This window comes from Chroicocephalus ridibundus, chromosome 9 (assembly GCF_963924245.1).
Source record: "Chroicocephalus ridibundus chromosome 9, bChrRid1.1, whole genome shotgun sequence".
NCBI classification, from domain to species: domain Eukaryota; kingdom Metazoa; phylum Chordata; class Aves; order Charadriiformes; family Laridae; genus Chroicocephalus; species Chroicocephalus ridibundus.
The window spans coordinates 46552892-46836204 of record NC_086292.1 but is presented as its reverse complement, the minus strand read 5'-3'; the positions used below and the strand labels follow the sequence as shown (position 1 = coordinate 46836204).

The following is a 283313-nucleotide window of genomic DNA, read 5'->3' as shown; positions in this document are numbered from 1 at the left end:
TTGCCAGCGCCCGGGTGCTGCTGGGACACATCAGCCGTGGGGATGCTGCTCCACCGAGGCTCAAAATCTTATTTGCCGCTGGCGAGCTTCATGGGCAGCTCGCTTGCGTGAAGGATTTTACCATTTATAGGACCGAAACCAAACCATCTGGTCAGCGGGGATTCTGGGGTTATTTTAACACCCAAAAGGACAAGCAGAGAAAAAAGAGATGGTTTGAAAAGTATGAGTATAAATGCAAAAATACTGATTTCTCCTTCAGATTTACGAGTCCCCGGATGGGAGCGGTGACAGCGGCCGAGAGCCCTGTGCTTTGCCATCGCCGCGTGTGCTGGGAGCGAACTGGGGCAGCTGCGGGAGGATGCCGGAGGCATCGCATCGGGCTGCCGACTGGTTTGAAAGCTGATGTTAATGAACTGGTGTTAATGGGCACCCTGATGGCCAGGGGTCAGGTTAGGTGGCACCAGAGCTGTGCAGGGGCTGGAGCCGGGGCTGGCCGGGATTTTTCCACTTCCACTGGAGAGCGAAGAGCGAAGCTGCAGAATAACTCCCTGGTGCAGACAAGATTGTGAACCGCATCACTTTAATTACGCCAGCGCAAATTTCCCTCATTTGGTTAAGCCTGGGAGCTACAGAAAGAGCTATTTCCAGGTGCGCTGGTTTAATTACCACGTGCCCTTCGTTAAGCATCGCGTGCAGCTGCGTGGCCGGGGCTAGCCGTGCTCCCTGGCCGGGGCAGGTTTGCAGCCACCGGCATCACGACGGCCCCGCTCGCGCCTCTGCACGTCCCCGGGACACGCACGCGGGCTCCGCTCCGCTCGGGCCAGATAAATGGGTTTTAACCTGGTTTTTGCTGTAATCTCTGCATCGACAGGCCCTCATCACGCAAAGGATAAAGCCCCAGCGCCCACGGCCGGGGCCCTGCGGGGTTTGACCAGGCAGCTCCCACCAGCCACGCCGCGGCTCCGGCCAGCCCATGCCCCCACGCAGAGCAGCCACCCCCTCCCGGCACCCCGGGGACACCTCTGGGTTGTCTGTTTTTGCAAAATGGCTTTTATTTGCTCAACTTCTCGCACTGCGGCGCACAGAGACACAGCTGCCGCTGCCCGCCCCGCGGCCGCAGGCAGGGACGGGGTGACAGTCCCACTGCCCGGGGCAGGCAGCCCAGCGCCCGCCCTGCCAGCCCTCCCCTGCAAAAAATAGCAGCTTTCGGGTGCTTTATTTGCACTTTCCTTTTCTGAACTTGCCTTAAAAAGATGCGGAAAGGCTCGGTTTTCAAAGAACTGGCGTTTAAAAGACATTCTCCTCAGCTCGTTCCAGCCCTTCGCTGTAGTCTCACTGCCCTAGGAAGCAAGGAGCGTGCACGGTACGTGGTGGGATTTCAACTGTAATTCATGGACAGCTATAAAAATGCCAGGATTATTACAAATTTTATTCCGCAGGGTTTGAACGTTAGTGGTTGAGCAGCGCCTCTTCCCGTGCTGTCTCTGCGGCAGCTTCTGTTTAACCGCCCGGCTCGCAAAATTTATTGCGTCGCCCGCGTCTCGCAGTAATTCTCCGGGTTTTCAAAGAATCCCAGGAAAAGAGTTAAAACGGAGCCTCTGCCTTAGGCCACATTCATTGCAAAGAGTGTGGGGCCAAAGTCTGGTTTTCCTGACACCCCTGGTAAATCCTGCGGGCTCGGCTGGGAAAATTGCCATCCAGGACATAAGGGGATACGCTTTGAATTTCGAAATTGCGCCAGCGGGAGAGGGGGCAGGAGCGGCACGGGGAGCAGGGGACACTGGGACACGGGTCCCAGCTCCTACCCTCCTCGCCCGCTATTGCAGGCTGAGCCGGGCTCCGCCGGACCCACAACGGGGCACAAGGTTTTACCGGTACCAGGAACTATCCCCTGGGCTGATACATCAGGAGTCGCGGCCCATGGCCTCGGGATGGGAGGTTTGGGATGCAGGATGATGCTGGGTTTTGTTGCCCCCGGGACGCGGAGGGTTCAGCCCGGCCCTCCTGGGATTTGCCCATTTTTCATCACCTCCAGCGGAGGCGATGGGGTTTTGCATCCCCCCGGGCAACCCCTTTCCCATCTCCACTCTCTTTGCTGTCAGAAAGCTCGTCCCGCCGTCAAACCCTAAACCTTCCCTGCTGCTGCCGGAGCCCGTTCCTCCTTCTCTGCTCCCCGTGGTGACATTCCTTCCCTCCTTTGCAGCCCCTGCTGACAGCGGGGAGCCCCCGCAGCCCTTCCCCGGCAGAGCGAGGTGGACGTTGTGAGACCAAAGGGATGGGGTTTGTTTCATCTGTTCTCACCCTTCCTCTGGCTCTGTGTCTCTCTCGATGTGCATCGCACCCGCCAGCCCTGCTCATCCTTCTCACGCACCTCAACCAAGGGGAAACTCGAGGAAAAGCCCATAAACCGGGTGGGAAACGAGCACTGGATTCGCAGGGCACTTGTACTAATGGAAACCGTCCTTTACGGCTTAATCAGAAGAAATGGCCGTGCACAAACCCATCGCTTCTGCCCAGGCAGCACGTGGGGTGGCCTTGCGAGGACGCCTGGGATGACGAGCCCCAACGCGAGCACGTGGCTCCGACATCCCCGCACACCGTGACTGATGCCGGCAGAGATTTCCAGGAGCAGCAGCGTATGGTGGGCGCTGTGAGTCACCGAATTCCCCTTTGCCTGTGGCAGCAAATTGTCCCGTCCCTGGTGCCGGCACAACGGCCTCCCACCTGCGCACACAAGCCTTCAAAATCCCCGTTTCCCTGATATTTCTAATCGCACGGGATGAGCCTGCTGCTGGCGCGGGGGCTCGCCTCCCTCTGCCCCTCTCCCTGTATTTGCTGGCTGCGAATGGGCCAGATCCAGCCCAGCGGGGGAGCGGACGGAGCATTTTGGCCCCGTCTGATGCAGCACAAGCTCCTCATAATTCTCCCTTGGTTTGATCTCGTCACTGAGCTGGGGGGACACTCCTGTTAACCCGGGCTCTCATGAGCTCGCCTGCCCACTGGACAGGCCGGTACCAACCGATAATGATAAGACCATGATTTTTCCCCCTGGGCTCTGGCGATGGGATGTATGATGTGCTCGATGTCCCCCTCTACCCACCCCATGCCCCCTCTTGCTGCTGGCATCGCTTTCTGGATGCCCCCTCGCCTGGGAGCTGCAATTGATGGGTTTTGCAAAGCTTTTTGAGGCTTGGGAAGGTGTTTGCATTCAGATGGATGGGGCTGGGGGCAGCTGCGAGGGCATCTTGTAAGCGCTTTCATTGGCAGCGGGGGCTTGTGCCCCAAATACCTCTCAAATCTGTTCAGGGCCTGGAAAATAGACAACACCCGCCCCAGGAATCACAGCCGCCCCGAGGCCATCCCAGCTGGGGCCTGCGGTTGCAGCCACACCGCCTGGCAGAGCTCCTGGCTGGGGCCCTGCGAGCCCCGAGGGCTGCGCGGGGGCATTTCTGAAGCTCTGATGTGATGCAGGTGAAGCTCCGATGTGATGCAAGTGAAACACCGCTTCGTTTCGGGCAGTTTGTGGCTTTGTGCCGGCCTCTGCCCATGCTGGCAGGGAGGGCTGTGGAACAGAGCATCATTGACCCGCTCCTGAGCCCGTCCTTTGTGTGCGCTGCCTCCTTCTCCCTAACAAAGCCTATTTTCTGATATCCCACGAGCTTTCTGCCGTTCCCCGAATGGCGTCTGTGGGAGGCAAAGGCAGTGCTCCAGCTCCCCGTGGTGCCCCTCGTGCCCACCGTAGCCAGGCTTGCCCGGAGGGTCTTGCCCCCAAATCCTCCTCATCAGCCAGCCCCTCCTGGCTGTCCCCCTCTGAGCCCATGAGGAGCTGGGTGCAGTTTGCCTGGGGGTGCAGGGGGGATGCCGGGGGTATGGGGGAGCAGTGCTGGGGGGGTGGAGCAGGGAAGCTGGGGGGGAAGATGGGGGGCACTGCTATGGGGGTGCAGGAGGAGTGCCCAGGGGTACAGGGGAAGTGCTGGGGGGTGAAGGAGGGAGGGAAGAGGGGGCAGTGCTGGAGGGATGCGGGGGGGGGGGAGGTGCAGTGGGAGATAGCTGTGGGGGTAGTGCAGAGAGATGGGGGTGGGGGGGATGCCTGCGGGGATACAGGGAGGAATATGGGGTGGGGGGGATGCAGGCAGGATGCCCAGGAGTCAGTGCCAGGGGGATGCAGGGGGTCAGTGCTGGGGGGGTTTCAACTTGGCTACCCGTGGGGGTGCAGGGGGCTACTCGGGGAGTGGAGCTGAGGGGATGCATGAGGGGTTGGCTGAGGGCATGCAGGGGGGATGCCCAGGGGGGTGCAGGGGCACAAAGGAGGGTGCAGGGGGGTGCAGGGGGGTGCCCGGAGGGCAGTGGCAGGGAATGCAGAGGGGTACAGGGTGTTGTCTGGGGGGTGCAGGGGGGATGCAGGGGGGTACAGGAGGGTGTCCAGGGGGATGTAGGGGGGTACAGTGGTTTGTCTGAGAACGTGCAGGAGGGATGCAGCAGGACGCAGGGGGTCGTCCGGGGAGCAGCACCGGGGCAGCAGGGGGGATGCAGGGGGTACAGGGGGGGTTCCGGGGAGCAGCACCGGGGCATGCAGGGGGGATGCAGGACGTTGTCCGGTGACATGTGGGGTGGGATGCAGGGAGTCCTCCGGGGAGCTGCACCGAGGCATGGAAGGGGGGATGCAGAGGTGTAAAGAGGGGGTTCCGGGGAGCAGTACCGGGGCACGCAGGGGGGATGCAGAGGGTTGTCCGGGGGGATGCAGGGGGGTGTCCGGGGGGATTCAGGGGGATGTCCGGGAAGCAGTACCGGGTAGGCAGGGGGGGCTGCAGCGGGGGCTGCAGGGGGCTGGAAGGGTCGCAGGGGGGGGTGCCTTGGAGCCGCCCCGTCCGCCCGATTTCCCGGCGCTGCTGCCCGGCCGGGCCCTCCCCGCCGCCTCCGCCTGCCCCCCCCTCACCACCACCGCCCCCCCCCCTCCTCCCGGAGCATCCCCCCGCCCCCGCCGGGCTCCGGGGCCGCTTTAAAAGGCGCAGCTCCCCGCTCCGCCCAGCTCGGCACCGCGGAGCGCACCATGCCCGCCGCAGCCGGCGCCGGCCCGGGGAGCGCGGCCGCCCCGCCGCCCGCCCGCCTCTGCCTGCTGGCCCTGGCGCTGCCGCTGGCGCTGAGCGGCCGCGGGGCCGCGGCCGAGCCCTCCCGCACCGTCTACACCAACCACTGGGCCGTGCGGGTCCGGGGGGGGCCCGCCGAGGCCGCCCGCCTGGCCGCCGCCTACGGGTACATCAGCCTGGGGCAGGTAAGGGGCAGCGGGCAGGTGCCGGGGTACCGGGAGCGGGGGCTGCGGGGGCGGGCGGAGAGGGGGGTCGCACCGGGAGCCTGGTGGGGGGTCGCGGAGCTGTCGGGTGTTCCGGGAGCGGAGAGACGCGGGGGGTCCCGGGGAACTGTCGGGGCTCGCGGGAGCTGCGGGGGGGGGGGGGGGGGGCTTGTACCGGGAGGCTGCGGGGCGGTCTCGGGAGCTGCAGGGGGGATCCCGGGACCGGAGAGGCGCCGGGGGCTCCAGCGCCGGGAGCCTGCGGGGATTCCCGGGAGCTGCCGGGGGCTCGCACCGTGAGTCCCGGCGGCGGGAGGCTGCGGGGTGTCCCGGAGCCGGGGAGCTGCCGGGGGTCTGACGCTGTGGCTCCCGGCTTCGGGGAGCTGCCGGGGGTCTCGGGATCGGATAGGCGCCGGGAGTCCCGGGGAGCTGCCGGGTCTCCCGGGACCGAGGTGGTGCCGGGGGTCCCCGGGCGATGGGCCCCTCCAGCCCCCGGGAGCCGTCGGGATGGGGACGATGCAGCGATGCTGGCTGAGCGCTTTGGCGCCGGGGGGCGACCCCGGCCCCGCCACCCCTCACGCCCCCCGGCGCGGTGCCGTGCCCTGGCCCCGCGGCTGCTCCTCGGGGTGCCCTCGCCCCGCTCCCCGCCGGCTGGGGATTGCACAAGTTCCTCCCATCCCGCCTTTGTGGATTTAACAAACTTTGGGCTCTCTGGCCCGCGTTTATCAGAGATTTTTGGGAACACGAAGAACTTTTGCTTTCAATCCCGCGCAGCACATGGCTGGCTTAAAGGTGACTTTCAGCACGGCAGCTCTTTTCCCTCTCAATTTCTTCATCCTCTCTATAAACCCAGATGTGGTCTGGTGTCCTTGGAGTTTCCTCCGGAGTTTGTTGCTCCCGCGCTGCCTGGCTGCTCAGTGCTTTTCTGGCTGGGTGGCACTTCAGGTTGTCTTCCTGCCCAAGGTGTCTCCTGGATTATAAATTATAACCTTGCTTTATATCGCAACCCTGCTTTTAAGTATAATTAAAGTCACAGGGTGCTGTGTAAACATATTTTCTTCGGGGGAGGGGGGGGGGCTGAATCAGGGACACTGTCTCCTGCACTGGTGTCTGTGACCTCCCGTGGGTCACATCCCACCCTCCATCCTCTACCTGCTGTGCTCCACTCCGGCCCCACCAGGGAGAAAATCCCTTCTTCAACTGCCTCCATCTCAGGGCTGGGTGAATGTGATTGTGCAACCCAAAGGGCTTTTCGGTGTTTATCCCTGTTCAGGGAATATCTTGATTGAGCTTCCCACTCTCCCAGTTTGCATCAGCCTAACGTCAGCTCATGGTTCGGGGTTTTGCTGCGTCCCTGCCTGCTGGAGCATCTTCTCCCCCCTTCTGGCATCGCGGTTTTCCCAAGCTCATCCCCGCAATGCCAGTGGCGTTTGGCCCATGGGCGCGACGTGGCCCCGACGGAGCATCCATCCCTCCCTTCCCCCTGAGCCCTTCCCCAGGGCAGCCCGGCGCAGGCTGGAGAGCAAGGGAAATATTTCTGTGGTTGCATCAGGGTGTTCCTGGCTCCCGCCTTTCCCGCAGATACTAGGAGCTCGTGCACCGCTGGGGCTTCCCCAGCTGCTCGCAACGCCCTGCCTTCAACTCTCCAGCCCGCCCGAGCTCCCCGGGCTTTTCCCACGGGAGCTTATCCAGGGACAAACCCTGAGGAACCTCTTTTCCTGCTTGTGTGCGCTCGTGGGTGACATCTGCTGTGTTGTGCTTGGGGTTCATGGTGTCCCAAGCCCTGTGGGGTCCTGGGTGTCCCCATCTTCCCCTGCTGCATCCTCTGCTCATGGAGCTGCTGGGGACAATGCTGTCCGCGGTGAGATGTGCCCTCCCAGGGGGGCTTATCCTGTGCAAAACCTGCTGGAAAACCCCGCCAAGGGGGTATTGCCCTGCTCTGAGGCTGTCACCCTGCCCTGGGGAGGTGTTTGGGTGGAGGCAAGTGTTGAGTCCAACATGGCAAGGGAGGAGGGGTGATGGTCACGGAGTGACCCATCCGGATGCAAGGGAGGCTCAGCCCTGCGTTGGTGGCTGGCGACCTCTTTTCCTCCGAGATGCAATCCCAGAGTCTCCTGACACCTTCCTGGCGGTGAAGGGCATTGCTGGGGTTTGTACACACAGGTGTCTGCCCCATGTCCAAGCTGTCCCCGCGCGTTCCTGTGCCCAACCCGTGCACCAAGACACCCTTAAACCCTTCTGGGTCACAGCAGAGTGACATTTCCCTTGAGAAATCATTTGCGTCAACTTCTGTTTAAGTGAAGCAAACAATTAAGCAAATGGAAAAGCTTTTACACCCCCAAACGCCTGCTCATTCCTCCCCGCCGGTCTTTGTTGCCGCGCTGTGCCGGGGCGAGCCGGGACAGGCCCCGGCCAAGGGTGCTGCGAGGGCTGTGCGGTGCTGGTGCCCTGGCAGTGCCTCCACTGCCGTCCCAGGGTGGCGACAAGCCGGTTCCTATCCCGGTAACAGGATTTATATGAGTTTTTCCTTGTGCGGTGCCCAATGCTGTAAGTTTTAGGAGGGCTTGAACGACCCCAGGGGTCTCAGCTGCAGTGCGGGAGGCAGACAGGATTCATTCTGGGCTGGAATTGGAGCTTTCCTGGATTCCTGTCATCTGGCGCATGGTGGAGTGACGGTATCCTCGCAGACCTGGGCTCAGTCCTTACAGAGCTGAATCCAGCCACGACCATCTCAGAACGATGTTCCTGAAGGCAGGAGCTCAGCGGCTGGAGCCCTTGTCCCCAGTGGGGATGGGTGGTGTCCCCAGGAGGGGTGCAGGCACGGCCTCCCCACCTGGATCTGCCCTCCTGGAGGACACCAGTGCTGATTCAGCTGCATTTTGCAGAAATGGGATGGTTTGGGTGAGATGGTGGAAGACTTCGCTGTGATGGGGAGGGAAGGAATGGGCTTGGAAATGCTCTGACAGGCTTTAGTGCTGCCCTCAGTGGTGTCCGGCTCCCAAAAAGCTCTCCTTTGCCATGTCTCATTAGCTACAAGTGATCTTAAACCTGCTTGAAATACTCATGGCTGTTAATGAGGCAGGGCAGGCACTGGGCTCGTCCCCACCTGGCAATGATGCATTGGGAGAGGCAGGTGCTGCTGCAGGAGCATCTGGGTGCCTCTCCCTGCCTGGGTGGCACTGGGATTTGGGGGAGAAGGGGAATGGAAACAGAGACATGGAGGTAGCCAAACCCCTTGCAGTCATACCTCTTTTTAACTGTTAAGGGCCATATTTGTAGAGTAATTCCTGTTGGCAAGAACCTCTGGAGGTCTCTGGTCCAACCCGCTCAAGTAACTTTGAGGATAAATCAAGCTGTGCAAAGCCTCAGCCAGGTGAGGTTCAAAGCTTTCCAAGGATGGAGATCCCACCATTTCCCCAGGCTCGTGTGTCACCACCCTACACAAAGAATTACCCTCTTTGTACCCAATTAGGGTTCCTCCCCTTCCAACTTGTTGCTTCTCATCCTTTTGCCGTGCATCTTCACATGTCTCTAACTGCCTGGGTCCCTTCGAGGCCATGAGTAGCTCCTTCAGCTTCAAAATCTTCCCCATTTGGCTGGTTGACATTGGCAGGTGTGTGGTTTTTTGAAAGCGGAGCCATTGACACCTGCAGCGCAATGACGATGGCACTGCAGGATGCAAAACATGTTCGCGTTGCTTCTGGCTTGCTCCACCAGCCAGGGCTTCCTCTGCCTCAATTAATGGGGGGGAAGAAAACCACCTCATTTTTGTTGAGGTACAAATTCAAGTTGCCTCAAAAAAAAAAAAATAATCTCAAGTTTCCTCTGAAACTTTGGCACAAAACTGCAAATCAATTGGGAAAATGAAAATCGATCCTTGTGGAAATAAGAACCTCCCATGCACGTTCTCGGCAGAAGTTAGATGTCAAAAAAAAAAAAAAATAAAAATCAAGGCCGACAGCTGTAAACTTGCATGGAGAGGGACTGAGCGTGTCTGGAGCTACTTGGCGTGGTCTCCTGGGCTTCAGGTGGGTGGGCTTTGTAGCCACAGTTGGTGGCAACCTGGACTATGTCCTCTGTGGTGGAACTGGCACCTTTCAGTGTGGGCAGATGTCTTCTGGCTGGTCAGGAGCTGATGGGCACGCTTGCTCACTAGGTACCCGGGAGGGATCAGCCCTTGGTAAAGTCCTGCTACGTGCTGCTTGGGTGTCTGCTGGGTTTTCCAGCGTCCCCACCGCTGTGGCCATGGGGCTGTGGCCTCCCCGGTGCTGTGTGCAGGAGAAAACCCAACTCTCCCGGGCCTCTCCCATCCCCAGGGATTGCGTTGCGGAGCCCTCGCTGAGCTGACTGACTTGGAGAAGGAGAACAAATACTCCTCCACTTTAAATAAATAAATAAAAATGGCATTTTTAAATTTTTCTCCTTAGAATACCTTAGGTGGAAGGTGGCCTCTGGAGGTCACCGGGTCCAACCTCTGCTCAGAGCAGGGCCGGCTTTCAAGTTGGCCCCAACATGAGAAGGTTTTCCTTATTTTTTCCTTCTGTAAATCCCAGGATGATAAAGAACCTGGGGCACAGGGTGCTTCTCCTGCTGCTCTGGCCGTGTATCCCCAGAGCCTGGGATGGGGTCGTCTCCCTCCCCGTCCTCTTGATGATTTGCATGGATTTATTTCCAAAAAACCCCACGTCTGCTCTGGTGGGGAACAGAAGCGCTTCTTCAGCTGATGCTTGTTTATAGAGCGTGATCCTGTTATGGCGAGTGCCAGAGGGACCGGAGATGAGAATAAACTGAATATTATTACCCTACAAACTGCAGGCTGAGCTGGTGGACGCGGAGCTGAACCACCCGGGCTGCGGCATCGGGGCTTCCAGGCAGGGTGATCTTGCCCGAGGTTTTCCTAAAATATGGGGGAATTTAAGCATCCTCCTTCCTTCTCTGAAGTTCCAGTGGATTCGAGGAGTGGGTTTTAAAAGCCAAATGCAGATCGCAGCGAGCAACCGCTTTGCACGGAGACGTTAAAGGAAACGCACAACGATGCTGTAATGCGAAGGAAAAGGCTGGGAGGGGGGGAGGGAGGGTTTCAACGAACTTGAGTGGAAACAAATTACAAAAATCACGCTAACGGCAGTAAAGTTGTTGAAATGACATTCTGGCATAAAAAGCAGAGCAAAACTAATTAAATATTTAATGCTCGTGAGAGGCGCTGGCACATCTCAAGGTACAAAGTGTGATAAAGACGTGAGTAGTTGCCATCATCTGCTGCGGCATCTGGTCCGGACAAACCTGTTTGCTCCCCCCTGCCCCATTGTAGCCAGCCCTGGTCTGGCCTCGGGAGTGGTGGGGGTGTCACCCTGGCCCCCGGGTCACACGTGGCCTCAGGGTTGTCACCCCGGCTCCTGGGTCACAGATGTGGGCTCGTAGGGTGGCTCGCCCCGCTCCCGTGAGCCAGCCACAGGGGCTGCCGCTGGCTCCCTGCACCATCCGCCTCCTGGCCGTGGGACAGGTTTTCGGGGGAAAGAAAACCAACCTCAGGGAAAAGGGAATTTATGGCAGAGACCCAATTTGTACCAAAACTGCGTGGCCTGGGAGCAGCATGCCAGCGAGCGCAGCTTTTGGGGCATTCCCATCCCTACAGCTGTGAATCCCTGTGGGATGCTCGTCACGCGGCGCCTGGCCGGGATTGCCCGGCTCGTGTAGCCCTGGCACGTTATCCGTGCTTTTAGGATGGAAAAAGAGGAGTTGTGGTGTCTCCAGCTGCCGGGATGAGAGGGCTGGAGGCAGCGCAGCCACCCCGGGGCTGGGCAGGGTGGCGTGGCTGGCACGGCGTTTCCCTGCAAATGCAGGACACTCCAGCTCCGTGCAAGGGGCAAAAAAAAAAAAGGGCAAAAACTTGTAAAAGAGGAATGTGGGGCTTCCATGAGGTGAAGAGAGCCAGTGGGGCTGCCTTTCCCAGCTCGCCTTCGCTCCTGAGCTGCGCTTACTGCTGGGGAGGGACTCCAGGCTGGGGCGTGTGTTATACATCCCTTGGGAGGGATGGTTGGTTTGCTTGGAGGTGGTTTTTAGGGGTTTTTTGATTCTTCCTGCTGCTGTCCCTGACGTCCAGCCTGAGCACGTTTATATCCTGAGCATCCCAGGGCTAGCAGGGATGGCGTTCACCTCTCCGTACGGGGCTGTTCTTGCTGCCGGGGCGAAGCTGGAGCGTCGGGTGGGGAAAGGCAGGGCGATGAGGCACAGCTCCCCCGGCTCCACCGCAGCTGCTGAGCTCATTTTTAGCTCATTATTTCAGCTTGGGAGCTGGTGGAAGGCAGTTTGCGAAGATGCATTTAATGGGTGAAAATTCATTAAAATGTTTTCTGGGCTCTGTTGCACCAGTTAGTGCCAGCATCCTGCATCCCTTCCCTGAACTCCGGCTTTGCCAGGGAGCTTTGGATGAGCAAAGGATTTGTGGTACAGGGCACGGCTGCACCAAGGCACAAAGGGATGCTGCCAGCACCAAAGCGGGGGGCAACCGCGGGAAAACCTCATTTTTCTTTTAAAAAAAAAAAAAAAACCAACAACCAAACCACCAAAAAAACCCACAACCAAAAATAAAAGCACCAAAACCCTCTCTTTTTGCAGATCGGGAGCTTGGAAAACTACTACCACTTTCACCACAGCAAGACATTTAAGCGCTCGACGCTGAGCAGCCGGGGACCGCACAACTTCCTCCGCATGGACCCCAAGGTATGGGGCTGGGCAGCCCGGGGTCCCCCAGCCTCTGTGGGGCCGGTGGGATGGGGGTCCCCACTTTCTCCCCCGCGCCTCCAGAGGAGCCTGTTGGCTTGGCCTGGGTCAAGCGTGAGCCCGAGCATCTTGCGTTATCCCTGAAGCGCAGCCCTGTGCACGCACGGGGTGACTCACTGGACACGGGTACGGCGATCGGTGATGAAAAATACTTAGAAGTGACTAAATGTTAACATCTGCCTGAAAGCCAGGAGGAAGAAAAAGGGTGAAAAAAGCCTTCCAGGGTAGAAAGGCTTGTTGCATGCTTGGGGTGTTGATCCAGTTGCCACAACACTTGCTGCCTCAATGGTTGCTATGTGTGAAATCCTTGGCAATAGCTCCGCATTGCTTTTTCCTAGAGCAAGCATCCGAAGGGATTTTCGGTGCAGCTGAATTGACAAGAGTAACGGGGTGGGGAGGGGGAGAAGGCGAGGAGGGACAGGCTGGGCTCGGGGTGGCGGGGAAGGGCTGCGGCTCTGCCTCGACTTTCCTCCTCCCTCGGCCCCAGCCTGTGCCCGAGCCCTGCGCGATGCTGCATCTGCAGAGCAAGGGAAGGGTTAAAGTGCGGGGAGGGTCTGTTTTTGTCGAGAAAGGGGGAAATAAAGGCAGAAAAAGCCATTGCAGTGAAGGTACCTGTGCTGCAGAGAGCTGCTGGTGCTTGCACCCATTCCCAGCCGCCCTCGGGATGCTCCCGGCCACCCTTGGGGATGCTCTTTCCCAAGACATTTCCAACCTACTCAGCACAGCACGTCCCATCCGCATCTCTCCAGACCCGCACAGCAGCCCTGCTTTCCCCAGCTGGCCGCTGTTAAATATTTGGACGGGGTCTGTAGCGCGTTTCTGAGGGGGCACGCGTGAGGCTGCGTTGCCCGTGGGGAGAAACCCCAGCCAGAGGAGCTTCGGTGCCGGGGAAGCCGTGCTGGGCTCTAATTAAAGCTGTTCGCCCTCGGGGAGGTGCACAGGCATCCCAGCAAATGATTAATTCAGATCTGCAATTGAAATACCTCCATTTAAATGAGTCTAGTTATAATGCAAACCAAATCAATTGGCTTTTAGTCTTTTAACATTTACCTTACCTTGCTCTATGGACTGCAAGCTAGAGCAATTAGCTCCCATTCTCTTCATCCTTTTGTTATCCCTTGGAGTTCAAGACCTCTTGGCATGTGTTGTCTCTCCCCATCTCCCATGCACATTTGCAAATCTTTTTGGAGATGTCTTGGTATTTGGATGGCACTGGCTTAGCATGAGTGATGCGGGAAAACATCACCGTGAGGCACAAGGGAACGGGAGCTCGAATAGCCGAGATGGAAACCGATCTTGCAGAAATGCCGAAGAACCAGCAAATCCAATCATTTGCAGATGTTGGGTGGTTCGTGCCTTCCAGGGGCTATTGTTCCCAGCACTGTTATGCTGTGGGGGTCGGTGGCACGAGGGCCAGGTCCCAGCAAGAGGACCATGGCCAAGCCCTCCGTCCAGAGGACATGGGCGGTGGGGAGGGGGAGACCCAACGAACATGGGGCAGAACCCAAGGATCCCAGTCCCCATGGGACCACACTGCTGCTGATCTCACCTCTTGCCCCAAGAGACCCCCATGGCCAGCGGCTGCTCCGTTTTTAGGGCTGATATGAGCCAAGTGATGTGGCAGGTGATGGACGGGGAGGCGGGATGCAGAGAGGGGTCACGCCGTGCTGTGCCACCCGTCCTATGGGCTCATCTTGCAACTCTCATCACCATAAGCTTTCCCAGCTCGCTGGGATGTTCCTGGTGATCCTCGCAGTGCTGGAGCCTTCAGCCTCGCTGCTCCAGCCTCTCAGTCCTCATCGGGCGCTGTCACACCTCAGTCCCTGTGCCTCTGGCCACGCGCCGTAGCAAAATCCACCCCACCTAAATTATTTCTGCTGTGCTTTATGGCAAACGTGTGCTGGAGCCGTCTCGTTTGTCCTGGGTCTCCGCTTTTAATTCCTGCACGTCCACTGGACTAAGTCAAGCTATTGTTTTTCTGGAGCTGCAAAGGGAGTGACACCCTCGCCTGCGCTGGCTCTCGTGTTTGGCACTACCACCCTGGGAGGCTGGGTCCGGGCATCACCCGCTGAAAATCTCAAAGTAAGGGGTGGGATGTAAAAAGCTGCCCCTCTGTTCCCAGCAAGGGCGAAGGGTTGGGCTCGGTGCTAACCTGTGCCGCCTGGCGGAGTCCTTCGGTGCCACTCCTGCTTGCCTCGTTATTGCCAATTAGGGTTTGCAGGGCTGGAGCTGGGACCTCCCGGCCTCAGGGCTGTGTTTGTAACAGTTTTGACTATTTCCAGTAGGAAAAAAGAGATTTTTTTTTTTTTCCTTTTAAATTTTATTTTACTTTTTTTTAAATTTCCGAGAAGCTTTTCCCCCTTCCCGGATGGAGCGATGGAAGTCGATCGGAGTTTCACGAGCTGCGGCAGCCGTTGCAGGGATGCCCCGGGCACCTTCCCGCTCGCCCGTTGTTTTCCCGCGCCAGCCGCATCCGTTTAGCGAAACCTCCTTGAAATCGCTGCCACTGAACTGCTGATTTCTCTGTGTCCACGCAAGACTCCTCCGTCAGCTCCCGGCTGGCGGTGCTGGGGTCGCTGAGGAGCGTGTTTAAGATGGAGAGGCGCCTGCGAGGCACCGCAGCTCCTGGCAAATCCCTGCAAAATCCCGCACCTTCCCATGGCTCCTGCATCCGGCAAAGCCGCAGGGAAAGGTCATAGCTATGGCTTGGGTGGTGAGATCCACGGTGACGCCGCCAAGGAGTGCTGCTTTAAGGAGAAAAGCCGGGTAATTGGGCTGTTTCTTCTATTTAATGTATTTTTATTTTTATAACCACACCATGAAGTTTTATTTTTTGCTTCCAATGCTTAAATCCATCGGTGTATAAGCAAAGCAGCCTGCTGTCGTGAGCCAAGGCAGCGTGGAAACTCATTTTTCTATGAAATATATATATATATTTTTCTTCTTTAGAATATAGATGTTTAAAAATGAAGCCCTAGGCTGGGAAGTGACAGGTTTCTGATGTGCGCAGCTCCATACCCACCTCCATGCGAGTCAGAAGGCTATAAACCGTGCAAGAAGAACTCGGTTCAGCCGACGGTTTTCACGTAAATGACCCCAACAAAAATTTGCATTTTGGATTTTTATTCTTTTCGTTACGAAACCGTAATCAACAGAATCGAGACCTCCCCAGGAGCAGCTCTGCCGTTCCCAAAGGGCCCTGAGCCGTCGGGAAGAAGGTGGCTGGGGGGGAAGGATGTGCTGCGGAGCCCTCCCAGCTCTTCGGCTGCTGCCTCCTTTTACCCCCCCCCGCCATGAGCATGCATACAGCTTTGCTCTATAAATTATTTTTACAACCTATTCTTAATAAGCCTGGGTTTCATCTCCCTGCTGGGGGCAGGAGAGCCCTTTTTGTGGGCAATAAAGGGTCTGGGGGGTGGAAAACACTCGCCAGGGTTGGGATGCGGCTGGTCCCAATCCTGCACCGGAGGCAGCTCCCGCCGCAGCAGCACGGGCTAACACCGGCATTTCCCAATCCCGGCCTTTTCCGGCTCATTTCCCGTTTGATCTCTTTACATGTCATGCCCCACTGAAAAGCAAACAAATGTCAGAGCGGTCGGCCCCAAGGCCACCTCGCCCGCAGCCGCTGCCAAAACCGCCTCTCTGGAGCTGGCCATATTCCCTGAGACCTGCCAAGGCCACGTGTGGCCGTCCCATATTTTTGGAAAACACGTGTTGTGCTTCGTAAAGCCGCTCCGTTTAATTATTTTATCAGGAGGAGAGGAGCTCAAAGGATGAGCAGCCCCAGGGTGGGGAAGTCTCGGGGCTGAGCTGTGGCTGCTGCCTCTCAGCCGGGGGGGAAAAAATCAGCCCCCAAATTAAGCCGAGCACCTGAGTCTTCTCCAATACTTTGACTAAACACTTTAATATGTTGTTTGTCTCCAGCAGGACTTCAGTGCATGCTTCAGGGCTTCGTTAAGCCCGGGGGGTTTAGGCACGCGCTTGGAGTGACGTTATTTATGCTCAGGGGGTTTTGCTGCACCAGGAGAGGAATCCGGTCCCTGGCTCAGAGACCATAAAGAACTGAGATTGCCCTATCGTTCCATCCGTTATTTCCCCAAAATGAAGCTGCTATCCCCACAGCAACCCTGCCGAAGGAGCTGGGGGAGTTTGCCGGCGCATGGGGTGATGCTGGGATGGGTCCTTTGCACTGCATCCAGCATCCTACATCCCGCATCCTGCATCCCATTTCAGCGGGTGATGCTGGACTCTGTACCCATGGGCGATGCTGGACTCTGTGCCCACGGGCGATGCTCAGCTCTGTGCCCGTGGGTGCTGCTGGACTCCGTGCCCATGGGCGATGCCCAGCTCTGTTCCCGTGGGCGACGCTGACCCACGGCTCTGCTTGCAGGTGGACTGGCTGCAGCAGCAGGAGGTGAAGCGGCGGGTGAAGAGGCAGGTCCGAGGCGAGCCGCACGCCCTGCCCTTCAACGACCCGGTGTGGCCCAACATGTGGTACCTGGTGGGTATCTCCCCTCCGCCCCCTCCCCGCCCCGCGAGGAACCCGCTGCTTTACAGGGGGGTTAATTTATTTTTAATCAAACGCGTCATCAGTCTTTGCTCAGCCGGGCCAGTAATGAAACACCTTAATATCGGCAAATGTGCTTGGCAGCAGGATTTTAAAATTGCAAATTAATACACGGGAGAGTCTAGTTTGAAGTGTTTCACCATCATTAGCAGCCCCTCATTATGGTCTGCGCAGCGAAGGCTCGGCGGCAGCGCCGCTGCCTTTTACCCATCCAAGAGCTGCAGCCATCTATTTGCAATATCATTTTTCTCCCGCCTGCTTCATCGATCTGTATTTGACAGGGAAATTCATTGAAAATTAAGCACAGAAAGGAAACGAGCACTTCAAAACCAAGGAGCCCGCAATGTTTGAAATGGAAGAGGAAAAGAATAATAGAGAGATAGCATTGCCTGGATTAACTGCTGCCGGATGGCCTTGATCAATGGAGTAAACTTATAACAAATCTACGAGTTATATGGCAGGGGGTGGGATGTAAATATATTTTCTGATTGAATGGGCTCCCAGCCTGGCTGCTGGCTTAGATGGGCTGAAATGGGGTTGCGGCCCTTTTACAGCTGTTTTTTCCCCCCTCCCGCCCCATAGCACTGTGGGGATAAAAGCAGTCGCTGCAGGTCGGAGATGAACATCCTGGCAGCCTGGCAGAGGGGCTACACCGGCAAAAACGTGGTGGTCACCATCCTCGATGACGGCATAGAGAGGAACCACCCCGACCTCCTGCAAAACTATGTGAGCTGGGGGCTGGGTGGGCTGGGGGTGGATGGGCAGGGGCTGGTCCTCCCAGGGAATTGATTTACGGAGAATTTCAGTGTATAAACACAGCTTAAGTCTGCGCGTTGGCAGATTAGAAGAAAATGTTGTGGGGTTTTTTTTGGTTTTTTTTTGTTGTTTTTTTTTTAAAAAAAAAAGCTCAAGATGTTTTCAAGAAGGAAATGAGGTTTTTAGACAAGAGGGTTTGGGGGAAACTCCCTTTGCAGCTGCCCAGGAAGCGGCCGCCTCCCTCCAGCTCATCAGGGCAGAGCCAAAAACCTGCACGGACCCGCTCGGCCCCAGCCCAGACCCCGAACAGCCGCGGCGCTGGGGGGAACATTGCTGGACCGAGCAGGATTTGGGGTCGGAGAACCTGTCTGTGGCAGCAGCAGGATGTCTACCCCGGGAAGTCCTCTCTCAGTGAGAGCTGCAGCCCAAAACTATTTGTCTTGAGGAAACAGTCAGAAACGAAGTGGAAAACAGCATCTCCCGGCTGCGGGTGAAGCAGGACCGTGCTGCTGCCGGGGCCGCTTTGTCCCACGCTGTGCTGGTAAGTTGAATCTAATGGTGGCAACGTGTTTTCAGGACCCTCTTGCAAGCTACGATGTCAACGGGAACGACCACGACCCGACTCCGCGCTACGATGCCAGCAACGAGAACAAGTACGTGATGGGGATTGCCCGGGAGCCGGTGCCCCGGGGGTCCCTGGGGCTGGGCAACCCCCCCGGGGGTCTTCCAGGTCCGGGGCCTTTGCCTGTCCCTGAGGATGCTACCTTCAGGGCTTTGCACAGAGTCATTATGTCTAATGCAAATCCAGCCCGTGGCAACCACGCTAATTGCTAACGAACCTTTAAGCCATCGAATGACGCACCAGGGGGTTCCTTGCCATGGTCGGGGATGAAAGCACGTGAGTCAGGCTGGGTGGCTTGGATATCAAAGCACGGATGCACTTTCTGGGCTTCAATTAAAGCGGGACGGGCACACGGTGGCACATGTGGAAAGGAAACGGGAATGCAAAGAGGAAATGGCGTTTAGGTGCAAAACGCAGAGAGCAAGCTGCATGGAGGTGCCAAAGGCAACGAGCAAATTGCACTTAGGTGCAAGACGCAAAGAGCAAATTGCATTGAGGTGCCAAAAGCAAAGAGCAGATTGCTTTTTGCATTGGTTTCCTCCATCCCCCAGCTCTTGCTGCGGGTTTTGGGTAAGGATAAGTCCTTTGGAGAAGGACTCTCCGGCTCTTGGGGCGCCTTCTTCCACCGCTCGGGCCTCGGGGCAGGTTTCTGGGTGCTGGGTGGCTGGAAGGGATCCTTTGCCACGGACATCGGCTCACGGGGGGTTTCTCCTTGCAGGCACGGCACTCGCTGCGCGGGGGAAGTGGCGGCGGCGGCCAACAACTCGTACTGCATCGTGGGCATCGCCTACAACGCGCGCATCGGAGGTGAGGCTGGCGCCTGCCTGCGCATCCCCAGCCCCTCGCCGCCCCCCCGCGGGACCGTGGCCACCCTGGGCTCCTGGGGCGGGTGGCGGGATGCCGTTCTCCCAGATGTTGCTGGGAGAGAATCTCCTCCTTGGTGCCCTGGCTTGGGGAAGGATGGGTGACAGTGGGTGCAGGGGGCCTTGGCTCCATGTATTTTGGGGTGGAAACCTTCTTGGGATGCATCCTTGCCATGAGGGTACACGTTGATCACAGATGTGGTGGTTTCACCCCAAAAGTCCACAGCTGCTTTCAGGGGGGGCTGGCCTTCTTATCGGGAGTGAGGGGTGGGGGGACTGCGTTTGCTGTGGTTGGTGTTGCTGGTTTGGCTTCAGGGCTGAAATCGCCCGTTGGTGAGGTTAATGTCTGCAGATGAGCCGCTCGGAGCAGGGGGGTTCTGGGAGGACCCCCAAAACACCCCCATGGAGAAAGCGCCAAGGAGGTGGGGGGCCGGGGCTGCGTGGGGTGGGGGGACCTTTGCACGGTCCCTCATATAACAGGATGCGCAGGGAGCAAACGAATCTCTATCACCAACTTGGATCCCGACAGTAATTAGCCTCACAGAGCTCGTTTCCATTAGCTTAGCTGGTTTTGGAGGCTGGTTTGAGCTGGGGCTGCTCTGGCCGGCCCGGGCCGGTACAGTGACCACCGGGGAGATGGGGGTGGGAGCCCGTCACCCCACCCGCGTGGCCAACGGGACCGTGTAGGGGACAAATGCCTGGAGCTGCGTCCTCATGGGGGGTTTTAGCCCCATGGCTGGAATGGGAGAGGGGCTTTTGCTGCGACCCCTGCTACCACCCCAACGCTGGGAGACGTCGCCATTGCGAGCACGGACCCAAGCGCCCATGGCTGGATTCGGGGCTTAATTCCTTCTCTCGACTTGTTCATCCTGACCGTGTTCGTTAGGGTGGTGTCTGCACGGGGGTGCGGAGGAGCGGGGTGTCCCTCTGCCAGGAAAATCTCCCGAGGGAAGAAACAACCCCGGGGAGGGTGACTGGGGGGTGGCAGGGGCTGCAAAAGCTGTGGCACGTCCCCATCCCGTCCCCTGTGCCCTCCACATGGGGGCTTCTTGCCTCTAAAGCCAGCTCCGAGAGCGCACCGGAGCAAGGCAAAGCTCCCGGGGGGGGAGGTTAAGGCAGTTTTGGACCCTGCAGCATCCAGCCGTTGCCTTCATGCTCCTTTTCAAGCCCGTTGCTCCGCAGCAGCCGTGGAGACGAGCGTTACTTGTTGACTTTATAACGACCTACGGGTCTCATTTTAATTTGTTTCCTTTAACGAGTGCCTCGCCTCGGGGGTGCGCTGGGGAGGCGTCGAGCGATGCGAGGCACCTGGCCGAGGGGAGAGGCCCTGGCCTTCCCACACCGTGAGCAGCCCAAGGGGAAAAATAAAGTCTGTAGCCATATCGAGTTTGGGATTGCGGAGGAAAATGTGCTATAGCTGCAGCGAGAGTGATTTTAGATGGATTAGGCAAATAAAGCAGCGATTAATGAGCACAACTTGTTGGGGAAGCCCATTTGTCACACCCGGAGAGCTACCATCTAATTTTACTGGCTGCTCTTCAGCGCTCTTGCGTTGCTTTTCATTTGCTCCGGGCAAAATACATCGCTGCTCAAGAAACCAAATGGGCTCCTGCCATCCCTCCTCCTCCTTTCCCCTCTCCTCCAACGCTCGCTTCTGAGGCCGGCGTTGCTCCCCGCGTGGCAAAGAGCTCTTTTATTTTGCAGCATCTTTCCCCGCTCCCTCCTGCCCCCCCCCCCCTCCATTATTTAATCTAGGGTGGTTGGCTTTGGCTTGGCTTTGGGCTGTTTTGGGTTGACTTTGGGCTCACCGATGAACGTGTCCACATTTTTATTATGTCCACGTTTTTATTATTTATGAAATTCAATAAGGGCAAGTGTAGGGTGCTGCACCTGGGGAAGAATAACCCCCTGCGCCAGGACAGGTTGGGGCTGACCTGCTGGAGAGCAGCGCTGTGGAAAGAGACCTGGGAGTCCTGGGGGACAATGGGATGACCATGAGCCAGCAATGTGGCCTTGTGGCCAAGAAGGCCAATGGCATCCTGGGGTGCACCAAGAAGAGTGTGGCCAGCAGGCCGAGGGAGGTCATCCTCCCCCTCTGCTCTGCCCTGGGGAGGCTGTATCTGGAGTGCTGTGTCCAGTTCTGGGCTCCGCGGGTCAAGAAGGACAGGGAACTGCTGGAGAGGGGACAGCAAAGGGCTACCAAGGTGATGAGGGGACTGGAACATCTCTCTTATGAAGGAAGGCTGAAGGATTCGGCCCTCTTCAGTCTGGAAAAAAGATGACTGAGGGGGGATCTCATCAACGCTTATCAATACTGAAAGGGTGGGTGTCAGGAGGATGGGGCCAGGCTCTTCTCAGTGGTGCCCGGTGACAGGACAAGAAGTAACGGGCACAAACTTGAGCATAGGAAGTTCCACCTAAACACGAGGAGGAACTTCTTTCCTTTGAGGGTGGCAGAGCCCTGGCACAGGCTGCCCAGAGAGGTGGTGGAGTCTCCGTCTCTGGAGACATCCCAAACCCACCTGGACGCGTTCCTGTGCCACCTGCTGTGGGTGACCCTGCTCTGGCAGGGGGTTGGACTGGGTGATCTCCAGAGGTCCCTTCCAACCCTGCCATTCTGTGATTCTGTGATTTAGCCAGCACAAAAACCCCATCCTTTGGCTGGTTTTGCTTGCTGTGCCGCAGCCGAGCACGGCTCAGACACCAGGCTCGGCTTTTCGCCCCTTCTCCTCGTGTTTTCTTGTTGACGTGACAAAGAGAGGATGTTTTTGGGAACTGCTCTGCTCCCTCATTTTATATTTCTAAGCTTGTTTTTGGCTGGTAAGGGACAGCATCGAAAAGAGCTATTTGAGTTGACTGTTGTCCAGAGCGCAGCTGCAGCTGTAATGACATCTGCCTGCGTTTGTTTGCTTTAAGGGAAAATACGTGTGGAAAGGGAAATGCATTTTTATAAACCGGACTCTCCCTGGTTGTCAAAACGCGATGCTGACATTTCCAGCACCTCCTTTCCTCGGAGGGCTGTTTCGCCGTGCGACGGGGGAATTCCAGCAGGGAAAGGGCGATGGGGAGCGGCGGGGGCTGTGACCTTCATATTGCAGCGGTTTGAGGCTGGGGATGCGCGGCTCTCCCGGGGAGAGCCGGTGGGCTCTGCCTGCAAACCGCCAGCATTCCTGGCTGGAAGAGTGAGGTTATATCCCAGGAGGCAACGTCGTCCCGCCATGGGTTGGGGTCTTGGCTCTGATTTTGGCCGTGCAAACCACAGCCTGGGGCTTCTCCTGGGGCTTCTCCCCGTCCCGGGCACTGCTGGCATCACCTGGGCAACGACAGGGTTTGGGGACAGTCACGGTTGTCCCCACTCATGGGGAGATGCTTCATCCCACTGGCGTGCCCGAACGAAATTCGGGAAACACCGATATCTTCCAGGTGGAGAAATGAGCCAGTTAATTTATTAAAAAGCCGGGGGGGGGGAACTTTTTAGCAGGGGGATTTTACCACCTGGGAGTGCAAAACCGCTCCCACCACCCAGTCCCTGCAGATGGAGGGGAAGCAAATTTTAACACACACACACACACACCCCCCCATCACTTGCCATGAAGCCAACAACACAGAAAACTTTTCCAAAATAGCTCCCCGGCTTCCCGCTGCCGGGCTCGTTAGCGCGCGGGGCCGCGGGTTGAAGCTATTCCAGGCTGAGCCGTGCGGTTTCCGCCGCCGTTAACAAAGCCCTTTGATTGCAATCCTCGCACTTTCATCCACGCCGTTAAGCCCTAATGTCTGATGTTTTTGTGCTTTTAGGCATTCGTATGTTAGATGGCGATGTAACAGATGTTGTTGAAGCGAAGTCGCTTGGCATCAGACCCGATTACATTGACATTTACAGCGCGAGCTGGGGGCCAGATGATGATGGGAAGACAGTTGATGGACCTGGTCTATTGGCCAAACAGGCTTTTGAGCATGGCATTAAAAAGGTGTGGATCCCGCAGCGCCCAGACGCGCTCGCCCTCCTCCTCCTGCCCCGTGGGGAAACGCGTGCCGGGGCCACGGCCGGCCGGGGGTCCGGCGCGGGGATGGGCGGCTCGGCCCCCCGAGGCGATGCCAACGCTAGGGCTGGGGCGGGGGGAGGCGAATCATCTCTAATTTTTCCTAGTTTTCCCCGGCGTCCCTAAGAGCTCCTCCGGTGGATTTTGCGGCGGCGGGCGGTGACAGCGGGAGGTGCCCGGCGATGGCGGTGGGACCCCTCGGCATGGCCGGCCCCGGCGGGAGCATGCGGCAGCGCCGGCCCCCGGGCAGAGCCCCGGCAGAGCAGGCAGGCCCCAGGTTGAGTTGCGAAGCTCTGCCCGGATGAGAAACCCAAAGCGGTTCTGGGGGGGGGTGGCTTTGCACCTCAAAATGTCCCCCTCCGGCAGCCGGCGCGGAGGGAAGCGGCCGCCCCCCCAGCATCTCCATCCCCCCTCCCTCACCCTCCCCAGGCCCCCGGTGTCCTCTGCCGGGGGTCTCCATCACATTAAGCATTTCCCTGGTTTTCAACCCAGAATGGGTGGCTGTGTCACGGCTTGGGGGGGGGGGTGGGTGCCACACAGGGTGAGTGGCACAGGAAAAATTGAAATTATTGTCCCTGAAGTCCTCCAGCGAGAGGGGCTGAGCGGGTGTCACGTGTGACTGACAGCTGTCAATCCCCGCTGGGGATGCCCTGACCTTCCCACCCCCCTTCTGTTTTGGGGCGCTTTTAAAAAATACGCTCCATATTGGCTAAAAGCATCGGGAAAAAGACCTTTCCTGGCAGCTCGGCGGGCGCCGTGGGTAAGTGTCACAGCGGCTGGGGTCTCTGCAGCGAGCGTCCCCCGGGCGCTTCGGCCAATTTGGGGATGGGGTTTTGCCGTCAGCAGCCCCAGGCTGGGCTTCGGACCCCCCCTCCCCTTTCACTCCCTGCCTCCACTCCTGCCTCTGCTGCCTCTCCTCGCAGGGCGCCGGGGGCGGCCGCGGGCCGGGGCGTCGCAGCCTGCCGCTTATCTAAAAATAGGGTGGAGTGTTTTTCCCACTATTTACTTGATTTCCTGCCGGGGCAGTGAGCCTGCCGAGGAATCCATTGAAGTGCCGGGGAGTTCAGGCCGTGTAAATACGGGGGAACAAGCTGCTGCTTAAACATTATTTTTCCACACGGGAGCAAACGGGCGGCAGCAGGACACTTGCCCGGCACAGCCCTGCTGTTTCGGGATGCTTGTTCCTGTCTCCCAGGGGACATCAGACCCTGCCACCCCCATCCCTGTCCCCCCCCATCCACTGCCACCCGTGTTTGCGGCACCCACTATCCTGCATGCACAGCTCTTAATTGCTGACGTCTTAAATAATGAGGAAAGCCACAAGCAGATAGTTAGCCGCCACCTTTAGCCCAAGCAAACGGCTGTAACTGAGTTATAAATCCTTAAAATTGAGTTTTTAATGGAAACATTAAAATAACCTTTATCTGTTAGCAATAGGACTGCGCTGGGGTAATTTATCATCTTGTTTCCCGCTCCTCCAGCCACACCTTATTAGTTCCCGAGCTAACGAGGAGATATTTATCCTGGGCTCTCATGGAGTGCCGTTGGGCACGCACCCAGGCGCCGGCAGCGCTGTGGGAGCAGGGAGATGCTGTGCATCCCGCATCCGACCGATGCACTGCTGGCGTGAGCCACGCTGTCCCCAGCCTTGGCCAGGGAGGGATTCCCTGGTTTAAATGATGCCAAACCCGGGGTTTATAGGGGCCAGGAGCCCCTCGCCAGGATGGCGACGGCTGAGGAGGATGGCAAGTAAAGACGTTGGGTGTTTGGGGTCTGCTTGTGGAAATCTTAGTGGTTGCTTGTTTGAGAGCAAAGGGGAAGCGTGGCTTTTTTCCAATCCGAGGGGGCTGCAATACGCGGTGACCTCTCGCTCCGCTGGGAAATGCTGTCAGGTGTTAGATGCGCGTTGCTGTAGTGTCGTGTATGTGCCTGTTCGTGTCCTCGTGCGACCGTGCTGGCTCCGAACCCGCTTTCCTGCAGCGCGGCCCTGCCCAGCATCCCGGGGGTGCGGGTCGGGACCGGGACCGAGCAGCCTTTCTCGGCACCCGCGGCTGCGACACTCGGGGTGCGGGATGCAAGGGAGGTCCGGGCTCCCTGTCTGCTGATCCCAATCGAAATCATTGCTATGTCTCCGCACGCCTTCGGCAATCGGTGCCTGGTTTTATTCCTCCTATTAAGCAATTTTGGAAAGCCTGGGGTGCACGCAGCTGGTCCTTGCAGATGGGGTGGATTTTAGCATCGGGGAGCCGGGCGGTCGCTGCCTGCATCAAGCACGTGGGCTGGGATGCTGCCGCCTCGGAGATCCAGGGGGATCCCTGGGAAGTGGGACTGGAGGTGCCAGCAGCAGACCTGGTGGGCTGGCGAGCTGGGTCGGGCCGTCCGTGCTGCGGGGCAGGGCAATAATTCCCTTTGCAATTGCACTTTCTCTCGCAGAGCTCCAGACAGCTCTATTAAATCTCTGCTAGGGAAATATCCACCCAGTTTGGCTGGGAGGCAGCCTGGATAATGAAAACTTTCATAAAGTAAGGAAAGAGCCTGACTTAGCCTGTGTATCCAGAGGCAGGGTCAGCTCGGAGATCCTCTGCCCCGGGAGGAGGGTGAGACAGGTAATAAACCATCCCTCTCCCCCCAGCGCTTAAAACCCACAATAAATCCCAGTGAATTCCTCCGAAGCAAAGCTGCTTTTTTATTAGTAGGATTTTATTATTATTATTATTATTATTATTATTATTATTATTATTATTATTATTATTATTATTATTATTATTATTATTATTTGCGGAGGAAGCCACCGCAGAGCAGTGGGAGGGAGGTAAACACCAGATCTGCCCGGGCTAGCGCCGAAATCTCTCAGTGGCGGGAGCAACCGCGGGGAGGACGGGGCTGCTCCGCCGCCGTGTGCTTCATTGGCTGCCAAGCCCCGGAGAGCCATGCCTTACGGGGCAGGGAAGAGAACCAGACGCTTCATTTCCTGCCCCAAACCCCCTCGGGTCACCAAAAATCCTCCCTTGGGGACCGTGGCACCCGGTTTGTGAACCCCCGGGGGATGCCCTGGCAGCGGTTGGGATGCAGGATGGAGGATGGAGGCGGTTCGCCCCCGCGCCCTTGGCGTCATTAGGGGCCCCTCGTTGGCAGCGCGGCCGCCGCTGCCGGGCGGGATTTTCCCCTGGCTCTGGGGAGGTCCGGGCGGATGGCGCACCCCTCCCGCCCCCCCGATTCCCGGTGGGCTCCCGCAGCTGTAGCCCCTGGGGACGGCTCCGTCAGATGTTCCTGCCAAGCGATGGGGAGGGGAGAAAAGGCCGGGATTAAAAAATTAAAAACAAACAAAAGGAACCTAAAGGATAGGCCGGGGGAAGGTTTCTGATGGTTTGGATGGGTTCACAAGGGGCTTTGCAGGCTCGGGGTGAGGGAGACGTGGGTTTCGGGGGGTTCTCTGCCAGTTCCTCCCACGGGGCCGTCCCTGCACCCCAGAAAGCGTCGTGCTGGGTGTTACCACCTGCTCCAGGGGCTCCGAGCACCCCAGGTGTTTTCCCCCGTGAGAGCCGGCGGAAGATGCCACAGTCCCCGTTGCCGAAGGCTCTCCCGTCCTCACGGGGAGTCACCGCCTGTAAACGTGGGGCTGGCCGAGCCGAGGGGCACGTTTGCGGGGGCTGATCCAGGGGGCTGAGCCCTGGGCAGGACAGGCGCCGTCCTTCCACCCTAACCAAACCCTACCTCCTGACCCAAAAACCAGGCTTACCGACGGCATCCCAGTGCCAGGGAGGGCTGCCCGTGCCGAGATGGCCGCTCATCCCGGACAAAAACCTCCTCTCACCCCCCCGTCCCCTCTCTGCCCGCAGGGCCGCAGGGGCTTGGGGTCCATTTTCGTCTGGGCATCGGGGAACGGCGGCAGAGAGGGCGATTACTGCTCCTGTGACGGCTACACCAACAGCATCTACACCATCTCCATCAGCAGCACCACCGAGAACGGCTACAAGCCCTGGTACCTGGAGGAATGCGCCTCCACCCTCGCCACCACCTACAGCAGCGGGGCTTTCTACGAGCGGAAAATAGTAAGTTTTACCCCAATGTCGCGTGGGGCAGCATCCCCTGCGCCTTTTCTGCGTGACTGGGCTGGATGATGGCTCTGTTGTAAGAGCCGGGCTTTGCCCTTAGCCCTGCGGTGGATTTCGCTCGCGGTTTTTTTATGGTGGGGCCAAAATTGCTCTGGTCCTTGGGAAGAGCTCGGGCACGCGGCGTTTTCCCTGGTAAATGGGTGAAAGGGCTGGCGGATTGCAAAAATACCCGTGCAAATATTTACCTGTCCCCCAAAGTGCCTGCTCGCTGTCCTGTGCTTATAAAAAGGTAATTTTGAGGATTTTTAGCCTGGGACAGTGAAAAAATGAGGGAGGATGGAGGCGTTTGGCAGGGATGCGGCAAACCTAAGCGGGGAGCAGAGACTTTTTGGAGGCCAGGAATTGCCTGAAGGTGTGTGCACGTTGTGGGTCAGCCTGGATTTCCCTGCCGCACGGGCTGTATTTGCCCTGTCCCAACAGCCGCTGTGGCTGCATCACAGCAAGGCCTTTTGTTACCGACATCCCCATCCATCATCCGAACATCGGGCAGTAAAACATCGCCCACCAGCGCAGCACCTTACCCTGGTGCTGGGGAGGGAGTTTTCCACCCATATTATTTTTGTGACAAAAAAATGTGGGGTTTTTACAAGTCTCTTTTTTTTTTTTTTTTTTTTAAATTTTTTTTTTATTCAGGAATGATTTGTTTGGCCCCTAAAAGATGAATTCCTAGACAGAAAACAGAATCCAAGTGCCATTTTCCTGGCCCTCAGGAGCGTTCGCGTGGCTGAGGCCGGCACCAGCTCAGGGCTACCGCAGCATTGCTGGGCGAAAAAGCGGCTTCCAGGGGCACTGGGTAGCACGTGTGTGTCCTCCCCCCAAACAAAAATCACCATATTAACTCAAAGCCCAGAAGCCTTTTAAAAATGTAACCGACTGAGCATCTCTCTGCTCACCTCCTCTCCCTGAGCTTTTGGTACCCAAGCATCAGTGCTCTGCCTTGAAACGAAAAAGCTGGAAATGTGGGGGTTTTCCTTTTTTTTTTTTTTTGTGTCCCATGCGAGTGGAAATCCTTGCCTGACACCAGGAGCTGGAGCTTTTATGGAAAGCGTTAATATGGCGCAACTCAACACGCACCCACGGGTGCGGACCCCCGCCAGCCCTGCCCTGCTCGCGCCGCTCCATCCGTGGTGCGGCTGGCTTTTCCTCCAGCTGACCCCCGGCGAAATTGACTCTCCCCCCACCTTTCAAATAGTTTTTTGCACCTTTGAGCAAAGGAAAACGTAAGCAGGGATGTTTTCCCACGTGCCAAATGTGTCCGCAGCCCATTTTTTCGGGGGGAGGGGGGAGCTCAGAGCACTCCGCTGGCATGGGAGCCACGGCAGGTTTGGGTACCCGCGGGCTCAGCGCCGAGCTGGCAGCATCCCGAGCGAACCTGGGGTGCTGCATGGGGTAATGCCCCCCCCCGGCAGCGTCTCCCTCGACGCAGGGCTGCAGCTCCTCTCTCCGCAGGTCACCACCGACCTCCGGCACCGCTGTACGGACGGCCACACCGGCACCTCCGTGTCCGCCCCCATGGTCGCCGGCATCATCGCCTTGGCTTTGGAGGCAAAGTAAGTGCAACCTCCCCCCTCCGGCTTGCAGATCTTTCCAAATTTAGTTAGCTGGTAAGCAAAACCAGAAAGAAAAAAGGTGGTTTGGTTTTTTTGTTTTTTTTTTTTTTTTTTTTCCTCTGGAGCAACTCAAAACGGGGCAAAGTTATTCCAAATCGCTCCTTTTTGGCAAGGTTTGATACAGCGTTGTTGTTTTGTATCTAATCTTCCTGCAGGTATTTTATTGAGCTAATTCTTCACTTGTTGCCATCTGTTGAAAAGTTGGGGTTGATGAGATAAGTCAGGCTTTTCATTTGGTGCTTTGAAACCGCTGACAGCCAGCTCCAACAGGAGTTTTATAAATACTTCCTGGAAAAAAGATGGCAGAAAACATCGCGCAAAATGGAAAATGTCTTGTAGAAGTGATGGTTTTCTGCAAGTGTTTCGTTTCTGGGGGGAAAGGACTACTTTTGCATACTGTCAGAAACCCACGTGGCGTGACCAGCAGCGGCACGCTCCCTGCTTCGCACAAACTGCTCTTTGCCTCCTGTCCCCATCCTGGTCCCCCAGCCCAGGAGCAGCCCCCCCGGGGGACCGTGTTGGCCCATGGAGCATCTTCTCATGAACTTCTCACTATTGGTATTATTTTTATGGGGTGGAAAGAAAATTAAGGCTGCGAATAAGCCCGCGGGGCAGCGTTGCGCTTGCGCGCGGGGACGGCGGTCGCAGCGTGGTGGCTCCAGTCCCCCTCCTCCAGTTTGATCCCAGCGCCCAGGTCGGGTGAGCATGTTTCCGGAGATGCCGTTTTCATTACAAATACAGTAAGAGCTTTAGATGTAATTTTTGAATTGTTTAGCTGAGGCATAAAACGCAACATTAAGTACCAGAACTTGGTGCTCAGGCACTCCATTATGACGAGAAGGAATAAATTGAATTTCTTTTCTTAAATGTTGCTCAAGAGCAATATAAATCCCAGCTCGAGATGCTGAAGGAACTGACTGTAGGAAAAGTGTGGAAAATTCTTCGGCAATATCCCTGGGCTGGGGTCTTGGGGTGGGGTGGGGGGCTCAAAAGCCCACAGTGCTCAGTGTCCTGCGTCCTGGACACACAAACCTCACCCAAACCCAGCCTAAGGGGGGGTTTGGAAACATTTTGGGTTTCATTTTTCTCTTAAATGAGCAACTCAGGGTTTTTTTTCCAGCAATTTTTGCGGTTATTCCTATAAAGGAAAGGTTTGCTCAGCAGCGTGTACCAGCGAGCTGCTGAGCCCAGTACCCTGCCTCAGCTCCTGCTTCGTTCCCGATCTCCTACAAGAAAATGGGGAAAATCTTCCTGATTCGCTCCAGTTATATCCCGGAGCAGGAGAGCTGAATGCCCTTGGCCAGGAATAAATCCTGCAACGCCCATGGGCACGTGGCATCCCTCCTGGGGGCAGCCCCTCTGCTGGGGGCTCCCCAAGTGCTGGCCAGCCTCCAGGCAGGGTGTTTTGAGGCAGCAAAGAGGCTTTTTTGGTTTTTTTTAACCCGATGGAGGTCCCTGCTGCTGCTGGAAATCCTGGAGGCAACGGGGCCATCCCATGAGCCGTGTGTCGTTGCAGCCCCCTGCTCACCTGGAGGGACGTCCAGCATCTGCTGGTCAAAACCTCGCGGCCGACGCACCTGCGGGCGGCCGACTGGAAGACCAACGGCGCGGGGCATAAAGGTGAGGGGCCGTGGGGCGGAGGTGGCGTGGTGAAAACAGCCACCCAAGGGAAAATAAAGGTCCCCAGAGCTTCACTGGTGGGAGCGTTCACCCTGGGTGGCCGCTCTCACCTGCCTCGCGGGTTCCTACCGTCAGGCTGTTGAGTGGAGGGAGGAGAGGGGAGTAATTCATGGGGCGGGAGGCTTGGAAGCCTTGGTTGGTGCAGGCTTGTAAGCCTGGCTTGGTGGAGGCTCTCCTGAGCTGCAGCATTGCCCGCTTCTTTCGGCGGGCTGCTCCCAGCAATGGCTTTTCCATGCTGCCAATGTGGATTTGGGGTGTAACTTGGACAGGGTGAGGAGCTCTGCGTGTTGGAGCACCTCATACCCCAACAAGGTCAACTCTGCGCCTTGCCCAATGGTTGGAGGATGCTCCACCAAGCAGCGAGGAGTTGCTCCTGTCACTTGCTGGGAGGGCAGTGGGTTTCTGAGTCTTCTCTCTTTCCAGTTAGCCATCTATATGGCTTCGGCCTGGTGGATGCAGACGCTATTGTGGTGGAAGCCAAGAAGTGGAAGACAGTCCCTCCCCAGCACGTCTGCGTGGGGAGCCTGGACAGGGTGCCCAAGTGAGCGTCGTGGGGTGGGGGGGCTGTTCTGGGGCACGCGGCCACTTGGAAGGAGCTTTGGTGGAGCTGACTCTTGCAATGCAAAGGCTGAGCCGCTGTCCCGGCATTTAGAAAGGGAAATCAGGAGTCGGGGTGGCCGGGACAAGCCCATGTGCAGGTGATGTTCATGGCTTTTATGGTCAGAGAAACCCACACCATCCACCCCAGGGTCTGTTTATTGACCCAGAAGTGCCCACCCGGGGTCTGTGCCTACAGCTCAGTGAGGAGTGGGTCCCGCAGGGGCTCTCCGGGACCAGCTTCGGTGGCAGGTGATTTATTTTTGCCTCTGCCATGCTTTTGCTTCCCAGGTGGGTGACCATCAGGGGTTTTTTGAGGGCTGACAGTGCTGTTTGCCGTTTTGGAAATGGCTTAGGGACCCCTAAACCAACTCGCCCGCTGAGTGGTGATGGGTTGGGCTCCCCTCCCTCTTCCACCAAACAACTCATCTTGATGGAAGACACCAAAAAAAAGGTGTTTTGTTGCAAAGGTTCCCAAATTGCCAATGCCTGGGTCTCTTTGAATTTGGCTTCAGGTTCAAACCAGCTTAAGTTCACATCTCATCCGTGGTGGGTCCGTCTCTACTAGGTTAAAGGGTGGGATCGGGGATCTGACCAAATGGCCCCTCCTGGTTTACCGCTGCCTGACTGTAGAGCGAGAGAGTTGTTCATCAGACAAGGAGTGCCTTTGGAAGACTCGCATACACAGAGCAGGAATGAATCTGGAGCCAAGTGTGTTCATGAAACTATTTATCTGATACAGACACTAATTACAACCCGAAGAGGAACGCTGTACTGATAATTATAATAAAGCAGCGCCCTTGCAGCCCATAAGGCATAGATCTTCGAGGCAGTTCAAACCCATCGCGTTACCATTGAGCAATTCAGCAAATTCCCGTGCTAGGACGCTGGATTGCAATGGAGGATGAGATCATTTTTGCCATGAAGCAGTAGGGACTGGGTTCAAACTGGGCGTCCATGCTGCTGGGAAGCGGAGTGCAGTGCTGTCCCCAGCGTGGCGTGTTCCTGTCCCCGGCAGGTACATCCGAGCCGACCACGTGCTGCGCGCCAGCACCCTCAGCAGCGCCTGCGCCGAGCACCGCGACCAGCACGTGCTCTACCTGGAGCACGTCGTGGTGCGGCTCAGCATCTCGCACCCGCGCCGGGGAGACCTCCAGATCAGCCTCGTCTCTCCGGCAGGGACCAGGTCACAGCTCCTCGGCAGGAGGTAAGAGCGGCCGGAGCCAGTACGTGGCTGGGCTGGGCGGCATCCTCATTTTGGGGGTTGCTCGGGTTTTTTGGGAAGGCGGTGGGCGTGCTCGGGTCTCAGCTGCAGGAGGGCTCCGTGCAAGGGTGGGTGCATGCAAGGATCCCTAAAATCATTACTTACCTATCTTATCTTTTCCGAGTTAATAAGACATTCAAAGTCACGCTTCTTAATGCACGGCATTCCTGTTGCAGGGTGTTCGACCACTCCAACGAGGGGTTCAAGGGCTGGGAGTTCATGACCGTCCACTGCTGGGGGGAGCGGGCGGCAGGGGAGTGGACCCTGGAGATCCACGACACGCCATCCCAAGTGCGCAACCCTGCGGTGCAAGGTGAGATTCCCCAGCACCCACGGCCCCCCAGCGCCCGCCGGTCCCCCTCGCCCCCAGAGCTCTTTGCAGGCTGCTTAGCTTGGCCGTAAATTTTTGCTGCGAGTTTTATTGTCTTCAGCAAAACTGCATTGCCCAAATTTCTCAAAAATGGGAATAAAACTTCCGCGCAAGAGGCTGCCGGTCTGGCTGAGCCGGGAGCGGGTTTTCTCCCAGCAGCAAACTGGCTGCAACCGAGAGCCGGGTTTCCAAAATTAAACCGTAATGAGTCAAAACGAGGAAACCCGAGAGCTGTAATTGTTGTTTGTTTGTTTTGCTTCGCTGCTGGGACATCTGGCGCGTGGGCTGGTTGTGCAACGGGCGCAAGGGGACGATGCCCCTCGGGCTGCAGACGGACGGACATCCTCTCCGGGTTGCCACCGCGCTGGCAGGGGGTGGCCGGGCTCAGCCTTGGCCCCACTGCGTGTCCCCAACCCCGCTGTGTCCCCCCCACCGGCTTGGCCGCCTGCTCCCTGACCCCTTCCCGGCAAAGGAGCCGGGCTGGCGGGATCCGTCCCCGCCGGGAAGGGACAAGCCGCCTCGCCGGCTGGTGGCAGCGGGGCATGAAGCATCCTGCCTGGGGCTGGCGTGCGTCGCGGGGGTGTTAAAATCCACACGCTCGTTGATAAGGAGCCAGGAGTATATTAAAAATCTCTCCCACGCGACTTTCTGGCGGGAGGCGCACGTGGGGGCTCCATTGTGCAGAGAGTGTTTGTGTTTGCTGCCTTCACCCGGAATCGTTTGAACTCGGAGGAGCAGCAGCAAAGCACCCACGGAGCCGCTTTCCTCCCCCCTCCGTATTTACGGTCTGCGGTGGGTGCTTCTGAGCCCCCCACGGGCGTCAGGGCTTGGCTTCACCCGGCTTTGCAAAACGAAACGAAAATGAGTGCGTTAAGTCACCCCCCCCTCAAAGGGTCCGCAGCGGGTTCGAAGCAGAGAGGGCAAAGCGGGAGGAAAAAGAGGGACGATGCTCCCAGCCTGCGGCAGAAGCAGGTATTAAATGTTAATTTAAGACCATTAAATTAAACCAATTAAATCGGTTAATTTAATACCAATTAAGTACTACGGCTGTCGCGTCGCTGGCACTGCTGCGTCCCCAGCATCAGCCCCGTGCAGCCCGGGCTTTCCTCGCACGGGACGCTTTAGATTTAAAGGAAATTTCATTCATTCAGTGGAGGCGCGCGGCTGAGCTCTGCCCCAGCTGGTGCCGCCCGAGCTCCGTCCCGCAGCAGGTGGGTCCTCGCAGCCCTTCGGGAGAGCCAAGGGATTTGGGTGTCGGAAATTTTAAGCCCTTCCTGGAAACGCAGGGATTAGTGGTTAAAGCCGCGCGTGCCGCAGGCGTGAAGTGACTCCTGTTGGTGGGGAACTGAAAGAAAAAAAAGTCTTGGAAAGAAGCGGCAGCATTTTTGGACCCTCTCCCCAAAGCTGCGTGTGTCGCGGAAGACCCCGGTGTGGGTGTAAGGCCGTGGGGAGCCCCCAGGTGCTGCGCAGGCTCCGGTGGCCCCCGGGGTATTTTGGGGGACACCAAGCTCAGACCTGTGACATGTCGGATAGCAGCAAGAAAGAATCTGGTTGGTTCCGGGCAGCTTTTATCAGAGAGAATTAGTCCTCCATTACGGAGCTTTTAGTTACCGGTTCTCTCCGCCCGTTGGGTGGGATGGGTACGGCGATGCAGACGAGTTATAGCATAAAAAATCCCTTGTAGGTGCCTTAAACAGCTGCATTCGTGCAGGCTGGGAGCTCGGGGGGCTGGTGAAGATTTCTGGGTGTTTGTTGTTTGCTTGCGCGTTGCCATGCGAGTGGAGAAGCCCTAATGGTCCGGTCCACCCTCCTCTTGCTTCCCCCAAAGCCGGGGCTGCGCCGCGGGGTCACCAGGGAAGGAGCGGGATGGGCAGCGGGATGGGTGACGTTGTGCCCGCCCCTGCAGGGAAACTGAAGGAGTGGAGCCTCCTCTTCTACGGGACGGCTGAGCACCCCTACACCGCGCTGGGTGGCCCCCAGTCCCGTGGGAGGACGCTGGAGGTGCCAGCATCGGAGATGGAGCCGTCGAGAGCCGCCTTCCTGCAGAGCCAGGTGGAGGTGGCTGAGGAGGAGGAAGAGTACGCGGGTAAGTGCCGGCTGAGCTGACATGTCATCCCCCCCCAAAATACCTGGGAAAATGCCAACCAGGGGAGCCACAAGGCCTGATCCTGCCCGGGGCCAGGGCGGGCTGGGAGGAGCGGTGCCTGCGGCCAGCGCGGGGCAGCAGGACGGTGAAATTAGAAGGTAGCAAAACGCCCCGTCACAGCGTTCCCGCCACAAATTGCTGGTGCGGCCGTCTGAGGAGTAAAAAAAGCTCCTCTGCCCACCTTCCCTCCCCTGCCCGTCCCCAAGGAGCGGGTCTGGCTCCGCTTTCAAAGCTCCTGCACGGGAGTGTTCAGCTGGAGGATGGTCGGGTGCGATTCGTGCTCGGGGGGGATGAGCTGGAGGAGAGGCGAGCACCCGGAGCCACGCAGCTCCATAGGATAAGATATATAAGATTTGTAAGATAATAGACATAGGATAAGATAGGTGGAGGGTCTCCAGCCCCTTCCCCACGTCCGTCTGTCCAGGGAGGGTGTGCTGAGAGCATCCTGGCCATGGCGTCTGGGGATGCTCAGCCTCTCCCCCGGCTGAGCCCGTCTCTCCCTCCCCAGGTCCGTGCCACCCCGAATGCGGTGACCAGGGCTGCGACGGCCCCAACGCCGACCAGTGCTTGAACTGCATCCACTACAGCCTGGGCAGCGTGAAAACCGGCAGGTGAGGGGTGGTGGGGTGTCTCCGCGGGGTCTCCCCGGGCAGTGGCGGTGCCTTTCCCCAGGGCTCGTACCGCAGCGTGGGTGATGTTTGCACAGAGAAAGAAGAGTATGGGCGAGAAAATGGACGGAGGAGGAGGTATGGGGATCCCTGCCCTGGATTAGGGTACGATGGGGTGGGGGACACAGAGCTGGAGAGCCCCGGAGGACCTTGGCCATGTAATCATGCTGGGAAAGAAGCATTGGCTTCACTGGCTGGGGTCACCCGTGCCCAAGTGACAGCTAGCTGAGGTGCCAAATCACTTCTGGAATTGGGGTTTCCACCCCTCAGTCTCCTGGGCTGGCACAGGGAGAGTTTACCCGTAGACGGGGTTGCTGGCCAAGAGATGCCTGGGCTCTTTATTAAAGAGCCATGACGTTCAAGACACCCTAAATCTTAAGAATAAGAAGTAAAGGAGCCCAAATTGCTGCCAAGGCTGGGGGACGCCCTGAATGCTGCGGGTGAGGGGACGGCGGCAGGTGCCAGGCTGCCGGGAGCGTCCGAGTGTCGGCACCAAAGCCTGAGCGCTCGCTTCCTTCCCCAGGATGTGCGTGAGCTCGTGCCCCGCGGGATTTTTTGGTGACAAAGGCGCCCGGAGGTGCCGCCGGTGCTACAAGGGCTGCGAGCGTTGCGTCGGGAGGGGACCGAACCAGTGCACGGCGTGCAAGCGGAGCCTCTACCACCACCAGGAGATGAGCACCTGCGTGGTGCTGTGTCCGCCCGGCTTCTACGCCGAGGAACGTAAGGATGTTTATCACTTGCGAGCTGTAGCATGAGGGTTGCGTCTATTTTAAGTGCTATGGGTGGAGGAAACACCTTGTTTTTTGAGTACTGGCTTTAAATTTCCCCCCTCGACCCACTTTGTGTAGTGAAGGGAGGAGGGAAACCTCTGGGTGTTCAAAGAGGGTGGTGCGAAGCAGAGGCACTCAACTTGGCTCTTAATTAGAAGACTGTAATTAATGGCCCTAGCTGCTTGCAAAGCGTATTTCTTCTTAGCAAGCAGTGACAGATAAGGTCATCTGCGGTAGCAGGGACCCGTCGAGGGGGAGGACATACCTCTCCTCCCCGGGGAGCTGCTGCTGGGGCGCAGTGGGGCTTTGCGGCTCCGGCTGCCGCTTGCAAATCACTGTCCGGATTTTATTCTCCCCTGCCTCGCTTTGTTTTTTAAAAGGTCAGAAACGCTGTCTGAAATGTCATCAAAGCTGTAAAAAATGTGTCGGCGAAGCAGACAAATGTACTGCATGCAGAGAAGGATTCAGGTAAAATACCAGCACGGGAGGAGTTTATACCTGCAGCATTTGTACGCGCGGTTTAAATGTGGGAAAACCAATGGGAAATTAGAGAGTGAATTAGTTAAAGACCTGAGATCCTGCTTCTGTGGTACTACAGCTGTGGCACAGAGCATTGCGAATTTAAAGGTGGTGCTTTGTGTCCCTTTCTTAGCTGAAAAGCATGATTTCAGTTTAATTTCCTTTTCTCCAGCGCTTGCCAGGGTGAGGGTGGTGGGTAAGTGCCAGGCTCAGAAGGGCTTGTCCAAATTCGGTGACCTGCGACCAGAGCAGCTCCCGGCGTCGCAGCATCTAAAATTGGGGGGGGGGGGGGGGGGAAAGCAATGAAAACATTTACACCACACGTTGCCAAACGCACCTTTCCTCCCGAGTGTCGGGCGGCTCCGTGGGAGCCATCACAACCAAACAGGGCGCTCGGTTTTGCTCACGGGGCAGAGCTGGTACCAGGCTGAGCTGTTCAGGCAGGCTGAAAATGCTCCCTGCGAGCGCTCAAACCCTTCCCTCCAGCTTCATCCACGCTGGAAAATTTTATCCGATGTACCTGGTGAGCGGGCCTCGTGTAGGATGGACAAGTGGGTGGAAGTGGGGCAGCCCCGGCCCCGCAAGGATCAGCGGGTGTCCTTGCTGCCAGCCCCGCGGCTCCTGCGGGACGCAGAGCCCAGCCATGCTGGCGAGCGGCGTCGGCACCGGGAAGAAGCTGTTTTCCATCCCCGAGCTCACATGGAAGCAGGATCCCATCGCGCTTTGCTTTGCTCAGGGGCTGTAAGCGAGCCAGGGACAGGGTGTAGCAGCGGGGCGCTCTCAGACGAGGAAATTGCCACTGCCAAAAGATTATCTACTCCCTCGGAAAAGCAAAACTGGAGGCACTTGTCAGACATAATCCGCACGGTGCTTGCTTTTTATTGTCCAATATCCTTTTAAGCCGGGACTCCAAATCATCCCTGCCACGGTGAAGCAGCACCAGCCCAGCCGTGGCACGGAACCAATTCCCTTTTATTCCAGGGAGCCTCACAGTGCAAAAGGTCTTTGGCAGAGCCTGGCTGGCTGCCCATGGGAAAAGAATAATTTTATTTCCTCCCGGATAGTTAATTAAGGAACCTGCAGCCGTCCCTTTGGTCCAGGCAGGACTTTAATTTCTCCTGGAGCGCTGGCTGGCTTTCCGACGCCTCCCGCGCCACGGGCTGAGGCTGCCATAGGGCCCTGGGGGATGCGGAGATGGGGACAGGGGGACAGGCTCTGCCGGGTCCCCAGAGCCTGTAGCTTCAGGTGCCAACGTCCTCTCCGCTTTCCCGGCAGCCTGGCAGGAGAGAGCTGCGTGCCGGAGTGCCAGCCCGCCATGTACCTCAGCCGGGAGCCCCGGCGGTGCGAGACCTGCCCCGTTGGCACAGGTACGTCCTTCGCCCCGCCACATCCCCACGTGAAACATGGCTGGGGGATGAGGTGATAGAGAGCAGCCCTGCGGAAGAGGACTCGGGGGTGCTGGTGGGTGAAGAGCTGGACAGGAGCCAACAATGCGCGCTCGCAGCCCGGAAGACCAGTTGCATCCTGGGCTGCATCAGAAGAAGCGTGGCCAGCAGACCCAGAGAGGTGGTTCTGCCCCTCTGCTCTGCTCTGGTGAGACCCCACCTGGAGTACCGTGTCCAGCTCTGGAGCCGTCAGCACAAGAAGGACATGGACCTGTTGGAGCGGGTCCAAAGGAGGGCCACAAAGATGGTCAGAGGGCTGGAGCACTTCTACTGTGGGACAGGCTGAGAGAGTTGGGGGGGTTCAGCCTGGAGAAGAGAAGGCTCCGGGGAGACCTTAGAGCCCCTTCCAGTCCCTGAAGGGGGCCTACAGGAAAGCTGGGGAGGGGCTGTTGGCAAGGGCATGTAGCGATAGGACGAGAGGCAATGGTTTAAAGTAGAGCAGGGCAGGCTTAGATTAGCCATTAGGATGAAGTTCTTTACACTGAGGGTGGTGAGACACTGGCCCAGGTTGCCCAGAGAGGCGGTGGAGGCCCCATCCCTGGAGACATTCAAGGCCAGGCTGGATGAGGCTCTGAGCAACCTGGTCTAGTTGAAGATGTCCCTGCTCACTGCAGGGGGGTTGGACTAGATGATCTAAAGGTCCCTTCCAACCCAACACGTTCTATGATTCTATGAAACCCCCAGACCCTTGTCCATCAGGAGCCGATCCGATGCCGGCGGTACCCACCCCCAGCCAAGGCAGAGCGTGCCGGCGGGGAAGCAATCCCAGCTCTCCAGCACATCCCGCGAGGTGCTGGGAGTATATTCATATTAGAAAGGTTTTTAGGGAGTTTTTACATTTTTATTAGAGCCATTCTTTATTTCCCGGTTCCTCTTGACGCCAGGTGCTTTAGTTTAATAAGGTTGCGGGGGAGGCCATAAAACCCTCTCGGAGTGATGGAAGATGGCTTTGCAGCGTATAAAAATGTCAGGCAGCCGAGGCGCGTTATCCCGGTCACCCCATGGGGCTGGACTGGCCGCTGCCGGCTTCCTCCCGCCGCCCAAAGCCGCTCGGCGTTCCCTTTAAATCCTGCCTTTTTCGTTGCTTGAAAGTCCCAATTATTTTCTGTTGTTAATGTTTGCGTCTGCCCTCAGAAATCATCATAGATCTGATGATAATATGATCTCCAGACAATTTGTGTTCAGTGGTGTGAATCTCATCTATCATACATGGGCAATTTCCTAAGACTAAATCCAAAATATTTATTGATCTTGTTGGCAAGTGTGGAAGGGAACGGGCTCTTAATCCTTTAAGAAAATTACTTCCCTTCTAATTCTCATTCCAGTCAGTGTAAATGTACTTCACCACAATTATTTTTCAAGCCTTTTTTCGTCTCCTTTTCCTGCATAACCATTTCTCAAGCCTGCTGTGTGGAAGGCCTCTAATAACACCACCTCCATCACCACGGTTTGCCGTCCAGCCACAAGGCTCCGGCGTCAGAGCGGGGCTCTCTGCTTTCCCAGCTCCTCTCCCGAGCCCTTCCCTCCTCCGGCTCCTCCGCAGCCCACTCTAGCATCTCTTTTTCCGCATTTGACACTCCGTAGGGTGGGAAAGCTAAACCGGTGCGTGCTTTGGAGCAGTGCCTGATGCTCCGGAGGGGATTTTGATGTGGTGGTCTGCAGAGGGGCAGGACACCGGGTCCTGGCTGGGTTTTTTGGGATGGGAGCTGAAGTTTTTTGAGATGGAAGCTGGGTTTTTTTGGGGGGTGTGGGAGCCAAGCAGCCGCGCAGGACCCTGGTGGCACAACCAGCAGCTTGTTCAATCCTATCTCGCACGGGGCTGCTGGCGCGACGTGGCTCCTGTCTCCCAAAAATGCCCGCATCATCTCTCCCTGTCCCCCGCAGGGCCGGGCGAGGAGGACTGCGCTCCCTGTGGCCCGGAGGCCCCTGCACCCCACTGGCGCTGCGTTCCCGCTTGCCGCGAGGGCTTCTACCCCGCCGACAGCCACGGGCTGCCCAACAAAGTCTGCAAGAGGTACGTTACCGCCCCGACGGCGGCCGCAGCAAAGCCGGCACCGACGGGGGGGGGAGCGCTGGCAGCGATGATAAAACAAAAAATAATAAAATAATAACGCTGCAAACAGCTCACAGCTGGAACTGTTTACTAGGGAAATTAAAACAGGGATGAGGGAGCCAGGGCAGCCGTGGGGCTGGACCCCCCACGCCCCTGCCCTATAGATTTAAGAGCACGCTCCCCCCGCCGGAGCCGGCCAAGATGTCTTAGGGCTACGGTGGAAAGGGCTCAGCCCCAGCCCCGGGCTCTTTGGAGGAGGTGTGGGAGGAATGAGGAACGGGGATGTTTAGGCAAATATTCCAGCTTTCAATCAAACCTGCTGCGTTCGCCCGGCGGCCGTGTTGGAGGAGCGCTGGCCCGCTCCTTGGCCCAGCGTGGGGGCTGCGCGGGGGGGACCGGGAGATGCCAGGAGGCAGCAATTTGCTCCCACTCTGCGCTTCAAGTGGGAAGTGGGAGTGGATTCAGCCTCCTTAAGGTGAACATGAAAGGCAAGGATTAAAGGTGACTTGGGAACACGCAGCGCAGCGCCTGCCCGCCCGGGGTTTCGCTCGCCCACGCTGGCTATCCGGTGGGGAGGAACGGGGGTCCAGCATCCCTTCCCAGGGATTTCGGGTACGGTCTGTGCGAGCCGCCATCCCCAGGCAGGAGGCTCAGCTGATGGGCTCTCTTGCCTGAGCAAACCGCTGCGAGAAGCGCAGATTCCTCTCGCAGCCCTTTTTCTAGCTGGGATCGCTGGGAAGAGAGGTGCACGCCCCGCTGAGCTTTCCCAACAGGCGACTGCTTTTGGGATGTCACTGGCCGGCACCGAGCAGCGACCTGGCACCGCCGAGCCCATTTTTTCCCAGGGCTTCAGTAACTTTTTAAGCTTTAGATTCGCCGTTTTCCGCATCCTCCGGTTCGGTGTGGATGTCGCAGTGGTGGCAGACATATTTTCTGGCCGATGGCCCATTTTGGGTGGCCGGGGTCGGGGTGTCGGTGCCAGTTCAGGCCACTGCAGGGTGTCTGTCCCCAGGTGCGATGACCACTGCTCAGCCTGCGAGGGCTCCGGTGGAAACTGCCTCAAGTGTAAAGAAGGTTTCAGCCTCCTGGGCGGCTCCTGCGTGACAAATGAAACCTGCACCAACGGTAAGTAGTTGTGGCAGAACCACTGGCACCGTAGTGCTTCGCCGGTAGCAAAAAATGAGGGTTTTGGGGGGGATTCCCTTCAGAGCAGGAAGCCGAAAGCGCTGGAGCTCCTGGGCTTGCTGGGGCACGGCGGCAGCGAGCCAGGCTCCGGCTGCGGTGGGCGGGCGGTTTACCTGGCAGAGCCGCTGGATATCTGCCTGTTGCTCCAACGCATCCAAGCCTTTTTATTTCGTTAGAGTTTAGTCTTGGGGCTAATTCTCCCACTCGCTGCAAAGCCGCTTTATTCCTTCATCAAAACCATGTGAAAGATGCCCTTAAAAAGCGACTCCTTTTCAATCCGCTCTCCTCCAACACTGGAACGAATTGCACCGCCTGTTACGTGCAATGTTTGTTTATTTAAAATGTTAATCTGCTCTCATTTTCTCTTGTTCCTCGCCTCGGCCTCCCAGCTGACAAGACTTTCTGTGAGATGGTGAAATCAAACAAGCTCTGTGAAAAGAAGCTGTTTGTGCAGTTCTGCTGTCAGACGTGTCTTATGGCCGGGTAAAGTTCAGCGGCTGCATCCATCCAGGACTTCCACCAACTGCCAGCCCAGTTTTTGCCAAATGTTTAGGACAAAAGTTTATTTTTTCAGCTTTTGGGAGAGTTTACATGGTGCTGTCAAGCATTCGCTCGTAAGTCTGATAGCTTTAATATCACTGTCAGCGCGTTTCTATAGCAATATGTTAGGCAGAGATCGGATCGTACCCTGAATGATCAAGTCCTGAAAGGCAGCAGACAAGCGGTGATATTAATACTCTCAAACACTCCTCGTGAGCAGGGACCGATGCATGATCCATGTACACACGCTTGGTTCTTCGCAGAAATCCTACTGATCTGCCCGCTCCGAGCGGCTGGCAGGAGCCCTCGCCGTGAAGGACGCAGGACTTCACACTTCTGTGAAGAAAGAGCCGTTTCTGGCCCAGTTTTTGGTACTCTTTTCTGCTAGGTGACAGCTGGTATAAAGCCACATTGCAAACGGCCGGCGCCGTGCTCTGTACATAGGTAAAACGATGAATTAGGTGGTTCCCGGAGCGGTGCCCTCAAGCCCGCTCTGGCACTCCTGTTCGGATTCGGTCAGTAGCTGTTTTTCTCTGGCCGTGGCAATAACTGGAGGTTTGAGGACCAAAGCGAGAGCTGATCCCGGTGGCTCTTCCGGCGTGTCAGCCCGGCGAGTCCGGCAGGGCTTTGCCCCGCAGTGAGTGCAGGCAGGGAAATCCCGTCTGCCCGGGGGGGAGTCTGGCGGACTCGGGGGGGTCGTCTGCACCGACCAGCCCGGGGGGTCACAGCCTTACCGTGAAATGTATTTCCCTCCCGGAACTGCTGGGAAGTCGCTGATTAATTCAGTTCTGGAACGAGCTAGATCCTTCCTCTAAAGGAGATGGTGTCCCAATTAATCTCTTCTGGCATTTTGCGTTACGATCCTCCCCCCGTCTCGCTGGGTATACCCTTCTCTCACAAAATCCTCCGGTTCACGGCAGTGATTTTTCTTGGGCATCTGTTTCCAAAAGAGACATTCCAGGGATCCAGCCAGGAAACTTAATTCTACAAAACCCTTCCCCGAAACAAACCTTTTCATGCTCTCTCTTCATAGTAAGTCATGTGGTGTTTATATAATTGTGTTTAAAATATCCTTGGCTATGTTGTTTTATGGATTTTTTTTTTTTTAAATAACTTATACAATCCTTGTTTTTTCTCTGTGGACTATTTTTTTTATATGGGAGTGGGGAATCTTTTTTTCTCTTACATCCTTCTCCTTGTCTCCTCTCTGACCTTGCAGAGCCGCTCTTTGCACCAGGCGTATGTAAACGCTCTTTCCTACGCTGCATGTTCCAATTTTCATTGTTGATAGTTTTTAACGAGTTAAACCTTTTGCCAACGAAATTCACAGTACGAATTGTCACCGGTTCCTCACGGGGCTGGGATAATCCCGGCTTGGTTTCGGTTGCCACGACACGCGCCCTTGCCTGGGCTTGCCCGCTTAGAGCTCACCTCAGCCGGGTGTCGAGGGGAGAGCCGCAGCGTCACCGGCCCTCACCTGCCTGGACCGAGCCCAAAGAAAGACGGAGCTTTGGCGAACTGACCTTTTAAGTTAATAAACTGTTGATCTCCCCTGAGAAATGAATCTGTGCTTTTTCCAAATTCGTGCAGCCGCCATCCCAGCCAGAGGCAGGGCAAGGTGAGGATGCGCCGCGCGTCTTTATTTTGAAATAAAGCAGCTGTTAGGGCTGGAGCTCCTGATCAGCCCAGAGCCCCTGCGGGAGAAACAGTTCAGGAACAAAACCCTCAGATTTGTTCTCAGAAAGGTCTTTTGCCTTCAGAGGAAACTCGTATCCCAAATACATGCCCTGTGCCTGGCAGCTCTGGCTGGGTTTTGGGGCCGCGCTCGGACACGGCTGGGCGTATTCGGTTGTGGGGAGAGCGCAGCGTGCGGCGATGCGTCTGCAGATGGAGGAGCTGGCGGGGGAGGTTCGTGCCCCTTTCCTGCCCGTACCCGGAGCGTCCTGCAGCCCCCGGTGCCCCACCGCAGCTGGCAGTCGCGGGGATCCACAGGGCCACCTTCCCGTTTGGGCTGGCGGGAAAGGAGAGGAGCCGCTGGCGCGTCGGGGAGCGGAGGGAGCTGTGCAGCCGTTTGTTTGTCGCGGTGGTTTTGCAATGTTTAACCATGGGCCAGGTGCCCAGGGTAGGGCCTGGATAGCTGGAGCTGAGCTTTTTAAGTGTGAAAAAAAGAAAAGAACGGAGTCCTCCCACTGGGGAAGGTCCTTTCTCAGAGCTGCTGTGGGCTCGTGGGTCTTACAGGTCTTCGCTTTCATCAGATGATAAATGTGAATTAATCGGATGATTTATCACAAACCGTGATTCCTTCTGTTGCTCCAGGATTCCCCTTTCGGTCTCGGGCCAAACCAGGGGTCAGAAGAGGGGTGAAATTCTCCCGGCTTCTGCCCCTTTGGTTGTAAAATAACAAACTTTCATTTCTGTTGCTGTGTCAGAGAGTCAGAAGACGGGAGCTGTGAATTGGGTTCTTTCAGTTCTCTGGCTCCCTTTAGAGGCGGCCTGCCTCTAAATACTGCTCACTGGTATATTTAGATGTACTGAAATGCTAGAAAACAAAAAAAGAAAAAAGAAAGATGTTTACCCTTACATCCTCGGCATAATTTAAAATGCACACTGGGTGAAGCAATGCAATTTAAGATGACCCAATCCCCAGCAGTCCCGGTTTTATCCTGCTTTATGCTGCCCTCCAGCCTGCCAGGGAAAGAGAAACAAATTCTACACGTCGAGTTCGTGCAACATCATCAGCTCCCAGCCTTTCCCAGGGCACTAACTCCCTCAGAAATCATTCTTGGAAAGCAATAAAACTCAGATTATTTATCCAAGCTATTGCAATGCTTGCTTGGAGCTATTAAAATCTCCCTGACACTGGTATGCTCAGAGGATCAAAGTGGCTGTATCTTCAAGATAAATGCATATTTAGGCAACTTATTAAAGCCCGGTTCTCTGTTGTCTCTTGGCACCAAAGCCAAATCTAGAATAGCTGTTTTCTGGAAAACCTTAGTGCAGCCCGACTCCCCGTTTGCTGTTTGGCTCTCAGGTTGCATCCTCGGCCATCTGCCATTTCGTAGTTGGCAGGTGGGGAACACACATCTTAAAAATCGTTGCTTTGACTTTCCATTACAAAGAAAGGGCTTTTAAGAGCTCGTGTACAGCATCTGAGACCAAGAATCTGTCTGCTCTCAATTACAATTCTATTACGGCTGTCGAGCTGAGGCGTACAGCTGTATTGTGCTAAAGGAGCAAGGTCTGCGTTTTATTTGGCTTTCTCGGAGGCAGGACCCGCTTTCCAGGAGGCTGAGGAGGGTCTCCTTTTAACAACTGCCTGAAATGACTAAAGACTGTTGTCTTTATCACCGCGTGACTCCTGAGTCACGTACAACAGTGCTAAGTCTTTGTTGCTGCTTGTGACAGCTGTCTCTTTTTCTTGCTCTCTCCTAACTGCTTTTAAACAAGTGCAGATGTTATAAAAACTTGACTACGTGCTTTCCTATCCAGCTTTGGTGAGGGTGTTTTTTCAAGTAGGGAGCACAGGAGCTGCCTGACCCCAGCTGACACCTCTGCAGGGATCTCCAGCCAGACCAGAGCCAGCTCTGACGCTGTAGTCCCGGGGACCGAGCCAGGCGTCGCTCGCAGGGTGATGCTGCGAGATGCTCCCAAAAGAAAAGTATGAGCCATCGCTGTGCAGTGCCAAACGTGGCTGCAGCGTTTAACCTATTATCACATCCTCTGGGTTCATGGAAATGTCACGGCTCACAAAAAAAATCCTTCCCTCGATAGCAGCGGATCCAGAAATCATTCTGCCTCATCTCACTTGGGGCGGGGCGGGGGGGGGGGCCTGGAGAGCTGGGGAATAATTTCTCCAGGGCCAGAGAAGCAGTGGCTTGGTGACAGGATTTGAGACCTGGGGGCGGTGAACTGCTTCCCTTCGCATGCCACCTTCCGTCCACACCACCCGCACTGTGGTTCACCCGCCTGCAAAGCCCTGCTGCTCCCGGCCGAGCCCTGCCAGCGGGGCCAAGAGCCTCGGCCGCAGCAGCCCAGCTCGGACCCGGTGACCTGCTTCACATTGCAGTGGAGTTACCCGGCCAGACACGGCAGGCTGAGCCATCTCAGCTCCCCCAGCTCTTCCTCGCTGTTCCCCTGTTACGGAGAAACCCACAACAATTTATTGTCGTTTAGACAATTATTCTGTCACCCGATGATCCCTCCCCACCCGGGAAGGGGAATCGGGGACAAACATGGAAACACAAGGGTTGAAATATAAATAGATTTAATAGGATAAGACTAAAAAATTAACATCAATAATACTAAAGAACCAGTATTGATCCTGATACCAATACAAAATAGACAAGGATCATACTCAGCCCATTCCGTGTGCAGGAAGCTGTGCGCTCCCAGGAGGGGACAGCAAACGTGGGACACTGCGAGCGCCACAGCTTTGGGAGGAAGGGAAGGACTCGGGGCTCCAGCACTGGGGTGAGAAGTTCTCTGGACCGCCACCATCAAGGGAGAGAGAGCACTACGCAACAAACTTTCTAATTTATATTGAATGGCATGTTCATGGTATGAAATATCCTGTTGGCCAGCCTGGGTCAAGTGCCTGGGTTCTCACTCCTCTTCATCCCTGCACCAGCCAAGGCTTGAAAACACTGAGACCTTGAATGCCACATAGTATAGCTGGCTATAAAGTAAATATTGTCACAAATTCAGTCACTAGAGTATTCCGAAAGTGCAGGTTTCCCAAGCATTAGAAGAGAAATTAGTCCTGTGTCACGCAAACCAGGACATCTCCAAAACCCTGAACTGGGTAAGAGGGGATGTAGTGACACTTGAAGGCGCATTTTGTCTCACAGGTGAAGGGTGAATGTCATGCCACGGCCTGCGGCGCGTTCCCAGCCCAACGCAGCTTCCCCAAGAGCAAGAACACGCGTGGAAGCGCCAGCGCAACTGTCTCAAATGCTGCAGGGGGAAGGTGTTTATGGGCAACCCTATATCCAGGAGCGAAGGCTGAGCTGCTACTTGGGTGGAGGAGAAAACCCACCAAGAGCTGTAATTGCTGCGGGAGGCTGGGAAGCGGGAAGGGAGCGGCACGTGTTCAAACACGCACCATCCCACCGGCTAAGCCAACTCTGCCCAAAGGCCAGCAGCCCGCTGGCTGCCAGTCATCCGTGTGGAGAGGGCTCCCAACCTGCTCTGCCTCCATTTATGCACACTTAGGCTGTGCCTGGATGAGCGGGGAACCTCTGGTGCCATCTTTGTGCTGTGTTAGGATGCTACTGATGGCAAAGCCAAGCCCCTCCTCAGTTTGTTGACCGCTGCTCGGGCGCTGGGCCCTGCCTGCGGCCCTCGCCCGCCTGTGGGGCTGCAGGGCGGCCTGGGGGGGGCCCAGGGCAGCGCGGGGGACCCTCACCTCAGCAAGGAGCGGGTCTGGTGCCAGCGGCCTGCCGGCACCGGGAGTACCGGTGCTGCCGGTCTGAACGGGGGCCGCGTCCGCGGGCCGCCGGGTCCCTCTGCTGCCCGGCGGCCGAAGCGCTGCCGCTGCCATGGCCGGCCGATAGCCGCTGCTCGAGCAGCACGGCCCCGGCCCTCCCTGCAGCCGCGGGGCTTCAACTGTACATGAAATTACCATGAAAACAGCTTTAAGGGGGTGAGGCGGAGGAGGAGACCGAGGAAGGAGGAAAGGGTCTTGGCTGGAGGGGGCCGCAGGGCTCCCCTCTGCTCCCCATCAGAGGGCAGCGGCCTCGGCACCCGAAGGGGCGTGGCCTGGGCCTGCCCGACACCGGGCTGCCGCCGGAGCCCGGGGGAGGTGGGGGAGCAGGGGCTGCCCGGGCTGGGGCGGGGGGAGGCCGCCGCCGCGCTCCTTTCAGCGCCGCCATCTCGGGGAGAGGAGAGGGTGGGCGGTGCGGCGGCGCTTCGGCGCTCGGCTTGTCGGCCTGGCCTGGTCTGGCTGAGCTCGGCGCTCGGCTGGTCGGCCTGGCGCGGCGCGGCGCGGCCTAGCGGCGGTCCGGCGCGGCGGGGAGCGGCGCGGTGTGGAGCTGAGCGGCGGAGCCCGGCGGGATGGTGAAGCTGACGGCGGAGCTGATCGAGCAGGCGGCGCAGTACACCAACGCCGTCCGCGACCGAGAGCTCGACCTGCGCGGTGCGCGGGCTCGGCCGGGCTCGGATGGGGGGCCGGGGGGGGTCGTGGAGGCGATGCGGCCTGTACCGGGAAGGGGCCTGCGGGAGGGGAGAGGGATGAAGCCTGTGGTGGGCCTGCAGCGGGAGGAGGGGCGGCGGCAGGACGGGGGAAGCCGGGGGGGAGGTTGCTGAAGGGGCCTGCAGTGAGTGGGGCGCTTGGGGGGCGGTTAAAGAGGTTCCAGCGGCAGGGGAACCTGGGGTGGTGGTGGAATGGGATGGGATGGAGTGGGGTGGGGTGGGATGGAATGGGAATTTGGGGTGAAATGTCGGAGGAACCTGCGGTGTTGGGGGTGAGGGAAATCCACACAAGGGATGTGGTGGAAAGGTGGGTTTGGGCCGAGGGGATGGGTACAGGGAGGGAGTTGGGGTGTTGGGTGAGGGGGAGGAAGAGGGATGCCTTGAGAAGGCTGTGGGGGCGGTTGGCTTTGAAGGGGAGAGTTTGGTCTATGTGTGGTGGGGAGGACAGTTGCTCCAGAGGTGTTTTGACTGAGATTATCTGCATCCTCAGTCCATCCAGATATGCCCCCTGTGCACTGTCTGTGGCTTGTTCCACCCTCTTGTGGGCACCATCTGATTCCTGTCTTGCACTCTCTCCCCAGGCTATAAAATCCCTGTTATTGAGAACTTGGGTGCTACTCTGGACCAGTTTGATGCAATTGATTTCTCTGACAATGAGATCCGTAAACTGGATGGGTTCCCTCTGTTGAGAAGGCTGAAAACTCTTCTGATGAATAACAATAGGATTTGGTAAGCTGTTGTAGTTTGGCCAGATGGGACCCGGGGGTGGAGGAAAATGCTCTTGGGAGAGATGTGTGTGCGCATCTTTCAGTGCTGGGTAGGTGTAGAAGCATGTTTTATGGGAGAAAAAAAATCAGCATTGACTACTGCTTAGGCCCTCCTGAAGTTGCCTGATTTGTAAAAGTTTGTCCCAGGTCAGTCATCATTTTTCAGAGCGACAATGACAATTGGAATCTGACCAGAACTTTGGATTTCGGTACCATCCCCATAAAGACAAGAAAACGGGGATACCTGCAAGTGAATGAGCATAAATCTCATTTTGTATCCAATACTCTTACATTGACAGCTGGTATTTATTAGAAAAAGTATTGTGGGGGCTGCTAACCCAAACTTCTGCCAGTGTTAGATTGGGTTGTTTTACAAGAAGATCCTCTGTGTTATCATATTTCTGTTGTCTTTTCGCCATTGCTAATTTCTGGACTAAGTTAAACCTTTGGTTTTTGTTCTTTAGTCGGATTGGTGAAAGCCTGGAACAGGCTCTGCCCAGCCTGACGGAGCTCATTCTTACCAACAACAACATTGCTGAATTGGTAAGCTATCGATGCAGCATAAATCTTAACAAGCTTAAATTCGTGTTTGCCATCTTTCTAATTAACCTTTTTCCTGAGAGTGGTGTCATATGCTTTTGGTAATAATTGGTACTATTCATCTTTCTAATTAGCCTTTTTTGTTTCCCTTTAGAGTAATATCATACGGGTTTGCTGGTAGTCAGTGATGTAGATATTTTAATGAACATAATTTGCAGCATGCAATGGAACAGCAGTCACAAAGTCTTAGCGGTTTTCCTGTTAAATTAATGGCAGTAATTCTAATTGGTCTCTAAAATAGATGTGAGTTCAGGAACTTTGTTTTCAAGTCTGTGATTCTCACTAAAATGGACCTAGGAATACTTACTGTGTTCCCATTATGTAGGGTGAACTGGATCCGTTATCAACTATTAAATCGCTGACTTACCTGAGGTACGTAATCTTGAAAAGAAAAGCTACTCCTCCTCTGCTGTTCGAACTCTGCTGCTGGCCTGGCTCTTTGCTTTGATCTGGAATGCTTTCCTTTTTAAGAGCTGTGACAGATTCTTTACGCTTAAAAATTGAATCAATAAACAACGTTTCCACTACTCTTCAGAAATATGTAGTATTTAATGTGTCAGGCTTTTTATTACTGACACTGTTGGACCAATGAGACGTAACATCTCTATAAACCAATATGCAAGCATTGACATAACCTTAACCTTTAAAAACCTGAAAACTAAAGGTTTAAACTGTTGTTACAAAATACTTTAAAGCACATGTAAACAACAGCTTTTCAGTAATGTTACGTTTGATGTGAGGGACAAAAAAAGAAAAGCAATCTGTCCTATGATTTTTTTGGTTGATCAGTGTCCAGGTGGGCAGTGTGACAGTTTAGTTATTTGGGGGTTTTTTAATATTTTGAGGTTGTTCTTTATGTTCTTCCTCATTAAAATCTACCTAATTGATAAAATAAAGTGCAAGTTTTTACTATAGTTTTCATAATATCAGAGTACGCTGTCGCTTGGCTTATTTAATGGTAGTGTTTGTTGTTTATTATAACAGAAGGTACATGAATGCATTTATATTAATATATTTCAGTATATTTTAAAATATTAAGAATCTCTTTATAACCTTAATTTACTTCGTAGCATTTTAAGGAACCCTGTAACAAATAAGAAGCATTACAGATTATATGTGATCCACAAAGTTCCCCAGGTCAGAGTGCTGGATTTTCAAAAAGTGAAACTCAAAGTAAGTATCTTTTCTTCTGATTCAGCACAAGATGAACACCTCTTTTCTTGTTACGTTCTTGAAAATTCAGTGGTAACTGAGTTTTTTGCCATAGCTGTAAATTTTATCAGAACTGTGTATTGTAAGTGGCTCTAAAACATGCTCATTGTTTTCTTTTGTGGTTTTATTTTGTTAAGGAGGTAGTCTGTTTAATTATGTTTAATTGAGTTTTACTACCTTTGGTTTGTTTAGTCTGATTATTTTCTGGTGCTCTGGTGTTGGGAGAAAGACAGACCTCTAGAGAAAGAAATGAGCGATCGGAACAGAGCGCTCTGCTCTCAGTGGAGATGAGTGTGGGAGAGAGTTCTTACTTTTAAGAGCATGAGGTTGATATATCTCGAGTCTGAGCATTTGGGTGATGTTTATGTGCTTGTTCTTACGTCTGGTCTCCACGTACCAATGTTCACTGATGAAGCTGAGCCAAAGCATCTTTTCTTTGCAAGGACAGAAGCTTTGCAAAATGCAATGTTCTAAAATTAACTTTGTGTGTGTGGTATCGCTGTAGGAGCGACAGGAGGCAGAGAAAATGTTCAAGGGCAAACGGGGTGCACAGCTTGCAAAGGATATTGCCAGGAGAACAAAAACGTAAGATAAAAAAACCAAATTTACACTGGCATTCTCCTTCAGAAACACCACTTTCTTCCTGTGCGCTATTAGGCAGTAAACTGAAATATCAGCTACTGGCAGGATGCTTTAAAAGCTTTGGTAGTCAGAAGTGCCTTATCCAAGCATCCCCATTTTTGGATGGTGGTGAATACATCTCAGCAATAGTTTTGAAAGAGAGATTTGGTCAGGGTGGGTTGATTTAAGTCAACAAGCAGGAAATCTTCATTTTATTTTTTCTTTTTGTTATTTAACTGCAGAGAGTTGGCCATTGTTTGTTTTGCTTTGTTTTTTTTCCCTCGATAATTGGTAACTAAAATCTCTCGTTTTCCTAGGGAATACAAACTGTAAAATCTGCTGTAATTAGGAGGATAAATGCAGATGAAAAGCTTTAGTTAAGCTATTACAAATATATGCTTATTTAGCTTAATTCTCAAGTGGTGCGCTGTGTGTTTTGTTTAATCCTTCATCAACCTGTTCGGAAATGAGAATTCGTATCATGTATGGCAACAGCCATTTCCAAAGTCATAGTTAAATAAAAAAATATCTTGAACATATTTAGCATTTAAAACTATAATAGATGGACTCTCGCTCTGGTTTTTGAGTGGAAAGAGGTTCAGGTCTGTGATAGAACAAGTACGTGTATTGTAATATACTTACAAATACTTGTAAGAACAAGTATTGAACTAAATAGTTCAATAAACAGATACGAAGAAGATGTTTCTGTAGCTGCAGAAGAGGTTGCAGCACTGATGCTGGGTCAGCACTTCAGGAAATTCTTTCCAGCTGATTACATCCATTTTCACAGACTACAAATTTTTCCTTTTTTTTTTTTTTTTTAAAGCAGAAGCAGCTAAGCTTTTTCTTGCAAGTGCCAAGATTGCATCCGGTCTAGTGTAGGCTTTAAATATAGGCCGTTGTAATAACATATTAGACATATAAGAACAGGAAACCCCATTTCAGTTACTCTTATTTATCCACCCTGCTTTTCTAATGACAACAAACCACCTGAGTGTTCAACAACATCCAAAACGAATAGCTTTTGTCAACTGCTTAATTTATAAAGTTAAGCTCTGCCTCTCTTTATGAGCAGATGAAAAGGAGGTGGGGGGGGAATGGGAGAGCGAGGACAAGTTGCTGGTGTTTCTGAAGGAGGCAACTCTTCACTGTATCAGTTTGTTAACAAAGATAAGATACTACACTTGATTGAATGAAATGCTTCCAAACCTAGTTTGGGAGCGAGAGAAGCGCATGCCCTTCAAAGGATGTAATGAGTCTCTCTTTTTTTCCTTTGAAGCTTCAATCCAGGTGCTGGTTTGCCAACTGACAAAAAGAAAGCTGGGCCCTCCCCAGGGGACGTTGAGGCAATAAAGGTAAATCTGTCAAGACGGCACACGTGGGCAAAAGTGGAGGAAAAGAAACTGTCGTGGATCTGAACAAATGTTTCCTTCCTCCTGGCAACCCCTGGCTCTATTCAGACGAATAGAACAGCGGGTCCTAACTGTGGGTTAGGTGCTTTTTCTGTCATTTTTCATCTGTTAGGATATATGTGGTTTTTAAGAACTTCAATGAAATTTTGGTCTGAGCTTAGAGCTCTCCCGGGATAGAGCAGCTTGTTTAGTGAGGGGGAAGTAAGATTGTATTTTGTCATTTGTAGAACTTCTATAGAGGCTTAGCTTCACTTAACGGGAAAAAATCTTGGGTTTATGTTTATTCTAAACAGACTGAAATACTGTATGTGAAGATTCATTGTGTTCTTTTGTCTGTTTTTTAGACTGCTATAGCAAATGCCACAACTCTGGCTGAAGTGGAGCGACTGAAAGGCTTACTACAGGCTGGTCAGATCCCCGGCAGAGAACGAAAATCAGGTCACTCTGCGCTTTTATTACTTTAGTTTCCCAAACAAAATCTACCTCTCTTCATTGCTTCCTGATTCTATACGTGATCTCAGTAGGGAGCTACGCTGGAAAGGCCAAACAGTTGGAGAGTTGAAAAAAACCTTTTTAAAATGAGTATAATTTTATAGACTGAACAATTGAGGATGGCATCTGTAAGACTCTTGCCATCAGTATACTGGCCGCCTGGCCACTGGAGTGCAGTTGAGGGCTGTTACACTGGGCTCCCTCGAGAGCAAGGTGCCAAATGTCAGCCCCAGGTGCTTCGCTGTATTGGCCAACTCCAAACAGTTCATCCCAGCTACTTAAAAAAATGAGGTTAATTACAAAGTATATCTGGCCTTGGTTGTTGAGCATTAGTGCCTCGGGTGGGGGTACAGGAGAGTCTCTGTGATCTCTCAGAGGTCGGTGTGGATGAATCTTGACGTCAGACTGGCAATATCCCCTCTTTTCCCTATATTAGTTACGTAGGGGTTTTTTTCCTGCTGTGTTTTAGAGTTCACACTATTACTGCCCCGCTTCAGAGGGGTGGAAATTAACCCCTCGTGAAATTAACCCCCCAGGAAATTAACCCTGCCACGTCGCCCCCGTGGCAGAGCGAGCTGACGTTTGCAGTAACCCCTGGCGTCTCGTGTCCTTCCAGGCCCGTCAGAGGAGGCTGAGGAAGAAATGGAGGAAGACGCGGTTCCCAACGGATCGTAGGCCCGGGCCCGCTGCCTCTCCCTGCAGGGGGGCTCGGGCCGGCGCCGCCGCGGGCAACCCTCCCCCCGCACCCCGTCCTTGCGCATTTCGGCCTTCAATAAACGAACGTTTCTTTTTCTCCCCGTGGTGCGGCCTCCCCAGCGCCGGCCGGGCTGCAGCGGAGCGCGGCAGGGGCGGCCATAGCGGCGAGAAGAGGAGGAGCCCCACCTTCACGCCCTGATTGGTCCCCTTGCGCCCCTCCCTTCCTCCCATTGGCCGGGATAGACATGATGTCACCCTCTTTACTCGCTGCTAATTGGCCCGCGAGGGGAAGCCTGGCGTTCTCATTGGTTCTTGGCTCTCGAGGTGGTGTAGGACGAGGAGGGCGGTGATTGGCGCAGCTGGCGGGGGCGCGGGGCGGCTCCCGGACGTGAGGCGGCGTCGGCGGCGGGCGATGGAGCTGGGGGGCGGCGGGCCCGCGGCCGGCCCAGGGCAGGCGGCGTTGGGCCGGGGCGGTCTCGAGGTCCTGCAGCACACGGGTGAGGGGCCGGGGAACGGCGGGGAGGGCAGGGCAGGGCAGGGCGGGTGCAGGGGTGGCGGGGCGGAGGGGGGTCCGGCGGACTCGGTCTGCCCGCTGAGGAGAGGAGCTGGGGCCCGGCCGGGCGTTCTCGCCTACTAGCTGGGTGGGCTCCCTCCCCTCCAGCCTGCTCTCACCTACGGCTTGTTCCCGTCCCAGTGGGCTCCCTGCTGTCCAGCTATGGCTGGTACATTCTCCTGGCCGCTGTCGCCATCTATTTCCTCATCCAGAAGATATCCCAGGGCCTGGCGGCCCGGCCGAGCGGCCAGTCGGGAGCAGCTGACGCAGCTGTGGGTGAGTAAATGTTTGCTTGCTCTTCAGAGCTGGACGGGGTGGTGCTGGTGTCTCTTCTAGTTCCCTGCAAGCGCTCCGCAGTCGTGATGTCCGACAGCTGCTCAAATCCACACACACGGAGCCGTTGCTTAAAAACGACCAAAGAGAAATCCAGTTCTGAGGTATTTTAACAGTGAGCAACGCTCAGGATAACTGTTCAGGCCCACAAAAGCGTACAGATCATATTACTGAAGAGATCGCTAGGTAAAGGTTGGACCAAGAGAAGTGTTTTTAATACGTTATGTCTAGAAAGGATTGTGTCCCAAAGTAATGTGGTTGGGAGAGAAGGAGTGGTACGTTGCAGAACAAGGGAATAGCTGGTCATCAGTAGTGCAGAAGCTGAGAGAACCACCTGGTTCAAATGGGTTGTGGTCAGTTGTCAAATAACTTCCAGATTTCTCAAAGAAAAACAAAACGTACAAATCTTATTACTGGTGAAAAAACCTTTTTGCTTAATAATATATTTTTTATTAATATTCATAATCTTTCAATTATTCCTTCACGCTTCCTACTCTGGCAGGCTGTGTACATTTGGGGTGTAAGTGCCTCTCGTCTGTGTTATCTTCTGAAGTGTGGCATAGGTTGTAAAATCTTACACAGTCATGATCCTGCCTCGCTTGGAGACTCACTGCCGTAAAGCACAAGCTGTACTTAAATATCTGCCAAAACGATAAGTGCTTGGCGCTGATACCTTTGGCATATTGGCATCACACTACATGGGGTCCCAGAAAATATTACTTACGTGCCCTGATCCTACTGTTGTTCGTTTGTGATGCTAATTAAATCTTGATTTAATGGCCAAAACTGCCTATAAAATTTCTGAAAGTTACTGAAATTTCTTTTATGTATTCATTACTGGATGGTAGCAAACATATAGGGAGATAAACGAGTGTAGAGATACTTCAGCTTCTGCAAAAAAAGAGAGCAATATTTGCCTTTGTTCAGATATAATTTTTCTTTTAACTTCTCTAAAGGCCAATCATGAAGAGAAGTGGTGACTCAATGTAGATTTTCGGAGGCTGACAGTTTTCTCTTGAGATATGTTTGATATTTGTAAGTAATTTCTCTGCTGATGGAGCATGTTAAATCTGCCACTGCTTCACTGCTGTAATGAAACAAGCAGGACCAGTTGCCAAAAGGAGTAGGAGTGAATGTGGGCTGGTTGCCTCATACTTCTGCGTAAAAGAAGTTCTCTGCGTAAAAATGGAATCCCTGCAAAGCATGGGTGATATTTCTAAAATTATTTGTGTCAAACAAATCCTTCAGAAATAGAAGCAAGTATCCTAGAAGTGTGAATTTTAATTTTTTATAGGTTCATTGCATCGGTGTCTTTATTCATTAAAATCCCATTAAAGGTAATTGCTCTGAAAATATTAAAATGTTATGAAATTTAAATCAGCATATAAATTGCTGTAAAAGATTAGGTGGAAACTGATGTTGAGCTGTGATATTCTGCAAAAGAGCTGCAGGGAGAGATGTGAGCCTTTTCCTTATTACAGTTCTTTGAGGAGACCACTTAGAATTTATTTTGAATAGCTTTGCAAACTCTTTCCCAATTTCCTAGAACCTGATGTGGTGGTAAGAAGGCAGGAAGCTTTGGCAGCAGCTCGCCTCAGGATGCAAGAGGAGTTGAACGCACAAGCAGAAAGATACAAAGAAAAACAAAGACAGGTAACCAGAGGGCGTTTCTTTAACTCATAAATTTGTCACCAAGTACTTTGCTGCTGTTTTAGAAAGGTTTATTCCATGCTAGATACCAGAAGGATAGGAGACTTACTCTCTCTGCTGGAATGTGGGTGGTGGGCTTTTCCCCCCTCCTTTACCTGAACCACTTTTGATATCGTTTGATCCATGGAGCAGTAACAAGCTGTAGGTATCATGATGGACCTCCAGTGATGCAAGCACGTACTTATGTTCTGTGCTGACCTGATGTCTTGATGCTCTTCGTTGATTAGAATGATTGATGCATGTAGTATTCTGCTCCTTCCTGAAGTAATTAATCTCTGTGGCACTTGCTGGTCCGCAAGTAATTGTGTGTGGTGGACACTGTGGGCCTGATACTACTTTTTTTTATTTTTAATGGGTAAATCTGTACCTACAGAAACATAGATATATGTACAGTGAATGGCTGGAGGGGATTTCCTGGCATTTAGATTAATTGTACTACTGCATAGATGTATTTTCTGTTCTTAATGGCAAATGGAAGTTCTTAGAAATGTAGCTTAGCACTGCTGTGATTTAATGGTTTGAACTACAGCTTGAGATAATGAGTAGCAGCATATTGCTGTGTGGGGAAGCGTAGAAAGGTGGATGTGATCAGCGTAGCAATAATATTGCTCGTTAATCCCAGCTCTTCTTCTGTTTTTACTTCTGCAGTCAGATACATTCACACCTCAGTTTATAGCTGATGCTTCAAGAAATATTGGCAGTTAAAAAGGAAGAAAAAGTTGCATTGTGGAAGAAAATAGCCACTCTGTAGAAAGTCTAGGTCTAGTGTGGTGGGACTTGCGGGGCTTTGCTTTCTTTTTCTTTGACAGGCTGGAGTAGCTGCCTAATTTCCTTCCTGTCTTTCAAGAAGGCGGCAGTCTGTCTTAACCATTAATTTATTTGATTTTGTGGATAAATTGCTTTAGAAGAGAGCTGGGAGAACTGTTGATAATGTATATTGGGATGTAAATATGTATCTGGCTGTCTTGTTCATTTGAAAAACACATTTTCTTCTGTAGAACCCTACATTGTGCATTAATTTCATATGCAATATTCTTTACCCAGTACTTATAAACTCAGGACTTAAGCTTGTCACTTGGTTCTGTTTTACTTTCAAAATGTTTTTAAGCATGAAGTGGTCAAAGCTGCAGACACAGTCTGCATATGTTGAAGAGGGGTGGTTGTTCTGTTGTTGGGAAGACGTGGGTGCTTAAAAAAGTAAATGCTTCCATCAGCTCGGAGATATTGCATCAGATAAAGATAGATCCTTTGGGTTTTGATGCCTCTGTTGTAGCTGTTTCTGTAGCCCTGGCAGTCCTATTAGTTCTGAAATCTTAGTTTTGCGTATCCTGGATTTGTTCCTTAGCTTGAAGAAGAGAAACGAAGGCAGAAGATAGCAATGTGGGAAAGCATGCAAGAAGGAAAAAGCTATAAAGGAAACCTGAAACTGAATCAGGTAACAACTGTGGTGTTAATCAGGTTACAATTATGTTTATGTGATTAGATTAGCTGAAATTCACGTTGATTAAATTCTGAGTAACTTTTGCTTTTTTGAACAGCAAGAAGTAGAATCTGGTGCTTCCACCTCATCAGCAGTCCCGAAATCTAAACCAAACAAAAAGCCCTTGCGAGGAGGTGGTAAGTTTGAAACCCTTAAGATATTCTGAGCTTGAAACAGAGCATTTATCCAGCTGCATACATAGTCATTGTACGTATTTTTTCTCTTCTTCAAGGAGGAAACAAAATGTGCCTTACAAATGAGCTCTTTGTCTCTAATCAGTGGGGTCTGCTTTGCACTTTGTGCAAAACCTAGCAGGATGTTTTTATGGTGCTTTTCCCTGGGGAAGCAGTGTTTCAGTTTTCTTGTAAATGCTTTTGCCATAATTACTGAGATTTTGTCACTCACAATTACAGAGTCTTAGAATATTTCTGAGATCCCTCCCACATTATTGTAGAAGTCCAATAATTTAATTTCTGGTCTTTCTGTAGTACTGACTAAATGCAGGAAGACGATGTTTCACTTTGTATTATGTAGATTCAGGAAGATGAGCGACTTCAGCAAAATGTGGTCTTTTTCACTAGATACCACAATAACAACCTCTTGAATACCTAAATCCTGCAGATATATAAACTCTTAGCAGTTCTCGGAAATCACCAGAGGGTCTTACCATTAAACTGTCAGCCACTGAAATCATCTTGGTGGATGAACTGCTTTCTGTGGCCTTACAAAGCCCACGTTAGGATCACTGCCGTATATTGGCCATGCAGCTGGTCTGCGTTCTCTCCTGTGCCGTACCTGCAAGTGCTAATTTGGGTGTAATACTTCAATTACAGTTTTCCATGGCAGAGGGGATCACCTAACAGCCTTAATCGTATCAGACTAAAAAGGTTGGGGTGCAGTGCGAAGTCATTTGATTAAGTGTGTGAAACCTGAAGATTTTCGATTAAACATATTAAACCTCAATAATAGTTCAGTGCTGAAAGTTCTGCTTTTGAGTATTTTTACTGACAGCTGTTGACAACGTCTGAAGAAACTGACCGATTGATTCATCTTGTGTTGTTTAATATGAGTGCAGTCTAATGTCTGATACTGACATATACACTTTATAGCTCTTGCATGGGGTATTTACCTCTATGGGGGATGAGAAATAATGGGGAATAGCTGTGCTAGGAACCAGGATCAGGGCAGCTGGGCATAGGCACCCTTTTAGCTGCTGCCTGTCCCAGTTTCATCCTAAGCTGAATCTTTGCTTTAGTAACAGACGATAGAATTAGAGGTCTCTGATCTTCTCATGAGGTAGATCAGCACGAAGTTAAAGAACCATCTGTACTGTTCAGCTGCTGAATTAAGCTAGAAAGCAGAACTTGGCTAGTATGAGAAAAACAAACTTCAAAGATGGAGGTGATGCATGCAGTTTCAGTGGAACAGGTTGCTTTGAAACCTGCTGGGTTAGCAGAGCTGCTAGGTTTTCAGTTTTCTCTTTTTTTTTTTTTTTTTTTTTTTTTTTTGCCTTGTACAGAACAAATTGAGGATGCTTGCCAAGTTGTATCTTTCCAAGTACATATTCATAAAATGAAGTTGCCTATAGTTATAGCATTAGGAGGTTCAACTAAAGTATCTGTTTTCCTTAGTCCATATATACTTGCCTTTTCAAATTATTTTTTAAAAAATCTTACCATAGTAATGAGTGGATCCACCTTTTAACCTTCAGAGTATTCCTTGCAGGACCAGAATAAAAGATTATTTTATGTCCCTAACTATTAGGGCTCTCGGAACACAGATACTCTTACAGAATTTACTGTAAGAGTTTACTGTACAGCACAGCATTAAAGCTTTAATGCAGACTCAGAGAAATTAAGTTATAATTAATTTCAATTTAATTTAATCCTAATTGATCAAGTTAAAACACAAGTGTTTTGCAATGGCTTTTACTGTTAGCACTACAAAAATAAACCATTTCAAGTCTGGTTATTTTCTCTGCTTTCATTTTCCTTAAAATGCTGCCTATGTAGTAAGTATAAACAAGGGGCAAATCATTGCGAAATTTATTTTTGGTGTTTCTTGTGTGTTGGTGAAGGCCTGTTGAGGATGAATATTGATATGGTGGATTTCTTCTCTGTACTCCTAGGCTATAACCCTCTCTCTGGAGAAGGAGGCGGAACTTGTTCCTGGAGACCCGGCCGGAGAGGCCCGTCAGCAGGTGGATGAGGCTAACCCTCCCTAGTGTCTCACGTCACTAGCAGGCTTGATCTTACCCACTGTCTAACTGCCTACAGTTCGCGTGTCACAGTGACTCCTTTGGGATGGGGCTTAGTGCAGGTGTTAACTTGAAAACAGATTTACACCATTTCCAAATAGTGGTGCGGAAGCTGGTACCACCCAAGAAAAATACCTGATCCTCTTAGAGAGGATGAAGAAAGAAACAATTTCAGTGTAATCAGTTCATTTTTACTCTTCTGTAGAGGGGAAGCGTAGTCTCCAGCCAAGGTGAATCACCTGGGATTGTGAGATCGGGGTTCTGTGGATGGCTATTCAAAAGACTGGCCTCAGGCAAATTTAATTATGTACGCTTGGTTTACTTTTGTAAAATGAGGATATTTACCATCCTCAGATGTGTTACCAGATCTACTGTGTTTGGCTGGAAGGTACTTTAGAGGGAAAGAACGTTACCATCAGCAGGTATCTTGAATTTTAGGAGCAGGAACTTTCAGAATTTCAGGAAAAAAAAGATGAACTGATAAATGCCACGGATTTGCACAGCAGGCCAGTTTTGCAGAAGAGTCTCTGTGACAAGCTACCTTGAATGATGTTTTCCTTATAAATGGTAAACAAACCAGTGAGGATTACTGATGCTAGACAGCAGACGGGGGGGTTCTTGCTATTCTTTTTTTTTTTTATTATTTCAACTGCTTTGTAAAAACAAAATACTATTAATATTAAATATAATTGCAAACAAATCATAAATCTAGTATTTACAATCTTGTGGTTTTCTACAGCATCTTTTTATATAGAAGGCGTGTGTTTTAGTGCAATAGATGTGTGTAAAGCAAGACGAGAGATCAAATGAAATGATTTTCATTTGACTACCTCCATAAAAAAAGGGGGTTTTCAGCTGATCTTTTTGGGTTTTAAAAGGTTTGTTTTATTTGGGTGGTCTGTGTTCCAAATCATGATTTTAGAATAATCACCTTCAGGTTAAGACCAAATCAAGTTTTCCCAAGTTTAAAAAGTGAAACACGCCGTCCTCTTCCCCACCCCAGTAACAGTAAGTGGTTCTGAAGTTGGACAGGCTGCGTTACTGGTTGTTAAGCGCATCAGCTGTATTTGAATCTAAATCAAGAAAACGCATAACAAAGGCCTTTGCTCTAATAGAGCAGAGAGGGTTTATTTCCAAATTACTGTTGACAAATATGGCTTGTGGAGGAGGGGATACGTAGGCATGGTCAACTCAGATGTTGCAAGATATTCAAAGGGAAAAGAGAAGCTGCAAACCGTGCTGAGATCGGTGTGTTGTGGGCAGCAGGACTGTCTGTGGCTTACCAGTGCAGTGTCAGGGTTACACCTCGGGGACATTAACAGCTTACTTTGTACCACCCTCTGTTCTGGACGTGTCTGAGGGTGGGCACTGATGGCCTGGCTGCATGGCTATCCCGAATAGCCCAGCTGGATGCCAAGGTGTGCTCTTACCCTGCTGCCAGCTTGCGCAGCACGGAAGCTGAGGGTGGTTTGTGCTGAAAAAGGGCCTCTGGCTGGCAGACGTGTGAAACCTGAGAGTGACGGGCTGTGAAGAGTGGTCTTCATCCTTCTGGTGTATATCCAGCACTGTCAATAGAAAATGAAATTAGAGCCGGTCATCATAATTGAGCTTTCCAAACATCCCATGCCCTTGATACTCGCTCTAGCACAAAATACAAAAGACGAGTGGAATCCAGGCTGTCCTTGATAAAGAGTGAAATAGTTCCTGTCAGCGTACGACAAGGGTCCTCGTCTCCAATTACTGTTACTGAGCTTGTATATAGGCATTAAAGTATATATCGGTGTTTCATTAGCGTAGCTTAGGGCTGCTTGAACACTTCTTTCTAAATTCTTAGGCTTGGAATATTTGTGTTGTCAATAGGTACGAGGGCCAACTTTGAACACACTGTTTGTATGTACACAGGTACTGCTCTATATGTCAGGTGATCCCTGATTTTTCTCTTGACTGTAAATGTAACAGTACCATGTTACCAGTGAGTTTTAAAGTTGCCGGCTAATGAAACGGAAAGGCTAAGAACCTTTTACTTTAGACCCATGAAGTGTGTGTAGAAGATGAAGTGAGAAGGTTATTAATGTTCCTACGGAAACTGGTTTTCATTTCCTGGCTTCTGTGCGTTTTGGTATGTAAACTTCAATTTCCATTGTTGTAACACAGACCGGAGTACGTAACTTCAGGTTTTAATCTTTAACGAGGCAAAAAAAATAGAGGTGGGGAAGGATATTTTCAAGATCTGAAGATTCTTCATCAGTAAAGAGGACTAAGTTGTTATCTTGCTTGTGCCTCTGGGGAACGTTTTCCCCATGTGTTGGGGAAACAGGCAACGGAGGTTTTGTCTTCAGAAAAACAACCAGGGGAGATTGTTGTCTTAAAGAAGCAGAATTCCTTGTGTTGACAAAATGGTAAGGACGGGTTGATTTAATTCAGTAAAAAAATTTTAAGAAATAAATAAGCAGGTCTGAACTGAGCATATGCTAATCTTTCTCTGTGTCTCAAGACTTGCTTCTGGCTAGGACTGGGGAGATGGATTTTTGCCCAATTCTAAGATTTATGGAGACATATCCAGTGAGAATGAAGTGATTTACATATTTCTGGAAACTCCAACCCTCTCTCTCCCTTGATTTTTTTTTTTTTTTTTTTTTTTTAATTTTAATCCTCAAGCCCCTAAGTTTTTCTTGATCAGCCACTTCTAAGCTATTGAACAGGGTGGGAGGAAGAACCTCAGTTTGCAAAACTTCTCTTTTGGCTCGCGACCTACACCAGCAGATGGAAGGGTTTTTCCTCTGACTTCAAATAGAAAGCTCTCCCTTGACCACAAACAAGTATGGGAAGGTTGCTTTATAGCTTAAGAGTGAAGCATGCAGAAAGCATTAGGTGAAAGTGAACTATTTAATGAATGCATTATTCCTATTATGGTATGAATTCCCAAGAACTTGAATGATGAAAGATCATATTAAAAAGCATTCAGAAGATTATTTTTTTTCCCCCCCCCACTTACAGCAGTTATGCAAGAAGCCTTCTACTCCACTGATGCAGATGTTCTGGAAATATCTTTGTCTGGAAGAAGCTAGCTAACAAACTTAGAGTTAATGCAACGCTATTTAACTGCTGTATAACGTTATTTAGCAGCTGAAGAGTAATCTGGTTTGGCTATTGAAAAATCCTAAGTCAAGCAAGTGTTCAGAGGGACAAAAAAATCATGAAAATGTTAATTTAAATTAAACGCAGCTACGTATTGTTCATTGCCTTCCAGATGATTTATATGCTGGAGGAACAAAGTTGTTTTTTTTTTTTTTCTTTAAATTGCAGATGAGGTCTAGTTTATGCATAGTTCTCTTAACTATTCATCAGGAGATATTGAGCACTGGAATTAAAACTGAACAAAAATCCATGCTGTCACACTCATAAAATTTATTTGGCTTTATTTATGCCTTTTAAAAACATTGTGAAATGAGGGAAAGCTTTTGAGAGTGATGTTGCATACTTAGTTGTTTAAAAAAAAATAAGTTTCTTATACTGGAAATTTTTAATAATGAGCAACAGAAGATGGACTTGGGGGAGTGAGGGCAAACTGGGAGTCCGTCAGCAGAGCTATTCCTGGGCTTTCCGAAATTACCTGTGTGTTAATCAAAGATGAGTGTGAATGAAAGTGATAGTTTTAGCCATATCTGCAAGGAACTGCTCTCCTAGCAGAGACTGAAGGCAGGTGTGAAATGTGAGTTCCAACAAACCTAATCTACTGTGTTTTATACAGTTCTGTACTGTTTTGACTCAAAACTCAAGGAATTAGGCTGTTCGGCAGTTGCTCTGTGCCTAGTCTGGATTAGATTGTGCCGGTACTCGGCTCAGGGGGTTGGGTTGGTTTTTCTTGGGTTTTGTGTCTTCCCCCCCTCTCCCCAGGAAGATGACTAAAGGGAGTGCTTGCACGCAGAGAGCTCTCCGAAGGAGGATGGCATCCAGCGTGACAGTCTCCCGTACGTTTTGCCAGTGGTTTTTCAAGCCTGGCTGCACATCAGCACACAGCTCTACATCGGATCAGATCCACCCTTTGGATGGTTTTTGCCCTCGTACAGGCTAAAAAAGTGACACCTCTTCGGGGACCAGGTTAGCCAAGAGCAGGGCACGGTGTGTTTCTGTCCACGCTGTCGCTGAACACTGAAACTATATTATTTCCAACTGTAGAAAAAGCCAGTCTAGACTTGGATGGGCTGAAGCCTTGCGTTGGTTTTTTTTTTTTTTAAATTTTTTTTTTTCTTTCCCCCTTTTGGAATGAAAGCTTAAGCTTTTGGAACAGCTCTGCAACCACAAAGGAAAAGCATACGGCTGCTGGCTGGGTGGTGTCCTGGCCCGCTTGCGCCGTTGTAGCTGACTTTGTGCGAGCATCCAAGCCAGCTGTTCCAAGCCTGACACACACCCTGCCCATATTCCCAGCTCCAGAGCCAGCGACTTCAAAAACTTCCATCAGTTTTCATGAAGCGACCAATGGCTGCAACGGAATAGGTCTCCTCAGCTCAGTTTTGGTGGGGAATACGCACATTTTCACTGCAGATTCCTGTTGCGGTGGGCTGGCAGGTGGGCAGCCGCTGCTCTAATGTCTGTTTTATTTTCTGTGATCCTTTGTGTTTTGACGTGCACACCTGCTAAAAAGCACTTTCAGCACGGAGCAAGATCTCTGCTGATAAATTAATAATTTCATTCTTCTCTCTGTGTCTACCGTCGTTTACAAATCAAGATTCTTTGTGCTGCGCATTGAGCGCAGCTTCAGAGCTGGTACTGAGGGTGATATTAATGCAGGGAGGGCAAGGGAAAGAACTCAGAACATTCTATTTGAAGAGAACGGAAGGAAAACGGATACACTGAAATACCTGGCCTTCCCATCTAGTTCTGCTGCTCTGTTGTGTGCATTAAAAGGGGGAGCTACTGTTAAGTTGGCTTACAAGATGCACTTTCAAATAAAAAAAAACAAACAAAACAACGCAACCAACCCAAAGCTGGGTCCTAAAGCTTTACTTAATCACGTACTGGAAGGCGTAACATTCCCTGTAAACTTGGCTTATTGCTTCTTAGGTGAGGTAGTTGCCACGTTGTTAGCTGTTCTGCTTCTTAGGTATATTGCATCTTGACGCTTGCTTTTTACGTACACGTTCTAGGCTTTTTCACTGGTTTGTTGACTGTGGTCTGGTGGAAGCACATTAAAAATCCATCCCCTTCCCCTCCGCGTTGCAACCCTCAAAGGCTTTGTGGACACCACAGCAGCGCTGCTCCCGCTGCCCAGCCGATGGGAAGGGGAGGCTTGAGCAGGCAGCTGGGGAGCTGCGTGGGGAGCAGGAGGGTTTTCCACCCCCTCCAAAGCCCCAGCTGGGGTTCCAGGCTGGGAAAGGCAGAGGCTGGGAAGGGCAGCGGTCGCTGCACTGCGGGGCCGGGCCGTAGGATGGCAATGTTGGGCTGGCTTTCCAGCAAGGAGCAAGCGGTGACATACTTTTGTCCCTTGAACTGGCATCTTGCGAGTGATTCAGCTGGGAGAAAAGGTTGGGACTGGGCCGTGGTAGGACCAGAAGAGGATGGGGAGGGGAAAAATAAAAGTGGGTGCTGGAGCTGGGGAAGGAGTTTCTGCATCATTTGGGAAAATGCAGCGGTGCTGGAAATACTGTGACAGAGACAAATGCTGCTGGTTGCCCAGCTAGATTTTTTCCACCGTGAGTCTGTTACCTTGAATATATGAAGTATGCTCATTTTCCAGTGCCTGGGTAGTTTTTAAAGTATCAGTTTAAGTACTGGAACATTCATAATTAAAGTCTCTGGAGCACTTGGGAAGTAGTTCACCACTTTAACTAGTATTTTAAAATACGGTAAAGAATATATAACGTAGAAGGTACATCCTGTAAGTATTAGAGCGGGCTCACCACTGTGGAAAAACTGGAGATCAAAACTGTTGGGGAAAAAGAAGTGGTTATAATGCAAGATTGTCCCTCTTTCCTCTATAGGGTAGAGTCCCATATGTGGAAGAAACTTTTCTCTTTGTTTTAAGCTTCTTTATTCTAAAAGGACAATATCTATTCAGTACGCACACAAAACAGTTCGCCACTCCAAGGACTTGGCTTTTTCGTCATTTAAAGATAGGATTACAGTTTTGTTAATCTCGTTAAGAATCTAAACTGTGGGGGCCTGTCGGGTGGGTTCCCGCCGGCTGGTCCGGGTGCTGGTCCCACTGGAGCGAGTGGGACGGGAGCGCAGGGACGGAGCGCACGCGACGTGCACCCTCTTCAGATTTTGGAGAGCCCTCAGAATATTTCCTCAACCAATGCCGTACAGAATAGAAAATGTGCTGCATAAAAATGTGTTTATGCTTGTATACAGTGTTATATGGGAAAAATACCGTGTCTTTTAATATAGTCATAATGTATAGTGTCAGCTATTTATCGAGACTGAGAGCTGTCTTACTAGGGGAAGGCACTTGAATGTGATTAAGCAGTATGACCTTTCTCTGCCAACCGGATTAAAAACATATTCTAGGCAGGTAATGGCAGGGTTATAATTCAGTTGGAAGAACTAAGCTGTGGTCTTTGAGTTTTCCCTTAATTTGCCCTTTTTTTTTTTTTTTTTTTTTCTCTTTTTCTTATAGTGGAAACAGCAGCTGCTCTATGCATGAACAGGGGAGGGGGCAGGAGCAGTAAAAGGGGCACTTGCCCACCTAACACTTTTGAACATGAGTTTGGCGCAATAAATGAAATAAAGGGAGGCACTTGGATGTGCTTGGGGGGGTTGTGTGAGCATCGCAGCATTCCCAGGTGCTACACCCTCTTCACAGCTGGACATCTTGCCCTTATAGCTGGTGGTGTGATCTCGCGTGGCGGCAGTGTGACCTCCGAACGTGCCTCCCCTCCGGCTTAAATCCTGGCACCAGAAAGTGCCCCTTCCTTCTCCTGCCCCTTCCCCCAGCGCTCTCTGCTCACCCCCTGCCCGCAGCGAGGTCCGGGACCGTAATTGCTCTGGAGGTGCCAGGAGGTGGGAATGTGCCAAACGAGAATTCGGAACAGAGGGGATCTAACACAGGAGTGTGCTGCTCCGCTTCATCGTTTCCATGTGTGCTGAAGTCGCATGAAGCTTTCAATTCTGATGACTAACTTCTTTTCTTTATGGGAAGAAGCCAACTGACAGCTCCTCAGCCCCAACTCTTCTCTTTTTTATTGCCTTTTAACCACGCTAGCTCTGCCTTTTCCTGTAATTCATAGGCCACAGTGGCTTTCCCTTGAATCAGGAGATTTTTATTGCTGATTTGGAGCACGCTGAGAGTAATCCCATTCCTGCCTACGGACTTGCCACATCTCCCTCTTTTGGAAAGGAGCGGCCTCATTTTTTATTTTACTTGAATGTCTGTTGGTGTGCCGTATTTCAGGAGCTGAACATCAGGCTTGAGGGGAGAAGCAGATTTTGATGAGGTCCCTTTTGAAGAAGGTTTTGAAAGCGGAGTAAGAGATCCCCGTGTGCAGAGCGGCACAGGCTGAGGATGACCCCAGGCTTCACAGAAGGGGATCAGGGCACCAGTAAAGATAATAGTAAAGCATTGCAACTGCTGGGAAGGAGAAAGGAATTGCAGTAGTGATTGGGGGTGGATTTCCCCATATGGAAGGGATGGAAAGGACAGTATAGCAGAAACGGTTTTCTTGGTATAAATAGCGGTTTGGGATTATTTTAATAGGAGGAACTGAGGTGGATCGTGACTCCTGTTCCCTGGAGCAAGGTCTCAGACAGGCAACTTTATGCTGGTTTTGTCAGAGCGAACATGGGGCTGCCAGCCCTGCACGGCCCCGGGTCTGCGCAGTGCCTGTCTGGGGTGGGAACGCCTCCACGCCTCGGGCATGGACAACCTGGGAGGAGCCCTTTTGGGGATTTTCATCAACCTTTCCTCTGCCTGGTGGCGCACACGAAGCTGTTGGGAAACTGCTGCCCTTCACTGTACCCGAGCTAGCGCTGCATTTGTAACCCTTGCCTGGTGTTTTGCAGCTCAGGAAGGCAACCTCGGCCTCAGCAACTCTTCTCGCCTTCCAGCTGGCTTTTGCCAAGCAATGGTGCTCCCTGGCTTTACCCACCGCCCGTCTGTTCCAGCTTGGACTTTTCTTCCTTTCCCTCTCTTTCACCATTTAGTTCTTCTCTTCCTCTTCACACAAAGACACATCTCGCCCAGTACTCCTGTATTGTGCCCCTGGGCGACCGAAAGGAGACCTCCCCCTCTTCTTTTGCGTTAATTGCTTGTACTTCTTCTCCAGTTTCTATTTATATTTAATTTTATTTTTGTTCCATACCATAAATTGTGATGGTTCTTTCCTTGTGGTATCTGTTGTTCCTGCTGTCACAGGAGTTCGTTGATGGTGACCTCCGTATGAGGATTGCACCACCATGAGAGCAATAAAACCCACACAAAAGCAGGTTATTTTTCAAGACATGTTAGCAAGTTCGTTAGATAAACAGATTGTGGTATTACCTGCCAGTTCCCAGAAACACGAGAGTGAGTTACTGTACAAGGATTGTAAAAATCTGTCATGTATGGCGCTCTGACGTATTAACGTACAGTATTAATTTGATACAGTGTGCTCTTTGGCAACAGTTCTTGCTCAAGAGCAGGCTGCCGTTACGCCGAGACTTCTTCTCAACTTGTGGACAACGCCACAATATAAATAAATTTTAAAATGGGAAACACTGGCACTCAGAGATGCAAAAGTGGGTAGGAAATGGAAGAAAACACAATGATAAGCAGGAGGCCAGTGGGTTGTACTAGATATGTTTCTCCTGTAAAGACTGGAGGGGTTTTTTTCCTGTAAAACTTCAAGGGTTCGGGGCTGCAGCATTTGAAGCTGAAGTACTCTGTAGATGAAATGCACGCGGAGAGTTCGTGCGGACAAAGGAAAAAGAAGTCTTCACCCAGTACAGCCAACGCCTTCGCTCTGTTGAACAGTCATTATAGCCTCCGGGCGGAAATAGACTGACCTATTTCTGGTTGGTTTAATTAGCAAGGTGGGAAAAAATGGAGAACTGCCTATGCTTTCACTCCCCCTGGCACCAGAGCACGTGTGGCATGAATGCATCGGTGCCGGGTGAATCCGGGGCTGGAGGGCTGCTCCTCGCTGCCGTGCCTCCCCTCCGCTCTGTGGGCCAAGGCAGGGCAGGTCTGGGGCTTGGGTAGCAGGGACCCGACCGTGCCGAGATGGGAATGGTGCATATGGAGCCATGCTGGGTCCCTGCTGGGATGGGCGATGGGCCTCTGTCACTGGGCATGGGCACCTGGTGCCCATCCTGGGTCGGCGTACCAGCCTCCCAGTGCCTTCCCATCCTGGTCCGAAGGGCTCGGCTGGAGTCCCAGTCCCGGCTCCTGAACTAGGGTCCTGTCCTGGGGTCTCCGTGCCAGGCTGGGGTCCGTCCGCATCCTGGGGCTGCGTCCGGGGTCTCAGTCCCCATCCCTAGATCCCAGCGCCCACGCTCTCTCGGGCTCCTCTCCCAGCCCCTTGGTCTGGGCAGCTGGGCCGAGGGTCTGGGGTCCCGGGGTGGGATGCCGGCTCGGGGTGGCCCTGTTCTGGGGTGCTCGGTCGAGGCGCCGGTCCCCGTCCCGCGGCCCCGCTCCAGGGAGGTGCCCTGGGAGCCGCTCCCCGTCGCGGGGTCACATCCCGGTCTCGGTGCCCCCGCCCACCCCAGGGTCCAGGCCCGTACCGGGGCCCCTCTCCCGGGCGGGCGCCGCCCCCCGGAGCGCCAGCGGGGCGGGAGGCGAGGGGACCGGGCCGAGCCGCCTCCCTCCCTCCACGGGGGCTGCTCCGCCGCGGCCGGGCGGGGCCATCGGCGGCGGGCAGCGCGTCGCGGGCCGCCCACGGCGCCTGTGCCGAGGGGCAGGGCCGAGGAGAGGCGGGCGCCCCTTCTTCCCTTCCCCTCCGATCCTCTTTCCCTCCCTCCCTCCGCTTCCCGTCCCTGCCCCTTCCCCCATGGCGGCGCTGGGCGACACGGCGCGGCTGGCGGCGGCGGCGCAGCGCGGGGCGGCGGCGGGGCTGTGAGGAGCCGCGCGGGGCCTGCGCGGCGCTGGGCGGGCATGGCGGGCCGCGGCCGCCGCGCCTGGCTCAGCGTCCTGCTGGGGCTGGTGCTGGGCTTCGTGCTCGCATCGCGCCTCGTCCTGCCCCGCGCCTCCGAGCTGGCGGCGGCGGCGCGGCCCCGCCGAGCCCGCCCGCAGGGCTGCCGCCCTCCGCCCGCCGCCGCCGCCCCGCCGCGCCGCCCCGGCCCGCCGGCACAGAGCTTTCTCTTCGTGGGGGTCATGACGGCGCAGAAGTACCTGCGGAGCCGCGCCGTGGCCGCCCACCGGTGAGCGGGAGCGGGGGGGGCGGCTCCGCTCGGCTGCCGGCGGCCGGGCTCGGGTGGGTTCGGTTGGGCTCGGTTCGGCCGGGCTCGGGTACCTTCGGGTAGGTTCGGCTGGGCTCGGGTGGGTTCGACCCTGGGCTGGGTTGGGCTCGGCTCGGTTCGGACGCGTTCGGCTGGGCTCGACTCGGTTCGGGTGGGCTCGGCTCTCGGCACGGCCCTGGCGGAGCGGCTGAAGTAAGAGCCCCCGGGCGGGAGCCCTTGCGACCGGGACCCCCCCGTGGCCCCGGGACCGCTCGCCCTTCCCCGGGGCAGGTGTGAGCGAGCCGAGGGGGCCCCTCAGACCACGCTGAGACCCGGCTTTCTTCGCACTGGCCCGGGTGGGCAGCGCTGGGGCGCTCGCCGTGTGGCCGGGCCGTGAGGTGAGGAGAGAGAGGCGGCCCAAGCTCTGCTCCGTCGCCTGGACAGGTCGGTGGAGACACGAAGGGTCGAGTTGAGGGGGTGGTCTGCTTGACCATGGTACTCAACATGGTCTGGTTGAGCCGCTACCTGGCAGGCAGCCCCAGTAGTCATTTGTGAGGGTCAGGTAGCCCCACCGTAGCCGGGGGGCACGTACCACCGGTCACCGGGGTCCTTGAAGTGCTTCCCTCAATGCTCCTACCTTGGGCATGGCCGCATCACGCTGGTGCAGTCCTTGGCTGCTGCTTCTGAAGAGAGCCGACAGCCTGGTAATAATAAAGTTTGGAGACTGCTGTAATCCCCTAGATAGGAAAAAAAAGACCACTGTGCCAAGCCGGGAACATGTGCTTAGGAATGAGACTCAGAAAATGCATCTGAGAACAAAGAGTAAAATCGGCCTTCGCTCACCACAGCTATGGCAAAGGCTGGACCAGGTAGCGAAACAGCTTGAATGGGGAGAGTCAAAGTGCTCCTAGCTTTGTGCTGATGAAGCTGGCGCAGGAACAGGGGTCTCTGAGCCATGTGTTTATTACCTGAGTACACCCGTTTTTGCAGCAGAGATGATCTTTGTGCTTTGCACCGCATGCTGCTCGCTGTGGCCCGCGGCGTGGTCTCCAGCCGTAGCTGGGTATCACCGCCAGCGCTGCGTGCTAACGGGACTTCTGTCCAAAGCCTCGGCAGCATCAGAATAATCATCTCTTCTGTGAGAGACGTGTCTGTGGCTTTGGCGAAACTCTTCGCTCTGCTGAAATATGCTTATTGCTCCGGCGTCCGCGCCAGCAGGCAGTGCTGAGAGGCTGCGCGGGAAGCCTGCTCGGGAAATCTGAAAGAGTTAAGAGCTAAAATGTCAGCTCGGGTATACCCCGGCTCCGACTGAGCGCTGCACAGGCAGTGCCGTCAGAGGAGCAGCCAGGAGCTCTGGGGCGGATCTTTCTGTAATAAAACGTCCGCTTTAGTCTTGTACTAGAACAAACCCTTCTCCATCTCCTGCCTGCCCAGGTTGAAAAGTACTTGGCCCTATTGGCCAGTAAGAACAGGATGGCAAAACCATGTATGATGGACCATCTCCTCCTCCCCCTGCCCAGCCCATTTTGGGAAACGGTAGCTCTTTTTATATCAGCATCAAATGCAGTAAAATTAATTTGGGCAATCTGAAACATGTTGTCCACCAAAGACGGTTTTAATGGAAACTTAATTTCTTCTTTCAGCAGTAGACCTGTAATTAAGTTACAGAGAGTGCGTGATTGATGCTTTGAAATGGGTGAAAGAATCTGTTTCTTCAGGGTTATGTATTCTTCACCGTGTGGGATGGAGCGTTTTGGATTGCAAATCTCATGAGCCGTGTAATTCACATTTACATACGGAAAGGCTGGAGTCTTGTTGGGACATCACATAACAGGTTTTATGGCAGAATAGTTTGTCTAGCATCCATCAGATTTTGTGTCAAGAATTCAAGAAAGGGAAATTTATCACAACATTGTCCAGAGATGAGTGTTAATTGTGGAGCTTTTCACTTTGCTGGTGTGGGAAGGATTCTCGTCCCTGGCTTTGCCCGTGCTTGCTGAGCAGTCCCGTGCTGTGGGAGAGCTGGGTTTACAGAACCAGATCTGCAACATCTGCTCACACAAAAAAAATGGCTAAAGATACAAGTTAACAAATTCAGCTAATGGCATTAGGCTCCTTCAGCCCTCGGAAGCAGATCTGAGTATTGCTTTTTACTGCACTGCTATTTTGGTTTAACCTCTAGAGATGATGTCCGCTTTGGGAAGGGCTGAATGAAGAGACCTCTTAACATTGCGGTAGGGCTGAAAGCATTTTTTTCCCCTCTGTTGGTAAAAGAAACAAGCTAATGTCCTGGTGACAGGAAGACATCTTTGGGGAGAAGTGGGGAGAGGGGGAGAGGAAGACAAACCTGAAATCTTAAATGGCTTTTGATTGCCATGAAGTACTCAAGCAGACAATTGCTGGGATTACTACATTGACAAAGCATCCTGGTGAGCTGAATCGCTGGCACAGCGAGTGAAATGGGAAGCTGCTAGCAAGGCATTCCCGGGGTGGCAGCGTGTGCAGAGCCTTGATACCACGCTAGCCAGAGCGCTGAAAGGAATTAGGGATTCATAGGCTGAATACCTCCAAATTGCTGTGGCTCAAAGGCCATTTACAGACACAGCTAAAAGGGACCCGAGCATTTGCTGATCCTTGCTGCTGTGAATCCAGATAGGGCCTAACAAGAGGGGAAGCAATCCACTTCCTGAACATCAATCACGAGCAAAATGACCACTGCAAGGCAAAACGGGCCTGCTGGATTTTCAGGAGACGCCAGCTTTTTGAAACAGTCGTGCTTTTGTAATCTGCGAGGCAGAGAATAAGCTTTAGATCTATGGGGTTTTTGGAGGGGAGATTTGTAGCTTCAGCAGTTATTGCATCTGACAGCCAGGTTAGCAGAGCTTCCCTTCCAGGAGGCCGGTGAAGTGCAGCAGCAGAAACCGCAGTGTCACATCAAAGGACAAGAAATAGTCAGGAAAAAAGCTGTGCAGGAAGGAGTTAAGGTATGGCTGGAGTTCAGGGAAAGTGCAACAATATGTGCTAATGGTTTTGCAGTTGGGGGGAGTTGTCCTAAAAGAGCTGCGGGAAGGAGAGGATGGCAGTAAGCAGTCTCCGAGAAGATTTAAGTCTGCTGTCTTAGGAACAGAAATATCAGGCAGTTAACCCTTTTTCTTTTTTTTTTTTTTTTTTTTTTTTTTGCGTAGCAACTAGATTTCCTGGGAAACGTGGCAGGAGCCTAGTGTGAATGCAGTTAATGGCGAGATGTTGGCCTTTGGCAGGATCTCTGCAGGAACAGCTGCAGTACTTCTCAGTTTGGGACAGTCCCCACGGCACCTTGAAGTGCCACGAGGCCACACGCATGAGGCCAGGGCTCGTGCTAAGCCGTCCCGCTCCTGCAGCAGAGGGATGCCCTTCGGGAGGCTCCATTTCGAACGTGCTGCCACACTGTTCGTGGTGGCTTATAGGAAACAGACTGCACTGGAATCTAAATACCTGAGTGCTTGGAAAAGCTTAAGTGAAAGGCAGCCAGAAGGATTTGGGGTCTAAAGGAGTTTGTATTATCTGTCTAAGCCTGCAGTAGCTGCTGCAGAAGTGTAATACAAAACACATTTTTGTGCTGCTTTTAAATTCAGAGCCTAGGTCGAGGCTGTTGGGTGGTATTTGGTTTTGGTCGTTTCTGGTTGCTAGTGAGGTAATAAGATGGATTGTGGAGCATGCAGTCTTGCCTCTCAGGAGGAAGTCACATGAAGTGACTTTGAACATCATGACAACGCGATACATGTTTTGCTTAACGTATCAATCGTTCAATCGTACTGGAGCGTTGCAATAGTGAGAACTCAGTGTGTCCTGCTCTTGTGCCCTCTAGCAGAAGTATGACATACTTGGGCTTTCCGAGCAGTAAGCACTTAGCTAAAATTTGCAAGAATGTTTAAGTAACAGTATGAAACAAATACAGTGAGAGCAACTGGTATGGATGCCTGGGGGATATGGAGAAACAAAGTCACCTATGTACCCCGAAGGAACCATATGGCCCAAACCTCTGGGACACTTGGTCTTTGATCTTAGTCCGACCCACTGAGTATTGGTGTGTCTACAGATGATGGATCCGTTTCTGTCCCTCTTTCCACAAGGAAGGTGGGTGGATATCCACAGACAGAAAACTGGCATCACTTTAAATTGGAGGAGTTTAATTCAAAGGACTCCAAGGAGCTGTAGAAGCTGTTCGGGTTCTCTGTTAAAGCTAGATACCAAGCTGTCCTGCAAAAAATTGGAAGGAATGCTTCCTCAAAATCTGAATTCTGTAGTGCAGATCTTCACTGTCAAGCTCTTTTAAACCTATCTGGAAACTTAAAAAAAGAGCTTGTTTTTCTGACCTCACATGATGATCATCTGCAGTACCACATGCAGAAACAGTGTGCTGGTTTTCTTGCTCAGTTCTTGTGGCTAAACTGTAGTTCATTCCTTCCCCTGTAGGAAGCGTTGCTGGAAAGAAGGGACCTTGAAGAGCAGTTACGCAAAACTGTCCCTGATTCAACATGAAATTTAGCTGAACTGTGTATTCAAGAAATCAGTCCTTTAGGTCTGTTTATCTTGCTGAGTTCTTCACAAATTATGATTTTCTTCAGCATATTTATACAAGATGGCTCTTTCTCAAAACTTTAAATGTTTTCTCTGATCTCCTCTGAGGGAGGTTCCCAAGCTGCAGACAAAAACCAAATACATGTTTTGTCATCGTCTTCAGTTTGGGTCTCTACAAAGGGAGCACTGTCTGAGTAACATTGCTGACTGTGCTTCTGCTGAGTGTGCAGAGCTGATAATAAAGCAAGGTAATACAAATAAATAATAAACACTGGAAACTGAATATAAAACCTTCCAGATCTGTGCTCCTCCTGCTCCAAGCTATGATTTTTAAATGTCTTCTTAAATTAAGAAATGACTTATGACAACATTTGGTGACTAGAGTAGTGGTCAATTTTTAAAAAATACTGGGGGTTTTTTAGCACTCTCTTTGTGCACACAGTTTTCTGTATTGCATGAATATCTGTACCAGCTGTGACAAAGTCTTTGCACCCAGTTTGCTTGTGACTTGCTCAAATTAGGATACACAGAGCTGATATCCAGTGCACAAAACCAATTAAGCAGTGGTAAAATTGACTTGCTAGCCACCAACACTGCAGCAGTCCTAATGTCCTCTGCTAAGAGGTTTCTTACAAGGAAGTGTTATCTAATTTATCTATGTTTGTGTTTATTTAAATTGCACTTTGATTCTGTTGTTAACGCTAGCTTCTAGTTTGCTGGAGTTATGTGCCCCGTGCACTGAGAGAAACCAGGTCGCTGTACCAGGGGAAGGTAATAGGGAGCCTTGCCGTCCTGATTCATGCACATCCTCCGGTTTAACCGAGCAGATTCAGATTACACAGAGGAGATAAGGTTGGGATCTGTCAGAGCAGGTCAGTTGCTGAGTTTTTAAATCACCGGTTCAGTATGCATATCGGTTGTATTCAGAACCTGGTATTTCTCTCAGGACAGAGTTGAAATGGCCTTAAGTTGGCTGAGGCCACCAGTGATTGCTGCAGTGGAGGTGGTCTCTGCAGATGTAGATAGAGGAGCCGGGTGCCAGAAATGTGACCGCGTTTCCTTTAAACAGCTGAGGGTAACAGAGGAGCCCTTGTGGGTAGAAGGAGGGTGTCAAGTATTGCTAAAAATGTTTTCCCTTGTTTGTTTGTTTTTTTTAATTATCAAACTTAAAATTGATTTGCAGAATATAAGTCTGCAAATCTTAGAGAAGCCGTGACCAGGAAAGCTGTGTTATGTGTTAGCCGGTGGGAGTGGGTGCTGCTGGGGCCATGGGAGTAGGAAAGTGTTGAGACAGGAGCTCCGTGCCTGAGGAGCTGGAGGCGTCAGGTTGCTGCCCACAACCTGAGAGCAGACATGATAAACTGGACTGGAGATGGTAGGATGGGCAAGAAACGTAGCTGTTGACGTGCTAATCTTCCGAACTGCTTGTGATTGAGCCAGGTCTGATTTTTTGCAACAGCAGATAAAAAAGTTAAAGGTAGCTTTGGTCAGAATTCCCCTGCATTTGCCAGTCCTTTGTTCTGCTGATAGCTAGGGTCAGAAAAATGTACTTACAGTTCATTTTACAATGTGTGGTTTGGCTGCTTTGGCTGGGTGCAACAACATGTTTCCTGAGCAAACTGTTCTGTATTTCTTCCCAAAAAGGGGCCGTGTGGAGCAGCGAGCTGTGGCTTGGACATAAAGAGCAGCACATGGTGACTCCCATTGTTTGAGCCTCCACTGAGCAGCGCTTGCGTTGACACAGACACTCAGGCAATTTTTTGAAGTGGGAGCATATTTCGTCTGTCTCAGTTCGAACAAATGCTCAAAGCCACAGTCACAAATAACACGGCGAGTTGTCTCATCCTTGAAATTGCGTTGTCGCAGGAAATGAACAAATAAGCTGTGCTGGGGCATGGTCAACGTGAGATCCCAAGCCTGAAGTAATGTTGTGGTGCTGACCCAAGTCGCACGTTGATCCTTGGTGTGTGGTTATCGTTAGGGCACGATCTTTCTAGGTATGTTGTGCCCCTCCGGTACGCAGGAATATGTATCTGGTTTAGGGTGGAACTTAAATATGTCCCAGAGCCATGAAAAGATGGGGTCAAACTGGCTTTGAGCTGAGGGGTATAATGCAATATGAGGACTGGGAATCAAACGTGCCAGGGTTTATGGATGTACATGCATTTTGTTCCCGCCCCATTGAATGGGAACTCTTCTCTTGACAATACGTAAAGGGGTCCTGAGGTGAGGGTACCTGGTGGGAGAGCAGGGAGATAGAGCTTGGAGTGATAGAAGACATCCTGCGTTGTCTGTGGTTTGTAATCATTTCAAAGGCAGATCTTTCCGGGTATTGAGAGCAAGTCTGAAAGTTCGTTCTTTGCTCTTGGATAAAAAAAGTCAATAAGCAGAAATTTCCATAAGACTTTAGCTTATAACTTCCCCCAGTGATTGTCTGAAAAGTGTCCACCTGAAGCTGCATTGGGAACTGGTCACAGTGGATGAGACGAGCTGCCTTTTCTTTCTATGAGATTAAAATTTGAACGCTTCAAGTACCTTTAGTGAAGAACTTTTTTTAAACTTAGATTGGGAGTTGATATGGGAAGACTAGATGATTTCTATGTGGGGTGTGGGTGTCAGAAAATAAACAGCGGAACTTCCTTCATAGTTAGTGAAAGTTCAAGATACGAGCATGTCTCATTTTAAAATGGGTAGTTTTCAGTGCTTTAGCAGGATGTGACTTTATAACTGCTAGTACCGGGCATTAATTGCATCACTGATGATTAAAGGCCTCATCACCTCTGTTGGGAAGTCAAGAGGAATGTTTCCATTGACTTTACTCTGTACTCTTCAGGGAAGCTGGGATCTAAACTCTTTCAATGATACACTACCCATGGCAGTAAGAAATCCAGAAGACAAAGCTTTTAAAGTAATTGGGTGATATTCATTACACAAAGCTGAATTAGTGTGTAACTGTTAAGGTGTTGAGGTTGATGTTTAGTTAGTACTGATTAAATACCTTTGCATTTCCTAGTGGAACTTTAGGAATAATTCTTCTGAAATATTTTTACATTTCAGACTTTGTACAGTCGCTAATTCTGGAGATTTCAAATTTCAGATGGTTTGTACTGCCCAAAATCTGTTCTACTTTTGGCAAGAAACCTATGTTGAGAGGCATCTGTTAAAAGTGATAGTGATGCATTGAGGGAATACTGTCCCTCTTACCTTGAGAGTGTTTTCACATTCAGCTTTGAATATAGGTTATATTCTGAGCATAGTCGCTAAACATGATTAGAAAATACTCTCCCCCTATACAAAAAAGGACAAAACCTGTTGGTTTACCAATGAAGATAGTTTTCTGTGAGTTTTTGTGAAGGATACATGAACTCGGCTTTTTCCCAGGTAGGATTTGAGAAAATGGTACCGAAAGCTTAAAATTCATAATTTTTAGGGCAAGGCTGTAACAGTTACATGATTGAAAATCCTCCCTGGAGGAGGTTCAGCGTTCTGCAGTCTGCCTTGAATCATCCTACGTCTCTTCCTGCATTATAAGTGACCCAGTTTGCCCACGCAGATGGGTTGGATTTGGCAAAGAAGAGCATGGAAGGTGTGGAGCAGATGTCACTGTGCTCCTTCGCACAGAAAACGCTCCTCTTTTGTGGTGTTCCTCTCTACTAAAATCTGGTCTGAAGTGTGGGGGAAGCTGCTGGAGGTGCGGGTGTTGGTAGCACCAGGTCATCTGTTGGGATGACATGTTTTGCACGCATCTCTTAGGACTAGTTTTCTGGTAGTTTTTTGCTGGTCTGGGCAGACCCATTTGAGGTTACTAGTGCTACCATGCTCTGTGTTTCTCCAGCTGTCACAAACAGGCAGCAGCATTTTACTTCTGCCAAAGCCCTACATGCTTCTCCACACAGCCTCTGGAGAAGTTGCTGTTTGGTTGGTTTCCCACAGGATACCGATTCCTCTCACAAGTTCATGTGAAATGTGCATCTATTTTCTCTCTGGAAGTCAGTACTTCTGAACACAGGTTTGAGCTTTTGGGGGGCTTAGAGGGAATGGCAGCTGGATATGATGCTGGATAACTTGCGGGGAAGCTTTGGAGGCATTAAATGCAGTTATATGTGAATTGTTTGCCCTTCTTGGCTCCCTTTGTCTTCGCCCTGTATCTTGTGACAAATAGCTGTTAGACCAATACCGAGTGTGCTTAAGAAATCCCGCCTGCCACTAGTGAACTACTCCTGTTGAATTCTTTATCTATCAGATAGACATGCAAAAATGATATTCAGACGCTTATCATATCAGAATTTTTGTGTGTTATACCAATTGCTCTGTGTGCCATGTGAATGTCCTCCTTTGCATGGGAAAAAATAACCCTTCAGGCATTTAAAAAGAAAATTTGTAAAGCAGATGAGGTGTAGCTCCTTTGAGTGGTCTCTGGTAGCACTCTGCCTGCCTGGTTTGCATACTTAATTAGTCCTTATTGTCTTTTTCAATCTAGAACGTGGTCCAAAACCATTCCTGGCAAGGTTGAATTCTTCTCCAGTGAGGGTTCGGACACCTCTATTCCCATCCCCATCGTGCCACTTCCAGGTGTAGATGACTCTTACCCACCCCAGAAGAAATCTTTCATGATGCTCAAATACATGCATGACCACTACTTGGACAAATACGAATGGTTTATGAGAGCCGATGACGATGTTTACATCAAAGGAGACAAACTGGAGAACTTCCTCAGGAGTTTGAACAGCAGCGAGCCCCTCTTTCTTGGTCAGACTGGCCTCGGCACCACGGAGGAGATGGGGAAGTTGGCGCTAGAACCAGGCGAGAACTTCTGCATGGGGGGACCAGGAGTGATCATGAGCCGGGAAGTCCTGCGGAGAATGGTGCCCCACATAGGCGAGTGCCTGCGAGAGATGTACACCACCCACGAGGACGTGGAAGTGGGAAGATGCGTACGGAGATTTGCGGGAGTGCAGTGTGTATGGTCCTACGAGGTAAGGATGAGGGCATGGAGAATGAGGTGTGTGTTTTTGGGGAGGTAGAGGAGAGGGTGGGGGAGGCTGGCAGCAGGGGATTGCTGTTGTACAGCTGTGCAGCAGTTCCTCCAGAGCTCACCTCTCTGTGCAACCTGACCATCCAACTGTACGGTTTCTACGCTTTTTGTTTCTTACGAGTGTCATCCTGGAAGAGATGTGCACAAATATGGAAGTGCAATAGTAAGGAGAGAAATGGAGCCTGACATTAGGCACTTTGGGGTGAGGGGAAGAACATTCATCATTCATAACAGTTATTTTTATTCGGGCAGAAAGAGAATAAGCTTAAATCAAAATGACCACGAGTCCCTGCAGTCTTGACTGTCCAAGTCTCTTTTATCTTCTTTAGCTGAGTATGTCATGGTGTCAGTGTGGAAAATAGATGATACAATTAATGTGTAACTTGCTGCAGTTGAAATGTGCAAGGCTGACAGATGTTTGCCCTGACAGTGACAGTTGTTTTCCCCAAACTACAGCCATGGCAGAGATGTCTCATGGTGGCTGGCACTGTCACCCTGCACACTGAGCTGCCTCGCAGCCTGCCCGCAGCCCAAGTTCGCTGCTGCTCAGGGCACTTGCTAGCAGCCCCATCCTGCAGACGCCTGCGTAGCAGGTCCTTGACGTCAGCACAGACAAGCCACCACTCTTTCACTGAAATTCAGGGTCTGCCCACACTGACGTGGCTGTGAATTTGGCATCTTGGGGGAAAAAACCAAGAGAGTCCCCAGCCTGCTTGTGGCAGAGTTTCCTGCTGCTCTTCCTGCTGGATGCTGGGGGCTGGCGGCTCCTCCCAGGGGCGATGGGGGCTTCTGCCCGGGTACGCTGGGCTCTTTGAAGTGAGGCCTGGGTGTTTACAGACTGTCTGATTGAAAACACCTGCTGGGCTTGAGCTGCAGTTTCTTCTCCAGGACCAGGGAAAACGCTGGTGGGCCTGCCTTAGAAATAAGGGAGAAGTTGAGAACAGAAGAGAGGGTGAACAGTTTATATTTTTACACAAACATTTATGACTTGTACGCAGCTATCACTTTGTCCTTTTATGAGATGTGGTTAAGAGGGGGACTCATCTGCCCATGTGACAAAGGAGCTGTGGTCACAGATGACGACAGATACTGCTGCCGACCTGCTCTTTCACTGGCAAAGACTTGTGTTAAACTTCTGACACTGAATTTCTGTCCCCAGAAGCTGTTGCTTCGTTTCAGTTCACAGTTCAGTGATGGGAAATCCTCTGAGGAAGGGGAAGGAGGTTTCCAGCTGCAGTAATTCATTCATATCTTTTGTGCATGAAGACTTCCTGGGCTAACAGTGGCTCTCCCCGTTCCCCGCTTACAGACCTGGAACTAGTTTATGTGTTGCTGGTGTCGTGGTTTGGGCTGTTCATGAGGAATCGCTACATTTTTCCACAGTTTTTAGCAGCATAAAATTTTTACTCTAGACATTCTGAGTTTAAATAACTTCTGGTGTGAATGCCTGTACCATGTGGCATTTGATAACTTACTGAAGGTCAGCATTTTGGTCCTACTGAAACTGGCAAAGACCTCCTAAATTCAGTATGATCAAATTTTGGCTTGAAATAGCTAACAATAGCACACAACTGCACTAAGAATGCTACCTGACAGAATTAGATCGGTCTTTTCTCAAGATCTATTTCGTTTGGTCAGCTTCTGTTAAATTATCCGTACTGCTGGATTCTCCCAAGTGCCATGAATTACTTAAAATTGGTTTCTGTGAAGTGTATAAACTGTACGATGTTCAGAAGTAACCCATGAGTGTGAGATGTTAAGGCTCAGCTGTTTTGGAGAGAGGGAAGAGTTTCAGTGATGAAAGCATGCTGCTTCTGAGAGGAATAGATCTGCTCTCATTTATTTGAGGCTTTTCAATTTAAAAACCTGTCATCTTTTCCTTTTTTTGATCTGGTCCTCTCATTGCCCAGACAACTAGATTAAATGTGCCTGGTATTTTATTTAAGATAAAGCAATAGCTGTGCGAAATAACACAGCTGTTGTAATGGCTGTGTTAGGAAAGCTTGGTGTAAAAGCGACATTTCCCATGTCTTGTACGTTCATGAACATCAAGTAACAGGCCACTGTATGTGAATTGCGAAGCATTGTATTTCAGTGAGCTTCTGACGGAGCAAAAGGTTTATCTGTGCCTGCTCTGCTGGGGCACAGCCACCACATTCTTCACGGTTCCCATCGAAAGGGAAGCAGTGACAGCACGAGGCTCGTCAAACAAAACGGCATGGCCTCAGAAAACCCAAACCTCAAACTTCTCCTTTGCTTCCTGCACTTCCTATTCTGGAGAGTCACAAGTGGCAGTGCAAATGAGGAGCTCAGGTCTGTGCAGTCACCCCCCAGCTCTTTGGATTTTGTTCTTAGCATCTTGGACATGGAATGCCCTGCCGGACCTCAGAGCGAGTGGTTTTTTTCCCCCTGCAGTGTTCTTGCAGTGGGCTCTATGCCCAGAGTCGTTTTACTCATCTCCATGACTGTCACTGCCCCCTTTCTCTGATTTTTAGGATCCCACAATGTCTTTACTGTGCTGCTCATCTTCCCTGGCTCTGACTCTGGTGGTGTGCCCAAATGCGTCTCCAGGCCTGGCTCTGTGTTTTTTTTCTGCTCGCAGCAGTCTGTCTCAAAACCCTTTTTTCCCCCCTTCCTGTGTTTCTGTCACTTTGCTGCTCTCTGTGGTGCCTCTCAGACCACTTCATTAGTGGCACCGGTTATTGCCCGCTTCGAGACTTGTAAAGATTTGTTCCCGCTCTTCCTGCCGTCAGGAGCTTTTCAGCAAATACAGTAGAGGAATTGACACCACGATTCTTTGGACTTCCTGTTTCATCTCGCCCCAGAAAAGAGGCAGCAACAGTATGTGCAAGCTTGAGGAGAACTGAAGCTCCCTGGGCTCTGGGGAGCTTCATCTGACGCACCCAGGCTGCTGCTTCAGGACCGGTTTGCAGCCCACGATGGATTTTAGGTTCCTGTGACCAGGCTTGTAGCTGTTGCCTTACTTGAGACAGGTCAAGTGAGTCACAAATGAGACATGCCTCTTAAATGAAAGTTCCTTATGGCAAGGATTATCATCATTGTGAAAACAAAGCCGAGAGCGTTACTGCTATTTGACAAATAGCTGTAAAACTCAGCCCTCTATAGGGTGGAGCAGCCAGAGCTGCAGATTTTATGCAGCAAACTGGAAGAAAAAAAAGTCATGAAAAGAATGGAGCTGTGAAATCTTTGAAGCTTACAGATGGGAGCCTGACAGTTTAAAAAGTGATATAGAGCGCAGTCCGTCCTCTTGAAGAGGACAAAAGGCTTGTACTGAACTTCCTAGGAAGCGATTTCTAGTGAATATTGGTATTTTGGACTTCTGGCACACTGCTGGGTGTTTTTCTCAGAAAAAGTTTACATATTTAAGTCTCATTTCCTCCGGCCAGTAGTTCTTCTAGTTTGTCTTGCGTGGATCACAGAGATGTGCTAGTTTTGTTTTCTCGTGCACTGCCTTGTGGTGCCACGTGCAGTCTTGGCTATTCAGCCTGAGAACAGGTTTCGGGTTTGATGACAAGCTATCTGTCTCATTTGTGATTTAAACCATCCCAACGTATTGGTGATCTCGGTTTTCGTTTGGAGTCTAATGTTTCCTTGAAATGTATCTGAATTACAAAGACATCACTCTGTAGCTTAGTGTTGTTTCAGCCTTGTTTCGTAGCTGCTGCTGAGTTTTGAGTTTAATATCCTCATCTTCAGGGTGCTGGTAACTTTAATACGAGCTCTTTGTAGCTTCTAGAAATCAAGGCAGTGCTGGTACATATCCCATTAATTTCTTCAGTAATTAAACTCTTCTGACACACATTGCTTTCAGGTGATGTGAACCGCTTCATGTCCTACAGCGCAATAGAAACAGCTGGATCCAACGGGGGAGCTTATGCTACCTCTAACTGCTGGTGCAAATGCCCACATGTTTCGTCGGTTTTTCCTTCTGTCCTGATTGAGGTGGTGGGAGAAATTAGGTAAGAAGCAGAAAGCGTCTGTGTGGAGACAGACAAAGGGGGCAGTGCTTTCCTCCAGACTAGTAACAAGTACTCTTACGTGTCCTGAAGTGAGACAGGATTTTTTATAATATGCATGGAAAAGAAGCTATGAGGAAGGGAGCGGTCACATCAGGAAACGTGAGCATCAAAGAAGAGTAGGCCCAATCTTTTGGGCTTTGACGAGGGAAAAAGTAGGGCAGTGGTGACTAGGGATAGCGGGGGGCTTACAGGAGAGGGGGGATTTGAATTAACGTTTTGTGTGGTCTTTCATCTGGAGTAATTGAAGATAATTGCTACTCTGAAATTCACTGAAGTTAGGAGAGCCCTTAGAGTTCACATTATGTCTGCCAAGTACATTGGCAGTGCCAGAACATACCGTTTCTGGAATGGACTCTCCTGGGGGCAAAACGGAAGTTTATGGTTTCCTGTAAGATAGCCAGAAGTCAAAAAAAGATAAAAGTCCTGCAGCGATTGATCAGAACTGAAAGACTGGGGATAGATGCAACTGTTAACTGCTAACCTTCAGTTCCCTTGCTTTACCCTCTGAAAAAGAAATCCTTCATTAACGAAAAAGGAGATTCAGTCTTTTTGTAGCTGGCTAACGTATGGCAGCACCTCTTGGAGCAGGGCAGGAGGGGTCTGTGAGGAGGTGCTTTGGGCAGGGAGCTCTGAAGCACCTCGGTTCACCGCCGTCAGTGTGGGGCAGCGGGGTTGGACTGTGATGTTCGGTTGCTCTTGCTCTGTGGACCCTTGCCTTGGACTCCAGGCAGCAAATGTAAGACTGGACTTGTCTGTGTGGTAGGAGCAACCAGCCGTACTTCTGAAATCAGATGCTCTAATATATATATATAGTCCCAGCTTCAAAGCTTGTGCATTTTTTTTTTTTTAAGTCAGAGCATAGGAACTTGGCAAACCCTGACAGCAACAGATACCTTATCTCTCCATGTGCGTGTAGCCTATTGCATCTCTTCATTCAAGAAATGTATGATACAAATCGTGTGTGTGTGAGAGAGAGGGAGGATAACAAGCATGCTCAGTGTTTTAGGTGGATGTTTATAAATCATATTTTCTTAAGCACTAAATAATATCTTTGAAACACTTCAGAGATGTCTTTTTGGCTTCAGAATAAATTGGAAGTGGGTGGCCATCCGTTCTGAGGAGATTGAGCTTCATGAAGGTAATGAGGAATGGCATTTTGTCAGAGGACAGACAGGTAAGACTAGAGAAGAGCTTTATCTGGGCAGGGAAGGTGATGCATGGGGCTCAGTGTGAGACTAAAACACATGACTGATGTGACAGGGAGCCTGTGACAACAGTGGGGGAGGCAGTGCGGTATGACCACCGTGGTCTAATTTTAGTAGCTATGTTTGCTGAGGAGGTCAAGAGAGGTCAAAGGAGAGAGTAAAGACTGCAGTTTAAGTTTGTGAAACCAAGGTGTGGGTTAGGGAGGTTTGGAATAGGAGACAGATCTCAGATCTGCACCCAAGTCCTGGCCTAGCTCTTTCACTTCAGAAAATAATTAAATATTTGAGAACCGAATATTTCAAAGAGGGTTAAAGTTGACATTGCTGAGTCATTCCTTAGTGATTTCTGAACTCAGGTTGGTAAATGTTTCTTGTTTGTTGTAGAAATCAAGAACCACTTTGTATATAGCGCCAAGTGTTGTAGCAAAGTTACTTGAGTCTGGATCTCGCTGACTTTCTGCTGGCCATCCTTTTAAAAGAGGAAGGCTGTGTGATTTCTGCTTACACATACATGCCTTTCCAGGCTATAGAGACTGTTTGAGACTGACCTAGTTTTTGTGAGCACATGGTTAATCTGTCCCTAGTTAGCTGTGTGATTTATCTAATGCCTAAGCTGAGGGGTGCTGAAATGGGGACTTTGGTGTCGTGCAGACTCTAAGGAAGCTTCGGCCATGAATCCAGCAAACAGAAGTATTGCTTTTTTTCCCCATTACTGTCTTCCTGAAGTGGTTTTGTTAGAAATTAGGTGCTGTGCAGCCTGTTGAGTTTAGGGAGAGCCATCAGGATTAGTTGTTATCTTGAGGACAAGTCAGGAAAGGCTAATCCTTCATTGCATGACAGCACAAAGAACTCTAATAAAATAGCACATCATCCCAGTTTCTTAATTAGGCCACTCAGAAGATACTTGAGGATTTGAGTTTGTTCTGTTGAGCAGCAATGAGGATTGGCAGAGGGAGGTAAGTATGAGACCAGAAGCTTTCTGATGTATTTTTCTCTTCTGAACTTGTTGGAAAGCCATCCCTTTTTTTGCAGGGTTGACTCTTACTTTACAGCTTGCCGGAGCTGTGAGGCTCAGTACGTGGAAGAAATGACTGTGATCAGAGCTACTCATTGCGCTGCCTCTCGTAGGTGAATCCCACCTGACTGGAGACCTTGGAAGAATATAGTTAAATTTGAAACGTAATCAATATAAAACCCAGTAATACCTGTATAGTCAGTTGTTTCCCATGGGTCAATTATGTCTGACCAAACTTTGAGTTGGCAAGTTTTCTTTTCCACTGTATTTAGTGCTTATCCCTGTGTATAAAAGATGAGGGTGGGAGAATAAACCATTTCACGGCTACTTGTGTGTAAACAGAATCTCTGTGAAATGTCCCAAGTGACTTGACAGTAAAAAAAAAAATAATAATTAAAAAAAAATACTCTTTCTTAGATGAAGTGGATGTGAAGCGTCTTCAGCTGGGGCTCTCAGTATGGAAGTTTTTAACAGATCTATATGTAAAGGGGGACTGTGACCTGGAAGTTTAGGGGGGAGGATGTTAACTGTGTAAATTTTGAGAGAATATTTGCTTTTGTCCCCTCAATCTATTAGAGCCAACGTTCTGTGCACGGCTTAAAGCGCCAGCAGCATGGAGGTGTCAGAGCCTGTAAGCATGGGAGAGAAAAGCCAGACTTGTTTAGTGATGGGAAATAGAAATGAAGTGCTGATGTGGGGAAGGGGCTTAATATAAACTAGCTGAGGTCACTGAAGGGCTGGTAGAAACACATTCAGCTCAGCTGCCTTCAGTGCTGGCTGTATTATACTTGGAGTATGGTGTTTTGAGAAATAATTGAATTTTTTAAATAAACAATAAACCCAATTGAATTATTACAGAGAAGACACAAAAGGTGGATCTTTTAAATGGACGGATATGATGGGGTTTGATGTAAATTTTTATAATTTTTTTAACAATTTATTACTTTTATAAAAACAATTTAATGTGAAACATCATTTTCTTTTTCTTTTGGAGTGGATGAACCCAGATAATTCTCCAGAGTTGCTTTACATAGTGGTTATAGCCAGCTGTATTGGTTTGTAGCACTAACCTGCTATGAAGGCTTTTCTTAATGCTTTTGGAGAAAATAGTAGATAGCAGGCTGACTCTGCCTTGACACAGCACGGAGCAGCTGCTCTGCAAGCATTTCCATGTGCTCTCTGGGCTGGTGGTGTACTAGGGCAGTCTCTGAGGAGGCATTTGTGATCTGTACAGTTGTGTTTTGCCAGTTCACCATCTTTGCAGTCACTGGTCCGCTGCTGGTGCGGGGAGATATATTGAAAAGACCTGTTAACAACAGCTTACTTCTCACCTCAGCCCAGGAACTGCCAATTGCTCTTTTTCTTCCCAGTTGCCTGCTCCTAAAGTCACTGTCCTTGATGGACTTTGTGCTTACAAGGCAAAAGATGACATTCAATGTGCTGCCGTATTGCTTTTTTAATAGCTTGCAGCTGCAGTTACTAATGAGAAATGAGTATCTTGAGTCTTCCTGTGTGTTGTACCCAAATGCACTTAACATATGTCAGCAAGCAGCTTGGCTTTTTAGGTTGTGGGAGAACCATTGGTTCATGGATGACCAGGGAAAATGCAAGATGACAACCTGCAACGGCCAGTCCTTGCAGCAGGCAGGTAGCAGTTGAACTCGGTGCTCTGTGCTGTTGTCTGATGACTCTCTGGATGGTGTGAGTATGTAATCTGACCACATGGAGGATTAATTGTCTGGGATTTGTCTAACCTTATTTCCTGTAGACATCTCCTGGCTGAAGAGCTGCTGCTGCTGTTTTATGTTCTAAACCCATCTGATTTGGAGTAACAAACCTGGTTCTACTTTGCTGGACTGTTGTACCATTCTTAATTGATCCTTAAAATGCTTAAAACATTTTAGCACTAATTTCCTGTGTTAAAAGCTTATCTGGACTCCTGGCGGTGTGAACTTCCATGGTTATCAGCTGGAGACCTCTTAAAATCTTGCCAGAAATCCTGATTGCCCGAAGGGTGGGGGATTATCTTCCTGCATGCTTAAGACCAAAATGACCTTTATGTGTCACAAAGAAGTTGGGAACATAATTGGAAGGGTTTGGGGAGCTAACTGGTTTTGTTTTCTTAAATCTTGAAGTTTCAGGCTGCAAGTCTATTTGGGCGTCCTTGCAGGAACTGCAAGTTGAGTTCTGGTTATTTCTGGGTAGTTTCTTACATAAAAGTGAATTTCTGCTGATGTCCTTAGTGAAAGCAAGTTAGTTGGCAGTGATTCTTTCAGTTTTCTTGCGCAAGTTTAAAATACTGTTACAGTAATGAAGCAAAAGTAAAAGTTCTGGCTGATTTTTATCAGTGGCATTCTTGAGAACCAGCTGAACTTAATGCCAGTTACTTGCAGCTTGTGTAGTAATGGGGACTTCAGCAAAAAAGTCAAAACCTGCGTGTAATTTAAATTGCTGTTAGGGACCCAAAGTGGTTTTTTAAGACTCTCTGAATTGGAAATCACTGTTTATCCATTTATACTTTGTCCACACTGCAGTGTTGTACTTTGATGTGGAGTATTGCTGATAAGAGGAAAGCCACTACAGTAAGCTCTCCTTTCCAAGTAAGCACCTCAGCAGTTTTTCTGCTCCACGGCAAGCTTTGCAGTCTGCGTAATGCCGTTTTACCTGTGCTGCTGGCAGGGACTTGCTCCCAGGGCTGCAGCATAGATGAAGCTCCAGCCATCAGCTTCTGCGCTTGGTGGTCTGATGCCCTGGGAGTGTTGCTAGGGTAGAGCAAACCGCTTCATTTAGTGTCTGTTCTGGTTTATAGCTAAGAGCACATGTCAGTACAGGATGGGAGCCCTAAATGTTTATGCAGAGCTATGAGATGAGGCTCCTTCAGCCAATGCTTTAGAGTCATTAGCTTAGAAAGAGGTTTAGGAAAAGGCATGACATGCTCTTGTGTAATGAAGAGAGCACAGGTAGGGTCATGCCCACTGGATCTAAGCTCCATCGAAGTCTCTGGGTTTAATCCTTCCTACTGAATGGCTGTAGGGAGCTCCAGCTGAGTGCCGTATTTTTGTTCTTGGAAGCAGTCTTCAGAAGCATCCGTCACTCTTTGAGGTTAAGCACAGGTTCTTAGACAGAGGCTAGGATTAGCAATGAAATAAATGGGAACCCATAGTTTGGACTCAGCCAGCAGTTCATTAGAAAGCAGAAAAATGACAGTAGAAAGCTGCTTGCAATTCCAGAAGTGCTACTGTCACCTTCCTGCTGTAATAAAGAGAGAAGCACCTTATCAGAAAACTCACTTATCTTTGGCTTGTCCCAGTCTCTCTGAGTAGGCAGCCAGCATTTGCATGTGGGTTCCTTGCTCACTGTCCTCTTGCCCGTGCTTAGACCTTGTGTTGCTGTGCTTTCTGAAAGGCAAGCACAAGTTAGTTCATGAAAACTTGTTGCCCGCTCTTGTTCATGGTTGCCACTTCAGATTGGTGCAGCTGGTTGGAAAAGTGCTCTGAGAATAGCAGCAGAGTATTAATGAAGGTTCCTCTGCTCATAGGCCTCCAATGGGTGTAATTACTTGGCAGTAACTTCTTTAAACCTTACTTGAATTAAAGCTACATGTTTTGGCTGGTTATGTCACCACTGTATTAGTGAGGAATGCAGGAGAGAGTGCTAGTTTGCATTAACTGAGCACCCTTAATCCTTTGTAACCATACTTTTTAATTTGTGTTACTGTCTTACAAAGAGAGAGAAAACATTTGCCCAAGGGATAGCAGAGTTCACTCCTCAGTAACTCTGTGTAAGGGCAATGTTCTTTGCCCTTGATAAGGACTAAGGAAGTTCCTAGTAAGTGGGTGTTGATAATTAATATTATGTATAATTCTGCATAAATACTCAAAGGAGAACTGTCTGTATCTTAGCTATGAGGTTTTTATAAATCTTTTTTTCCTGCAGTCCCTCTCAGTGTATGGGTGCAGAGTGGTTTAAATGCCTGACCCAATTTTTTTTAATGGTTCCATACAGCATTCATACCAGATGCTTCACTAAAAACAATCTTGTCCAACCAGAATGACTCCAGGACGTATACCTCTCACGTTCACTGTCCAGGTCAGCCAGAATACTCTTCCCTTTGTATGCGTACCTTTGCTGTCTTGATAAAAGAGAGATTTGCTTAACCTTATCACAGATGATTTGTCAAGAAACCTTCCCCTTACCTTACATTACCTTGTTTGTTTAACCTTATAATGGATTATTTAACTGACATACTTGGTTTTATATCCTTCTCCTATTGAAGACACTTCCTAACATCTTTGGCCAAGGGGAACCTTATAAAAAAAAAAAAAAAAAAAAAAAAACACAAAACCAACAACTGAGAAACAATAGCAGATTTAATCTTCATAAAGCAACAGGGCTTTTGCTTCCCTGGGAATGTTGGTGAGCTGTGGCTTTTCCAGGTTTTGGACACAGCATTTTTTCTTTGACTTTTTCAAATAATATTTTTTCCCCTCTCCGACTCCTTAGAGTTAAAATGTGCGCTGTATTCACTGCGAGAGCCTTTTGCAGTTGCACTTTGTCTTGTTGCTGCATTTTACTGAGCCCAACGGGAGGCCTGCTCTGTTTCTATGCAATAACGTGTTTGGCCAAATCCTGAAGTTTGCCGATGGTAGCATTGCTGCTGCATGTGCTCGTACTGAGGAGAAACTGTCCATGTGGTTTCTTATCTTTTCTAGGCCAAAAATAGCACCATAGCTCCTGCAGCCTTAAAGAGCTTGCCTAATTTCAGAACTGGAAACTAGGATGAAGGTGAAAAGGATATTTCAAAATATATAAAATAGGAGCTGGGTGCCTAAGCATTAGGATGAATAGTGTTTGTCTGGAGCTCTGGATGGTGAATCAGAAGTACTTCTGATGATCTTTTGCATGGACACTACCACAGGGGCAAGTCTCTGCTGAGTTGCAGGTCTGCTCAAATTTATGTCAAGCAGTGCAGTTCTGATACGGAAACTGCAAGCAAGGAAGGTGGAAGGTGAGGCAATGTCACCTTCCTTCTGGTTGTAATGTGGCTCCTCCAGATCGCTGATGTGGTTCCGCAAAAGCGAACAGGTCATTTCTCCAGCCCACGGCGTCTGCGTTGTGCCATCTGCCCTCGCGGTTCCTGGTGCAGAGGAAGTGTGAAATGTGTAACCCCGTTTATTCTGCTAGGTGGTCAAGGCCGTCTCCCTTACAGAAAATGCCTTGTTTCTGTTCAGCTGGCACAAAGGCTCTTTTATAGCAGCTTGGCTATACATCTGCTGAGGTGCCTCAGACTGTTAGCACTGGTTACTGTTTGAGGTATGCAGGCTCTGAGGCTGTGATGTACAGTGATATGTTGTTTATATGTTGCCTCCCTTTCCTTTTGAGGATAGGGAGCTGTGCTGTGTCCTGCCCTGAACAAAGCTGGTGTTAGTTATGTGATGGAGCGGTAGCCTGGAGATTTTCCCTTTAAAAGCAGGACTGGGATCCTTCTGTTTCACACTTTGAATTAAATGTCTGAATTTGGCAATGTGACTGCAGGACAATAGAACTTTCTCTGGGGAAAAGCGTGTTGAATTTCTGCTCCAGACACAGACCTGGCTTGAAAGACAGTGTGTGCATCAGCACAGAGGGACCCTGTTTTTCATAGGGCACTGAACCACTGGAGAAAACCCCAGACTTCAAAAACTTTAGTAGCCTCTGGATTAATTTCCCCATCTTCTCACCCCCACCTCCAATATTTATATTTTTCTCCTGCACGTGTCCTCATGCTCATTTCACAAAGAGACTTTGCTGAAACCAGTCCTGCCCAGAAATGCGCCCTCATCTTTTGAAATGTAGAGGAGGGAGTGAAAGGAGAGAGGAAGCTCTGTAAACTGACAAAGTCCCGGTGAGTTCTGAAGCTGTGATGTTTGTCTCCTTTGGCTTTCAGAAACCTTAAGGTTTTGCCATCTTCTGGTTCCTGTGTTTGGTTTTCTGTGTTGGTTTTCTTTAACCCCACAAAGCTAGCTGACAGCTCTTCAGTTCCATTCCCAAATAGCATTCTGATGCTGTCACTGCTGGCTTCTTGACTCAAAGCTTGGGTGGAAAAACAACTTTTCATCAAATTACCATGATACAGGTCTCATGGGATAAAGGAAGAGCACAAGAGGGATGTGCCCTGTTTCACCTTAAACTCTTTTTCTTTGACGTTGATGTTCTCTTCTGCTCCATTAGCATGGATAAATACTGAAATCTCATAGCTGAGTGTGGCAAAAGGTGTCTTGGGGCAGATCCATGGTGTATTCCACCACTGAGTCCCTGTCCCTCGAGAGCAGCAGCTCTGCCCTGCCCAGGCCCTGGTGTCAGCGCCCGTCTCTGGCTTGTGAACATGTGCCTGTACTTGCTCTTCTCTCTGGGGAGTATTTCTTGTTGGAGATCTATTTAGGCTTTGAAGATTCATTTAGGCTTTTTGTGGCCTCTTTCACAAGAGGGTGAGAAGTTACTCTTCAACTTAATTTTAGACTGGCTGTCATTCTCGAGCAAGCTTGAAGAAGTGTGGTTTTGACCTTGCTTGCAGGGAAACTTGGAGGAACCTGAATTCCCAGTACGTTGAGGGAACTGTTACCTCGGGTCTAGAATTTTGTGCTTCAGCATCAAAGTGCTTTGCAAACCTTTCCCATGCTCCCACCCTGTGGAACGACGGCTCTCCCCACATGGCACGGGGTTATCCCCAGGGCACAGGAGGAGGTACCGTCAGGGCAAGGTGTAGAGTGTAAGAGGTCCTGACTCGGTGTCCTGCAGCCAAACCACACCTTCCCTCCCCTCTTTCAGCAGTCACTTCAATTAAAATTCCACCGTCAGGGCTGAAGTGAGGTGAGGCAGGAGCAGACTTGTTTTCAGGAGGGAGAAGGAGAACCGAATTTCCTGCCGGAATGGGCCTTTTCCCAGAGCGGGCTCAGGAAAAGTCCCCCCCCCATCAGTTAGGTGCAGAAAGTCACAGGTAGAAAGTGCAAAAATAATCAGCATTTTCTGCTTCAGTTCCCAGAGGGCATCAAAGAGTGAATGAATTGAGCTGGAAGTGAAGAGCCCTGCAGAGACAAACCTGCGGTTCTCCATCAGCCTTTCTGAACCACGGCCCAGAGCACTCATGGAAGATGTTTTTTTAATAAAGCTGGGGGGAGCCGAGCTGGCAGGGGTGCAGAGGAGACTCTTTGCTGGCACCGGGCAGCAAAGTGGATGAACGGGGAAGAACCTCCTGAAGGTGAAAGGTGGCCAAAACAAGAGAGCCAGAGCGAAACCCAGGGGGGTCTTATTAGCGTGGTGGAGTCCAAGTAATTTCAAATATTCTAAACAGAGGTCCCGTGAGTAGAGATACGGGGGAACCAAATTCCTTTGGCATTTGCAATATCAGGCTGGCTAAAGTAACTGCTCTTGTGCAACGCTCTGCTGAGCGGTTATGGAGCAGATGTTGCTCCTTTTGTAACTGCTGCTCCAAGTGAACCAGTTTCTTGCCATGAGGAAGAGTCTGGCTGCCTGTGTAAATCAGGGAGCTGTTTTACAGGTGCTCACCTTTGCAGAGGGTCAACACAGTGGTAAAAGTTGAAGTCAGAAGTGCTGAGAGTGGAGGAGAAGCAGTCACTTGCAGTTGCTGAAGAAACTGTCTCCTTAAGGAGCGCGAGGACAATGTGAACCTTAAATGTGCTTAACCTTAGTTGCAGGCAGTTTCTCTAATGAGAGGCTGGATGTGTGGTGGGGGCATGCAGAGAAGGACTGAGATACGCTTTCAGAAAGGAAATCGGTCTAAAATAAGTGCAAGTAAACAGTAAAATGTTACAAGGTGCAAGCTAAGGAACAACCTGCTGTTTTCCCTGGCGCTCTCTGTGACACAGCTCTAATCCTTAAAGCCGGAAATCATATCTGATGGGCTACAATAATCTTATTTTTTCTAGATGCAGAACTCCCCTATGTCTGTCTCCCCTAGGCAAGGAGGAATACCTGCCAAGAAAGCAATGCGCTCTGAGACTCTGCTGCTTTGGCATGCCAGCAAAACCATCCTGCACTAAAGTGACAAGCGTGATGCTGATGGGATGTGTTCTGGCATGGCATCAGCGTTAAATCTAAGTGGGAGCACTCATGCACCTGACTGATGGCCAACATAGAAAAACCACTGAGCAGCCTGCATTGTAGCTGGTATAATTTCATGCCTAGTTACCATGCAAAACAGTCGGCTCTTTATCCAAAAACGAGGTTTGAAAGTGACTTCTTAGAGTATGTTTTCTTCCTGTCCAAGCAGAGAGTGTGCAATGGAGAACAGTGGCTTGGTTTTTGTTTTCTTTGGTAGGCAACATAACGTCAGTGGTTGTCTTTGTGTCTGCCTCTCTTTGTGTGGTGGGACAAAAAAGCCAGTTTGGGTTGGTGCCAGTTTTATCAATATGATGATTACATGCAGAAGAAAGGAGCTGCAGTGGTTCTTGTGGTGCAAGACAAAATACGGCTATCTCTTAATATTCTGGTTAGACTTCCCCGATTGCCACACATTGGAAAGCACCCCTTTTCATGTAACTCTGCGTGCTCCTGCACTCTGTGGTTAGCTAAAGTAAATGTTCACAGCCTTGTGTGTGCTGCAATCTAACAGAATGACTATAAAATATTCCAGGCCCTGTTCCTGAGCGTTGTCACTTGGATGATGCTATTGCAGGTTTGCTTGTGTTTGTTTGTTGTTTGTTTTTTTTAAATCCTCAAGTGTTTTGTAGAGTTGCTGTGGTCCTTTCTACATCAGCCTTTGGGAATAAAACCATGGCTATAACTTTGAAACTTGGAAATATCTGTACAGACTCAGTCCTGCATCTCACACCAGACAATAATGAGCACTGAAAGCTAAACTGAGCCCATTGATATGTTGATGATCAGTACTTTTTTCTTTCTGATTAACATTCAACCTGTGTCTTCTATAACGTTTCAAACAAACCATGGGATTGTCCATTCTTCTTAGATCCAGTTGCCCGGTGGATTTGAGCCCATCCTGCCAGAGAGGCTGCTGGCGCCGTATCCTGTTAGGGCAGTATCCGCATTGGCCCATGGTGCTGTGGTTATATGTATGATCCAATTTGGGTTGTTTTTCATTCCCTGAGAGTGGTCCTGGGCTGAAGGTGACCGAGTGACAACCTGGAGTGAGTTCCTTCTGTGTGTGACCTGCTGCGACGTGCAGTCTGTAATCCTGTAAGGGTTGCTGCATCCCTGCTGGGAGTCTGCGTGTTGTGCAGAAAGCGCAGAGGGCTGCGTGCTGCAGCCTTTGCCTTGGAAAGCTCATGTGCCAAGGGATTTGAGGGAGGCACAGTGGATGGCAGGACACCACACAGTACTGTGGGCTGCAGTAAGTGGGCTAGAATAGATGAAGATATTTTTAATGATGTTTTAAGTTCAACCAAATTCAATTTAGACAAGCGTCTTCGTAAAGAGAGAACTTCTTGTCTCTGCTTCAGGAGAGCTTACTGGCTGCCCTCTTGGTCAAGCTGGCTGCTTTGGATCCCCCTTCGCTGTCATCTGCCCCGTTTGCCTTGTCACCTCCCATGTTTGCTACCATGGAGTGGCCACCTTGGTTCTCCCATGGGATCAAGGGTGGGTTCCCTGTAGCAGCTCCGCTGGAGGTGAGCCTGGGCTCACTGGAAACCCCAGCCACAAAAGGAGGCAGGCCAGAGGGCCAGCAGGCCAGAGGTTGGGGATAAGCTATCCTTTGGCTCTTGGAGATAAGAAGATATCTGAATGAGGCACGTAGCATTGGGAAGGCTGGCACCTTCTGTCCTGTGCCTTTGCTGTAAGTTGCCAGCTTTTGGAAGTTGTCCTTCAGTCTTTGAGAGTGGGGACTCAAATGTACTGGTTAACCAGGCTGGGTTGGCAAACCTCCCAGGTGTAAGGTATGGAAAATGTCACGCTGTCCTCCCAAAAGGGCAAAAGGAAGGATCCGGGTCGGGTGGCCAAACACACCTTCCCTCCTGCCCCCAGGCACTTTGGTTGAAGTTCAAGGCTGAGAGGTCTGCTTTTCATGCCAGGATAGCCTGGGTAACCATTGCCATGTAATGTCAGTGAAAGTAAGAAATTCATAAGATCTGAAGGGGAGTTAAAACATAAGGGTGTCCGGAGAGTGCTGGGGCACGCTCATCGGGGGATTGTACGTTTCAAAACAGAGTTACCACTGCACTGGGCTTCATCTGGTGGGTAGATCCCTGCTTGCTCAAACTACAGCTAATTTAACAGAATAATACTTTGGAGAGATGATAGTTCACTCTGTTTGTGTCTCTGTCTTCTATTTGTGGGGAAATGCTGGAACAATGAGGGATTTAAACGTGTGTGTGTGTGTGATATATCTATCTTATCTAGAGAGAGAGAGATGTACCCCTACTCTCTGAAGGAAGAAAGAGCACTGCAGTTGGTGGTGGGGAGATGCTCTCCTGGCAGTTCTCCTACATCTTCTCCCTGGGAGCTCTTGGGAACTGGAGCCGTTGGGAGGAGCAGGGAAATGAGGAGGACGAGGGGTGAAGTAACGTGTGAGGCTCATCCAGGCTTTATTTCTTGCTCTGCAATAAAGATGACCTTGCTGGCTTGATTGATTTAGGTTTGCTGCAAATCTCATCCGCTCTGCAGGCAGCTGGAGGAAACTACTGGCAATGTCTCCAGGTAACAGTAATAAAAACCCAACTAATTATAATATTATTTCATTTATTTATTTTTTTTTATTTTTTTTTTTTTATTAAAAAGATTTCTAGGAAATGCTAGATGAAGTGGTCTTTGTTTGGACTGGCCGCACAATCCCCTCACGAGCAAATGCTTTATCATGCCAGTTAGGCTGTGATGGGTGATGTATTACAGTAGCAGGCTTGTTACTCCGTGTAACTGCTGCTGCCTTTATAGCCAGAGAAAACCAGGCGGTGAGCTTGCTTGAAGCAGTTTAGTGCTAAATGTGCTGTTAAGGCCCTTTCAGAGGAAGTCCTTACGGCTTTCACGTTTATTAATTGGTCTAATTTCTCTCCCTAGTGAAAGACGTCTTAAATCATTCCAAAAGTAAAGAATCAGGTCCAGGTAAATTTATATTTCATGAGATAACATTATAACGAAAGAGAACATTGTAGCTATACAAAAATGTATACGAAATGCCTTTTGCAGTCGTAAAATGGAGTGGAGATTTTTTTTTTTTCCTTTTGCATTTTCTCCCCCCACCTTCCGCCCCCCAGCAAAACCTTGCTGAACGTGTCTGGACAATGCATGTTCTTTTGTAGGGATGAACACATAATCTCGGAGGTTAAACTTGCTCTGTAAGGTGTTTGCACTCAGATAAAACTCTTCTATACATGACATTTCCTGCATTATAGCAACTAGCTTTAAAAATGTGTTTAAGGAAGACTTAACTTCACATAAGCAAGGCTGTACTTAGCTTGAGCTTCCTTTTTAAAATGTCAGTGTCACTTAACAAAGCCCTTAACACTTTCCTCAGCACTGCTGCCAGTCCCTACCCGGCCCCGGTGCATGGGGTGTCCGTGAGCTCCGTGGGTGCAAGCAGGCAATCCGTGCTGTTGTGCGTTTGGAGACTGCCTGTCATGGCTGTGATAAAGGTGTATCTGTACGTACTCCCCAAGCTGTGCATCGAACCCCTTTGCTACAACAAAGGCCTCCAGACTGTAACTCACAGAAAAAGCCTCTCAGTCAAGGAGAACTTCATCCGAATAGAAACTCAAACACAAGGCCTTTCTCAGCACATCTCCCCCAGGAGGAGCCTATGCGTATTGTATTTTTAAAAAATTTCCTTTTATCCATTCAGGAGTACCAGCCTTAGGACTTTAGCTGCAGTGCATGGAGCAGACGCAGCACAGCAGCACTCCCTTTGCTTAATGTGAGCAGCTGTGTGGCCACTTACTGGCTTGAGACACTCCTACCCTCTGCATTTAGTTGCTTTTCTTCTCTTACAGATAGGTTTTGGCCACTGCTTTTAAAATTGTTCAAATTTCCTTCTTAACTAAATGAGGCTAACCACTGAAGCTGTCTTGCTTTTAATGCTATTCAGGATGTGTCTTTTTTTAAAAAAAATCTTTTTCTTTCCTTCTTCAGTCAAGTCTACAAAGAATACTCTGTTTTATGTGCTTTTTATGTATGATTTCTTCTTGAAGGACGACTCATTTCCTCTACTTTAGAGGTATTTTCTTAAATCTGTCACTTCCTGTCTGTTTCTTGGCTGTCTGATTTGCCAATTTTTACATTTTTTTTGTAACTGTTCCGCTCATTAACTTCTGAAATCCTTTGGGAATTGCATTTTGCCCAGGCGAGGTGAAACTCCTTTTTTATTCTCTGGCAAGAAATATTTGACGATTAATTTAATTGCTAAATTGGCTTCTAAGCAGAAGCAGGCTTGGAAAACTGAAGGGGAATTAATCATGCCCGCTTAACAGAAGGGACTTGAAAACGTGGAGGCTGCACTAAAGACGTCAGTGAAAACCGAGGTGCACAGTCGCTAACAAGCTTTTAGTATTTTATCATACTTCTTTTTGATTTCTTGCTGGCTGTCTCTGCTTTGTGCCTGCTTCAAGAACAGACCATTCCTTCCCAAGAAGAGAGCAAAGTCTTCTCATCTCTGGAGAGTACTAACTGGCTCCAAAAGTAAAGCCTCTGGGCTTTTGAGTGAACACCTGGAAATTCACGTACCAGCACAAAATACACACGTGGGGCCACCCGCAGACGGAGGCGTGTGGGTCCTTGTGCTGCTTTTCAGAAACTAAAAATGTGGTCCACAACCTCTCCGTCGGTTTGGAGAGTTAAGACGTATTCCATGAGCTGGTACGAGAACAAGCAGGAGGAAAAGCTCTGGTCCCCTTCTCGTAGCCTTGGTGCTCACGGACTTGAGCGAGGCCTTTGTCCTTCGCTGGTCCTGCAGCAAAAGGGCTTGTTTTGCACTCTGGTTCCTTGTGCAAAAACAGCAAGCACTTTATCAGATAACATTTAAGGTTATTTTTTTGTTTGTTTGTTTAAATATATTTATACTGAAAGTGAAATGCAGATGAGTTACAAGAGCTACTTCTAACTGAGACCTGGTATAAGGCTGAATTTTCCTCTGATGTAAATGGGTGTAACTTGATCGGGTAGCAAGGTTATGCTGATTTACATCAGCTAACGATTAGGCTTAAAAATCTTGCATGTGACTACATACAAATACTGCAAGAAAATAGTAAGGTCAAAGGGATGTTTTTTGTTCAGTATTTTATTAAAACAAATTGAATCCCTTTCGAAAATGCTCCTGCCTGCAAGACTGCATGTCTTAGTTACAGTAGAGCTCAACTTTGTGGGACTCCAAAGGCATTATTACAACTTCTGTAATTACCCAAAATAGCTGTTCCGTACATAAGATTGGCATGACATTAAAGCTCAGTGTCTTGGGCTTTTGCAGGACTAGGCTCCAGTAATGACTCTTCCATTATCTAGCTGGGAATCTCCCTTTGAAAATACATAAAACCGTTTACAAATAAGGAGATGTGGGGTGTCAAGCTGTAAAATGCCTGATTTTTATTAACCACATAAGGTCTGCTGTTGGTAGGAGACGTCAGTAAGGTCTTGCATATACTGTGACGGGAAGAAATGTGAACTTAGGGAGCAAATTTTGTTTAGAGAGGCAGGAGAAGCAATTTCATTACAGGTTATGTGTTTTGCCTGCTGTCTCCATTGGCAGAAGGAGAGATTAGCACTGTCGTGGCAGTATTAGGATATTAGAGTTGATGTTTGCAGGTTAAACTGAGTAAAGAAATGAGAAATTACAGATGTTAAAACTGTTCTTACATAGGTAAAACCATTGAGGTTATTCCACACATTAATAAATGGCATTTCTTATAAAACGCAGGTGTAACGTTCAAGTCTCCAAGATGCAAGTCCTAGATAAAGCCATTGAGGGTTTCCGCATCGTTTGCCATGCGTTAATTCAGACATGCAAATGATGACTGAGGACCTTATTTCCGTAGTGCAGGAGGTGTTTTCGGAAGAACAAGCAACGCTGATTGGTACCAGCTTTGTGTTGAACGTAGACCTGTCCTTTGAAAATACCTTTTTGCTGGTTAAACTTGGCTGCAACTGCAAATCTTCCAGTTTACTCAATTCTAATTATTTTTGCATTTGTTTTTCAGTAAATGTTAATAATCTGAGAACTGCAGTCTATTGATCATTTTTCCGTTATTTATATAGCATTTCAGCAGAGTCAATATAAATCTAATTGGTTTTGAGCATTGTTGGGTTTTAAGTGTATTTGATGTTATAATGCAGGTGTAAATGAAAACACAGCTGTGGTTCATGCGGTCATTCTGTGCAACTGTCTGGTTTGGTACTTCCACAATTGAAGGAAATTAACAGGTATCTTGTGCACATTGTCACGTAAACTGAAATCTAAAATGCCTAAGTTTTAGGTATGCATTAATTGTATGCACAAATTTCTGAAATACCATTCTGAAAGCCCAGTGGTAGACCATTGGGCATCTGGTCAGGGCTTTGACCTACAGATGGGAAAAGGGACAGGAAAAAATAATTATGCAGTAAAGTTGAAATTTCCTAAATGGAACGGTGCACGGTGTTTTTGTAATAGAAAAGATTAATGGGACTTGAGATGATGTCTGTAAACTCAACTTGACTTTTCCCTCTCCCTTGAAATCTCAAGGGAGGACCCACGACTTCCCCTTGCTAGTCCTGTAAGTGCCGTGTTCTAGATATTTCTGTGCATCTCAACCACTTTTTCAGTGACTTTTTCGTTAATCACTTGGGAGATCTGTTTTTTTCCCTTTAAGTTATAGCCAAATATTGTCTTGTCTTAGGAATGCAGCATACCTTATTTACACTGTTAACTGGTCCCTTCACATTTAGAATATTGCTTTACAAATATTTGTAAATGTTTTAGTAGATCATACCTTGGCTCCTTTCAGACTAATGGCATTATTCTTTCCTTTGTCTATCTGTCCATGGTCAGCCGTATGCGTAGTTTGTTGCTGTGTTGGGTTTTTCCCTAACTCTTCTAGTTTTGCAGCCAACTTTCTGGCAGGAACATTTGCAGAAGGTGCAGTATTGAAATAAACGTATGATTTTAGCTCCCCGGCCCTGAACGTGGGGATACCATTAATATATCCCAAAGCAATAGCCTTTTTGCTGCGCTGGTGATTAAATTGCTTTCTAGCTCACACTGTAAGATGTAAAAACATTACAGCTCTCCTTTTGTGGGAAGGTCTGTCAGGGGCTATTAAACGTAATGGTCCAAATGCAGTCTCCAGCTCAGGAAACTCTTTGACTGCTGTCTGCTGCAAGCTGGAAAGCGGTAGGAGGGCAAGGACCATCCTGTGTCTGTCCTGCTGCTTGGATGCTTCCCAGAGGAATTCACGACTGCCCACTGTCAGACAAGATATTAGCCAGGTGGGCCTTTGAGCCGGCGCAGTGTTTATATTCTGAAGTTCCTTCTGGTGCCGCCTCTGTCTTACTGACTTGTCCAAATTGTTCGCCAGCTGGCTTGTAAACTCTGGATGCGTGTCATCTGGTTTCACTGCGTCAACGGGATGAAACAAGATGAAATATATTAACTGTTCCTCTGACCTTTTTTTTCCAGCACTGTGAGCTTCTCTGCTTCGTGAGAAATGTGATTGAAGGCTTTTACCAGCTCAGTGTAACCTTTTGGTTTCTTCCTCTGTATTTAAGTGATGTGCTTGTCTCCGGAGCTTTTCCTCCCCTAGATGGGTTTGTGTCACTGCTGCCATTTAAACTGTTTGTGATGTTGGTGTCTTAAAGAGCATTGCTCTTTTAAAATTGTATTACTACTCTGCATCCTGGCGTCATCTTCTCCCGTGTATTCATTTCTCCACAGGTTTTAACTTCTGGTGCTTTTCAGTCTTTCCCTGCAACCAAGTGACTCGTGTGCCGTTTTCTTCTTCGTTGTAGTGGATTTGCGCTGCTTCACCTTTGTGCTTTGCACCGAGAAGTGGCATTTTGTTTACTTCAACCCGTTTTCCTCCTCTTATTGCCACCTGGAGGATCTTCTGAGCTCATTTAACAGCCTTCAACCTCTACTCTCTACCTGTTAATATTTTTCTTTGGATTCCTACCATCCTCTGGAGCATTGCCTCTTACTAATTGAGAGCTAATGCTAAGTAGGGCAAACATTGTAAAGGGCAGCTTTTCCATGAAGAGCCCCTTTAATTGCTGGTGGGAGAGTATTATAGCTGTAGTGTTTTCTTTGCCTTTGCTTTAATGCAGGTTCAAGTATTGCCCTTCGTGCTGGTACGTGAAAACACTTTAATAAAGGTTAGTGCTTTGTATTTGAAGGTAGTGATTAATGAAGCTTCATGGTATAGAATTATTTTTGGTATTAGGAAAAGAAATGGGCATGTGTGTATTCCAGTAATATCAATCTTAAGCTTATGCAGGCACTTCTGAGATGTCGGTGATTGTATCTTTCGTTTGCTTTGAGAGAAAAGATTACTTGGAGACAATAGACCAAAGGGACCCTCCTATATTAGGTAATACTAAGAAATGCCGAGTCAGTGGCTTCGTTTCTCACCTCCTCACTGGACTTTGGCAGATTTTACAAGCAGTATTCTGCACGGTTGCCCAAACCCGGTACCAAGTTATTTGAGTGCCTGCTGTCTCCTGGTTTTCACCAAAAGGTCTTGCACTTTCCTTCTTCTCTGTGTCCCGGGAACATGAAACGTTCAGTGGAAAACCTCCTTGATCAGACTACCACACTAAATTTTGTTGTCAGTTGAACTTTGAATTTGTAGATGGGGTTGGGTTGCTTTTAAGTAGACTTGTTTCTCTCTGCTTCATCTCTTTAAATTGGCCCTGTCCTTTACAGCACTCCAAAGGGCACAGCAGCAGAAAGGGAACACCTGAACAATGCAACATGAAGCCAAGCGCTTTTTAAATTTGAGTTAATATCCTTTCTTAAAGAAAATTGGCCTGGGGCTAGATGTGTGCAGGTGGGAAAGACGGAAAGACACATCTGCTTTTACTACTGATGTCTAATGGTTTAGGAATAGTGCCTAGGTTGTTCGTTTTTCTGGTTATCAATAATAGTGATGAATCAGGGTTTCTGGCTCTTAGAGTTTTTGTCAGATTTGTGTTTCTTCTCCTTCCTGTAGGAAACCTTTTGATGTTTTGAATGAAGTCATACGTCTGGTTAAACTGTACCTAACCTACAGTGCTGGTTTTTGACCCTTGCGATTAGTGGAAAAATCCCAGCTGGTGTAAGCACAGGCAAGGTGGGTGTGAGAGGACGACACTCACATGTGCTGGCTTGACCCTGCCAGGGGAAGAGCCACCTTCTTGTTCCCGTCACCCCTTGGAAACCTGCTTGAGTACAAAGTCGCCTCCCTTTTGTATAAGGGTGATATTAGACATCATATTAAGGCACCTCTGAAATAGCAGACACATGTAAGGAGTGCAACAAATATCTAGTATCTCAGAGAAAACACTTGGTAGTTATCACACCAAGTGATTAGTTTTCAGCCAGATCAGCTGTCTGAGCTGGCTGGTCCCTCAGCTTCACGTGCCAGTGCTCGGAGAAGGAAGATGGGCCCCTTCCAGCAGCATCAGCTGCGTCTTAAATAGGCTCAGGCTGCTCCTGAACCCGCCTGAGTGGCCTTTCCCCGCTGCTGCACTTGTCCCAAAGCAATGACAGACCCGACCTGCTGAACCAATCTAACTTGAAATGGTGGCTCATTAGATAGCCTTTGAGTGCTGGCATGGCCAGGAAAGTAGGGCACTTTCACCCTGTTTTCATTGTTCAGAAAGTGATTTCTTTGGTATGAGTCCGTATCAGCATTTAGTTTTAAACCAACGGTTTAAATTTTGACAGAGGCAAAGGCTCTTGTGGTTTGAGCACTCCTGTAGTAGTTAGTTAATTTTCCAAGAATTTTATAGACACTTGGATGTCACTTATGTCAGAAGGTAGGGAGTATGTCTTTGTGAAGCCCTTTCTAGCTCTGATAATCATTTGGATCATCTTGGCTTTAAAGCTGTAGGCATTTCTGAGGAAGTTGGGCTGGTGTTCATTCCAGCTGTGCGCTGCTCGTTCTGTTTGTGTTGTGGTTTTTTTTCTGTTTCTCGTGTGGAATAAGGGGAGGATTTGGTAGTTCATCATATCTGTTAAATTGGTGTCACAGAAGTGAATATTTAAATTGAAGGCCTTCTTCGGTGAAAAACAGTTTTGAAAAGTGAACAGCTTAGGTTGTTTCCTAAAAAAAAAAAAATGTTGCTAACAATGTTTTCTGTAGTTGGAACATAGTATTTTTATAGTATTGATTTGATAATGTTGTCCTTTTTCCTTTGCCTGCAACCCGTAAAATAAATAGTATTACTTTTCCTTATGAAAAAGTAAATAGCAAAATACACCCCACCCCAATTTTACTAATACATGCAATCCCATAGACTTTCAAAATGCTGGAGCATTAAGGACAGAATGAAGTTACTTCTTTTTCTTAATCCTTTTTTCTATTCAGGATTATAGCTCCCACAACAGAATCAGACATGAAAAAGGGATTTTTGCAGCAGTGCTTTGCCTTTTCTGTATCTTAAGCACAAAGATAAGCATGTTTATGCTTGAACATGACGACGTTATGGAAAGTAATTGTTGATCTGATTAGCTCTATTGAGACGGAGCTTGCCTTCCTGTGCTTTATGGGTGTTCATCTGCCCGGGGCAGCGCACTGCTAAAGCTTCTGCTCGTTTCCATTCTGCAGCGACTCAGAGGATCGAACAAGTTTGGACAGCAGACAAAAGGCAGGCCCGCAAGAGTCCCTTCTGCATGTCAGACTTTGACAAGTTTGTGTGTTTGAGGACGCTGGAAGTAATAAAGACTGAGCAGAAGAGACTTCTCTATATCTTTAGGAAGACCCATATGTGGTCTTTTTTAAATGTTGCTTGATTATTTTGTTATTTTTCTTGTTGTTGTTGTCTTGACTGATTTTTTTTAAAATTTTTTCTCATGAAAAAATGGATTTTTATTTTCACCTCTTTTTCTTTTAATCCAGGCATTCAGGAAACCTGAAATTGAAATTGGCTTATATTGATGGCTAGATAGAGCTGAGAAGCAGACAACTGGAATTTCTCTCTCAGAAAGCAAGTATTCAGTTAAATCAGTAAATCCCCCTATGACAGGTTAATCCTAAACTGGAGCACAAGTCTCATGCAATGAAACAAATGTCCACAATGTTAGGGAGGACTCTCAGAAGCCTCATTTAACTGCTGGAAATAAAGACACACTAACACGCTGCTCATTCCATAAATATTTCCGAGTTGTAAGCCCTAATGGGCAAATCCATTACCTTTCACCACAGTCATGATGAAAAACGGTAGGATCGCTAAACTGGTCGTGAACAAAACTCTCTAAGAATGTGTACCCATGTGAGGTGGTGTCTTTCTTCTGTCCTTAATTTTTGCCACAGCTGAAATGCAAAGCTTGGGGCAGTAAAGTGTGACATTCTGTCCCTGCAGGGTCGAGCTTAGGAAACTCACTTGTTCTTTACCTGGACTCCGTATTTGCGAACAGCGGTGTTGTGGGTAGGGTGCGTGCCTAACATACGCAGTCTGCAAGACCACCACATTAAAGTACGATGGAAGGACCTGTGTTTCCTCGATTAGATTTCATCTGTTTGTTATCAGTCTGTAGCCCAGTTTCCTCTGCGTGTCCTTTCCAGATGTACGTGTGTGTTTTACTGACGCCGCTGCCCTGTGATGCTGGGGTATTATCTGCACCGTTTGCCTTGTGCTCTCCGCTCTGCCTGTACTTGCCTGTTATGTGTCACCTCACTTTTGCTTTGTTAAGTTTGGAGGTCAGAGAGAGGTTGGGGATTTTGCTGGGTTTTTTTTAATGTTTGTGTTTTCCTGTTTGGGTTTTTTTTTTGTTTTTGTTTGTGTTTTTTTTTGGTTTTTTTCATATTATGTTGTTACCAAGCCTGATGCGTTCTCATCTGGGGTAAGAGAGGGCCTTTGGCCATCCCAAGACTATAAATTATAAACAGAATTGTGTTTAACTTGCAGATTTTGAGCAAATCTTTCTTGGAGTAGCACTGGAGGTGGCGATTAGAGCTGAGGTTGGTTGTCTGATGAGTGTGAAGTTCTCACAGCTGTCTGGCAGAGCTATCTGCGTCCTGCAAATCCTTGTTGTACAGTTGGCTCATAATCCATGGTAATAAAGTATCTTGTGACAAGTTCTTTTTCTTTCTTTCTTTCCCTTTTATTTCTTTTTTTTTTTTATTTCACCCTTCTCTGACTCCAGCACATGATCTGAGGTTCTGCCTACGTGAAAACAAAATAGGCTTTTTCTTTCTGACAGTGGGCATTTCTGACTGCTCCCCAAATCTCCTGCTCTCCCAGGGGCAGGGAAAGCATGCCTGGTTAGAAACGGCTCTGCCCAATCTGTAATACCGCTTAGACAGTCTTTCATCTGGTTTATTAGATGCACGGGAGAGCAGTTTCTTATACCTGTCCAATTTCCATTCCATGGAATGGACATTTCCCAGAAGTCATGCAGGAATTTTATGGCAAAACCTTGCCTAGAACCTGTTTTGGACAACGGACCAAAACAGGTCTTTTAGTTTTCCTCTTTGTAAGGGATTGTTCATAAAATGCCGGAGCTATTCATTTAAATTCATGTCAGAAGTTTTGCATGCTGCAGAAATTTCAGATTATTCCAGACACTTATCAGGAAAAACTTTGGAAACGGAAATGTACGTAATTGGATATGTGCGCAGAGATCCCTGCAGGGTGTGTGTTTCAAAGACTCTTGTCTCTGTTGTTAATAACAGCCCAAAAGACCTGAGGCATCTATTTAAGGCTTTTTTACTAAGGGGTACAGCAAAAAAAAAAATAAATTTAATACAATATTAAAATACTAAATACAAAATTGACCTCTCTTATTTAAGGTACTAGATTAGCCTATATGTCCTCAAATTTGGTCTTAGTTTTGGTTCGTATTTTTTAAGGGAGGAGTGGGGGAAGTTGGTGTTTAAAATATCTCAGTTTATTTTATTCATGGTTGTCTTCCAAGCATTTAACAGTGGTAAGTCTCACTGCAGGTTGTCTTGACCTGGCACGGATTTCCAGTGTCTCTAGCTCTCACTCTTCAGGCCCTGCTGAAGGGTGTGTGTGAATATACTGGTAAGGACCCTCAGGTGTCTCTTAGAGTTACGTCTGCCGCAGCCTTGCCTTTTTTCAGGGACTGGAGTCCCCCTCGCTGGCGTTGTGTGGCACACAGTCAGGCTGAGTGCCTGACCGCCTGCGTAACGCTGGGCAGCCTCTCTGCGTCCAGGCTTGGAAGCAGAAGTGGCTGCTTGGCAGGGAGATCAAACTCTCTTCTGAGAACTGCATGGGTGTGAGACCAGACACAAGGATGGGCGCAGTTCTGGGTTTCCTTCTCTGTCCCTCAGCCATGGCTTGCTGTGCTCTCTGCTCCTTCATCTGAGACATCACAGAAGCCAGTTATCACAGTGCCGATGTTGTTTTCTCTTCTTGCTGCTTGAGCTATCCAGCCATACCTAATTGTTGGAGAGGATCTCCTGACAGTACCATAACTTGCTTTCCTTGGGTAAGGTGACCAAATTCTAGGAGTAATTGGCTAGGAGGGTGTATGTGTACTCCTGCCAGAATCCTGTATCCTGTATTCCAAAGAGTGTGTCTTTGGTGGTGCTGGCGGCCATAAGGTGAAGCCCTCACAGAACATATCAAACCATTTAGAGTGACCTTTGGTGAGGATCCTTGTGAGCTTCTCATATCTAGCAATATCCTTAGTACAGCTCGTAAAACAGCCACTAGCATTTGCTACGGGAAGGGCACGCAGCTGGCGTCTGCTCCTGCACACTGCAGTCCCCAAGTGCAGCAAGGAAATTCCAGAGGTATGTTACACTGAGCTTGTGTTTCTCCCAGGACAACTCCAAAGTGACATTTTGTGAAAAAGAAACAACCAAAAAAACAAAAGGAGACTTGTTATTTTTGCTGTCACAGCAGTACTCGGGACATCAGGTTTAGGAACGCATGTCCCAGTACATCACGCGTGTGATGACAAGCTGCTTCCCTCCAACCCAACTAGCTACAAGGCAACAAAAAAAGGGGTCTTTCTGTGAAGCTTTCGAAGAGAAAGTCTGGAGGAATATTCATCATCTTGGTGTTCAACAGCTACTTAGCCGAGCAGTGGTTGGCAGTCCAGCACGTTAACAGCTTGAGGCTTGGGACACATCTAGTCTAATATGTGCTGGTGAAGGACATCAGGGCTGACATTATGGTGTGGGACAGGGAAGCAGCGGTTGGTGTGAGATAACATTGTACACTTGCCATACGTGGATTTAAGTTTTCTCATTGTATAAAGAAAGGATTTGCAATATTCAAATACACCGTCCAAAGGTGCATTCATCATTTAACAAAGTAATTTTGAAGCCTTGACAGTTTTAAGGGTAAAAATGAAGTGAAGTTAGAGGAGGAGCCAAGTTTCCTAATTTTTTTATATTATTTAGTCGGAGCAGAAAGGTTTTCAGGCCAACAGCCCTTCTTCAGACTGGAAAAGACGACTTAGATGCCGAGAGATTGTCAGTCTCTTCGCCCTCCCAGCCCCTCAGGCTCCTTGTTTGTATCTGTTGGTCTAATAAAAGGTATTACATCTCCTGAAAAATGTTTCCTCACTAAACACTTAAACACACTGGTTTGGATTTGTCAAAACTGTCTAGGCGAATTAGGCAGGTTTCCATAACACTCCTGAACAGCCTTTAAATCATGAAGATGGATTTGGAAATGCTATCCAGCTTTTTTTAAGTGGGTGGTAAAGTAGTATGGACAATACAGAGGCCTTTAATGTTTCAGTTATTGAAAATTTCTCTCATTTTGAAGTCTAGGTAGTGTCTATTTAAACACTAGTCCTGCAGCAGATGTTTGCTTTGCTTTTCTCCCTTTTAATGCAACTGGGCTTTTCAGTTACTGGAGCCCCTGCTGCACCATCATCTAGTGTACCTGCAGCTCTTGTTACGTGTTTCTGCAGAAATCTTTGCTTTATTTAGTGCTGTTGTGTACTGAACTCACCAAACTCTAATTTTCCACTAGATAGCTGCGCATTCCTGTCTTCTGGAAGCACTGAGACATGGTTTTAGCCAGCAGCTCCTAATGTAACGTAGCACCGGTTCCTCGCCTGCTTTATGAGGTGGTGTGCCCTGATTAGCATTTGCTGCCAGCAGACTTGATAATCCCTCCAGAACAGACACGTCAATAAAATAGCTCCCCAAATACCGTGGACATGTTGCAAGGGATGTGAGTCCAGCCTGCAGCAGACCTGGGGCTGTTCTGGCTTTGTCACTGGTGGGGAGAAGGGCTGTGCCATGGTGTCATGGTGGGAAGGGTGTCTCGTCCTTCTAAATGCATGGATACTGGGAAATATTCAGGTTCTTGGATATTCTTGACAACTGTTTCTCAAATACTTTCTGCAGGTGAGCCTAGAAGTGCTACTTTAAGGATCGTGAAGCCATTAACGTTCTTGTGACAAATTCTGACCTTTAAAACAAAATGCATTTGGTCATATTCACAACGTGCAGGGAAGGAAGAACGTGGAAAGGTTAGTGCAGCTCTGGGTTTGGTCTCTTCCATAAATGCCCTGCAGGAGAATTAAAACACCCTGCAAGGAGCTGGTTCTCGCTCTTGCTGCTCTGCTTTTTTTGTATTAACAAGCAATCTTTGTCAAAGTGACAGTGTACCAGAATCTGTGGTGGATGAGACAGCTCAATTGATCTCTTTTTTCAATTTTTTTTTTTAACCTGCTGAATGAAGGTATGTATAGCTGGATCTGGCTACCTGGCATCTGTAAAGATCTATCTTTCAAGCATGTGGTGGTCTGCTTTTCAGTAGTCTTTGAAAATTATGTTGAATACTTTGGCAGCCCATTGACAGATCTGATTTTTTTTCAAAGCGTGGGTCACAAACAGGCTCACAAATAATGGCTTCTGTGGGTGCATCTGTAGTGCAGGCTGTAGGGTGGTGTAAAAGTAGGGGCCTGAAGGTACAAGAAACAAACGGGCTGTGTTAGTTGCATCCATTTGCAGTAAGCTTTCTTCCCTGAGCTAAGGCATTTCAAGTCAATCTGGGTGTTGCCGTGCTAGGCCGTAAATACCCCTACTTGTTCTGCGTGGCTTAGACTTCTATTCCACCACCAGGGAAAAACACCGCACGACTGCAGCAAGTTGCAATATAAAAGGGTTTGTATTTGAAGAAGCTGGAGGCATCACATTTTTCTTGTGCTGCTCGTACAGGCCTCCTTGGGTGCTGCTGTTTTCCAGCAGTAGGTTTGGCCTCAAAAAGGTGTTTGCTAGAATTGGGTTTAATTGTAATTCTCCTGTACTTAGTTGATTTGTTCAGTCTCCAAACCCTAAAGAAGCACACTGAAAACTATCCCAGGCACTTCTGTTGCTTGGCTTTTGCGTCCCGTTGACTTCCAGTTCCACACAAGCTTGCAAGTTAAATATAAAGGGGTTTGTAAACTTTATCCAGAGATAAAGATCCCAAGAAAAAGAAAGTTAGTGGCCTGAATTCAGTGGTTCTGAGTATCTGTTTGAAGGTAGAAAATAACAGATTTCCATAAAGGTGCTCCTTCCTCTTAGGCATCTAGACAGAGTAGGGAGGTTTTTCATGGGAATTTGAGAGCCGGGTCCTTTAGACTGTGAGGTCTTTCCTGTGAAATCATCTTGTATTTTTTTGGTGAGGACAGAGGGCTTAGGCTTCAGTTTCTGAACTTCTTGACCCAGAGGAATTTGGCCTCTTCCCGCAGTGGCTGGTCGCGATCCCATCCCACTTGGAAGGTCCCACAGGAGATGGGTAAGACCATCACCACTCGCTCCTCTGCTGCAGAGGCAGTTTCTGTTTCTGCTAGGGTAGCTTTTTTTATTTTTTGAGTCCCTGAACTTCTCAGGAAGAAGTGACTGTAGGAGTTCAGTGGAAATGGCAAATTTAATGGTTTCTAAAACAAGCAAGCATCTTACTTCTTCACATCCTACCCTCTGTGGAGGTTTCCTGCTGGTACTGCTGATGACATTTATAGCTGTTGCTAACAGGGAAAGGGCAGAAAAAAAAAAAAAAGAAAGAACTTGTTATTTTTGCTGTCATAGCAGTACTCAGGATATCAGCTTTAGGAAACTGGAACTGGAGAGCTCTTACTAGCTCTTGGTCTTCCTGTCTTTTCTATGCATGCTCTCCCAAACTTCTTTGCAGTGTTCTGTAGCGTGAGGTTTTGAAGCATTTGATTATTCATTTTAACCACAGTAACTGATTTAAATGCACTTACTTCCATAAGAGCTAAAAAATCCTAATGTTTTTTTTCCTTGAACAAGCTGCTTTCACTTCTCAAAGCCACCATACAAGCTCCAGAATTCAGATTGTTTCAAAGATGCTGCGGAAAATTAAACATTCACCTTCTGTTTTGAGTTGAAGGGAATAAGGTGTTCTGCCTCTTCTTTAATATCCAAATGGCTGCTTAAAGGTTTTTTCCAATACTGAGCTGTTTGTGAAGGGACCAGGAGCTCTGTGCTCTTCCCCCACATGGGAGGTATTCCAAATGTTTAAAATGGTTTGAGAACAAATCTAGAAGAGGCCTTATAACAGGCTGGTAGAGCAGGGAATAAATGTGCAATGTTTAGAAACGCAGCATTTGGTGTACAGTTCTCTTTTTTGAAAAAAAAAAAAAAAAAAAAACCAAAAAAAAACAAAAACAACAACACAAGACAAAAAAACAACAGTGAAAACCATAAAAGACTGAGGAAAATTGGCAGGGAAAAGGAGACTAAAGATGACAGTTCCTTCATGGAGTGGTGTTGAAATCTATAAGCTCTCTTGAAATAATGGCTTTTAAAAGGGAGACTTACTCTAGACCCCAACCTTTCTGACAGTTGTACATCTTGCGTGACCTGTATTTTTAGTACGCTTGCCATGGTACAGCACTTATGCAGGATTTTGTTCTACTGAAAACAGTCAGGTTCACATAACGCCGCTACGAGCAAAATCTCATGCTTGCTTTTGCCTGCCTCTTGGTTTAAAAGAGAGCGAAGGGAAATAGCTGAGTAAAACCATGTGCAGGCAGCGCTCTGCAGCAGCGGTACAGCTCTTTCTGCACGCACGCTCGGCTGGGTTTCGTCATCCCTGCTGCAGAGAGAACAGTGTCCCTTTAAGGTCGGGCTTCTGGGCCTGTTTGAGGTTTACCCAACTTCTTTTTAGAAGGTGATGTTCAGACTTGCTATGAAGCAATGTTCCAAAGGAGATGTCTGATATTTCTAATCTTTTTAAGATACAGTTTAAAATTTGGTCCGACACTTTCTTGCATTTTTAGGACTTGGTACGGTGCCAGACTTTGTCTTTACTCAGAACAACCCTGCAGAATTTGGAAAAGAACTTTTTTCTTTGCATCTCATTACCTCGTAATCTGTACGGTTTGCTCAAGAACGCTCTGTGTTGTTGGCATGTATTTCCAAAAAGCTGTATAGAAGGGAATACAGTTCTGGAGACTCATAAAAGTCTAGGTAGGCTTTGCTATTCGCTTGAGATGTCTAGGGGAAGAAAGTGGTTCTGGCTGCACATTCACCCTGTCGTCCAGACAGCAGAATTTCCTTAGGGGTTTCAATCTTTCTGTTTTGTTTTGGTTTTTTTTAAGTTACAATTAGTGCATTGCAGTGGCAAACTGCTAGCACTTTTCCCCCCATCATTTCTTCCAGAGTCCTTGCTTTGTTCATGCTTTAAATATTAATATAAGGATTAATTCCTATGGTAACATCATGAAAGTCTTTCTTGGTAATTATTAAAGGTAAGACTTCTAGTTTTCTCACTATGCTGCTGCTGAACCTCTCCTTAATCTCCTTTGACCGAAACTGAAGGTTGCTACTGAGACCCTACCAGGATGAAAAGGCGGGGAGAAGTAGTGACCCAGCTTTAAAATTTGGTTCTTGCCAGTTTTCAGCCCAAATCCTTCCAGCACGACAAAGGAAGAATGATCTCTTTTGCTGTGCGGGCACAGAAGAACAAAATTCTGTGCTTGAGCTTTAAGTGGATTTGCTGGCATGCACTTACAAGATGTTAAGGCTTTGACAGAGGGAGCTTTTATTGAAGGGAAAAGGAGAGGTGTGGTAGTTTGTTAGGCTTCCCTTCCCAATTAGGTTTTGGTAAAATTAACTTAATTTCCCTCCTCCCCTTTTAATTTTGTTACACATGCAGCTAGAAATCAAATAATGGGCGTGTGCAATTCAGTTTCACCTCTGGGAGAGCTGTTTCTAGATTTCCTATATTGGCCAGCGTGGTGCTCTGCCTCTGGGTGAAGGAGCTCAGTTAAGTCATGGCAGCTTATGGCTTTAACTCTCTTGTGTCCAGAAAGAAGCTGAGATGCCTCAGGGAGGAAATGCCGCTGCGCTGTTCTCTGGCTCTCCGGCACCTTTGTTGCAGGGGCCAGCACAGAGCCATACCATGTGTGTCCTACTTACTGCTGCAACAGAAGGACCTGAATTTTTAATCACAATAATATAATTTGTCTTGCTTGCAGAGATCAAAAGGTTGTAATCATCTTCTCTGAGAGAGAGAATGCAAATTTGAAGTGAGACGATTTTAAGGTTGTTTGAGGGGTTTTTTTTTTTTTTTTAGTCTGCTGTGTCAAGCTTTGATTTGACTGGTCCGCTCTTTGTTACCTTGCTGTTCCCTTTTAAGTCTGAAAACAGTAATTGCTGTGCTAACATTGCCATTATGTGTTGTTTTACAGTGTTATTTCCTCATGTGCTCTTCCTTCAATGGTTCAAAGCTCATTTAATTATGCTGATTACAAAGTTAGACCAATTTTCTGATCCGTATCTGATCTGAGTTTTATGTTTTCCTCACACCAAGAAAAGGACCATTCAGGTGTCTGCTCTGGTGGCCTTTTCTAACAACTCAATGCAACGGGTGAGGCTCTGGGCAGACTTGGGGTTTTGCCACACGCGTTTGGTGAGTCAGCTGTTCACATTTGGATTTTCTGGCTATGAGAATGCAAATAAGGACCGGGGCGGGGTGATGTGAAAGAAATCTAGTTTCTTAGTGAGTTTATACAGGTAATAGCTTGGGGACAAACTGGCTGACGAGCAGCACTGCAGACAGGAGACGCGGGGTCCTGGTGGGCAACAAGTTGTATGTGAGACATCAATATGCCCTTGCAGCAAAGATGGCCAACAGCATCCCGGGGTGCATTGGGCAGAGAGTTGCCAGCAGATCCGAGGGGGTTGGTCCTCCCCGCCTGCTCGGCCCTGGTGAGGCACACCTGGAGTGATGGGTCCAGTGTTGGGCTCCCCAGTACAAGTGAGCCGTAGACATACTGGAGTGAGTCCAGTGATAGGCCTCAGAAAAGATTTGAGGATGGAAGCATCTGGTGTACATGGAGAGGTGGAGACAGCTGGGGCTGTTCAGCCTGGAGAAAGGAGGCTCAGTGGGATCTCATCAACAAATACTTGGTGGGGTGGTAAGAAAGATGGAGCCAGCCTCTTCTCAGTGGTGCTCAATGGCTGGATGAGAGGCAATGGGTCCAAACTGGCATACAGGAAATTACATGTAAATGTAAGATAAAACTTTGTTACTACGAGGGTGGTCAGACATGGGAATCAGGTGCCCAGAGAGGCTGTGGAGTCTCCACCCTTGGAGACCGTCGACACCTGACTGGGCAGGGTGCTGAGCGACCTGCTTTAGTTGCCCTCCTTTGACCAGGATTGTGGGACTAGACAATTTCTAGAGGTCCCTCCCTGCCTCGTTCATTCTGTTACAGTTACTGAAGCTTCTTAAATGGCCTTTGGACTGGAGTTTGCCATTTGTTAAACCACTGGAAAATGCAACCCTTCTGCACTCCTTTTGCAATCAGCTGTAGCCTGTTGGATATGCGAATGCAACTCCAATTGAAATTGCCCACATGTATCTAAGAGAAGGAGTCCAAGTTGCTTGCTCATAAACCGTTAGAGACTTGGGACTGTTTGCTGCAAATTGGGCAATGCATTCAAACTTGGGTTGCGTGTGGTAAACCTCTATCTGTGTAATACAAGGGCAGGGAACCTTTTCATTGCTAATGGCCCAGTAAATGTTTTCAACACATTTGACGGGCCACGTCTTGACACACACTCGTTACTGTGTGTATTGTGCTATGCATAATAAACTAAAACAAATAATATGGCTGCGAGCCATACGTTCCCTGTCATTCGCTTACTACGACAGAGATTTTCCGAAGAGATTGAAACCTTCAGCTTCCTTGTATGTGTCGTCTTGCTCAGTCATCGTTGTTTCGTGCCAAGTAAAATTGCATTTGTTCTTGGGGCTTGTGGGCTTGAGATAGAGGCTGAGGCATTAAAAGTTACAGGTCTGTCTCTCTTTTAGCACCGTTACACACACAATTTTTCCCCGACAGGCTGGGTATTTGCGTGTTCTCCACCGACAAGCATCATGCGAGTCCATTAAAACTGATGTTCAACACATGGGCATCGAACGTTTGCAGGGGGGGGACTCAAAACCTGTCTTCACTGATTTTAAATGTCATCTCAAATGCATTTATACGCGACTGGAGCGGTACTCGAGGAGTTTGTCCTGCAATCCAGGCAGAATTACAGCCTGTGGTAAATAGAACTGATTGTGGGAACTGCCTTTCCTGTAAAGACACATCAGGATAACAAGCAACTTGATGGGTGACTTTCCTTTTTGGCCTCCTGCAGTGCTTTGAAAGCCTGGGTGGTCAATTGCAGTGTCAGCATCTTCCTTTTTTTTTTTTTTTAAAAAAAAAAAAGGTTGGGGGTGTGTGTGTGGAACTTTTAAGCAGCTGTCAGTCCAAGAGTCCATAAATGAGAACAAAGCACTGGCAGTGAGACGTGGCAGTTAGTGCCTGGACCCGGTGCATGGGAGCCCTCAGAGGTGATGTCCTGAGGGCACTGGGGTGAGTTTTGAGTCACAGCACGTCCCTTTGGGGCACTCATCCAGCGCCACGTGTACTGTCCTGCCTGGGGAGGTGTTCCTGTGCTGGGGCCGGCAGTGCAGGACTGACAGGGATTTTGCCTTTGGTGGCTTGAGCCTCCCCAGCGCAGTGTGCCCTCCCTGGAAGGCAGGACACATACTGGGGCCAACAGGGCTATACATCTCAAGGGCCACCAGCTTCCAGCTCCCAGCACAGTCTGTATGACTCAGAAATGAGCTTTGAAGAGTGTAGGAGAAGCTGCAGAAAAAACCATACAGACGTATCTGCACAGTGGAGGAAGGAAAAAGATGTGTCCTCCTACCTCCATCCGTTAATCTTTCCTCCGCAACTGTGGGCTCTCCTGGTTTTAGGGGAGCTGGTCCATGTATACATCTGGGCTCTGTTCCTCGATAGCCCCTTTGTAGGATGTCAAATGAAAGTGTTGAGCCAAAAACACAGGATGTGGCATGTGGTGGCGCACAGAGACAGCTCACAGCCCTCCCTGTTACAGTTTTGGGGGTTTACCGCTCCTTTCTCAGCAGCTGAAGTTGCCTGTGAGAGCAAAGGGGCCGAGGTGTTACCCGGGTCCTGGCTGCGCTGCTGGGTGTGAAGCCCTCCAGCAGCAGAACAAAAGAGGGTGTGATGTGGAACAGTGGCTCTTTGCATCCCCCTTAAGGTGAACAGCTGTTCGCAAAAGAAGTCCAGTGCCTCTTCCTTGCCTTTATTTTCCTAAAGTAATGGAGAATATAAGGAAGACCAGGGCTTTGCTTGCCAAATCTGATAGTTTAAGTGGTTTTCCAGGATGCTGTGTTTTCTGTTCATTAAATGCCTGTTTACAGGGGAGAAAAACATCATGGACTGGACTGCCCTGTTTTTCTCTGATTACATAAAGGATGATTTGTATATAGTCTGAAACTAAAAATGTTCCAAATTGACCTGCTTATAACCCTTACGCTTTAAATATATTTAATACCTTTACAGTTTGTCTTAAGCAGGAAACAACAGAGGTTCAGGGGAAGGCACACATGTTAATATTATCACTTTACTTTTGGCTGCCTACCAATAAACTTAACATTACGTTCAAGGTAGGGAAGTGCTGTGTTACACAATTTTTTATGCGTGTGTTGGGGGGGGTGGGGTGTGTTTCTATCCCTTTTTAAACAGGGAAAGTGAATGACAGAGGAGAAACACTTCAATCTGATGTCCTAGGATATCGCTGGGGGATTTAGTGTGTGTGTGGTCTTTTCAGGCTGAGGAAGGATAGAGGGGTGTCACGGATGGAAGTGATGCACTTCACTCAAAAAGAAAAGTAGCAATACATCTATTGATATAAAACAGGAATTTAACAAAGTTTGGTGATAAATGCGACAGTGTTTTAACAAGATTCACGATGGCGAGGCACACTTGGTTGTTTACTGCACAGAGGACAGGGTCAGACAGAACTGTCAGGGAGACCGTCCTGTTGAGTCATGAGGTTCAGGAAGGACCCCCTGGCTTTCTAAACTCCTTCTCGGACAGGAGTTTAGGGGCGACTGGATCCAATCCTAATCCCGGACTTGGTCAATGGTTTATGCCTAAAGGATTATATGTGCGCAATCAATCACTTAGCTAAGATTTCAAAGTTTAGCATGCTATTAGTCACTTACCGAGGATCTGTTGCGGCAAGGAAGCTCTCAATCTCAAGAAGTAAACGTAACCTTGAGAGATGTCCCTGCTCAAGGAGAGATCCTGGCATGCAGCCCACTGCCGTGCAGGAGAGCTCAAAGAGCTCTTGGGCTGTTCGCTATTTATGGAGGTAAGATGACTGGCCTATAGTCATATTTGCATATTGACCACAGTACCAGTATTGCTCAAGTTTAGCCCTTAGCTATTGCGTTGTTACCTGTCTCACCAAAACCACGTTGAGCCCGGTGCAGCCGTCACGACTACATGTGCCCACTGTGACCACCACGGGTGGTCATTGCTTGGGCAGAGTTACGGGCGATAAAGGTCAGGTTGGCACCTGGAGAGGGGGAGCACACCGCCACAAGGGGGGATCATACAAAGAATATATTTTGAATCAAACTATTCTCATTTTGCCTAGAGGGTGTGTAGGGCCTTCAGTTGGCCCAAGGCTGGACTGACAGAAATGTTGTGGAGTTTATGAGGAAAAAATGTAAAGTTCTGCGCGTGAAGTGGAATGATTCCTATGTCAGTACTGGCTGCAAAGGACTGGGGGTTGTGGTGGGCATTAGGTTGAGCACAAGCCCAGAGTACAATTATCATTCATGAAGCAAAGTGTTTACTACCTACCCCGGGAGCCTGGCCAGCAGGGTGAGGGAAATTCTTATCACCCTCTGCCTGACGCCGGTGAGATGCATCTAAAATATTATTCTCTCTGCTCAAAAGGGTCAATAAGAAACTGAAGAAGGTTTAGCAGAAGGCCTCTAAGATGACCAGAAACCCACGAGTCACAGATGTCCTCCAAAGGGAAGCTGAGGGAGCTGTTTCCTCTGGTGAGGAAGAAGCTAGGGGGTCATCTAACAGCCACCTACAACTACTTGAAAGGGTAGTTGTGAAGATGATGGAACCAAACTCTGTACTCTGATGGTACAAGGAGCAATGGCCATGTAACACAGCTCAGGAGATTCAAAGCCAATAGCCCTGCTTCAAGCAGGAGGTTGGGCTTGAGCCTTTCAGAGGTCCTTCATAATCAAAGCTTCTGTAGTCTTGTGAAGATCTCACTCAAACTTTAGGGTAAAATGTACAACAGCTGTCTACCACTGTGGTCTTGAAGCAAACAAAACTTGGTCTGGCGAGCCTGAATGTGGCTTTGTTCTGATGTCTTCTGAGTGACTAATGCCGTGAGGAGGTGGGAGGCAGGCACGGACAGGGAACATCTGGATTGTCACTGCATGGCCAAATCGCCTACAGCTTTGGTGTTCTGTTTGGCCACTTGCACCTATTTAACGTGACTCTGGTTGTGGTGGGTTTAATGTTGCATTTATTGAAATCTAAATTGTGGTGAGCCTTCTGTAGGTAGGTAGGAGGATGTTTTAGTCCTGATCTGAAAGAATGTCAGGCAGGAACCAGTGTGTGAGGGATTAAAGCGAGACACGTTCTCTGGGCTTGCCTACAATGGAGACAGCTTTAGGATGTTGTTATCTGTGTTGAATCTTTAGGCAGGAGGTGGCGAGGAAATGAAACAGATCTTGTTTTCACATGCGATATACATACTCCATTGCAGTCCTGGCAAAAATTCCTGCCTCGTGAGTGATATTAATTTGACCCTCTATACTACTACTAGGCAGAAACTCCTGTGTGTGTCAGGTTAACACCGAACAAGTTTTTAGGTTAACACCCGTACACATTTTTCAGCACTCCAACAATGCATGTGGTAAAGAAAGTGTCTGCTAAGCTCGCAGTTTTGCCCTGTCAGAATAATGCTTGGGGCAGAATAGCTTAATTTAGGGTTTATCAGCTGATGTCAGGACATATGGGGTCTGGTTTCTTTCCTGGTTCGGCTGCACCTCATCAGGGCAGACAGACAGTTAGTTCTCCCCTCTTGGCTCATGGGGGAGAGAGGATATGACAGGATATGACAAATTTTCGTTGTCTTCAGCATGAGTTTGTCACTCCCTGTGGGAAGAAGTGGGCCTGGAACAGATACTGGTCCTCTTGAGATTCACCAGCAAGGATGCGTACATCTATTTTGTAACATTTCCACTGTTTGCTCTGGCCTTAGCCATGTCATCGCATGGCTGAAAAGCCCCATTCTCTTACGTAGGAAGACTGACCACAGTTGCATCTTGGACTCTTGGCTGTGTCTTGGGTTTTCAATATGAAACCGATAAGCTGACCTTCAGGCTGAATAGTTTTGGGGAGGGAAGAAGATGCAGAATTATTGTGCAGCTGGTACATCTTGCGTTGATTAAAGGTGAAGCTGTGCTTGAAAATACACTATTAAAGGGCACTAAGGAGAAAATGGCTGTAGGAAAGCAAAGCTTGGAGGCTCGCCACGCTGCTTCACCAAGCAGTGTTGGTGAATGTCTACACGCTGTCCCGTTTGGTACTGATGGCTTAATTTAAGGCTCCGCAAATGCTTCTGAGACCTTTCTAAATGTGAAATGACACAGTGGAGCAACGTTGGCAGTGCTGTTCGGCTTTGGCTTTATTTTCGACTGGTTGGCTTAAACTGTTCCATCCACTGTCGTGGCTTTTTGTGATTCATTTTTAGAAAGTGCAAGCATGGCAAGCTGTCTGTCTGGCTTACTTTAGAGATTATGTCCAAGATTTTCAGTAGCTTAGATATGACCACGGTCTTATTCCTTCTGTCTGAAGGATGGCCGCCAGATTGAGAAGTAGCATGCATCATACCAGTGACGCACATCGAGGGAAATCCGGGAGCTGTCTGCTGGAACAGCTGCTTGCCCTTTTTTTTTTTTTTTGAAGGAAACTAGAAAAAAAAAACCAGGACAAAATTGAGCAACAGTATGCAATACTTGAGCCACCAGTGCATAGACCGATTGTCTCAACCGCCTTCTTAATCAGACATTTGATAAGCAAGTTAGAGCAGCACTTGGAAATTTTGAATATGGTTGAGATGTCCTAGTTTGTGAGGAGTTTTGGGGCTACGCCTGTGGGTGAATTATTCAGAATAATGATTATTCAGAATTTGAAACTTACAAATTGGGGAGGAAGGAAAGGAAATGTACCCAGGAGCTGCATTTTTTTGTTATTTGTAGGTGGAAAAATTCTAGTCAACGTGCTTTTAATTGCAAGTGATGCATTTTAGTGTGTTTCCTTCAGCCTGTGTTGCTGAAGAAAATTATGTCCAATACAGAGAATCCTCTTTATCCACTTTGTTCAGAAGAAAGGGTTGAGTAGCTGATCTAGTTGGTGTTAAAATCCCTCTCTTTCCGGGGAGCGGGTGGACCGCAGGAAGCACAGAACGACGGGAGGGCAGCAGCGAGATCCTTTGCAGTGCCGAGGTGAGGGATGCTCCGTGCTGCAGCAAAGTGAGGACATGAAATGAGTAATGAAGCCCAGCTGCTGTCGGCCCCTCTGACAGCCAGGCCAGCGCCGCGTTGTAATAAAGTCATTTATGTTGAGGTGGCAAAGCAGGGTGTCCCTGTGGCGCTGTGAGTCGACGGAAGGAGAGGTGTTGAAGCAGACCCTCTTACGTAGCACAGGCTGAAGCAAGCTAATGAGATGTGCGCTCAGCATCGCTTCTCAGCGTTAAAGCCAAGGGGGCCAACAAAGCCTGATTTCTCCAGGGTTTCTTTTCTTCTTCCACATGTTTTTGCTGGGCAGTTGTGAAAATACAGCTCATGAGTGTGAACGCCGGCACTGGACTTGTTTAAAAGGAAAAAAAAAAAAAAAAAACAAAACCCAAACCACTCCCTTCTGATTAACCTCTTATTTCTGTCTTCTGCATCATCACTGCTTAATTATTGCTGATGATTATCAGGGAAGCTAAAGGAGAGGCATTCACAGATACTGTAATGAAACCTGCAGTTGGACAAGAGAGGAATAAAATCTCTAATTATCCAGGCTGAGAATTTAGCTGTGATAGTGTGGCTATGCATTCAGCAGTGACTGCGTGTAAGATTACGTGTCCTTCTGGACAGATCTTTAGCTTAACTGGCTCTGTGGGAGGCCTCTGGGGTCAAGCTAGAATCCTGTAGTACGAAGAGCAAGTCATGCTGGGAATTGCACATGCAACTTTTCACTGTTTTAAAGGGGCTTTTTCTGAAGCATTTTGTGGATGCGAATGTTTGAGTTGACGGTCAGCAAGGAAATAACATAGTAGGGAATTTCAATAGGGTTGATGGTACAGACAAGTATATAAAGTACTGTAAGTGTATAAAATGTAGCTTGTATGTGTGTTCTAGCATGTCTGCTTTGAAAGGCTTGTGGTCCTGGGGGCTGCATCTGAGCTTCTTGAGAGTATAAATTTTCAGCAGTACTTCCCGTAAGAAATCAGGTGAGTAGTCTAGACAGAGGTGACGGAGGATTTCCCTCTGAGCAGGAACCCAGCAGAAGCTAGAAACTGGAGTAAGTCTAATGGGAGAGGACAGGGATTGGGCCTCTTCATTTCTTATTTCTTTTTTTCTTTTTTTTTATACTGTAGTTAGCTGGCAGCCCATCCAAAAACAGTTGGCTGTATTAATTCTCCCTAAGTGAAAGCTTTACATGGGTGTAACTCTTTCTTTTCTTTGGCAGCCAAAACATTTTTATTTCCAAAGGCAGAAAAGTCTGGAGTTTTTTTTTCTTTTGGTGCCATTTCTAGGTAATGGAGCTTCAGCTAACCCAGGGCTAAGAAATATTTTAAATGAAATAGTAATAAAAAAAAAAAAGAAAAGGGGGGAAAAGGGACACAAATGCACACTGGGAAAGTGGGACAAGGGCAGCGCTGCAGCTGGCTGCTCGGCCGGACGGCACAGAAAAGGCACGGTGGGAGGTGTTGTCCTAACATTTGAGAAGCAGCACGTTTTAAAACTTCCGAGGGCCTGCGTTTTACGTAGCACCCATTAACCCCTAAACCTTGTTGCTGCAACGTGCTGATCTGCCGCAGCCCTCCATGGGGTTAGGAAGGATTATGGCCAGATATCAATATTAGCCTTGGCAGCCATGCTACAACAAAAAAATGCTCATCGGTTGTGAGCTTGCCTGTGCCAGGGAATAAATTCATGAGTAAGTGGGCTTAAGAGTGACTCTCTCAGCATGGGTCGATGCTGAATGGAAGATACCATTCTTGGGAATCCCAGATCCAAGGAGATACGAACCTGGCCACTGCTCGATGCTCCAGGTGGGACTTGAGGAGCCATCAGGGAAGGGAAATGCTGCTGATTCCAGTGTCTGTCAGGAGCTGGAAAACAAGCTTAGTACATGGAGGAGTAAGGGGGATCACGGGAGATGCTGGTTTAGTGCAAGCTCACGATCAACACAGAGACCCTGCAGAAAGCAGCTCCGTTCCTCACGCAGATCAGCCGTGTATGAGCAGGTACACGTGTCCCGTCACTGACTCCACAGCAGCAGCACAGTGGGGAAATCATTCACATGGGCTCCTCCTGTCTCTCTTTCCCCCCCATGATTTCTCTCTGAGAGCTCTCCTGGGGCCAAAGAAGCTTTGATATTAAATCATCTCTTCAGATCGTGTTTTTTTTCTGTACCAGGGTGGCTGGCGAGGGATTTTGTCTCCTTTCGGTCATGCTGCCGAGGCTTCTGCGTTGAAACTTTCCTGGCACCTTCCTCGCAGTGTAGCTGGGGACATTGCTCAGGTTTATGGATCCCTCCCCAGATTTCCAGCAACTGGCAGTCTCCTTCTCGGCTGTGAGACACAAAAGCCTGGAGTGCCAAGGCAGTGCCAAAAGAGCAGCTCTCTTCTGAGCAGTCTTCTGTGTCCCGGGGGGGACAGGTTGGTTTGGTCTGTTGAAAATAAGGTCGTGCCAGCTCTGTGGGGAGTGAAACGTCTGGGTGTGGAAGCTCTCACGTGGAACAGCTCGTATAAAACGTACTTTTTAAGCTGCAATGCCCTGTATTTCTCCTGTCCCTCGATCTAGAAACATCCTATGGGCTCAGCAGGGTGCTTCCTTGTAAAAGAGGACTGAGCGTTTGAATAAGGCTTCACAGCTATAAGGAGGGAGGTGCTGGGCATTTTGTGTGTTCAGCGTGGAAATCCTGTGATTTTTATTTTTTTTAAAAGTACCTAGAAATTTATTTTTTTTATGCAGGGACCATTTCTCCCTCCTTGATATCCCTGGGAGCTGCGGTGGTTTTCTGCAAGGGTTCAGCCTGTCCGCTGGCTCTGCAGGGTTTCGGTGCGCTTTCTGCAGGGGTTATTGTGTGTGGTCGGGGTGTCTGAGATCTGAGAGCTGAAGGAAGTGAAGTCTGTGTTTGCGAGTTGAAATACTTGAGGAGAAATAATTGACCATAATCTGACAGCAGATCTAGCTTTGCAGAGGACAGCTCATCACCATGTTAACAGAAACGGGCTTTCTAACGGAAATGGAGCTGATGGATGTTTTCTAATTATTCCCTTGTGTTGCAAATGTTAGAGAGCCAGCTTGAAATCTCTGCCCAGAATTCAGAGCCTTAATTTGTTTGACCTTTCCACTGCTGCAGACACAAGGCTGTATGAATTGCAGTCATCTCCGTTAATTTCTCTATTGTTCTGGGGATGCAAATGAGCGTGTTCTTCTGCAAATACTGTATGGAAGATGGTGTGATACAGTCCGGAGTTAGGCAATACTTCACAGTGTGTTTGAGGGGGATGCTGAGCCATGCCTTACTGCAGGGTTCATCTTCCAGACAGGTTCCATCCCGGCTGACTGGAGCTGGAGTTTTGTTTCAATACACGGATGCTGGGAGGGGTTTCTCTCCCTTTCCTTGCCTGTCTTAGAAATAACCAGATATTCTGGCAGATGTATTTCTCAAAGAAGTGCCTTGATTTTTGGCCTTTGGACAGATCCATTTTGACAATGAATGGTACGTTTCAGATAACGTATCTCAAGGATGTGTAATGGTCTGGTATCATCCTCTTGCCTTGAAAATACTATTCCAACTAATCAGCCTGAACCCCCTTTGAAAGTGCATGTGTGTTTTCCACTAGTTTATCAGGGAGACTTTTTAGGCTGGCTTGCTTCCATGTTTTAATGAATGAAAGATAAAGCTGCCAGGCATCTGCTAGTTCAGATGGATGTCCCGGTACCAAATGCGTGTGCACGTGTGTCGCGCTCAGTCCGTGAATCACCAGTGGGTACAGCAGTAATTTTTGGTAACTAGGAGGCAGACAAAATTGCTGGTTATGATTTGATGTCTTGCCCACAGCACAGCAAGCAAAAGGGATGAATTAGAGACAGGAATAGTAGCACAGCCTTTTTTTCTTTTTGTGTGCAGGAAACCTCAAAGCATATAATAAACTACTGCCATTTTGATTACCAAAAAAAAAAAAACCCACCCCAAAAAACTGAATGCAAAGATAAAATAAGAAAACCTCAAGCTTAATGGTTTTGCCAGTAATAAAAATACATCACAGAACAAAAGGCTGCAGAGGGGTTTTTTATATCTTGTGTTCAGTACACTGGACTGAAAAGAAATTGGCAAAAGTATATTTTTAAAGTCCCCACCTCACTCGTAGTTTCTTATTTTTGCCTGGGAGGAGTGCCTTCGTGGCTGCACAAGTCGGCAGCCAGCAAGAGCGGTGGTGAGTATGGGAAAAGACATAATTAGGATAGCATTAATTGCTCTTATCGGAGGATTTATTTTACAACAGCCTTTTAATTCAAGCTGTCCCACCATAGTTCAGTGCACTCTCCAGCGATGTCTGGTTTAGTCCTGGAAGCCGTGCAGGGCCTGGCCGGGGACTCACTGAAATCTGCCGCCACTTTTTGACTTCTGTGAACAAAGAGCCGTTAAATTACACAAACACAAAACTCCTTCAGGCACCGGTGGGACTTGTTTGAATCCTTATAAATACATTGAACCGACGTTGGCACTTTAAGTAAAGCTTTTCATCTCCTTTCTATATAATGAGTATATCCTTGGCCACAGCCAGTAATCTGCTTCCTTCTCTCATCCCTTCCCTTCCCCCCTGTTCTGAACCTGCCGCTTCTCGTTTATTGAGGCTCATCCCGCTCTCTGCCGAGCCTCTCCACATCGCGGTGCAGCTGAGGCATCGGGCGCTGCTGGCAGGTCTTGCGAGAGGGGGGAAAAAAAAATTGTAGAGAATGCTGTTTTTCTCTGGACGCAAATCAGGCTGCATTTTAATGACAGTTTGCTGAGTTTTGGTGCATTGCACTGATGCAAATTCTCCCTAAGCGTCTTCCACTGTCTGTTGGAAGAGCCCAAGTAATTATTTTTCCCTTATCCTGTTGCTTTGGGTGTGGGAACACAGCACCTTTCTAGCACTACTGGGGTGTAGGGGGGGGTCAGGGGAAAAAGCTAAAATCCTGAGTCAGCGTTCCCTATCCGCTGCTCATTAAAAATCGAACTAGGATATTTTTTGGACTCCAGCACTGACAAAACCTGGAGGATACAGCTGTACAGCACAGCAGAGTGCCTTTCAGGGATATCTGGACCGGCTGCTGTACTCCACCCAGGGTAATAGTCTCAGCAAAGCAAAATGCTACTTAATCCCAAATCACTTTTTGTGCCCACAGCTTAACTCGGAGTCCCTGCTCTCAAATACTTATCCTTTGGGGCTGAGGCTTGGATCGCTTCAAACTGGTGTCATTACCGAAGCGGCATAAAATGTACAACTGGACTTGCCGGTGTCTGGAGGAATATTGTGTTCTTGCAGGTTCATGGGAGTCGCCCATCCACGTTGATGGGGAGACTGCAACGGCTTTCAGCTGATTCTTGGCAGCGTTTAGCTAACTGGCTTTGCACAGCTTTTGACAATGGTTTTTCCACGAGGTGCAGCATACGGCAGTGCCCAGAGCTGGCTGCTGTCATGCCGTTACTAGTTACGAAATTGGATGCTTGTGGCTGGCACGGCTGCCCCGCGCTCCCCGTGGCGGGGAGGGAGGCAGAGCAACACTGTGGCTGATACAGATCCACCACGCTGCAGACTTGGAGCCACAGCTCTAAATCCGCTTTTTCTGCATGGAACACAAGCAATTGGAAAAGCAGGCGGTGCTTGGACTTAAGAGTCATAGCTTGTAGAGGACTTGGTCATGTCCCCTCCTGAACTTCGCTTATTTGATCTCGCATGCATCATAAGCTTCACCCAGGTGTCTCCGAATTAACTCAAGAATTTCAGCCTAATGCAGTTTTGCTCAGGAGAGACAAGAGAGCGCTTAATTCCTGAGCTTCTCCACAGACAGATGACTGATTAGGTGAGAGGTACTTAAGTGGTCCTAAGAGAGAGGCATATCCCACCTTGGGGGAGGGATTTATTCTCCCATCTGTCCTGGGACAGGAATTATTCCTGACAACCAGCTCTGATGAGCAGCAGTGACCTTCGTCGTGGCTAACTAGCCAGACCTCGTAGGAAAAAGGACTTTATCTTACATCAGATTTGGTCTGGTGTGAGATACTCAGCAACTTTTCAGAACAAAGCACCTGTGGCCCTCTGATATTGTCCACCAATATCTTTTGCTACCACAGATACATTTAACACCACCAAATCTTTCCTGATCCTGGCAGACAACTGCTGAAGGTCTGAAATATCAGGTCTAGTAATAAGGGTTTATTAACACAGGACCGTGAGTGGTGGGAACGTGCTGAGCAAGATAATTGCATAAAGTAATGAGCTAAACGGAGAATTTGCGGGTTCTGGTCCAGGCAAGTTGGTCACATCTAAGCAGCCAGGATGCTCTGTGCACAGAGGCAGTGCAACACCTCCCAGAAACTTTATTTAAAGCATATTTTTTTAAAAAAAAAAAGCTTTTTAATCTTATTTTGAAGTCTGAGTAGTTGGGCAGTAGTGTACTATCTTGCCCACTGTGCCCATTTTCGGTGAAGCTGTTCAGAAGTTTAGCCACTTAGACTGTGAGGTGCCCCTGTTTTCAGCTCTTGTATCTCGTTACACCTTTAAATCAATAATGAAACCCCATCTCCGTATTGTCAGATAGTTACCACCCACACCTAGTGTTCAAATTGTGCTTGGCCTTTCTACATACCTTTTCTTCTTAAGCTAACCATTCCGTTAAAGAAAATGAAGCAAATCCTGGCAGTCTTTGCTCGCAACCCTCTCTTTTGCATTCCTGTGCTTTTTAAGAATATCCCACCCCGTTACTCTTGCCCCATCATCAACCACCCTACGATGGGCAATACCATGTGGTGACAATTCTGTTGCGTGCCAGGCGCTGAAGCAATGTCGGTCTGTCAAAACGCGCCTTTTGAATTTGCTTTGCCCAAGAGAAATAGGTGTCAACAGCTCCTGTTTCAGTTTCTCGAGAGTTTTTGTGTGTATGTATGTGACTAGTTTGTCATCCGCTGTCGCGGTGGAAGCGGAGGCTAATTCTGCCCTCCAGGCCTGTTCTGAGGTAGAAAAAGTGGCATGTTTCTACTGCTGATTCAACAAAACAGTGACATACAGCAGCACTGCTCTGCTTTATGGTCCAAGGAGCATTTGAAATGGAATAAGTCTTGCAATCCTGTTAAAACCATGCCAAAACACTTTTCAGGCTGGGTAAATATTAATAGCAGGCTGACATGAGTTTCTTGCAGGCTGTCAGCTCTAGCTTTAGCCACCTTGGGCAGGATGACCTGCGGGGGGGTATCTGGCCAAAATCTGTGAAGCTCCTTCTCTCCTTAGGGGAAAAGGAACCGATGGTCAGATCTCCAAGCTTATGTTTAATGTGGTCCCTGTTTAAGCCACCGATCCAGGAGCGGAAAGTCTGCGTTCCCAGATCTTTCAGAAGAGTCACTCTTACGGGATAAGGTTGCCAAGTCTTCCAAGACTTTAATTATTACTCTGTAATTCCATCTGCGACCTTAATAAAGATGATGTCTTGAGGGGTGATCTGCTTTCATCCTCCTTCAGCATACTGTGGGCTGATACACGAATGTTTGCATTTTTGGCGTTCTTGATTTTTAGGTTTTTCTCTTAAAACGAGAAGAGACACTGGATGAAAGTCAAAGGAATTACAGTCAGTCGTCAATGCAGTTGGGGTAGAATTTGCACAGCTGCCAAAATGAGGTTCAGATATTTTACTGGGTGATGCAAAATAAATGTTTAATTCATAGTGCATAAAACTTTAAATAAATATCACTTGGCCACCTTCTAATGAGGATATGCTTCACCATTGACACCTCGTATTCTGGATGTCGTTTCTCTGAAACTACGGAGAAGTTTCTCTGAAACTACACCCATTTTTATGGCAGACTGTACATTTTTAGAAAAAATAACATTCAAAATACAATTTGTTCAGTCTTGTCTAAAATGAGTCTTCAGTTTTGTAATACCACATTTGAAACCCCACATTTAAATTGCAGCTTGAAGACTGCCTTCTGGATCAAAACTGGCTTTTATAGAGCAATAAACTACAATGTCATATAGTAGATGGTAGCAACATACAGCTACTGTGTACTTTTAAATACAGATCTTGATGTTTCTCCTCCATTTTCCTTTCTTGAGAGATGTTTGCTTATTCCCTGCATCCCACGCCGTGATGGACCCACCTGCATGCGGGTTCTCTGCAGGTTGATCCTGTGCTTAAAGAGGGGAGCAGTTATTTAATTTTTGAGTCTGGCCGCACAAAGGAAACAGAAGTTTGTTTAGTGATTATTCTTTCCCTCAGCAGAGACTAACACCTATCTCCCTGCTTTTTGTCTAGTAACTAGATCCATTTCTTGGACTAACCAGCCAGAGAGAGAAGAGGAAGGGAAAGTAGCTGGGAATAACGGAGCGGCGGCAGGAGGGCTTCCACTGCTTCTTGTTGTTACAGGTGGGAGGGCAAAGAGAGCAGAAGGAAAACATAACCACAGCCATTGTAAATACAGTTTTCCTAGGTAACCAGGGGTTTGTGTGGTGCAAATCTCATCCACTGAGGTGTGTTATTTGTTGCAGGTATAGGGAGTCCCTTCTGTTGTACCCATAGTTGCTGTTTCTAATTGTGCTTTGTACCTTTTCTTAAGAGTTAAACATCTCTAATTGTGGCCAACCTTAGTACTTAAGACATTATCACGTTAATACTGTGTCCTCTCTGGGAAGATAAGAAGTTAGGATTAAAAGAAGGAAGATAAGGGGGGAAGGCAATTCTCGACCACCGGCAAGTGTGCTCTATGGGGCTGTGGGCTCCTGCGTGTCCTCCGACAGCTTTTCCTGTCGGCTGCCCCCAGTTTTATGTCTGCAGTGGGACCCACATGATGCCGATAACTGTTTGGCTGTTTCAGTCTTGCTAAGGAGAGCTTGGCAAGTGATCACAGACTCCCAGCCATCTTCCCGAGCTGCAGTTACAAAGGGGCTGTAGCTCTTCCACGTGGTTCTTGGATGGAAAGCGTTGCCGGTTCTGCCGAGGAAACTACTTCAGAAGCTCGCTAGCACCACTCCCCCGGCTTTGGGCACAGTTGTTTCTGCTGCTTGTGTCGATGCCAGGACTTAAACATCAGGGAAACCAGAATGTTTGCACTGTGAGCTAATCTACTCTTTAAAGATGTTAGATAATGTAATAAAATAGCTCAGCGGTGCATTGCAATTACCTTTCACATTTCGTCATGCTTCTAAAATTTTTGTCTTCTGAAACTAGGACTATATTTTTAGTACAGTGCAATCAAAAATGTCTGGCCAAGAACCTGATATAGTACCTAAGAAAATGGAAATATTCCTTTAAATGTCTTCCAGAGCTGTGGTTTCCTTCTGAGTATTAAACTCCGTTTGTTATGTCCTGATTACATACTTTGGTCTGGGTTATATACGGCTTGGCTTTATAATTCCATATATATGGACAGTTTGATCTTTTGGTTTTTTAATAGCAGAAAGCACAGCCTGGACTTTTATTTTAGCATGATGTAAGCATAATTATTTAGTAGGCAAGAGAATAAAGATTATATTCTTTTGTTTGCCACTGAGGCTTACAGATTTTTTTTTTTTATTTTTTTTTCCTTCATGGTTATGACCGAAAGATTCATGCTGTTGAAATTCTAACCATTATGTCAGGGCAATGGTTTCTGTAACTTGCAAGTAAGGAAATAAACCTAATATAGAGCCACCTAACTCACCAGTGGAGTGGATTGGACATTTGGATTCGACATCATTCAGCAATGACATGAATTGGTGCATCTCTTAGAAACCTGTATCTTGGTGAGTTCACACAGTTCACTCTTTCTGGCATTTTGCAGCACACAGGGCACAAATTATTAGCAGTAATTCCAACTACTCTCATAAACTATGACCCCTTACTGTCTTCTGCTCTTTTCAAGTCTTCAGCATATCTCTTTTCCTGTAAGGAAACTTCCAAGGCTGGCATTTATCACACAACTTCCTATCTAACGTGGTTCCTGTGCAGAACTGCTGTCTGATCCCTTGCAGCTCATAAAGCTCCAACTGCCGCCTTGAGCAAGTCATCGCTGTTGTTACTGCACGCTTTCTCGTGTCTGTAAACCATCTGATGCCTGTCTAGTTGCCCTTCTATGGAACATAAAGCAAAACCAGAGCAGAGCACGCCAGCTCAGTAAATGTCCTTCCAGGACAGTTTCCAGTCTCAGTTAGTACCGAGTGGGAGTTGTCTGGAGGATGAAGATGAGAAGGGTGTTTTGGATGGGGTTGGTTTTTGATGTGTGCTTTTTGATGTTTTGGGGTTGTTTTACTTTCCCAATGTATTTTAGCCCTTTGACAAAATGGAGAAGCTGACATTTGTTGAGTTGGGTGGTTTCTTTCCCATTCAAAGTGGACAGGAGGGCTGCACCACAGAAAAAAAACAGCCTAGGAGGAGCCCAGGAAGCTGGGCTTTCAGGGCCAGGCAGACTTGCTTTGACCTTATTCTTGACTTGTTGCAAATAACCCGCTACATCTGCTAAGATGGTGCTGTTACTCTGCTAGTGGGTTACAAAACCTGGACACTCATCCTTGCTGCCAGAGAGACCAGTGCTTTGCGTAATGGGAAGGCAGCACCAGGCAGGCACCGAGCGTGCTGGCTCTTCAAGTTCGGGCCATGTCACTTCTGTTCCAGCCGTAAAACCTTTTTCTTAGCAATCTTCCAAGTGTGAAATGCCAGACCTCAAGAACAGGCAGTACTTCTGTTCAAAATCAACATAAAGCAGTGAGCAGTGCAACATGTTGTGTAAATGACGTGTGTCTGTCTCCTCGCCCATCCTAAGTAAGGCAAAGAAGTATCCTTTCTGAGTTGATGGATTTAGTGGCGTTTGTATGTGATTTCTTTTAATGTGCTTCAAATTAGTCATGGTGCTTTATTTCCTAGGCTTCATTAAGCTTGTGGTCTGACTATATTGTGGTAGTCACTCCTACCAGTTTACTGAATACTAGTTTTAATATCTGGATATAGATTTCTTCAATATCCTGCAATGCATTTTTTAGTGCTTTACTGGATAATGCTAATACTAAACAGTCTGTGATGCACTAGGCCCCCGAGCTACGTTTTAAGGTTAGCATAATGCTTTCCATCTTTCATCTTTGCGCAACACAGATTGCTGTTATGTCTTGGGGTTTTTTTAGGACATAAAGTACCCGAAAGGAGCATGTTGCTTAAAAAGTACTATAAGACGACATAGTGGTTCTGCAGGCTTGCCTCTTCTGGTCTGCCGCTGTGCCTTCTCCTTTCCACACTCTCTCTCTCTCTCTGTCTTTGCCCATCCTTTGCTCCTCTCTTTTTATCTGTGGGAAATACTGTAATGGTGCACTGTTTCCATAGAGAGCCAGATTCCCAGGAGATCATCTCTGTAATTCTTCTGGCTTAAAGACTTGTAGAAACAAATGTCATACCAGAGGGGAAAAGAAAAGTTCTCTTTTGACAGTTAGCTGAATAAAAAGATGGCACACTGAATAGATCGGGCTCAATTTGTCACCTGTGTTCCTGTGGCACTACTGAATTAGCTGTTAAAATTTCTGTGAAGGTAGAAAACAAGTATTTTGCGAGTCAAGAGGTCAAACTTCCCTCAGAGCCAGAGGCTGTTATTTGCTGGTGCGTATTGAAGCAGTTCTGGACCAGGTGTAGATCTGCCTTCTCCAAACAGAAAAAAGCCTTTGAACGTATTATCATTGCCTTAAAAATAAAAAAGAAAACTATCCCTTTGGGTGTTTGACAGGAGGCCAGACCTCAGAGGACAGCTGAAGGGAGAGACAGACAGGTTTCTAACATCTGTTTCGGGTGGGTGGGTGGATTGTATTTGACTTTGGCGCTCGCATCAAGGCAAGGCAAGGCAAAGGCAGCAGAGGCACGGCTTGATGAAAAGCATGGTCCAGCACCCTGCACGCTGACCCGCTGGCTCTTTGATTTAAAAAAAAAAAACAAACAAAGCAATGGGCAAAACAGCCATGAGATGAGGGGTGACAATCTTGGGGTACGTGCATGGCTTTTTCTGTAGGCTTTAGAGAAAAATACTAATAATGCCGGATTTGGCATCCCCAATCGGGTTGTTGCTATAGAGGATGTCCTTGACAGATGTCCTTGAGTGGAGTTAGAGCCTTCCTCCCACCCTGAGCTCTCTGGGTGCCTCCAGGCCCTGCCAGATGAGCTGTGTTGAACGGTACTGCTATTTTGAGATGCAAATAATGTGTCAGTGCCTGCTTTGCTTTGTGACACAAGGTGTTACCCTCGGGGCTGAGTCAGCAATAGGGAATATGTCCCTCTGCCGCCAGCTGAGCCTATTTGCAAAAACTTGCTCTCGGTAGCGGTTTTAAAGCCTGCTGTGAGTTGGGAGCGCACCTATTTGCTCATCGGGTTCACGTAAGAGCTCTTATTAGCTCCAGCTCAAAACCGCACTGAACTCGGGAACAACCTGCAGTTCAGATGATACAAGTATATCTCAGAAGAGTACTAAGGAAAATGCAGCAGAAAGTAGTCCTGTGTGTCCCTCTGAAAGCCCCATTGAAGGGCTCTGGCTCCCTCGTGGACGTGCCTTGGTGGGACAGCAGAAGAACACAGTCCCCATCCATGCACCCTGCCCTCCTGGGCCGGTGGCCCGCCTGCGTCTGAACCGCGGCGATTTATAACGCCCCGAGGAAACGAGTACTCGTTTCAATGCAGCTTTAAGCTGTCAGGCTGTAAATTGTCTTGGTTCGGGAGCAACTTCAAAGCAGGCCTGCCTTCCTGCAGCAAGGAGAAGGCTTTTTGGCAAACCGAGCTGAAGTCATTTGCTATTCATGAGTCAAATCCCTGAAATGTCCTCGATCAGCAACTAAAAATGGGTCATAAGAAGACAAGGCATCGCTGTTACGAACAAAAATGTTTATGAACAAAGCTGCTAACTCCACCAGCCTTCTCCATCTGTTGGCTAAAGCTGCTTCTGCTTTCTCAGCAATGGCTTTTCCTCCCTCCCTGCCTTTCTCCGATGTCCTCAGCAGCGTGGAGCACCCACAAGGTTTCCTGGAGCAATGGGACTTTGACGCAGCAGGCAAACTCACCCAGAAGATCTCCACGTTTCCCTGCTCCTCCCATTGCTCTTGTTTCCCGGAGGAGCGAGAAGTGTCAATGGGGTAAGGGAAAGTCCCGAATGAAAATGTTAAAATTCCTCTAAGCTACCTGGTTTCCAAATGGCAGAGGGAGAGAAGACACTAGCTGGGTGCAAGCGGAGACTTGCAGGCTGCAGGCTGGCTGCCGGAGGGATGGAGGGACCAAGCAGCGGTGGCTGCAGGTAACAGGCACAAGTTTTAGAGCCGGGTCCGCTCTCCTGAAACTGTACCTGCAGCAGAGGAACAAACAAAACCCCACAAAGGGACTAAAAACCTCTTCATGTGTGTGTGGCTAATGTTGAAAAGAGAGTTCAGCGTGTTGTGTGAATAGCAAATCCTTCACCAAGCTTGGGAATCTTTGAGACCAGTGTTTAATTTATTTTTTTCCTTCCCATTTCTAACGGTGGCTAGCGCATTTACACTCAGCATAACTGCATTTATCGGTATCCACATCTCCTGCTTTAATTTAGGGCATTACAAAAGCAGCAGTTGAATATTCTTTTTGCCCGGGCTAGATGATGGATGGCGTACATCAGCAAAGCTTAAACACACCCGCTCAGAGGTGAGCCCCTTGGTTTGACAGACCGTGTGTAATGCAAGAGGCACTTGGTTACAGAGCGCTGCAGAGTAACACGGCTTGTTACTTTTCCAAACTGTGCCAGACAGCAAACTTCCAGAAAACCTCAGACCATATACAGTTAGCCAGCAACACTATGTGAAATCTTTAACCATATTTGAACGAACGGGCTAACTTGGACACGGCGAGGAGGGAAATGCCAGTCTGCCTGACAGCTCGTTTTAATAATGAGAAAGTTGTTCCACTGACAGGAGGACAATAAAAGCTGTGGCTGCATAGAAAGATGTTGCCTTTCTTCTAGTTCAGAGCATACATGAAACTGCGGAGGAATGGGCCGGTCCCGAAACTGTGCACGTGCAGCTGTGCTTTTCCCTTCTTTTACTGTTTTTCTCTTCTTTCACTGCTTTTCTTCTCTTTCTGGGGTGTTGAATCTGCACCCAACCTGCAAACCCTGTCAAAATGAGGCTTCAGTTTGCATTAGTAAATCACTACTTTATCCTAAAACGTGCCTTACTGTAAATATATTATCCCTTCTGCTTCAGCAAAGCAAGTAATAAAAATAGGTGGTCTTTTTAGTTAGAGCTATTAATGCACAATTTATTGGGCTTTTGAAGTACAGGGCATGAAAGTCAAATTCTTAAGAGATCATCAGCCCTCTGAATGGGCAAATTTCCTCTGCTGATCCCCGTGTTGATCAAGGAGCTGTATCTTTTATAACCAGGCTACTGTGCATTGCACGTACCTTGTCGTTTTACGGTTTTGGCGGTGCCACGTCTACGCTGGACACAGTATGTATGTTTTCCAGCACTGAGACAAAGGACGGATTTTGCTTTTAAACTCAGCACAGAACAGTGGGCAGGCTTTAAGTCCTGCGTGGTAATGATACAAGCGTTAAGAAAAACACTTTCGCAATCGTGGCATCTCGCTGTGGAAATTCTGTCTGCTGCAGCAGTGTTACCGCAGGATGCTCTTTGCCGTGGCAGCCTCCTAAAGCTGCGTTATCCCAGGGCCAGGGCTCAGCTGCAGGATCCTCATGAGCTGACTGAAACATGTGGCTTCTCCATTTAAAACAAGGGTTTGTGGCTTTATTTCCCTCCCCTCCTCTGAGTAATTATTAAACAATTCTTTTGGCAAAAAAAAAAAAATGTGCACGCGTTTAAAACGCACACTTCGGAACAATGCCGTGCAGCTTTAGTGAACCCTGGAAGCTGTCATCCTGCGCTGCTCCCCGTGTGAAACAAACTGGTGATTGAGTCCAGGCCCTTGCAGACCGTCTTCAAACCAGCTCCAGAAATGGTGGCTCTGGCTGGAAAAACAGATTGAAGATGAAGAACCGATCTGAGCTCGCAGGCTGGTGAAAGAGGAGCAGTGAGACCGTACGCCTGGTGTCACAAAAGTTACGTCTGTACTGGGCACTGGTACTGCAGGAGTTAGTAAGGAGCTGTATAGCTCCTTCTTATTTTCCACCAATGGGAAAAAAAGATGTTCTTTTAAATCCAGCTTAATTCAGGAGAAGTAGCCAGAGGATTGTGGAGTGAGTTCTCGCTCCGTTGCTGGATGCCTTGGAGGGGCGTCCCGCTGTCACCGGCCCCCGACAGGAAACCCGGCACTGCCTCATGCTGCCGGCTCCCCTTCCGGAACGGGCCAGCCCTCAGCGGCAGCCAAGAAAGGCTTTCTGCGGCGAGCAGAGGGAGGTCGTGGTCCTCACTGGGAGGCTTTCTGCTTTTGGGGACCCAGGTGCCTTGTGGTCAGCCAGAGCGGCTCTTCCGAAGCTTTCTGAGCTGGGGGCTAGTGGGGACGCTTGGGATGGCCAGTGGCCTTCAAACTGTGCTGAATTACCAACAGGGCTGGCTGTCAGATAGGGAGAACTTTTCATCTGAAACAAGTCAGCTGAATTCCCCTGGAGCTGCCCATCACCTGCAAGCTCAGAGCTGCTGCATGCCCTTTTTGCTAAAGGGCGGTGGGTATTAAATCACCTGAAATATTGGGTGTCTTCAGCATGACCCTGGAAAAAGCAGTCAGTGAGCACCATGTTGGAGCGCTCAACAAAATCCAAGCCTGGAGGAGAGAGGGCTGTGCCATCCGGTTAACATGACGACTCAACCACCACCTTGTCCTTTGTGCTGTTCCAAACCAGGTGACGCCATTGACATGCGAGCAGAGCTGAGCATTGATCCAGTGCATCCACATGGATCCAGCGAGGCCGAGCGGATGGAATGAGCCCACTCTCAGAGCTTATTTAAATGCTGGCTTGCTCTGTGTTTCAGACATCCCTGCCAGCACAAGGTGGTATGCAGCTGCCACCTCCTAGGGGCAGGTCACCACCAGTTTGGAAGGGGCTAAGGTTTCAAGAGCGTGTCCTGAACAACATCCCTTTTTCCAGCTGTTCGCCTGGCAGAGGTGGAGAGCAGCAGCACCCACGAGAATGGCTGTTGTGGCAGCTGGGAGGAGTGCTCGCTAGCAGAGAAATCAGAAATCTAATATTTTCCCAGTTTTCTGTCAATTTTCATTAGCCGATATTGATGCTGCTAGCAGAGGAGTGGTTTTGCCCTCGGTTGTTAGGAAAGCGTAAAGCAGATGGATTTCTAAATGCAGTTATGAAAGATGCTCTGTCACTTCCAGGCTGTTTCTGGCACTGCGGGTTCAAAGGGCTGCAGCTTTGACACTGGCAGTTCAGCAGTTGGCCTTGTCTTGGGGATTATATTCAGCGTTTCCAGCTCCCCTCTCGCCTCTTTCCAAAAGACGTGTTCCTGCCGCAAGTCTTTGTGAGGGATCAGAAACAGCAAGAGCGGCCTTTTGCCGTAAAAAAGGGAGCCATGTCCCTCCCCATCTAAAACAGCGCTGCTTAAGCTGGAAGTGCCAAAAGTCTTGAAAATGAATCTGTCTTTTAAAATACACCCCCACCTTTTTACACCCAGGGAAGAACTGCAGCAGTAGCTATTATGAGGCACAATCTTTGCCTAATTATATTCACAGTAATCTCCTGTGAAGGCTCAGAGAGCTTTAGAGCTTTGCGCTGATGTGACTGCTCCAGTACTGTCCTTCAGCCCAGACCTGTTACCGTGCCATTGTCTCCATGTAGGGTACGGTGTACCTACTACCTACTCAGGGGTGGGGGTTCCTGAAACATCTTGTATCAAACGAAAACTGTGGTGACCGTGTGGGCAAGGCTGAAAGGGCTGGATCCTGCAACCGGATCCACTGGGGCTGATCCTTCCTCCAGGGTTCTTGTAGAATCTGGTGTTGGCAGACACCTGGAGACCTGGTCTGGCGTGTGCTACAAAATCACTGGCTGAGAGGCTACACTGCTCCGGCTTTATTTCTGATGTTGGGCTGCTGTTGAGATGATGTGTGGATGCCTAGGCTGCAGCTGAAGTTTCTCCAAGCGGAGGGTTTCTTCTCGAGCCTCCTGTAAGCAGCAGCTTGTGGTAGCTTTGCCAAGTGTTTCGGGACCAAAAAGACTCATCATCCATCATGGCTTGCAACTCCTACAAAACCACTGGATGTGGAAAGTAGCTCCCAAATAGGAATCTTTGAATTCCACGGACAAAAGTATTTCTAAATACATTACTGCCTCTTGAAAACACATGGTGGAAAATCACGCAGCGGTCCAGAAGAGGTCTTCTGTAGTCTCTGCTCAGAGGAGACTGCATCCCTCTAACTCTGTTTCCAGCATTCAAACAAATATTTGCCAGGGTGTCAGAAGCTTTCTGCTCCTCATCTCCAAGAAAGTACCCTCCAAGGGTCATGTGCTGCTTCTCTGAAATCTTAACGCTTTGCATGAGAAAGAGCAGATACAGACTTCCAAGGCTGCGGCTCTTTCTTTCATGGGCCTGTTGAAAGTCATAATGAAAACCAAGTTTTTCTTGTACTCTGCCTGGACTGCAGAGTCTAAAAGTGTGGAGTTGACAACAAGGAAAAGAAATCCCGAGGCACAGTATATTTGGTGGAGAAGTAATTTGGCGTCATCCCGGAGTCTGGCCTTTAAATGAACAAATCAGCGGCAAGTCGCTGTATTCCTGGTTTTGTTTGGATGCGGGACAGAGGCAGTCCCTCTCTGCTGGAGAGGGAGAGCTGAATCATTTGCCCCGTGGGTCAAAGCCTTAACTTGAGCGAGGGAGAGCCATGTGGGGAGCAGCGGTTTTGCACCAGGACTCGTAATTTGGAAATTGCGCTAGGAACAAATTTTGAGCACACTTTCTCAAACAATAGCAATGATAATTAGTCATTACCACCTATGATGTTCTGCTTCTTTAATAGCTGTAGGATAGAACATTTGTTAATATTTAGTGGTGTTTTATTTGGGTTCGTTTCTGTTAAATCAGAACCTTTTGGAAGAAAACCCTGCAATTGCATCCAGCTCTCCTAAGGCTTGCACAGTTCAATCTAAATATCCTAAAATGGCACACTCTGTTTTATCTGGTTACTCCTGAGGTATAAAATGCTTTCACGTTATATTCTGGCTTATGCCTTAAAAACATAAATCTGTGTCTGGACAGTAGCAGTTCCAGGCTTTATGGAGTGCACAGTGGCACCTGTGTAGTTTGTGTGTCGGATGCACTCATGGGGAAAGATGTTTCACTGAATGGGTAACTATCTTCTTTTGAAAGCGTGACGCAGTTGCACTAGTCTTTCTTTTTTCTTTACACCCCAGGTGTGATTCAACTTGTCCCCCTTACCCAAAATGGGGGAGGCCTGAGGAAGGAATCCTCGCCTCATGACTAAGAGGAGACCAGGATCCTGTATCCTTGTTTAGACCAGGAGGATGAAGCTCAGTTTAATGCAGGGCCAGGAGCAGGGAAGTTCTCTTCTGCTTCGTAGCTGGAGGATCTCAGTTCCCACGTGGGTTGCTCCAACGTGTAGGTTTTGGGTAAGCTCAAGGACAGAGGTGAAGTATGTGATGCCAGTTTTGAAGACACGTTCATTTTTGCAGGTTTTCTTCTTTCTGTTGCCAAGCTGGGAATACTTTAAAGGCTTCTTAGTTTGAGAAACTGTAAATGAGTGAGTAATTCTTAAGCTCTTCTACTTGCTTAAACAAGAAAGGGTTGGGAAAAGGACAGTTATTTAATTAAACAGCTACTTGGTATTTTTAACAAACGATTGAACTCCATCAGTAACCCTCCTAATCCACAGATTCCTTGGGAATTCAATGACCTTGAGTTTGCTGTGCTTGAAACTTGCCTTAGATACTTGGCTTCCTTTTGCAAATACTTTGGAGAGGAGCGGGGTGCAGAAGGCACTGCGAGGCTCTTGAGTGAGACAGGCCCTGTTTCGCTCAGTGTCACATAAGAAGAGGCAATTGTGTTGTACAAAATAAACGTCTTGCTTCAGAGCATGCCTGGAGTTACTGCACTCAGAGGTCGCAGTATGTCACAGCTGGATCTGCCACTGCTTCTCCAGCAGTCTGCTATGGAAATTTTGAGTACTGGCTGTTCGGGATGTGCAGCTGATTTTCTTGCCCCTCTTTAATTTATGAAACAAAGCAAATGCAAACCAGTGGTACGTGAAGAAATTTGTGTGAGAAGTAACTCGTCTGAGGAATCACATTTAATCATGCTCCAGAGCTCAGGGCTTCACTTGTCAGCTGAGAGGGAAGTCCGATCTCCCAGTGCCGAGTGGTGTTTCCTGCGTCCTTTCCTGTAGTGGCAACTGGGGAGGTTACAGGGATGAAAGAGTGGCCAAGTTCACTGGAAATGAGTGTTTATCCATGACTTCCCCGTGTTTGTCTCCACCATAATAAGTCTGCGCAGGAGTGACTTCAGTCGTGTCAGTGGTTAGCTGTGGGATCGCACATAAAGCACTGGGATTTAAAATGGAAAGCTCATCATTAATCAGAACCTGAATACACAGACTTGTATCCAGGGAGGTCTCTACAGTCTCCTCCTCCACCGTAGGCAAGTCAGCAGTAAATGAAGACCCACTGCTCCTTTCTATTGAGTCTACATGCAAAATGTTTTATCAATTTAGCTACACTGGTGATTTAAAAAACCAGAAAACTGGTGATCTGTTTTGGTCAGTCACTCCAAAGTGGCAAAGCTATTGTTAGTGCAGCTTGGGATGTAGGTGCAAAACATCTTTCATTTCACTTCAACCCGCCAACAGGAGCTGCCCCCTTGCGCCGCTGCGGCTGCATTTCTGGAAGGAGGAGATGGGGGTGAGCATCTTGTGTAATTTTGGCAGCAGAGCTGCAGGGCCAGGGTAAGGGCTGCCCGGGCACCCGCGATACTCAGGTAGAACAGCTCTGCACCAGCTGCAGAGAGGGACCTGCATGCCCATCTCCTCCCAGCTGAGGTGCTCACGGCCTAGGTGACATTAGCCATCTTTCAAGCTATTAATTAGTTTGGCTTTGTATTTAAAGCACATCTTGGGCATTTCGAAACCTGCCATACAACATGTCTTGTCCACGATGGCTTTTCGTGAGACTTGTGGGGCTGCGTTTTCTGGGCTGTGGCAGTACAATCTGGAGCTGTGAGAGAAAGCCCTCGGGGGCTAATCCGTGGCTGCGGGCCAGTTTCTGCATAAACTGGTCTTATTTTTAAAGTCCATTTTCTCCAGTTCACTTTTTTTGGCCTGCAAAAGACTTCTTCATTTAAAACGAAGAACATAACACTCTCTCCTTTCAGTTGGTCTTTTGGACACGAGCCAGTAGTGCCCACAACAGCTGTACCACAGTTTAAACATTCAGTCTCTAATGGTTTGGGGAACATTAGGGTTTTTAAGGCTTCAACAGGTCTAGAGTAAATAGTGGTCAATAAAGAGTAGCTCTTCTTTGTATCCCTACGCTCTCAGTGCTCTGCACTAGAATAAAGCATGCTTAGAATATAATCATTGCAAAATGAATATCCATGAAAGGTTCTTTTTTTGAGAAGAACCATAGAGAAATATGTTTCACTAAAAGACGAGTTTGCGAGAGTTCAACTCGCAGGAGTCTGGTAACAGGCATGGGAAGTTTGCACATTCTGTGACGGGATGTGCACGTTCACAGCTTGTGTCGCTCCCCACGTGTGTGTTTAATGGCTGCTACGTGGGAGGAACAAATAAATTACAGGTATTACTTCCTCCGTTGTCTTCTCTCACCCACCTGTTAACGATTTACACAAGAGGTAATTGTGATGTTTTGTCTTCCTCACGGCTTTCCAGTATTGTGTGCAGTCGAAAGCCCATGTGTGCTAGTAGGTAATATTTAGCAAAGTGTTTTGGACCCAAATGAGATAGAAACTATGTTAGGAGTGATGGGTGATCGTCAGGCATTGCCCTTGTCAGTGATTGAACCCAGTGCCCAGGACTAGCGCTGCCTTAATGTTTTAAGCCAATTAATGTTGGTGGAGCTGTGAAACTGTATGGAGGGAACTGCTCGCTTCTTTCAAGTTTTGTAGGTGTGGGTGAGAGAGCACAATCCATGTGGGGGTCTTTATTGTGAAGGAAAGTCCATGGGCATCGCAGCGCTTCCGCAGCGTTGGGTCAGTGTCCACAGGCGCCGTGGCCCAGGAAGGGTTAAATTGCTCTGTTGGCTGCTGGCCACTTGGCCTTCATTTACAGCACTTCATGCTACTGTGCAAAAGTAGTTTGTAAGTCATTATACTCTCTGTAGGGGATTGATTAACCCCTTCCGATACCCTTCCGTGTGTTTCCTACGAGTGTGGGGGGTGCCGTGGTTCCTAGATGGGGTTCGGGGCTGCAGGATGCTGGCCCGTCCCGTGCCTGTTGCCGCTTGCTGAATAAGGAGACCAAGAGGGACGCTGGAGAAGGAGAGGGGGAGACTTCATAGGAAAAACAATGCAAGCGGCAGCCTTGCAAGGCATTCTTTTGAAAAATAGGATTATATAAAAGCCTGGCTACTGTGGTGCTTCTCATTAGTTGCACTGCAGGGTTGGCCAGGGCACAGGGTTTGTTACAGTTGTCACCTTTTTGGCTGGAGCAAGGTGGCCGTTAATAGATGTTTCAGTTGTAAATTGCTTTGAGTTGAAGCACCGGTAAAGTCTTGCTGAGATACGTTTTATTTTCAGTTTTCAAAGTTGGCTGGTTTTTGGAAGAGGCCAGTGGTATTAAAAGTTCAGCAGTTAAGCAGCCTAGCTAAGAGGTTACTCCTGCATGGCAAGCCAGAGCTTTAAAATACCCTTGTTAGTTTTATTTAAGGCCATTCGCCAGGGGTTCGTATCTTTACTTCCATTGGGAAGTTTCATAACATTTTCCTACCCATCGGTATCCTATTAAAACTTTGTTATGTAATCTGAAAGCCTTTCTGCTTCTCATGGCTTCCTCTCATAGCTAACTCAGAATGCCCTAGATGGCAGTTTTGGAATAAATGCATTCAGGCTGCAGGGTCTTGGTTTTATTTTCTTATAAATTGAAAACAAGATTTGAAATTAAGTCCTATTGTCAATTTTCCTTTAAATAATACTTGCCTAATGACATGATTTAAGAATTTTTATCTAGTGTCACAATACTCTTGGGAAAGCCGGTGCCTATAGTTCGATTGTAGTTAAAATGTCAGTGAAATCTCCAGCCTGTTACCATATACGTTTAATACTTCTAGTTCTCTCTATGTATGTTGTGTTAGAGAGGATAGATCAGAGGAGTCAGTAAAAATATACGTGTGGGTCCTGCAGCGTTGGACTGGTCTTGTTCTGGCTGTGTGAGCTCGCCGTTGTAATAAATCGTGCTTACAGGACTGACCGTAAGTGGGTGTGATTTGAGGCCTCCTGGAGCCCTTAACAGAAGCAGCAAGGTTCGAGGTGGACAAAAACTAAAGTGTTATTAATAGAGGAAACAATATAGGGATACAAATGAAAAACAGTCTTTGGGCGAGGGGAAAAACATACTCTGAGGAAAGCATGAGGTTCATTCAGTTTGGATAACTCTGCTGAATGCAGGTTAGACCAGCTAACCTCTGCCCGTAGCACTCTTTTAAATCATGCATGACCTCTAAAGGCATATACATCTTGACAGGCAGCTCATCTGTGACCTCCCAAGAGGCCGTGGCCAGGATGTCCTCCTTTGGCTGCGTTGCTGTATGGGATCTGTCTCATAAGAGGCAGCCTCTGGCCTGAACGGCTCACAGACAGCTGAGAGCAGCAGGAGTCCCTTGGGGGAGGGTGGGCAAGGAGGTGAACCTGAGCAGGAGTGGGGAAGGGGTGGGGGATTGGTGATGACCCATGAAAAGAATGGCCTTTCTTTTGCAGTCCGTCTGAAATTCCTCCCTCCCTCTTTTAAAATAAATCACATTTCTTCAGATGAAAATCCACGTGAGCTGTCTCAAGTATACGTAGCTTGCTCCTGTGTTGTCCGCAGCGATACGCTGAATTTCGGGTTTCAGTATGCGCACATCTGGTTTGTTAAGATAGTGTTAAGTAGTTAAATCCAGGTGTAAGTTTATCCCTTAGATTGCCTGTCCACAATAATGGGAAAAATGCAACTGAAGGCCTAATAAAACAGGACTTCTGCTGGGGCTGAACGGCTGGTAGAAGCATCACTCGTGCTGTCTGTTCTGTGCCTGTGATTTTCCTTTTTAGTGCTCCCTTTAATTGCCATGATATTTGAGTCATTCTCTCTTCTCTTTGTCTTTTGGATTTTACCTCTTTGCTAACTTTTATAGCCTTTTTACATGTGCTCTATTGACTGTATTACCCATAGCAAATTCTGCTGCCAATAACAGAGGCTGGATCTTACATCGAATGAAGCTCTTGTGTCAGCTCCTCTGGCAGGTTAATGACATTTGTGTTATGACACAGAATCAGCCTGTGATCTTTTTAAATGTCCATCGTCTAGGCTGGTATATAACTTCGGCCTTGAGAGGTTTTTTCCTCTTGGTTGTTTTTTTTTTCAGCTTATTTTCCACATCATCATCCTGGTTTCCACATGCCTTTCATTATATCAGCTACTGCCTGACCTACTGAAAACTCTAAAGCTGGTTTGCCGGCTTTTCTTAAGTTCTGGCTTTCCGTAGGGCTTCGGAATCTAATCTTAGCTCACTGTCTTCTTGTTTTGAAAGAGCAATTTCCACTTTAAGGATGTTTTCGTTCTAGCATACGTGTGCATCCTGTATTACCTGCCTTCGGGAACTGCTGCTAGGAATCTCAGGTGCCTTTTACTTACTGTTGACATTTTAAAGTCACGGGGGAACTGTAGCTTTGCATCACAGCAGTTGAGATAACGTCTGTGGCATCTTGACTAAAACATTCAGCAAGCTGGATTTTTAATGCCTGAACAGCATTTGGGTGTAACGGAAAAGGTGTCGTCATACTTGCTTACTATGTATATGGCATCCTTTTTCATTCTTCTTCATTATTATTAATTCTTAAAGCCCATGGGAGGCAGAAGAATAGGAAGAGTTTTGTAGTGAGTGCTTCATGGTATTTTTTGTCCTGGTGATGCTGTATTGTTGTGAAAAAATGAGTTTACAATCTGCTTACAGCTCAGTTGTTTGGCTGACGGTGGTATCTCTAGAATGGGCTGTAGTAATCCCAAATCCATGGTAGATGTTTCTTTTACCAGTTTACAATGAATAATCCTCTTAATTTCCTTGAATAGCAGCTGGTATTGCTACAACCTGTGCCTAAAACCAAGAACAGCTTATTCAGAAAGCCTTCTGGCCCTGCGAGCAGGGAGGAATTTGCTCCCAGCGGGGGCTGCGGGGGCTAACTTTCACAAGCATGGCACTGCCGAGACGCTAACTTCTCCTTTCTCTCTTCTAGATGCAGCAGCTGTTTTATGAAAATTATGAACAAAACAAAAAAGGCTACATCCGAGACCTGAGGAACAGCAAAATACACAGAGCTATAACGCTGCACCCCAATAAGAACCCCCCCTACCAGTACAGACTTCACAGCTACATGTTGAGCCGCAAGATAGCAGAGCTGCGCCACCGGACTGTACAGCTGCACCGGGAGATTGTCCTGATGAGCAAATACAGCAACACAGAAATCCACAAAGACGACCTGCAGCTGGGGATGCCACCCTCCTTCATGCGATTCCAGCCCCGCCACCGGGAAGAAATCTTGGAGTGGGAGTTTCTTACGGGAAAGTATTTGTATTCGGGTGCCGATGGGCAGCCCCCTCGGAGAGGAATGGACTCGTCTCAGCGTGAAGCGTTGGATGACATTGTTATGCAGGTCATGGAAATGATCAACGCCAACGCTAAGACCCGGGGGAGGATCATAGATTTCAAGGAAATACAGTATGGCTATCGCAGAGTAAACCCGATGTACGGAGCAGAGTACGTTCTTGACTTGTTGCTTCTGTACAAAAAGCATAAGGGGAAGAAGATGACGGTCCCCGTCAGGAGGCACGCGTACTTGCAGCAGACCTTCAGCAAGATCCAGTTTATGGAGCACGAAGAGATGGACTCCAAAGAGCTGGCCAGCAAAATCAACCAGGATTCTGGATCCTTGTCTTTCCTCTCCAACTCGCTGAAGATGTTTGTTCCCTTCCAGCTCAGCCGATCAAAAGTAGAGAGGAAGGAACTCAAGGACAAGAAGATCAACATCCTGATTCCTCTCTCCGGACGTTTTGACATGTTCGCAAGGTTCATGGGGAATTTTGAAAAGACGTGCCTCATTCCAAACCAGAACGTCAAGCTGGTTGTCCTGCTTTTCAATTCCAACTCCAACCCCGACAAAGCGAAGCAGATCGAGCTGATGAGAGATTACCGCTCCAAATACCCCAAGGCTGACATGCAGGTTTTACCGGTGTCGGGGGAGTTCTCGAGGGCGCTGGCTCTGGAAGTCGGATCTTCTCAGTTCCAGAACGAGTCTTTACTTTTCTTCTGTGATGTTGACTTAGTGTTTACCACGGAATTCCTCCAGCGCTGTAGAGCCAATACAGTTTTGGGTCAACAAGTATACTTTCCCATCATTTTTAGCCAGTATGATCCAAAGATTGTTTATAGTGGAAAAGTTCCTAGTGACAATCATTTTGCCTTCACCCAGAAAACAGGTTTCTGGAGGAACTATGGCTTTGGTATTACCTGTATTTACAAAGGTGATCTTCTTCGAGCGGGTGGCTTTGACGTCTCCATCCAAGGTTGGGGCCTTGAAGACGTAGACCTATTTAACAAAGTCATTCAAACTGGCTTAAAAACTTTCCGAAGCCAAGAAATTGGAGTAGTCCATGTGCATCACCCGGTTTTTTGTGACCCTAATCTTGATCCAAAACAGTATAAGATGTGCTTGGGGTCCAAAGCTTCAACTTATGGGTCCACACAACAGCTGGCTGAAATATGGTTTGAAAAAAATGACCCAAATTTTGGGAAAAGCAGCAATACTAATGGCTCAGTGAGGACAGCCTAATGTCCAGCTATGCTGGAAAAGACTTTTTTTTTAATTATCTAATTTATTTTTGGGAAAATGTTTTTTGATAATTCACTTTTAAAAGACCACACAGGATATATTTTAGAAATCATCGTTGTTTTCTTACAAAGCGCTCATTTTGAGAAGAACAAGGCCGTTGGTTTTTTGTTGTTGTTGTGTTTTTGGTTTTGAACAAAACTGTGATCAATATTTGCCTTCAAACAAAAAAAAATTGTTTAAAGAGTTATCTGACCGATCAGCGGAAATCTGACTTGAATTAGAATTTCCTTATGAACAAAAGATTGTTTCCTACCTTTTCCGTTGCTGTCTTCGTTGCTGGGATTGTGTAAATTGGGACCTGATGCAAGCCAAGTGACAAACGCTGTGTCTCACTGTTTTGTTGTGACTGCTACCGTGCAAAGATTCTGCTTCTTTTGTTAAGGGTAGCCATTCTTTTTTTTTCAAATTGTGTTAAAACAAAAGAAATCGAAGCGATGACGATAAGGCTATTAATCGCAGGACGGTGGTGGTTGGTTTTTTTTTTCCAAACGGCTGATTATTTCAGTTTAAAAATACACTTTCACTTATTATGGCCAGGCGACTTCAAGGGAGGGAAGAAAGTAAGCACAACCTGCTGTCCCGTTATCCAATTAGTCCTTGTACAAATTTTTGTCTTTTCTATTTGGTCCGTATATATACATATAGATATATATATATATGGACGTAATGTTTTAAGAATCCGTGGTGGGTTCTGTGTATTATCCTCAGCCGCTGGCCTGTCTAGAGCTGAGACGATGCGATCAAGAAACGCCGAAGCGTAACGAGGGAGGGGAAGAGGATGGGAAACGCGAATCTCTTGCAGCAAAGCGACAGTACGCAACGAACAATTAGACATCCCTAACGAGAGCTTTTGAAAAATCTTCTGTACCGAGTGTCCTGCACCTGATGGCGTTGATTTTGTTCAGTCGGTTACGTGATGTTAACGGGAACAATTATTACATTTGATTACTAGTTTTGTTTTGGGATTATTTTTTTCTGTATCTGATAGACCGTTAATTTATTTAATATCCATTGTTTTAGGTTCTTGACCTTTCCTTGAATATCTGTTAGTCATTTTAATATTTTATATATATATATATGTGTGTGTAAATATATATATATATATTAGGAATGTATTGCATCTTCTCACTGGTAAGGTAGTGTACGTCATACTTGCAGTAAATGAGCTCCAAAGATTACTTTCTAAAATATTTTTCCATGAATCTTTTTTCCCCAAATTTCTTTAACATTTTTGGAAGGACTTCAGCAAGCTTAGGAATTTTTTCGGTATTGTAAGAGGAACTGGGGATGGGGAGGCCGAGTACGAGGAAAGTGTGATCCCTATGAATTGACACCTAGCAAGGTAAGAGAAAAATAATACAAAATAAAAGTGCCTTAAAGCCAGAAAGGGAACCCTTTACCCTGAGACTTAGACAGTGAGTGGACATTGTCGTTGAAGCAGATGATCTGTTGGGACCTACCTACCTGTAAATATCTTGCTCCGCAGAAACAAAAAATAAAAAACCAGCGAACAATATATTTTTCTATCGTATCCTCCAGCACCATTTCGTCTCATTGCGCTCAGCTCCACTTTGCCTGCTCTTTGGGAAGCGGAGACTAGCGAAGGAACGGAGAGAAAACCAATGCGTAGGTCATTGCCGCGCTTGAAGGGATCTTATGGAGTAATTGCTATTCCGGTAGAAAAAAATAACCATTGTTTACACGTGTATGGAATATGAACTGCAACTAGTGTAGAGTTGATGTCTTATAATGTTCATCGTTTTTTGGTGACAGTCCCAAGGATGTAGGTACTTGGATGGATTCAATGCATGGAAAAAAAAAAAATCTTTTTTTTTTTTTTTTTTAAAGACTTGCTTCTAAGATGCAATAAAGTTTTTTTTATTTGCAATCGGAGCTCCTCATGTCGTCTGCCTCAGTCCGTATCTGCTCATACAGCCCCAGCGCAGCCACAAAGCTTTTGACAAGTAAAAAGGTGAAAGAATCTCCCTCTTAAAACGGGTTTTGACCCGGAATAGATGGAATGCCACGTACCTTGGCCCTGGGGAAAGGGAGAACGTCCCTTCGTCAGACTGGCGTGTGCCCCCGTTGCTGCCCGCGCCGATGAGCTGCGCGTTCCCTGGGGCAGTTTTCTAACAGCTTTTTGACTTTTTCCTCATGAAAAGATTAAAAGCGGTTTTGCTGTCTGAAAACGTCCATAACTATACATTTAAAATGCATACGATGACAAGGCTGAGTAATTGAGTAATGTTTTGTGTATTCAAAAGGCAGTAAAAATAATTATTATGTGTGTCGAGCACTTATTTTTAATAGCTCTGCCAGTTTTATCACAGTTATTCAATATTGGCCTTTTAATGTAAGAATTAAGTCCCAGAGCAAGAATCTTTGGGATTACAGAAGTGTTTCTTCACGCTAGGGAAAGAAAAAAAGGCAAATAGTATTTGTGGCTGCAGAAAAGAGCTTGAAGAATATGAACCCTGAAGAACTGTACCAAAAGGAGGGGGGGGGGGAAATCCCTGTACTTATGCTGCGTTTATGAACGTTTATGATTATATAGGACTGTTTTTAGCCCATGACAGCCGGTAAAAGCAGAATGCATGTAAATGGAAAAAGCCGTTTAATGAAAAGCACCCACCTGGTGTTGGGTTGGGTTTTTTCGCTCAGTTGCTGCGGTTCTGATTCGGTACCGAATCTGCCCAAGCTTTGAACGCGCCTTTTACACCGAGCCCGGAGTCAGCTCTCCAGGCCCCACGTCTTAATTGAACACATATTTTATGGCCTTGCAGCTTAAAAGTAATCCATTTTAAAGTTAAATTCTGAATTATAACCGTCTATGATAAAAAGTCTAACCTTATAAACCCCATTTTATACGAAAATAAGCCGTGTTTGCTGCTGCAAGGTGTAAGCTTGACCAGGTGGAAGCCATCGGCCGGCAAGTGCTAGCCCAGCCTGACAGAAACCCCTTCTGGGGCTGGAACGTTCCGTTTGCGGTTTGCTCCGGTGGTTTGGTTCGGAGGGAAGTTCCCTCCGTGCTGAGAAGCCAGTGGAGTGTTGGAAACCCTGGAGTGTTTGCCTCCGGTCCATTAAGAAAAACAAGGGATGAGAAAATGAGATGGCGTCATCCTCAGATTGAAGAACGTGGTGACCAAGAGTCGTTTGCTGCGGTTCGCTATACGTTGAGATGCTGCTCTTCTTCGTTAGAGCAATATCAAGTGCGAGACGCTGCTTTCCCTTGTTCTTCCAGTGTACGTGAGCGGTGGCAGAGGCGGTGCTGGCCGCGGGCACGCTCACTGCAATAAAACTCCCGCCCAAGCAGAGCTTTGCAGCCCTTCAGCACTTGGGTTTCAACCCTGCCACCTCTTCTGGACGCCCATGGGTGCGAGCTCTGGCCCACGCAGAGGGTGAGCTCACGAGTCGAAGCTCAGAAACACTTCGCCATTCCCGTCCTCCTGGGGCTCACGGTGAGAGACGGGGTCACACGGATGTTTCTCACCCACGTTGGCTCTGCTCGCCCCGGCCCGTGGCTCGTGGTTGGCAGGTTGGTGGCTCTGGAGGGCTTGTGGGGCCCGTTGTGTGTGCTGAGCAGACACAGGAGTGGCCGCGTCCCACCAGTGACCGGTGAGGGACTGTGTTTTGAAGCACAGATGGGATGACCCATCACCATTCTCACCCTTCAGGTACCTTTGCTCCCAGCCCCGTGTTGCTTGGGAGGGGCTTGATGTCCCCACCCTGCCGGTCCCCGGGGTCTGATCTCTGGCAGTGACCGTCCCCAGGGGTTGTCCTCTGGCAGCTGCGCAGCTCTGGGGTGGGCTGTCACCTCCAGAAAATGGAGCTGATGGAAGAGGGGGGGCTGAGGTGAAGGTCGGAGGGGGGACCTGCAAAGGAGCCTAAACCCAGCCTTGGTCCTTCTTTCTGGCAGGTGCGTTTGTGGGGTGGAGAGAAGAACCGCGTTGTCCCGTGGGCTGTCAGAGGGACCGGCCAAAATTCACCGTGAGCCTTGAGCTGGGGCGTCTTGAGCTTGCGCTTGGCTCTTTGTTCATGAACGTTCATCAGTCGCCGGAGTTAAATTGCGAGTGAAGCGTCAGGGAGAGGCAACGGGGGGGATGGAGCTCGGGATTTATCACCGCTGGCTTCTAGGAGCACTTCCCTGCCAGCAGCTCCTTTCTTTGCTCAAGGCTCAATGACGGTGAAAAGAGGCGAAGGACACGGGGAAAGCGCGGGTCAGGGACAGGCGGCGCGATGCTTCCGGTGACCGTCGCGCTTGGTGCGACTATTTACGGGTTAAATATTTCTATGGAGCTTTGCGGAGTCACAGGCCGTGGAAGGATTTCAAGCGTTGGCCCTTGGGGCACCGCAGGGATTTATTGCCCTGAAAGAAAGACGAGTGAGCGGCTCCAGGCAGCTCCCCTGGCCCTGGCTCCGCGGCGCCTTTCGGCAAACCCAGCAAGGCCCGCTGACCCCAAAGCTGCTCAGCCGGAGTTTTTGCTGAAGCTCTGCCTTTACATTGCAAATTATTAGCCTGAGCCGTTTCGCATGAATACTTGCTAAAAATACTCCGCTCGCACAGCCAGCCTCGCTCAAGAGATTTTTTTTTTTTTTTTTTTTTTTTTTTCTTTCCAGAAAAATCTTTCATGGGCGTTAAAACCGGAGAGCAGGTTAGCGCCTTGACGGGGGGAGATGCTTCCAGTCCCACCAGGTTCCTCCTGCTCTGCTCTGCTCCGGGACGCGGTGGTTTCTGGGCTGGTGGGACACTGCCCCCGCTGGGACCTGTTTCAATCAAATGTGCTTGTACCCAGGGCTGCAGCCTCTCGACAGGCGTTATTGCGCTGACTGGAGCAAATTCGGGGGGTTTGGTCCAAATCGGAGTTCCGAGGCCGTCTCCTCCGTGGGGCACGGGCAGCCTTGGAGACATCCTGGCCTCCCCCGCCAAGGCACGTTGAGCTGCAGCCACATCCCATGAGGTTTCCTTCCCTGAGCCTTTTACGGGATTTCACCTGGCGGCTGCTGCCAGAAGCGCTTTTATTCCTCACGTCCAAACTGCTGCCGACGCTTTCCCAGGTGCAAGAAACCCGGCCACGTCCTTTCCAAGCTCCAAAACCCATCTCCCGTCTCTCCTCCAGCCCAGGAATCTCTACCACCTTTTAAATCACATTTATGAGTGGGGTGAAAAAAATTGAATTAACATTAAAAAAACCCAAAAAAACCCAAAAACCCACCCTTAAACCGAATACTGGGCTGGCTGTATTTACTTTCACACTTTAATTCAATAAAAACCTCAACTTTAATTGACCTGAATGGGCTCCAGCGTTTCCAGCGCACCGGGCTCCAGCGTCTTGGAAATGAGGGGTCCCGTCCGCGGGGCTGGGGGCGACGGGAGGACTTTGCCCGGGTCCTGCTACGCCTCTCCCCAGCTGCTTCTTTAGAAAAGGAAGAAAAAAAAAAATAAAAATAGCAACACCTGTGCTCTTTATTGACTTTTCGATACGAGGGCTCACACAAAGGGCAGTTTAAAGTAATTCTGCGATAAAACAAACTTCCAAAGCAAACGAGCTGTGAGGGGGCAGATGAAGGCTGTTTGCTCTGCCGGCGTTGGCTCCGCGGGCAGCGGTTTGGACCCGGGGAACCCAAGTTGTCACAGCCGTGCGGGGCAGGCGCGTGCCCTGGCCGGCTCTCCGCTGCCAAAAACACCCTCCTGTGATTCCCCTGCTGCTGAGCACCTGCCTCGGGCATGCTCAGCCCCCAGCACCGTCCCTGAACCCGTCTCCATCCCTGAACCCATCTCCACCCCATCATCACCACCACCACCTCTGCCTCAGCCCTATCACCAGCCCCATCCTTGCCCCACGTCCATCTCCATCCCATCCCCGACCCCCACCTCCATCCCCATCCCCATCCCCATCCCCATCCCCATCCCCATCTCCATCTCCATCCCCAGCCCCATCTCCGTCCCATCCCCATCTCCACCCCATTCCCATCCCTGACCCCGTCGCAGTCTCCAGCCCCAGCCCCATCTCCATCCCCAGCCCCATCCCTGTCCCAGCCCCATCCAGGGCAGCCCCTGCAGCAGTGACAGGAGCAAACCTGGACGTGGGTGACATCTTCAGCCGGTCCCCATCAGACTCATCTCTGCAAACGGCAGGGGGGTTCCTTCTATTCGCCGCGCAGCTCCTCAGAGCCCAAATCTGCAAAAAAAACCCCCCCTCATCTCTCCGAAAACCCACCCGTCCCTCCACCCCTCCCCCCGGCACTGGGGCTTCCCCGAGGGGCAGCCGAGGGGTCACCAAGCGAGATGCCCACCTGCGGCTTGTTTCGGTCCCTGCCGTGGGGACAGCAAAGTCCTGGTAAGGGGACGGCAGTGTCCCGACATACCCCGGCAGAGCAAACGGATTTTGATGTGGCTGCCGGGGCTCCCTCCCTCCCTGCTCCCTCCCGGCCAGCAGCAAGAGGCTGCCAAGCTGGGGGGGGCTGCTGGGCCCCCAGATCACTCCTGCAGCACGGAGGGGTTTTGCCCTAAATTAAATAAATAAATAAATAAAACATTAAAGAAAAGGGGCAAAGCTCCAGGGCACCGCGAGGCTCCTTCCCCCGCTGCCGCCGGCTCTCGTGCCACCTCCCCACGCAGCAACGGTAACGAGTGGCCAAATGCAAACAGGGGGGTGAAGCCTCAGCCTTGGCGGGAAGGACTTTTTTTTGAAATAAAATTGAATATTTTTTTTTTACTTGCTTTTTTGCCAAGCGGCGCTGAACCGAGCCGGGAGCCGCCGCGGGAGCGGCCACAGCCCTTGGTGCCGCGGGACCTTCGGGTTGGGGGTTCCCTTTGGGATCGTTTCGGGGGCAGGGATGGACTCGTGCCACCCCAGACGTGGAGGTGGCAGCGACGCTCGAGCACCTCAGGGCCCGGCCACAGCAATCCCGGGGGGATCCTCTGATCCTGGGTTCAGCCGAAGCTCTCAGGGTGCATTTTGGGCAAAGCTGAGCTGGTTTTTGCACCGTTAATGTTTTCCCCCCAGCCCACGGGCCGCGGCGTTGTGCGGGGCCGGCTGATGGCTGCGGTGTTTGCACAAGGAGACCAGGCAGCCTTATTTTTGTGGGAAAAATCCAGCACAATTTAAAAAGTCCCGGTCTCGCGTGGGGCCCCGCTCGCTGCAGCCACAAGGGTTGGACCGACAGCGGGGTGGAAATCGACGGGAAACCCCCTTTTCCAGAGGTCAGACCAGCACGTCCCCGCAGGAAGGTTTATTAGGGCTGGAAAAATGGTGCTGAAGTGTTTAATAGGATGGAAACTGGCCCAAATCACCGCCAGTGCAATACCCAGACCCGGGGGTGCGGGGACAGGACCCCCGTCCTGCGCGTGGGATGGGGGCTCAGCCCCGGAGCTGCGGCCCCTGAGACGGGACCCCCAGCCAGACCCACAGCACCCGCTGGCGGGGCCTTTCCACCCTGCAAAACGCCTGCCTTTTTGTCAAAAAAAGAGGAAAAACAAAGCAAACCGAGACTAAATTGTATAGCGGAGCCTCCAGCGTCTAGTATTTGTCACGGGGAGCATGGCCCGGTGGCAGGACGTGGCCACCTCGATGCTCCTTTCAGCCAGCGTGTCCCCTAAAGCCCCAGTGTAGGGCCCCGGGAGGGGACTGGGACCCGCGGCCGCGCTGGGAGGGCCGGGGACAGCGGGTTTGGCCGGGAATGGTGACGGTGCCGGGTGTCCCCCACCCGGGTGGGAGCCGTTTGCCCTCTGCCGAGTGCGGCCAGGCCACCGCAGCCAAGGGACGTCGTGCCGGGGGCTGCGTCTTCTCGTCTAATCCCGCAAATAGGACGGCGCTGTGTAATTTTTAAGAAGGAAAACAGAGAAGGAAAGGGAAAAACGCATGGCAGGGGTCAGTCGGCGGCTCCCGCGGGTGCGTGGGGTGCTGAGCTCCTCCTGCTCCCCGCGGAGCAGACGCCGGCCTGGGGCGGCTGCCCCGGGTTTGGTGAAATCAGCGACGACACCACGGGGAGCGCAGGCGCAGGGAGGGAGGCGCTGGTGCGATCCCACAGGGAGGAGATGGTGGATGGGGACGGAGCCCTGGCGGGGTCCAGGCCCTCAGCCCCCCCCACCCCCAGCTCCCTGGGCACACGGCGGCCGCTTCGCTGTGTCTGTGCGTCACCAGCGCCACTTCTGTCCCTCCAAAGCTCTGTGTCTCATAGAATCACAGAACAGCTCGGGTTGGAAGGGACCTTAAAGCCCCCCCAGTGGCACCCACCTCCCACCAGCCCAGGTTGCTCCAAGCCCCGTCCAACCTGGCCTTGAACCCCTCCAGGGATGGGGCAGCCACAGCTTCTCTGGGCAACCTGGGCCAGGGGCTCACCCCCCTCACAGCCAAGAATTTCTTCCCGATATCCCATCTAAATCTCCCCTCCTTCCCTTTGAAGCTGTTACCCCGTGTCCTACCATTACACTCCCTGCTCCAGAGTCCCTCCCCAGCTTTCCTGGAGCCCCTTCAGGGACTGGCAGGGGCTGGAAGGTCTCCCCGGAGCCTTCTCTTCTCCAGACTGAGCCCCCCCAGCTCTCTCAGCCTGTCCTCACAGCAGAGGGGCTCCAGCCCTTGGAGCATCTTCGTGGCCCTCCTTTGGACCTGCTCCAGAGCTGGATGCAGTACCCCAGGTGGGGTCTCCATCCCTCCAGGCTGCCATCCCTCCACCTCTGCATCCCTCAAAACCTCCATCCCCCCCCGAAGCGCTCGCAGGGTGTGGGAGGCCTCCCCCGGTTCACGGCCTCTTGGCCCCGTACGTGACCAACGAAGCGTCAGCCCCGCACAAAAAGGGATGGGGAATAAAAAAATGAGGGACGGGCTCAGCACGGCTGGAAAGATGCACCTTCCAAGGGATTCCGGCACTGGGCCGGGGGGCGGGGAGAGGGACCGGGGTGTGTAAATCCGGCTGAGCTCTTTGGGAACGGGTCTTTCCTGGGGGTTTTCTGGGTTTTTGGTGGGTTGTTTTTTTTTTAATTTTGGTGTGATTTTGTTGGGTGTTGGTGACGCAGAGTAACCACCCGCCCTGGCAGAGCGGGGGCCTCCTCCCGCCTGCGGTAAAACAACAGCCACGGCCCCGGTGCCGGCTCAGCCCCCGAAGCCCCCCGGTGCTCCCCGTCCCACCCCCGGGCCCGGGGTGAGGCGAGGACGGGCCGGCGGCCGAAATAGCCACTGTATTTCCTGCCCTTTAAAGTTCACTTAAAGAAAACTAATTTCCTCTGTCCTTTCGGCAGCAGAATACAAAGCAGCCAGGGATGACCCTTTCCCCACGTCCCTTAAACAAAAAAGAAATCGCATTTTTTTCCTTCCGCTGAAGCCGAGCTGTTGGTGCAGTGCGGGATGGGGGGAGCATCCCTCTGGCGTGTAAATGCCCACCTGCCCCCACGCTCGTCACTGGGTTCGGAGAGCTGGGTTTTGCCCTGATGTATTAAATTATGTTTGGTTTTTTTTTTTCCTGCATGTTGAATGTAACAGAGAAAAAACATCTGAGTCGCCCAGCTCTTGGAAAAATGAAGTAGAAAATGGAGGTTTTGAGGCTGAAAACCTCAGGGTGGGCGCAGGGTGTTTTAGCGCCGGTGCTCGGTGCGGTGTGGGCTCACGGCGCGAGCGAAGGGGAGCAGGAACCGGCCCCAAGGGCCGCTCAAGCCCTGCCCGGGCTGCTGGGCACCGGCCCCGGGACCCGCCGCGGAGGAGCCGCCGAAGAGCCCGGCTGTTCAAGGGATGGGGAAATAAAGTCCTGCTTTTGGCTTCTAATCAGGCGGCACAGTTAGAAAATAAGATTGGATTTGCTGTCCTCCCTCTCCCGCTGCCTGACGCCCAGCCGTCGCTCCCGGTCCCTGGAACATCCCGGCTCCCGCAGAGCTTTTGGGAGCCGCAGACGCAGGGATGCTGCGGGGCTGGGCCCGGGCGGTGTCATTGTGTTGGGTGTTGGGGCAGCACCGGGCACGGCACCTACGTCTGCCAAGGTTATTTTATCCGGCCAGGACTGGTGAAACTTCTAATACCGTTAAATTGCCCTTTCCGTGGCTTTCTTCGCAGGCAATGCCTGGATAAGCCGGAGGGATGTGCCCAGGATGAGACCCGCAGGGCCAGAGCCACAGGGCAAAGAACTGGCCCTTCTTCCCTTTTCTAGCAGAATTAGCTGTAATGTTGCCCCATTTTACCGCCCAGTTGGTTCCGGACAGCCCCAGGCTGGCAGGGTCAGTGGACCGGCGGTGCCTGGGGGGGTTGTGGTGGGTCCCCAAAATGCCCTGAGCGAGCACCAGGACGTGGGGTCTCAGAGACCAGGATATGGGGGCTCAGATTGCCCTGAGCCCCCCGGGGACCCGGGTGCTGGGCACCGCAGGCGTTCTCCATCCCAGGGCCCAACGCTGCATCCCGCTCGCCGACCCTCCCTCCTGCTCACCAACCCTCCATCCCGCTCACTGACCCTCCATCCCGCTCACCAATTCTCCGTCCCGCTCCCCGACCCTGCATCCCGCTCACCGTGCCGATGCCAGCAAAGACACAGCGGAAACCCGGCCTAGGAATCAGTGTCCGGCTGGTTGTTATTTTTATTTCTTTTAAAGCAGGTAAAGGACCCCCGAGCACTTCAGGGCAGACCCCGGGGGCGCAGCGTGCAGCTCCCGGCTCTGGGGGGGGGCAGCCAGAAGAGGGGACGAGGCCCGGGGGGGTTTGGGCAGCCGCCGCGGAGCGGGGGCTCTGGGACTGATGGCTCAATTAATCCCGGTGGTGGCGGGTCCTGTGCGTCTCGGTAATTCCTCAGCGAGTAATTAATGGCCCCCGCACCCGCCTCCCTCCTGCTGCCGGCGCGGGGGGTTAATCTCATCCGAGAGCATCCGTTTCCCTCCCTGCACCGAGCCCTTTCCGTGCGCTCCCGCTGCGCCCAGACGGGCTGAGGGGAACCCGACATTGAGAAAATAAAATTAAGCCGTTTTCTCGTCTCTCCGTGGTCGGCTGAAGGAATAAACCCCCCCCGCAGGCCCCCGCTCCGGCTTATTTTTAGAAGCTGGAAGAAAACAGCGAGGGCTGCGATACACGCAGCAGCCCCGGGCCAAGTGCCGGTAACGGAGATGTCGAGCCCCAGCCTCCCCGGGCTCCGGCAGCCCCTTGCTCCTGGGTTTTGGGTTTTTTTTTCCTGCTTTTGGCCTCATCCCCAACCCCCTCCGCAGGGATGGACGATGGGGAGGGACGAGGCCCCTCGTCCGTACCTGCCGTCAGTCCCGCTCGGAGCAGAACAGGCTCCGCTGGCAGGAGGGCTGGGAATGCACACTGGAATCTCACTTAAACTGTCTGAACCAGTGCCGGTTTTTTAATTTTAATTCTGTTTTTAGTTTCTGTTTATTTTTGCCCCTGGGGATTTATTCCCGCAACACGTGCCTCGCTTACTTAATGGCGCCTTGTGCTAACGAGGTTTCAGGTTTGCTGAAGGGGGGCATTTTGCCCTGACTCCCCGGTAGCAGCGTTCAGGCTCTCAGTCGATTTCGGGAACTGCTCCTGTGTTCCCAGGAGGTTTCGGGGGACACTTGCTCCCATCCCTGCCGCAGCGACCCCTCACGCCAGCCCGCAGCAGCGTTTGCTTCTCTCCCACCCCCCAGCTTCCCCAACTGTCCTGCCCTGGCTGGTGGGGGTGGCAGCAGGGGTTTTGGAGCAGGGACGTCCCGCTGTGTCCGGGGAAGGTGTGCGCGATGGCTGTGGGCAGTAACAGCTCCGGCGTGTGCCGTGGGAGCAGAACAAAGCCCCTTTTGTGGCGAGGCCTCGGCCGATGCCCACCGAAGGTTTGGGAGAGGCTCCGCTGACCCCCCTGGGCAATGGGGAGCCCGTGGAGGGCACGGCCCCTCGCCGGCTTCGGAAGCAGCACGGTGCCCAAGGCCTTTGGCTGGAGAGGGATGATAAGGAACGGCCGTGGCCATTCCAGACAGTGTTTTCTCAAAGAAAACCCTCCAGGCTGAATGGAAGCACAAGCCGGTTTGTAGCCGCTGTCGGGGCTCCAAGGATCGCGTGGAGCACGTGCCTGTAAAAGGGGTCTGGGTGCTGGAGAAGGCGACGGTGAGACGGTTAAAGCCCCGCGCAGGTGAGGGCGTGCGGGGCAGGCAGGTGCAGGCTCCGGGCCGTGGCGCGGGATGGGAGGTAGGTGACACAGTTTCAGGGAAATGCAGTTAATTAGCTGTGACACAGATACAGCTACTTCAGAGCGAAGCCCGAGGCAGGGTAAGCTCTTGGGGCAGCCGTGAAAATGCCTGTCAAACCACAGCGGCGGCGAAGGGCTGAGCCATCTCTTCCCTGTCGCGGAGACGAGAGGCAGGAGAGCTCGTCCTGGCGAGGGAGAGCGGACCAGGGCGCAGGGGTGCTGCCGTGACGCCTCCACGAGCCGCTGGAGGAGCCGAGGCGGACGGAGACAGGTCAGGCCAGGTAAGGAAACAGACTGTCCTTGTAAACCCAATCCCAACCACGCTCGTCAGGAGAACCTGCTTTTTAATCGGCCACGGCAAAGCCCAGACGCCCTGCAGCTGATGCAGGCACGGGCTGCCTATGAAAAGTGCCACCAACGCAGTGTCATTGTAGGGAGAAATCTGTTTATTTTAGGATACACTCTGTTTCTGTAGAAGGATATTTTAGCAGCCTGCAACAGAAATGTGAACCAGAGGGTCAACCTGCCCGTTCGGCCTTGGCCAGCCTTGCCGATGCTCACACAAGTTTCTTGGGATATCAAAAAAAAAAAAAAAACGGGTCCAAAATTCAAACTGTACACCTTTTTACAGGGTGCTTAGCCAGGCTCACTTTTTACACTGCTGTACATGCTTGGGATAACTTAAGTGCAATTGTATTCAGAGCCAATACATCATCCCAGGCCACTAATGAAGATAAAATAAAAGCTGTGGTGAGCGGAAGCTGCACAGATACGCAGGCAAATTAAGCTTATTGTGTTCCCGATACCCCAGAGTGTATTTACCAAGAGAAAGAGGAGAGGAGCAAAGATGGTTCATAAGCCTTCCTGGTCTCGGGGCTCCCTTCTCTTACACTGGGACGTATCTGTCAAACCGAGTGGCGTTGCTTCGCATCAGCTCTATTTACAACTGCCTTTGCAAGAGTGCAATGAAGTGGCTCGCTCACTCACTGAGATCGTGCAGTGTTATTGGCAGATAATTTTAGGCTCTCTCCCAGTAACACTGGGCCACAATAGCTTTTAGGAACCAGAAACGCAGTGGCCAGCCAAAGCTTATTGCTGGTTCTCACACCTGGATGTCTCTACACAGCAGTGGCAACAGGAGCCACACCTGAAGTAGCCTCTGACAGACATGCAGGGATGGCGGTAGCAGCCCCGCGGGGCTTCCAGAAGGTGCATTTCCCTGGGAACAGGGTGAATTATTCCCCGGGAGCAGGGTGAATTAGCCCAGAGACAACCACACCACCAGCCAGCAGGCAGTGGGGACCGTAACGTGCTCAGGCTCCCAGGGAAGAGCCCGCTGAGGTTAACGGAGCGCTCCTGGCTGATGATACACACTACAAAAGCAGCAGCCAGGGCATGCTGAAGGTGAGGAAGGAGTTTAAAATTGGGAAGAAGAAACTGGAAATAGAGGCAGGAGCAGAACCGCAGCCACCGCCACACCTCCTGCTCTCGACCACCGCAGGGGAGTGTGTGACGGAGCAAGAGAGCGGCGAGCTGGCCCAGCTCCCGGCTCGTCCCTGCCCTGCTCACACCGGTTTCTTCAATCCCCGCAAGCCCTGATGGGGCTCCAGCCACAGGAACCCCGCAGAGCTCATTAGCAGCAAACCAGACACACGCTCCCCCCACGCACCCCTCGTCCCCCCCCCCCATCTCCGGGGCTGTGTCTCAGAGTCCAGGCGTGCTCGGAGCAGGACGCTTCCGTTCTTCCCTCGAGCCTCGGCTCCCAGCGCCACAAGCACTACCTTCTTTTTCTCATGCAGGTTTCAAGCCTTCCCAGCTCTTCGTAGGCCTGGTAGAAAACGTCAAAGTCCCTGGCGCTCCAGCCCCTCCAGACAGCCAGGCACCACTCCATGTTTTCGTTCTCAAAGCAGCACACAACTGTGTCCTTTGCTATGAGCGCAGCATCCACCAGCGTCCTGGGAAAGGAAGGACGGAGCAGAGACAGGCATTAGAGCGGAGCGCGGCTCTGCGAACACAGCACACCGCCGCTCACCCGGGAGGCACTGACTCAAAAGCTTTCCTTTCCAGCTACTGAATCTCTTTTTATAAGCTGCAAATCCTTGAGCAAGGAGAACGTAACAAAAAGAGGGATCAGAAACTATGTCGCGGCAAAAGCAAACGGCTCAGTGACACGGGAAAAGATTTTTAAAGGGATTCAGGTGCCTAGACACGCAGGTGGGTGCTTAAGTCTGCCATGACATTTTGAAGTTGCTGTTAATCTCCCGATTTGCTAAATCCACAGGCTCTTTGGCCTGCTGCCAGCTGGGCATTTTCACAACAGCCCGCACCGTGCCACGGCTAGCAGGCTGCCCAGAGCCTCCGCAGCCTGAGATGCAGTCTGGAAGCGGGACGGAGCCCAGCTCTGCCTGCTCAGGGTACAAGCCCCCAGTCTGGACCAGCGGGCACGGCTACAACAGCCCAGGGACCCGCCAGTTCGTGTAGGAGTCCTGCATGACAGCATCATGTTGCAGGTGCTTCCCTTTGTGGTCTCTGGGCATGTTACCTGATCAAGCAACAGCAGCTGAAGCTGGCCCTGACAGCCCAGAGGGAGGTGGCCTGGCAGAAGATGACACTTTTGTCCTTGCAGCGTTCGAGGGACAGGAGTCCAGCCCTTGCCAGGCTCTTTCTACTGGCCCCAAACTGTTTCCCTGGAAAGGCCCCTACATGGGGACCACTAACAACCAAGGGCTGTCCTTGGCAGCTGGTTTTTATCACAAATTGCCCCTAAGAAACCATCTCCCTTCCCTCACCTCCCTCCCCTGCTCTGCATTTGGAGGGGCTTGGAGGGCGCAGGCGCTATCTGCTGGCCCTTATCCTGCTGGGAAAACAGGACGAGGCAACAGCCACCATGCCTGAACCAGCCAGGATAAAAGGCAGCAAAGCAGGACAAGCCTGAGATGGCAGTGTCACTTCGCCTGAACTCCACGCTTAATTCGGGTAAAGCAAAATCACCCTAAAAGTACCTGTGAAGAATAAACAGAATACGCCGCTCCCCACTAACTGATAAAGACACTCAGTTAGCAAGTAGAGGGAATGGCAGGAGCACTTTGATCTCCTGTTGTGTTTGCCTGGTGGTAATAAATGACCATTTATAACCCTTAGCTTAACCTCCATTTGTTTGGACATAAACAGTACAATCCCAGACCGGTATTTAAGTGACCAGCAGGAACACCCCCAACTCTCTAGCAGCTATTTATTTACTTGGACTCTTGTTCACTGTATGAAACATTTTAAATTAATGTATATAACTGCTCTCCCCTGTGCCTTCCCTCGGCACAGGAGCCTTCCCCCGTCCCGTCACTGCCAACAGCACAAAGGTGCTCATTTAGAGCCAGAACGTCAACCTGATCCACGTGAATACAGCCACAGACAAGCGCTGCGCTCTGCATAAATACACCTCTTGTTCTTAACGCAGGGCCTGAGTCCGCCAAGCTCCAGCGATCTTCTGCCAGGTGCCCTCAGAGCACCGGGAGTCAGCACCAGGCAGGATCAGACCAACATTTATCATATTGTGCAAGACTCGTTACAGGGTACTTGGTCTCTGTGGCCTTTGGAGACCAGACTGTGCCTTCACCATCTGCTGTGCCATAAGACCATGCACGTGCCTCAATGTGCAACCAGCAACCTTGTCTCCTTGGGCTGGGAGATGCTACTGGAAAGCCCAGAGGAAGCTCCTGATAGCCCCGAGAGCCTGCAGAGCCACCCTCTGCCACCCAGTCCCCTTGTGCCCCCAGTGGCGTGACACTCGGTGCCCAAGTCAGCCTCACCCGTAGGGAGCCAGTTCCCCAGCCTTCAGCACAGCGATCACTCTGCCCCGCTGGGTGCCGGATTCCTTCTCCAGTCCAATAACGATGATATCCCCTCCTCTCCTAGAAGAGAAACGAGGGAGACATCACATGTGCTCCACTGTGGAGACTGGTGACAGCTGAGGAAGATCCATGCTGGATATCCATCCTTTCTGCTGCAAACCCTCCTGACCTTCTGCAGAGAAGGGGGCACTGCAATGCCACCAAACGGTGTCCTAAATCCACCACAATGAGAGCCCCCGTGACAGGCAAAATCAGATTCCCAGTGGTTTCCATCAGCTCAACAGGAGGCAACAGGACCTCCCAGGGCTGTGCCTGAGCAAGGAAGCTGCCTGCTGTTCTGTGTTTCCTCAGTGGCTGGGGAAACAGGGCTTCGAGTCTCACCACCCACCTTCTCATTCTGCTGCAATCAGTCTGGCAAGACCTTAGATGTGGCCATTCTACCCAACAACAGATATCATTAAAAAGGTGTAGAAAAATCGATGTACCATTGCACTAAGAATAAAATTTCTTAACGGTAACTTGACTTTCTGAGCAAGTGAATCATACTGGGAATGCAAAAGTTCCTGAATTAGCCTGAGCTAACGTCACATTCAGCCCAGGAGGGATTCTGACGAAGTTCCTTTCCTAAGTGACTCACTCACCTGGGGATCCATATGAGGTCTTTCACTGGAAGAATCTTGACGGCTTGGAGTTGCTGCGTGTTGTCACCTGCAGGCATAGCATCGTGATCCAGGGAAGGCTTCAGCTCATGAAATTTGTCAGACTCCTCAAAATCTGTGGAGAGCGGTGCACTAGAAGAGCTCATCGGCGAGCTGGGAAGGCTGGAGGGGCATCGCGTTATCCTGTTAGGAGGCGAGGAGGAGTAGGAAGACACAGAGCAATAATCTGTGAGTGAGTCCTGGTGGTTTAGTATCTGAGTGCCAACCTCTGGGCTGTAGATAATGCTCATGTCCACCAGCGGGTTATTCTCTAACGCTTTGTGGTTTATAGGTGCTGTAGCTGGGATGGCTGCCGACGGCTGCTGGATTGTAAACATGTCTCTGAGAGGGCTGCAGTCTCCGCAGAAGTAGCGTGCACAGAGCTGGTAGGTGGTAACGTGATACATCACCAGGAAGTTGCTTTTATCGTCCAGACACCACACCACCTCCTCCCCGTGACACTCGGAGTTGCAGGCGATGGATGTGATCACTGACGGCGGGCTGAAGGGCTCCAGTCTCTTGCTGATCTCCATCGTGGCGCAGTCTATGATGAGAATGCCAGGGCCGTTGCTGTACCAGACCTCCGCTCCACTGTTGGTGATCTCCATGGCCTTCACGGGGTAGGGGTTCTGCCGGGGGTCGTCATCAGAAATGTTGAATTTGGACCTGTTTGCCGTGTGGGAGCACAGGTAGGAGCAGCTGTCCCCTGGGATGCCTCGGGACACTGAAAACACCGCTACAAGTCCATCCGACAAGCCGGCCAGCACCACGTACGAGTTCTGCAAGGAAGACAGCAGATTCTCCATTCAGATTCTTTCCTTCTCTGCAATACAAGAGCTTTCAATCCCAGAAGCTCTGGCTGCCTCTCACAATCCTGCAAGTACACTAGTAACTTACCCCAAATCACTCAGTGATAACAGCAACATAAAAAGAAGTCATTACATAGAAGCTGCTGCAGAGCCATATTCCTCTCACCCAGTATTACCTTTCTCTTTATTGGCAAGGGAGGACAGACGGACCTGGCAGCCTGCCCCGAAGGTTAACAAATTCAAGCTGGAGTATGTTCACAGACAGCCATCACGATCCTAGGAATCCAGCTGTAGAAACCCGGCTCGCTTCCAAAAAGGAGTAAAGCTATTGCTATCAGTGTAGGTAGGAGAGGAATGGAAGAAACCAGTAAAAATGGAAAGAAAGAGAGACAATCCTCTTGCAAACAAGAGCGTACAGCGATTGCTCCGCATCCAATGTCTGCTGCTTTGACAGCACCGCTCTTCCCAGGGACGTGCTCTCGGTCTGGGATCCACGGCAGCTCAGAGACAGCCCAGCGGAGGGCACAGAAGCAGCAGCAGTTCAGCAAACCGGCTGCTAAGTGCCATGAACGATTCTGCAGGTAGTTACAAACCTGCCCCTAAATGTACAGAAGTGTTGGCTGCAGGAGCCACTGCCAGCATCGAGCTCCGGTGCAGCGCTCTGCGGCACTGCTGCGATGGACACTGTCATGTCCTGTGGACTGGAGCTGGTGAGAAGGCCATGGCTCGCCGGTTCTCTGACCCTCACCACCACAGCGGTGCAAAATGCCATTAGAGAGATCCATGATATGGATCTCTTGAGAACAAAACTCCCCCTGACCTTGGGTCTGTACCAGAAACCCCTCCATCTGTGAAGCGGATAAAACAACACCTACCTCAAAGGCCTTTCTATTTCCTCCCCGTGGAGAAATAAATTCTAAAAAAAGACCCTTTGCCCAGGGCTTTTTTTGCTGCTGTTACAATCTGGCCGGACTAAAGCAAAGCAAAACGCCCAAAACCAGACAGAGCACCGCCAGCTGAACCGACACAACCTCACCCCTCAGCAGCCCCGCCGTGGTGGGAAGCCCGGGACACCAGCGACACTGTGAGATGGGACAGGGACTCGGCGTCACCCCTTGCTGCTCACAAATTAAGGGAAAGCCTGTGCCCTTCCAGGGATCATGGCTGTGCCAGCCCTGGAAGATAGCTCCCAGACTGCTCAAACCTGTAGAGGCCGAAATCAGTATCTTGACTTGCTCTCAGGTATCACAGGGCAGACAGCATAGGGGGAAGTATTAGTTTAACTGATAGCACTGTTTCCAAGGCTTATTAAGAGTCTTGGACAAAAAGACGCTATCTGCACACAAAGTATGAGTAAAACCATGAGTGTGCTGAGCCCGTATGACTAATCCAAATCACAGCAGAATTTTACTGTAATGGGAAAAACCAGGGAAGCAAGTGGAAAGTTGTGAAACGGGACTTGGACTTTAACTCAGTCCAGTCCCAATTCTCTAACCATTAATTAAAAGACACCCAAATGGCCTGCAGCGTTCGGTGCACGTCCCTGCTGCCATGTGGATCTGGTGCAAAGGCTCCTAAACATGGGTTTGCCAGGGAGTTGCATCAGTAGGTTGGAACATGGCGGGATGCTTTGCACAAGCTGGGTTTTGGGTTACTTTTTCTTTGGAAAGGAGTTCAATTATTTACAACAGGACAAAACAAAGCAGAACAGCCCACATTTCTCTGGTGAAAATGGTCCAACTTTTCCAGTCCAAAGAACCCTGCACAATAGGTATTTCTTACTAAAAATGGAAAATTTAAATTGAAATGGGAACATTTGAAATTAACCATAATGTGGGTATGTCAACCTGAACCGCTCCTAGCGTGACACAGGACAATATTGACGTATTCAGAGAGCTCTGTAATTTTGTCTCATTTCATCTGAAAATGCTGAATTACCCAAGCACAGTCTTCACGAACAAATGTTTTCATTTCTTTGATTAGCGTCAGCTACTGCAGGACAGAATCCTGATTCCCTTTTGGATTCCATAGGCCAAAGTTCCCTGGCACTGGGCAATGGACACGGTAATGGGGCAGAGCTGCACCAGCGATCCCCACCCAGCTTTACCGGCCATACCGACTCTGCCAAATTCTAGCCTGTCTGGAATAGCACAATGGTGGAAGCAAATCTGGAAGATATTTTATGCTTTGGGGCACTTATTACTCACTGCCTTGGCTATCGGGACCTGTTTCTATCCAGCCACTCTTGTTATCTCTCTGTTTAAGAAACAAAGAGCAGGAACTCAAATGCTGAGAAATGCCCTCGACTGACCGAGATGAGGGAGTGACCCATTTCGCAGAAGAACACAGCAAAGGCCACCCACCCCCGGGTGCCACCGATTCACCAGACTTTATTAGGTGCTGGTGCAGCTGGGCAGCGAGGCAAAACTCTCCAAATCAGGGTATTACAACAGTGACCAAAGGCAGGCAGGGCAGCAGCCTCCAGAAACCTTAAGTAACTTTCTCAGAATTCATTTTCAACATTTGGGCTCCACAAAGAGCCAACAAAAACACACAGCAACAAAACTGCATTTGAAGTCTCCGTCCTGCCAGAAGTCCCGCTGTGCCAGGGAGGAAGGCCTCCGAGCGGGGCTGTGACGGTATGTGATGTGCAGGAGATGAGCTGGCTCCAGACGTCCTGTCCTCGCAGCTAAGGACGGCACAAGGCTCGGAGCCATCGGGAGTCAGGTTAAAAAAAAATAAAATAAAATACAGCCCCCGACACCACGGCCTCGGTCACCTCCTCCTCTCCTCCCCGCAGGGTCTGGCACTGCTGGCACCGCGCGCCGCAGCAGGCTGCAGCCTTTAAATGCAGCTTTTGTTTTCGTGTGTTTCAGGTTTTTGCAAGAGGCCAGAGGCTCGCACCCATTCAGATCTCTCTCTCCTCAACATCTCTTTGTGAGAATGCTGCAAACCAATTCAGAAAGCATCTTGTTTTGCTCTTTTTAACCTGTTTGCTTGCCTTTTTTTTTTTTTGAAAGGAAATTTAGTGAAAATTTTATTGTTTGCCAAAAACAATGATACTGGTGACAGAAAGCATGCAACAAAAAAGCTTAAATTGTACAAGACTTTTCCTTGGCGGGCGAGTTTTGGATTCTGGGCCCCTCTCTGCTGCTTTTAAATTTCCATGATGCTTCCTTTGGATGAGAAACCAAGTTTTGGAAACTATTTCTTTTGGATCAGTCTTCCCAAGGCAGTCGTAAAGAATTCCCCTTCCCAGCAACATCCCTCGGCAATTCTCTGACTTCTAGTTACCTCACATCTCATCAGTTAAAGGCTTTCTTCCCAGGGAAACGCGAGCAATTCTCTTCTCCACTGGACAATAATGACTATGTGATAACTCTGCTACGGCTCGCTGCGCCGTACAGCGAGTTTGACAAGTGTAAGCTTTCCACTTAGCTTTGTTGGAAGAACTGGCTGTTTCGAAAAAACGGTTTTAGTTTCTTGCCAACCTGGTCTGCACATCCCTATGGCTGCTGCTGTGGCTATTTCACTGCCAAACTCATTCATAGAAAGGAGAGAGGAAAAAGTAAGTCCAATAAACTAAGGAGGAGTGCGCCGAAGGGATGTGGATTTCTGGAAGGTTGGGTAGGGTCGGGGGAGGAAGGGAGGTGTCTAGACTCAATATTACTATTGTAGAGCCTGGCATTATTTATGACATTTTCTAGGCAAGCCACAAACTGAAAATAGAAACCAGGAGACATAAAGCCACTCGTAACCCCTAAGGAATGGCTTTGCAAGCTGTATGACAGTGGAAAAGCTGAAAGTGAAAGAGTCGTTCAACCGTCCTGGACAAAACCTCATGCAGCATGAAAAAGAAATTTGCCCTACACATCAGAAATGAAACTCCGCGGCGGAGAAACGCTGCAGGTCCGGGAGCCAAAGAAAGCCGACAGATGCAGCCTCCCGGCGGGTGAAACGCATCCCCGTGCCAACTTTAGATCTATGCCCTACTTTAGTCCCACTTACACCATGTTTGGAAGCGAAGCAGCACACCTTACACTAAGCATCTGCCTCGGATTCGGTTTGCAGCGATGCAGCAGTCCGAGCAAACGAGCTAGAAATGGATAATAATGCAGAACGGGCATTTGGTATAAAACAGGTCCGCTGTTGCTTCGAGAGCTGCTCCATATTAAGCTTTTAGACACATACCAGTCTGCTGGCATTTGCAAAAACTACACAGCTACCAGTAATGTTGGAACATAATTATATGTTTTTACTTGAGGTGGCTGTAAGCAAACCGGAGGTAATTTAGCCCGAAAACAGTTTTTATACATCTCTCAAGACTTGCCCGCAATAGGCAGTCATGTCAAGATTTCCCTTGCCAGTAACTGGATGTTAGCAATTCCAGAGCCAGACAGATAGGATATAACTTTTGTTATTACCAATAAGAGGCAGTTCTTGGACTGCCTGGATTATCTAAGCGTTCTCTTTCAAAACCCAAAAGAAGTGTGGCTGAGCCTAGATGATATTTAAAGATGACCGTACACACAAACAACAGCGTGCACACACACCAGGAAAAGAATGGGTGCAAGTCCTGCATTAGCAGTTAACAAATCTCTATTCTAATTATTGTTTCGTGTCCCCTCTACTTTGCTTGATCAGTCTAAACCCTGTCTTCCAGTGATGTGGAAACGCAGCTGGAAGACTTCCTTGCAGAGGAATTTGATCTATTTTGACTATTTTCCCAGCGGGCTTGGAACTGCCAACTTTGGTCCCCTGACTCAGGTTCTTGCCCACACCTCTGTCTTCTGGCAGAGGCACAAAGACCTGGAAACCTTCTCCTCGCACTGCCAAAACGTTCCTGGGCACTGCAGAGTCCTTCAACGCTAGCTAGTGACAAGCCACACAGACTCTGGCACTGGCCTGACAAGTGGCACAACCACTTGGCCTGGCAGCAGGCGGCTTAGTCTCGCTAATGCCCCTTTTCCTTTAGGTTCCTCCTTACCTTTTTGACAACAGGCATTACTAGAAAGCAGCTCACAGTAGCAGGAGTGTCTAAACCCTTCTGCGGAGTCTTTAAAGGACACATGCCCTGCAACCCGTACACGGAAATCTTCTGGTCCTGTGAAAGAGCACAAAAAATTCGATAGATTTCAATCATCTTCCCTGCTTTTCATATTTTGACACCTGAACAAGACCAGATTGGTTCCAAAACCAGTTTTTACTTGTGTTTTTCAATATTGAAAGCCTGGATTTCTCTTTGTTTTCCCTGGAGAGCATTTGCTTTGTCTGTGGGTAGAAAGCAGGTACTGCCTTCCCCAGAATGTGCTGTGGGCAACGTACGCACTCTCCAAAAGCCACCAAAATCACCACTGTAGGTGTTTTATCACCACATCTAAAAGTGGCATCCGACAACCCCGACTCTGCACAAATCCCAAACGGGTCAGGACAATTAACATGTTGTACGTTATTTTGCATTTATCTGTCAATTCAAGGAAAGCCAGGATTACGTTGTATCTGGAATTACACCTGCTCTACGCCTCATAAATCTACTATACTGACATAGAGCACCCAGTTCAGGGAATAACAACACGTTTCACGTTGATCAAAAAGGCAGAAATAAAACGCTTTAAGATTTCTGAATTTTGACTTTTCTACGCTTCTTGTTACAAAAAATAGGAATATTTGAAATTTGCCTCTATTTGGGAACAGAAAAAGTAAGAATATCTTATTTTCTTATGGGGGAAAAAGATTCTATATTCTCATTCAGTTACAGCATCCATGCTAGGGCGGAGTGAATGAACCAACACAAATTATTTATTCAGCAAGCGTGGCCTTTTTTCTCCTGTCAGAAACACTGAAATTCAGGAACATTTCCGTTTTTTTCAGCTATTTTTTCTTTGTTTTGTGTCAAACGATTGTGTCACAACTGGCTGACACTTAACACAGCCTTTTTTGATGGGCAGACGGGGGCTCTGAGGGACAAATCAGCCATGCTCTCGCACTCTGATCTTTTCAGCCGCAGTTTTCCACAGCAAACACAAAACTTGGGTACCCATTTCCCACCAACTTTCAAATCCCTCGGGTCTCCTTCAGAACCCCACCCTTAAACGCATGGTTTCTTTCACTGCTTCCCTTTATCGCTTACAGATAAGGACATTTCCCAGACGGAGCCCTGGGTACAGATATGCTACAATCCAGAGAGTTTCACCTCGGAAAGCCGAGGTTCCCACGATCGCTCTGGACACCAGGAGGTATGATTTTGATCTAGGTATCAGCTAAGTAACAGGCAGAAACAATACACCAGGAGACAGCAAAGTCACGCTGCTCATCTGAGATGCCCATTGGCTCAAACGCTCTTAGCTTTACTAATTTAATAGGTTCTTTCTCTTCATTTGAGTCTCTTCTAACGAGGCCCCTCTTGAGCAGGGCACTGAAGCGCAGGCAACGCTCACCTCTGTGGCAGCCCAGAGGGCATTCTGAAATTTTAGTTGGCAGCAGAGCTTCATTCCTGGGCAGCTCATCCTCTCCACTTCTATGACCCCTTTCTCCGGATTCACCACCGTGTAGTTTCTGAAAGGAGCAAATCACAATTTCCGATAGCCAATATTCAGCCTGCAAACTGCTACAGGATGGTACTCGGCACTTCTGGCCAAGCGGTAAGACGACTGTCCAGATGGGGATGATGCTGCAAGGCTCTCCGCCCCTCCAAATGGTCTTTGTAAAGGAAGAGAAATACAGATGTGCCACGTATCTTGCTCAGGGGGCAGATATGCAATTGCCTCTGTGAATATTTAAACTCAGCTATCTGACTTTGCATGGAAATGGATTAGGAGAACTTACGTGGTCTGTTACTATAATTCAGGTGTGAGACAAACGGCTCCAGCTGAATAGCAGTAACTAATAGCTGGGAGGTCTTTGCCCGTCTTGCCCACCAGGTTCTCAGAGAACTTCTCCAAGTTCACTGCCGCAGCATTATCTGGCTTTATTACTTATTCTACTACACAAGGAGAAGAGCATGATTCTTCCAAATAAGAGCAAAGATCTGTAACCTGATAAAATATTTTATAAATATGACTAATTAATATATTTGTAACTAAAAGGATTTTGTTTGTTTGGGGTCTGGGAAAGTTTATTGGGTTTGGGTGTTTGAACAATAACTGGATATTCACAACCACATCTGTGAGCCCCAGATGTTTTACCAACTGTGGCACAAGCAATTACACATCCCGAAATCTGTCACATATAAGTAATTTGTTATTCAGCAGTCTCCAGCAAGTGGATTGTCCAGTCAGGAAGCAGATTCACTGAGATACATTGCTGTGAATATTTGGACAACATCCATGTATTCAAAATACATCTGTGAGTCCCATGTGTTCCACCAGTTTTAGCAGGAATAGTTACACTGTCTGCACTGAACGACTGACCAGGCACCACAGACAGCAAAGCAAATCGTTCATGAACGGATCACGTACCTTTCCCATTACGTTAATGGTTACAAATAATGAACACATTAATATAAATTTCAGATCAGTTTGTGAACGTTTCCAAATAAGATTGCAGCTATAAAAATCAGTAACATCCATAAAAATAAACCTAACTAGCCATGGGTCACATGTGGCTGAGCAAAATACCATCATCTCAGTCACAATTTAATAACATTTAAAGCACATGCCTATCCAGTATAGCACACATTTTACTGGCAGCATACACTTGGATGCACACACAGCTTCAGGCATGTGGTTAACTCCTGATGATTTCAATAGGATTTAAGCATGTGCTTAATTGCTTTGCAGAACAGAGATGGAACTGCAGTCTCAATTAGGAAAGGTTTAGTGTTAAATGGCCTCATTAGGAAAGGCAGAACACGTCTGTTCTCATGTGCAAATGCTTCATCCTGTGTGTGTGAATCATTACACTGCCCTAATCTTCTCCTCATATTAACTGAAGCAGAGTTAAGCTCATTAAATATCCTTTATAAAGCAACCACTGTTCCCAATTAAAAGAGTTTGGGAAAACAGTGTTCGCCGTATCCTTGGCATTCGCCCAAATTCACTTTCACCTTCTTACCTCCCTCCCAGAGGCATAAGTGAAGATGCTGAAGGATTTTTACTTAAAAAGAAAAAAGAACAAGAGACAGACATTACTAAGATGAGCCGTCTCACCTGGTGTCCTCCTTCCCATCCCAGAACACCACAGTGTACTCCTGTCCTTGGGAGCAGAAGAAGGAGGACTGCTTCCCACAGGACAGCAGGTACATAAATGTTGCAAAGGTAGGATCTTTCATCTGTCCTACCACAGAAATGGCCAGTGGACGCTGCGGGGAAAGGAAAAGAGAAAGACATATGTCACACAAGACAGCTGGAGGTCCAGATGAAAGAAAAGAATCGTAATACTCATTATTTATTAAAGCCAGAGCACCAAGAAGTAGGACTTCTTTAATAAACACTTCCACTGCTTTCTCAATTCTACACCAAATTCTCCTTGTAAATCCCACCTGACTGTTTCCGAGCATCCTCCGTACCCCAGACACTGAAGCCAAACCTCTTCTGTACTTCCACGGTTTGGTCGGTGTTTCTCTTACACATTTTATTGATTTATTTCTTCAGGTTTATGAATTTTGGAAGATGACCCACTGTCATGACAGCGTCTAGCTGTTTGTGAGTCAAGCTGACCTCTGTCTGAAAGACAGCAGCTCTAAAATGCCAACTTGTAATTAATGAAAAACTTAATGCAGCATAATCCTTTTCTCATACTTTGAACACTTTTCTTCCTCATACTGCCTTTTATAATCTTGGGATTTTTGAAGTCTTTGTAGTTACACTCACAGCATGATACTGTAGCTGTTTCTAGAAATTACGGGTAATGTCTTGCCCTGGTGAAATCAATAGCTTAACTGCCATTGACATCTAGGGACCTTCATGTCACCACAGATGTCTAAGGCCACCAATCTGCCATAGTTTCATTCATAAAACCATCACTTAAGTCAACAGACGTTCTGGGCCACATCAGCAGGAGGGGTAAACGGGCAAATGAGCTGTTCTGCTGTATCGAGAGCGAGCCTAGCTCTCCTGCGTGAAGAGGGCTGCCAGATCTCTGCAGCTACATGATCAGAAAACACTGGTCACGAGGCTTGTCTTGTACCTTTTCTGGCTTAGTGTCCCAACACTCCATCATGAGTGCCTGCATCCTATATAGCTGCACCTCCTCCGGCTGCCCAAGAACAGGACGGATCCCTTTAGACAGCTTCTTTGCAATCTGGAGCTGGTGTTGTCCTAGCACAGGCCGCTGACCAGACAGCAGCTCATAGAGGACCATCCCATATGAAAACATGTCGACCTAGAGTGAGAAATGAGAGAAAAAAAACAGGGTAAACGTCCCTTGGGTGGAGAGGAGAGCAAGGAAGGCCATGGTGGAAAAGCTAGTGCTGCACCACACCTGTGTAAGGGAATTCAGCCCCACGCATGAAGCCCACCACCCACCGCTGTCACGCAGGGGCTGCGCCCACAGATACACCGCCGTTACCTTCTCATCGTAGACTATGCGAGGCCTGATCTCAGGAGCTTGGTAGCCCGGCGTGCCTTCCACGCCAAGCGCGCCTTCGTGGAACGACTGCCGTGAGATTCCGTAGTCGGAGAGTTTGATATTGATGTGCTCTTTGACATCCAGGGACCACACCAAGATATTGTCTGACTTCAGGTCACAGAAGATGATGTTCTTCTTATGCAGGTAGGCGAGGCCTGTTACAATCTGATACGCTATTTTGTGTGTCAGCATGTGTCCCAGCGGCACAAAGGAAGACCCTGGCACAAAGGAACAGCCTGTCTTCAGTTCTTGTAATTGCAATAACTGCTTCTTTTTTTTTTTTCCTTTTCTCTTTCTTTTTTAAACTCCAGAGCAATAACTAACAACCTTTTAAAACATCACTCAATGCCACGATTTGAAATGACACTGCTCGTGTTACTATACACGTCTGACAGTTCTATTAGATTCTTTTTTTAAACCTTTTCACTTCTAGACCCCTAAATCTTCTGGTGAAAATTAGTGTTTGACTGAAAGTTGACACAAAGCCAAGGCGCCAAGAGGGTCAGATGGCCTCACCCTATCTCGGAATTAATGTCGTTCACTTGACAGTGACAGAAACACAGATAATTATGAGAGAATTTAGAGTGCCAGACACCCATCTGCAGGGGGAAGAACACAGCATTACCCACGCAGCACTGAAGTGAGATGCACTTCTTATTAATTTGTAGAGAAATTGAAAATCCAGGTCTCCAAAGTGGTTTTGAAAATCCTGAGCATCAATTTTTACTAGGTTCCCAAAGGCACAGTTTAAAAGCAATTCCATCCCTCCCACTTCCCCTAGTCTGGAAAAAAAAATCCCTTTCAGTAAATCAAGCAGTAATTTAAATGTTGTTGACCATTTGTCACTACCGTGACTCAGAGAGTGAGCTCTCCCAGGAGGGAGAGCCTGTTTTTACCTTTGGCGTTTTCAGACAATACAGTGGTGAGGCTGCCCAGAGGGGCCAGCTCTAGGGCAAAGCAGAGAGGATGGATGCTGATGCCAATGAGGGAGACGATGCAGGGGTGTTGCAGCGAGTGAAGCATGCTGGCCTCCTGGCGAAACTCGGAGAAGTTCTTCATGGCATCCATGGCTCTTAGGTGTTTCAGCATGGTATCTGGCAAGACACACAAACCCCTTCTCACTCCCCAGCTGAGAAACCAAGTCAGAAACTCTTTGGAAGGTGCTAATCACTGAGCAAATGTTGCAGGAGGAAGGCAGCTTGTGGGGTTATGCCAACAGCAAGACTTTAAGTCACATCCTCCTGTTGATGCGTGAGCCACTAAGAGACATTGGCTATAGGCAGGATATGTATGGCTGCCTCAGGACACAAGTGCTCGCTTGGTCCTCTAACACCAACCTCGAGTGTGTCTGGCACACACTGTTACCATATATCACTGGGATGATTTTGAAAAACACATGCTGTGCTTTTCAAAGGAAGTACTCTCTGGCTGTGGATGTCACATTGCAGACCCTTTGGTGGAAGGAGTCTTCCCCACCCTTTCCCGGCTGTCCTGCTCCTGCCAGAAGAGGGACCCTTCAGAGTAATTGTCCTTCTGCCACGGGACAGCAGAGGCTGCTCAGGCAGGTCTGGTCTTTCCAAAGGTTATTTGTCACTGGGACAGCAGCTGGCCTCCTCCACAGCTCAGAGGTTCATTGCATCCTTTTCTGACAGGAATGAGGAACTTTTCCCCTTTCCTTTGTCTGTGGACTGAGGCTCTGCTGGAAACCTGTGCTCGACAGCCAGCATGTGCTGTACAAGAACCTGTCCCTGCCTGCAGGAGCTGGCAGGCTAAGAAGGATTTCCAATTTGCTTTCTGTAGCTGCTGGCACAGACTTATTCAATGGTGGAGACCCACAAGTCCTTAGTGCAAACCCATGTAAATCCACGCTTCTCATTGCCAAATAGCTTGGGAACAGGAGATGAAATCTTGCTTCCCACCCCAATCAAGAGCTCTGCCTTGGCACCCTATGAGTCCAACCACTGACCTGCAGGACAGACGCTTCCTGCGGTGCCAACGACCTTCATCGCTACAAGAGCTTTTGTGAAGGACTCTTTAAGATGCATCCTCCTCCTCCACAGAAACACATCGATTTTGCTACGTGTTTCAAAGCTGTATTTAAACAGGTGCTGCCAGCGCTTCGGAGAGCGAAGGCTCTTTGCTCTTAGCTCGGGATCACAGGCTGCAAGAGCCGATTCCTGACACTGATTCTGTGTACTGTACCTGCAGCTGAAGTGGGAGAACCCTTGCATTTTTTAATCTGAAATCTCTTCACAGCCACCGGTTTTCCTTGGTATCGTGCCCGATATATAACGGTCCCGCTTCCACCCTGGCCAAGAACGTTGTTTTCATTTTCACTGCATTCCAGTTTGCTATTTTCCAGGAACAGTCTGCCAAAAAGAGATTGGGGCTTTTTAATTAAAGAAAAGTTTCAAAGACACTGTAAATTCATGTTTTTAACGTCATTTCCATTTTCACAAATCCCTAATAGGTTCTTGTCTTATCTACTGAGAGGACTGGATCGCCTAAGCTACCTTGGTCATCTTAACGTACTCTACAGCGGCTCATGTATGGCAGATTCCTCCCAGAAGAAAAGTAACTTGGGCGAATAAACAAAAAAGGCTTTTTACTGTGGCAATTTATCCTGCAAGAATCAAACAGATCTGGAAAGCGCATAAACTCCTTTTCCAAGTGGATGACACAGGTACAGATATTTGTATCATTTATCTGTATTAATGAATTTTCTCCTTCATTTACCTCCTGTTCCTCTTTTCTCCACTGAGGCAGGACAGGATGTTTATGAACAGCCCCACACTCTGAAACCTGATTATTCAAATCAGCTTACTGTTCCCAGGCTGCAATTCATCATTTCCTCACTCTTCCAGAGACTACTTTTACAGCTGTTCACACTTCAAACATCTCCACTCGCCTTGCACCCGTCAAATAAATCTCCAGGAGATAGCACTGCGAGGAGGGCCGTTGTGACGGGCTGAGGGGGCGTTTCCCCAGAATGCCCTCTAAAATGACCCCAAGGAAGGAACAGGGGCCAGTGCGAGTACAGAGAACTCCAACAGTAGCCAACGGGACCCAGTTTGGTCTAGAGGTCTCACAGCTCTGCATCGGGCACGGAAAGGTCTGAGAGAACATGAACCGAAAAAGACATTGGTCTCCTGTCCTGCGAGAGTCAGGAGGTCTCTTGCTCTACACGCTAAGTAATAAGGGGTATAAGATTGAACCCATCTGGGAATGCAGTTAAGCAGCTTAAAGATTTGGCAGTGCTGCTATGGGTAGGGAAGAGCTGTTTCAGCTGTTCAGGACTGCCACGCTACTGCAACACATCTAACAGCCCTCAGCCGTGCAGGAGCCTCACCTCAGTGTGAATTCTCTAGTGGTACCTATATAAATTCACTCACCTACAGGTTCTCCAAAACTAAAGGGGATTTCACTGCCAATCTTGTGATGCAGCAGCACTTCCTTTTGTTTTTGCCAGATTAAAATCTCCTTTCTGGGATTCCAGAAAGACTCCAATTACATAAAGCTCTGGTCAGAGTACTGGGCAATGCAGGACAGCTGGGGCTTTAAAAAGGGACTTTCACATCGCACCACAGTGATCTCAAAGGACCCCCCAAAGTGACGACTCGGGTCAGCACACAGCAATTGTCTAAGCAAGCGTGCTGACCACGAGGAGTGCAGTTTAGGATGAATTGCCAGACCAGGGATTGAGAGCAGATGAATTTGTTTCCTGTGGTCAGTATGTTCCTCTAGCAGAGATGACTTACGAAAAAAATCTGACTGAATTACATAGGTGAAACTTAGCCAAAGGCTATCAAATAACATTACCTGGCAGGAAAATCGGTCATGAAAAGCTCTGGGACCAGCTCTTGGAGAGAAACGGGGATGTCAGGGTGGTTGGGACATGTGATGTAGTCCAGTTCAATGGCAGTCAGGACACAGTCCTCCATGTTAAAGTACTGCGCGTCCTCCACCTTCTCACCACACTCATTCTCCTCCGGCTTGGAAGCTGCACAGATGTGGCAGGGCACATACTGCTCCATCAGCAACGTCCCATCACTCTCGGTGGCTGTGAGTGCTTCAAAGCAAGCAAGCAAACAGAAAACAACATAACCCACACAAACTGAGAAAGAACAACAGCTCCTAGCGCATTCAAACGTCTGCAGTCACTACCTGGATCCACTGGCTGAAAACGATCACACTCATGAAAGCAGCAGTTTTTGTATTGACTAGAATAAGAAAATAGGTTTTTGCAAAGTATACACAGATAGCGGGACAGCACTGAGGAGACAGGACTGTTGACATAACTAACAGCTACTCTGCCTTCGTCACCGGTAACACACAGGCTTGCGAAGAAAATATATTCAGGGCCAGCAGAGATTACAGAAGAAGCACTGGAGAGAACCTCCCGCTTGCTGGGTGTCTCTGTGTGAGCTGCATACAGGGATCGCTGCGTATCCTGAAGGGCATGACCGTACAGTAGAAGGATGGCAGCTGTGAGCCTGCCCAGGAACACCAGCCACGGCTGCTTCACAGACTGCAAGCTGCCAGACGGCTTCAGGCGGAGAGCAGGCATGGGAACAAGAACAGGAGTGGACTGGGAGGCACGGCACGCTGCGCTCAGGCTGAGCGAGTCAGCTGGAGGCCAGGAGTAAGCTCTCACCTGCAGCACCCAAGTTAGGAACACGGTCACTGTGGACTCCCTCACAGGCAAGGTTTCCAGCCCCTCCGGGAGAAATACGGATTCTACCAAGACTAAACCTCTGGGAGGTTCACACCTCTTGCACTAAATGCAGAGGGATTTTGTGGTGACAGGCTCCATTAAATGCCTACAATTAGGCAGGGTGAATACAGGCCGTAGCCTTTGAAGTCATGACTCTTCTTAAGCTTCAGTGGTTAACGTTACCATTATTTTAATCCAAAGGCAAATAAAATCTTCTTTTATCTTCATAACATGCAGAACATGAGTACGTGAGAGTGCACAACTGTTTCCTCCAGAGAGCCTCCAATTAAGAGATTTTGGCACTGCTTTCTAGACCAGTGTGGGACGACAAAGAACACTTCAGATTTTGTTTTGGTTTTAAACAAAGTGTATTGGGGTTGCAAACAGCCCGCTGGGTAACAGCAGGATCTGTGCTGATCAGAGGAAAAACAACTGCTGGAGTCAAGGAAGTTACCTTGGCACAGAGTCCTTGGTATCATATTCGCTCAGGCCCCTCACATCACAATTTCATAAATTATAGGGTGTCAGAAATGGTGGGCAAATACTCTTCCCAGCTGATGCCAAAACGAGTTCTGCCATCAAGGGACAATGCCAAGTAGTTTGGGCCAAATCGTGTCCCTGCTATGAGCACTGGAGGAGTCCCTTGAACTCCTACGGAACCAGGTCCTGGTCGAACTGTAATGTTTTGCCTGTCCTTGCTGTGACTGATGGGCTTAAAGGCAAAACGCCTAGACGAAGGTGCGCTGGCAAAGAATCTTCATCTGTCTGCAGGTTATCAGCTATTCTCAAACTTTATAGGCTGGAGACTGTCAGAGCCTGAGGGGTCTTCAATTAATACACAATACTGTGCACCTGGAGAGCTCTGTCAAAGACTCTTCTGGTAAAAAGACTTAATACCGCACAGAAAATTACAGTAGTTCTCTTACCAGGAAACCACTGGTCTATCAACGAGTTGACATGATCTGTGATGAACGCCATTGCTGAAAAGTCTCTCACTTCTGACTGGCAAATGATTTTAATTCCACCACTTTTTTTCTTTTTCCAGTTCACATCAGAAGACTCGACACTGTATAAGAAAGCCAAAAGACAGCTGTATGAAGCTTTTCTGAAGTACTAGTGTCAACAAACTTTCTCTCTCACAGGAAACCTGAGCTACATAATAACATGTAGTAATCAAAATAAAAAGCCACCTAGCTTTGAGGATGATTTGCAATTCGTTCTATTCTACAAATGACTTTCAGAAGAGAATTCTTGCACAGAGATGCCAGTTGCTCAGAATGGGGAAATGCTACAGAAGGTCAGACCCGGAGAAAACTCTGGCCTAAGTGAACTGAGTATGACAGAGAGTTTTGACAGAAATGCCCCATACAGAATGATGGAGGGTTAGGAGTTTTAACAACTGGTAATAAAATGCCAGTGGCCTAATAATAATAATGATGATAACAGTAATAAGAGTAACAATAATAATAAAACTTCCAAAAACTGTTTGGAAAAGTTTATGGACAGAACAATTCTTGTGCAATTCCCACCCAAAAAAAAAACCCCAACCCAAAGAAAAGCTTTAATACAAAGAGCTGAGTTCTGTAACTCCTTGAAGTACATGCAAAGAGTATGACCACCTGGATGGTCCAAAATTAAGGATTCCAGCTGTGAATTGCAATGTCTGGGTCCATGTCTCTACTGAGTCACAGACTGCCTAAATTAACTCAGGAAAGTCACTGCGCCCTTCTGGTCTCCAACCATGCAACAGCACCAATGGTTCCTCCCTATCTTACCAGGGACTGGAAGAGCAAATGCATCTGCAGATAACTAGAGAGATGACAGTCTTTAAGCGGCCACCTACGCTCTGCATTTGTGAAAGAACATGGGCGGAGGGTTTTCTCCAGGTTCGCAGCCGGCAGGCACTCTGCCTTGGCCAGCTTAAACCAGTTCTCCACAGTCCCTGTTGCACACAGTCTGATAGCGGAGAAGCACCTCCATTGATCTGGACTGCTGCCACACAGTGGCGAAGTTTTAAGACTCAGTGGAAAAACTCATTGAGGTAAGGAAATCTTTGCATGTGAAAACGCGTGATTTCACCCCGGCAAAGAGTTACGCTCTGAATATGGCTTTCTGTTGTCAGGCCTCTTTAAATCTGTGGCTGCAATAACACATAAGGTTGATATATTCAGAACTGCCAAACAATCAGTTATCCATCACTGCTGTCACCAGTTGTTACCAGATGAGTTATGTATATTAGAAGAGCCTCCTCTTCTACCGATGAGTGAGCATATAGCATGAGTCAGGCCCATTCATCTCCATTCAGATGATGTGTTTCATACACTCTATTAGTCCCCTGTCACGCATGCTGCATTACGAACACAAATTACCTAAGATAGCCTCCATCAAAGGTAACGAACAGACCTTCCTGCCAGTAAACAGTGTGAGTCCTTTTGACTCGGAACGTGCTGCAGCGGTTCCTTTGGGTGCCTGTGAAGCTGTAGATGGTCACCTTTTTGTTTCTTGTCTTGGTGTTCTTCTTGTTTTCAAAAAGCTGAAACAAGAAGAAAAGCATGAAAATCATTAAATTGTCGAAATGTCTCTTAAGGATGTTGTTTTAATCGAGCAATAAGGTGACTTCTTTTTTTGGCCTTCACGGGTGCTATAAAACCTTCTCCATTAAAGAGCAACTTGCGCTCATGAAAAAAAATTTGCAATGGAATGAAAATACACGCAGTAAAAGTTGGTTTTGCAGCACTGCAAATAATTTTCATGCCACTCAAAAAGGAACAGTTTCATATCAGCGAACAAAGTTAATTCTGTAACTGTGACATTTGTTATATGAATTCTGCATTTGCAAAAGTCTTCTAAACCTAAAGGAGAGCTAAATGCTCTAGTGAATTATTAAGTCTGCCCTCAATGTAGAGTTAATTTTTCCACCTGTTTCAGTGGGAGGAAGATGGCTTTTCTCCAAGAAGCTTCAAACCAGCACTTAGAGCAAAATGTACGTTTGTTTTAAAACCGAAGACTTAATCTGCAAACCTCCAACTGTACTCATTGCTCTAACGCTTATTTGTCTGCAGACGGGTCTGACGCCTGGGATCCTTTCCATTCCCTTCAGTGAGGACTGGCTGAGGTCGCGAGCAAAGGTGCTCTAGGGTTATGTAGTGCCCATGAGGATGTAAGCAAGGGGTTGCCAAGACAGCCCATTAAAACAGGTGAAGTTATTACACAGTTTGAGATGCCTGGAACACAGAGGACCTTCCAAAAACAGGCATCATGTTTTCCATGTTCTGTACATCAATGCCAGAACACAGTTTAAATGGATAACTGTTAAGAAGATACCACAGTAGGACTAAAAATATTTTGCAGGTATTTATTATGGTTTGCAGGAGGGCTATGTTTTCAGATATAAGGTGCTGCAAAAATATGTCTGTAACAACATCAAAAGTCACTTAGCTTTCAGAACCTTACAGACACTACTCTAATGATATGCATACCACTTGCACTAACAGGGTGCCTGCTTGCACTCATTCTCCCATTAAGGCAACAGTCCTGTAATTTTCTTCTCATTTGAACACATACAGATTCAGATAGCTGACTTTGGTGGAGCTATTCCAGATCTCCACCAGCAAAAGACATGAGCAGAGTCTGGCCCAGTGGAATCGTCATGGACAAGAGCCACGGACACAACTCCAATTACTCGTAACTGGGAGATGCTTGAGGTACTGAGACCTTCCAAGGGATAGTGTTACAGAGAGGCTGTGGAGAACGCAGGCTTTCCTCCCCGGTGCCAATTTGTTGTTCTAGATGACACCTACTGTGAAAGCAGAATCAGATTTCGATTGCAGAGTCCTATCTCCCTATTTACTCTAATAACGTTATTGAAGTCTGTGACTGAAGCAAGCTGGATGTGAAGAGACATCCACTTACACTTACATTGAATGACAACTTCAGCTGTCTTTTGCTTGCGGAGAGATACAGTAACATACCTGGAGGTCCATCTCTGCAAGGCTAATTAACATTCGGGCTATGAATCTTTGCCAAAAGCCAACTGGGACAAAACTCATCTTGAAGACCCTTTGGACCGTGTTTGTGGTCTGGTGGCAGAGCCCGTGGATATCTAATGCTGGCTTGGTAGGAAGCAGATGAGGAAGGAGGTAGCTGAAACACATCAAATTCAACAGCTCAAATTTTAGCTACAGCTTGTAACAGTGAGTACATTGTTACTGGATAATAAGGCGATTCAGTCTCCAAAGAGATTTTTAATGGCACAGTCTACTGCATATAAAAAAGCTTTTAGACGAAAGGCGCTGCAGCAATACATGGAGAAATTCATTTACACTATGGAAGCAAGCAGAAGCAAAACAGACATTACATAATTCAGCCAGGGCTATTGGACAGGGCTAAAACTGATGTAATGTGCCGGACATTTGTGTAATCACAAATTAAATGCATTAAAATCTAAGAGTCATTACAACAGCTGTGATGTTGGGACTCATTTTTTGGTATCTTTCTTACTCTGCCCTGGTAGTAAGTAGAGAATTACAGCCGTGCTCCTATGTGGAACAGAAGATAAATGCAAAACCAACCTACAGTAGCTCAGCTCCAGTAAGCCCAGAAGGTGGGGACAGGAGGTGTCGTGGGAGGTGGCGATGAGGCAGTTACAGGCTGCAGGGACTGGGCTGCTCTGGCTCTCATCCCACTCCCAGAATGAGAGCATCTCACCGGCCAACAAGACAAGGTTTCCTGCTGCACCATACTGCAAGTGGACTCCCTACCGCATCCCTGACAAAACCCTAGGGCAAGGGCTCTGTTTGCCACACTGATGCCAGCAGAGCTATCACTTGTCCTGCTCAGTCTCCTCCTGCAATCGGGTTATTCGGTTATTGGCCCAAGTGCGGAGGAGACTCAGTGCTATCTGAGTCTGAGCTGTCAGAATTAATAGAGCTACACTGGTGTCGAGGACCACAAAGTTTTCAAATTATTTTCAGATCTCTCAGTAAGCACAGAATATTCATTTGTCTTGATCTTCAGTATTTGGGAAGCTAAAACCTTTTGGAAGACTAGAACTGTTTTGAAAACTACGAGCTTACAGCTTTCAATACTGGCCAATAAATCCCTATACAGTGATATCCTCCTGTACCAAATACATTCCAAGATGCCCATATAATCAAAACCCTTATTTGCTTACAAGCAGAAACACTGCTGTTTCATCAGCATTGAGCCTGAGAAAATGCGTCGGCATCTGGGGCTCATCACTGATGGGCATAATGACAGCAACGAGGCAAATGGCCAAGGAACTTGACCAAAATAGCGGTGGCAAGGACTAGACACACCACTAAAACTAATACTGGCTCCAAATCCAATGCTTTAAGCCTACCATGTTTTCTCTGTAGCAGCTGCAATATTCTGTAAAACCTGAAATATCAGCTCAGAAAAACGAGCCCTCACCAGACAACAGCTCTCTCCATATGTCACAGTCCATAACATCCGATGACATTTCACACGATCAAATTATTTGTTCCACGAAACATCTTTGGAATGTAAAACTGATAAAAAATGTCTCTTCACGTACAAATTGCAATAAGAATGGTCATACTTTCAACCCTATTTTAACAGGCAGAACAAAGCTAAATTACGTGCACCTTAGGCAGACAAGTGGAGTGCATCAAACTAAAAGTTCTTGCTCTATAAAGGTAGTGAATGTATCGTGTGACAGCCAATAAATTTTCCTCAGCACATCCAATAAAGGGTCTAGGAGTACAAGAAGGCCAGTGAGGCCCTTCTGGACCACAACTACATAGTGGATTATAATACAGATGGTGATTCGATGCTCTTGAACAACAGCCAATGCAAATTTTGAAAATATGTGAAACATGCCCCCATCCACCCTTTCAGAACAGAAGCTGGCAGCTGCTTTCTCTACTGACTGCAGAGAAACCCTATCTGGCAATCTAGACAATAATTGCAGAAGCACAGTAACAAATAACTGCTCTGTGTCTGGCTAGTACATTAAATTAATCCAACCTGCTATAGCTACAGTCCATCAGTGGGAAGAATATTCTGCTAATGTGGCTTGGATCGCTCTAAAAAAGATTGGGCAGGCCATGAAAAAGCAGTTTCCTTGTTCCTGAGGCACAGACAATGTAATTGCCTTGGAGAAAAATGGCAGATAGCGACAAGGAGTCCAAAAGGCATTTTGGACTAAGCAGAAACATTGCTGCTTTATCTGTGTTAAGCCTGAGAAAATTTGTTGGCATCCGGGACTGGATAAGTGACAGGCATAATGACAGCACAGAGAATGCTGCACTTGTGCTGGCATTCAGAGCTCCCGAGAGGCTCAGGGCGATGCAGCCGTGCTGTCCTGGAAGGCCAAGGAAGTGAAATGCAAATGCCACATCAAAAGTGCAATACAACTATGGTTTCACCCTTAACGCAACAACAGGCTGTCGCCAAGCAGATGGGAGAGAGAAAAATAGCAGGGAACTCTGCCCAGAGGAAAAGAGATCGGGGGGCAGGGGGGAGGAGGACTCATTAACATTTAAAGAGAGTGAGGTTTCCAAGACCATTTTTAGAAAAACTATTGATCAACACCTATTGAGGCTAAAAATTAGGAAAATCACATTGCTACTGAAGCCACACTTCCCGAATTTCACTAGAAATAAAATACTACTACTTTCAGGGCTGACATAACTACTGATTACCCAAAGTTTTTGGCCATACTCTGGAGTGCGGATCTTTCACTGGCAACAGATGACTCCAGCCCATCTATATTTCAGGCCCAGCAGCCACAACCCTCACTCACATCCTCCCCCAGCTGCAGCCGTGCCGGCTAAGCGCTTACAGCTTCCACCTGCTTGTCACCACATCCCTGGCGGTGTCACTGCCCCTCCGTGCTGGTGGCTGAGCCTGTCACCAGTCTCAACGCACCGAGGGGACAAAGACCTGCTTTGGAAAGTTTTCAAACTAGTTTATTTGGACCAAAGGATGCTCACGCCAGGAAACACAGCCCAAATGGATGGGTGCCTTCCATTACACTATTTAATGCGCTCAAATATTTTCTCACAGCAAGATCCCTGTCAAGACAACCGCTTATAGTGACAAAGCCTGTTAATATCTGGTGATTAAATGGCCATTTTTCTCCACCCTGGCTAAGCCTCTCTATTTATCAACATACCTGTTATTGGCCACAGGCAGTGCAATTTCAAACTTGGCCAGGAACTGGAAGTACTGCTCTTCGGTTTGCTCAGTGAAGCCTGTCCCAACCAGCAGCATCCTGAGATCCTCTGCTCTGATAACTCCATTCTTAGCTACAGACTTGGAGCTCTTGATGTTGAAAATCCTCTGTAGACACTCCGAGAGCCAGACAGGGTCAAGAAAGTAGAGGTTTCTCAGGCCATGGCTTGTGTCTGGGAAGTGCAGTAGTGTACCCGTTTCTATGAGAAAATTAATTGCTGCAAAAAATAAAGAACTGTAGATTAGTAATAGACCAGCGTTAGGACACCACAGTGCAGATGAGTAAGATTACAAGGCAGTCTGTGCAGTTTTATGCATACCAGATATAGCCAGCACACAGCCAAGCCAAGAGAATAACCTTTATCTGAGGAGTGCTGCTATCTGGCACTCCGCTTGTAAAACCCACATCTCGCCGCTTTACAGTCAGTATTTATGTTCCCATCACACCTCCCCTTCGCCCTCCTCCTGCCATCCTCACAGGGAAGGGCCCTCCCGGCCTCCCGCAGAGCAAGGCCTCCGTAAAGATCATGGGACTGGGGCCCTATGGAGAAGACAGCCTTGAAACTATGGCAACCCTCATTCTTCACACAGCAGAAATAAAATCAGACAAAGCTTGTTCAAAAAAAAAAATAATAAAAAAAACTTTCAGTATTCTGAGCCCATCGTAGAAACTTCCCAGCCCACTGCACTAAGTCCCATTATTAATTTTATACCTCACCAACTTCCAAAGTGACCTCTACACAGGTGTAGAGCATTCTGCGACTTCTTTTTTTGCACAGCAAGTATGTGGTGGGTTTTTTTTTTTCCCCCATTTTTATTATTTGTGGAACGTTTCAATAGGTAACACACATTGATTTCCAAGAAATTACCGGCCTGCTCTGACTTACCCGTTTGCAAGTCTTCATAGTCTTTGATATCATTTCCAGGGGTTTGCTCAATCATCAGTTCTATTTGCCTGTCTGTTAAATACTGTACATCATCATTCTGACTTCTTCTGTGCTGTTCTGCAAGGACAGCTTCTTGAAGACTGAGGTAACTCCTTGGTATCTGCAATCCACACAAGAACAAAACAGCAGGATCAACAGCAGACAGCAATCACTCTGCTGGAGATGAACTGGCTAAGCCACCTCCTCTTTACAGTGATCTTACAGTGCTGTCTTTTCCCAAAGCCAGAAAGCCACGTTATATACTTCCCATGCCTCCTGCATCAGCAATAACTTCTAAAGTTCATCTCCCAATCCAAAACCAAGCCCCAAAAAAGCCCCCCTTTGCTAAGGATCACCCCTAGAAAGCACAGTTCTCACCAATCTCCCTGCAAGTTTCTGTGAGCAAATTGAGCTGCCGATGTCCTTCATGTTGCAAGTGACATGAAAAATCAGCTGTCGGAGTCCATCAAGGCCTTCCAGAGTCTTACACGAGAGCTCACTGCAAAAGTCATGCAAGGGGGAGGATTATCAAACCTTATCAGCATATCAGCTTCCTTTCCAGGCTCACTTTGTCTTATCAGTGACTTTAAATTTCCTGTGTCAGATGAATGGGAGGAAAGCTGTCAGTGAGCATTTTTAGCTTTGGAAAAAAATACTAAGGAGCCTGGAAAAGATATATTAGCCCAACCTCTGCTCTGCCTGCTTCATTCGCCGTGCATTGCTCTCTGTCCCCTAATGCACTGCACCCTCTGGGGACCTCCCTGGCACACCGACCACAGTCAGCACTTTTCCCCTTCAGTGCTGCACACATCCTGGAGGGGACTGTGGGAAGGAGGAAAACACTGTGCTCTGGCAGCCACTGGAGATGAGTCCAGTTCTCCCCGCTTCAGATCAAAGGCGTGATGATGAATACCAGACACCTTTTTCCACCCTCATTCCAGCCCTTGCTCAGCTGGATCCTGTGATCTGGGAATTGATGCTTAGATCCTAAAAGCCAGCCTTTATCATCTCTTTAATAGCTAAAAACCTGCCCTCTCCAGCTCCTACTATTTTTGGCCTTTTTGTGGGCTGGGTAAGAACGGTTCTCTTTCACTTTCCTTGACAAAGGGTCTTTCTAACTGATCCTACACATGTTCCTGTGGCAGAAAGAAAATCCTGTTCTAAAGCAATATGCTTTATCTTAAACCTCAGCCATCGGTGGCACTGGGAAGCGTGCAGTCACTGGGAAGCGTGCAGTCACTGGGAAGCGTGCAGTCACTGGGAAGCTGGAAGACCAGCTGGGTTCACCCACACAGGGCTTTCACAACTCACCCCCCTCCGGCTGCCCAGAGCACTGCTCGGAGGAGCCCCATCCAGGTGGATGATGGGGTGTGAAGGAGATGCACAGGTGGGAGGAGGGAGGAAATCAGGCACAACTCTGACGGGAAAGAAATGCAGGGGGAAAGGAAGGTGAAGAAGGGGATATGTGGGATGTGTGGCAGGGTGAAAGAAAGTCCCCTTGAGAAAGAACAATTGAGATCACGTTAGGGTGCTCTGTGGTGATGGAAAAAGAGGTTTGAGGAGACTGAACCAAGAAGCTTTCTCTTTCTCACTGCGAGTCTCTGTGCCTCACACTGGGTCCCTGGTACTCCTCCTAACGGGAAAGAGCCAGCTGGGATGCCCAACGCAGCTCTTGCGCCTGCAGAACAGAGCGTGGGAGGTCTCCTGACGACTTTGCCAGGCAGCAGATGCAAAGCGCTGGGGACACTGCAGCGCCCTTCTTTACTTGCCAGCCGCCACCTGCTCTTGCCCCAGGCACTGGCAATTTCACACTGTTTGGTGCCAGCCTGCTGCCTCCACGCTCCCCCCGTGCTGTGCACTCCCTTGGCTGACAGATTCACTTCTTCCCCAGACGAAGCCTCCTCTCCCCAAGGGCATTCTCCATCAGCCAAAGGAAGGGATCAGCATCAGACTCCATGGCCTGGCATCGATCTTCCAGACAGCACCACCCCCCCGTTATCACACTTGGAGAGCTCAAATGGCACAGGTTTGGGCTGCCGGGGGCTCACAGGGCTGACCCACTCCTCACCCTGCCAACACTGCCATGTGAGCTGCGTTCTCATGACAGGTAGCGAGAGGTTCCCATGCAGCCTTCCCCTGACAAACCCCACAGCGCCCACCCTGTAACAGTCATTCTCTCAAGCTTTGGAGCATTAATTACTCAATCTGTACCTTCTTTCCTGGTGACTAATAAACTGCATCACCATTTAATGGTGAGAAACCCGAGTGGAGCACAAGCACTAAAACAGGCTGGCCAAGGTCATGACTTTGGAGCTTCCAGCTCTCAGACCCATGATCAGACCCCTGAGCAACGTTGAACTTCTCTCTGATTATACTACATTATCTCAGTCAAAAATAGACAAAATGCAATGCTGACGAGTCTTTAAATGAGTTCCGTTGCCAGGGAGATCAAGTATTACAGAATTGTTTAAAGTGACATGAAATAAAGTGCCTGAGTTTCATAAAGGCACAAGTACTTACTGTAGGTGCTTGAATGTGATATCTGGGAAGCCGGTTGCTCTGGATCCAGAGGGAGACCGACAGAGAGCCAAGACGTATGCCCTCAGAGTTGCTATCCTCTCAACACGGAATTTAGTTTCTATTAAATCAAGGTGTGTTCCTACCACTAACACCACTGAATTTGGAGCTTTGGCCTGTAAGAGAAAACACTGACAATGATCTCATCCAGATTACGTCGTGATAAATTCAGTGAGGACATGTGGAAAGTACAATGTTTAAGAGGGGACAGTCATGTACATTAATAAAATGGAATATATATGAAATAGAGGCAACCTGTTGTGGCAGCTTGACAACAGCAACAAGTGATCTGGGTATTACAGAAGTTCTCCTGCAGAATATGGCTTAATCATCTGCTGCTACTGCGGAGCAGGAAACTGTCAGTTTGGGTTTATGACACCAGGGTTTAATATAAAGGGACTTGCCATGCAGTATTAAGTTGCTACAAGTCCGCTAAATGATGGGAACCATGTCCACCCAGACAAAGGAAAAGACATTACCTTAACCTCTAGCTATAAGATCTAACTTTGAGATCCTGAAAAAGGCTAGTTACACTCCAGAATGGATACCTGGGGAAGTTACGCAAACCTTTTCACTGGAGGTACATGGAGAGGTGAGATAAACTGCTAGAAATGTCTAAATCTACTTAACTCTGAATCAGTGCAAAGGAATGGATTAGATGATCTCGTGGTTTCTTCCAACCCTTCCATGATTCTATTACAGGACTGGAACGTATCCAGATTTCAGGGAACATGCTGCCAAATACAACGGGATTGCACAGGCTTAAGCAGGGATCAGCCTGCTGATCCAAATGACTTCGACCACAGAAGAAAATTCAGATGCAGAAACATACGCTTATTTGCAGTCAATCCATTTGTCTCTTACGATGCCCACTGAAATCTCCTAACCTGAACGACACCAAAGTCGAACCCTGTGTAGAGATGGGAGTGATGGCTGTACCATGTCAGACCAAAGGGCCCACTTGGCCTAATATTCTGCCTGGAGGCTAATGAAGGGTATAGGCACAGGGTATATCACATGTAGAGATTTTCCCTGATGCGTTCTCCCAGGATCCAGCAGCCTGCAGCTCGCCAACTTCCTGAGCATGAGTCAGTATCTCTGAATTAACAGCACTTGATGGATTTTTCTACCACCAGTCTGTTTTTTTCAACTTCTGACACCCATAGCCCATCGTAGTTCCAATAAATTCCACAGGTTAGCTATCTGTTGCGTTTAGGATACTTCCTATTGTTTTTCTCAAAGCTACCATCTCACTATTTCATTTGATCTCTCCTAATCCTTCTATTGTAAAAGATCATCAACAAAGACTCCCTTGTGGTTTTCTCCTTACCCCGGTAAGTCTACATGTGGCCCTCCTCATTTGCCTCTTTCCCAGGCTGAAGGGGCCTAATCTATTTAATTGCTGTGCACTCAGAAGCTTTTCCTCACTTTTAACCATCATGTTCATCTTCCTCTGTATCTCTTCTGATGCTACTATCTGCTTGCTGGGATGTATTAAGGAAAAAGGCACATCATACATTTTTGAAATGTCATAATTATGCTTTTGGCTTTGTTACCTAGTTTGGGTTTTTGATTGCTGCTAACCATTAAGCTAACACTTTTGTAACGTCAAGATGTTTCTTTTTTGAGAGGCAGTAGCTTTAGGGCCCATTTCTGTGTATGTAATGTTAAGACAGATATAAAATAATAAACATTTACAAAAAATTATGAACACGGTATTACAAAAATCAATCAAGACCAATGAATTCATTGCAGTTCTGAGTCTTAGCTGAGAACTGACTGGGAGATACTCTCTAGCTTAGCTAAATCTGAAGTGTTAAAAGTATAACCTCAAGACTAATGTGCGTCTAACCCATACAAGAAAGAAAATGCTTCAAAACCCCCCTCGGAGCACAGTGTGGTCAAACACTAATTCCAAATTAAGTATGTTCAGCCTTACTTAGCAAGGGTTTATAAATCAGCTTTTGTTTCATTCTCTGATGTGTGTGAGGGAGAATAAAGCAAATGATAAATTTAAACCATTAAATACAACGTTACGCCTACAGCGTAATGGAAAATTAATTCCAAAAGCTATGCAAAATTCATAGCTTGCGGAGTTTTTAAAAGCAGACCAAAAAGAATCTGTAGTATCACATATCTGTGTGCTGAGCTATTACTTGATAAATAGATACCCCAGAGTCCACCAGTGACTTCTTACCTCAATGTTCAGCAACCAGAACTGTAAGTTTGCCACAGCTTCTTCCCCCAGTGCCAAGTTCCATACCACTATGTACAATGCTTTGTCTGTGAAGAAACACTGATTGACTGTAGACATGCTCGCTGGGCCTCCGATATCCCAGACATTGAACTCCACTGAATCAACCTACTTAGACAAAGAGAAGTGTTCAAATCAAACGGTTGCAGTAAATCACAGGGAGATAATAGCTGAAGTATAAACCTACGCCTGCATAATGTATGACACAAGAAGGGTTTCAATGTCCTAATTGTGCCTCCAGGAAAGAAAAATCAACAAGCAATTGTTAAGCGTGGCTACCACTTCCCCACAGGAAATCAAGACTAATTACTTGCTGCTAAAACGATAGAGGTGCCCTTGATGCTGGTAAATCTCCAGTTAATGCTGTGGATTCTCCAGTACAAACAAGGGTCTCATTCTGAGCCCTGTATTTCACTGCATCTTGAATAGGAACTGTTTCATCCTTGTCTGTGCCATGCTTGACAGGACCATTGAAGCTACTTATCTGCCACTGCTATGGGGAACAGGAAACCCCTGCTGAAATCACTTCCACTGAGCTCAGTCCTTAACTGAGCCAAACAGAATATAGATGCTCAGGAGATGGGAAATTTCTCAAGTCTTTCGTAAACACCTCCCGCATGTTGCTCAGAGGCTTCTGACGTGCGTCACACCAGGGATGGGCCAGAATTACAGCCACTGGAAATCAGACTCATTGATTTTCAGGAAAACATGTGAATGGAGGCCTCTCTAGCTTTGCCCTTCTTCCAACTATCCCAGCATCCATTCCTCCGTGCAGCCCCAAAACAGCGCTAAGAGGGACCGTAGCTCTTCGCTATAAGTGCTATGCAGGCTCCCAGTTGCAGTAGGAAGCACCTACATACCTTGTAGGCTCTGTCCCTACATCACTTGGCCATGGGGAGGCAAGAAGCCTGTGACTGAGCACAAAAACAAACCTGGCTTCAGCCACCATCCTCAGAGCACCACATAACACCGAGTGGGCTCTGTTTACTGGTCCAGGTCCAAGTACTGACTGATCCTACACGACAAGTTGCCCTATGAGATTTCAGCAAGGAGCTAAGTATCTCAGTAGAGCTCTGATCTCCTAGCATAGTTCCAGTTTGAAGCCTCCCAGAAACAGCTGGAAGAACTTCCATATTGTTTAAACCAAGCCCTAACTAGCACCAGGACTGTTTTGTTCATTCAAAAGACCTTCAGCTGTGGGTGCTCGTACAGAGGCAGAGACTCAGAGGTAGGGACAAAAGCCCGTTCAGCATCTTGATCCCATACCAGGTCTCTGATGATGTCTAGGTTTTTATTTTATTCAGCTGCTCTTCAACACAAAACACACAAGTCCTGTCTCCCACTAAAGTCTTGTCTGTAGAGTCAGGCTGTGCTTGCTCTTTTTCTTTCTGTCTCTGGCCTGGCACTCTTCGCTGTAGAATAGCTGAACTCAGCAGGCTCCTCCACCCCTTCCAAAACAGTCTGGTGGTCATGGCTCTCACCCAGGAAGGGAGAGCCATGCGTCTGCACACCATCAGCTCTGACAAGACCTCAGGACCTCCATGCTCTAATCCCTGTGTTACTACCCAGGCAGTGGACAGGGCCACCTGCAAATGCTTGAATTAATTTAATGCTGTCCAAATTAGTTCAGCATGGGTTGACACACTCCCTGAATGACCCATCTGAGATTTGGGTGTTTAAGGTATGCCTGACAGCCCCGGATCATACCAAAGGTCAGGCATCCTACCTTCCACCCACCTTCCGCACCCAGGACAGTTTGGTTATCAAGGGAGTCCAGCTTTAGGTACTGATGTCCCATTTTCTGGCCCCAAATGAAAGGACAATCTGCTTTAGAGGAGCTGATTTAAAACATTCTCTCAGAACCAGCGTCCAAAAACCACCCAAGCTGGGAGAACCAGAATTTAGGCAGTCTACACGTGGCTCGCTCCTTTAGGATACAAAGTTGAGTGCTCAGGAAAACAGAATTGCCCTCTAGTGCCAACTAAAAATGAAACAGAGGAATTGTGATGGGTCTAAAGACACGTCATTTGCGAGGTCTGGCTCACAGGTAATGGAAACTCTTCTTTGTAAAGGACAGACAATTTCAGCCCACTGTGGGGCTCAAACATCCCACCGGGGCTAAGGATCTTCGATTGTTTTTCACCTTTGCCTTGTGTCCCACTGGCTTAGGGAGCTCCCATTTTGTTGTACGTATTGTGGCATCGCTGTGCATCATCTGAGGGACTTTTCCTGTCTGTAGGATCTCAATCAGCGTCGACTTTCCCTGCCGTGGAGGACCAATGATGATCATCTTCATTAGCTTACACTTCTCAGCTTTGCGCAGCTGTGCTCGTAAGTACGCCAGCACTGTTTTAGGGCCTATGGGGGGAAAAGCGAACAGGCTTTATCTGTGGTTAGCAGTTACAAATGTACATATGTACAGCAGGACCGCACAAAACCTGCTGCTGCAGACACATCAGCTGAATTAATATTTTCCCTGCAGTTTTGCTGTGGGCTGAGACAACCCAGTGAATAAACAAAGAAACCTCTAGTGGACAAACCTGAGACAGAGACCCCAGGAAAAGGTCACTGCTCTGAGTCTCTACAATGGAGCACTGTAAGAAGAAACAAATGCTGTGACTCGTATGCTTCAGAAGCTCAAAGGAAACATAAAATACGAATTTAGTATTGGAAAATACTCAGTTTTTCCTTCTACTTTTATGTTTCCAGTTAAAATTAGATTTAGGCTTCAACAGTGTGCTGGAGAAGGAATAATTCCTAATAACTTTGTTCCCACAGGATTTTCTTATTAAAACACACAAAAAAGAAGACAGTATTGTAATAGATCCAAAAACCTCGCAGCTTACAATAAAGTCACTTCAATGTGACTGACTGCTGATCCTAAACACTTGAGTCTTTACAAAGACCGTCTAAATACCGTAAAATATACACATTCAGGAAGCAAGCCATGGAATTTATCCGGCATGCATACTGCAAATTAAATGTTGCATTTATAAGTCATCATTTTAACATGTGATCTATCTTAAATTCATCATACAGCCAGGGCTCAGCACTGATTATCGAACTTGCAAATATGCGTAGGAGGTTTCCCTAACACAATTCCAGTTAACTGCAACAAGGGCTTGGGAGCACACTGTCTGTTCCTGTTCAGGACCATTAAAAGGAAGTGATTTTCATTATACGTTCAGTCAATTTAATAAAGAACACACAGGATCAGCCTTACCCTCTTTTCTGATCTCTGCAGGAACATTACTGATATTTAGTTCCTCGATATCCAGCTGCCAGAGATTAGCCAGCTGTCCAAGTTCTGGAGGAAGCTCTCGGATACCAGGGTTACTGTACAAAAACAAATAAATCTACCAACAACCAGGCTTTGTGTGTAAGTAGCTGCTCTCACGGACTCTCAGATTACACTATTCTCTCCTTGCAGAAATCTTCCATTAACATTTTAATAAGACTACTCAGCACTTTAATAGTAATTTCCATCCTAAAAGTGATGTATAACCTCAATTTATCCTCTGGGGCAGACAAGCATAATCATCTTTACTGGATAGTTGAGGAAATAAAGGCAAAAATGATGAGTTATTGACTCCAATGCTATAGAAGCTGACAGCAAAAAGCCAGAATGAACTAGAGGCACATTAGATTCCCAGGCCTGTGTTCAAAGCATTAGATCATCTTCCCTAATTCAAAAGGCCAGCCTCCCCCTTATCTAAAGCAAATGATGGGCCCAGTTCTAACAAGGGGCTGATTATTCCCAACTTTTTGATTCAAAAGCGCTGGACATCTGGGGTGGGGCTCTACAGAAGACTGGTCACTAAAACAACATGGAAATAATACTGCATAGCTTTTCCAGGACATGGACTTACTTTCCTAAATAAAGTTCTGTTAAACCTTTCAGAAGGCAAACGGACTGTGGGACGGAGTCCAGCTGATTGTCGTTCAGATAAAGGACTTCCAGAGAATCACTCAGAAATGCTGGAAACTCCAAAAAAGGACCTGGAACAAGACAGGAAACAAAGTGCACCTTTAAAACATAACAAGCACCAAGGCTCTGGACCGAGAGCCTCCACCGTAACTTTGTAGGCAGGACATGAGGTTCTTGCCAAGGTGCCACCACGAAGCAACAGCAGAAAAAGCAAACAGCCTTCAACGGTGATCAAACATAAATGCTCACATCTCAATTTTTTAAAAAATCATGGTGATAGGTGTGTTTGAAGGTGACAGTCTCCAGCACTTCTGGGGTGTTGAGGGAGGAACTCCAGGCCTGCCAAGATGACTGTATGTCAGAGGATGAGTGGCGTTATATTTCTTGCTCTTGAATAGCTGGTAATACCTTGTGAACTGCCCCTATTCTAGCCTAACAGCTGGCAGTGAAAGGGCATACCAAGGGCACAAGTCGCTGTCAACATGTTTCTCCCATGTTGCCTGAGAAAAGCCAGAAGCCAGTCAGAATTTATGTTCAGGCCCCCACACTGCATCCTGGAGCAACTTATGGTGAATCAAAGTCAATAATAACGGAGAATAAAACCCAAACTGCAGCTGACAGACCTATGTTGCCTCTAAAACGCTTTTGCATGTGCCCCTCCGTTCTGTTTTACACCGCAAGGTCTCAGGGCACTTCAGACTTCCTACATGCCTGAGCAGTAACTGGCGTATTTTGGGAGCATCCCAAGCAATAATAGCAACAACTGCATGGCTGAATTGCTGCTGCTGGAGAGGTTCAAACAAAGGGAAATTCAGCTGGTTCCAAAGAGCATCATTTCACTTCACAAATTACCCCTGGGACAGCAGCATGAAAAACTGCCATGAATTGTGTTGCTGTCTTAAGAGCATCACATGTATCCACCAAGAAGCATCCCAAAGTCAAGGAAAACTAGGCCACATAGGGACAAGCAGATTCTGAGTCTCTGATTAGGAAAGTACAATCAGCACCATCTGCTGCCTCCACGGTCAATGCAAGCAGCTCCCTGAGATGCAAGACACAGCCTTCCTCAAGGATAGGACAGCTGCACTTCCACCAAGATCTCTTCTTACAGAGAAGACTTGAGGAACGGTAACTAGACTTGCCCGAAAAAGGGGGGAGGGGAAAAAAAAAAAAAGAAAATGGAAGAGGTTTTCTCCGGAGAAAATTCCCCAGTTCTAACATTACCAGCATTTTAAGCCTGAGCTATGATCAGAAAGGGAGTAAGATAGAGCCCCACTGTCTGCAGGGGTGTTTCATATACGTGACAGGACTGCCTGCTGTGGGCAGGGTGTCACAGTCTGCCTTTGAGTTTTGAAATAAAAAATCATCTTGGGGATTATTTTAGGAGAACAGCAGGCTTATTCATGGATTCAATTCACTTCCTTTCTGGCTCATCGCTGGACTTAAACTTTTCATTGTTCCTCTTCAGCACACACCTAGGCACAGACAGATTTAGTCCCTCTTGGACACGTAGGAGCAAACACCTAAAATAGTAGCAATGCTCTCAATTCAGCAAAAAATCCCAGGTGGAAAGGAGCAGACTATATTGGAAGCAAGCTCAAGGTGTTTATGAATTGTAATTATTTATTCATGAGTTATTTATGATTTCTCTGGCTTGAGCTCAAATTTTCTTTTAAAGAACTGTAGAAAAATTAAAACCAATCCCATCTTGAAAATGTATTTTTGGATGAGTAAACGACACCAACACCACATGCGTGTGCAAGAAGTTATTCTGAGATTTATCAATCAAGTATGGTGAGCGTCCATAAATTATTCTCTTTAAATAATCTAGATTTAAGTAAATAGCTTTGTTGGTAAAATCATATGAAAACCTGCCCCCCACCTCGCTAGGAGATTTCTGTGAGCAGCTGATGTACTCCAGCTTCTGTTTTCTCTTGATTTCTTTAAATTCTTGGCCACATCCTCCAGTCTCACCAAGCTATACTTGGCAGAGGAACAGAGAGAAAAAGATGAGCTGGCTTTGCTCTGTCTCTGTGGCTATTCAACCATGGCACCAGCCAGGTGGGCTACTCTGTGCCCTCCTGCAAGCTGCGGCAACCTCAGGCAGCTCGAAGTGGCACCAGGGTATTATGTGCCAAGGCTTTTCAAATGGTACTAATGCAGAGCCCATCCTCTCCTCCTGTACGTAGAGGGGTTATGCCAGTTTGCAGCACATAGAAATTCCCATTAGGACAGCAATTCCCTTTTATAGGCTGGTTTTAGCTGCCTTTGCCCGCTGCTCCTGCCCTTCTCTCCCCGTTGGGAAACGCTGCTGTAGCACTTCACGGAGAAGCTCTGGGGATATGTCAGGCTACACAAATTCGCAAGATTCAGACTCCTTTTCCAATTCTTCCATGTTCAGGATTTCACCGATGTCACAGCATTTCTACTTCCATTTCCTATTTGCAAAACAATGCAGACCAACCCCTTCTCCTTAGGGTGCACGTACAGGACTTGATGCAGAGCAACCTCTACTTCCACAGACAGAAAAATGAGGTAGGATTAGCCCTGCCGGGAGGTCCAGGTAGAACTTCTGCCTCCTAGATGAGCAGACTGGAGGTAGCTATGGCTGTGCTTGGTGTATTTACCAGTTTTACCTATTCACATTGACCTGAGATCATGGACAATTATTTTCAGGGGAACTGAGGAAAGCATTTGCTGCTCTCCCTCCCCCAGGCAGCTGAGGGCTGCTCAGATGTGCGTCATGAAGACGCCAGCTCTATTCCACTCTGCGATTTGCAAAGAATGCTTTAGAGCAAGCCATTCTTCGGGCAGTCGAGAATGAGAAAGCTCTCCAAGTGCTTTAAAATAAAACAAACAAACAAAAAGAAATGCAGATGAATCCCACAGAGAGCAGGAAGCAGTGCGAATATCTTCAGATATTCCTTTGTTCTCTCTGGGATTTCACGTGCACTAATCCAGAACTTCTCTTCTGCTCTGCCCCAAACTGTGGATGCAAATCACAGAGACAGGGGAAAACACGCAATTTACAAATTCAGCAACAGAAACAATCCTGAGAGTAATAAGACTAATTATGGGTTGATTTCCCTTCAACATATCAGTTAGTGCTCTGGCTAAAAAGAATAACCTTAAAGAAAAGAATAAAAGCTCAGTGAAAGAAACAGGTTTCACTCATTTTTCATCTTTCTATATGTTGACAGTACCGATCAGCTGCACAATTTCTTTAGAAACATTTTTTCCTCTTAATTTAAATGCTGTTGCACTTAAAATTGCAGATGAATTTACACCGATTTCCCTCCAGACAAACTCCATGTTCCTGCTGCTTCACAGCTCACCTGGCATTCTCAGCACTTGCTTCCCCGCATTTCCACTGCCGTGGACCTTACCTGCCTCTGGGCCGCAGCGCACCCTGTTCTTCGTGGTGAAAAAGGGAATCCGCTTTGTTTTAAATCCCTCGTCACTCCTGCAGGCAAAACAAAATGGTGACGTGGAGAAAAAAGCTCAGACACAGCAGTTGAGCATGACGCCTGAGTTGCGTGCCTGGGACATCATGCGGTGCAGAGTTTGGCTCCACTCAGGGCTGCGGGATTCACAGCACAGCTCTTACAGGTTCCCATCTGCTTTGGAGAGATGGGATTGAAACCCGCTGTGCAATCACAGAGCTAAACTCCACCAACACTTGTCCAGGCCCAACGGTTTTCTTCTGGCAAATTAACAGAGCTCTGCAAGGCTGCACTTTCAGCTCCCAGGGCGAGAGCACTTGACCCCCAGCTTTATGGGTGTCAAGGTTAAGTAGGCTGTCAAACAGCAGATTGAACAAGCTTCACGAGAAGCGCCGAAGAACCGACCTGCTTCCATTCCCAGCTCTCACCACAGAGTCTCTGAGAAGAGATGACCCAACAACACAACTCCGGAAATGCACTGAGAGATCCAAAAACCAACCATCTGTCTTTTGCAATTGACACAGCAACTCATAAGGACACCAGAAAAACTGCTAGACAGGCACCCAAATGAGAAGACAGAAGTAGGACACAATTCAGTGCAGTTCTGGAGAAGACAAGCGACCTTTAACTCTCTATGTTGAACATCCCTATTGTAATTTTTAAATAGAAGAACATCACTCTTTCATTGGATGACCTTATTAACGTCAGTCTTCTCTATGAACTTGCAGCTGGTTACGCTTCCATTTAAAAAACAAAGATTTTTCATTTTTTCCAAAACAATACTCCCACACTAACTACAAACTGCAGTCCAGCCAGATGGTTTATGGTTAAGATACGCTTCTCCCAAACTAGTATTTGTAGTGATGAACCACACACTGGGTTAAAGAAATTTCTACGCGCTCTGAAATTAAACTGCCATTATCAGTAATCTATCCACTTAATAAATGATATAGTGTGCTAAACGCCCGAAGAATCCATAAAGGATAATTCATCACTGTCACAGACACACAATATACTTAGAGACACGGTATGTGGGTATCAATGCCTTCTATGCAGGTAATTAATTCACTACTAACACCCTTTGTATTACACGAGGGATCGGGTTTGCTATTATTTCTTCAGCTTTTGTTTTCTCAGACAAAATTTGTAAGAAACACTTACTTCCCAAGTTGGTTTTTTGAAAGATCCAGAGATTTAAGTTGTTTGCAATTCCACTTATCTTGCGAAGGCAATGTAACTAACTGATTTCCCAGCAGCTTCAGGGACACCAAAGCCTGAAAGAGGAACAGCCTTTAATTAGAAGACAGAGTCCATCAAACACACAGAAAGAAGTTTTTTTAGCATGGCTATTAAATAACAGAAACATGAAGAAAGCACATCTTACTCATCAGAACACCCTGTCCGTGCTGCCTAGCATGCAAACATTTCCTTCTCGTCTCCAGCAAGTATATTTTCTCCACGAAGCAACGCCACTATTAGTTCTGGGAGATTATTAGTCTACTTGCTGACAGATTCAATTGGAAACAACCCATTTAAGAGGATATTTTACTTTTAGTGGAGGAAGCCTTTCCAAATGGAAAAGAACAGTATGATTTACCTACATAGTATGCCACATAGGGATGAGAAGTCTTATACGTGCGTGCAAGCCAGCGCCAGAGTGGGCTTACACCTATTCCGTATGCATAAAAATCAACGTGCAAGATGTGAACTATTTCACACAAGGCAATTTTTTAATTGCTTTGTTATTAGATGCCTATTAAAATGAAAAGGATTTCTATTAACTTTATATATATATATAAACTTATATACACTTGTATTAACTTTTTAGATTTATACAAGTTACCTATCTGCTTTTTCTTTCCTCACACCAGAGAAAGAAATTTTAAAAACAGGAATTGAAGCGGATTTGTACAGTTGACACCATACAGATAGGACTAGGCTACAAATACCATGAATAAGGTTAAACACAAGCTCTCCTTTGAATTTAACTGAAATAGAAAAGAAAAAAAAATGCAGTTCACATTCAGATTTGTAAAGTTTCTGCTCTTCTATCTGCCTTTAAAAATAATGTCGAGGCCCAAATGATCTTGGTCATTTGGTTGAAAATCCAACTTCCCACTGAAAAACAGTCTTCTATGTAGAGTTTCCAACCAGGTTTATTCTGCAAGTCCCCCCGTGAAAAGAGATACAAGCAGAACGTTGGCTGAATTATCTCGTGCCATAAGTACAGCGGTATTAATGAATTATACCCCATGGAAATCATGTTTTACCAGCAGAGACTCCAGCTTCAAGTGTGTTAAATGTTTTATGTGCTCCACATAATATAAAAGGTTTATGCCCCTTTTCATCAAGCAGGATTAACAGCGTCTCATGAAGCCAGCCTGTTGGCCTTCCTCCCCTTTTCTCAGATTGGAAAAATATGAGGTATCCATGTGACATAAACGACGGTCAACCAGCAGCTGCTGGAATGGCAATTACCATGCACGACGCTCCCTCTAGTGATAAGAGAGGGGCAGAACTGGGTCTTGGTGGGACTCGGGGAAGGTAAAGAAAAATATAAAAGTGCAGATACACGGAGCGAACCTTTACAGGAAAGGGTTGAAAAACTGTGCAAACTGTAAAACCCTCCACCCTCCCTGCCACTCGCATCTTGACAGCCAACGCTTTTATCATCATCTGGCTTAAACCTCCCGCTGGAAGGAAGGCCCAGTCCACCCTTGGTGCCTGGTGTCGAGCTCTCTCCAAGTATCAGCATGGGGCTGTTCAATGACAATGCTTCAAACTCCTCTCCCGAAATATCCCTGAGCAGGGGACGGGCGGAAAGGGAGGCTACACGTTCCAGAATTAGCACAAACTTTGTTCTGTGTGGTCTAGCTGGGGTGCTTCATTTTCAGTCAACTGTATCCATGTTACATGCCCCCCACAAACGCTGACAAAGGCCACTCTCCAGGAGAGCCAAGAGCCTGGTGAGATTATATGCAATGCTTATGTGCCTGCTCCGCGGGGGAAAAATTAGTGACTTTCAACTGGTTGTGGCTCTTCATGACTGTAATTCTGGAGATCACTAGTCCTCATTTTGCAATTGCCTCTTCTTTCTCATCTCTAACTTCTCCATTTTTGCTGCCTTTCAGGAAGAGAATGGGTGCCTCCAGAAGTGAGACAAGGTAGCAGACTGCAACTTCCTTCAAACCTACTGCCGCACCATGCAAAAAGGGCTCTGGTGCGTTAGGTTATACCAGAGGGAAGGAACCGCAGCATACAGATTAGGCTGCCTTGGTCAGCTTGCGACGTGGAAAAGATGACCAGACTCTTACCAGAATACTTCCACCCAGGGAGGGTCAGGTCTCTTCAGAGAAGCAAACTAGTCTAGTCTAAGGCATGGATTGGAGCATGCACAGTTGGTTCCTTTAGCAGGCAACAGATGGGAAAACTGAGAAGGCCTCTGCTCCTTTGAACACCACATTTCTAGTATATACATCATATTAGCAACTGTGAGCTGGTCCTAGCCTTAAGACCCCTCCACAAACCAAGCAGAGGCCAGTGATAAACTACACGTCCCCCCAGCCTAGGTCAGAGACATGCTTTCAAGTCAGAGGCCTCCTCTGCTTTCAGCTTTTCCCAGGGAGAAGACAATCCACTGCTGTTCCTACGTGATAGTGGAACACACAATGTTTCCTACATGATATGTAGGAACATGTTACTGTCCATTTCTTCCCCTTTCCACATCTACTTCTGGAGAGGGCTGGAGTGCGAGTGCAGCCCTATTCACCGACACAAACTCTACAACCAAGGAGTAGCCCAAGCCAGGGCTCATCTAGGCATGGGCTTTCACCTTCTATTTGCTCACCGTGCTCTAGCCGTTGGGGCACTGAAAATGCCTGCTGTTTATTTCCTTTATGAAAGTAAGGCTGAAGATATATGGATAAGAACTGGCACTATTTAGGGCAGACAAATGTCGCTAACTTTGAAGACAGCCCATCAGCAGAGATCGCACTGAGGTCTTCTCTGATGCTCTGTACTTGTGCCTTCAGGTCCCTCTGCAGCCTCTGAGCTGTGGCACCTGAAAAAATGTGCCCTTGAAGCACCATCTAGTGTTTAATATCTGTCATGGTAGCTCCCCCCCACTGGGCTCATTTTTAATGTATTCAGAAAAAACAAGTTTCAGAGACAATAGTCCATAGGATTGTTCATTCTATTTCAGGAGAAATGCCAATTGAAAACAAATGGTTACCAGAAAGCAAAGCCAAATCGGCAGGGATCATCAAAAACAACCGAGGGAGCAAATGACCTTCAGCACTCTTCTTCCAAGCAGAAGGCAAGAGACACCTTTGCAGTAGACTCCCAAGGCCCAAACTGGATGTGCGTATGAACCACCACTTCTGCATCCTTCCCACACAGTCCAGTGGTGAAAATCATGAAACTTCTGCACAAGATTCACCTCTGCTTCTACCACCATGACCCTGAGTTTCACATTCTGGAAAGGAAGCTTGGAGGAAACCCCCAAGTTCTGCTTCGTTTCATGTCGAAACCATGTGAAGCCACAAATTCTGAAGAATTTGAAGTAAAACTATGGATCTCTGACGTCCACTGGCAAGAATTATTTAATCTGCACAAGCTTAAAGACAAGGGAGATGCCAACTAGCATTGTTCAGGGCATTCAAACATGCTATTTTCAGCATAGAAAGATTAATCTTTAATTACACAACACTGGTGTGACAGATTAAGAAAAAACACTGCTATTTGTGAGCACACTTGAGAACATCTATATTTCAGTGGCTGGAGCCTGCAGCAGTTGTCTTCCAAACTGTACTCCTAAAATCTGAAAACCACAGACATCCAAAGTGTTCTCAGAAGATCTGTCAAAAGCCAGATATCGCATCACACTGGATGGACAAGGTCCCGTATGCAGTCATTCAGGAGGTTATGGGCCGCTCAGAGGCTCCGTGCAATTGCTGTGTTCATCAACTCAAAACAGTAGGTAGTCTCCTACCTTAATCAGGCAGCCACTGCTACGACTTTGAGGTATTTGAACAGGTATTACAAGAAGTACTGTGAAGTAGGAAGAAATGGCACTTACTTCAAGCTGGAAGAGTCCCAGTGGAACTTCTTTTAGTGAGTTCTCAGAAAAATCCACTTCTCTGAGGTGATTTTTCCAGAAAACAGTCAATGTGTCAGGTAGAAATTCCAGTGAGTTTTTACATGCTTTACAGCATTTCTGGAAAACAGAAAAGAAAAAACACCCACAGAGTAGTAATCATCTCTTTAAATAATGAGGTATATCAGCTGTCACATGTTTAAGGCTTTAATAAATTCATTCTAGGTGATCTCTTTATATATTTTGATCCAGATAAATCATTGTGCATGCAGGCACATAGGATTTGCTGAGGAATTGCACTCACTCAATCGACGGGGAAATTCTTTGGCGGGCAAAAAGTATTTCAAAAGTTATTTAGAAAATTATCCCCATTTGCTTTTCAGCCATAAACGAACACCTCAAAGTACACTGCTCTCCTGCTATCCCTGTGATAGTGAGGAATCAAGTCACAGGGACGGGTGGATATAGATGCCCTAGTTAGCCGTGGGTTTGGGCAAAGTTAACTTTGAATGAAGGCTGAATGTTCTGTAAAATGATCCTAACAAAACTCCTGCTCATATGAACTACAGAGAAAACGAATACATCCAAGTAAGGCATGTGTTCCACCAATGCCATCAACATGGTGAGAACATGGTAGAACCTCAGAAAGACTTGCTCTGAGATCAATAAACCAAATCAGGCAGGGGCACTCCTACAGAAACAGAACAGCCCAAGACGTCTGACAGCTTTTTAAGTGTTACAGTAGATATTTTGCATTGTTTCAACAGCTTTTTCAGCCTCTGACTCTGTCAGAGCAATTCAACTTACCAAGGGGCAGGCCCAGGGATCTGGAAACACTTTCAGCTGATTTCTGGAAACATTCAGTATGTTTAGGGACTTGAAGCAGTATAGAAAAACCGTTGGAAGTTCCACCAACCTGTTGTCAGAGACGTCAAACTCCTGCAGCTTTCTTAAACCAATCCAATTAGTTGCTAGAAAACACAAAACATTGTGGACTTGGTGTAAGCACGACAGCAGTCTGATACAGCAAGATACTGCATACTTGCTAGATAAGGGCCAAAGGATTTAATGAGTGCTAAAAAACAACCAGGCCTTTTTATGTACTTTGGACAACGAATTGAGAGATGTTAAGCATCTCTAGTTATTACTGGTTTTAAGTCATTATTATAACAGTTTGGTGTTCTCCCTTACAAATCAGGCCTTGAAACGTAGGCATAACACTGGACAGTACGTACTGTTTTCCTCGTCAAATAACTTCTCCATATAGTTTTTGGAAGCAATGAGTTTTTTAAGGTTTTTAAGATGTAGGAATCCAGAAGGGAGAGTAGAGAGCCTGTTGCTGGATACGTCAACCTCGAGTAACCTGCGAGTACAGAAGATACCCAGTCAGGCATCAATAAAATGCTAGCAAAGACTCCTGTTGCCAGAGACATCTATTTTACCAGGATAGCTTTAGATCTGAATGAAAGCAGCTGCAATGTACTCTCACAAGGCAAAGCAAAAAACCCTTGTTAGAAAATGAACCCTTCCAGGGAGCAGGCAGAAGCAGTCTGAACAGAGAGCAGATCAGATAATTGATACGAGCCAGTAAGTGTCAATCTGAGTCAGCTCAGGGCTTGGACTTAGAGGAGTGGGGCTCACCAGAACTGGAGAAAAGCAGAAGCAACATGAGACAATAGAGGAATTCAATTGTCCTGACAACTAACTTGGAAACACTGAAAGTGCAAAGGGGCAAATCTTAAGTTAAACCTTGCAGCAGACAGAAAATAAACCAAGACGCTCCTGCATAAGCTCTTCACTTACGCATTTTCACACAAGCACAACTGACTCATCTGCACCTGCTCTCCATACGGGTTCAGTTTGCTGTAGGCATCCAGCGCACACACCTTGTACATATAATTTCATCGGATGACTGTATGCTGGGTAACTCCGTCAGTTGATTGTCAGCCAGGCTGAGCTTCCTGAGGTTTATCAGGCCCCATGGGATCACGGATGGAAGGGAGACCAGGCAGTTGGCAGAGAGATCGAGCTCAGTTATCTGACAGGAGATATCAATCAGCCAGTCCAGATCCACCCAGGGCAGTTTGAGGTTTGACCAGTTCACACATAAAGCCTACATATGTCAAAGAAAGAAGAGAAAACCACGTTAGTAAAATCCCAGTTGCTCTTGGCCTGTGTTACACCACTGAGAATCTGGCAGATCAGAGAACAGACCATAAATATTTCGCTCACTTTCCAATCTGCTTCTAGGAATTAAACTGACTCAGAGATTAAATCATGCCTGGATATCAGCAGCCCCCACCATATAACTGCTTCGTGATCTCACTCCAAAGACCACAAGCAAGCCCAAGCAGGGGACCTGGACTTCTTCGCCAGTCCGTACACAAGCTCCAGTGTGCCCCACAAAGGGCGAGCTGCCCTTCTCTGAAACCAGCACCCTCATGCGAGAGCTGGACAGACTCTAACGCTTTGTTCATCCAACAACATGCAGTGAGTTTCCACGGGGCTGGGCTCCCTGCCCCACCAGATGCATTCACACCCTCGGCTAGCGGCATGAGACGGCCAGATCATGGAAATCCATCTTAAACCCAGACTCCACAGCCCAAACCCCACTCTGTCTCTCAGACAGGGTCTGCATCACTGCTCAGATCTCCACATGACTCTGAACACCACCACGGGCCAGGCAGGTCCAGAGGAACCCCTGAGGAACAGTCCACGTCTGAAATGCTGGTGGATCATTGCTTGTGCATCTGTAGAGACAGATCTGCCGAGTGTGGCAGTGACTACTTATCAGGCAGCCTGTTGCTGGAATAACTGATATATGCCCAGGCACTGCTCTTCCATCCTAAATCTTCCAACAACAAGCTCCCAAATCGTTCCGGGCAAGTTTTAGGTCTTGCAAAGGAACATCTGGGAAAGGCAAGGAAAGGCAGACACCCTCTTGTAAAGCATTTCTAAACACTAGAAATTTGCTCAGTATCATTTAGGAAGATATTTTAACATCCAAGACATGATTTTGGCAGTTGCCTCCTTTCTAGATAATGTTCTGCTGCTTTTGACAGTAAGACGAGGAAGTCGTTTCATCTTCTTTTGGAAAAAAAAAAACAGAAGTTGTTGTGAAAGGCAGAACGACTTATTTCAGGCTCCAGCTTAGACAGAAGAAAACATGAACACATAACAGTCATCAATGCAAGTAAACAACCCAAGGCTTCATTTTCAAGCTCACCTCATTGTGTTCCAATGAGATCTATGTTCTAAAATACACATTTTTAAAATGCGTCCCTAAACATTTTCATAAGCTCAGTGGTTTTGATGTAACTCATCCCACGGACAGCCTCAATGAAGTGATCCTTAATTCTCCACCAGGAGGCAGCAAGGACCCAACAACAAACCTAATTTGCTTTCCCATTCCCAGTATTTAGCTCTTAAGACTTTTAACTCCAATTTTAAAATTAAAAGGAATATACCTCTGGGAAGGGAGAGAAAAGAAAACAAAGATCCATCTCAAATGCTTGTTTGAGACTCAGAATTCCAAGTAATGTAGATCACACAGTTGAAATGTCTAGGAGAATGGAGTAAAGGCTAAGCACAAACAGTTGCACTCTTAAGAAATTGACAGTAGTTGTATTTAGTGCAGACATAGTGCTTTCAAATGTTCGCTAGTGAAGGCTCAGGACAGCCCTGCAAATATGAATGGAAATATAATGCCCATTGTATCACTGGGGAAACCAAGGCAGAGAGTACAAGCTGTTTGTCTCAAGCTACATTCACGGTCATGCCACAAGGCATCCATATAAAACACAGCAAGCCAGCAGCAACAAGAAATCAAATTAAGCAGAGTATCCACATCTACTGCAAAATATACAGTACCTAATGGGAGTTACACTGTACAGCTTTCACACTGGCACTAAATATATTCTGCTTTATTGTTAGATTTTCCTAGTCTATATATTTAACAGATGCCTGCTTACAAACTCATGTTTTAAATTCTGTATGTAGTTCTCTCTAGTTTTTTCTTCATCTGCAACAGCCCTAGACTGAGCTTGTTTACAACACCGGACAGCAATCAGTTATGATTTATGGTAATAAAAAGAGTATAAACCCACAGGTCAGATTCCCTTTTCCATCCCTAGCTACCTGACACTTCCGGGATGGAGTACTGATGCTAAGGGATGGGAAGGTCTTCCCAGCATGAGGAAACCTTGCTGGGAAAGAGCACTTTTGTGCTGAGACGCTTGACTAGTTTTTCCTGGTTCCTTGGATTGCCTCAAGAGCTCCTAACAGGAGCCAGATCTCTAAATCCAGATAATGCAGGAAACCAACTCTACACTACAAACAAAATCCTCAAGTAGTACTGATATCTGGTTGGCTACTTACATGCACATCCAGGCCACTACCCTATCTTATAATACCATTACTCTTTATTTTAGAGAGAGAATTTTCAGTTGCTTTGGCTTTCAGCCAAGGTCACCAAAAACTAACTTACAAGGGTACTGATGCAAGAGGGGAAGGAGCGTCTGTCTGGGGCAGGGAGAAGGGCAACATCACTGTAGCTCCATCCTAGATCAGCTAAAATTGTCCCTGATAGAATTTCCTTGCCGATTAAGCTGTATTTCTATTACTGATGTCACTTATACCATATTGTGGTTTATAGTGTTGCCAACAAAAGCCTTTCTATGCCAGGATCATTAAATCTACACCATGACTTCTGCTCATATAGAAACAAACCCCATCACTGTCCTACCTAACAGCGCTGGATAAAATCACATACTCTGCATTAGCAAAAACAAACCCCTTGGCTTAGGAAAGAGTTAAGAAAAGGCCCAATCCCCAACTACACGTGCTTCATGCAGATTTTTAATAGGAATGGCCTTTTCAGGCTAGAAGAGAAAGGTGTAACAAAGATCCAGCTACTGAAAGTATACTACAAGCACAGTCTGTCTAGATATGTGAGAAATGTTTTAGCAGGGAATACAACTAACCTTGGTTGGCAGTGCATACTCCAGCCTGATACTTTCTTTCCAGGAATACCAATTTTTTTCAAAAGCTATGCTGAGACTCAGCCAAAGTGGGGGCGGAGAGGGTAAACCAGAATGAATAGGGGAAAATCCAAGCTTTTAGGCAGCAGCTCCAGACAGCATGTCTATGGTCTAAAAATTAACTGCTAGTAAGGAAGGGGCTTTCCGCTTACCCGTACTGTTGTCAAGACACAGGGTATGGAAATATTAACACAGCACAGAAAGGTGGATTCATCTCAGCCTGCCTATCAGACCCATCAATTATCTCCTGTAACCATCACGGAGACCTTGCTCAGAGGAAGACTAAACCTCAAAAATGATGCCATGAAGATCAGCCATGCTCTTTCCTCTACCTCCCTTTTCAGCTTGCCATCTGCCAACAGAGGGGAACGGCAAAGCCCTTCGTGGAGATCTCAGGCAGTGGCTGAAGCAGCTTTTTACTGACTCTATGCTGCTGGAGTAAGGCAGTAGATCAATCCGGGATAAAGATCTGGCTGCGGGACTAAAGCTACTTTTCACCCTGCAACAAGGAAAACAGTGAAATTACATTCCAAGTTGGCCTCAGCAACGAAGCTGTTAATTATTATGCCATGTATATTACGATAACCAACGACTAGCACTGCATTGGGTAGGACACATAAAAAAGATGTCGACCAGAGGACATTTACCCTGGAAGTTCAGGACAACTTTCAACAGTACACGGCGATGGAAGTGGTGGCATCCTGGCACTTTTTCCTTTGGCAATGGCATTGCCACAGTGGCTGTGGATGCACAGGATCCACACCATGGTGTAAGAAGAAAACAGGGAAGGAAAATTTTCCTGGCTTTTTTTTTTAAACATCTTTTAGCATTTGATCTGAAGTGGGATGCTCCATAGCACCTTTCCTAAGACATGCATCCATGAGCAAAGTATCCAGCCCCTTGAACTATTTCATGTATTTTACCTAAACAAACAGAAGGAAGAAAACTGAGAATTACAGCCAAAAATCTGAGCAAATATTCCATGCAAAAGGCTATCCACAGCTCCTTCAGTACACAGAGGACACATATAACCTAGTGTGGAGGAGGACGCCTATAACCCCCTATAACCCTATACGGGGATTTGAAATTCTGGCAGTGATGTGAATGAAGGCCTGGAGAGCAGGCTCGCTCGTTTGGTTTCCTCCTCACAGGAGAAAGCAGGGTCTTGTGGTTGAGATCCTGAATTCAGACTCCAGAGTCCCAGATTTCCCATGGGACACCAGCCACTGTTTCAGGCTACCCAGACTCTGTTTGCCAGCCCACATAATGGGACAGTAACATGTTGTCTCGTCCCAGGAGAGCCAGGAGTAAAAATGCACTACAGCCTCCAACTCCCTCTTTTCTCTTCCTGCTTAATTAAACTGCAAAGCTGAAAAAAAAAAAAAAAAAAAAAAAAAAAAAAGAGAGAGAAAAGAACTGATGTTACTTATTCCCCCTCAGTTCCTGCTCTGTTGCTCTGTTTCAAGACAATGCTCTTTACAGTGGGCCCAAGCTCTTATTTCTGTACAAAAAAGTACTTGTCTTTGAGTCCACTGACCAATGCAGTCATAGTGAGACCTATAGCCTGCTTCTAGCGAGTGCAAGCAGGACCATACCTCTCTGCTGCTTCTCATTTCAGACTGATACTCATCTCTGTTCTGCATTTAGATTGCTGTGTATCATTCACCTCAAAAATGCAGAGCCATAGCCTCAGGGTATTTAATGTGATAGAAAGATACCTGCAGAATTCAGACAGTGACCTCCAAATCAAATCTTGAAATCCAATACCTGCTATGAATGCTGCGGGATAGGCGTCCCCAGCTCCTAGGCAGCTTTCTGAAGCTACTTGCACTCAGTCCTCCTCCCCAGCCAGAGCCTGGGACTGACAGTGTCTCTTCTGCCTGACTGCCGCAAGATGGAGGATCAGCCAAGCCCCTTCGTCTGACTTTGGGAGAGTGGACAAAATTCTTGGTGCTAGTAACCTCAGCAGAGTTACACCGGAGATTTACTTGGCTCAGCACTGTGCAGTGAAAACATAATTAAGTGAAAAAAAGCCTGGCAGCAAGGCCAGGAAGAGAGGGGATTTCCTCCCCAGCTCATACTTAATCATGTCCACTGTCTTCCTAGAAAAGCCCATTTCCTTGGTGCAGAAGGTCTGTGATGCTGAACTCGCGGAGCCCAGTGATCAGCTCAACCCTTCTCCATTTGGCACTGGTTGGCGAGTTCTGTGCTCAAACGGGAGAGGGATGGTGTTCGGAGGCTGTCAGATCCTGGGCACAGCCTGAGTCGGGTGGCTTACTGCTCCTCCGAAGGGCAAGACAAACCTCTGCAGACTCTCGTCTCCTGCCAAGGAAAGTGTTTCTCAATATGCCTCCTGAAAACTAAATGGAAATCTTCTACTGCAGTGATGTCAGGGGTTGCACTGAGGAAGGCAAGGGACTGGAAATTGTGCAGAAGCAAGAAACCCTGCTGCTTTCGGGCAAACAGTGGACTACAAATACAAAAAAATATTTACTTAGATTTGAGACCTTTTGGTAAGGTGATTAAGAAAAGGCTTTGTGCGTTCCTCCTAACCACCATGACATGCCCCAACAGATCTTCGCTCTTGCCATAGACAGGATATTGTGAGGACGGGGATCTAATTTCTCCATCAATAATGCTGCTATGCATCTTGAGCGGAACTGCCATGGATTTCTTTACCCATGGTGATGTAACTGAAATAGCCAGGCAGTGGGTAAAGAAATCAGAGGAGGCTCACACACACGTATACCTACACATACATTCGTGTGCTTGTGTATAAAATTCTTGGCAAAAATTTCCTAGGGAAAACGCAGCAGTTTAAGCTCTTTTCTGCTCTGTAACAGAAAAAAAATCCACCTATATCTCACACTGCACACACTGGAAAGCTACAGGTTATCTCCATGCCGACTATACATATAGAAGTCTGGAATCTCTGTCCAGCCACTTTACTGCAGGGGGGGTTTTTTGGCATTTGTTACCTGTTCCTGTAAAAAAGGAGCACTTCCTCTCTTTAGCAAGACAGTGGTTTGCTGTGGGGATAAATTTATGCCAGGAAAAAAAAAAAAAAAAAAGGAGAAACAGATATTAGAAAAACGAGATGTAACTCCTGTTGTTTCCAAAAGGGCAGCACTATGCAGAGCGCAATGGCTGCCTGGAAGGTGTGGCAGCTAAATCGAGCTCTCCAACCACATTTTATGCATAGCTGGTAGCATTCACTACTGTGAAATCAATTGGAGGTCAACTGTGTAGTGTTTTCACTTAAAGAGAGCACAGATGGGACAAACCCTTTTGAAGTTCTGGGCTTGTTCTGAAGTGCTGCATTCTGATCAGTGCTCAGTGTGCCTCATCCAAGAGGAGAGACTTTCTGAGATCCAGCTGGCTGCCATACACATCGCAGTCTCCACAGAATCTTTTTCTCCTTCCTCCCCGTGCAAAATGCATCACAGCCCTTACACAAGAAGGCTGACGTTCATGACTGTTATGAGATACGAAGAAAGCGCTGAGGCAGCTTGTCTGCAGTTGCCGTGAAGTTGTGTTTTAACAAAAATCATCAGGGTGTCCGACTGTCACTTCCCAGAGACCTGAGCTCTGCAGACAAACTAGGACAAATCTTCCTGAATTTGGCCCAGTCTGCCAAAATGAATTCAAAGAGAAAGCATTAAATAAGCAAACATATTAAAAATAAACAGGTACTAGAAGAATCAAGGTCAAGTTTCTAGGTCTGTTTTTTTTGTTTCTTTCTTTTTCTTTTTTTTAAACCAGGCCCTTCTGGCAATTAGCTGATGTTTTAAGACTGCTCTCTTCTTCGCTCAGGGTGTGACAACAACAAAGCTGAGTCATTTTTACAGCAGCTAAGTTAAATACTGCCAGCAAGTTCACATGGAAAACAGACCTCTTCCCTGTGATTCAAACATTCATTCCAAGTTTATTCAAGCTGAATTATCCAGTTAGTTGGATGTTTTTTTTTCTTCTAAAAGGCATGTAGTTTTATCAACTCTCACGTAGAAACATCTAGGATTTACCTTCCTTTTGTTTACCTGTCAACAAAACTACAAATCCCACAGGGAGGGCTCTAAATCTGCTGATTGAACCTAATGAAATCAAGCTCGCATATGTGGACTGTAGTCCCTAACATTCACAGTACGGTCAGGAATCCAGTGAGACAGAGTCTTGGCAGGAAAACAGAGAATGGAGAAGTTCCTAACACTATGAAAACCTCTCTGCTTATTTTTACTTAACACCAAAGCAGAATCAACACCCCAGGATGTTACGAGCTGAACAAACAGGTACTCAGCCAGCAATGGGATTCACAGACAGAGCCTTGATCGAAAAATCTCCTTTGCAATTTTTCACCACAAAATTTTTATGACCTGATTAAAAATGCCTGATAGCTAAATTGCTGGGTAAAAGTAGAAATAATATGAAATACTACATGCTTCCCCATAAAGCAGTAACAGCGTGTGCTGTGAGACGTTTTTCAGTTCTGAATAAAGGAGACAGATAACAGAGATTGAGAGAATGGAGAATTCAGCCTAGTAATACAAAGATACGGGATAGTCATGAAATGCAGTAATACTCGGCGTGAAAACAATGCCTCTCATCTGTGTATCTCAAAGCATCATCACTACGTATTAAGCTTTCCAACAGCTGTGAGATACGAGGAGTTTAAACCTCTCCATTCTACAGAGGAAGAAATAGAGATGCAAATGAATTAAGAAACTTGTCAAAAGGCTGTCAGTGGCTAAGTACCCACAGAGCTCTTGCCAACCTAAAAAGGCTTTAATTGCTTTTTGTTGGCGTCTGTGTCCCATCAAAACCCATTTCTGTGGGACAAGCGCAGCTCAACTAATATGATGTGATCACACACGATACTCTCCATGCTGCTCCAGAAAGCCAGATCTGTCCTGAGTGAGCAGCAGTAAAGGCTATCAGCAGTCTTTTACTGATGAGGATCTGAAGTAGGGAAGAGTGTATTTTGAGCAGACATCAGTTTGCGCTACCCATGCTCCTTGTTAACAAAAAGCCACACGAGCCTGTTTGTACGCCCTCTATCTGAACAGACGCAAGGGAAGAGAAGCGTTTACATGCTTAGGTCCGTGCCATGCTAACCCTCCGGGACAGCACAGAGCTTGTGGCATTACCTTCAGTCAGAATGCACAAGAGAAACCTGAATGAAATGATCATCCTGGGGTCACAGAGAAACCGCGTGGTTATTTCTCTGAAAACTCTGAGCACAAAGTCAATGTTTCCCTTCCACAGCATATGCCCAATTCACACGTTAATGTTAAAATCGCCAAGCAGAAGCTGTCACACACAGTGTCTTGCACAATGATACCATTTAACGGCCTCATGTTTTACACCTTGCAATTCAGCACTGGCACAAAAGCCACTTTCACAGACCGTTCTCCAAATGGGGAGCAAACCACAAGGCTCTTAGTTGAGCAGAAGAATCACCAACCACATGGTACACAAAGACAAATATCAATTATTAACATGATGTTCCTTTAAAAGGGTGTCTCTTCAGACAGATAAATGGCTACTTACTGTTTTTGCTGGAGCACTACCTGGTAGTGGGCTCGTCTCAATGAAATACTTCCTCAGAAGGTGTTTGCTGGATTCAGGACTGTCCATCAGGATGTAGGAACAAAAGAAAGCTCCATTCCGTAATAAAAACACGGCTACATCTTCATTCCCTTTAAAGAAAAGGTAGACTGTCTGTTCTCTTCTTCTCTTGTAAACGAACCAACAAGGAGCTGAACAGAAATCCTGGGAAATAACCACTTCTGAAAAAAAAACCTCGGGGTGTGCAAAAAGGGAACTGAACTGTATAAAGACTGTTTCCCCCAGCAATAGGATTTAGTTTGGTCAAACTGAGACAGCAGAGACACTATGTAAAAGCACAGGCCCAGGCTCTTTCTTTTTTCTCTTTTTTTCCCTGCCTTATTAAGCCATACACACAGCTGTGCTTTGAAGTGTAAATTATTCAGCCTAAATCAAGCATGTGTGCCAAAGTGTCCATAACAATAATGCTTTTATTTGCAAGGTTTCTATTTCTGAAGGGTCTTTTCCCCAGGAGTTTAAATAGGAAAGTTCAGCCTCTCAGCATTTACAGTAATCTAACGTAGGAAGGCCCTGACTTAAATTTGGCTAAGTCAAAAGATTCAGAGCCAATTTTATTTTGATTTATCCCACTGGAAATACAGAACAATTCCAGGCAATCCAGTTCACAGTGACACCTTCCTAGAGGGGAACAACTCAGCCTATTCTTTAAAAGACATTGGAGAAAAGGGACGAAGTTTTGAAGCATGCGAATACATACCTGCCTTTATAGCAGCGTACAGGGGTAAGCGTATAAGAACTGGAAACTCATTCCGCCTGACTGCGCAGCTCTCTGGGTCAGCACTGTACGCACGAATTAGGAGTTTTACTATGTCCAAATGTCCCTGCTGGCAGGCAATGGCCAGCATCCAGTTCAGGAGTTGTTGGCAAGTACTAGGACCTAACAAAAAGATACGGCATTTGACTTAGTTGATGTCACCAGGCTGTGATGTGCAGAAGTCATCCACAAATAACGGCTCTGCAAAGGGTACACAGTGAAGCCCCTGGGGACAAAGGAGCAGACTGCACTGCAAGAGTGTCACAGAAGAGCCCTAAGCTGCTCAGGCACAAAGTTTTCAGCTTTGCTTAACTGTTTTTCATTACCTACCCAGCTAATGGGCAAACTTTGACTGTCCCTGATCTAAGCAAGCACAAGCTAGCAACAGTGGAAGGTTCCGCGGATGCCTGCTAGGCCACCATCAGAGAAATCAAACATCTAATCCCAAGCAGAGATGGCAAGGGATGACGAGGTCCGTTTTTGCATACAGAGACAACAGGCCTGATCCAACAAGACATTTGATCCAAACAGCCAAGACAGGCCACTTGGAAGAAGTTCATAAGAGGGAATACAAAGAACAGGGAAAATCAGCTGACTTTTTATGCTACTGGATGAATAAAACAAAAATAAATGTCTCAGACCACACAAAATAATTGTTTTAGTTTGTTTTCACTGCAACCTAAAGCCTCCCACAAAAAATTTTGTTTCCCTTTGAAATATTTAATTTTGGGTGAATTCTTCACTATCAATTCATAGTAAAGTTAGACAAATGTCATTTAAGGCTAAAACCTAAAATATCACTTTCTGATTTCTGCATGAATTTGCCAGTGTTTTAGTCATCCCCATATTGCTTTTTTTGCTGAAATAATGTTTTGCCTGTATCACATCGCTTTCCCCTAGGTGCGCATAATTCTGCCCCTATAACTAAATGCCCATGACAGGATTATTTCTGCTAACGGTGAGCAGTCCTCAAATACTCCCTGACTCACAGTATCACCTCCATTTACTTTACAAATTCACATTCCCTTTGAAATGCTTACAAAAACATCCACGAGCCCAAGTTTACATGTCAACTTCTTTTTTTTTCTTTTTTGCAGCTTCTGCACGTGGAAATTGCATCACTCTCTGCACTCTTAACAACTCGACTATACCACTCACCCTTGTGAGCAAAAACCAGGCTGCACTTCAGCTGTAAGCCACAAGCAGCTCACGCTGAGCCAGAGAGAATCACTGCAGTGCATTAGCCAAACTCATGCAATTTACTCCTAAACCCTGCCATTGGTTTCTATGTAACGTCTCAGGGAAATAAATGGGAAGTTCTGCATAAAAACTTCTGAAAGCTGCTGTTTGTACAGAGCACCTCCCCTTGACCCCCCGAAGTAAGGGTTTAAGGGAATTTGGTCAGTTCTAAACTAAGCTAAGTTTCCAGAAACTACTTAAGTCACTTTTCATTACTGAGAGTATTATAGTAATATAATTCAATTTTTGCCACTAGGTTACAAAACCAGCATTGTCAGCCTCCTTTCTGGCTGAAGGAAACACTAAGTTTAATTGCATCCCCCAAATTGGAATGTTTCTTTTGCTTCTTTGTGTCTTACAGTTTAAGAACATCAAATAAGCAGGTTTCCCAACAGGTTATTCCCGTATTCACTGAGGTCTCTGGCAAGCATACAGCTCCAGTGAGGGGCTAGAGCTCTGTTCAGGTGAAATGTTGCGGAGGCCTGGCCTTGCTGTTGTAGTTACTGCAGTGCCTGAGGTCAAGCCAGCGACTCGCCCCGGCTGCTGTGCAGCAGCGCTGGACCCCGACTCCACAGAGGGTCCAGGTGCTACAAAATAATTTTTTAAACTAGAAAGTATCTGAAATATAATGATGATTCCAAAGAAGGAATTCCCCTGCAAGTCAAAACAAAACGCCAACACAGAGCATGTCTCCAGCTGTGCACCCAGACTACTACTCTCCAGACCGTCACGCTGCACTCTCACTCCCAGCACCCCCGTGTCTGCTGGATCAGCAGAGTGGGATGATGCTGCTTCCTGAAAATCCCCTGATTCCTCTGTGGCGTCTGGGACGTCACCCAGCTGTGAGGGCTGATGGGAATGAACTGTCTAAATGGCATCTTCCTCCACTTCCAATCTGCAAACACGGAATATTTTTATGCATGTGTTCTCCCCCCATGGGGCAAGTTTTATTCAAACACAGTAGAGATTAGATCCCTCCATGCACTTTCCCACGACTAAGTCCCTCCCCTTTCAAGGGATATTAAAAAAATAAACGCCTGCTTGAAGCTATAGCACACAGCTAACCAAAAAGCTTGAGGAAAGGCAGAGGCGATGCAATAGGCTTACCACGCACGGAATCCAGCAGCTCTTTCACAACATCCTTATGTCCAAAATATGCAGCCACCACAGCTGCGTTGTCATCATTAGGTTCGGTTGGTAACACCACTAACGCTTCCTTCAGTAAATATCTCACCGCCTGCAGGTCTCCATATGCTGCTGCAATACCTAAAAGCTGACACTGGTACAGAAAACACAGCAAAATAAATTCTCTGTCATGGGAGTGGGTAGAGAAAAAGAACATTTCTAGGGCTATGTATTTATTTGTGCCCATGCAAATGCATACTCACTGTCACTGTCATTAATTAAGAATTTCATAAACACTAGCAGCCGTTAGAGTAATTGGTCTTGATATATTAATTATATTAATTTGTTGGGGTTTTGATTTATAGTTTTTTGTATGGCTTTACCACAAAAGTGCCCAAGTCACAGAATGGTGAGCATAAATCCATTTTTCATGGACCAACAGAAAAAGCATTTGCACAGCTCTGCTACAAGGTACAGTATTTCCTATTTGAGAGATGGCCAAAGGACTTGACACGCAGGTACTCTCCCAAAACACCGAGATCAGACCTGTGCCAAGAGCAGGCTCAAAATGAGGGCTCTGAAGGCAAAGCCGCGTGGAAGCTGGTGCAGAGGATATAGTTCCAAACACAAGCACCGAAATCCCCCCGGGGGGCCATTCACCATCTTTATACTGATGGGGGAATACATTTTTTTTTCTAAGTCTATAAACCGCTTCCTTTTTACGGGGAAAAATCTATTTCCCTGTTTTAGTGACCACAGCACCAGCACCCCTTCTCGCGCAGGCTCCTGTTCCTACAGACGCTGTTCCCGTGGTCGGCCTCGTCTTTCTGACCAGTGCTTTCTATGGCAAATACTGTCCCTGAGCACATGTTCCTGAAGAGCCCCACACAACCAGCCATGTCTGGGACCCTGCAGCACCAGCATAACATATGTAACCGAATGGGTTTTCTGCATGAGAAACAACACACGACAGCAGCTCGGCATTTTGGTTTCTTTCCCAATAAAATCTGAGGAAGAGTAGTAACCTGACCCTACCTTTTCCACTTGCAGTGCAGTCTCCTCACATGATAACTTAATCAACTCTTGGGCCTTACTGGTGTCTCCAGCTTTGTAAGCATCCTGAATGCTTTCTGTCACAGGTGTCTGAATTATGGAGACTTCGCCAACTGTGGACTGTTTGCCACCCATGTCCACAGTTCCTGCAGTAAAAGTAGAAAAGAGGGGTCAGGAAGAAGTACTTTTTCATTACTTATGCAGAGGTGCAATCTCAATGCATCCTGGCAACAAAAAAAAAAGGAGGTGAATTATTTTCTGTGGAATATTTACAATTACAAAAAAGAGGAAAAAAACCTCAGCACTCAGTTGGCTGATAAAAGAAAGTGATAATATGGTAAAGTACTTTCCAACAGGGACATGAAACTAAAAGGGACAGCGAGTTCCCCAATTGCTCCCAGAGGTGGTTTCCAAAGGTGGGTGTGAAAGCTCACACGCACACGGATACGTACGCTCTGCAGCAGCCGGCCACGCTCCATCTGCTGCTGCAGGAACCGGGGAAGGGAAGGGCTTACACCAGATTGGCACCTGCGGTACTTCTGAAACAGCAAGGTGTCTGCAAGACCTGCAAAGCCACGCTGGTATTATTAGCCTTGCTTCAGTCACACTTCGTTCACCTCCTGACAACAGCCTGAAAAACCCCACCGTACTTCTCCAGCACTTTCAACCACAGCTTCATACACCTCAATGAAGGTGAAAGAAAAGAAATTGGGAATACTTTTACTCTGGGAAAACAAAGTAAAAGGAGATGATGCAATATGCCCGGTGTCATCCTGATCAATCCTGGAGTCTCCCAGGCTAGACTTTTTTTTTTTTTTTTTTTCAATACCATTAGGAGCCAGAAGAGTTTTTACATGTCAAAGATTAAAAGCTGCAAACCATTAGAGAAGATGCTTGTGGTGGGTGGCTAACGAAGAGGCAGCTGTGAAGTCTCACCCCACCCACCCCCCCAACTACCAGGACAGGGAAAGCTGCAGGAAAGTCACTGAATTTCGAGTAAGATGTTCGGGTCTGCTCCTGAATTATACACAAACAGAGAAAAGCACTTTTCACTTGAAAAGAGACCATTTCATACTCACTTCTCCCTGCTAAAACATTATTCATTATTATTGTTCATTTGCAACTGGTTAAATAAACTCCTTAAGCCCACAGCTTTTCACATATGTTAACAAGGAAACTTTTTTAAAAATAGACACATATGTCATGCGGGGCCTAGTTTAATGCAGCCTGGAAAAAGAAGTAAATTTGAACCAATCTATAACTGTCAGTAAATATCTTTGAATAATGCAGTCTGAATCACCAACAGATTCTGACTAACACTCCTCATCAATTATTTAAATGAAGCTCAAATCACTCAGACATTGGAGACGGCTCCAGAGATTCGTGCCATTAAAGATGTGCCCACATCAATAACCTTTCTCAGACGATGCCGAACGTGTGAAGGACGAGCAGCAGAAATCAAGGCAGACGAATGTGGTGTTAAATTACAGCATAATAAACAGCATCTCAGAGTTCACGTTAATAGGTGTGGCACTTTCATAGTTCTGTAGTCTTAGGGGGTGCGTGGGAAAAGAAATTCATCCAGCATATGGTCCAGTCCTTCAGAGCAGACCACCCACCTGTAAGGGATCTCTAAGAATTCTGCATAGGATTTAATTCTCTTTGTAATGGACACTAAAGGTAGGAAATGCAAACGATTCTTAAGCAAGTAACTGTTTAAAGGATGATAGAAAAGAGAACTTCAAAGCAAACTAGTTCTCCCGTCTGCACAGCAAAAACTGCACGAAGTAAAATCAAGAAGTACAGATCCAAGCACACACTGCAGTTACTGGAACATGCAGCTTCCGCGCGCTCGGCACCCTGTGATGAAGTCCTGAACCTAGAGAGAAGCACTGGAATTCCCCTCGGAAGAAAAACCGCCTCACACCAGAGACACAAAACAGCTGGAAAGCTGAGCAGGAAGCCCTGCAAATTGGACTGACAGAGCACAGCAACTTTAATCTGATTACTAAAAAAATGCTGAAAGGAGGGCCAAATTTTACTTCCTTCCAGGCTCAATCCTGATTTTGGGGACTATCCCTCAAGATCCACATCTGCAGCCATTCCATCTGTAAAGACACGTCCTTTCTGCCAAAGAATTGAGCAGGGCCATATTTCTTTCTTTTTAAATCATGGCCAGGGAAGGTGGAGGTATGAGTACAAGATGGTTAGAGATCCATTCGGGATCTGGGAGATCCCGGTGTCACTTCCTCATCTATTAGAGAGGTCTCCAGCCAACCTCTCATGCATCCTGCGCACCTGAGGTCTTCCTACAGGAGCATTTTCCACCTCTCCTATTGGAACTGCCCCACTGTGCAGGGAGCACTACCAAATCAGTTGGCCAGGGAGCACGAGAAGGACCACAATGTTGTAACTAGGGAAGAAGGAACTCCACAAGCCAGACCCTAATCCGAAGACCGCTTCTGTGTTTTACCGAATGACTACTTTTATGAAACTACTTGGCTAATGTGTCATGCTTCCTCTTACATTTTTGTCCCCCTCAAAATTTCTTAAGTCCTTTGTAATGTAATGGCTTAGTTACAACCACTGCTACCATCACCACTGTTCGGAGAACATGGGCTGGCCATCAACCACCGTGGTCTGCTCATGTACATTAGGTGTAGACTTCCGGGTACTCCAGGAATGGGAATGTCATAAACGGCTGGCTCTGTGGAGTTTACTTGCTCCCAGAGTTAGCTGGCAGTTTAATCAGTCTTTGGGATATCAATTTTAGTCCCTAAATTCAATTTTAGTCTTGTCTTAGGCAAATAAGAACTTTTTATTGATCTAAATAAAACTGTCCAGTTGTGAACATTTGAACATCCATCAAGTAGAAGTCAATAACAGCTTAATTGAATGTAAGAAATCTGGGCCATTCTACTGTTTGAAATCACTATATTTATATTTAATTATTCTTGGCAGAAAGATAATGCTACTCATCATTCAGGTTTCCTCTGTAACTGCCATCAAAACTTCTTTCTACACTTGCATTCTGCAGAGGAAATTGACCTCCTGCCTAAAACCTGATGAAAAAAGCTGCCAAAGGTCTTCAGCAAAAAAAAGACCTTGCAATCGAACTAATTACAAGCCTGAAAAGAGCAAAACTGGTGAGATAGAGAGTGATAAAAAAAGCTCGCCCTCAGCCAACAGCTGTGCTCACATGATTCTGTCAAAGTTATCTTGAGCTTTCAAAGGTTAAATGAGAGAAGGTGGGCCACCTATTCCTAAGTTCTCAAAAACCACAGAAGCCGTCCATTGCAAAGCTAAGCATCTCACCAACCAAATTACCCAATTCACAGAAGACTTCCTGGTGACTTAAGAAATAATATATTGACTTCTGAAATACAAATGGAAAAATAAACAGCAGCATGTTTTATAAGCTTAATTTATACCCACCGGTAGGAAAAGAAAAAAAGAGGAAAATTACATTCTACTGACTAAACACTGGTTTATTTCTACAAGATGCATGACTGAACCATCATCAGTACTGGCATTCATGTAGGCTGGGAATAAACTTTTGCCAATACATGCATCAGCCATTTTTAGCAAAAATCTGGGCTGAAATCCAAAGAAATTCTGCCTACGGTTTTAACCCTACAAATCTCACGCTCTTTACCTGAGCTCTTCGTGGCTTTCATAATACGCTCACCTCACTTGCACATAGCCTTGATCAACAAGATATAACAGCAACACTGAAGCTGAATAATACTGAACCTCTATTTTTCAACTTGATCATGCAACACGCTGAGCATTTAAGCCTGGATGTAACGAAGTGCTTTTCATTCTTAGATTGCATGGATTTAGGAACTGGCTTCTGCGCTTTGCACAATAGGGTCTACATTACTGTTTGCATATTGCTATATGCAATACAGCATAGGAAGTTATGATATTCTATCAGTAATTCTTAGATACTCCTATAATAAAATGCTACTAGAAACCACAGAAGTTCTTACACACCCGTTCTGATTTCCTTTTGCTTTGTTGCACACAGATCTGGGACGGAGTTCCTGTGTTGGCACAGCTTCCTCTGAAACCATTGCCCCATACCAGCACCCCTTTTCTGATGAATTTGAACTGAGGTGGTGTGGTGTGGGTTCATTTCTCTAACACATTTGAATGTTAATGAAAATAAGGTTATGGGGTTTGCTCCCCATCGTTCAGATCATCATCTTTATCTAACTTCTGTGTAGACCCACAGCTTCTTTTATTTGCTTGCTTTCTAATGACTGTGAGCAAACCAAGTGCTGTTTGTAAGGGGAAAATGGGAGGCATCTGCCAATGTTAAAAACGCATCCTTCATCTATTCCTCACACCACTTAACAGCTTGTATCAAAGTAACTAACTTCGGAAATATTTCCCACTATTGATCTCAATGTTTTATACTTTGGAAATAGCCTTTAAGCTTGGCTTTGCTGTAACAGCCTTTTACAAAAGCTAAGGGCAAGACTAATTTTATTTTTAAAAATATTCCAATGGAAGTGGCAGTTACCAATCAAAAACAGTGTTATTTTATTGCCATTCAAAGACTACAGCAGTATCAATTTTAAAGTGCAACTGACTGCTATCCCAGCTCAGAGAAACAAAACAAAAATAGGGCTTATTAATAATAAAGGGTACCATGAGAATTTCAGAGATATATGTAGTTATGCCCAGTCTCAGGCCTTGTAATTAGTGCAGGTGAAAAAAGAATCTAAAATTTCTAAATTGACAGTATGGCATTTTCAGTAAAAAGGTGTGGGTTTGCAGGTCAATGCTGTGAATCAGCAAACGGCTGTGTAACAAAACAGCACATTATATAGATGATTATTATATTTATATCCCAAATCGCTGCATTCCTGTTTCTGACACATAACCTCACAGAGTTCGTAAGTGCTACATTAGTACCTTTGATAAGGTAGGATTTCTTTGGCAACCAACTAGGATATTTCTGTTTAGCAGAGAAAAATATAAATGAGATGCTTAACAGAGGATAAAATAGGACAGGAAGCTAACTTACTCCAAAACAGAATTACAATAATAATAGAACTTTAAAACTACTACTGACCTTGTCATAATGCGTGTTTCCAGAGACGCGAGCAATCAAGATGATGACTTTAACACAGCATCCCATTCAGTGATGCTCAATTAAGCCATTAATCCCTTGGACTGCTAGCCACCCACCTCTGCTTCAGCACAACCGGCTCTTACAGCGTCCACTGGATGTAACGGCTCTTGGCTTGCTGGCTGCTTCTTTGTCCGAATTAACTACTACATTTTAGCCTTGACAGTTATTTTCATCCCCGTGTCCCATTAAAGCGAAATCCAAGCCTCTGGTTCAGAGGGGATCTGGTGATGGGGGTGGGCAGGGAGGCCACCACTCCGGGCTGAGCTCAGACATTAATTCCTCAACAGCACCAGATGGCTACAGCTAACCTTTGCCGGCTTAATCTTTCGACATTTTGACTTCTGAGCGCTGCCACCGAGCAAATAAAAAAATGGGACAGAGATGAGGTTTAAGATGCGCTGAATATTTAAAGCCAACTCTCCCAAACTCTTTAATACGCACAAGCATTGCTGAACATCTTTTAATACTACTCCACAGAAGCTCTGGCAGGTTGGTGTGCAAAATTAATGGAAAGCCATGTTATTTCTGAATCTGTATAACAAACTCACGTATCTTCTGTTGCTTTGAAAAGCTTCAGACTAATAAACCGAGCAACAGCCAACAGGGAGCCTCCAGTGATTTCAAAGGATGATGGATCTGTCCTACATTGCTCTTTCCACTTAGATGGGTAAGAAAAATTTTTCAATCCTCTGGAAATCATTGAGATACCAAAAAATCATTCCCATCCCAAAGGAGGAATAAAAAACAAAACGCTGAGTTCTTTAATTTAAAAAATAAATAAATTTTTATATCAGCCTAAGTCAGTACAAATGCTTTATGAAATAAAGACACCTTTTGTGCTCCTTCTCTGATTAGCTGACACTTCAAAACAAAGTTTCATTTGCTGTTCAAAAAAAGGTTTCATTCATTTATTTCAATCGTTCATTTCTTTAAAAGATAGGGTCATGAACCGAGGCCTGCTCCAGGAGGGAAGTTGTTCCCCCCACCTGCCCACACACGCTCAGTCCAAGTGTCCCCACAGCCAGGACCTGGCCCAGAACAACGCAAAGGAGGGTCCTGCAGCACGAACCCTATGATCCATTTGACTTTGTTCTCAGATTTAGGCAAAACACATACGGCCCAACCAATTCTGCTATAAAATGTCCCCATCAGGACTAAAAAACGGTCAGAACCACGTATAACCCCCCCATAAGAAGACAAGGAGATAATGTTACAGTAAATCCATATGGTAAATCCAACCAAGAGATAACAGGATGGTTTATCTGGGAAATTCAGCATGCCCACTGGAGAGACCATGCCAGAATCAGGCCATGTCCCTCTGACCTTGATTAAAATCTCTTCACAACGAGTGAGATATGCCAACTTCTCAGGACAGAGAGGGAACCCTCCACACACTTTTTCTGCCTATTTTTTGTGGTTCCATTTCACCCAAACATCCGTTATTTCAGCTAATTAAAGGAGTGGCTCTGCACTAAGATCTGCCTGCCAAGGCAGTGGAAAAGATGATGTATCGAGTACAAAAGAAACCCACATCTACAACGCAGCTTATAATCAATGCTCACCGCCCCAAAAGGAAACTTATAACCCCACAAAAGACCAGACCTTAAACACAGAAGAATGCTTCAAAGACCAAAAAACAGTACTGAAGGGATCTTTTTCACTATTATTGCATAATCTGGAATTATTTTTAAATTGTTTACATGCCAGTACCACGCATGCAAAGTGCTGATCTGCATTAAACATCTTCCAGCGAGCATACAGGATCTTGTAAAGGGCGTGCTGACAATTTTGGGTACGGCAATGCAAAATGACCAATTATCACCAGAGCCATTGGAAATTTTCTATTTAGAAACACTCTTAACCTGCAAGGAAAAAAACATTTGCTAATGCAAACCTGAAAGGAAAATATTAAGTCCTGGATGGAAAAATGTTCTGGACTCCTGCCTTTTTAAGGGGCTCCAGAACTGAATTACAAAAACCAGACGCCTCTGAGAGCTTCAGCTTACAGAATTGTTTCTCCATCATCCAGGATAATGGGGGAAGAGGGGACAGAAAAGCGTCAAATACTAGTAACACCAAGACTCAGCAGTCTCTAGTGGACAGTATCACAGATGCCTGCACGGCTGTGTGAAGGTGCCTGGCTGGCTGTCAGGGCCAGAGCTAAGCTGGAGCTGAAAAGCTCTACCAGATCTGAGCAGGCTCCTGCATTTATGCATGCACCTCCCAGATCCCCGGGACTCTGGAAATTATTTGTATTGTCCAAGAAGTTCAAATGAAACCAAGCTGGTTATTACTATTTAGCCAAAGTACAAAAAAAGGCTGCACAAAGCCATTATAAGGCATTGAGCTTAGAGAAAGCACAAAGAAATACACACTGGAATACGACCATCAGAGCAAACTCACCATACCAGTGGGCAAATCACAGTGGGAAGTGCAACGTAGCTTTGGGGTCACTAATTATACCTGCAGCTATCCAGGGACAAGGGCTACTACACGTGATGGCCTGGGACACGCCTCTTCTCTTGCTCTACCTTAGACCAATGCTCCTCACAGGCTGTTTTAAAAGTGCACACACAACTTCCAGTGCCCTGGGCTATGCCTGATGGAAGACAGGCAGCAGCACTGCAATCCTCACGGCAGAGTCAGAGCGGAAGCAGCTCATCAGCACCATGACTGGACACCCCTTCCTCTCACCGGGACTCCGGGGAGCACAGCCAGCTTCTTGTGTACTGATAAACCCTACACAAATCCCCATCTGGCCATGCATACCAGTACACAAAACTCCCATTGCTCCACACCCCACACTTAAGTTTCACCCTCTCTGTTTATAAAGGTTCCTTAGCTGCAGCAGATAATACTAAGATAACCTCCACAGCCTGAACAAATGGCAGCAGCTGACAGCAAACACGGGGCTGCTGCCTCTTCCTCTCTCTTCTCCTTCCACTTTTCACTAAGTGGCGAGGTACCGAACACAAGCAGGTGGCCCTTCGCTAACCCTGCCATCCCCAGCTTACCAGCATGATGAACTGGGCTGCTGTCAATGACAGTGGCGATTTTGCCCTCTCCCCTGAGTACCAGTGTCAGGCCTAAGCAGCTTCATGTGCACACGTTCAACCCTTTTGATCCGTAAGAACACTCAAAGCATCAGCGGCCACAACACAATTCTCAGTGGTCAGATTGTCTCATGAAGGCACCATCATCCCTGTTAGACACACTACTAGCCTTTGGGCAGGGAAGGAACGGGACAGGGACGACCTCCGCCAAGCACAGGGCAAAGGCTGGCTCTCGCCAGGAAGGGGGATGCCCCCTATCCTTCCCACAATGCCCTCTCCAGGGTGCAAAGGATCAGCAAAGGCCACAGAGAAGATTGATGGTGTTAATTTCCACCCCCAAGGGAAAGAGACTGATGGAACCAAAAGTGCTCCAAATGGCCAGAAAGCCAATTGCCGTATTGAAAATGCAAATGACTCAGCTCTAAGTGAAAGTTTCTATTTTTGTCTTTTGGCCTCAGTGATTTGGTTCCAATCCTACAGCTTGAATCATTCAGAAATATGCTTCTGCATGCAAGGCCAGCTATGCCACTCTTGCTTTCCAAATCTTAAATTGGAAGATATACATTAAGCATGCAAAAGTATGACTATGCTTTTGGATTTTCTTCATGTTCATTTCCAGGCATGGCTGGAAAGAGAGGATTATTAAACGATGAAAGGTGTCTCCAGTGAGACCATTCCTGTCCAACTGAATCAAATATTACAGCCAAGAAACCAAACCAAGATTGGATTTCGGTTGAAACTTCATAAAATAACATTTCATGGCTAACTTTGGTTTCTTTTGAAATTTTTCCTTTTCCCTGACGTTCAAGCTTTCATCAGAAGGGAAAAAATTCATCAATGTATTCCCTCTTTCAAAGACATAATTTGCTCAATATTATTCTAAAAAAAAAGTCATCACTTACTCATATTGGGGAAGCACCAAGTCATGGCTAGCCCTCTTCCACTATGTCCTCCTTAGACATGTTTTTAAAGCTAGCTTTAGAAAAGCTTTTAACCCCAGCTGTGAGAGGTTACATCTGGAAGAGTTCAGGGAGGGACCCCTGGTGTGTGTGTGAGGGGAGGATGGGCCCAAGGTCTCTGCCCAGGTCTCTCCAGAGTCTGAGTCCTCTACTGGCTCCACCAAAGACACATCCAGTGATTCTACAGCTTGTCTGAGTTGAGAAAAGCCACTCTGAAGCCTACGTTTCACTTTAGTGACACATGTAAACAGCCTCCTAAATGGAAAACTCATTTTCGACACTCCAGTCCAACGGATGGTGAAAAATAATAGCACAGAAGCAGCCAACATCCCTCTCTCCAGCCCCATGAAACTCCATGGATGCTATTGGGGAAGACAAGCCCCTGGCCCCTGTGGCGCTTGCAGAGAAAGCTGATGAAAGTGGTAGGATGACGCTCATAGCTGCTCCATAAGGACCCCTTGGGGCACAGCAGTGGCCCAGTTCTCCATCCCTCCATCACATGGCAGGGGTCCTGGGTAGCTGCTGTCACCTGTGCTGCCACCAGCGTCCCTCCTCCCTTCCCAAGGAGCACAGCAGGTCTCAGGACATATGAAGATTTTGGAAAGGCTGGCCAAAGAGACTAAAACAGGAAAGCAACATTAGAAAGATACATAAAATACCTTGTGCGACTCCGGTTTATTGTGTTGAAGGAAGATTAAGAGAATCTGGAAGAGGTGGAGAAGACAAATAGAAAAAATGGACTGTCTAATTACAACACTACAGATGAAAAGAGTTTGGCTTGTTGAGCCTAGAAAAATGAAGGCTGGGTGGGGATGGGATTAATACAATATAAATACATCCAGAGGGAGATACCAGGGAAGGAGAAGAGCTATTTATGTACAGGGTATGAATATATTTTGGCTGCCAATTAGAAGAAAGTTTATAACATTGGAGAAACGAGGCTTTGGAACAGTGTCCTAGAAAAAGCAGAAGCAACAGGCAAGTCAACTCACTTAAAACCGGCCTTGCATGAGGTTTAGGAGTGTGACACCAGGATGCTGACCCACACAGTTCTTCCAGGCCTACAGCCTGAGTGCCCACCTTATGCATGGGCAGAAGTTCACCCAGCTACCGAGCACTAACGGTCCTAAAACATGAGATGATAACAGCTTCACAGGCCATTTTAAGTGAAGTTTGTAGAAAGAGAGAATATCTTTTATTAAACAAACTGATAGATCTAGGAAAAAGTAGACACATCTAAGAAAAGAAGCCTTTCAAGAGATTTGAGGGGGTAAAACATGCCACACAGCAAAATCCAGTCTTCGTATAAGTTAGACACAGTTCAATGTGCTTTAACTGTGTCTGCTAGCTTAATAAAATATCTTACCGTTTGCTATCCTCAGTTCTCGTTTATCACCGAGACAACAACTACTCTCAATTAGTTTAGGTAAAAGCGTTGCACGCAGAAGAAAAGAACAGGCAACTTTGCAACAGCAGAGCCAAGAGAAGTGCAAAGCTGGGAAGAGCATCAGAGGAGAGAGATGAATGTCATAGTCTGGAAAAGAAAAAATAACAAAACAGTGGAGAAGGCGAGGCTCCACTCCAGCTTCTACTGAACTCAATGTGAGCACTTCCACCAGCTCCTATGCGAGTAGGAGCAGACCTTCTGAGACGCCAGTTTCCAGGAGAGACTATCTCAGAGGGAAGACTACCTTAACAGCTGTGTCTGGAGCAGAAGAGAAGGTCTGATGAAAAGACCTCTGCTGGTGGCCAAGACAGTGCCAGTCCCAAATCAGGCTGTGTAGTGATGTGCTGCCAAAGCTTTAATGGGGGCTACCAAAATAAAATAAAACCTTCCCTCACTTATGACAAGAAGCAGAAGTGCCCGCATTTGCAGAGATGGGGAGATATTTCCCTTTTGTCTTCCTGATGTCTGGGAATATCAGCATTCATTTCCGCAGAAGGAAGACAGGGACTCTGCCTGGGAGGACACTATGTTCAAACAAAGGTACATGCTGTGAACTCACAGCAGCCCAAAGCGGTTTTAGATGGCTGCTTCAAGGCAGAGATGGCAAAATTAGGCAAGGCACACTTCATCCCCTTCCCACCACCCTATGATGAACTCTGACCCATTGCACCTGAGAATCCAGTCGAGCCCATGCAAATGACTTTGATTTGATAGCTTTTATTCCCACCCTGCCATCACGTGAAAGGTCTAAGGTGCAAAACATTGGAGAATTGTGACCATGATTACAAGCCCGCTTAAGGAGCTGGACTTTTTTGTTTTTCAAGCTGCATTTGAGATCTGAAAAGGGATCTTGTCCATTAGTGTTACAAAAAAAAAAAAAAAAAAAAAAAAAGGATGTTCCTGTTTGATGCAAAAATAAAAGCATTTTCAAAGGCTCTTTGATGTGCAAGACAGAAAGACATGCAGGCAGATTCTGGAGGAGATCTTGTCTTCAGCAATTATCAGCACTCTTTTTGAATCTTACTCCCCAGACAGAATTTTTATGTGAAGTAGATAATCACACTGCAGAGTGTATCAGCTCTAAACTTTGTGGCTTTTCAATTAAGCAGCAATAACCCCTAGCCAAAATACTCCTTAACCAAAATGGGAATAAAACAAATAACCCCAAAACCAACTAACTGCAGGTGAGGTAATTCCAAAGACATACATACTTTTAAAAGATTTCATTTTGAGCTCTTCTCGGGTAGCCATGCCAGTTTTCCAAGCGATATTCTGATCATTAAAACAAGCAGTGATGTAATTTCCACAGTGACCACAAACATACCAAGAATATTTGAGCTAAATTTATCCAGACTTCTTGTTTGAATCACTGCTTTGGTTCTTAATTTTTCCATGATTTTCAACTATGCACAGAAAAGGGATTGCGGAAAGCCTGGGACTGAGCTTTTCCCAGCAGTATCTGAAATGCCAACTTTTATGCTTGGGAGCCACATATTGACTATTAGAAACAAAATTAAGCTGCTCCTCCAGCTCCCAACCCCAGGTCTCTCCTCCTTTCACCCTTCGCCTTCCTCCTGTCCTTCCTGTAGCAGACTGACCCTTTCCCTCACCCTTGGGTGACACAACAAGGGGCTTGACTTTGCAGACGAGAAGTTCCCAAAGCTCACCACAGATCTGCCGCCCTCCCCAACAGGAGAGTGTGAGCCAAAAAAGAGAAGACATGCACCAGATTTCCCACTGCTCTGTGCAGCTCCTGTCTGGAGCAACATGTCCCACCACCTGTACCCGGAGAGCTCAGGCTAGGGAAGGCTGTCTAGGTGCCTTCACCAGCAGGTACACATGTCCCTGCAAAAAATAATCTACAAAGACATCACTGGGTTTCACCGTCTCTTCCAACACGCACAGGGTGGCTAAATATCCTGCTAGGAGGGAATGAGAACTTGCAAAAGCTGCAGCATAAGCCTCGAAATTTTACTACATCAACTTTGCTATTGTTCAATGGGAATCTTTTCCAACTGTCATATTTTAACAGGCTCTGAATATGTCCTTGCCGACTCCCTTTCAGATTCACAATCAGACTCACCGAGTCTGCCTGCATGTAGCTATACATGTTTTAAGGGCAGTTTGGAATTTCTGAAAGCACATTGGTGTTTTTTTAAATCAGAAACTGCCGCCCCCCAGAGCCCCTCTGACTACAGGAGGGCTTTTGGAAAGTTGAGGGCCTTCCCTAATACTTAAAGACTTCTCTTGTAAGTCCTTCCCCTAAGTAAGGGCAAGGCACAAATTCAAAGCATCGCCACACTTCTGTTGTGAAACTATCAGCAACTTACATAAAAAGGTTGCTGCTGTGGTGATACATAACCATGCAAATAAGCAATTGCTGACCCTCTAATGAGCACACAGACTTGGATAAAGGAAAGGAATTAGATATCAGCCTAACAATGTAAAATCTGAAACAGAACCTATTAGGGGACAGACTTCACCTATATAACAGACTGGGAGCTGAACGGTATAAAATCCATCCCCCACACCCTCATCTGCAATGCAAACATTTCCTCCCAGTTAGCTGCCTTCTGCCAGGCAGAGCCCTGGAGCCCCTCTATCGATCAGAGAAATGAAAAACAAACAAACCACAGACTTAATGCTGTAAGGATCCCTGAAGATTTGATCCCAAGCCTGTTACATCAGTGCAAAGACTTTAATGGGTTTTGGATAAGGCCCCCATAGGCTTTGGAGAGGATAAAAAAAAATAAATAAACTCATAGCACTTTCTTTAATGCAAGTTTAAAATCACCTGAAACATCACTGCCAAAACAATAAATCGATTACAGGCCTGGTAAAGACTGAGTTGGTGTGAACACTATCAATTGCTTTTTCCCCACTGAAACAGAGAACAAGGGTTCTATGACCACAGTGTCAACCCCCACCTGAGTTACCTTATAATCACACATTAGTAACATCGTTAAGGAGTCCCTGCGTACAGGTTCTAAGGGCAAAGGATTTTCTTTTTTACCTTACCACCTTATCTTTGTTACCTTACCACCTTATCTTTGTTTTTTTTCTAGGCTTCTTGATAGAGTTGTCATAAGTTACATTTAATATAATACACCGCAAACACCTCTTAACTGAAAGGTGGAAAAATAAAGCTGTATAGCAGCAGACAATGCCAGATACAGCTCAGATTAAGAGAAATGTTTTACTACTGCCTGTAAATCAAACTGGCTCTCAGGTTGGACTCTGCTCAATTAGCTTCCCAAGGTCTGCACCTCACTGCTGGCACTCCCAGCAGCTCTGCCGTCCTTGCTACAGCCCTCAAGCTCAAGAGCAGGCTGACTTTGATGGTATTTATCAGGAAAAAGCTGGTCCTGCCACTATAAGACCCTTGTATCTCCTTGACTCCAGAGGGATGCAGCACCCACAAGCCAAACTCCCGCTTTCTACACACACAAGATTTCAAAAGCAAATGGTTCTTCCCGATTCCTCTGTTTCAAAATACAAGGGACATCCTCCAAGGGTATGTCTGGAGAACAGTGCTTAGTATCTAGGCTCAGAGTCTCTTAAACGAGGCACCTAATTGTAAATGCCCCAGCATTCATTGCCCTTTTTGGAAACCCAGGCTCAGTTCAGCAAGACAGTGCAGCGTGTGGCGCTGCTGCAGTCTGCACAGGAGAGCAGGCTTAACCACACACATTTTCTGCTGCAGACCAGCCTTCCGCATTAGCTTTTGGCCCCATGTGAGATTGCACCACTTCTGTATGAAGTGTGTATTTAAATATGTTTAAAAATACAAGCCTATTACTGCTTTGCTAGTGTACTTCCTATTCCTGCCTAGCATCTCCTACTTCTCCTTCTGCAGGGCATTATGCAGTAAGACTAACTCACATAAGACACCTATCTTAGTTTTTGACTTCTTTATTTATTTTTTTTTTCATTGCTTGCAGGAATACTTTCAGTTTGCTGTTTGGACTCAACTTGCAGCTTAACAAGCAGGAAGAAAAAACAGAAAACCTTCAAGGCTCATTTAGTCTGATTATAAAGAACTTCAAGAAACCAACACACTTTGCAGGTCTCTAGTGCTCTGTACGGAATGGAAAAAGCACGACAGAGGGTGCAAGTACTTTTTCCCTGTTACACAGCACAACATGCCACGGACGTGGCTAAGTCAACGTGCCCCAAGACCTAGCTGCTGGCCCTAAGTCACAGCTGATGTAAAGATTTTAAGGTTCCATGAGGAACAAAGTGATATCACTGGTGCTGTCAACACTGATTTTCCCCTCCTCCTCTATTCAGCAGCGAAGACTTATAAGTAAAGATATTGACACTACCAAATGCAAGTTCCTGCCCTCCACATTTAAGGCAACAAAATCAACTGTGCAGAACTAGGAGGAAACGACAGCGAAGATCTCATCTGGAGGCCATGTACGTGCACGCCCAGGAGCCAGTGAGCTCTGCCTGCTTCCATCACTATAAAGAAGTCGGATTCTTCCTATAGACTTTTATTTTTTAAGTGGATTTCACACTCCCAGACTGACAGCCCGGAAGGCTCCGGTTATCCATTAAGTACAAAACGTAGAGCAAGGGCAGAGGCTGTGAAAGTTTCCATCCCTCCACCTACAGTCCCGTCACCTCCTCAAACTGACGCCCTACAACGAAGGCCTCGGCCACATTTGCAAATGTCCTGCCCTCATGCAAACTGGGGTGCGACGCTGGATGCCCAAAGCAATGTCCCAGGAGCACAAGCTGTTTCATTTGCTATTAGCTAACCTCAAGCTGTCACCATTCGATCCATTGTGAAATTTTCCATATAAAATTGCAGTAGCTCCTGAGCAGTCCCTCCTGTTAAAAATGACCCTTTAACTCTCCCAGTTAAACTCTTCTCACTTGCACTGGAGACGTTTCTACGATTCAGGAAGCGGCGGTGCGGGCACCAGCTTTCCCTCTGAGTCAGTCCTGAGCTGAGCCATGGCCCAGATGGGGTTGCAAAGGTCACTACCATCGTGGGTAGCTTCCTTCTGATAAATATAAAGCCCTCTGAGCTGCAGGGTCACCACGGCACTTCTCACGCACAGCTTTAAGAGCCTCTGGTCCACTGCAAATGCCAACTCAGGTCATCATATTCTGGTTACTTGTTTGCTCCCTCATTTTAATATTTAGATCTCTTTTCCAGGCATACTGCACATGTCTACCTGTATTTCCCTGGACAGTTGAAATTCACCAGCTTACAACAGATTTGCTTCAAAAGAAGTTGTGAAGGTCTATTTAGTTAATATCTGTAAACCTACTATAAAATTTCAAACAGCTATCACTGGCGTCGTTGTCCCTAATTATATAATATTATACACATTACAACATAACCCCCTTTTCAGTGCTCATTTCTAGATTTAGCAGGAGAGAAGAGACACCCTCTGGTGCATTTGAAAGATAATCCAATTCCACTGAGACACACACAAGTGGCATATGAACGCTCTGCACCTTTGAATAAAGTTCTCAGTAGCAGAGAGATAAGCTCTTTAACAGAAGTACCCTTACATTTCAGAAGACAATGACTGCATTTCTACATCTTTACTGAACTGTCTCCTAGAAACTCATATGAGAATTAAATGCTAGCTGTAAAACTTCATAAGATTCAAAGAAACCAACCAGCCCGTAGAAAGGAGATGAATCTCTATTCTGTTCTAGGCATTCATACAGTGATATCTTTGGGCTTCCATTGTATTTCCTACAAGATTCATATTAAATCACCTCCATTACATTATGTAGAGCTCATTAACCAAGTTTAAAAAAAAACAAAACCCGTGTTTCATAAGAGACTGCAGCCGCCCCCATATCTCTGCTCACTTTCTTTCTTTTAATTAGGACAAGATGAATAAATCTAGGAGAGGGGACGCAGTGTTTGAGGCAGCCAGGGAGGTGCTGACTGCACCAGAAATGGAGCATTATTCTGTACTCTGGCAACAAATCCTCTCTGTGGACCAGCGAGTGCTCAGACAGCGTCGTCGAGTCAAGCCCAGCGCCGTCCCCGGAGGGTATACAGGGTCCAGTTCTGAAACACAGCTTGCCGGCTCGGAGGGGAAGTGGGCGTCCTGCTGGGATACAGGCAAGACTGCTGCCGCAGCCAAGAGGAATAGCAGAGGAGACACAAGCAGTAAGGTGAGCCCTTGCATCATATGTTACATTTGCTAACTAGAGTCAACGATGCTGTGAACCTATTCTCCACACAAAGACCTGGCCAAATGTACAGCTGTCAGGAAAAGAAAGCCCTAAGATTTGTAAGGCTTTCAAATGATCAAGGGACCGGGTGCATGTGGTACCTGCTGGAAGCTGCCTCCAGCACTGTGCCGATCCCGCTGACCCGTCACGGAGCCACCAGCACCACAGTGCTGTTTGTTAAACCCCTCACATCCACACGCCTGTCCTGCCTGCCCCCCCAAAAAAGACTCCAAGCTTTGCGAGCACTAATGAGGTTGTCGGCATTAAAGATGTTATCTGTGATCTCACTCCACTTCCCAGTGGTTCCCACTGAATGGAAGCAGGAGGCTGCATCTAGATTGTTAATAAATGCGCGTAAACAATAGGTTCAAATGTGAAGGCTGAATGAGTCACCGCGTTCCTGCATTCAAGCTGTGTAACAGGATCCAAATGCAGAACGAGGACCAGCTAACTTAGGGAGTGGACCAGCTAGCTAATGACAATTATTCTTGGCAGGACTCAAACAATCCCAAAATAAAAATGAGTTTAAACATGTACAGTATGCTTATGAAGAGCAAATCCACCAAGGCAGCACTGGATCTTAAGCTTTCCTATGATCCCTCTGTCAGTCTTCCAACACTGTTTATCTAATAAAATAACCCAGACATGCAAGTATAGTAGAGTTATACCAGTAAGATTTGTATGCTTCCAGTTAACCAATTTAACTGAATATACTTACATAACAGAAACACGTAATAAAGTTCTCAGAAGAAAAACCAAACTCACAATGTAGAAAATATACCTTTTTCACTTTTCACTTCATTATTCACTCATAAACTAATTTGTTTATCTACTGTGTCTTTGAACAGTGAGAAAAACTTGTCAAATCACTATTGCAGAACAAAAATTTAGCAATTCTTAACACTTGCAAATCATTAGTGCAGATTAAAATTCTTCTCGTGGTTTATAGCTTAGTATTCAAGTGGAGATAATTTATTCCAGAGAGAAATTCAGAAGACAGAATTTAAGAATTTGAAGAATACTCAATAATCAAATGCTCCTGATTATTACAGAAAGATACAATGCTAATTAACAAAAGCAAAACCAAACAGAAAAATCGCTATCACAGAATAAGCAAAATACATACGGAAGAAGGAAAGAGTTCCCAGAGCTCCCTGTGACGCTGGTGAGAAATGTCTTCAAACAAGATAAGGCGGCCTCTGAATAAAGTATCAGGTTTTGCTTCATACTTGCTGATAAAATCCAAAATAAGGCTGCAAAAACATTAGCTTCTACTGAAGCTTGCTTACTCACTACAAAGCGTCAAACGCACCTTCATCCCACACTTAAAACGCAGATGCTGCCTCCTAATGAACTGCTTGTTGCAAGGGGGGAATACCGTTACACAACAACCAGAAGGCTATTTCTTGATGCAGAAACATAACTGGGTTTTGACTCAGAGAAATGCAGCAGTGCCTAGGAGCCGCGGGTTTCAGCGATAAAAATCATCCAAAAATAATTTGGCTATTCAGAAAAAAAACCTGAAGCATATGTCCCTTCTGAAAGAGAAATTTCCACCTATGGATTTATTACATTACATAAATGCAGACTTTCTAATCTAGCCCAACGATAAATCACTGCAAGCCACTGAATCAAAGCTGACAGTAAAACTGGAGCAGGCTAATATCTGTTCAGTCTGAGAAACGATGCTCTGATTTTAGCAGCTTTCATACCCGGAATACACACTGCATTAGCGGCTGGGAACATATTTGCATTCACACGCTGAAAAAGCACAGATCTTGTAAAACATATTTAGGAACTGGTGAGACGTGATACATATATTGACTAACTCTGTAGGCCTTCGGAGAAAATCGGTCTTCAGAGGAATGCTATTCTTATCACCTGAGCAGTTCAACATCATTCTCCTTGCAAGTAAAATTCCTTGTTATCTACTGTAGATTTTCAAAGATTAAGGTTCAATTCACTAAAAAAATCTTTCATATATTTAAATTTCATTGAAACTCAGTGGCAGCTGTCTACTGGGTTCTCTTAAATCCTTTCACTCCCAATCTGAACAGGAAAGAAAAGAAGTCATCCTATTTACCATTTTGTGGATCCATGGCGCGCTCTCTGCAAATAGCGGATTCCTCAGTTCCCACACACCAGTACATTCTGGGTCGCAGCTGTGAAGATCCCACAAGTAAACTTTCTGCAGCACTTAAAATTGAATAGTGTTGTCAAAGCTGATGTCTGTCAAGTAAATGCGGGAGCAGAGGGACTGCTAGTAAGCACCATCCTGAAGAAACATCATTTACCCTGTTTAAAAAGAAACAGTAAACCAAATTAATCATTCTAGTATAGAAATTGCAAGATGCTTATTCCTCTGCACTCTAACACAGTTGTCTAAATATTACTTTGCAAAAATGCGCTCACCGTCCTACAATTATTTTCATAATAGCTTTGCTAAGAGCGTAACGTGAATTAACATAGGAGACTAACACTGTCTCCACTATAGAAAAGATAAAGTTAGCAATTTTTCTCCACCAAAGCTGCTCAACCTTTGGGCAGAGGGTATGGGGGGGTGGGCAGGGTCCACAGCTGCAGTTTCAGATTCTCCACAAGCTAGTGTAAAGGCAGAGCATTGAAACCATGCTGTGCAGCTGGAAAAATCCTAAATGCAACCTCAAAACCTTTCCCATCCACAAAGACGACTGCGGCTCTTGTAAGACTCCACTGTGAGAAACTGAAAAATACTAATGTGGTTTCTGAGACAATCCTCTGTAGGAAACGGGGCTAAGAAAAACACACCAGCTCCTTTCCCCTTTGCCCAGTCCTTTTAGAGAACTCCACCAACCTGAAAGCCACTTAAAGGTTGGCTTCTTCTGAAGTGTCTCACACAACAGCCAGCAGAAAACTGCACAGCTCAGTCTCCCAGGGCATTTCCAACTCCTTACCTCTCCAAAGCTGCACACCTGTAATTTTCACTCGTTTAATGCATCTTCCACAGCGGTTAAAACTACGGGTGAATTTGCAGCGTGTGCCCAACCAACCGGCATCAGACTCCTGACAGCAAAAGACCATTTGCTGCTTTCAGTTTGAGTCACTAAACGCCTCTCGGATTTAACATGATGCCCCTCAGCTCTGACTCTTGTTAGTTTTTCTCATGTCTGGTGCATGATGCTGAAGTTTTGACCAGAGGCTCTAATTTGGCAAAGCGTGTAACCCACCTCTGGCTTTGGCCAGCAAGACCCAAGAATATCGCTAGCTCACCCCCGGCAGAGTTGGCTTCCTGAGTTGGGATCAAAGGCCATGGAGAGTGTGAAAATACAGTGATCCACCACCCCTCTCCAGGAGCTTCTTGCTCCTCCCTCACTACATAGGATTTTAATCACCAGCCGACAATGTTAGACAATCACTGCATGCTACATCAGTTGTTTCTAGGCAAATATTTGAGTTTTGGGTGCACTTACAGCAAAACTCAGCTTCTGATGACCCCTACTTTGTGCCGTCTGACAGCAGGAACCAAAACTCACAGGCCAAGCACTGCGGGCGCCCCTGCATCCTGCAATCAGAGAGCTGGGTGCTGCCACAGACCGCGGTTTGGTTCTCTGACGTTTTTCAGAGGTGGGGAAAAATTATTTGTGTGCCATACAACAAATAATAATACAGACTGAGAGGCCTGGGCCTGGCTATAGGCAAGGACTTTCACACACACACCCATAGCTAAAAAGCTCCTTTGCAGCAGGATGGCTACAACTCCAGATGGATGCAGATGCCTGAGCTGCAGAGCACCCATCCATCCCTCCCTCCCCATCACAGATGGCTCATCTCCCAGGCCAGGCCCTGGCAGCCCTCGCATCCCAACGCAGCAGCAGCCGGGCACATGTAAGAGGCTGAATTTGGCAGCTTTCACCCACAGAAGGAGAGGAAGCCATGGGCTGCTGTGGGAGGCTGAGATAGAGGTCCCTAAGCCCAGATCCAGTCCACAAACTGGTGAACTGGGCCACGTTGGTGGAGGATCAGATTCTGCCCTGGAACATGCCAAGTTCCCAGCGGAGTTCCCTGGGCCACGCTGGCAGGCATTGCTGCTGCGCTGGGACACAGATGTGTCTCTCTGCCATGCCACGGGTGCGATACCCCAGGCAGAGGCGTCAGGGAGGCTCTCACACCTCCCAAAAGCTGCCCAGGTCGTTAACTCTAAAAATGGAGGGGATGTGATGCTGCCAGCAGCTCCTCCCCTGCACCCTTGCTATAAGTGCACTGAGCAGCTACAATAAGAATAAATATTTCCTCATGCAAAGACCAACAGAATAGCTCTTTTTAGCACATGGTGGTTTCTGAGGCATTTCCTTGCTCTATGATGGGGACACACCATGTGCACCCACAGCAACTCTACAAGAAACACCGAATGGGGGGTCAGTATGAACCAGAGATGCTTGAAAACCATCCCGCTCGTGATTTTTAGGTTTCTACCCAGCTTACTCCCCAGGCTGAAACTTTCCTCATAACAGTGAAAGGAAAAAAACTTTCAGGAAAAATAATAGTGTGCTTTTGATAATCAGTTCCCTTTAACTGCAAGTAGGACACTAAACGCTGTAGCCATGCGTGTTACTGCCCCACAGCACCCACGTAAGCAGTATTTCCATATTTCAGGACCTTTTGTATATAATAAAAGCACCCCTACACTGCTTTTACACTAAGCAAGATGCAGGCAACTGTAACATGTGCAAACACCGTGTTTTAATTTGATTGATCTCGTGGGCTCTGCACAGTTTCATTCAGAAGGAGGAGGACCGTGAGGAATACACCTAATGCTGATTTAAATCCCATTTCACACATTCCCGGTTTCTTTTCCGAGACCTGCCACTGCCAGCTTCCACGTGGTGTCCCAGCACATCCCACCCTGCCCGTGCCACCCTGAGCACCTCCGCTCTGCTCCGCCAGCCTGTTCGGCCTCACCCCCTCCACCGTGCCCCAGTGCGGCGAGACACCCAGAAACACCACGGTTTGCCCAAGATCGCTTCCCAACACACAAGAAACCCGCAAAAAATTCAGTTCTTTGCTCAAACCACCTGCTGTTTCTGAGAAACCCATGTGGGGCCGTGGGTATCACCACGGGCCTAGAGAGGCCCTGGGGCACCATCGGGGTGGAAACGCGCTGCGGGCCAGTCTGCCTGCCATCGCACAAGGCAGGGTGAAGCTGGACCTGGAACCGAAAGATCCAGCCCAGGGGACATCCCAGCTCGGCGGGACGCACATCCTTCGTCCTTCAGAGAGCTCTGGGCAGAAAGCGGCAAACCAGTCCCCTTCTCCCCACACAACAGCCGCCGGCTGAGGAGAAACCAGGCATTTCACCCCGACTCGGTGCCTCTCTAGTCCCTTTTCCGCTGCCGCCGTTCTGTCAGCTCAGCCGCGGCGCTGAGGGCCGGGGCCGAGGGAGCCGCCCCCAGCCGGCACCGCTCGGCCCGCGCCCAGTTCGGCCCAGTTCGGCCCAGCCCGCTTACACAAAACCCAGTTTCTCCTCAGGGCCAGTCTGGAGTGTTTCCTCTCCCCACCGGGCCGGGGCGGCAGGGCTGGAGCAGCCGCTCTCCCCGCCGGGCCGTGGAGGGCAGCGCCGGCCGTCGCCCCGCGCCCGCTGTCCCACGAAGTTCCCTCCTAACTTTTATTTAAAAAAAAAAACCCAACCTAACAAAACTTTTCCCCCCTCCCCTTGAGGGAAAAGCCCCGCCGTGCCCCAGCAGCCCCCAGCCCGCCGCCTCCCCTCACGGCGGGGCAGGTGACCGCGGGGCGGCCAGGCCGAAGCGGCAGCGAAGCCACGGTACCTCCAGCGTCCCGGGGCTGGCGGGGTCTCTGCGGCCGCGCCGCCGCCGTCGCCTCCTCCTCCTCCGGCGCCGGCCGCCCGCCCGCCTCGCTGGGAGGCGGAGGGAGGGAGGAAGGAAAAGGAGCGGGGCAGCGGCGCGGCGCCTCCTCCGCCACCGGGGCCGCCGTGGGCCCGCCCGGCCCTGGCCGCCGTGAGGGGCCGCGCCTCGCCGGGGGCGGCGGAGCGCGACGGACCGCGGGCCTCGCACGGCCCCTCGCCTCCCTCCCGAGGCACCTGGGCGCGGAGCCCGTCCCGCTGAGGGAACGTGGCGGGAGGGCGCGGGTCAGCCCTGCTGCGGGGCCCCTTCCCCGGCCCCATCACCCGCAGGTGTCCATCCTCTCCCCAGGCTGACCTGACCCGGGCTTTAGCTCTTTGGGGTTGTTTTTTTTTTTAGGAAAAAGCAGACTGTGGGAGTTGCGGGGGCTGAATCAGGACCCTGCCTGCTACAGCAGGTTGTCCGGACGGCCTCGCCCTCACGAGCGGCCGCCATGTCGCTCCCTGGGCAGGGGCACCCGGTGGGCACGGACATACCCATCTCCTCGCTGCTCTGCAGGGGCCTGGCCTTACCCATACTAGAGTTCATCTGAGATTTCTTTCTTTGAAAGCTACTCCTTCCCAGCATCGCGGCGTGAGCGTGCTCCTCTCTGGAAAAGCGAGGCGAGGTCCGTGCTTCCCGAGGTGTGAGACGTGCTGCGCTCCAGCCGGTGTTGTGCACGTTGTTTCTCCATCACAAACCCCGTCATCTCCAGGTACCAGGAGCCTCTCACAAGCCTGGTACTGCTTTGTTTTCCCCACCCATGGGACCTACTGAAAGAAGGTCATTTCTGCACACCTTTTGTTCTGTGATTCATGAGGATTCCGTAAATTACATACACATTTTTTATTTTTCTTGCCTGGCCTACCAAGAAACGAGTCACCAATGATTGCTTGGGGATGGAAATAGCCGTATCCATTCACTGAATGGCTGCTGCAGCCTGAGATTCGCCTAGGTTTTTTCTTTGGTGCAATTATGGAGACATAGAGAGGCTGGGCCTTCGTCAGTGCTTTTACCTGTGCTCAAGTCCTCGTTAATCTGCTTTCAGCTGCAGCCACTGTAGCGTTACCTGTTTTGCACCCTTTCCACCTCCTACCCACCCTTTTATGCCTAACAACCTGGCTCTCCCCAGACCTTTCTTACAGCTTTGTTAGCACAATTGTTTGAAAATCCCCTGAAATAACCTTTTTTCCTTTATTTTGCTGGAGACTTCCCCTAGCAAGAATTCCTCCACGCATTCAAGCTAAATTTTCTTCTCTTCTTTCCCCCCCACTTCTCTTCCTGGCTCAAGTCTCCAATGATTATGTCACTCACAGTAATTCCTTTGTATCTCCAGCCTTCCCCCTTCTGAAGTCTCAAAGCTTTGGAATGATGCTGTTAGCAAGTGGAAAACTCAAGGAGTTTGGTTTGGCCTGTGCAGGGAGATGACAGGTATTTCTCACGTGCGTATTGGATGGGAAGCGGGTTAAAAGGCAATGGTATCAGTATGTTCTTGCTCTCTATCTGCATTGCACATGAGGGAAATAAGACAGCAATGGGAATACATTTAGGAGAGTCATGCTAGCGATGGATGTGTCTCAAAGTGGTTTAGGAAGCAGACAGATGAAGGCAGGAAGGCCCATTTAGCAGCATGGTCCACAGTCCCTTCAAATTCTCCATTTTGAGGCTCACGTCAGGAGGCAAAAAGGATCCATCCTACTTTGAACTGGAGGAAGCTCTGCTCTCCTTCTCCCTCCGCTTACTGTGAACGGCACAACTTATAAAATTGACTGCTTAAGGGGTAAGCTAACAGACACGCGCTCCAGCTTGTATGTGTAGAGCATTGACCACCCTTCGGCACTTTACTGTTTTAAAATAGGCTATTCTTCACACATTGCAGAAGTGAATCCAAGTTCAGATTCCTACACATTTCCCCGCGAGATACTGAATCCCCAGGTACACACGTGCAAACACGCGCTCTGGGTTCAGTTCTGCCGTGTGGAAAAGGTACCTCAAAATGATGATGTCTCTTGTGAGCCCAGCGCACGTTTCCGCTTGGGGGCTCCCGCTGGGTCACTGAATGAAGGGGAACAGACACAGGGCTGTTCTAGGGGCAGGCCCCTGTAACTGGAGCAATACAGGGCCAGTTTGTTTTCAAAGCATGAAACCGTAACCCTTTCCAGTGTTTACTTTTATTGACACAATGGGCCAAATTCAGGGTGAAATAATAAACAGTGACGGCAGGACTGAGTTGAGTGGAAGTTGCCTGCTGTTGGAAGGGGTCTTATGCGTTAGAGGGGTTGGAATTATCTTAAAGCACTAATCAGTGTAAATAAAAAAGCATTCAAGTTACTCCTCTGTTAAAATGAGTAAAGTCAATAGAAGTTTCCTGCCCCCCCACCTTCCTTTCCGAGCAATATCAATATGTAGCATTTAGAAACCATTTCACAAAGTTAAACATTTATTAGGAACAAGAACTATTACAAAAAGATACCCATAGTCTAAATATATACATGAGGTTTAAACATAGCATTTTCATGTACCCTTAGCTATAAAAATACATTAGATTAACTGTATCCTAATTTATAAATATAGTTCTTTTTTAAAAAAAAAGAAGTAGTATTTCATATGAAAGCCTTACTGTGCAATGAAAGAATATATACCCTCTAAGGGGTTATTTTAAAGTTAGTGTCTAGTGTTATATAACTTAGAAGATTCAGTGTGTAGAGTCAAACCCTGATTTATACAATAAGAGATACATTGACTTTTTAAAAACTTGATAAGGAAAAAAAAAGAGGTGAAATATATATCATACATATAAAGCCAGAATAGTAGGATTTTAAGAATTTCAGATGATTTCGGTTTCAACCACTGTTTATCAAAAATCAATACAGAGATACATCAAGATAACCAGCCTTTTACTGTTTGCCCTACCTCCCTACTGTTTGACTGCAGCCCTAGAAAACCGTCAAGTAGGCAAAAGTAAAATGTTTGTCTGAGAAGATGTTTGCACTCTAAGTGTCTTACAAAAATAGAAACTTATTTACAATGTTCCCATTTGGCCTTTCATGGGGAAGGGAGGACATTTTCTTCACTGGATGGGGAGACTTACCTGTCTCACCTATCCATGGGAGGACAGGAAGCTAGTTGTACACAACTGTTGGAGGAGGTATGTCATTTAAGACGTTAAGCAGTGTTGAAGTGCAATTTCAACGTTCACTAATAAGGAAGTTTAGGCTCATGCAAACTTTTTCCTTACTTATTGCCACCCACCTTCCTGCCTTCTCCAAAAAAGGTCCACTCGTGCAACAGAACTTGTTACTGACTGGGTATATCTCTGAGCGAAGGAAGGTACTGGTTAAATCCTTGCTTGCAGCAGAGAATAGAGGTTAGACCTGCGTTTCTGCTTTGAGCCCTGACATCTTGAAAGCTCCAGGCAGCAATCTTTAGCAGTGCTGTTTGGAGATCTGTCAATATGCCACAAGGAACCTCTATTGGTTTGCTCTCGGAGGACAACCCCAGCAAGATCAGGTAAGCTTCCTAACAAGCTGACACCACTAACTCCTGCATACTTACAGCTCCTGCTGACGTGGAACTTCCCGTACCTTTGGCAGTGGTTCTGCAGTACAGAATCAGGAGGAGAAGGAGGAGAAGTAGGGAGCCCAGGAACTGAAGACAGCATGTGGCTTGTCATTAATCTCATAGTACTGTCTGAGCATGCAAAGAAGTTACTGCAGGAGATACGAAGGCATAAACTTGGTGTGACAGCCACTCCATGGATGCTATTGATGTACATGCATGCTTATACAACTGTAAGCAAGAGACAATTCAAGGCAGTCTGTTCCCCAGTGAAGGATCAGCTACTCCCTGCTTGCCACAAGGTGACAGCGCTCATGAGGACAATTACTGCAAAGCTGCTGACACATTGAAGTCCAGCCATAGTTTATTCCATGGTAACTGGTAACTGGTTTGTACACCCACACCTTTAGCACTCAGTGTGTGCTTGGGAACACCTGCCTTTTCATACTACTGTACTTCCAGAAATGTATTTTAAGCTACATTCATACGGGATAAAGAAGTGGTGCGAAGAGCTTATAAGTTTTACTCTCATAATAATAGCGCTGGCTCAAAAAAAAAAAAAAAAAAAAGAAGAGTTGTTCACACAGCCTGAAAGTTATGGAGAAAGAGAGAGCAGGACAGCTTCTTGCAGCTCTTCTGCTCCCTCCCCAAGAGTGTGGAATGTTTTCTGTGCGGTATCTACCATGCTACATGCTTAGCATTCAACTCTGTGTCATCACGGTAAGTACAGTGCAAAATCCTCTTGTGAAAAGTGCTATAGTGTAGTTTGAGATACGATTGTGACTCATTCGGAGCCAGAAAGGTTAGCAAGTCAGTAACTTGCATTTGCAGCACATGCAATGTGTGCACACCAAAACACCAGGTTCAAAGGACACTTTAAAGTTTAGCTCTGTCGGGTGAAATACTGGCCCCAAAGGAGTCCTCTAGGAAACTCCCATAAATCTCATTCAGGGCTAGAATGTCACCAATATGGAGAATGCATGTGTCTTTAGGGAGACCAAGATAGCTCTTTCAAAGAGAATTTCTTTACAGCTCCTTCCATGAAAGCTTGCCCTCCCATCCCAAACTCCAGCTGCAGTCTTCACACAAACTCCGCCAACTTCAGTCAAGTTGTATCAATCAGCCCGACCACTCAAGTCCATTTATGCCACGTGAAACCCAAATGCCTCTGAAGGTGTTTAACAGTCCATGCTAATGGTACCAGAAGTCTCTCTAACATGCCACTGATATCCACGTCCTTCAGGGGTACAGTTTGAAAGCAGATGTCCGGCAAACACTGTGACTGACCAGCATTTTAGTCACAGGTAGCAGACAGATGTACAGCCAGGGACTTGTACAGTACAAGCGTGTGCTATGCTGCCAGTAGGGTCAGTTAAGTCGGTTTTTGAAGAGCCAGTCGACAAAATGGAGTCCAGCAGATTCAGTGTTTCTAGAGGAATAAAGTTAGGTGTTTCCATTTTCCTTCCTACCCCTCCCCTCCCCCTTGCTCTGAACACATCCCCCACGTGTCACATTCAGAGTGTCAGCATTTTAGGCCTTCTGTTTTCATGGACTCTTCTGGGAGAGTTTAATGGTGACTGTTTTCACTTCAGTATATTCTGCCAAAGCATATTCACCGCTGGAAAAGAAAAGGGAGGAGGGAAAGGGACAAACAATTGTAATATGTTAATGTGTACTTCCCTAAGATAAGAGATTTCTACACAAGTGCATTTTAGCTGCTGATTGACAGCTGCTGTAGGTGACATCAGGCCATTAAAACCAGGTCTGAACTAACTTACACCAGCTATCAGTTTGGTCCACCACTTCTAGTAATTGCTAAATACATGCACGTAAGTACACACAACTACACCCTGTTGTAAAAGAAACATGGAATGCTTCTGGTCACAGTAACCCACAAGATGACACCTTGTGACTCTCTGCCTAGTGAAAACCGAGTACTACTGTGAGAACCCCCCAAAGAAACATCCATATAAACATAGTTATCAGTGTTTAGACAGTAAATAAAGTTACTTTTTCACTGAAAGTAAGCTTCTATCTACAAGATACCATATAATCAAGAGGGCACAGTTGCTCCAGAAACACATACTGATGACAGACCCCACCACAGCATTATGTCTTGGTTGGTAGAAACTGCTCTATTCCCATGCCTTGCCCGAGGGATAAACCCCTGACGTCCTTTAGTTAGCCCGGCAGTCAGGCACAGTAAACCATAAGGTCTCAATATATATGTCCCATTTGAGGGCTCATTCATTTGCTGTGCTTAGCAAGTGAAGCATCTGAATGTCTCAAGAGCAGGAGATACACCAGAACAGCTACTGGAAATCACGCCTGGAAATAGATCTGACTTGTGAAAGAAAAGGTGCATTAGATTCCTCTGAAGAGTCTTCTGAATGGTGTAACAAAAATGAGATGAAAATTAAGATTTAAGTCAATTTCTCAGCTCTAACTTATAGGGTGACCTTGGTTTAAAAATTGCTGTGTTAGTAGAGCTGGAATGTCTGGCAGCTACGCTGCAAGAAGTCAGGCTGGGGAAGAAGGACAGGGGGTCCTTCTGTAATTTAGTAGCAAGCTTGGAAGATGGGAGATAGAATGATTTTGGAGATCATTCCTTGCTGTTCTAGCTCCAACATTAGAAAGGCAGAGGTGAAAAACGTCCAACTAGGAGCAATGATACAGCAGTCAAGCGAGACCCAGATACAACCATATAAAGATGGAGGAGGTTTGGGGTGGGTACCAGTGTCCCCAGCCAAAGTGACATACTTCTCCCTTGATTGAAAACCCTAACTGGTAAAGAAAAATACTTGCAAATGGAATTGACTGAACTGGTTATTAAGAGCTTATAAAGCAGATGAAGGTAGTCCTAAAGGCACCACTCACATTCTCACATCTGTGCTTTACATCCACGCTGTACTGGCTTAGCACTTCCCTGTGCAGCATACTGCAGGCCTGATAGTTTAAAAGCAAATTCAACGATACTTTCACCGAGTCACAATTTATATTGCGTTCACCATCCACATATAAACAAAATATTGCCCAAAACTTACAGTTCTCTGCCATTGCCTGACATTTTAAAGCCACCAAAAGGAGCCTGTGCATAGAGCGCATTGTAACAGTTGATCCTACAAGAAAAACATCAATTGTAAAAAGACAATTCAATACAAAGGAGAAGCAAGATGATGACAACACCACCACCATCACAAAAAGGCTGAAATCTGTCAGTTTTATCTTTATACAGTTCATTCACTTGAAATCAGATTTTAGAAATAAAATCTTATTTTGCTACAGAAACAGAAAATGTTTGAGTAATACTCAGTCTGACCTGGATCTCACTTCATAGTCTCTTATGGCTAAGACACTCATGCTTGAGCTGGAATTGATGCTGTGTTCAGAGCTGTGCTTAAAATAAATGGTACAACCTATTCCCTAGTTTAATGCAGCACATTCTGAAATGAACATGTTTACTCAGAAAGCTGTCTAAACACTCACAAGCAGGCCCCACCATCTACTTCCAGGTATAGAAAAAAGTTGGACTGCATTAGACAATGTGTCACTAGCCCCATTTCTGTAGACGCTCAGTAGAAAAAGCTAATGCAGATATTTCCTCAGCGTCTCAGTAAGACCAAATGACTGAAGTGAGACAAGTATGGCTTGGTGCTGTAGGACTGCGCCTTCGTGTATGTGCAGCGCGTGTATCCTTCACAGCCCAACACCCTATTTTAATGTAAATATTACTCAGAGGCAGATTCTTCTGGCACCAACTCTTGAAATCAATCCTCTGTACGCATCAAAATCAGACATCAGATCAAATTCCTATCTTTAGTGGGGAAAAAAAATAATCAAGATTCCATCTTTAAAATTATTCTAATATAGAATAAGAAATTTTGTAAGCAAAACTAGCTGCTTATCTTTCTGACAGTGGTGTGATGCCATCTACTGTCCATATTGATTTGTGCAGCTAATAGTCCATCTGATGCTACCTAAAGATCCTCAGAACTGCTTTTTTCTACATACAGGATTTTGAAAGGCATCATGTCTGGTGGAACTTACTACAACCCTACATTTTCAGAGTTTTCCAGATGAAGAACTACTACATCGATTGAACAAACAGCCCATTTCTTGCCAGACTGTCTGTTCCTCACCACCTTATTTTGAGGAATGGATGTTGCTTCTGAGCAGAATATGAAGAATTAAGCGGGCTACTAATACATCTTACCTCCAGCACTTACACACGATTCCAAATTGTACATCCTTCTCCCCTCCCAGGAAACAAAATCCCAGCCCACACTCTGGTCCCACACTTACCAGACAGTTCCCGATTGCAATGCGGACGCCAGCGTTAATGCTCTGTCCAGATTCTTTGTGAAGACAGCAGCTGTAAGTCCATACTCGGTACTGTTGGCTCTTCTTATGACCTCTTCCAGACTCTTGAACTTCATAATTGGCTGAACTGGCCCAAAAATCTGCACATATAAATTAAACATTAGTACAGGACAACCTTCACTAATCATGGTAATTTTGAAGTAATCAGAATCAGATGCTTTGTTTGGATACTATATTTAAAATGTTATATCCTAGCCTTCTCGAAGTCACTGATAGAGTCTCTTAAAAACTACTAATTAAACTGACTTCAAAGGAAGTACAGTGATGTGCTGTAGTAAATATATGTTAAGATCCAACAATTAATGGATCACCTATAACAATCAAAATAAGCAGAGTTATATCTGGACAAGTGCCAAATGATTCATCCTTGCTTCATTTACAACTCCCCTTTTGAATTCGGAAGCTGAATATACTCAAGTAGTAATTAACGTATTCAAGGACTGCAAGTTTTCTTCCTTGGTTTAAACTCTGATTTTGTCATTGTACGCGGTACATTTGCATGTGGTGCATTTACCATGTATGTGTTTGTCCCAAACTTGGCTGCCCAGCTTGCCGGTATAAAGGCATACACAATACTTCCCAACTTCTGGGATGGAATCTCTCATCCAGTCCAGTATCAAAGGCGGGGCCCTTTTCTGGCCAGCATTGTCTTGCAGGACAATAAACCCCCACCGAAGGTGAGATACAGGCTCACTTGTGCCACCTTGAGGGCCAGGCTAAGCAGTTTGCCTGGCCTTTAGGCTCATACAATTGTTTCTAAATTTCTTGGTTCTGGGAGACCCGGGTACTTAACCGAAGCCTTGATCCTAGGCAAAGGCCGAACGTCCTTTTGCAACAAAACTGCAAATGAATGAAACTGGATAAGCTTCATGAATCATGACTTGGGATTTGGAGTCAGTTCATTACAAAAAGGCCTGTCATGGGATTTTCTGCTCTTATTCCCTCTATTTTTAGAATGTAACTCATGCCCAGACCGGCTGATATCTTTCCCAGGTTCCTTAGAGATTCTGTGGCAGATCTGAGACATCTAAACATTTTGCCAGGAGTGAATGGTAAGCAGCCCCATAAAAAGCACTAGGCTGAAATATAAAATACAAATGCCAGTTAAACTTTGGCAACTACTTATTTTCCATTGCGGAACATGATGAAAAGTAGATTAACTTCTATTTCAAAGGAATATCACAGGATCTAATCACATGCAGCTTGTTCAATTTTTCTGCATATGAATAATGAAAGCCAGGGTATTAGATCTGCACTTTGTTGGCTTCAACCATGTTTTCATATAGGAAAAAAATGGTCAGCCTCAGGGAATTTCACCATGAGAACCGAATCTGGGATTATTTCAGATGCTAAGGCTACTTGAGAAAAGTTCTTTAGTAGCAGCATAGCAGGGCCATTCCTTCCCTCCTCAACAGCTTCAGGTCCCAGAGTTCTTGTCCCACCTTTCTGCAATAAAGCAACACCTACTTTGCAAAGTAGTGGAAAAAGAACAAACTGTCCTCTGTCACTTCGAATCAGCACGTACCACAGCTGAGCAATTTCAAGTCCACTCAGTAATAAGAGGTGTGTAAGAGCACACTCTATGCACAGCCATCCGTCTGCGTAGAGTGGGAGAGCTTAACTCTGTCTTCAGAAAACCTTTAAACTTCAGGGCAAAGAATACATAGAATTGCTCCAACCTGCCACAGTTTCAGTTATGTTTATTCAGGTATTTATATTTAAAATCAAGGATTAAGACAGAAACCTCTCCATCACCACTATTTCTTATTCAGAAGCAGCATTTATAGCATGTGCTTGTACTTTGCATTATATCAAGTTCTCCTGAAATGAGACTGAAAAGCTTTAGGGTAGTATTAACTACGATGTTTTTATCCGTGTTTGGTATTGTCCAGTGAGTACACTTACAGGGAAGCAAACAAAATGGGGGAAAGCAGCAAGGCATTAGAGAGGGCTGGCAAACAGACACCTATTGATTGCACAAAAATTCAAAAATTGCTGCTAAAACATTTTGACAGGGGTTTTTTTTGCCTGTTCTGCTCTCCCCCTTCTCCTCTCACAATTCACATAACATACACATATGCTCCAAATCAAAGCTTACCTTGCAAATTCTTCATTAGTAGAATGGATTTCAGCATTAGGTAGTTGTTAGAACACCGAAATAAGTGAAATAAGTGAAACTTCTATTCTCCTCAGGTTTTCACTTCAAACCACAACTATACCTGTTTTCTTTCTCCTTTACAGCAGTAAATACATACAAAGGTTCAGGTGACTGGTACTGTACCTCTTCTTTGGCGATACGCATGTTGTCAGTCACCTCTGAAAACACAGTGGGTTTTATAAACAGGCCTCTGTCTTCAATGGCAAGACCCCCACACTCCAGCTTAGCCCCTTCTTTCTTCCCACTTTCTATCAGCTCCAGGATTTTATCAAACTGTTTTTGGTCAATCTGTCAGAAAAAAAGAAAAGAAACAGACAGCAGCACCTTTATTATCACTGTTCCAGAGACCGGAGTCACGGTAAGCGGCCCGGGGGTACATTTGCAGGGCACTGTCATAGCGGGTAAGTTTACATCTCCTCCTATGATACGGCACTCAGGCAATATGCAGCCTGAAAGACAGGATGCGTGCACAGCCCTGAGCCACAGAAAACAGGTGGTGATGTTACACGCGATAGTTTAATAGCTTGCTGCCACATGGAGGGGGTCTCCCCACTTTACCTTCCTCTGCATCCTGATCACACACTCCCACAGCTCACCTCACGCCAGCTCTGGGACTTACTGACATCCATGCTCTGATTTAGCTCAGGAGCACCATGCGAAAAGCCTGAGATGGGTTTTGCCGGGCTAGCACCCTCAGGCAGCTCAGCAAGGGATGTGACCAGCAACAGAACCAGAGCAAGGGTAGGAGAATCGGGGTATATAAACTGTTAAGTCAACTTTGCTGTAATGTGCAGCTTTACCCACAACTACCTGTCGTGAAGAACACAGCAAGGTCTGACTCCATCTCTTTCCACACACGCACACTATACGAACAGCCCCAAAGATAAGCCCTGTTAGTGGGGTGGCTTCAGAACAACTACTGCACTGAAGCCATACTTTTAAAATCAGAATCACCTTTCATGGATCTTAGAGACTAGTACCATCCCAGGCTGGTTCTCTGGACTGGGAGCTGTATCCTCTCTTTTAACTACCAACCTTGTCTAACTCTTCCCCACACATAAACATGCAGTAATCTCAAACAGCAAGTTCTGTTGTGTTACTTGCCTTTAAACTAGGGGTTTTGATAGAGGTGGGGAAAGGCCACTCCAGTTACAGGACACTGAATTCACACAGCCGTGCAGCCCTGCACCAAGACTTGGAGGAGACAGCAGGTTCTCCACAAGCACAGTGCGTCACGTGCTGGGAAGAGATGCAGAAGCCCACAGCACTTCTGAGCAGTACTGGTCCTTCTTTTGTGCTCCACATGCAGCAGCGTACTGCAGGTATTGCCAGGTTTTGAAGAAACAGATGTGGCTATTCGCATGATACATAATTAAATGATGAAACACCTCATCACAGCACACATTACAGATGGTAAAAGGCTTATGGAGACAGTTAAAAAAAGTAAAACTAACAAAACCCTCAACAAATTCATTGAGGTGATTAAATAAAAGACTCCACCCACTGGTTCAAGGTGCCCTGGCAGCCTGGGAGGTTATTCTGAATGCCAGGTATCTCCAGATGCTTGTACTGGTTCAATACCACTCCCTAGGCATCTGTTTTTATTTCAGCAGGGCCAGTTGCCAGTTGGGACTGTTTACATGGAGTGTTCCACACTCGACTCCTCCAGATTACAGACTATATCCTGTCCCTAGTTAATCCTGGCCACACACAATCCAAGTTTTCATGCTTTTAGACAAATATCAAAGCTTCAGGAGGGTGTCCTTGGGGTACTTCTGGTACACAGCAAACACAGAGAACAGCACATCTCCTGCCACACAGATGTGCGTATCCCATGCACTGCGGATAACTTGTACTAAGTGCTCATGTTCTCTCGTGTGTTAAGACGCTACCCAAGAAAACACTTGATACATGCTACTGCACAAGGAAACGTGTGCCCTCATGTAGGATAGTGAGTGTCACATAGTAAGTTTGGCAGGTGTCATACATATTATCTATTTGTCTGGTTGCTTAGTTGCCAAATGTAAATAATTTGAAAATATCTGCAAGTGCTTTCCATCCTGGCATGTCTGTGATCCAGACCAATCCAGTTCATCCACTTCACATCACAGAAAACAAAACAAGGATATTTATACAGCTGTGACTTGTTGCAAGGCAAACTATAGTTAGATGAAAAGACACTGGGGAAAGAAAACATTTGTAAAAATGACATGCAAGGGTGGAACTGTTTGTCATTGTAACTAGAGCTTGCAAGGCTTGTTTAAATTCTGTCCCCTACTCCACCATTATTTATGGTTCAAGCATTGACTTCTATTAAAAACACATGATTTGCTAGACCAGATTCTACTATTTGTCCATCTCATTCAAAAGAGAGGAAGGCTTCTAATGACCACTGCAATGCTGAAAATCTGACAACCCCCAAATCTTTATATCTTGCTTCATTTCAGACAAGGAGCAGTTTTTGCTCTTCCAAACCTAGCGTTTGCCATCCTACAGAATAACCCCACAACTGCGTCCAACTGACTGTTAGACACATACTCCTTCTGCTTATGTATTTTACTTTCACGCTTTAATCCTAAAGTACACAAATGTCTACACTCTAAGGAAAATATTCACAGTCTTAAAAAACAAACAATAGGTTTTGGGCTGAAAAACTTCTGTCTGGCAAGTGACATGAGACAGTGTTAGTGCTTATTTCCTTCCTGTAGACCAGGCCTTATAGTCCACAAATCCCAGTATTTGGGGTTCTATGGTAACAAAACTAGTCTAGTCTTGTTCTAATCTAATCCCTGTTACCAGGGCCAGTGCACCAGGACGTTAGTCTCATCTAAAGCAGTCTGCTGTTCACAATTGTATAATGCACTGGTTAACCAGTTTGCCATCTGTGCAGATTTACTTTACTACTTCCTATGAAACATACAACTCACAGGAATCCATAGTTAAAAAATGCCCTTTGGTCTGCATTTGAGGTTGGCATTCTACTCAAACAGTCCTGGTCACCCCTCAGGTTTCTTGTGGTGTCTTTTGAATTCCAGCCAGCAAACATAGTCAGATACATGTGAGTTTTGGAGAAGTCTCATCAGAAGCATGCGTCATTTCTGTTTTAATTCAATACTGTTTAAATTTGACCTAATTTTGGTCAGAGCAGTGCAGTTTGTATCAGCATAACCCAATACTGCAGCTGACACAGTCTTTTCCCCACACCCATGCCACAAGCATCCATGCCAGTGCACAGCAATCCACATCAGGGAACTGACCTGAGTAAAACCTTTCTTCCCCACTTCCAAAAAGGCTGGATGAGACCCGAATCAGCCAATTCCCCAATCTAGTTCATAAGTGCAGTGCAATATAGGAACAAACAGCTGCAGACAGAAACACTTTTCCAGGACGAGCTCACATCAACTCTAAGTTCGTGTGGAACAGTATTGTCCCTGCTGTCCCCATGCTGTCCTGCATCAGGTTGCCTCAGTAGCTACTTAGAGCACTATGCTCAGTGACGGTGCAGCTTGGTTTCACGAAACACTAGCTCGAAGTCTGGACTGCAGAGGCGCTCCTATTTTAGGCTTTCTAGACTCTCTATAAGTCGCAGGTCCTGTTGTCTGGCTACAAGCACTTGGAGCTGAAGTAGAACCAAAAAAGATCATAGGCTACAACCACTGTCAGCCTAAAGGCTGGCTCCAGCTCCTTCCCACTGTTGGCTTCTAAGCCAGCGATCACCCCAGAATGGGGTCTATACAGCAGCATGTGGCCATTTTTGTAATGCTGTCGTATATAATCACCCTTACCCACACAGAGGAGAATGAAAGCAATGACCTGGACCTGAAGCAACTGAGGCCTGGCAGGGAGAGATGAAGAAGAGGAAGCAAGATTATTTTTCCTGGTGATTCTTCCCTTACCCATCAGTTCAAGATAAATAAAACCTCACAGCAGAATAGGTTACTTCAGGAACAGAGAAAAAATTTGATCTGGAAGCTTCACATTTGAACAGTAACTTGTGGGAAGGTGCGAATCTCTGCTACTTTTGGAGGTATTTTAAGCCCTTGTGACACCGCATCATTTCTCTCTTCTGCTTGAATTTCTGTGTGTTGCATCTTACAGCAGAGGCTCCAGAGAGCGAGCAACCATAGCTGCAGAGGAAGTGGTTGTTCCTTTGCACTGGCAGCCACATGAAAGCTTCGGGATTAACAGTTTCCTCCCACTCTCTCAACACCTTCCCATCTTGGGCTTGACAGTTGCATGCAGAGAAGTTCAGGTGTGTGGGGGGGTATGCTGTCTCTCCTAGATGCAAGCGTAACAGGTAAGCTGGAACAGGGGAAGAGGACAGATGGGCCATATTTAAAATCTGACCAGACGCTGCTATTCTGACTTACTGTTCCCCTTAATTATAGCTCTGTATGCAGTTTCCCCTTAAGGCACTGGGAAGTGCTCTGACAGCCTAGCAAGAGCTGGGAGCATGGACAAACTGAAATAAGCAGCCCAGTTCTACACATTCTTCTCACTGCAGAATGTTCCACCCTTTAAAACCTCACAGCTACTTCCCTATGACTTTCAGGGGCTGTTCTCATGAAATCAATGGTCTCTGTCAGAGCAGCCAGGTCCTGATGGGACTAACTAAAAATGCAGCTTGCTTACTGCTAATGCTGGATAAGGTTTATGATGATATTCTTTTAAAACAAACAAACCAACCAACCAGAAAGTCTGAGAGCCCTTAACAGAAGGCAAGAGCAGACAGTTTGAGGGTCAGCTCATCTCTGCTGAAGAAAGTTCCAGCATGGGATTATTTTCCTAAAATTGTTGAGCAGTTTCAGATCTCTTTCTAGGCAAGTTACAGGGGTAGATGCAGCCCCCACCATGAAGAAGGGATGTACATTACCTTATTCCCCATGCATGAGGACATGCAATAAGGTTTTGCCATGCATGGATCATGTGTAAATGGGCCTAGATCCAGATAAGGGAAGGCCAGTTATCCCTTCTCTGAGGGATCCTATATAGCATCAAGGAAGAAAAGCAGTGCAGTACTGAGAACAGGAGACCTCGGTTATAGATTCCTGGGATTACCCCTTTATTTTTGGTAGCAAACAGTGACTGTGTTAGAAGATCTGACCCTGGGATCATCTTCCTCCAGAGCTCTCCACCACAGCTCGGATTGCTTTGGAAGGAAAAAATGAGGAAGGCTCTGGAAGCATTGACGAGGCTGGTCATGACAGCAGCTTGGCATTGCTCTTCCTCTTAACTCAGCTGAAACTTCTCCAAAGGATCAGAAAGGGGGGAAAGGAGAAGAGGGAAAGTGGGGACTCAGGAGTCCCTGGGCTCTAACTACTTGTCATCACCAACACAGCCAAGCGGCTGAATGGCCGTTTCTGCAGCTTTACTCTTCTGTGCGTTGCTATTGCTCACTGCAACGTGCTTTGTATTACTGTACCAGGGAGACATCCCCTTCCATAAAACTGGATAAGAAGTGAATTAAATACATTTGTGTTTAAAAAAATTACAACATAACATTTCAGCAGTTGTGATTAATTGGTATTTAAAATAGAGAGAAAAATAAAGCCATGATACATTACTCACCCCTCAGTGCTTCTGCTGGGACCATATTCGCAAGGATAATATTTACACAAGGAAAATCAAACAAAAACACAACCAAAAACCAAACAACAACTGTTCTCAGGCACACAGTTACCTGGGGCCCTTGTTCAGTTCTGGCATCAAAGGGGTCTCCAACGAGTCGCTTCTTGGCATACTCCACACTGCGCTTGACAAACTCCGGATATATCTGCTCCTCCACAAACACTCGTGAGGCAGCCGTGCAGCACTGCCCTTGATTGAAGAATACGCCTTGATGGGCACATTCCACTGCCAAATCCACTGCAACATGGCCCAGGAGGGAAAAGTGTTACCACATGCACGGTTTCAGCCTTCCAGTGTTTCCAGACTTGTTTTTTCCTTTCTCCCTTGAAAGCCTCCTTAAAAAATGCTGACAATGGTCCACACCCATTGAAGGCACTCGCAAGACCTCACACTCCCCCCAGACCAGATCTTTTACTATTTCCACCCCCCCTTCCTGCCTTTTGTCTGCCATAGCCCCAGATACTTTCTTCCACAAGGACTCACTGAGGGCAGCAACCAGTTTTTCTCGCTATGGGAATTCAGATGTGGATTCCTAGATAGGGTGCGTTTGTTCCTGAAGACTAGTTTCAGTAGTGATTGTTTAGAAAGCAGTGTGTCCTTCTGTTGTACAGCCAGTTCAGACCAGGTCCTTGCAATGCTTATTTTTAGCAGATGGCACAAATGTCTCTGGCTTTCAACCTCTGCTGTGCTGTGCAGGAGAGTGGAGAATGTTTTCCTCAAACCAAATAGGATTTTCCAACCACTTTGTTGGTCGCAGGTTACACATATGTCCTACCACTACTCACTAACACAACAAAGTCACAACAGAACACATGAAATAAGTCCTGCAGAGCCCCAGAATAGAGGTGAAGGCTGGATTAGATCGGGTCCTACAAAACTCCCCTGTCGTAGGAACACCTGCAGAGGGGCTGCATTTTAGAAAACTGCTTTCCCCACTGCTTGGCTCAAGCTCTGCAGTACTGCCAACCAAAAAGGCACTACAACAGCAGAAAAGCACAAATGCAAGATTTATCTGCAACTGCAGCCATCCCCAGGGAAGGCAACAGTATAATGGTTTGCTCATTTGCCATAGGAATGGTCCCTGTGCTGGGCAAGAGCTCCAGCAAAGCAGAACTGCATCCTGCTCTTGGACAGGGGTTTCGTCCAGGCTCCGGGGTGGATGTAGTGGCAAACACCAGCCCTGCTAGTTGCCAAAGGACAGCAGAGGCACACAAAAGCACCACACTCATCGCATCTTACAGCAAATAAACACAGCAGCCAATACTTACAGTCTGCATCTGCACACACAATGCAGGGGTTTTTCCCTCCAAGCTCTAACGTCACCCTTTTGAGGTTGCTTTTAGAAGCAGCTTCCTTGATCAGTTTTCCAACCTGTAGCATTGAGACACAGAGGACACGAGCTGTTTCCCCTGAAAGCCTTAGCTCAGTGTGTCAAGTGTGATGCTAACAAGGGTAGAAGAACCTGGTGTGTTGCTGAAGCAGGGAGAAGTCAGGGATAGTACTCTTAAATGGTTTGATTTTCCTACTGCTGTGATGTGTTGGGTCAAAACCAGCCCCAGAATTACTGTTTGGTTCAGGCAGATCTGAAAGGGCAGGCTATGTGGGAGAGCTACAGGAACTGTATCCTCAAGTTATGTACTGCCCAGAGCTGCAGAACAAGGCATTTCCAAGCCCGTGCAAGCTCATGAGCAACACCGGCAATCAATGGGGCTCCAAGGTTCACAGGTTTTACTTTTAAAAATTGGTAATTCAGCTTCTCAGAGTAGGTCCCTTCCAACCTGAAGCATTCTATGACCTTCCCAAGATAGTGACAAGAACTCACGATTCCTATCTGTTACCACTCCTGTGTAAAGGTTTTGGCATTTAGGAGAAAACTACTTTCTGACAGCTGAGGCTGAGCTGCTCTGCACACGAGAGTAGCTGAGACAAGTTCCTCCCAAGGTAATACCTGAAGGTGTCAACAGACAAACTCCATCTCCATCTAGCTCTGCTGTGGCACTTCCTGCCCAAGAACCTGTTCTGACCATCTGGTGGAATTTATCTGGCCACCCTCTCCTGAAGGGAAGGATTTACTCTGCTTTCAGAATTTAATCAAAGTAATACAAAACTAAGGGGTTTCCCACACACACAGAAGAATTCTTTCATATTAAATGTTTTCCCAAAATTTTGACTGTGCTTTTTTTTTTTATACTGGTAACACCAAACCAGCAATTTGTCTTCATGCTTTAAAAAAACCCCACAGAATTCCTCACAAGAGCAGCATTAATCCGAACTATTTAGTGATCTAACTGTGTTAGTATGAGTTAAAACTGTTTAGGGGCTTCAATTGCTAAGGCAGGTTATTTTTGGTTAGTGTGACCTTATACACGAATATCTTCATTTTGTAGCTGGTTTTCTTGTATTTTACCTTTGCACATGGCAATCTTAACTTTATTTCTACCTAAAAATACTGTTGCCCTGGAGTGGAGCTGTGAGCAAGGAAAGCATGTGGCAGCTGGCTGGCAGTTATAGGCCTGCATTTCTCACGGTTTGCCTTTGTAACTCGAACCTAGCAGTGCAGATCATGTCTGGTCACTCAGCAGCCTGGGCCTAGAGACAGCAGAAATAAGCGATGCATCATGCTGCAGATAGACAGAACTTCGCAAGAGGCATTACCACAAGCTAGCTGGCCAAAAAGAAGTAAGTTAATAAACTACGGGAAAGGAAGAAATATAAATGGGAAAACTCTTATGGAGTTTAAGATGAGTATTTCCAGGCTGGCACTGAGCCCAAGATGGGGCTTAAAAACTAAGTCAAATTGTATTTTGAATTAGCTTCACTTCCTGGCTCAGAAACAGTAGCATTATGCTGCAAATACTGCAGAGATGAAGCTGAACTCACAGATGGGTGGAGGGGGAAGAAAACACTTCTAAATTACACATGCATTAGCAAAGAATCTGTCTCCCTCGGTGTTTCCTGCACACCCATGGATTAGGAAAACAAGCACAGCGCCTATAGGAGTTTTTTGCCTACAGGCTCCAGCAGCTGAGGTTTTCCTTCTGCCCCTAATCCACTGGATACTCCTTTTTCATTAAAGACCCAAACAGGCCCATGTGGGCTGGATGAGTCCATAAGCTCTATTGTTCTCACACAGCCAGCATCTAATCTGGGCTAAAAGTTTCTGATCTAGGATTTGGAGAGAAGCATGTATCTGGGTAAACTCCTAGATTAGACCAACTATCAAGAGAGTAAAAGCTCATTGTGAACTTCTACTTTATTGCATTTGTGTTTGTTCCCATGATCCCTGTACAGAAACAGAGGCTTAACACACCTTCTCCTATGGGATAAGCAAAGCAGTTAGCATGTACTTAAAGCCACTAGATGGTACTGTTGTTAAATGCAGGAGCTTTTGAGTGTTCGGTGAGTTACCTTTACCGACCAAGAATACCATTCAAGGTAATTTGTCATCGTTATGCAATTAGATTACACTCTGCATTGTGAAGATAGACGTAAGAATGGATGGATTCGGCAAATGCTCAGCAAGAAGAACATTACTTCAAGAAATAAAAGAGAAGAGCTTGTATTTGCCTCAACTGAAACCATTGCTGTCAACATTCTTTGGACACTGCCCCTCTTCAAAGGGGTGCGTATATATTGCAAGAAAAATCTAGAGCAGTGAGTGGAAAAACATTCACGTTTCTAAGCAAGCTGTTGTCTGAGGATTTGCAGCAGTGATTACGGAGACAAATTTGTTTGCATGCCACAGCTGTGCTCAATTCCATGGGCTCAGCCAAGCCATGCTCTCCTTTCCCCCATGTAGGTACAGAAGAGGACATCTGTAGGTGTAGAAATCTCATTTCCACCCCTAAGCAAGGCAGTAGTAGCTATTTAGAGGAAAAAAATGAATAGAAGGTGCCTTACTGTACAGGTCTCAAAAGCAGCTCAAATGTTGATCGCATCCACGTCAGCAGACGAAGCCTCAGGCACGGGGCCGTGTTTTTATTTAAGTCCTAGTTCCTCAGAGGTAACTAAAGCCGAGGAAGGGCTCTGTACAGGGCTCTGACTGACATGTTTTCCAGTTGCACACGCATGCAGGGCAGGACTGGCAGGCAAACTTGCCCAGAAACTCCATCAGGTCAATGACATGATGATAACTCTTTGCCAGCCTCCCCTGTAGACCGATCGCCTTACCTGTCAGAGCATCTATTACTTACAGTTTTTATAGAAATGTGGTGGTTTGGCAAAAAACAGCTTACAGAGGTGTGGGATTATCACAAGCACAAGGACCTGAACTAGACAAATCCCAAACATTTCTGAGAAATCCTGTCACATGGAATGCGATGGAAAACATTGTTGGCTATACAAAAAAAATCACTGACATTTCATTCGTCCAGTCTTACATGGATGGCAGTTTTAGAAGAGAATGCAAAGAGGAACAGCAGGTGTTTTATGCTAAATCCATCACTTACCTTTGTTGACCCAGTAAAAGCAATTTTATCAATGCTGTGATGGGTAGAAATAGCAGCTCCGGCTGTGGGGCCGTAGCCTGGCACAATGTTCACCACACCTGGAGGGAAACCCACCTAAAACAGAGGTTAAATACAGCTCTGTAAAGTGAGATTTTGAGCACTCTGGAACCAATCCACACTCCTGAGAGCTGCAGTTCAGTTCTCCAGAAGCTTGGATTAGTTGCACTATATTCCTTTCAATTAAAAATTGTAAGTTTCAGATAAGGAGCCCTTACCAGCTACATCACTGTTTTCCAGACTTTCCAGTAACATGGCTGTGTGCTACCAGCTGGAGTAGACGTGGGTGAAAGTAACAGCCATGCTTAGGAAATGCCAAGTTTCAGTAAGAATTCTTGGAGGAGTCCCAGTTTCAAGTCAAAAGAGAGTCAGTCTTTTGGACAAACTTGGCCCCCAGCTACTGCTGTGCAGATGAAGCCAAGGGGTAACTGAATGAAAGTTTGTTTTGAACAAAGGTTGACATTTGTGGTTCTTCAGGGGCCAGAGGGATTAAGAAGTCAGTAAAACCTCACTAGATGATGGGTCTAATAAAACAGGAATACAAGAGCAGATGGTAACAGACTTATGCCAGTTTCCACCACATTTACAACCTAGATTTGCCAACTAGTAATTTTGCCAAAAGAGAAAAATGACAAAACTTTAGGTGAAACTCTAGTGTGAGGAGAAGCACAGGACTTACTGGCCTGTTTTTACTTCCTGAAACAAAAGTTTCAAGGATTATGCTCTTCCAGGCTAGCCCTCCCCTACTACTGATTGCATAAGGTTGCTTTCCCTGCATTTTGTAACAATGGAATTGCAGGATATTAAGCATTCACTTCATTTCTTGTGGCTTTTTAATATAAAATCTCAATAAATCCAGTTACTCCTTCCTAATACAGAAAAAAAATGGAAGTAATTGCTCATGTAACCTTGCAAAAGATTACCTTCATGAGTTTTTTTCCTTCCCCCCCCATTCTTCTGTGGATGTGACAATGATAAAAGTGAGTTTAATAGAGTTTGCATCTTGGCTAATAAATTTTCAAGAAAATATTGCAAGTCAAACTGTGCAAGTAATGGTGTTTGGAGTCAGTAGCAAAGCCGCAAGGAAGCAAAAAAATTGGTTCGGGTCACCCTAAGCCAAAAAGTTTTTTCTGTTTTTCATCAAAAATGAAAGCCAAAATATTTTGGTTGGACCAAAATTATTTCATTGGACTTAACACTTAGCTTTGCTTGTGGGTTAACATCTTCTTCATCCTTTTAAAGATGAAAAAAAAAAAAGTCTAACTTATTCTTCTGAAAAACTGCAAAGAATTTAGCTAATTTTGGGTGGAGAAAGGAACATCTTCAAATAAAATTATTCTGCTCTAATTACATTTCTGCCTTGAAGGGCAACTGTGAGAAACAGGCAGCTTAGAATTTCAGCTAAAAAATTAATTCCATCAGAACTGAATAGCATTTGGAGGGAATGCTACGCCTGTGTTTGTGGAGCTGTATGTCAGAGTGAAAAAGCAGTGGCGTGGCAAGGCTAACTAGAAGTCATGAAAACTGCACCCTATGCTCACTCATCTTGTGTAACCTTATTAAGTCAATTAACTGCAGGAGATACTTAACTGGTAGTATTTTTGCACTGCCTTTCCTGACAGAGGAGCCCTAAGTGTCAATTATTAAGGTATCCTTCTATTTTCTCCCAGGCTAAGACAAGAACAGACAAAATCATCATTATCATTAGACTGAGCCTAACAAACAGACTTTTCCAGCTGAGAGGCAAAAGCGTATCTACAATCCTTTCGGTTTTCCTCACAATTAGTCACATACATAGATATAGGAGGCTGATGTTCTGACCAGTCCTAGAAGGTACTGTGCACCTCCCACCACCTCTATATGATTAATAGATCTGAGGGCACCTAACAAGCCCTAAACAAACATTTTGAAATTCCAACCTATGATCTCCCCTTTATGTTAGTATCAAGTTGGCTTTAAAGGCCGGAGATAGCTAAATTGTTCTATGAACCGCAGAAATTATGAAGAATTGTTTCCCATGGCATGCTGTCTTGGTTGAATTATCCCACTTAAAAATGGTACAAACTCAACACTGCTGTCTAATCACACTCTTTTTTGCGCAATTGTCTAATAAAACTGAGCTGTAGCCTTTCCCTCATTTGGGAGAGGAGAAGACAAGGCAGGAGAATAAAAGCACCATTTTTTTTCTCTCTGCAACTCCCTGAGAAAAAAGAAAAAACCACAGGTTTTGTGATCTTTGCTACCTCCCAGATAGCCACTGCCAGTCATGAAGGCCTTTGTAAGAAAAGACCAAAGACAAAGGTTGTTCTCACTTTCCTCTGTGAGGCTTTAACATCTTTAAAACCTAAAAATCTACACAGCCAATTCAAAATACAGTCTTGCTTATGATCTGAAAAGAACAGTATCTAGACGGGATGTTCAGATTTCCTTACCTCCTTGATCAGCGAGCCAATGTAGAGCGATGTGAGAGGAGTTTGTTCAGCTGGCTTAATAACCAAAGTGTTTCCACAGCACAGCGCTGGCGCCATCTTCCACACTAGCATTAGCAACGGGAAGTTCCACTGCAAGAACACAAGGCTGGTCAGGTCAACCCAGCACAGTCACCTGCTCCCAACGCAGCATATTCCCCACCTTCACACAGCTCAGGGAGAAAGAAGCAACTGGGAGGACAGCCACAAAGAGAAGTGGCTGCTTACAATACCGCGTTTGCTTAGACTACAGAGTATAACTTTTTTTGATTTCCCCCGAGATCCCAAATATTGCTGGCAGTCCTCAAGCTAATCCTGTAAATTGGACAAACCTCTGCATGATGTGACCTCACCCTTTATAGGAGTTTGATCACACTTTGTATAGTATTTTGGCTGTTCGCAGAAATCGTGTCAAAGGCGGTGTTCTGATACATCATTTTTGTACAACATCCTTATGTGAGAGAATTACAGGGTGCAGCTGCTCATTGAAGAAAAAAAACCAACTCATTTTTCTGTGTTAGGTATTGGCTCGGTAGTCAGGAGTTATACAATATCATTCAATTCCAGGTTTATAACTAGGAAACTGCAAGGGGTTGTTCAGTCATGAAAATCCAGGGGGGGGTCTTATCCTCCCTTCAAATTGTAAATTGCTCCTTTCCAATTAGTTTTCTTATTTGGAATTAGGAACCAGTCCACATCAGTTTCCTCTGAGCTAATCTCTTTCGTGGTCATGTGTATTTGTAGGTCTTGGAGCCTAAGCAAAAAGTGGAAAATCTAGCTCACACTGAATCTCAGAAAGGTCATTTGGCAGCAGAAAGGATTTCTTCATTAAAAATAATTAATGCTGCTTTAGGGATGATGGAAGCAGGCCAACAGTAAGGGGACTTCTTGTCAAGACTCAAGCTAAGGGCCTTTACTATCGACAAAGCCGCCAAGTATGTTAGGAATCCACAAATTCACACTTACAAACAAATTAGCAGTGTAGCTTTTAAGAGATGAGTTCTGCTCTAACCCAGCAGCCCTGAGACAAAGCAGAATCTAGTCTAATGTGCTATTCTTCAACTTGCCTCTTCCTCTTTCCCAGACCTGTTTCGTTTCAGTGATCTTCTCCATTGGCCTCATCCCATGATTTGCCCATTTGTCTTTTTCTCCTAAGCCTTCTTGAAGGCCTGACTTTGCAGCTTGCGCCATTCACACCCACACTACTTTTCTACACTTTGAGAGCATGACATAACTCCATTAGGAGCTTTCTGCTGCAGAATGGATGGTGAAAGTAACAGTAAAGGACTCCAGGGCTGCCTCATAACACCACCTTGGGATAAAGCTCAGTCATATGCTGTGCTTTCTAACAACTTCCCTTGTTAAGAACATTGGTTTAAATATAGTCAAGCCACAGGAAAAAGGGAGGATCGTTAATTGGTCTTGGAAGACATATGCAGAATAGCGACAGAATCTCTTTAATTCAAGTGGGAATATACAAACCCACAGACTGTTGGTGTTAGAGATCAAACTGGAAAAAAAATTGGAGGGGATTTGCTCTAAGTGAACTGAAGAGAGACGTGGTTTTGTTGACCCCAGTCATCCTTTTTACAAATACACTGTTGAACTCGAGTCAAATTTGGTTCTGTACTTTCTATTGCATTTATTGCTGATGTAGGGTCAACCTGCAATATTAGAAGTCCCACTATTTCCCTTTATAGTGGCCATCCAAAGCATCCTACATGTAGGTTTTTAAAGGGACAGTTTCCAAAAGCATTGCTGAGTGCCAAAGGTGGCACCTTTTAACCGGTGATCAATGTGAGAAACCTGATGTTTTGATCTTGAGTCACAAATCCTAGTTGCTCACAAGGAGTCACATTGCTTGTTCAGCCAAAAAAAAGCTGAGCAGAAGTCATCAAGCTAAATATCTGGTTACTAGTACTGACCATCTCCCACTTTGCCTCACCCTGACATTGCTAATTAGACCGTACCATCTTATCACTGGGGGTTTAAGCTCAGTCCTGCTAAAGGAAAAAGCAAAATTTCCCCAGGTATCTTCGGCAACTGGACCAGATCTGGTATTCCCAGGGTCCAGCAAATTCAATACCCCATATGCATTTCTTTCAGTCTCTTATATAACCTTATATCAAAGGTAAAAATCTTCCATGGATTCTTATTGATCCAAGTATCCAGAGAATCTTGGCATACCACCCTTTGCCTCAGGGCCTGTAGGATACCACGTTCAAAGATTTTACAACCAAACAGGAACAAGCTATGTCTCCCATGTAGCTCTAAAGTCTTCCTGGCTGTCTGTTTAAACAGAGTAAGCAACACACACTAAAACTGGAAGTATTCCAAGAACTAGCCACACTGTCCCCCCAGCAGTGAATGAGACCTCAGGGAAAAGAAAACTCTATTCAGTGAGATTTAATGACAGAAAGCTCAGAGAACAGCCAGGGGTTATTAATAACGGATATGATTTAAAACTCAAAAACCATGCATCAGCACTAGGCAGCAAAAAGCTAGCACATGTAATGACAAGATGGTTGTCCCAGCAGTGCGAGAGTCAGAGAGCTCTGTCTGGTGTCTCTGGTGGCTGGTGTCAGCCTTAGAGAGGAACAGAGCATCTGATTAGGAGACCCACCCTTCCATTGCAGAGGAGTTTGTGTTGCCAAGAGCAATTGGCATGGGGGTAAAACAAGAAACTACATCAGGCAACTGAGATGGGAGTTTCCTGCAGAACAGCTGTACTTAACTAGGAAGCAAATGGCTGCAGTGTAAGATGGGGAGTGCACATGTACTTCTTCCAGTTCTAAGGGACATGCAGGGCATTATCACTGCCACTTACTGGAGTTATAGCTCCACAGACACCCATCGGTTCATGCCTGGTGAAACAGACAAAATTTTCATCTGCAAGACAAAAGAATAAAGGAAGAAAAAACAGTCAAAATCCTCACTTCTGTAGAAAGAGTGTAAGATGACTACACACTAGCAGGCACAGAACTGAAACCATATTAGACAAAGAACACTATATTTGTTCATCTTAACTCATGCCTTTGGAACATGCCAGGTTGATGAAGCTCTCTTTGAGAACAGGTCTTGTGTTAGCTCAAAAGCCAAACACTGCTTACGTTAACAGTGGAGCCTTTTAAAACCAGGGGTTCAACTCCTTCTGCAATCTCCCTGCGTTGAGGCTAAGGTGGAGGATAACTCCCTACTACACTGAAGAGCAAGCACAAATTTCATTCAGATTGTGTCTCACTGAAAGAAGCAAAGCACTTTTTTCCCTGAGGGAGAGATTTTTTTAAACGCATTTTGTACAGGAATCATATTCAGTGTAACAGGAATTGCATTTATGGTAAGAAATCACAAAAAGATGAAACTCTGGGAGTAAAGTAATCCCATTCATCTTTAAATACTGCTATTGGTCTTTCAAAGAGAAAGCAAGAAGGATATTTTCCTTACAAATTCATTCTTGCCAAAAACCTAGTTTCATTGAGAAGATCTGAGAGAAAACGTGAACATTCCTAATTACAGTTTTTGGAAGTGATCTCAAATCAGGACCAACGAGCAGTGTCCAGGCAAGCAAAGCTTCATGTTATTCTGGATGAGGGTGACAGATCTCAGTTTATATGACTGACATCGCTCCTTTTGCTCACTACGCAGGCTGAACTAGTTCAGCCCTTCAGAACCCTTCCTCTGGTGACTAATTTCTATCTGCAGTGCCTGTCCTTCATAGAGCCTCAGTGGTCACCCCCATGCAAGAACAGAATAGGCTGATTTAGACATGACACCATATTGCTCATCATACCACATCCATTGTCTTGACTTGTTCTCCTCAAAACCATATTTGAACTTACATAGCTGAGCCAAAGTCTTCGCTCTGTCCCTGCCACAACAGTGCAGTGTGGCCGCTCAAGCTCTGCAGCCTAGGAAACACTTTGAAAAACCTCTTTCAAGTGTCAGAAAACTTGTCAGGGCCCCTCCAAGAGCTCAGTCCTTTGGCTCCTGAGAGGAGTCAACATTTCAGACCTTCTTTTTAATAAAAGTTAAGAAAACGCACTACGTGATTTCTCTAAACATCTGTGAGCCAGCACTGTCAGGGATACAGGAACATCAGAGAGGTGGGAGGCACTGGTGGATTCCACATCAACCCTCTGCCACATCCCTGTGGCATCTAGGACAGCACAGGCCCTGCTGCATCCATACAATTCTCCCTAGAAACCTCTGTACCTATGTCCTTCCACTCTCTGGCATCTTAATTCGTTTCAGTGATACCTAATGAATAAACTCCCCTATGATGTGTGGGTGTTTCTCTTGAAGAATTACTCTGAATTAAAACCAAAATGGTTTCTCTGCTAAAAAAGCAACAAAAGAGCCCATCCATTATTTTCCAGAGATCTGTCCAGGTATTCACATTGTTCTGCCATTAGTTTAAAACTTGAAACACATCTACTTAAAATCCTTTCTACCCTGAGATACAAAGGAAACACAAGGCTATCTTTGCGGGTTTTCAGAAACCTGCCTTTCCATGCATCTCCCTCCCAGCAGGCCTCCCTTCCACCCTCTCAAGCCTGATCCCATGCCAGCTCCGAAACTGGGTCTGGAGGAACTTACCCACTGGGATAGTTCTGCCCTGAATTTTATCAGCCCATCCAGCGTAGTATCGGAGTGTTTTTATACAGCCTTCTAGGTCAATGAAATAAGCCTGCAGAAAAGGTTTTCCTGTGTCCATTGTTTCCAGAGTCTGAAAAAAACAAATTGCATTCACTGTCAGACAAGTCAATGTTTTTTTCTTAAAAAAAGCTTTTAGAGAAATTCTTTCTCCATTTTATTTTGCCTTGTGCTGCAGACACGGGGTTTCCTTCCCCTCCCTTATATTTAAGGAATGAATTTGTTAATACAAATAAGGTAGAAGGGAAACTAGACCCAATAAGCCTGATGCGTACAGAAGTTGCTTTATTTAGGGATTGCAATGAAAGCGCATCTTCTGAAAGCCCTAAGAAGGTGGCTGTGGGTGGAACACAGGGCTGTGGTCTGGGGCACTAGTCAGAAACGATGCGAGTGTCATGACTTCACTGTAACTGACCCCCTGATGCAGATGTTCTGGATTCCAGATGGTGTCACTGAAATCAGTCAGACCCCCTTTCCTTTACTTTGGAAATCTACTTCATAGCCCTAAACCCAACCTCTGAAAAGCCTCTTTTGTCCACAGGATGATAGAAAACACATTTTTTACAGAGTTCTGTTAAAGTAACCTTTGGGCTCAGATCTGTGATGAGACTAAGGCAAGGGAGAAGTTGCACTGATGCTGAACAGCTCTAAATGAAGTCCAGTCTCAGCCTGTGTCCTTCTCGCCGTTCTGGACATTAGCTCAGTGAATGCTTTGTTCTGTGCTCAGGTCATTAAATGGGATGTTGGTGCAAATGGCCAGCACATCCATAAAGGAAGTACTATCCCTTGGTAGATTGAAACATCTTTGTTTACATATGAAGTCATACCCCGTCATCTTCCACAGACATTAGGGTCCAAACAGCACTCGAACAGACATTCCCCTTGGAATGACTAGGATTGTTATCCACTCTGAACGTCTGCTAGAACGACTGATTTTTATAAGTCATTACTTAGCATGCAGCCAAGGCTGCTACGGCTGGCTTTCTGCAGTGAAAAATAACAATGCCAAACAAGCCCTCCCAGATCAGAAGGACAGCAGAAAGCTTGAAATGAGTGTCCTGGATTATGGAAAAAGGAGGGTCCTCTGAAGTCACATCAAAAAGTGAGCAGAAAATTAACAGGGTGTATTCACACACACTTTTTTTTTTCTTCCCTTTTATTTCCTGGCCAGAACTGCCTTCAGACCTGGATTTTTTTGGTTTTGTCCTGCTGAAACTGAAGGCTGTCATGCAGTTAAGAGACACTGTGTTGGAGAAAGAGACCCAGCTCAAGATAGTCATGCAAGTACAGGCTTCTAAGCACATCCCACGTATGCTAAGTCCTCCTGACCTCAGTGGGACATCAGTTCAGGAACTTAAACATATCTACCAGCATTGATTGTCATAAACCCATTTCCCTGAAGATAAGGAGAGCCAAAGTGCAAAAGTGCAGTATCAGACTGGTGAGCTCTCAGGTCCAAGATCTTAGATATGGACTGACAGCAGCTCTGTGCTGCTAGGATCTGTGGGCACGATTTGGAAAGATGTCCAAGGCCCATAGAGTCTAAAGGCTTCTACCAACTGCAGCACGTTTTAGCTTGGGTCCTACCCGGCCTTGTTCTGCACCAGAAGGGCTCCTTCAGGACAGGATGGGGAATCATTAGCAATAGTTCTTCAGTGCAGAAGTCCAAGTTAACACAGCTTCATGGCTATAAAGAGCTTTTTCTTGAGCCAGTACATTCAGTAGGGAAAGAAACAGTTCCCACTTACACACATTTTAAACTTTGGATGACATCCAGCAAGAGAAAGATTTTCTTTCCAGCCCCCCATTTTAGGGGAAGCAATTTGCAAAGAACTCAAACTAGCCTTGCATTTTTGTAATAAAAAAGGACCAAGTCAGTTGTTGTTGTTTGGGGTTTTTTTTGTTTGTTTGTTTCGTTTATGTTGTTTGTTTGTCAGTTGATTGGGAGGGGATTTGTTTGGGGGTTTTTTGTTTGTTTTTTTTTGATAAGTCATGACTCCTGCATGGACTCTTCTGCCCTTCATGAAGGGAGACAAAAGAAAAACATTAGGTAGATATGGATGCAGCAAAATCAGAGGGCTGCAGCTGAGTTATCAGGCAACTGTTGCTGGTTTATCACTGCTCACAGTACTTACTGCCAGGATGACTCTGTCTCGCTCAAGAAGATCAGCCAGCTTGTGCAGGAGTCGTCCTCTGCTTAGGGCATCCATCTGTCTCCACGGAGACCCCCTCTGGAATGCTGCCTTTGCTGCTTCCACCGCATTATCCACATCAGGCTAGAGTAGCCACATACACAAGAAAACCTTAGATTACAAGGAAGGAGCTGGACAATGTCACAGAAACCCCGTCAGGCTACTTCCTAGTTGATGCTATGGTGGCTAACACCAAGTTGTCTGTCAGAATCACTTTCATTTTACTCCTGGATTTGTACACAAGCCTGCAGTAGGTTTTGGGTTTGGCCTGGGCTTATAAACAACCTTGGGGTCAGAGTACCACTAGGGTAATTTTATGCAACTAGTTTGTTTATACAATAATCCAGAATCCCTTTTCTGCTGACACAGGATGTAAGTGACACTGGGGAGGATGGGGAAACAAGATCCCAATTCTGTTCCCATTACAGCTTCCCTAAGCGTGACAGGCCATAGGCCTGCATGAATCATTCTCCGCTGAACAAGTGTGGGAAGGAAAGTCTCCCATGAGAGAGATCACAGTTTTATCCAGGGCAACAATCACAGCTCAGATCCCACCGTTCAGTCCCACTGGAACCCATGCCAGTAACAATTATCTCACTAAAAAAAGCTCCCTTAGATCCTAGATCACACTTCCAGAATAATTCTACAAGATGGGAAGGGTTTTGTTGTTCAAGCTATGACAAAGGCATTTCACCTACGCGGAATTAGTGCCACCCTCCCTTCATCTCCCAACTGCTTTACCGTGGTCTGGACCAAATCTAACCCTGTTTACCCAAGTTATCACTCATGCAGGCAGCAAATTCCCCCTCTTCCCACACCACCACTCCCAGAGAAGCTTCACACATTTGCTCTGGCTGCAGTATACCCTGAACTCCTCCCTTCTTCCCACATACATTGATTAAAAAAGCAAAGCTAAGGGCAACCTTCCGACCCAGTGAAGTCAATGGGAACACTGCCATCAACGTCCATGAGGCCAAGGCTGTACCCCAAGCATACATAAAGCATGCTTCACCCTGGCTTTGGACAGAATAATGTTCTACGTAATGTCTGGCACAGCTCGTGCCTCACTTGAGCTGATGGAGAACTTGCACCCCACCACAATATGTTGCTCAAGGGGGTGGGAAAGGAGGGAGGGTTTCAGGCCTTGATCGTTCCTCATAGCACTTCACCAGTTGCACTCATTTATGTCTTATCTCAAGTCTTGTCTGGATACAATTATGAAGTAAGCCTCTGCACTGATCCAACAAGGTCTGGCGATTCTCCCCTCATGGGGAAAATGTGTGGTGCTCAACCAAGAAAAATGTTACAGGGAGACACGTTGCCTTCTTACAGCAAAAGTTCATTGGAAAATAGCCATCACCCACCAAAATGGCACCTTACGCTAGATTTGGCTCCTTTTCTTTACAAGAGGTTACACAGCTTTAAAATAGTCTGACCTATACTGTTGGGAAAAGAACCCCACCCTTTTGGAAGGAAGTGGGGAAACCATTGGAGGAAACTTGTGCTGTTACAAGGTGTTAAGAATGGCTCTGGTCAAGCAAGGGTGCTGGTGAGGCAGAGGTAGCAAACACCTGCCTGCGCACAGTAGTTATGTCCTGCCCGGGGCCCATCACCCGCAGGCAGAATGGACCTTCAGAATGGTTCGCTTCAGTTGAGTTGATCTGTATTCAAACTGGCACATCACCAAAGCCAGAAGGCACCACCGGCCACTGCATGCTTATATACTCCCCATCCTGCCTGCTGGAATGAAGACTCAAGCTGAAAGGCGGTGATATTTTATGTGACAAAGCAGCCAAAGAAACACAAGAAACGTGTCAGGTTTAAACAAGTCTTCCCTTAGCAGCAATTAATTAGCTTCTGTGACCAGGCTGGGAGCACTGATGTGCAGAGCATTGGGTCTGCAGGGGCACGGGCCACAATGCAGCACGCCCTTAGTTCTAAGGGACTTCCCACCACCGTGGCACTCACAGGAACGAGACAGTTGTGTGGAAAGAGGCTTTCAGTGCGTGCCCAGTTCTTCCCCATCCTCTAAACATGGGAACACCTGAGCCTTGCTGCAGCTCCTGAAAATACTAGTTATCTTCATTCTTGTCGCTTTTCTCAGACATGCTGGGTGCACATAGCGTCTTGGAGACTACAGTCACTACCACACAAGCAAAAAGATTTTCCCTAAACACCGTCAGGGGTAGCACCACCAAGTGAGATCTTGTGAGCCTGCACAACCTCAATAGGCCTGAGAGACCAGCAAAAACAAGGAAATTCTTCAGGAAAGCTGAAATGCCATTCTTAATCCATCCTGTTATGACTAGGCATTAGGGGAGTCTGAATGGCATGTTCATTGCAGGCATGTTGCAATAGGTAGGCACAATGCGTGACAGAGAGACTTGTAACTGTCAAGGTGCCAGGGACACACTGTGGTATACAAAACCACAAAGAGGAGGAGGTCTGTGCATCCTGGTGCACAGTTCTGATCTATACAGATTTACTGAGTATTACATAAAGAGCTCCACTAAGAGAATATTAAGATTGCAAAGTCAAGCACTGCAGCATTGGGAAATGCCTGCAAACCTTCATAGCCACCCTGGATGTTTGCATTATGATACAACCCCCAGTTACACAACCACATACCATTTTACCCTGAACAAACTCACACTGTTCTTTGTTCTAAGCTATCTCCTCCACCTTCCTCCTCTACCTCAAGTCCTGCTCATCACTACTCCATTTCTAACCTGCTCCTTTTTCCTCTCTCCTGCCTCAGCAGCAGAGCACAGCGAGACCATCACTCCACTGGCTCTGTGAGTAGGGAAAATACCTGCAAATAAACCTTGCTCTCCTGCAGGCTCAGCATGCCTAATACTGTTTCGGTTTGGCCAGTAAGGATATGCCAGGGACGGAGCACACCCAGGAGAGGCAGTCTTTCTTCAATTCAATTACTAACTTCTTTGAAAAGCCTCCACTGCGCACATTTTTGGAAAGGCACTTTTGTGACATAGGGCATGAGCATGCCACAGTTTCTCAGTTCGAAGAGGCTCCCTGACCTGCTCCCCTGCAAACAGTCTACACATTGCATTGCTCTAACATTTGAGCCCAAGTTCAAAACAGCTACAAACAGCACCTTAACAGCCTGAAGTGTCCGAAACCATTATCAAGGGCATTGCAAGTCTGCTGTGGGGAATAACAGTCCTGCAGCCTCTTACCTCAGCCTACCACTGCAATCTGAGGGGGGCATGATGACTGTGAACAAAACCCTCTTAGAACCCTTCAAAGAGACACATGGGAGAGTGAACTGCTTAGAAATGACCATGACGGACACTCCACAGCATCCAGTCTGCTCAAGAGTCCCAGCTGTGGGCCTGCTGCCTACTCTGTGGAAGCCAACTGAGCTGGGCACTTTTTTGAGGAAGGAGCATCTTTCCTCCTGCTCTTGATAAATGTTAGCAAGCTGCTAGAAGAAAAAAGCCCATCTTCAAGTGTTATCAACAGCACCAGAGAAATGACAATGCTGCAAGTATTTTTGCCTTCACACAGTAACACCAAGACAGGGTAGAAATTCTGGGGCTGCACTATTCACTGGGAGCAGAGGTCTAATGAAGGAAGTTATTCCTTCTCCATTATCAGCCTGTCAAACACTTGGACACTAAGCCATTATTTTGGCTGCAAAAAGCCTCCAAGCATCCAGTGGAAGCATTTGCCATTTTACTTTCAGTGCTTCTTTTTCCATACAAGACTTTCCTTTATCCCCCAACTATCCCATCAAGGGCAATTCTGTCTCAAATTCCGCAACTAAAGAACAAACAACAAAATCTTTGCTCCTAGCCTCATAAAGCATTGACCAAGTTTCAGCACCAGACTAAGTTGGTCATCGCTGAGATATCAGCTGCCAAATTCCCACCCCTCACGGGTAGCCTAAGCAAAATACACTCTACATGGCCAGGGAGGGACAGGTTTCTGTTCAGAGCTAGGGAAGTGGAGTCCTGCTCCCAGTCTGCTGTGAAGGCAGAGCCAACCCTGGCACAGCACAGTGAGAGTCAGTACCAGGAACTGACACCCCTGCAATGGTACTTGACCAGCACAACCAAGCATAGTGGCACATGGGGACAAGGCACTGGAAAGCACTGCCAAACACAAACTTGCCACTTTCTGTAGTAATTCCAACAGGCTGGAGTTACAGACCTAGGAGGGAATGTTCAACCAGGGCACAGGAACCCTCAGGGGACTCAGTTTGCCAGAGGACAGTGGCACATCGTCAAGTGTCACCAGCAGCCAAACAGCTAGCTTGGGATGCTTCTCACCCATGACTCTGCTTTCTATCTAATCCAAAGCCACGTCTAACCCCACTCAGTCCCTTGCAAAAACCTACTTAGAGCAAGAAAATATATATTTTTAAGCATGATGTAAAGGGGTGAAAGAGGTGGCTTTCAGCACTCAAGGTGCAGCTAACTTATATTCTTGCCTGCAATTATTCTATGCACCGAGGAGTCAGACACCTATGCTGAGTATCCATGGGCAGAGGACTCCACTGGCTGGCCCCAAGAAATGGTTTACAGTAACTCTCCTGCAAGCCAGAAGCTGAAATTTATCCTTGAATTCAGGTAGGGACAAGTCTCAAGGAGGCAAGCTGCAAAATTGGCCTTTTAGTTCTGCATAACAATTTTCTTTAACCAAATCATTAAGAAGCAGGCTTGAAATACTCATGTAATGCTCTGTAACTGCTCGAGGAGACACTTAGCTCAGGAAACAATAACAACGTCATGGTTTCTGCCTACCAAAATTAAGTTGCATCAGAGTTAGCTTCAACTCCACTGTTTACATACATGCCACTGCAATTAAACACAGTTGTGTCTCCTACCCAGTTAGTATAAAGAAACTACATATAGTGTTTAGTTCTACCTCAATCTGTAATTGCCCCATGGATGCACAGATCTCCCATGGGAATAGGTCTCAGAGGTTGCTTTAGTGCCATGCAAAAAGAAGGCTTCCTTACATACTATTTGCATGCAGGCTGGAGGCTTGTATTGCCAAGCAAGTTTGCTCCCACCACCAGAAGGGTCAGGCTCTGTACTCTACACAGTAAAATATCAGAAAACACATTGTCCCTGCTTAACCAGTATCACATCTACTAGGAAAGGATCCCCAAGGCAGCTACCTGGCTAGAAAACAGGCATTGGGCCCCACAAGTGTTCGGCAAGCTTAGATACCAAGAAAAAGGCAGAAATGCCCACACTGCCTGCCACCTACTGCCCACAGCAATGAGCAGCCAAAGCCCTGGTACAGCAGAGGAGCTGCGAATCACCTTCCCATGACACACTGCAAAAAGCCAGCTCCTGGAGTAGCTCTTTCCCGTAGATCAGGCCAGCTGACCCATACATGATGAGCTGTTTTGGGCAAGACATGTCACATCTCATTGTTCCTCACCTCAGATTGTTACCGAACCCAAGCAGTTATGTCCCAAGCTAATCTACAGCACACCAGGGCGAGGGACTATTAAAGTTCTTGAGACGTTGATTTAATTTTAACTGAGTGTTGCCACATTTGTGCAGGAAGCCAGAACCTATGATACCAGCTGGAAAAGGAGCACCACAGCTCTAGCAGAAAGTGGGCAGTGTTTGCATGACTGAGCTTAAATTCCCCGAAGCACTCAGTTATTTGTTGATTGTGTGTTAAAAGTGTTTCAGTTCAGTGTCTCCAACAGGCTGCCACGAAGCTTGTATATAAACTACTCCTAGCACAAGGCCCAAGTTTTGTCAGGGATGGGCATACACCATCACTGCCATTTCCTCAGAAAGGCTGCTGCTTTCCAGTCTATAACATAAGAACAATGCTGAATCTCATTCCTCTGACAGTGTTCGGCAGGCAGTTCCTACCAGGAAAAGTGACTCTGCTGAGCTGGACAGGGCTGATACAACCCACCCCCTGTAATTCTTGAGCGGCACATCTAGTGTCCCAGACCTCCAGCTCACAGTCTGGCCAGATGTAAATTGTCATTAAAAGCCATCTTTTCCTGTGCTTCCCTATGAAAGGAAGTCCCTTGGAAACTGTCTTTTGCACTGCCTTTCCCACAACACTTACCTTGTCTCCTTCCTCAATGTCACAAATTTTCTCCAGCGTTGATGGGTTATAGGTGGGGAACTTCTTTCCACTTGTAGACTCATGCCATTCATTGTTAATAAATATCTGAAGAGATAGGAAGGGGAGTGGGATGGGGAGGAGAAAGAAAAAAAAAAAAAAACAAAAAACAACTGACTTAGACAATGCAAACAAAAAAAAAAAAGAGGAAAGAGTACTCCTCAAAGGTCCTGAGCGTCTTCAGTTTCCATTGATGGCAGAGTCAAGCGTGTTCAGTCTCTTCCCAGGGAGACTGTTCACGATACAGACCGCATTTATCCAAACTAGAACCTGAGCCAGAGAACGAATGAAACAGCCTTCGTGCACCCAGTTAGTTTTGAGCAAGAGAAAGACAGAGGATGGGGCCCACACAGTATAACACCATAATTTGGCAATGAGAAACAGACAGTTTTTGAAATACATCTCCATGGCAACAGCAAGCAGACACCAAGAGAAACTCGTATGGTTTAGGCAAAAGGAGCCCCTTGTTACATGCTACAAATGAAATGTCAGCACACAATATAACTTGGTTGTTTGTATCCTGCCCTGGGCTACTTCCACAACTTGCCCCCCCACCCCCAAGCACTGACCAGAGACGGGTAAGTACTAGCTCAGTTCTACCCTACCATGCCTTGTCACAGGCTAGATCAAGCCTCCCACGTCACTTGGAGTAGTCTGTGACAAGATTTAAGTGTTTCAAAATATTGTATTTCCAGAGCAAGAACAAACAGTCCCAATGTTGCGTAACTGAAAATGCATCAAATACTAGAGTGTTGTTACTCACTGTAAACAGAACATGAATACCTATATACAATTAATTGATTCAACATGCATCTTATCCACACTGAGATCTAACTTGGCAGTGTTAGATTTTGTAAATATACTTTAAGTAAGATTAGATGAAGTAATCTTTATTAGTAGCCTGTTAGCGGCTGTAAGCTAGTACTTTTACTTGGAAGTCATCCACATTTGCAATCTTGTTTATGAGTCTCTACACACCACCAGGAGATTAATGTTGCATCCCTTACATTGGAATTCCCACTGCTTTGGGTCACAGTTTTCTTTCCTTGGGCAGCTTTTTTTTTCCTGAAAGGAGTTTCTCCTTACTATTTCTGCAGAAAAGCATCTGAGATGTGACTGGCACAGAAGCTGCACTTTCAGACCCACCTGTTTCAGATAGGCTGAGAAAGAATTTTGCCAAAAATGTTGCCAAGTGAAGTCACAAGAAAAGATACAATGTTAGAAATATTAACCAGGTTGACACTAATGCTCCCAGACTACCTCTAGTGCTGCTTTTTAACATTTACACATTTTAACTTCAGTTTTCCTTTGTTTCACTAACGAAGAAAGTCACATTATAATGTGGGAGATATGACAAGAACTGTAAGACTACAGCAACAGGTATATGCTCACAAACTAAAGATAGGGGAAGGATACCGTTTTCCCTCCGCATTCAACATTAATTTTATGTGAAAGGAATGGGATGGGAAAGCAACGTTCCTATAAGTAGTAGTAAAACATGAGAGTGACAGAGTCAGGCTGTTTTAAATATAACGTATATGCTGGCATCATTCTGTGAATCACACCACATAGCCCGAGTCTTTGGTGCCAGGAGTTGGAATCAGAGTACTGTATCAGCCGTTCATGCTTCATACCCAGGATTTGATACACGGAATAGTGGACAGATCACTTCCATCACACACCCATGACAAGCATTAAGCTGCTCAATAAGCAAGATCTTTGTTGAAAATTTTTCCTCTCCCCTAGCCCCATAACTGGTAGAACCGAAAATAAAAATCTCCACTAAGCAGAGGAAAGCATGCCGTCAGCTGTAAACATCTGGTGAAACTCAGAGCTTTTAGAAAACCCCTTGCAGTTTTATGAAAACTGACTGCTGCTCATTATTTTCTCAGATGCATCAGGAGCATCAGATCAAATGTCACATTCACACTTTTAATTAACAGCGGTTTCCACTTTTAAGAGACTACCTTGGTACCTTTAGTGCACAGAGTCCCCGGCAAAACTCTGGAGAATAAAAATCGTGTGTTTTAAAATATACATGGCTGCAGGATCAGATCCCTAAGGAGTATTTAAAAGTGTTCACAACAGTAAAAATAACAAAAACCAGAACGTTTGGATGTTTAAGAAGAACTCTAATGGCCGTGTCCATTTTGGACACAGGAAAGAGCTGTTTGTGCAGCATTACGCCATTCTGCAATCAGCAGCTGCAGATCCAATTTGCTGCTAAATGACAAGTTTATCTTACAAGGAAAAAGTAGATACATTTGGGGTGTTAAAAATTAGTCTAGTCCAGTGATTACCTCTAATTTCTAATCTGTTTCAGTACTTTGGATGTATAATTGAAATCAACACCTCACTGGATAAGATATCGCTGTTTACTCTTTCTCACTGCAAGAGAACGAACTTCGAGTTTTGATTATTTTTTTTTAATAATACTTAACACAGAAATGTAACAGTAATTAATACGCACATTCAGCCCCTCCAGGTCTTTTATTCCAGCCACATAGTTCAGATTATGGCAGTCAAGGCTGCCTAGCAGCGTAACCAGCCGGGATATTTTCCCCACTGCGCAAGACAGCAGGTCAGGCTGTTGCGGAACAAAAAGTGAGGCAGCTATCACAGAGCTAAGGCTGCATTCGGGAGCAGGGATTTCTGCAGTGGTGCTCAGCTCCGCACCAGCACCAGCCTCACCTCTGAGGGACAGAGCTACCAAGCTCAGGAGCCTTTGGTTAAGTCCGTCAGGAGCGACTGTTTAAAGGGAAGCTCGATGGAGGGCAGAGGGGTGTGGGTTTGTGCGGGCTTACTGCCTGACCCCTCATCCCGCAGGGAGGCCATGGAGGAGCTCTGTTGGGACAGGGAGCCACCAAACAAGACATGGGTGAACACCACCCCTCTTTGGGAGCTGCAGGGCGGCCCCAGTCCCATCACAGATCCCTTTCACAAGGCCCAGTCCTCCAGAATGCTGGCCCTGCATTCACCAGGACCCAAACCCACCCCAGCACTGAACGCCCTCCCCGCAGGGCCCTGTCCCACACAGGGGAGCATCGCGCCAGGTCAAGGACGGCTGAGCACAGCAGGCAAGGGGCTTCCTCACAGCTAAACCCCTTCTCGCCTCTGCCGAGGCTCACCCCATCCAAATCCAATTTCATTGAGCGCCAATGTGATACAAACAGCATTTACTGAGCAGGTTCGTGAGCGCTGCTCGGGGCACTTGGGAAGATGGCCGTCAGGGTGCCCGGGAGGGGACAGGCCAGCGTGGCACCACAGCCTACACACGGCAGGCCTGCCGCTGATCGGCACCAGGGCCTGCCCACGGCCCATGGATACATCACAATTTTGGTGGTTGTTGTTTGTTTTGGTTTTTTTTCCTAAAAAAAAAACACCAAAAAAAAGTTGGCTTCTTGGGCTTCAGGGTTTGGGGCAACAGCAGGTTCCCTAGAAACACCACAGCCATCTGCTTGCTCCAGTCACTCAACCACACTTACACCCCCCATAAACCTACTGCCTAGGGCATGAGGAGGAATAAAAAAAACAAACAACAAAAACGACAGTGAGGGGAAAAAAAATTATATTAACAAAAAAAACCACTTCACCACCAGCCTGACTCCACCAAGCACCGGTGACACCACAGCATAAGCCCACCACCCACCTCCCTTCGCCGGCTCACCTTGGTGTATTTCACCTCCAGGCTGCGCAGGGGCCGCGGCAACGGCGGCACCTTCTTGTCAGGCTGCCCGTTCTCCACGGCGCCGTTGAGGGCGGCCATGGCCGCGCCGTCGAACCCGCGCCACCCTCTGCCGCTGTCAGCCCGCCGCGCCGCCTTAAGAGCGCCGCGCGCCGGACGCCGCCGCCCGCCCCCATTGGCCGGCGCCCCGCCCCGCCCCGCCTCGCCCCCCGCCCCGTCACCGCCCGCGCCCCGCCCCGTCGCGCGGCCGCGGCCCTCAGGTAACGGGCGGCGCCGCCCCGCCGAGGCACCGCGGCGGCCGGAGGGACGGGGGGCGCCAGCGGGCCGCCACCGCCGCCCCCGCTCCCCGCGGGCATCCCGCAGGGTCCCCTCAGGGCTCTACTCGAGGTTCTCCTCGTGGCTCCCCACAGGGCTCTCCTCAGGAATCCCCTCAGGGCTCCCCACACGACTGCACACAGGACTCCCCTCAGGGGTCCCCATAGATCTCCCCTCAAGACTCCCCTCAGGGCTCCCCACAGCACTCCCCTCAGGACTCCCCCTCAGGGCCCTCGTTGGGGGAAGGCCCGCCGGGCCACAGACCCCTCATCTCAGAGGTGGCCATCAATCAGTCCCTCACCCCCAGCGGTGAAGGAAGGGGCCCTGTTCCCACCATCAAGGGAGAAGAGCCTGGCTTCTTCCAGGCTGGGCATGGGAGGACGTGCCCTCCGCTGTCTTCTGTCTCTGTGTCCCACCAAAACTTACCCAGAAGCCAGACACAAGTGGACGCTTGCAGAGGTCCCCACAGGAATACCCCCACTCTCCCCAGGCATGCTGTCGGGAAGCAGACTGTCTGGAAGGCTCTCCCCTCACTTGTCATGTTACACCCTCCAGCTACAAGGACCCGATTCCTGGTGCCCTGACTTCCATACCCCATCCTTCACTCGGTGCCTTTGCAGAGCTTTCCAGAGTTGGTCAAGAAGAGAAGGAAGAAGCATTACATCAAATGTCTGATGTGTGGCTGACAGCAGGTCCTCCACATCCTGGGTGCATACATGAGTCTGGGACCAGTTTGACCATCCCAGTTTGACTATCCCGGTCGAAGGACTTCAGCATACCAGGTCCAGGCCCTTCAGCTGAGACTTCCTACAATGATAACCAATACCCTTGTGTCCCACACAGTCAACCTCCAGCATGGTATTCATAGTAGTGTACTCCGGACATCAAGAGAGATGCTGTCTTTCCAGAAGTCCTAAAGTATATGGAACTTGTCTAAAGTGACAGATCTAGGCTCTGCGCCTGAACAAGTTCATTATGTATTGCTTAACTTCATTCTGAATAAAATATGTGTAAGTCTTCGCAGGCTGGGGGCCAGGACACTAGGAGCACCCTTACACCCACACACACATGGAAGATAATACAACATATTTTCCATATAACAAGTGGCAAGATGCCAGAAGTTATCTTACAAAATGTTTCACAGAATCTGTAATCCCCAGCAATAGTCAGCACTTTGCTGTTAGAATGCTTAAAAATACTCCGCACTTCCAAAGGCAGATAGCCTGTGATATCATAGCGGCATAAGAGTTAGTGCTGATTCAGAAGGGAAAGTACCGCCGATGAATCAAACCCAACTTCCTGCAGCTTGCAGGATATTCTTGGAGGTCCTCTGCCCAGGTGAAAACCTATCTGATGGTGCTTGGTTCCTGAGAACTGCCAATAACACAAAGGAAGATATTTCTTTTTACCCCTACAATCTACATACCTTTACCAGACTGATCAGTGAACCAACTTCTGTTGACCTGTCAATTCTGAAGGACTTGTCCTGCCTCACAGTAGCAAGATGAAATTTTCTCTTCATATGGGAAGGTGTTTCAGTTATAAATAAGTTGTGGGGATATCCTTGTATGCAATGGCAGAATCCAATG

General features: G+C 47.6%; 6 protein-coding genes across 8 annotated transcripts; 4 read left to right on the top strand and 2 right to left on the bottom strand.

Annotated features, from left to right (window-relative positions):
• Nucleotides 1-5042: 5042 nt before the first annotated feature.
• Nucleotides 5043-43427, top strand: PCSK6 (proprotein convertase subtilisin/kexin type 6). 2 transcript variants are annotated; one of them, XM_063346338.1, is made up of 21 exons: nt 5043-5272; nt 11906-12010; nt 16461-16571; nt 17220-17363; nt 17970-18046; nt 18734-18822; nt 22674-22846; nt 26758-26970; nt 28483-28583; nt 30160-30263; nt 30747-30864; nt 31939-32127; nt 32361-32497; nt 34461-34640; nt 35209-35311; nt 35892-36088; nt 36519-36606; nt 37933-38024; nt 39987-40116; nt 41168-41280; nt 41730-43427. In XM_063346338.1, exons 1-21 carry the CDS (start codon nt 5051-5053, stop codon nt 41825-41827), a joined length of 2784 nt encoding a protein of 927 aa, XP_063202408.1. In that variant the 5' UTR covers nt 5043-5050; the 3' UTR covers nt 41828-43427. The 2 variants fall into 2 exon arrangements, 1 of the variants encoding a protein (XP_063202408.1); XR_010072490.1 differs by lacking the exons at nt 35209-35311; nt 35892-36088; nt 36519-36606; ... (2 more) ...; nt 41168-41280; nt 41730-43427 and having other exon boundaries at nt 30751-30864; nt 34461-34599.
• Nucleotides 43428-47816: 4389 nt separating this feature from the next.
• SNRPA1 (small nuclear ribonucleoprotein polypeptide A') lies at nt 47817-53966 on the top strand. Its single transcript, XM_063346507.1, has 9 exons — nt 47817-48013; nt 48651-48798; nt 49301-49379; nt 49762-49808; nt 50507-50609; nt 51154-51233; nt 52549-52624; nt 53026-53119; nt 53790-53966. The coding sequence occupies exons 1-9, from the start codon at nt 47932-47934 to the stop codon at nt 53846-53848; spliced, it is 768 nt and encodes a 255-aa protein (XP_063202577.1). The 5' UTR covers nt 47817-47931; the 3' UTR covers nt 53849-53966.
• A 145-nt stretch (nt 53967-54111) lies between these two features.
• SELENOS (selenoprotein S) lies at nt 54112-62666 on the top strand. Its single transcript, XM_063346508.1, has 6 exons — nt 54112-54366; nt 54564-54698; nt 56302-56408; nt 57811-57900; nt 58004-58082; nt 60074-62666. The coding sequence occupies exons 1-6, from the start codon at nt 54282-54284 to the stop codon at nt 60151-60153; spliced, it is 576 nt and encodes a 191-aa protein (XP_063202578.1). The 5' UTR covers nt 54112-54281; the 3' UTR covers nt 60154-62666.
• Nucleotides 62667-70169: 7503 nt separating this feature from the next.
• On the top strand, nt 70170-149199 carry CHSY1 (chondroitin sulfate synthase 1). The gene is made up of 3 exons (XM_063346993.1): nt 70170-70537; nt 79596-80091; nt 145675-149199. Exons 1-3 carry the CDS (start codon nt 70272-70274, stop codon nt 147265-147267), a joined length of 2355 nt encoding a protein of 784 aa, XP_063203063.1. The 5' UTR covers nt 70170-70271; the 3' UTR covers nt 147268-149199.
• Nucleotides 149200-159864: 10665 nt separating this feature from the next.
• On the bottom strand, nt 159865-242114 carry LRRK1 (leucine rich repeat kinase 1). Of its 2 annotated transcripts, XM_063346096.1 has the most exons (34): nt 241985-242114; nt 238267-238478; nt 219354-219517; nt 218301-218472; nt 215898-216077; nt 215123-215271; nt 206426-206652; nt 205775-205902; nt 205347-205510; nt 204522-204659; nt 200606-200718; nt 199388-199464; nt 195943-196072; nt 195297-195409; nt 194217-194431; nt 192017-192181; nt 189763-189935; nt 187621-187741; nt 187204-187363; nt 186258-186534; nt 183070-183241; nt 181468-181631; nt 180025-180164; nt 178204-178453; nt 176587-176753; nt 175281-175478; nt 174325-174602; nt 173944-174138; nt 172965-173116; nt 171255-171372; nt 169805-169921; nt 163952-164787; nt 163269-163370; nt 159865-161417 (listed from the first exon to the last, which is right to left on the bottom strand). In XM_063346096.1, the coding sequence occupies exons 2-34, from the start codon at nt 238331-238333 to the stop codon at nt 161240-161242; spliced, it is 6000 nt and encodes a 1999-aa protein (XP_063202166.1). In that variant the 5' UTR covers nt 238334-238478; nt 241985-242114; the 3' UTR covers nt 159865-161239. The 2 variants fall into 2 exon arrangements, with proteins under 2 accessions (XP_063202166.1, XP_063202167.1); XM_063346097.1 differs by lacking the exons at nt 238267-238478; nt 241985-242114 and adding an exon at nt 237310-237820 and having other exon boundaries at nt 159866-161417.
• Nucleotides 242115-244497: 2383 nt separating this feature from the next.
• ALDH1A3 (aldehyde dehydrogenase 1 family member A3) lies at nt 244498-281533 on the bottom strand. The gene is made up of 13 exons (XM_063346527.1): nt 281392-281533; nt 277668-277772; nt 271542-271682; nt 269350-269479; nt 267581-267642; nt 264718-264846; nt 262229-262342; nt 259049-259151; nt 257833-258017; nt 252276-252440; nt 249917-250074; nt 248659-248733; nt 244498-247232 (listed from the first exon to the last, which is right to left on the bottom strand). Exons 1-13 carry the CDS (start codon nt 281488-281490, stop codon nt 247160-247162), a joined length of 1539 nt encoding a protein of 512 aa, XP_063202597.1. The 5' UTR covers nt 281491-281533; the 3' UTR covers nt 244498-247159.
• Between the last annotated feature and the right edge of the window lie 1780 nt (nt 281534-283313).

Bases quoted from the DNA above. Each gene is read 5' to 3' on its own strand.
- PCSK6 (XM_063346338.1), top strand. From the start codon at position 5,051: ATGCCCGCCGCAGCCGGCGCCGGCCCGGGGAGCGCGGCCGCCCCGCCG. The intron at 18,823-22,673 runs GTGAGGCTGGCG...TTGTGCTTTTAG, and splicing joins CTACAACGCGCGCATCGGAG to GCATTCGTATGTTAGATGGC. The intron at 32,498-34,460 runs GTGAGATTCCCC...CCGCCCCTGCAG, and splicing joins GCGCAACCCTGCGGTGCAAG to GGAAACTGAAGGAGTGGAGC.
- SNRPA1 (XM_063346507.1), top strand. From the start codon at position 47,932: ATGGTGAAGCTGACGGCGGAGCTGATCGAGCAGGCGGCGCAGTACACC. The intron at 50,610-51,153 runs GTAAGTATCTTT...GTATCGCTGTAG, and splicing joins TTCAAAAAGTGAAACTCAAA to GAGCGACAGGAGGCAGAGAA. The intron at 51,234-52,548 runs GTAAGATAAAAA...TTTCCTTTGAAG, and splicing joins ATTGCCAGGAGAACAAAAAC to CTTCAATCCAGGTGCTGGTT.
- SELENOS (XM_063346508.1), top strand. From the start codon at position 54,282: ATGGAGCTGGGGGGCGGCGGGCCCGCGGCCGGCCCAGGGCAGGCGGCG. The intron at 56,409-57,810 runs GTAACCAGAGGG...TTTGTTCCTTAG, and splicing joins ACAAAGAAAAACAAAGACAG to CTTGAAGAAGAGAAACGAAG. The intron at 57,901-58,003 runs GTAACAACTGTG...TTTTTTGAACAG, and splicing joins GAAACCTGAAACTGAATCAG to CAAGAAGTAGAATCTGGTGC.
- CHSY1 (XM_063346993.1), top strand. From the start codon at position 70,272: ATGGCGGGCCGCGGCCGCCGCGCCTGGCTCAGCGTCCTGCTGGGGCTG. The intron at 70,538-79,595 runs GTGAGCGGGAGC...TTTTCAATCTAG, and splicing joins CGCGCCGTGGCCGCCCACCG to AACGTGGTCCAAAACCATTC. The intron at 80,092-145,674 runs GTAAGGATGAGG...TCTCTCTTCTAG, and splicing joins AGTGTGTATGGTCCTACGAG to ATGCAGCAGCTGTTTTATGA.
- LRRK1 (XM_063346096.1), bottom strand. From the start codon at position 238,333: ATGTACTGGTGTGTGGGAACTGAGGAATCCGCTATTTGCAGAGAGCGC. The intron at 183,242-186,257 runs GTATGTTGATAA...GATGTGTTTCAG, and splicing joins CTGCCTGTGGCCAATAACAG to CTACCTCCTTCCTCATCTGC. The intron at 163,371-163,951 runs GTGAGTGAGTCA...TTTCTCTTCTAG, and splicing joins GACCTCATATGGATCCCCAG to GAGAGGAGGGGATATCATCG.
- ALDH1A3 (XM_063346527.1), bottom strand. From the start codon at position 281,490: ATGGCCGCCCTCAACGGCGCCGTGGAGAACGGGCAGCCTGACAAGAAG. The intron at 267,643-269,349 runs GTAAGTTCCTCC...TTTGTCTTGCAG, and splicing joins GGGCAGAACTATCCCAGTGG to ATGAAAATTTTGTCTGTTTC. The intron at 248,734-249,916 runs GTAAGTGTGGGA...TTTTTCTTGTAG, and splicing joins TTGCAATCGGGAACTGTCTG to GATCAACTGTTACAATGCGC.